The sequence below is a fragment of the Mus musculus genome, chromosome 5, assembly GCF_000001635.26.
Source record: "Mus musculus strain C57BL/6J chromosome 5, GRCm38.p6 C57BL/6J".
Lineage (NCBI taxonomy): Eukaryota > Metazoa > Chordata > Mammalia > Rodentia > Muridae > Mus > Mus musculus.
The window spans coordinates 5,565,404-5,853,761 of record NC_000071.6 but is presented as its reverse complement, the minus strand read 5'-3'; the positions used below and the strand labels follow the sequence as shown (position 1 = coordinate 5,853,761).

The following is a 288,358-nucleotide window of genomic DNA, read 5'->3' as shown; positions in this document are numbered from 1 at the left end:
AGCCCACAATTTTCACAGTCCTCAATGACAAGCTAAACATTGGTCTCCAAGTGATCTTGATCCTCAAGGAAATTGGTCCAGGTTCTCCAAGATGCCATACTGATTCCAACTGTTGGCTTAAATTTTTCAAAACCTACTTTAATATGGGTTCTCAAAGGCTTCAATCCTACTTCTAGTCCATCATCCAAAGGTAGAGAAGACAGGATGGTAAATAGGACAAAAGGATATGAACCTATTTAAAAGTAGTTTTTTGGGATGATTCCAATCTTCATTGTCAGGATACCAGCAGTCCAGTTCAAAAAGTGTTACCAAACATGAATCAGCAGTGACAGCATGATCCCACAGAAACAACCAGACGTCCACCAAACCAGCATGAGTTAGTAGGAGTGATAAGAACCTGCCAGAATGCCAGAAATTCTCTGCCATACATCTCTCAAAGAAGCAGATCAGAGAAGACTCAAGATCAATGAAGCATTGCACAGCTAACAGTGGAGTCTCACCATCACTGTCTGTTGGATCCTACTTAAACTCGGTCCAAACACATGTGTCCTCTGATGGGTCTGATTCAGCTAAACATCTTATGAGTCTGCTTCAGCTAAACATCATATGATACAGCCAGAAATTCCCACTTCATCCAACAATACACACTGTAAAGATTGTAGCTCAGAAAAGTGCCATTTCTTCATAAACCTGTTGTTCAAAGTTATCTCTTAAGACAAACAGAGAAAGGGAAAAGAGAAATTCACTGCAAATACTGGTGGGAGGAACAAAAATATCCCATGGCCATGGCATGTCCACATGGCTATAAAGGCACACTATGTTGTCCTGTGTGTGTAATCCACACATGATATCCCCTAGGTCTCCTGGGAAAACGTGCTTAGCTTCTCCCTGCCCCTCCTGCACTTAGCTGCGTATTCCTTAGGCTGGATGAAAACCAGGATGAGAAGCACACATCTTTTTTTAATTTATTTATTAGGTATTTTCTTCATTTACATTTCCAATGCTACCCCAAAAGTCCCCCATACCCTCCCCCCCACTCCCCTACCCACTTACTCCCACTTCTTGGCCCTGGCGTTCCCCTGTACTGGGGCATATAAAGTTTGCAAGTCCAATGGGCCTCTCTTTCCACTGATGGCCAACTAGGCCATCTTTTGATACATATGCAGCTAGAGACACGAGCTCCAGGGGGTACTGGTTAGTTCATATTGTTGTTCCACCTATAGGGTTGCAGACCCCTTTATCTCCTTGGGTACTTTATCTAGCTCCTCTATTGGGGGCCCTGTGATCAATCCAATAGCTGACTGTGAGCATCCACTTCTGTGTTTGCTAGGCCTCGGCATAGCCTCACAGAGAAGCACACATATCAAGAAACTCACTTTATGGTGTATGAACACTGTTTGAGTAAGATAAGTGAATGCCATTCAGGAGTGTGAATGAAATACAAAATAAGATGAGCCATATTAGCAGCATCCAGTGGGATCTCTAAGACCGATAAAGTTTTGATTTGTCTTCCTTTGCCTGCACTTGCAGTATTGGTTTTTAAATAGGCACAATGGGAAATGTGTGATTTTTTTTTTACCTTGTGAATTCAGAGAAGAGATGCATAGTCAGATCAATATATTGATGATGAGTGGTCCCCAAGTAGCAATACATCATCACCACCATTTAAAGATTTTATATTAGCTCACACTCTCATGATTAACATTGTTTCTCACAGGCTTGAGACTTCCTCTGCCTCACTAGTGGCCTCTCTCCTTTGAACCTTTGAATGTACTTCAGTGCCCTGGCTTTGGGCCACCCTACCCTTCTAGCCTCTAATTATTTCAACCTTAAGCCAAATCACCATTCAGAGAATGTGTGCATTTTATCAACTGAAGCATCAGTGAGGCCCAATACAGACATTAAACCTTTCTCTGCCTGTGCTTGGTTAATGAGGTGAAATCCTTCAACTTCTCTTGATCTCAACTCAATTTCATTTTGGATCAAAATCACTATGAATTTCAACTGAGCCAAATTAAAATCAGTATGGTTCCATATCAGAACCAATGCTTAATTACACAGAAGGTCTTCTGAGGTGCTGAAATGAAAGACCCCATGTAACACTTTTGGACTAGGATGAGATCCTGACCACCATACCTTGGACACCTTGAGTTTTTAGATCAGCAAAAGGATGTTTAGAAGTCTTGCTAAGGGACAAACCCAAGTTGTTGGTCCTTCTGAAGGAATCACACATTTGTATAAGGTTTTCCTTTGTTTGTAATGTTCAGCTTCTTTACAAACCTGACTTTTTTCTTTTCTCCACCCCTGTATTTAATAGTGCCAGCAGAGGAGGAGGAAGGGAGGAAGGAGAGAGAGAGAGAGAGAGAGAGAGAGAGAGAGAGAGAGAGAGAGAGAGAGAGAGAGAGAGACTTAGTTTCCTAGATGCTGCCATCATTGATCTTTTATCAGAAGGGAGGGCTGAGTACGAAGGCAACAAAGTTTTTAACTGGCAGAGTTAAAGGCAGTCGTGGATTTAAACCTGACTGTCTCCAGTTGGAGAGCTTGAGAATAAAAAGCTGTTAGAAAGTCCTTAGAAAAGTATGCTCAGCCTTAAATTGTTATAATTTCCAGCTTACTATTCTGCTCTCATGTTATTTTCTCATTTTGTAGTTTGGAATATTATTAGGTTTCTTCTCTTTCCTGGGTTTTCTTCCTCAGAACTGGCTTTCATCTAGTTAGTGTGCATGAAAATACATGATTAGCCAATGATGTAGCTGATGGTGGGCAATTGTAAACTGTGCTCCTCAGGAGAGACGGCAGCAGTGTGGCACAATGGCAGCTTTGCCTGCTCGGCTCTGCACGGCTCTGCACAGCTCTACACAGCTCTGCACAGCTCTGCACAGCTCTGCACAGCTCTGAGAAGCTCTGGCCATGCATATTCTCCTCCACCCTGACATATCATCAGATTCAGTTGATGAGTACTACTGACACATTCAAACGAACTGTGTGCCGGGCTCTGTGCTTTGTGCCCTGCACACCTGTTCTTATTACCTTCCTGGCAGCCTCATGGAGATATACCATCTCTCACTCGGTCCAAAGGGAAGGTATGTGTTCTCTGATTTCAGTGACATTTATTCATTTATTTACCAGCATTATTACCAATAAATGTAGTAACTATATTTATTTACATCCCCAACTGAAAACAGAAATACTTGGTTATGAAAAATATAAGTACATATTCTACCACTGTCTCTCCCTCTACCTAAGACTCCTGAAACTTAAAGATAGAAGCATGTTGTCCTCTGAGAGGCTCCATCCAGCAGCTGACTCAGACAGATTCAGAAATCCTCACCTAAATGGTGGATGGAGCTTGGGGACTCTTATGGAAGAATAGGAGGAAGGATTGCAGGTCCTGAAGGGGAGAGGAACTCCAGAGGAAGACCAACAGAGTCAACTAACCTGGACCCTTGGGGCTCTCAGAGTCTGAACCATCAACAAAAGAGCATGCACAGGCTGGACCTTAGGCCTCCCTGCTCATATGTAGCAGATGTGCAGCTTTGACCTCCATGTGGGTCCTGAACAACATAGTGGGGGCTATCCCAAAAGCTGTTACCTGTCTTCAGGATATGTTCTTCTAGCTGGGCTGCTCTGGCCTCAGTGAAAGAGGAAGCAACTAGCCTCACAGAGACTTGAAGTGCCAGGGTTGAGGAATACCCAGGGGGCCCCACCCTCTTGAAGGAGAAGTAGAGGGAGCAGGGGGGAAGGATTGGGGGAGCATGACTAGTTGGGGGCAGTGAGTGGAGTAAAGTGAATAAGTGTACATATTAAAAATGAATGGGCCAGTAGTGGTGGCACGCACCGGGAGGATTTGCTGAAGGAGGCAGAGGCAAGAGGATCAAGAGTTTAAGGTCAGCCTGGGCTACACTTTTTTTTTATTAAAAATGAATGGTAGACAAGTTACAAAGGAAATATTTCCAGACCTTTTTGAAACATTGAACATACATTCATCAAACAGCACAAAATTCTCCTTCTCAATGTTTATCCAAGAGAAATCAGAATACAAGAGAGGGACATGAAAACAAATGTTTGTTTTTTCTTCTGAAGATTTATTTTATTTTACGTGGTGAGTGTGCGTGGGGGAGGGTGCAGGGGGGGCAAAAGAAAGTCTCAGAGCCTCTGGAGATGGAGTCATAGGCAGTATGAGAAGCCCCAGTCAAACGCTGGGAACCAAAGTCTTGTCCTCAAAAGAGCGGCAAGTGCTTCTAACTGCTGAGCCATGGCTCAGGCCCTGCCATGGTATTAATAGGCAAAACCACACAGCATTCAGTTGCTTAATAATAAATGGGTAAACCAATGATGAAGACTAGTCTATCAACATTCAAGCAAAAGAGTATTGCTGACTTCTCAGTTAATCTTTCAATATTTGATTTATAGTTCATGTGGCACACATTTTCTGAATGTGAGGTGGATAGAAAATGAGGAGGATGTGGTAACTTTTTGCCCTGTTCTGGGTTTCTTTAGTCACTCTGTGAATCTCCTCAGTCACTGGCTATGACACCAAGGTACGCATTTGTGAATGACTGTAGGCATAAGAACAGTATCTGTGGCCACTTCAAATTATGATGTCGTCACTAAGGCGAGTGGACTTTATTTACTGACTAAATAGCAGCAATGCCACGTAGTACCCTTGCCATTCATGTGATGCAAGCATTTCCATGAATCACAAAGGACAGTGGCTTTGTGGGTGTATGGGTCTGTTGCCACAGTAATTTTAATATCCAAGGATGCCTAATTTTAAACTAATAGCTTAGATTCATTAACTAAAAGGAGAAAGAAAATTGGTAATGTGTGCTGAAAATGTGTGCTGCAATTTTTCAACTTTTTCTATTACATTTAAAAGGCTCTAATAGCAAACCTGGTGCTGACAGGTCCTGCCCTCCTCAATTCCTTCTCCCCTGCTAACTCATTAGATTCCCTTGCATAGATACTTCCACATTCCTAAAGCTAGCTACCAAGGCCCTTTCCTAAAACTAGCTACCAAGGCCCTTTCCTAAAGATAGCTACCAAGGTCCAGTAATCAAAATTCCCAGTTTTGCTACCCTGACAGACCAACCAGAATTTCCTAGCTAACGCTAGCTCATTCTAACACAGACCTCCCTTTCTTTTTTTTTTTTTTTTTTTTTTCCATTTTTTATTAGGTATTTAACTCATTTACATTTCCAATGCTATACCAAAAGTCCCCCATATCCACCCACCCCCACTCCCCTGCCCACCCACTCCCCCTTTTTGGCCCTGGTATTCCCCTGTACTGGGGCATATAAAGTTTGCAAGTCCAATGGGCCTCTCTTTCCAGTGATGGCCGACTAGGCCATCTTTTGATATATATGCATCTAGAGTCAAGAGCTCCGGGGTACTGGTTAGCTCATAATGTTGTTCCACCTATAGGGTTGCAGATCCCTTTAGCTCCTTGGCTACTTTCTCTAGCTCCTCCATTGGGAGCCCTATGATCCATCCATTAGCTGACTGTGAGCATCCACTTCTGTGTTTGCTGGGCCCCGGCATAGTCTCACAAGAGACAGCTACATCTGCGTCCTTTCAATAAAATCTTGCTAGTGTATGCAATGGTGTCAGCGTTTAGATGCTGATTATGGGGTGGATCCCTGGCTATGGCAGTCTCTACATGGTCCATCCTTTCATCTCAGCTCCAAACTCCGTCTCTGTAACTCCTTCCATGGGTGTTTTGTTCCCAAATCTAAGGAGGGGCATAGTCAGACCTCCCTTTCTTGCCTTTGAAAATCCCTCCTGCAAAGCTATTTGCTGCTGTTTCTGCACTATTCAAACTCAACCACCCTGTCTCTTTGCCTCGCTTAAAAAATGATCTCTTTGGGTTGGAAATTGGTGTTTGGGTGTGGTCTGTGCCTAGTTCTGGGTCCAGAGAGGAGCACCGTGGAGTGGGTGGGTCCCTTCAGCATTTGTTTGTTTCTTTCTTTGATTCTTTGTTGCATGTCTGCACCTGGTGAAAACGTGGAAAGCAGATAAGTTTCAGGAAGGGGTTCTCTCTTTCCACTGTATGGATCCCATGTATTAAACTTGGCTCATTAGGCTTGAGAGCAATTACCTTTAAGTGCTAAGCCATCTCTCTGGTTTGTATTATATATTCTTCAACCTAAATTAAAGACAGAAAAACAAATTTCCCCTGTGGATGGTTTTTGTTCAGGAAAAAACATGCCGTTTTTTAATAAAGCGGTAATAGTAAATGCAATAGTAATAATCACCTGACTTAGAAATACAATACCTTATGCTGAGTCGGGTTCAGTACTTATAATCTGAAGATTGGAATGTAAATGCAGCTATGTTGCGATACTTTGTTGCTTCATTAACCACTGCAAAGCAGTCCACTCTGCTTTTTAACTTCTTCACCCTTGTCAGTGGTCCCAACTTCTAGCACCAATCCTTGTTCTGCAATATTTGATAAGTCAGTGTTAAATTTTCTCTCACTTGTTATTAATTCTGTTGGCTAGTAACTATATATGGTATCCTTATGTAACATTGTTTAGTCCTTTGTTTAAATAACAGTGTTTTCCGATAGAGCAACTGACAGAGCATCATAGTATGACAGATTTCATAAACCTGATATCTTAACTATTTATAAACTCCAGAAAAATTACTCCTGCCCTTTTGAACAGCATTTTTAGAGGATCATGCTAAATTTAGACATACACAATTTATATAATGCAGCTCATTAATTCAGCAATGTCTACAACAAACCAAAACACAAACAGTCACTACAGCCTTGCACAAGGGATCTGGCAGGACGGCAGTGGGCGTGCTTGTACAGGTGCCTCACCTTGGCTTCATGGTCCCAGCTTTGAGTCCAAGAGAGAACAGTTTGACATGCAGGCCCATGTCAGGAATGGGAGAATTATCCGTGACTGGAGCCAAAGCAGTTTCCCTTTACCCGTCTGCATGATGCGTTTTGGCTTGTTGCATGGCTTTGAGATGTTATCAAGTTCTAAATGTTTGTGGAGCTTGACTCCCCTCATGAACATTATTTAAAGAACTTGGAAGTTAATGACTCCTTGTTCTCCATCTCCTTGTTCTTTGCCTTTGCAATGAGGGAACCTCCAATCCTTTAGCAGAAAGATAAGAAAGCCCCATTCACACGGGTAACTTTTGGCTTTTGCAATGTGTCAACTTGTGCATGGTTTAGGTGAAGTAAACCTTAGATGGCTTTCTAGGGCTCTGTTGACCAAACTCTCACAAAACAATTGTCTAGCACGTAGTAGACAACACCGTTATCTTCATGACAAAGATAAATATGCTAAAGAGACTATTTTGAAGATTAAAACAAAGTGATAGAGTATGAAAATAGCAAACCAGTAAAACATTTTCAAAACTTTAAATAAACTTATTGTTCATACCAAAAAAAAAAAAAAAGAGGCAGTTTAAACTAAGCACTGTGGTAGGGAAGACCCCTGGAAGCTTCTAGACTTCGCACCTTGGGGATGTTTACTTATAACTTATTATCTTAATTGCTCCTTGACTTGAATCGAAGCAAATACAAATATTCCACCACAATTTTGTTCTCTAATTCAAAAGCAGGCATTTGCTGAGGACCCAGGAATAGCCCAGCTTATCCAGCTTGCAATCTGGAAGGTGCTTATCCGCAGAGGCCATAAGCAAGTAGCTTTGCTGAGGCTCTCCGCATATGCCGCATTAGGAGAGGTTATTTATTCTGACAATCACATCCTCAGAGATCTGGCTGAAGTCAGTTTTTATTTGAAATCCCCTGTTTAATATATGTAGCTCTTACTGCCACCTTGTGGTTAAAGTGTTTTCCTATCGTTTACTCTCTACAAAGTATCCATGTGCAGATGAAATAATAAATTTCCATAGTGACTTCTAATACTGCTAAACTCATCTGCACTGTTTGCATTGATATGAGCTAACGCAGAAGATAATACGATACCTTTGTTTTATTGATGGAGTGAGAATGTTCTGTGCTCTAAGGTAAGTGTTGGAGCTGCCCAATGATGACATCAGTTTACGTTATTGTTTATCAGAAGCCACAGAAGTGATCCCGTTATGGTTTCCAAAAATATAGTTTTCTCAATTTGTGGCTCTAGCATTTGGTGCACTAAAACGTATGTTCTTAGCTATTTTACTTAATAAACATGGTAGGTTATAAAATTCTCCCAACCTCACTTTTTAATCCCACCTTTATAACTAGCTTGAATGCACTGTGACAAGTATTCCCACCCACCCACCCCCTTACTCTCTCACCTAAATGGCTGGTGTGAGCAAGGGAAAGAATAATAGAACTTCTCATCTCCTCTGAGAGAAAATTGACCATTACTTCCTGTGAGTCAGCAGATAACTGCTGAATACTCCACAAAGTTTCACTCTCCTCTATACCTTCCGTAACTGTAAAGTCTTGGTTCTAGGGAAGACAGAGATCAGTTCCTCCCACGTGCTCACTGCTTTCAGAAGCACACTCCGTAATGTGCCGTGGGAGCTTTTACACGGTGTAACTTGCATATCGTTTATGCTGAGCTGTGGTTGAGCCTGCATGTGTCTTTCAGCTGGCCCATCCGCTTTGGCCTTTCCTTTGACAAAGAAAGCATCAGACGTGAGAAAGCACTCATAAACTTCCATTTTTGTTCTTTATCATTAACTATATTTTGTCCAGTCTGATTTCCCTAGAATGTGATTTTAAAAATCTTCAGTAATAAATGCCATAGATGCAACTGTCCATGCTAGCTTAATCAAAAATTAATTTATTAATTTAAAAAAATAGTTTAGACTTACTATTATACCTAAAAAGTTATTGCAGTTTACTTTTTTCAACAAACAGCCAAATAATAAATTTGATCAGTTAACATGAGTGTGGAGGCAATTATAGGAATAATTTAGATCCAAAATCTTTTACTAAAGAATAAAATGATATGGGTCCACCTGAGTTCATTTAACTGCCTATATATATGGATCAAATTCTTAGAATGTGTTGATTTCTGTTCTAACTGGCCTATGCAGACTCAATTAAGGCAGCTTTGCTGTAACTTGCGTTCATCTTTCTCAATCCTTGGATTTCCAATGGGAAAATTAAAGGAGTTTATATTTCTGCTGAATCGCTCTTCCTGTAACTGGAGACATTCTTGGCACCACCTCATTAATCCTAACTATATCATTTCAGTTTGAAATGGGAACTAGCACTAGGTGCATCCATGGAGCTGTGCTAAGCATAAGGAAGTTAATTAACTTGGGGAAGTCATATGACTGGTCAACTGGAACCATATCTGTGCCATGCTCATAGTCCACATTTTCTGCTTGGCCTCACTGCTCCTCCTGGACACCTTTCGAGTATCCCTTCCTGCACTTCAAGAGCCTAGAGAATGCTGTGACGCTCCTTGAATCCCATGTATCCTGTTCCTTTGCATTTTGTGTTGCTAGATGTTTGAATTTGATCCAAGTGTTTTTAACATTGAACAATGTGAAGTTTTTTTTTAACCCTCAGAATTTGTGGTAATAGCAGTCAACTATTGGATGTATCACAGAGTTCCCAATGGAGGAGATAGAGAAAGTACCCAAGGAGATAAAGGGGTCCGCAACCCTATAGGTGGAACAACAATATGAACTAACCAGTACCCCCCGGAGCACGTATCTCTAGCTGCATATGTAGCAGAAGATGGCCATCAGTGGAAAGAGAGGCCCATTGGTCATGCAAACTTTATATGCCTCAGTACAGGGGAATGCCAGGGCCAAGAAGTGGGAGTGGGTGGGTAGGGGAGTCGTCGAGGGGGGAGGGTATGGGGGACTTTTGGGATAGCATTGGAAATGTAAATGAAGAAAATACCTAATAAAATAAATAAATAAATAAATTGTGGTAATAGTACTCTCTCACTACTCCATCAATGAATCAACACGGTATTATATTTTTGTTTAGCATGTAGCAATGCAAAGCAATATGGAATGCAGTCATGAATTTGGAATATGTCTTTTATCTCTGTTATTGCTACTTGTAGCTACTCCTCAAATAGCTTCCTGGAGTCATTGTAAGTACTGACTTTCAAACTATGGTGATAGAATGAATTATTGTAGGCTCCTATGTTAAGGGGAGGAATCAGAAAAGGACATTTAGGGAGTCCTGAGGGAGAGATTTGCATAAATGGGAATCGGGATGTGACATATTTCTCTCTTGATTACAGCTACATGGAGAGAGTTAAGAAAATGATTACCATGATAACCTAATAAGAGTAGAAATTAGCTTTTACTCCTACATAATACTACTTAGAGTAAAAATGACCACTGGACTATGTAAGAGGACCTGCTAGTAAATAAAAACTTACTGATTGTGGTGGTTTGAATATGCTTGGGCCAGAAAGTGGCACTATTTGGAGGCATTGGCCTTGTTGGAGTGTGGCCTTGTTGGAGGAAGTGTGGCATTGTGGGGGTGGGCTTTCAGACCTTCTTCCTAGCTGTGCGGGAGTCAGTCTTCTCCTCAGATGCCTTCAGAACATAAAGTAGAACTCTCAACTCTTCCAGCACCATCCCTGCCTGGATACTGGCTGCCATGCTTCCTGCCATAATGATAATGGACTGAACCTCTGAACTTGTAAGCCAGCTCCAATTAAAAGTTGTCCCTTATAAGAGTTGCCATGGTCATGGTGTCTCTTCACAGCAATGAAACCCAAAATAAGATACTGAGAAAGATGCACATTTTGGAGTTCCTTAAATGTGGTGATACATGTTACTGTTACATCCTTGCAAGACCTTAGAAGCTAAGACTCTGATGATGTTACAAGAGCAATTGGCACCCAGGAGACACATGGCTTCTGTAAGTCCCTCATAAAAGACTGAATGCTACCCTGTGGACTACCTGAAGCACCTTGCAATAAATGATGGAGACAAATCATATTTTTTGTTGGAAGATGAAACAAAATCTATTCAGGATGAATTGGCTATTAGAAAAGAAGGTAGTGATAGGATTCATAATAGTGAGGAGTTGGGGAACAAGTTGATTAAAAATAAGAGCTATTAGAGACATGATCCTAGATTAAAGTGACTGTAACACAAAAAAATAATACAAAAGAATCAACTTTAAAGATGCCATAAAGAAAAATAAAATACATCATAAAATATTTTTGAATGAGTATTATGTTTGTAACCTGATCTTATTAAAAGGGTTACTGAAAGAGAGGATAAATGGAAATAGTTTTTCATGAAGACTCATCCAACTGTAGCTTCTAAAGAGAGTGGAAGAGGATTCAATTTCAGCAATTGTATAAAGAAATGTCTACACAGAACTATATGCTGGCAGATGTGGTCAAGTTTATAAATACTGGTAAAAGAGAATGCAAGTGGATAATAAGTTTTTCAAGACTTTGAACTTACTGAGAGAAGAATTGGGCTTAAGAATTTAATGCTGAGGAGTGGGGGCTCAGCAACTAAGAATGCCTGCTGCTATTTCAGTTCTGTTTACTGCTCTCACTTCTAGAGGCTCACAACCACCTGCAAGTAGGTCCAGGTGATCCTCATAGCTATTCCTTAAATTCCTTCTTCTGGCTTTGCTGAGTGCCTGCAAACTCATGTGCAAGTACACAGACACACATACACATGAATAAAAAACAAAAATAAACCTTTTTTTAAAAGAATATAGAGAAATACCTAGAACTAAGGGTGCATATAGAAGTATGATTAGAGAAGAAAAGATAGAAGAGAAGATGCCACAATGCACAGGAAAAACCAAGAACAAAGTTTGAGGTGATCATGGTCAAAATTCTCAGAGAGATCAAAGAGCATCTGTAGAAGGAACTTAATAGGGGCCACAGAGAGAGCAAAGCCATGTCCAAAGGGAATCAGTACATCGTGGACTTAAGGGGAAAAATGGGATCCATATGGGTAAACTTTCCCATTTTATATGGAAAGAGAAATAGAATGGCAGCCAGGAGAGACAGTGAGATAAATTTGCTCTAAGATATGATATGAGTGCTGAAATCGAAATTAAAAACCTATGAAAGAGGAAATGGGTCATCATCAATCACTGGGCAATCAGGAGGAGAATATTTATTAAGGCCTCCTATGATTCAAGCAGCATATTAGGTGCTTAGACATGACATTATTATCTCTCCCAAGAAGCGTAGTCAAATGAGAAGAGAAGGATTTGTGTGGGGGGGTGTGCGTGGGGGGGTGTGCGTGTGCGTGTGCGCATGTGTGTGTGTATTATACATGATTCATTATGGATTACATTTGACAAAAGCAACCCTAGGTTGAGAGGCCTTTTTGCTTTAGCACTATTTATAAGCAAGGATTTGCACAGCAAAGATAAGTTTGTAAAGGTAGATACTAACTAGAATCACACTTTAGTAAAATTAGGTCAACAAGTCAGGGATTGCAGTGTGGACAGTAGAACAGGGGCTTAGGACAGCTAGCTCAATCTTCGCAGATGAAGCTGTTAGCAGTGAGAGAAAAGACAAAAATCCGTATAGTAAACTGCAGAACTTGATTGCATGCTGAGACCACTGAGGCGCCATTGAAGGATTTACAATGTAAATTTGTAATGTGGCTCTTAAGAACCCTTTTATAAATACCGTGTCCACATCCAATTGCTGCCATGACAAGTTATCTTGAACTTAGTAGCTTAAAGCAATACAGATCTATCATCTTATTGTTCTAGAGGTCAGATGTCTGAAGGCATCACACTGGCTGAGCATGGTGACCGAAGGGCCTTGCCCGGCTCTGACTCCTCAGGAGAGCATCTACTTTTCTTACTTTTTCTAGATCCTTGTGTTACTACACATCCCTTGACTCTTCCACCATTCAAAGCTGTCACTGGTCCTTTCCTAATAGTCTGTCTGGCATTGATGCTCTGCCTCCCTCCTCCCTCTAATGACCCTAAAGCTGCCTAAAGAGAATCAGGACTGATCTTGCATCTCAACTCTTTAGTCCATCTGAGAGCCTGGCTTGACAAAGTAACAGATTCGCACATTCTCAGCTTAGAACATGGTCATCTGAGAGACACTGTTACTCAGCCTATGACAAGCAAGTAGTCAATGCATTTTTCTCTTTCCCATCTGATTTAAGGGACAGTAGGTAGGTCCTTGCATTGGTTCTCTATTAGTTCTGTTGTAATGTCACACAAACAGCACCTGGAATCTCCACTGACCACGTGTTAGGTTATAAGAGCTTAAATGGTAAAAAGTGTTTAGCTCTTATAAGCTTGGCCTTCAAACAGGATTCCAGAGAAGCAGAGACCCCAAACTACACTTTAAAGATTACCATGTAGTAAATGTTACATAATTTACCTGTGTACTTCACAAAGTTGTTGAAGTAAAATGAAAGATTTAGTATTATGTTATATGTTAGATTCCTGTTTTTTCTGCTGTGAATATAAATTTGCCTTATGTTTTTTTTTTTAAATTTCATGTGTATGGGTGCTTTTTCTGCATGTGTGTCTCTATGACTTGTGTGCCTGATACCAATGGAGTCCAGAAAAAGGGATGGGATGCCCAGGGACTGGAGCTACAAATGGTGGTGAGCCTCCATGTGGGTGCTGAGAATCAAACCTAGGTCCTCTAGAAGAGAAGTCAATGCTCTTACCCACTGAGCCATCCTTCCAGCCACATGAATATAAATTTAGCATTATAACTTAGCAGTTGATTGTCTAGGGTATTTAGGATGAAATACACACACAAACAAACAAACAAACAAACACATGTGCTTACAAATTTTATCATTGAAATATTTCATTTACACACATTGAAAACCTCTTGCTTCCTGAATTCTGTTTGTGGTTTTTCAACTCCTCTCGAAGTAATTTGTAAAGAAAGGCTTTTGAGAAATGTTGAATTGAAAAACACAGGTTAGCAACAGTGTATTAAAAGCAACTGAAATAACAGATATTCTTGAGAGGGTTTGGGAATTGCTCAGCCATGAAAATATAAGGCAAAGGTCCAAACCAGAAAATGAATATAAAGGAAAGCAGGCACTCCTCATAGAAAGAGAATTGGCAGTGACAATGGGAAAGGCCACTCTCAGCCTTGTTTAGTCTAATCTAAAGAACTGGACAAAAAAGAAAGAGAGAGAGAAAGAGAGTGAGAGAGCGCATGCACTTAGAATCTGCCACACTATAATGAACATTTTACCCCAAAATATGATGTGATATAAACGTGAGATTTCTGTGAAAATACATAAGTCAAAACATCGAATTTGAAAACTAATTACAGCACAAAATAAAAAATAAAAAAAAAAAAAACTGAGACCTCTACTTAAGAAAGCACCTAGCTTTTATTCTTTGATACCACCTATTTCCTCTGTCAGTTAAAAATATCAACCAATAGACTGGGGAGATAACTGCACAGATAAAAGTACTGGCTGGTCTTCCAGAGGACCTGGGTTTGATCCCCAGCAACCACATGACAGCTCACAACCATCTCAAACTACAGTTCCAAGAGATCCACTTTATTCTGAGCACTGGACTCACACAGTACAGAGAAATTTGCACTGGCCAGATACCCATACACATAAGATGAGATAACATTTGAATTAATGTATCAACAAAAAGATGTAAACCAACAAAAATAAAATATTGTTAGCCTACGCCAGAAAGCAGGAGAGTTTTTTTTTTCCATAACCATATGTTGTGTTACATGGATCACTGACCAGACTTACTGAGAAATGTGACTTGACTCAGGAATATTTTTCTACTAGAAAAAAACGAAAAAAAAAAAAAAAAAAAACAGCCCTTCTAAGAAGATACGAGGTAGGCTGACTGTCAATCACTCACTCAAAACTGTTTTGCTGTACAATGTGTTTTATACAGAGAGGACACGAAGTTCTGAAACAGGAAGTATTGTGTTTCTTATCTCTCTACTCACCTTGTGTTTCTGGAGACAGAGACCAAATCTCAATTGCTGCTGCAGTAAACAACTAAAACACATAGAGGCTATTCTGGTGTTGCTATCCACCTCTGGAGTAATGTGACCCTCCTGTAAAGTACCTCAGGAAGAAACAAAAAGAAACAACCTAGCATTAGGTACCAATGCTCATAATTTTTTATTGGTTATTTTGTTTATTTACATTTCAAATGGTACCGCCTTCCCAGTTTGAGAAGCACTTAAAGCTATGTTCAACATTCTTAATCATCAGGGAAATGCAAAGCAAAACAACCCTGAGATTCCACTTCACACCAGACAGAATGGCTAAAATCAAAAACTCAAGTGGCAGCAGATGCTGGCAAGGATGTGGAGAAAGAGGAACACTCCTCCATTGCTGGTGGGATTTCAAGCTGGTACAACCACTCTGGAAATCAGTCTGGCAGTTCCTCAGAAAATTGGACATAGTACTACCTGAGGACACAGCTATACCACTCCTAGGCATATACCCAAAAGATGTTCCAACATAAAACATGGACACATGCTCCACTATGTTCATAGCAGCCTTATTTATAATAGCCAGAAGCTGGAAACAACCCAGATGTCCTTCAACAGAGGAATGGATACAGAAAATGTGGTACATTTACACAATGGAGTACTACTCAGCTATTAAAAACTATGACTTCATGAAATTCTTAGGCAAATGGATGGAACCAGAATATATCATTCTGAGTTAGGTAACACAGTCGCAAAAGTACACACATGGTATATACTCATTGATAAGAGGATAATAGGAAAAAAGTACAGAATACAAATGCTCATTTTTAAAGCAAATTTATAGAAGAATAAGCTATACATCATTCAGTCCAACAAAGATATATAATTGCTAGATACTGAGGTAATATGCCTTATAACTGCATAATCACCCAGTTTCTAGAAATTTACACAGAACTTGACTTGTCTTTGGTTGGAGAAGAATGGACAAGAAGTTTAGTTATGATGATGACTAGTCTTAGTTGTCAACTTAACTATATCTGGAATGAACTACAAGGAAATGGAGGGTACAACTGTGATATGAATCTTGAGGCAGAAAGACAGCATGCCTTTGGTTCAGAGTTTGAAGTGGTTAGAACACTTTTCATCTGGGCCATACCTTCTGCCGGAAGCCTATACATGGCCAATGGAAGAATTTCCTTCTTCACTTGCTTGCCTTCACTTTGCAAGTACACCCATCTCTTCACTGGCATTGGAGCCTACTTCTTCAGGATTCCAGCTTATACATAAGACCAGCTAAGACAGCCAGCCTTGTGGAACTGAGAAACTGGTAGATTCTTGGACTTTCCATTTACTGCTGGCCATTGTTGGATTAGCTGGACTGCAGCCTGTGAGTCATTCCAATAAATTCCCTTTTTATATACTGAGAATGACAGAAAGAGAGAGATTCATTCCATAAGTTCTGTGACTCTAGAGAACCCTGACTAGCACAGTTATCAAAGTGTGTGCTACTAGAGTTAGTGGAACCTTTAAGAGGTAGGGCCCACTGGGAAGACGTTGGGTCACTATAGGCCATGTGCTCAGGCGTGATGCTGAGACCCTAGGTCCTTCAGCTCTCTTTGCTTTCCCTCTCTACTCTCAACCCATAAAGTGAGCAACTTTGCTCCCAACAACTGTGTTCTGCTTCACCACAAACTCAAAAGCCATGAAACCAATCAACCATGAAACCATAAAACATAACATACATGATTCTTTTGTCGATGTAATTTGTTCTAATTCGCATAAGCTCTCATCATCACAGAGATTATGGAGAAAACCCAGTCTTTCAAGCTACAGAGACTTTAAGCCATGATTATGTAAGACTACTTCCTCCATAGTTAAATGTAGATGATAGCGACTAATTTGTGGAAATACCCAGTTCAGCGCCTAAGTGAATGGTCAATGACAGCTACCATTGTAAGAAAGAATGAAGAAAGAAAATTATAAGGGCTCTAAGCAAAAACATTTTTAAAAGGGGGCATAACATGCCACAAGTGAAAAAGAAAGGCACATGCTCCAAAAATGGTTGGCTACAAAAACTAGGAGAAATTAACTAAAATCCCATTTTCTAAGAGGAAGTAAAAATTTCAAACTATGAAAGAAAACCCAAAGGTGAAACAAAGTGTAGTTAGAGCTTCCAAATGACATTTAAATTTCTGGGTTCTTTTCAAGCAGTATCTTTAAAATAAAATATTACTTTAATATAATAAAAATTGAAGATCTCCTGGTGAGAAAGCTGAAATAAGCGATAAAAATGAAGACTTGAAATCACCAACAGTACACAGAGGAAGACAAGGAATAGAAACAAAAGGGGGGTATCTAAACTGAAGTTCTTGACCTTTCCTTAAGAGAATAAATGATAAGAATGAATGCAGTTTGTCAAAGACTGGGTTAAGAACAACTTTATTGAACTGGCCTAATCATAAAGAAAGAGAAAACAAACTCCCTGGTGTACACAGTTAGAAGAAACCACTCAAGTAGGTGTTCCTGTCACAAGAAAATTAGACTATAATGAGTCTTCCGTGCCCTTTTTATTGAAAATAGTTTTACCTCACTTAATATATCCTGATTACCGTTTCCTTCCCCTCTACTGTTCCCTGTTCTTCTCCACCTCCACTCTCATCCATAGCCACTCCCTTCCCATCTCTCATTAGAAAACAAACAGTTTTCTAAGGGGTAATAATAAGATAAGATTAGAAACTAATACATCAGAATTGGGCAAAACAAATCAACCGAAGGAAAAGCTCGAGAGAATGCATGAGAGTCAAAGACACACTCATTCACACACATTCACTCACATTCAGGAGTTCAATAAAAACAGTAAATTGGAAGCCATTGTATTATATTACAGATAGATAGATAGATAGATAGATAGATAGATAGATAGATAGATAGATAGATAGATAGATAGAAAACCTGTAGGGTAAAATGAGAGATAAAACATATATGCATGTATATGTTTATATGTGTGTAATAATAATAATAGAATAAAATTTAAAAGGAGGAGAAAGAGTGGGAGGAAGAGGTGGAGAAGATAAAGCTGAAGCCAAGGAAGAGTCATCCTGAAACAACATTATGAGACAAGTAACATCCAAAGATACTGCTGGGTTTGTTTTCTGTTGGCCATCTACTGCAGCCTACCCTTAAGAGTAGTTTGTTTACCTATGAGACTCTCTTGATGGAAACTACATTTTTGTTTGCAAGTGGTTATCAGTTGGAGATAGCTTCTGGGATAAGAATGAAGGTTTGTGTCCAATTCTTTCAATTCTAGGATCCCATCTGCTGCAGACCTGTATAGGCCCTTCACATGAGGCCTCAGTCTCTGAGTTCATATGTGCATCGATCTAGTTAACTTAGAGGGCCTTGCTCTCCTGGTGTTCTCCATCCCCTCTGCCTTTTACAGTCCTTCCACCTCTTCAAGGTTCCCTGAACCCTGGGGTGAGCGAGAAATTCCACTCAGAGATGAAGGTGCAAGGCCTCTCACTCTCTACATAACGTCTGGCTGTGGGTTGCTGTATTTGTTCCCATCTGCTACAGTAGTGTTTGGTTTTGTCCTGGGTCACTGGGATATCTAAGCTCAGGATCTCAGTCTCCCAAGCAGTGTCAGCTATGAGTTCAATCTTGTGAAGTAGGCCTTCAGTCAAAGTAGATATTAGTTGGCTGAAGTTAGGCTCTGGTTTTTCCTTCCAGTCCCATGGCCCCCAGAAATCCGACACAGACTCAGAATATATTTACAAATACAATGGCCATATAGCTTGCCTCTTCACTGACTAGATATAACTTCAAATATTTCATTTTTTTCTAGCCTATACTCTGCCATGTGGCTGGTTACCTGTGCTCAGGTCCCATGAGTCCATACATCTTCCTGGAAAGTCTTCCACTTGGCTCTATACTAGAATCCTTTCTGCCTCCCAGATGTCCCATCTCTGTTTCCTAAGCCACAGGCCATAGGCTTTTTAATTGAGAGTTGGTAAATCCATACAAACACAATATTTTCTCTCTACAGGTTGGCTACTCCCACAAACTTTAGGCCCCATTTTAGTGGTATATCCTGCAGAGAGGACACTACTGCAGACCAGAGGGTTTATAGCTGTGTTGGTGTTGTGCTTCTCCTTTAGTAGTGTGCAAATTGCCTTCCTCCACCAAATATTCTAGAACATAGGAGTGAAGGCTCTATATAGGCACCATCTCAACTTCTTCAAATTCAGTGAATTATGTAGGTATTGTCTTCAGCGATGGGATCTCGCTGTCAGTATGTGGAGAGTAACCTATAGTCTTGGCATCAACCTGGGTTATTTAGGGTTCCCATGGGACCTCTTTTGCCAGAAACTCAAGAGAGGAAAAAAATTGTAGGGCTAGATAAAGAGTGCTGATGAGGGCCAGGAACTGGCTCAGTCAATAGAGACACTTCACTTGCAAGCCTTGGAACCTGTAATTGAAAGAGCAAATCAGCTCTCAAGAATTCTCTGATCTCCACAAATACCTTCAGATATATGCATACACACGCCCACATGCACAAACACATACACATCCAAAACAACAGCAACAATAAATCCCTCTGGCTGGAATACAGACACGCCTTTAGTATACACCTTTAATCCCAAACAATGACATCTAATTGAAGGGAAGACAAAGTAACAAATCAGAGAAAGCTTTGACAGAATTAGTCAGAGATAGGATGCACCCTACTCTTATAAGAACACACAGGAAAGAGAGGTGACTGGAGAGAACAGTGCAGGGTATGGGAGAGGGGGAGAGAAAAAGAGAGGAGAGAGAGGGGAAGAGTTTTGCTGGGGCAGAAGAAAACAGAGTCAGCCAGAAGATTCGAACAGATGGCCAGAGTTAACATGGGACCAAGCAGAGCAATTCTGTCAGAAATCAGTTTGAATCAGTCAGCTTGGCGAGTAGTTTTAGCCAGAACAGTTGAGTTGAACCAGCCAGGCAGAGTTCAGAAAGGGTAAGCTTGTTAAGCAGTAAGCCTCCAAGACGACAATTATATCTGAAAAATAAAAGATACTTTTCTACAAAAAAATAAGTTTTTCCAAAAAGTGATAATGAATGAAGGACCTCCTGAAGGAGTAAACTATAAAATTCATACATAACACCAACTATAGAAAAGGCTCCTGGGAGTCCTAAGGTAGCAGAACTCCATGACTCAAGCACTAGAGAAGCAGATGCGGGTGAGTCTAGTGAAGGCCTAAGATGAATAGGAAAGTGCGAGGTCTAAGAAGCTCCTACCTTCAAGCTGCCACCGATGGGCTGAGTGTGGGTGACACATAGACTGGAATCTGCAGGCAAGCATGACAGACTACACATAGAAAGCCTTTCTTGAGGGCTTTAAAATGTATTCATGATCAGAACCCACTGACTACAAATTTACCCAGACACTTAGCATATTACTATCTCACCCTTAAACAATGGCAATCAATATGCTTTTAAAACTTCTCTCAAAGGAATGCAATTGAAAAACATGAGGGGATATTACTGTAAAATAAAATAAGTGGGACTGGAGAGGTGGCTCGGCGGTTTAAGGCACTGACTGTTCTTCCAAATGTCCTGAGTTCAATTCCCAGGAATTGGCTACATGGTGGTTCCATGGTGGCTCACAACCATCTGTAATAGGATCTGATGCCTCTTCTGGTGTGTCTAAAAACAGCTACAATTCACTCATAGAAATATAATAAATAAATCTTTAAAAAAATAAGAGGATTGGCAATTGATTTTTCTTTCTCTCACATGAGAAAAAAAATTAGGAAACCACCTACATAGTTAGCATTCTATAATTTCAATTAAAATTTTTAACAAGAAAGAGCATAGTTATAATTTAATTTACTTTATGGGAAAAATTATTCAGTGACAGTTCATGCTTAGAGATTCTAAATAGTGCCTGAAAAAAAAACTGGAAATTATTGAATTAGCTCTCCATCCTGAGAGCTTTGTTCCAAGATTATATTTATCATATTATTCTACTGTTATAAAGACATTTTAAGATACACTTTCTTACTGCTGAAACAAATAAAGGGAAGTAGTTAGTATATGAGAAGTAATTAGATTTCTTAAAATGGCCTATCAGAAACAAGTCTGTAAAAAGCTAATTGTTTTTTTAAAGGCATTATAGTAAACTTACAATAAACATGTTGTATCAGCAACATTTGAAGAAATAAACCACTTTATAGCACATGCCATGAAAACCCTAAGACTTCGTATGAAACTGTTCTCTTTCCCACTTACAATACATCGTTTCTCTTCATCATCAAATGTAAGCAGCATTTATCACCAGAAACAAGTTTCACTGTGTAAACTGTCTATCTTAAGTAGGAAGTGGTATAATTACCATTTAGGTGCATTTTGCAACAGAGTGAACCCTTTTCATGATCTTACAGAGACAAAAAGAAGACATTCACATTAGAACGTTTTACCTGATATATTCTAATGGACGATTACACATATCAAAAAGCTTATTGAATAAAAATCACTCCTAATTAGAAAATGCTGCTGCTGAAGAAAACCATTTGAATGTTTTAAAGAACGGCATTTTATTGCTTTGTCTTAAAAAATATATTTCAAGTGGTTCGATATTTTTTCCAAAAAGCTTCCACTGTGTGTTCCTACCTACACTGTATTTCTGTCTTCATCAACAGAAATGATCATAGCAGACAGGATGCCTGTGACAAGAAGTAATAATTAAACTCCACATGGCCTGTACTTCTTTATATGCATCAAATCCAAACAATTGCTGTGCCCCAGGAATCATCTTCACCATGTTCTCTGTAAAGCCGCAGAGGAGAATGCTCCAAAAATAATTACAGGACAGATTTCCTATATCTGTTAATGGCATGCAACATTTTCAGTATGCCTGAGGAAATATGACAATTATCAAAATGTTTTGAAAATAAAGAACCTAATCTAAACTCATCCAATATGTAGAAGATCAAAATTTCCAACGCGAGTATATTTGTTTAAAAAAAAAAGAAAAGATTTTGTATTTGTGGCCGTAAGCAGCCAGGTCTAGGAACCACAGTACAAAATCACACCACAAATTCAACTTTCAAAAAACCCATCATGGCATCAACTAATATTTATTACAGATTATTTTGTTATTTCACAGCTACTATTCATTTTAATTTGTGTGAAAACATTCCTATCCCCTTGATAGTCGTAGAAATGCTAAATTCAAGTACTATTGTGAATAAATATGGAGAGAGTGGACAGCCTTGTCACATTCCTGGTTTTAACAGAAAATTGCTTTGAGCTGCTCTTCATTTAATTTGATGTTGGCTATTTGCTTGCTGTATATTGCCTTTATTATGTTTAGGTATGTGTCTTGTATCCCTGATCTCTCCAAGACTCTTAACATGAAAGAGTTTGAGATTTTATCAAAGGCTGTTTCAGCATCTAATAAGATGATCATGTGGTTTGCTTGTTTTTTTCAGTTTTTTTACATGGTGGGTTACATTGACAGATTTTTTAATTTAGATTATCCCTGCATCTGTGTAATGAATCACACTTGGTCATGGTGGATAATCTTCATGATGTCTCCTTAGATTCCGTTTACAAGTACTTTATGAGAATTTTTGCAACAATGTATCTCATAAATCGGGTATACTGTACACTCATTTCCACTGAATTCTGGGAAGTCGTTTCTTTCTTTCTGTCTTGACCAAATGGTCATATAGTGGGGAGTTGTTAATTTTCCATGAGTTTGTAGGCTTTCTGATGTTTCTGGTGTTGATGAAATCCAGCTTCGATCCATAGGTCTGATAGGAGTTAGGGGATTATTTAAACTTTCCTATATGTATCACTACTCACTGTGTGACAGAGTATGTGGTCACTTTTTGAGAAGTTACTCTTGCATTTGCAGATATCTGTTAGGCTCATTTGATTCACAATGTCTGTGAGCTCTGTGTTTGATTCACAATGTCTGTGAGCTCCGTGACTTCTCTGTTCAGTTGTTGTCTGGGTGACTTGTCAGTTGATGAAAGCGGGTACTGAAATCTCCTACTATTAATGTGTGATGTTTGATATGTGATTTGAGCTTAAGTAATGCTTCTTTTTACAAATGTGAGTATTCTTGCATTTGAGGCATAAATGTTCATACTTGAAAGGTCATCTTGATAGATTTTTTTCCTTCAATGGCCATAAAATGCTCTTCTCCATTTTTGGTTTGAAGTCTATTGTGTTTGATATTAGAGTATCTACACTAGCTTGCCAGGAACATCTTTTTCTAACCCTTTACTCTGAGTAATATCTCTTTGATGTTGAAGTGTGCTTCATGTATATAGCAGAAGAGTGAATCCTGTCTTTGTATCCATTCTGTTAGCCTGTGTCCTTTTATTGAGGAATTGAGCCCATTGCTATTGAGAGATATTAATGACCAACAAAGGTTAATTCCTGATATTTTGTTGGGTTTTGTAGTAGTGGTGGTAGCGTGTGTGTGTGTGTGTGTGTGTGTGTGTGTGTGTGTGTGTGTGTGTGTTTCTTCTTTGGGTTTTGGTGGTGTGAGATTATTTTATTGTCTTTGTTTTCATGGATGTAGTTAACTTCTTTGGGTTGCACTTTTCCTTCCAGTAACTTCTGTAAAGCTGGATCTCTGGATAGATGCTGTTTAAATTTGACTTGTTCATGAAATAGCTTGTTTTCTCCATCTACCTTTGCTGAGTTTAGTAGTCTGTGCTGGCACCCATGCTCTCTTAGTGTCTACAAGACATCTGTCCAGTCCCTCCTGCTTGCAGAGTCTCTGTTGAGAAGTCAAGTATAATTATCATAGGCCTGGCTTTATATACTACTTGGCCTATCCCCTGGCAGCTTTAATATTCTTTCTTTGTTCTGTGTGTTTAATGGTTTGATTATTATGTGGCACAGGGGCTTTCTTTTCTAGTGCAATCTATTGGGAGTTGTATAAGCTTCTGGTACCTTTAGAGGCAATTCCATCTTTAGGTTAGAAAAGTCTTCTTCTATGGTTTTGTTAAATATAGTTTCTGTGGTGTTGACTGGTGTGGGCTGTTCCTGAGCATCAGAAGTCCACCAGAGTTGGGGGTGGGCACAGGGAGGGGATGGTGGGGAGGTGGGATAAGGAGGGGGCAGTGGTTTGGGTATTTGAGAACCAAACCTGGGGGGGTGCCAATTTCATCTGGCAGGGGGTCATTCACCTCACTTTGTACCATTTAACTCAATAAATTAAGGTTGTATTAGTCAAAACTCCAAAATAATAAAATTTAAAACTAATTTAAATATGAATATTTATATTTCCTTGTACATTTTGAACTTGAAATTGATTTGAAATAATGTATGTGATCATCCAGTTTGAATCTATTGGCATAGTGTTGGGATTTTTCTCTTCTGTTAGAACCTCTAGGATAGAACAAAGAAAACAAAAGAATTGTAACTTCTTTCTTCAACTATATTTAAAACACTGCTAAAAATAACTCACATAAGCTGGGTGTGGTGGAACAGGCCTTTGTAAGTGGACATCTGAGTTTGAAGCCAGCTTGGTTCATTTCAAGACAACATGACTGCACAGAGAAACCACGTCTTAGAAAAAGCAAACAAAGAGACAAGCAAAACAAATTTTAAAAAAAGAAAAACTCTCATAAACACACCAAAATATAACAGTGAAATGTAGCAATTATTAATATTTACAATATAAAAATTACAAGAATGTGTGTGTCAAGTGGCAGTCCATTTCCCTGGAAAACATAAATCCAAAAGAAACCAGCCTTAATGAATAATTTTGTCAATCTGTAAAAATTCAAATACAATTATACATACTAAGTATAAGCATATCCTTAATAATTACATATATGTGTGTATATACATGTATATATATATACATATATACTTAGTATATGTACAACTAAATATACTAAGAATATCTGTAGAGGTGGAGACAAGATCAAGTCATTCCTATGCAGGGGAAATAAGGATGGGCTCAAACACATCTGTAGTAAAATTCAACATTTAGTAGTTAGGGAAGAAATCATAAAAACTATACTGTAAGAATATAAATAACCAGTATCTGAATGTAAAGGGAACATTCAACCAACTTTTAACTTGGCAAAATCCCATCCTTCACCCCATTCAGTGTGAAGGGGAGTTTTGTCTTGAAACAAATGAGATAGACAGATCCCTGATAGGTAGACAGATAGGGAAGTAAGGCATAGATAGATGGATGAATATAATATACCTCTGGCTTCTTTACCCTTTGATCTGAGGCAAAGGCTTGACAATTTTTCTCTCATCAGTAGTCCCATGCACACTCCTGCTCTTGTCCAAATCTTAAAGTCAGACCTGGAGCAAAGTTATGGACCTATCAGCTTCTTTTTCTTTGGGTAAACTGACCCATCCTAAACTAGGTAAAGGGACTAATCCTCATACATCAATGACACTTAAAAATTAATCTAATCAGGACCCCCAGAACAATAACAGAGAAAAGTAAGCTGATGTAATACCCTCCAGTCTTCTTAGATCTTCTACCACTCATTCAAAGGGCCTTAGTTTAGATACCTCTAGTGCTGTGAATGAACATACTTATCATCTGAAATTCATGACTTCATAATTCTATTGATCATCTATATAGCTCTTTCTGTTCATGACAGCCTTTGCCCTACTGAGCAAGCACACACACACACACACACACACACACACACACACACATATACACCTGTGCACATCTAATTACTTGGCAGTTAGATAACACCCATGCATCTGTGGACTGTTGTCCTCTCTCCTGTCTAAGGCTCTGCCAGTCTGTCATGGTGTCTAAAGTACAAAGGGGTGAGGAAAGAAACCATTTCATGGTTCAATGTCATAGCACCAGGTAACATTTTCAAAGGAAAGAGCCTGTTCTTGTCTCTTTTTTTCTTCTTTATTGGCTATTTTCATTATTTACATTTCAAATGTTATTCCCCTTTCTCAGTCCACCCCCCCCAGAAGCCCCCTAGCCCATCCTCCCTCCCTTTGCTTCTATGAGGCTGTTCCTCTACCCACCCACCCACTCCCACCTTGCCGCCTTTGATTCCCCTACACTGGGGCATCTATCAAGCCTTCATAGGACCAAGGACCTCTCCTTCCTTTGATGCATAGCAAAGCCATCCTCTGCTACAAATGCAGCTGGAGCCATATGTAGTCCTTTGTTGATGGTTTAGTCCCTGTGAGCTCTGGGGTGGTCTGGTTGGTTGATATTGTTGTTCTTCCTGTTGGGTTGCAAACCCCTTCAACTCCTTCAGTCCTTTCTCTAATTCCTCTATTGGGGACCTAGTGCTCAGTCCAATGGTTGGCTACAAGAATCTGCCTCTGTATTTGTAAGGTTCTGGCAGAGCATCTCAGGAGGCAGCCATATCAGGCTCCTTTCAGCATGCACCTCTTCCATCCACAATAGTGTCTAGGTTTGGTAACTGTATATGGGATAACGTACTTGTCTTATAACCTAGCATAATACCACATTGGGTTTACCTGTGGTTTTCCCTAACCACTGTGGATGATAACTCTATTCTTCCTTGTGTTCAGACCAAAAATTTGTAGTCACCTTATTCTACTTTCTTTATCTAGCAAAGAAAATGTAAGTGGTCCTCAAAGCCTGTTGCATTGAGACTTGTGCCAGCTCTCATCATCTTCAGGCTGGCGTTCTGTCTAAGGCACCCCCATCTGCACCTGAATCCCTACCATGTCTTTCCAGCAGCCCCTTTGCTTGTGCTCTTCCCGTCTCTCCCTCGCTTGTTCTTTAAAGTACCCAGAGTCACATTGCTTCACTCTTCAGATTACTTAATACACAGCCCATTTTCTTCTATTTTTAACTTGTGAAAATATTAAGCATGGCTTAAACAGAGTTGGATGAAATGTGGAGCCAATCACAATTCTCTAAAACAGCTACCTACAATTACTTTCATCTGCACACTTCATGTAAACAAAAAAACAATTCTCTGATTATCAAGAGAGACTTGAAAGTTAAGTAGTTCCGTAGTTAAGAGCATTTGCTCTTGCAGAGGACTCCTGTTTGATTACCACCATTCACATGGTAACTCACAACTGGATTAACTCCAGTCCCAAGGGATCTAAACCGCTCTTCTGTGATCCATGTGCACCAGGCATGAACATGGTACACACACATGATGCATGCAAAATATGGATATAACATACCCACAAAATAAAATGAACAAAATTTTAAAACAAACATTTTTTTCATTTACTGAGATTGAAGGTTTGGGGGACTATAGTGAACAATACTGACAGGATTGTTCTAGTCAGAGCTCTCTAAAGAAACAGAAGCAACAGTCTGTATAGGGATTTATTATATTGACTTACATGGTCAGAAGCTGGCAAGCCTGGCAAGCCATGGTCTGGAAAGTTTGGGTGTCCTGTGGCTTCCCAGTCCAAGAAGTAAGAAGCCTGGGAATGGGTAAGATAACGGTGCAGCCCAGGCTGGGACTGAGACCTAGGCGCTCCCAGGAATGCCAGCAGTGTGAGCTACATTTAAAAGCTGGGAAGATAGAGCCTACTCTCCTGAGACCGCACAGCAAAAGCAGAAACCTGCCCCCTCTGGAAGGACAGAGGTGCAGCCACTGTGCCTTCACTGCTCCTACATTCTGTGGACTGCAGCTTCCACATATAGGGAGCCAGGCTCTTCTTCTCACTGCGTGGCGGGGTCTCGGTGCCCACATGCTCACAGACACACAGGAGTGTGCTTTACCCACTCTCTGGGCTTCTCTCAATTCATTTACATTGACAACAGAGATTAACTATTGTACCTTTTAATTGCTTAATTGGAAAATTTCTCCTAAAGTAGACTGTCATTTTGTTCTGAAATATAAAAGACCATGGTAAGCATCAAAAATTTGAAACAACTGGACTGTGTTTGCTTTGGTGCTCAAAGGGTTCTTTTTGTGTTATGAATCTGACTAAAAAGCAGAAACTCTATTTCTTACTGGAATAACTTCCTTCGCTCTATTTTGACTGGCACAACTGAATAATTGCTAACAGCACCAAGAACAGAGTATTCTAAATTGTGAGTGATCTGTTGCCTTGCACTTTCTTTTATATTTATTTTTAAAATGTTCCATTTCATTTTGATTACATAGGAAACTGAGTGCTGTTTCTTGGCTCAGCCACCTCACTTGACAATTCTTCCTTTTACCTTTCCAAGGTAACAGCTTACAATCAGAAAAAATAAAATAAAATAAATTTTTCAGGATCTCTCCTATAACTAAAACTATTTTTAAATTGTTTTTTCATCTAATGAAAGTGGGACTGTCTTGACTGGCATGGCCTTTCTGCTATCCTCAACTCCACTGACCTCAGCAGAGACTTCCTCTGACCCTGGGGCCCTAACTGACCTAATTTCTGATTAGGAAACTTGAGCTTGTAACTTTCTTTTCTGCCCCTTTGAGATGCAGTTGTAAATGTTTTAAAAGTATCTTGAACTAGAGGATAATTGAACACACACACACACACACAGTTCAGAGGGTACTTCCAGGAAAATAAACAGCATGCCAGAAATATCCTTTATAACAAGCTAGCAAATGAAAAAAGTTTTTTTTTGTGTGATTTTCTGAGACAGTATTGTGTTATATTAGCCCTTATGTTAGGTTTCCCTTGACATTACTCCCTCTTCCTTCAGCCTCCTGGTTGTAGGGCTATAGTCATATACCACCATACCCTGCTAAAGTGATCAATATTTTTAAAGACTTCCATCCCTTTTACAACACAAGACTGTCTTTCAAAATTATGAAGGAGCCATCCCGCTAAAATGGGATCATCAGAGAGATGAGCTCCTACTTCCACCAAATCATGAAACAACCTCTGGTCTTGAATACACAGGAAAGTTTAAGGTATAAGAAAATGTACTCTTCATTTGGATAAGGCCAATTAGCAAGCACAGATGTCCTGTATATGTCCTCTCCTCTATCTCCACAATTTCTTCCTATCTAATAACTATTTCTCTCTCTTTTTACTTCAACCCATTTGCATTCCGATTTTAGTTCTGGCCTCTGTACACTATTGCGATAACTTATGGTAAAGACATTCTTCCTGTTTAGCTTTGTTCAGTGTAATATTTGCTTTGCCATTATAAATTCTTTTTCAATGACTGAAACAGGCAGACTCCATGACAGCTTTAAACTGGCATTTCAGGAGACTAGGCCTAGATCCCTGTTTCCCAGAACTGGGTAAGTCAGTTACTGGAAAAAACCCAATCCTCAGGTAGCCAATTAGACACTGCCCCATTATCAGAAGCTGCCATGAAACCTGGCCTGAGGCAAGGGCAATAAACCAAACAACTGTTTCCAGGCTTCTCAAACAACAGTTTCCAGGCCTCCCCAGCAATAGTTTCTAGTCCCCACCCCCACCCACAGCAATGGCTCTGGAATGTCCCTAGAGATAAAGCCAACCAATTAAGAAAAAGATCACCTACCCCTTCCTGGAATTCCCCTAATGTGCTTTAAATACAGCTTGAGAGTTCACCTGGGGATTTCCATATTGGTTAATGGTAGACCCCAGCATGCTGGACTTCTGCAGAATAAAATGCTCTTTGCTTTTGCATACTATTTGAGTCTAGGGTATCATTCTTTGACAAATCATAGGCCCTTATGCTCTGATGTGTATTATGTGTCCTCATGAAAGCCAACATGCAAAAAGCTATATAGAAAGCCTGATCAAATCAAAAGATATGCAGCCTTCTGTATATCTGTTTGTATAGGTAAAATACAATACTGTTACTAGAAAATTGGGGTGTTCCACCAGAGTTGCTATATCATGCCAGAAAATCAGTTCGCCTTCTGGGAGTTCTTCTCATTAATAAAACAAATTAAAAATGGACTCAAGCATAATATTGAGGAAAATTTTATTATAGTTTTGAAGAAAAACCCCGGAGAAAAAGTTGTGAATCACAGCAGCTGCCCATAGGAGAATATGGAATAGAATAAAAAGAGCTACGCTATTTGTGTTAAGCAGGGATGAAGGTCTGCCACACAGCAAACAAAAGCAACAGAAAAAATAACAGGGGTAATGTTTTTATGAGTCCTGACAGCTCAGAAAGCTTAACAGACTCAACAGAACCTCATGGCAGCTTGTAGAACTGTTCTGGGAGCAGATGCTCTGGGAAAGAATTTTTCCTTATCCCATTAAGGATTATTATTCCTCTTCTGTCTTTAACATTGCTTAGGGTGAACCCCTTTCTAATTGTTGTTCCTTGTCCAGGAGATTGACCCAGCCAACTGGATTACCCCTTCACTGTGAGACAATGGTGTCATGTCTCCACCGAGAGACATATTTCCTTTGCATGGGAGGTACAGCTTCCCCCTCATAGCTCTTCAGTGCCAGTCTAGCTCTAATCTACATCTTTCTGCCTGGTTTATAGAAGAACTTGCAGGTTTGTCAGTACCCTCACTGTGCACAGGATGTTCTGATCCACGGGCATTGCTGGTAGTGGAAAAGATCAAAATCTAAATGTTTAAGGAATAGTTCTCCTGACTCTCCTGAATCTCTTTCATACTATCCTAAAGTCAAAAGTCCTAAGTAAAAACACATTAAATTTGCATCTGTCAGTATTAACAAGCCTACCCTTTATGAAGAAAAAACATTCTAACTGCTTAAAACCAAATTAATTGTTAAAATTCAAGACTCAAGCCCAGCACTGGCTGCTTTTCTAATTTGTTTTCCTTAGTAGCACTGCTAGCCAATCTCTAAACAGCTGAAGGTGTTAATCTTCTACCTAATTGAATGACAATCTTGTAAGGTACTGAAAGACTCACAACATGAGGACTCCCCAACATTCTGAATCAGGAGAGGTGACACCCCAAATCACTCATGAGAAACAGTATTGATGCAAACTGCAAGAGGACTTTTATTCCAAGAGCACTCTGGGGCCCACAGTCATACACCACGCAGGGGTAGAGGACCGTGTGCACCGAGTAGCTGGGTAAGCAGGTATTTAAAGGAAGAAACCACAACTCAAGGGGGCGGGGAGGGCGTTGTTGGAAAATACCAAAAATCCCAGTTAAGAGTCACGAGGGAGTGGGAGTCAAGACAGTTTCTATGAGTCTCTAACAATAGCACATTTGCACAGCAGGTTCCTGGAGCGGTCAGGGTGGGTCAGGGTGACTTTCTTTGAATGAACACTCCCCGAACCCAGGAAGCGGGTGGGTGGAGGAATGTCACTATCTGTTTTATTATTAGCATACCTTGGAGCATTAAGTCTCAAAGGTCACATTCTCAAGCCTGGGCCTAAAGGCATAGTTTGTATGTTTCACTTTTTCAGTACTGCATGCCTTTGGTTAGAGCACATTCCCTATAGATACTAGCTAAAATTCACTCAAATAATTTCCTTTTCTGTGTATGTATTCAATTCGTTAATAGGTGCACTTCTAATTTGAGAGGTCAAAGCAAGAATAATACAACAGAACACCCATTGGGGACTTCTGCTAGTTAAGGCTGAAGTCTATCATGGCCTTTCCTGAGCTTGGTGCAAAATGGAGACTTTTCCCTTTCCCAGCAGAGCTTTCTCTTCTCTAGGAAGCCCAACCCCTACACTCTACCTGAGGAATTTCATGTAATCCTTGTCGAAATTATAGGTTCAACTTCTTGGGATGCCTCTTCATGCAAATGCACTATCTCCAGAATCTTAAATCTCACCCAATGAAACTTCACCCTAAGAACTCCTTCCCACTCTCCAAGGTTTATATAGTCCTTGTTCACCCCTGATAAAGAGTACAAGCTGTTTCATGGACTATCTTCTTCTTTTTTTTTTTTATTTTTTTATTAGATATTTTCTTCACTTACATTTCAAATGCTATCCCAAAAAGTTCCCTATACCTTCCCCCAGCCCTGCTCCCCTACCCACTCACTCCCACTTCTTGGCTCTGGCATTCCCCTGTACTGGAGCATATAAAGTTTGCAAGACCAAGGGGCCTCTCTTCCCAATGATGGCCGACTAGACCATCTTCTGCTACATATGCAGCTAGAGACACGAGCTCTGGAGGTATTGATTAGTTCATATTCTTGTTTCCTCTATAGGGTCACAGACTCCTTCAGCTCCTTGGGCACTTTCTCTAGCTACTGCATTGGGGGCCCTGTGTTCCATCCTATAGATGACTGTGAGCATCCACTTCTGTATTTGCCAGGCACTGGAGACACAAGAGACAGCTATATCAGGGTCCTTTCAGCAAAATCTTGCTGGCATATGCAATAGTATCTGCATTTGGTGGCTGGTTATGGGATGGATTCCCGGGTGGGGCAGTCTCTGGATGGTCCATCTTTTCATCTTAGCTCCAAACTTTGTCTCTGTAACTTTTTCCATAGGGATTTTATTCCCTGTACTAGAGAGGAATGAAGTATCCACATATTGGTCTTCCTTCTTCTTGATTTTCTTGTGTTTTGGAAATTGTATCTTGGGTATTCTAGGTTTCTGGGCTAATATCCACTTATCAGTGAATACATATCGTTTGAGTTCTTTTGTTATTAGGTTACCTCACTCAAGATGATGCCCTCTAGGTCCATCCATTTGTCTAGGAATTTCATAAATTCATTCTTTTTAATAGCTGAGTAGTACTCCATTGTGTAAATGCACCACATTTTCTGTATCCATTCCACTGTTGAAGGGCATCTGGGTTCTTTCCAGCTTCCTTTGTTCCATACCCAATGTTGGGATGCCTGGATCTCAAGGAAGACATGTTTTCACATTTTGAGCAATCTTTACACTGTGTATAATTATGGTTGTATTGATATTTGCTCTGCCAGCAGTGTGCAAGAGTTGCCAATTCACATGTATGCAATTTTTTTGTCTTTTTTTTCCCCCAAGGCAGGGTTTCTCTGTGTAGCCCTGGCTATCCTGGAACTCAAGCTATAAACCAGGTTGGCCTTGAACTCAGAAATCCACCTGCCTCTGTCTTCCAAATGCTGAGATTAAAGGCATGTGCCACCACTGCCCGGCTTTTCTTTTCTTTTCCTTTCTTTTCTTTTCTTTTCTTTCTTTCCTTTTTTTTCTTTTAATAATGTCCACTCTGGTTTAAATGGTGACGTTTATGACACCTCATTTACCAATGGTTGGCGATTATTTCATGAAAAAAAAAATGCAATCCAATTCACAAAGTTCTAACCTATGTCTCTACATTGGTTCTGGGACTTGCAACCCCACTCAACATTACCAGGTTTCCTGGCATTGTCCACTGCCCCACAACTCTTCTTTTTATAAAGGAGAGGTGTCATCAGAATAACTGTCTCCTATGTTGGGAACAGTTTGATATTGAACCAAGACCTGATTAGTCATGATCATTGAAATGCTATTCATCTGCTGCTTTAGAAATTGGATGAGGCAGGGTGCCAAAAGAAGCAAGGCTCCCTGGTGTAGCTATCCCCTGAGAGGCTCTGCCAGAGCCTGGCAAGTACAGATATGGATGTGTGCAGCCAAACATCGGAATGAGCATGGGGAACCCAATGGAGAAGTTAGGGCAAGGACTGTAGGAGCCGAAGGGGGTTTGCAAACCCATAGAAGTACAACAGTATCAACCAACCAGACCCCACCCCAGAGCTCCCAGGGACTAAACTACCAATCAAAGCATAGACATGGGGGGAGGGACCCATAGCTCCAGCTGGATATGTAGCAGAAGATTGCCTTATCTGGCATAAATGGGAGGGAAGGCCCTTGGTCCTGTAGAGGCTCAATGACTCAGGGTAGAAGAATGCTATGGTGCTGAGGCAGAAGTGGGTGTGTGGGTGAGGGAGCATCCTCAAAGAGGCAAGGGGAGGCGAGGGGATGGGGGCTTGTGGAGGGAAAACCGGGAAGAGGTATAACACTTGAAATGTAAATAAATAAACTAACCAATAAAAATGAAAGAAGAAAAAAGAAGCAAGGTTCCAATGGCTGCTACAGGGCCAAGGAGGGTAAGAAGCCAAGCTACCAAGGGGTTAGAGTACCAAGGTGTAGAAGTGTTGGGAGCATAGAGTGCTCAGAGGTTCCACTGGGGCTCTTTGGGCATTTGTGGATCTTGTGAATGCCTGGTGCCCAAGTGGATCAAAAGAGGATGTCAGATTCCCTGGAACTAGAGTTACAGATGATTGTGAGCCACGCTGTGGGTTGTGATAATTAAAACTGCATTGTCTGCATGAACAAAAAGATGCTCTTCACCACTGAGCCATTTCTCCATCCTTGGAACTATGAATTTGAAAGTAAATGGGCTGGGGATAACACATGAGGAGTTGGAAGATTGAGAAAAAGAAGTACAGGTTATAAGTACCGTACTCATTTATGAACTTGTCAAATAATACCTATCAGAGAAAGGAATAGTTACTGCATGGTGCCAAGGTGGGTAAAGAATCCCAAGATGGGTGAGCTTAAATTAGTTCCAAAAGCCAATTGTTGGGAAGCTTGTGGGAAGATCATATGGAAACCAAGACCATGGCAAACTCCCGGAAGTTCTGAAAGAGACAGTCCTCTACAGATTGGTACTATGTCTAAAAAACCTCTAGTGAAGGACGACGTTTACTACAGCCACTGTGGTCAAGGCTGGCTTGTTCAATAATTTTGGAAACACGTTTAATGCCCTGAAGATTGATGTACTGTGCCCTAGTGGATAAATGTGCCCTAGTGGAAAGGAAGATGTGAAGAGATGTAGTGAGTTCAATTCTGAATTGAAGGTCAAGCTCAGGAAGAGGAAGAACATGATTTTCTCTGATTGGATGACCATTGAGCACATGTGTGAAGCCTCCTGAGAAACCAAGTTAAACAAGAAGCCTTCCTTTTGGCCTACCTAGCTGCAAACAGTGTAAGAGAAAAACCATAGCCCTTGCAACACAAACTTTGTAAATAAAAATAACATTATTACATACAAAAAAGAATAAAGTTCTTGCATTTTTAAATATTTCTTCTTTATTACTTTACACTGTTCCTTTATCAGCTATCCTAAGAAATCTTTATCTAGAGATTTTATAATTTAGATCTTACTTTTAGAACTAAGATTCATTTGAGTTCACTTTTATATCTGCTGTCCATCATGGATCCAAGTTTATTGTATGGGTGTGGATTTTCACTTGGTGCTGCCACCTGTTGAAAAGTAATCTTTAGCCAAGCACTGGTGGTGCGTGCCTCTAATCTCAGCATTGGACAGGCAGAGACAAGCAGATCAATGTGAATTGGAGGCCAGCTAGTCTACAGAACAAGTTCTATGACAGTAAAGAACACACACACACACACACACACACACACACACACACATGCGCGCACACGCGCACGCAGACACACACATCCCACCACCATCACTCTGGGGGAAAAGGAGCCAACCGAGAAAAGAACTCATAAAGTTGAGTGAACTCAGACCCTATGAATCTTAGAATTCAGAAAGGCAAGAGTGGAACCATTCCCTGCCACCTCTGCCTGCACTGGAACATGGAACCTCATCACCCCACTGAGAGGACCCCATATGACCATAAATCATGTAGGAAAAACACCTGGTGTCCTCTTTAAAAGATTAGTACTTATAGGCATTTGAAGACATTGAACTTAGGAAGACACAAAATGGAGAAATTCTGGAAATGGAATATCTAGGTAAGAAAATAGGAACTACAGATGCAAGCATTCCCTATAAAATACAAGAGATGGAAAAGAGAATCACAGGACTGAAGTTACAATGAAATATATCCATCAGAAATGTTGAATTCCAAACATCCCTGATACAAAACAACAGGAAACTGGGATACCATGAAAAGACCAAACCTATGAATAATAGCAAGAAAAGGAGAAGAACCCTAGTTCAAAGGCCTAGAAAATATTTTCAACAAAATCAGAGAAGATAATTTTCCACTCTAATGAAGGAGATGCCTATAGAGATACAAGCAGCATGCGGAACAGTAAATAAATTTTACCAGAAAGAAGGCCTACAGAGCCAATGGACTGGACTCAAGTGGACTCACTATCTGGGTCTGAGTTAGATACTCTGCATGTATTTTCTGGTTGTGTAGCTTAGTGTTCTCACAGGACAGTCCACTGTGGCAGTGAGGGCATCTCTGATCCTCTTGGATGCGCTTAAGACCCTCTTTCTCCTCCTGGTTTGCCTCGTCCAGCTGTGATACGAGGGTTTGTGCATAGTTTTCTTGTAACTTGTTAGGCCATGTTCAATGGATCCTTGAGAGGATCTTTTATATCTTTTATATCAAGGGCTATGGAGGAGGAGTGAATATGATAGAGACAAGGGGGGGGGACGTGGAGGAATGGAGAGAGGAGAGACTGTACTCAGCATTTAATGTATGAGAGAAAAATGAATAAAATAAATTTAATAATGGAAAATCACAAAAGGACCCCTGAAACAAGGAACTCTATATTTGAAAGGAAAAAAAAAAAAAAACTGATGAGACTTGTTAGGACTCTGTCTTCTCTTTCTCTCTCTCTCTCTCTCTCTCTCTCTCCCTCCCTCCCTCTTTGTGTGTGTGTGTGTGTGTGTGTGTGTGTGTGTGTGTGTGTGTGTGTGTGTGAATGTGTGTGTGTATGTTTGGTGTCCAACCAGATGTAAAGAATACCCATCAAATGACTAAAGTTTAAGGGCAAATACACATTCAGAGACTAGAGGTAGAAGATTTGTGAGGGCTTCAGGATCTCTTTCAGTGTGAATGCAGTAGTAATGATGCTTTGGAGACCTGCAGCAGAGCTGTAGGGCTAAGCTGTCTCTGTCCACTTCGTATTCGCTTATGGACTCCAATGGACACTCATGGCTTATCAGTTCTGTTGCTACCTCTAACTTGATCAAACATATCTATTGGTCATGTGCAACAGGTCAGGTCCTCTGGTCCTTGCTCTGCCTTCAGGACCATTGGCTGCTCAGCTGACAGGTAAACCTGGAGCCAGCCAGCTGAATTGACATTCTCACGGTGCATGAAGGTTCTCTAAAGTCTGCTGATTCTTTTTTTTTCTTTTTTAATATTTTTATTATGTATTTTCCTCATTTACATTTCCAATGCTATCCCAAAAGTCCCCCATACCCACCCACCCCCCACTCCCCTCCCCACCCACTCCCACTTTTTGGCCCTGGTGTTCCCCTGTACTGGGGCATATAAAGTTTGCAAGTCCGATGGGCCTCTCTTTCCAGTGATGGCTGACTAGGCCATCTTTTGATACATATGCAGCTAGAGACAAGAGCTCCGGGGTACTGGTTAGTTCATAATGTTGTTCCACCTATAGGGTTGCAGTTCCCTTTAGCTGCTTGGGTACTTTCTCTAGCTCCTCCATTGGGGGCCCTAAGGTCAAATCTAAGTAGATGAAGGAACTCCACATAAAACCAGAGACACTGAAACTTATAGAGGAGAAAGTGGGGGAAAGCCTTGAAGATATGGGCACAGGGGGGAAATTCCTGAATAGAACAGCAATGGCTTGTGCTGTAAGATCGAGAATTGACAAATGGGACCTCATAAAATTGCAAAGCTTCTGTAAGGCAAAAGACACTGTCAATAAGACAAAAAGACCACCAACAGATTGGGAAAGGATCTTTACCTATCCTAAATCAGATAGGGGACTAATATCCAATATATATAAAGAACTCAAGAAGGTGGACTCCAGAAAATCAAATAACCGCAATAAAAAATGGGGCTCAGAACTAAACAAAGAATTCTCACCTGAGGAATACTGAATGGCTGAGAAGCACCTGAAAAAATGTTCAGCATCCTTAATCATTGGGAAATAGAAGTCTGCTGTTTCTTCTCACTTTCCTTGGTAATCACCAGCACTCCATGGATCTTTGATCCAGGGGCTTCTGAGTCCTGTGAAGAGGAATACACTGGGCCACGGCTATTCTGGGACTGGTGCCCAGCATGGGTATCCCTACATGGCATGGGCAGAATGAACATAGGCAGAACTCCTTGCCAGAATTTGCATTCAGTCCTCAAGGAAAAACGTTTTTCTTCTCTCTCTCTCTCTCTCTCTCTCTCTCTCTCTCTCTCTCTCTCTCTCTCTCTCTCTCTCTCTCTCTCTTTCTGTTTTTCTTCATCTCTTTCTTTCTTTCTTTTTTTTAACTAGTTCATTAATGGATACGCAGCACATACACATGAGAGCTTCAGGGAGTAACCTGAAGGGGAGGTTAGAATTTGCTCTTATTTAACATTGCAACCAAGAACATAAATTTGTCTAAAAATGACAAGACAACGGGAAGGCACTTTGAGCTTCTGAGACAGCAAATTCTGAGACAAAAGGGGTAAAAAACAAAACAAAACAAGGTGAGTTAGTGGGGTAGGTGGGTCCCTCTGGTGCCTCCTGAGGAGGTTAAGACATGTGGAGTCTCAATGATTGACAGCTGGAGAAGAAAGAGAGCCACATCTACCCGTCAACGTCAGCACACAAGGCAAGACCAGAACTCTTTTTACATCTGCATTCTAATGGCCACATACTCAAAATAATTCTACCAAATTGGCCTGCAAGCATGCCTTCTATTGTCCTTCATTATTCTTGCAACTTTCTCTAGCTATCCCGGTGGAGTCACAGCTCTGCCACTCCACTGAAACCACCATGCTTTCTGGGATGTGAGCGAGCCTCCCGTGTCAGCCAGCACTGTGCGCACTTGAGCATTCCTGCCTCATCCAGACCAAGAGCCTCACCTTTGTTCAGCTTCTGCTGTAAGACTCCGGGGAGCCTTAGCTTACCAGAGACCCCTGAGTGAACCACGTGGAGCCTGGATGGATGCAAAAAGCAAGAGGAATTTATTGTTCCAGTGCACAGGGGTCATCCCAGACCCAAACTAGAGGTCCCGACCCCCAGTGCCCATTCAGTGAGTTTTTATATTCCAGGGGCAGAATAAAGCATCAGCAACTTTTCCTCTACTTTCAACCTGTGATTTAAACAGAGCCTCCCAATGGCAAAGTCACCTGGAATTCCTACCTGGCTCTGTGCTCTTCTGCTCTGGTCTGTATCTTCAGCACACTGCTCTCCACTCTCTGGTATCATCGTCCAGGGACCACAGTGCCTATAAGAGCACTGGAAACACACAAAAAAGAAGGGCCCTGTAAGGAGAAATCTACAGGACCCATGCTGGTCTGCTCTGGCACTGTGCTGGCACAAGCCTCCAGGCTGATTCTGCCAGAGTAATCCATTGCTCCATTCACACGCCCTTTTCTAGCACCCTTGCCCAGCCTCAGGACACTGTCTTCTGCTGTCAGCATGTAGTCCAACTTTGAAGGACTCCACTTAGGAGGGAAGACAGGATTGGATTTTTCTCTAAGACAGTAGCTACATCGCCACCAAACCCCTGAGCATGGATGCTAGTAATTTGTTGAGGTAAGGGGACAGTCTTAAAAGTACAAAATAACCATGGGCTTTCCCACCTACACCCCAGTTCCCGAATAATTACTTGGAGGCTTATTATTAATGTAAAAGGCCTAGGCCACAACTTAGGCTTGTTTCCTGTCTAGCTTGTAACATATTTAACCCACTAAAACTATACTATGTCTGCCAAGAGGCAAATTACCTCTCCTTGATTTCCTGTGTCAATCTTCCTTGGAGTTTGTCCAGAGTAAATCTCCCACCTCTGACTATCTCCTGTAGTTCCAATCCCTCTACTGGAACTCCCTGCCCCCCACCTCGATTTCCTGGCCTTTGCTGATAAGTTTAACCCCGGCACACAGGGTGACTCACAGCAGCTCTAATTTCAGCTCCATGTATACATCACCTCTGTCCTCCATGGCTACTTTTACTCACATGCATTTGAGAAAGTTGTATCTCCGACATTTATGATAACACCACTTTTGGCTGTCTATAGAATTCCACAAAGGAATCTGATGGAGAGTACAAGCCATGAGACTCAGAAGACAAAACCCATACCCTAATAGCAATAATTGTAACCAAGTAGATTTCTTTATGGTATGCTCTAGAGATAATCTCTTGTGTACTGTCTGGAGGTAATATATGTCAATTAAAAGATGCTGCTGTGAGTCTCATCAGCCATTGCCTAACTCTGTGATGAGGGTAGACCAAGTTATCCCAATCATAGAAAGATAACAACTGTATCAATTAAATAAATTCTTAATTTTTCCAATGTCAGAAGGTGATAGACAATTATTTTTGGTTATAGGCTGACTTGTTCTTTTTCTTTTTTTATTAGATATTTTCTTCATTTAGATTTCAAATGCTATCCCCAAAGCCCCCTATACCCTCCCCCTGCCCTGCTCCCCAACCCACCCACTCCTGCTTCCTGACCCTGGCATTCCCCTATACTGGGGCATATGATCTTTGCAAGACCAAGGACCTCTCCTCCCATTGATGGCTGACTAGGCCATCCTCTGCTACATATGCAACTAGAGACACAGCTCTGGGGGTACTGGTTAGTTCATATTGTTGTTCCACCTATAGGGTTGCAAACCCCTTTAGCTCTTTGGGTACTTTCTCTAGCTCCTTCATTAGGGGCCCTGTGTTCCATCCAATAGATGACTGTGAGCATCCACTTCTGTATTTGCCAAACACTGGCATAACCTCACAAGAGATAGCCATATCAGGGTCCTTTCAGCAAAATCTTCTGGCATATGCAATAGTGTCTGGGTTTGGTGGTTGTATATGTGATGGATCCCCGGGTGGGGCAGTCTCTGGATGGTCCTTCCTTCCTTTTCAGCTCCAAACTTTGTCTGTGTAACTCCTTCCATGGGTATTTTGTTCCCCATTCTAAGAAGTAGCAAATATCCACACTCTGGTCTTCCTTCTTCCTGAGTTTCATGTGTTTTGCAAATTGTATCTTGGGTATTCTAAGTTTCTGGGCTAATATCCACTTATCAGTGAGTGCATGTATAGGCTGACGTCTAATTTCCCCAGGTCTCTAATAGAAGGCAAATGTTGTACAAAACACTCAAATTATTCCTTAAATGGAGCTCATATTTACCCTCAGTATAGTTTAGAAACAAAGAAGCTGAACAACCTCCTGTTTCAAGATCTTCATAATTATTTGTGATCCCATAGTTAAGAGGTGATTGGAAAAGGGAAAGTTATTTGAATCCTAGTTATTCATCTGCTGCATTTTCTATTTATGTATTTATTTATGTACAGATATAATCTCAGTTCTTAGCCCAGACTGGCATGGAATTTTTCTATGTAAACCTCAAATGGTGGTTAAAGGAAAATTGGGCACTTAATGTACAAGATTGTATCTAGATCTTTGTCTCTGCCTGCATAAAAATCAACTCCAAAGCCGGGCGTGTTGGCGCACGCCTTTAATCCCAGCACTCGGGAGGCAGAGGCAGGCAGATTTCTGAGTTCGAGGCCAGCCTGGTTTACAAAGTGAGTGCCAGGACAGCCAGGGCTACACAGAGAAAGCCTGTCTCAAAAAAAAAAATCAACTCCAAATAGACTGAAGACCTTAAAGAAGATCTAATACTCTAAAACTGATATTAGAAAAGTAGGGGAAACAAACTAAGGTCGAAGCATAAGTTAGCATTTGTGAATTGAACTGCATTTTTTCAGGAAATATGGCAAACCATTGATAATTGTCATAAGTGTCACCATAGGAAACAAGTGTGGACATTATCAAAGGACAAAATTATTTTCCAGCATGTGAAATGGAAACCCTAGCACAGTGCTGACAGAGCAAACATCTACATAACCATCATAAGACCTAGTGTGGAGATTCCTCAAAATGTGAAAGCATGTCTCCTGCGAGGCTGTGCCAGTGCCTGGAAAATACAGAAGTGGATGCTCACAGTCATCCATTGGATGGAGCATAAGGTCCCCAATGAAGGAGCCAGAGAAATACTCAGGGAGCTGAAGGGGACTGAAGTCCCATAGCAGGAACATCAATATGAACTAACCAGTAGCCTCAGAGGTCCTTGGAACTATACCACCAAAGAAAACACATGGTGGAACTTGTGGCTCTCGCTATATTTGTAGCAGAGGATGGCCTAGTTGGTCATCAATGAGAGGAGAGGCCCTTGGTCCTGCAAAGGCTCTATGCCCCAATATAGGGGAATGCCAGGACCAGGAATGGCAGTGGGTGGGTTGGGGAGCAGGGGAAGGGAAGAGGGGATACGGGATTTTTTCGGAGAAGAAACTAGGAAGGGGATAATATTTGAAATGTAAATAAAGGAAATATCTAATAAGAAAGAAAGAAAGAAAGAAAGAAAGAAAGAAAGAAAGAAAGAAAGAAAGAAAGAAGGAAAGAAGGAAAGAAGAGAAAGAGGAGAGGAGAGGAGAGGAGAGGAGAGGAGAGGAGAGGAGAGGAGAGGAGAGGAGAGGAGAGGAGAGGAGAGGAGAGGAGAGGAGAGGAGAGGAGAGGAGAGGAGAAGAGAAGAGAAGAGAAGAGAAGAGAAGAGAAGAGAAGAGAAGAGAAGAGAAGAGAAGAGAAGAGAAGAGAAGAGAAGAGAAGAGAAGAGAAGAGAAAGAAAAGAAAGGTAAGCTCTGGAGTCAACCAGTGTGCAGAGAACTGATACAGAACAGTACGCAATTCCTCACAACACCAAGAGGATCTGCCAGATGGCACATGCTGGCTGCGCCTTCTCAGGAAGAGACACAAGCTTGCTTAGAGTTTCTTCCAACAGTGATTTGGTTACAGGAAGCCAGGGCTCCTGTCATCTTGGAAACCTCTCCATCTCTAGTTCACATGGCAGCACAAAGCATCCCTTCTGCCCTGAAGAAAGCTCTGCCATCTCAACAGGATATGAATGGCTGGGCAGAAATACAAGCTGTGGGTTACCCAGATTTCAGGCTACAAAAGCACTGTTTTGTGAACAGAAGTCAGGGCCCTGGTGAACATCTCCATACCCAATTATAAAGAGATTTTGAAGACACTGAGATAGGACAACTGCAGAGGGAATGAGAACGCATATGAATTGATCCAAACCGAGTCCTTTAACAAGGTGGCTACCCTACCTCCACATGTATATTGAGGAAGAATGTATTTGGGCTTTCAAATCCAGGAGGTGCAACCTGTCACAAAAGTACCAAGGATTCTGAGCAGGAGGGTCAGAAGTTGTTAGCCAGCCTAGGGTACATAGCAAGACTTTGTCTCATAAAAAATAAAGGAGAGAATTGTGCTTAACTTGGGTAGACTTGAAGGACATTAGGCTAATAAAATAATTAACAAAACAGAGACCAATATTGCCTAATTGAAACCTAAAACACAAACCTCCACTACTGATAAACAATAGCATGATGGAGAGATGTTTGCAGGATGCATTCTAGGCAGTATGTAAGAGGAAGAGGGCAAATATGTAATGCACAGGGTGAAGACCACAGTGCATCATGAAGATTAGTGTGCTCTCACCACTGGAAAAATGGTGCTTTTGGAAGACAGACATGTTAGCTTGTTCCAGTATCCAGATGTTTATATAGATATAAAATAGGACACCATAACACACAGTTCAAACACAAAAAGTTTACTGTAGATAAAAAAAAAATAGTCTGTGTATTACCAGTTGTTTAAACCATACAATTTGTGTCCAGGTTCCAGCATATGATACTCTTGGTGACACTTCTGCCTAAGTAGATCTTAAACTGAGATCTCTGGATATCCTCGATGGTTGATATTCACTCGGACACACAATGCCTAAAATCAGAAATCATTCACCCTTCAGTATCCAGGACCTTTTTTTAAAAATTATTATTAGATATTTTCTTCATTTACATTTCAAATGCTATACCCAAAGCTCCCTATACCCACCCCCAGCCCTGCTCCCCAACCCACCCACCCCCACTTCCTGACCCTGGCATTCCCCTGTACTGGAGCATACGATCTTCACAAGACCAAGGGCCTCTTCTCCTATTGATAGCAGACTAAGCCATCCTCTGTTACATATGCAACTAGAGACACAGCTTTTGGGGCTACTGGTTAGTTCATATTATTGTTTCTCCTATAGGGTTGCCAACCCCTTTAGCTCCTTGGGTACTTTTTCTAGCTCCTTCATTAGGGGCCCTGTGTTCCATCCAATAGCTGACTGTGAGCATCCACTTCTGTATTTGCCAGGCATTGGCATAGACTCATAAAAGAGAGCTATATCAGAGTCCTGTAAGCAAACTTTTTCTGACATATGCAATAGTGTCTGGGTTTGGTGGTTGTCTATGGGATGAATCCATAGGTGGGGCAGTCTCTGGATAGTCCTTCCAGGACCTTTTTTAAAGGCCATCTTCATGGTTCATTTCTGTAGGTATTGATTGATGCCACTGCTTTAGAAGGGAGCCAATAAAAGGGATTCCCCCTCTCCACTGTACAATGCCTGTCAGTGTTGTATATATCTGGGGTCTGGGTCATGCAAATGACACTGTCTCTTGAGATGTTTTACTTGGGATGTGGTGTCCATGCCTAGGTGACTGAGAGAGCAGTACACCAACTGACACCTCTTATCCCATATACACAGCAGTGCACTTGGTGGATGGAAGGGATTTGAGCTGCACCTTACCCTGTTCACTTGACCTCTGCTGGAGAGAGAGGAACTTTGCCCCAATGAGGAAGTTCCCCAAGTTGCCTCTTGTAATCTTCTTGCACAACAAAGGGTCATGGTAAGGTTCTGGGTGTTCCTGAGATGAGAACATGTTTTCCTTCTCTTCTTGCTCCCAGTCCACCGGGCTGCTGATGCCACCTCTGTCTCCGGTGCCACTTCCCTACCAATCAGCAGGACACTCTTTCATCAATGAGACCTGAAAACAGGGGTTTGGTAAGATTACCGAGTGTTAGCCAATCATGCCTTCCCCGTGGCATGAGCAAGGAAGCATAACCTGTGTGGCCGTCTTCAGTCCACTGTGTTAGGGCTTGGCGGGTACCTCCTGCATTGTTCACCATGCAGACAAAACTGTTTTCAGACTTTGTCCTTGTTGAGTGTGTTCCTAGGAGTCCTTTGGGGATGCAGCAAAAGACAATTTAGGCAGCAAAGGCACTAGTCTTGTCTGGGGACACACAGCTGCATTAGCAGCAACATCCCTATGGGGCATCAGAAAGAAAACAGCTTTGATCCTGTGAGATACTGTTGAAAACAAGAAAGGCAGCATATACTAGCATGTGGGCATAAGGAGGAGTATGAATTTGATGACTTAATTCCCTAGGTTTTCTTAGGTGGTAGAAGATAGCAGGAGACCATAAACTACCCAAAGGAAAACCCTGCTGTCAGACCAGAGGGTCTTACTTGTTTTCTTACAACAGGTTCTTATCCATGATCATGCTTGGAAACAGGTCCTGCTCTGGGTTCAGCTATTAAACACTTCATATTTCACTTTGGCTCTACTCAAAACATAGTTGGTGGACTTTACCTTTTAAGCTGTCGGATGCCCTGGGGTACCATGACATGATCTGGCTTCACATGGCTCCTATGAAGATGAACTGGTTAATGTTTCAGATAAGGATGTAGACAAGACAAAACAAATTTGGAGAGACAACTAGAGTCACAAAAAATATGACAATACTTTGTTTGGAATACAGATTCTCTCCATTTCAACCAATTTCAATAGCAGCAAGAATGCCAAAAGAATGCTCTCTTCTCTCTCTCTCTCTCTCTCTCTCTCTCTCTCTCTCTCTCTCTCTCTCTCTCTCTCTCTCTCTCTCTCTCTCTCTCTTTCTCTCTCACTGTGTGTGTTTGTGTGTCCGTGTGTGTGTTTGTGTGTCCCTGTCTGTCCAAATAGGGTGAGTTGTGAGGGTATCTGAGTAATGGTGGATTAGAAGCAAGCTGTCTAGCAAGCCAGGATGGTTTTATGAGCTGCACCATGAGCAATGGACTCACCTGTTCATGTCCACTCTACCTTGCTTATGAGTACAAGACGGACATTCCCTGCACTCTCCTTGCTCTGTTTCTGGCTCCAAACTGGTAAGCACCAGTCATCTTGGACACAAACACAAGTAGATCAGATCAGACACTCTGGGGTCCTACTGTGCTTCCAGTGTCCACTTGTTCTTCTAATGTTTCATGGGTACATCTGGAGACAGGCAGCTGATGATCTCTACATGCCTGGAAGTTCCTCTGATGTCTGGTTTCCTGATGATGACCTGCATGCATGTCATGGTACCTTGTTTCCAGAATTACTGAGATCTATGGAGTACTTTGCTTGGCTGGCAAAACTGTGGAATCACCAGCCAACGTGAACCAACCTAGAGGGCAAAGTCAGGACAATCATGAGTTCAGACCTTCCTCCCACAATCCATGCACAGTCCTCAGGTCGCAAAGGACCTGAGAAGGGTATCACACAAGCCAGACACACTCTGTTAATCTGCAGACAGAGGAAGAATTTGCCCTTAGTTTCATATTGTGATGTAGACATGGTTCCACCCTCGCCCCCCACCCCCACCCCACCCCCTGGCATCCAACCATGGGAAATTCCTCCCTGGCCCTCTCCTGTATCTGTGTGCATCCTCAGTAGGCTGCTCTTCACTCTCTGGTATCAGTTTTCAGGGAGCACAGTGCCTCTAAATGCTCTTCAAACAGACATAAGAAAGAGAGATCTTAGTAGAAATCTTCAGGACTTATGCTTCACTGTGCTGACCCTGTGCTAGCATGGGCCGACAGGCTGAATCTTCCCGAGTGCTCCACTGATCCCTTCACCCACCCTCCTCCAACACCCTGGCCAGGCTCAAGACACTGTCCTCTGCCCTCTACATGTGGTGAAGTTACTCACAAAGGATACTGTGGGATTAGATTTATCAGTGATAATACATTACCACCAACCCCTAAAATCTATATTCTTGTAACCTGTTTATTTCAAAGCATATCATTTAGTCCAGGAAAGTGTTCAGTGAGTGCAAGCATTTGCTGCCAAGGGTGGGGGGACGTTAATCCATTCCCCAAGACAGATAGGGTGTAAAGACAGAACTGACTCTGGCTGGTTAACTTCCATGCACATACAGTAAATAAATATTTTTTTTCTTTAAAGAAATTGACATTATTTTAAACAAAAAACCTAGAGGTAGAAGTGTATTGTAGTCTCTCCACTTACATGGTACCATGGCTACCTCCATGGCTCTTTTGAAACACAGCCAGGCAGGCCTCTGTTGTTGGTCAGGGTGCACTGCTTTGGTGCAGGCAGCAACATAAAGTTCGCAGGCCTCTTAGAAATCCATTCCTGGAGGCGGCGCCATCTTCGGCTCCAGACAACCGGCCACCTTCCTGACAACCGGCCACCTTCCAGGTGAGTGCACAGGGATCTGCCAGCCTGAGAGGTTTGTGCGTCAGACCCCAGCTGGAGCCTCCTTGGCTCCAGGACTCCACGGAGGGCAGGCTGCGGAGGGCAGGCTGCACGGGTGACGGTGTGGAATACAGAGGCCAGCTGTTTCTGGGACAAGCAAGAGCCAGAGAGCTTCTGAGGCGGCGCCATCTTCGGCTCCAGACAACCGGCCACCTTCCTGGCCAAAGCAACACAGCTTCTGGGAAAGATCCTGTTTTGGGCCGTCATCTTCAGCCAGGAGGAGGTCCAAACACCAGATAACTGTGCACCTTCCCTGAAAGAGGAAAGCTTGCCTGCAGAGACTGCTCTGACCACTGAAACTCAGAGGAGAGAGCTAGTCTCCCACGTCTGCTAGTAGAGGGTAACAAAATCAACAGAGGAACAATCTCTAAACAAAGACAACTATAACAACTAACTCCAGAGATTGCCAGATGGCGAAAGGTAAACGTAAGAATCCTACTAATGAAGAATAAAAATTACTGAACTCTTCCTCACCCCAGAGCCCGACCCCTCCCATCTAGAGAGTGTTCCCATAACACTCCTGAACTCTTCATCCCAGAATGCATTCCTGAACTCCTCACCCTAGAGTTTGAACCCTCCCAACTAAAGACTGTTCCAAGAACATTTTTGAGATAAGGGCCTCCTGGAACAACCTCAGAATGAACCGGGTACATTGCCAAATAATAGGACATGACCCCTTAGTTACGTAGAATCCCTTGGCAGAACCCCTTGTCCCTTGGCAGAACCCCTTAGTTATGTAAACTTGTACTTTCCCTACCCCGCTCTCCCCCCTTGAGTTTTCCTATATAAGCCTGTGAAAAATTTGGCTGGTCGTCGATTCTCCTCTACACCACTAGGTGTATGAGTTTCGACCCCAGAGCTCTGGTCTATGTGCTGCTTTCATGCTGCTGCTTTATTAAATCTTGCCTTCAACATTTTAAGTTCGGTCTCAGTGTCTTCTTGGGTCCGCGGCTGTCCCGAGGCTTGAGTGAGGGTCTCCCTTCGGGGGTCTTTCACTAACAGGAACCAAGACCACTCACCATCATCAGAACTCAGCACTCCCACTTCGCCCAGTCCAGGGCATCCTAACACACCTGAAGAGGTAGACCTGGATTTAAAAGCATTTCTCATGATGATGGTAGAGGACATAAAAAAGGAATTTAATAACTCACTTAAAGAAATACAGGAGAACACTGCTAAAGAGTTACAAGTCCTTAAAGAAAAACAGGAAAACACAACCAAACAGGTAGAAGTCCTTATAGAAAAACAGGAAAACACATCGAAACAGGTGACAGAAATGAACAAAACCATACTAGACCTAAAAAGGGAAGTAGACACAATAAAAAAAAACCCAAAGTGAGGCAACGCTGGAGATAGAAACCCTAGGAAAGAAATCTGGAACCATAGATGCCAGTATCAGCAACAGAATACAAGAGATGGAAGAGAGAATCTCAGGTGCAGAAGATTCCATAGAGAACATCGGCACAACAATCAAAGAAAATGGAAAATGCAAAAAGATCCTAACTCAAAGCATCCAGGAAATCCAGGACACAATGAGAAGACCAAACCTACAGATAATAGGAGTGGATGAGAATGAAGATTTTCAACTCAAAGGACCAGCAAACATCTTCAACAAAATTATTGAAGAAAACTTCCCAAATCTAAAGAAAGAGATGCCCATGAACATACAAGAAGCCTACAGAACTCCAAATAGACTGGACCAGAAAAGAAATTCCACCCCACACATAATAATCAGAACATCAAATGCACTAAATAAAGATAGAATACTAAAAGCAGTAAGGGAAAAAGGTCAAGTAACATATAAAGGCAAGCCTATCAGAATTACACCAGATTTTTCACCAGAGACTATGAAAGCCAGAAGAGCCTGGACAGATGTTATACAGACACTAAGAGAACACAAATTCCAGCACAGACTACTATACCCAGCCAAACTCTCAATTACCATAGATGGAGAAACCAAAGTATTCCACGACAAAACTAAATTCACCCATTATCTCTCCACGAATCCAGCCCTTCAAAGGATAATAACAGAAAAAAACCAATACAAGGATGGGAACCACGCCCTAGAAAAAACAAGAAGATAATCCCCCAACAAAACTAAAAGAAGACAGCCACAAGAACAAAATGCCAACTTTAACAACAAAAATAACAGGAAGGAACAATTACTTTTCCTTAATATCTCTTAATATCAATGGTCTCAACACCCCAATAAAAAGACATAGACTAACAGACTGGCTACACAAACAAGTCCCAACATTCTGCTGCTTACAGGAAACCCATCTCAGGGAAAAAGACAGACACTACCTCAGAGTGAAAGGCTGGAAAACAATTTTCCAAGCAAATGGTCTGAAGAAACAAGCTGGAGTAGCCATTTTAATATCGGATAAAATCGACTTCCAACCCAAAGTTATCAAAAAAGACAAGGAGGGACACTTCATACTCATCAAAGGTAAATCCTCCAAGAGGAACTCACAATTCTGAATATCTACGCTCCAAATGCAAGGGCAGCCACATTCATTAAAGACACTTTAGTAAAGCACAAAGCACACGTTGCACCTCACACAATAATCGTGGGAGACTTCAACACACCACTTTCATCAATGGACAGATCGTGGAAACAGAAACTAAACAGGGACACAGTGAAACTAACAGAAGTTATGAAACAAATGGACCTGACAGATATCTACAGAACATTTTATCCTAAAACAAAAGGATATACCTTCTTCTCAGCACCTCACAGGACCTTCTCCAAAATTGACCATATAATTGGTCACCAAACAGGCCTCAACAGATACAAAACTATTGAAATTGTCCCATGTATCCTATCAGACCACCATGGCCTAAGACTGATCTTCAATAACAACATAAATAATGGAAAGCCAACATTCACGTGGAAACTGAACAACACTCTTCTCAATGATACCTTGGTCAAGGAAGGAATAAAGAAAGAAATTAAAGACTTTTTAGAGTTTAATGAAAATGAAGCCACAACGTACCCAAACCTATGGGACACAATGAAAGCATTTCTAAGAGGGAAACTCATAGCTCTGAGTGCCTCCAAGAAGAAACGGGAGAGAGCACATACTAGCAGCTTGACAACACATCTAAAAGCTCTAGAAAAAAAGGAAGCAAATTCACCCAAGAGGAGTAGACGGCAGGAAATAATCAAACTCAGGGGTGAAATCAACCAAGTGGAAACAAGAAGAACTATTCAAAGAATTAACCAAAGGAGGAGTTGGTTCTTTAAGAAAATCAACAAGAGGGCTGGTGAATTGGCTCAGTGGGTAAGAGAACCCGACTGCCCTTCCGAAGGTCCGGAGTTCAAATCCCAGCAACCACATGGTGGCTCACAACCATCTGTAACGAGATCTGACTCCCTCTTCTGGAGTGTCTGAAGACGGCTACAGTGTACTTACATATAATAAGTAAATCAATCTTAAAAAAAAAAAATTTAAAAAAAAAAAAAAAAGAAAATCAACAAGAGAGATAAACACTTAGCTAGACTCACTAAAGGGCACAGGGACAAAATCCTAATTAACAAAATCAGAAATGAAAAGGGAGACATAACAACAGATCCTGAAGAAATCCAAAACACCATCAGATCCTTCTACAAAAGGCTATACTCAACAAAACTGGAAAACCTGGACGAAATGGACAAATTTCTGGACAGATACCAGGTACCAAAGTTGAATCAGGATCAAGTTGACCATCTAAACAGTCCCATATCACCTAAAGAAATAGAAGCAGTTATTAATAGTCTCCCAACCAAAAAAAGCCCAGGACCAGACGGGTTTAGTGCAGAATTCTATCAGACCTTCAAAGAAGATCTAATTCCAGTTCTGCACAAACTATTCCACAAAATAGAAGTAGAAGGTACTCTACCCAACTCATTTTATGAAGCCACTATTACTCTGATACCTAAACCACAGAAAGACCCAACAAAGATAGAGAACTTCAGACCAATTTCTCTTATGAATATCGATGCAAAAATCCTCAATAAAATTCTCGCTAACCGAATCCAAGAACATATTAAAGCAATCATCCATCCTGACCAAGTAGGTTTTATTCCAGGAATGCAGGGATGGTTTAATATACGAAAATCCATCAATGTAATCCATTATATAAACAAACTCAAAGACAAAAACCACATGATTATCTCGTTAGATGCAGAAAAAGCATTTGACAAGATCCAACACCCATTCATGATAAAAGTTCTGGAAAGATCAGGAATTCAAGACCCATACCTAAACATGATAAAAGCAATCTACAGCAAACCAGTAGCCAACATCAAAGTAAACGGAGAGAAGCTGGAAGCAATCCCACTAAAATCAGGGACTAGACAAGGCTGCCCACTTTCTCCCTACCTTTTCAACAAAGTATTAGCCAGAGCAATTCGACAACAAAAGGAGATCAAGGGGATACAAATTGGAAAAGAGGAAGTCAAAATATCACTTTTTGCAGATGATATGATAGTATATATAAGTGACCCTAAAAATTCTACCAGAGAACTCCTAAACCTGATAAACAGCTTCGGTGAAGTAGTTGGATATAAAATAAACTCAAACAAGTCAATGGCCTTTCTCTATACAAAGAATAAACAGGCTGAGAAAGAAATTAGGGAAACAACACCCTTCTCAATAGTCACAAATAATATAAAATATCATGGCGTGACTCTAACTAAGGAAGTGAAAGATCTGTATGATTAAAAACTTCAAGTCCCTGAAAAAAGAAATTAAAGAAGATCTCAGAAGATGGAAAGATCTCCCATGCTCATGGATTGGCAGGATCAACATTGTAAAAATGGCCATCTTGCCAAAAGCAATCTACAGATTCAATGCAATCCCCATCAAAATTCCAACTCAATTCTTCAACGAATTAGAAGGAGCAATTTGCAAATTCATCTGGAATAACAAAAAACCTAGGATAGCAAAAAGTCTTCTCAAGGATAAAAGAACCTCTGGTGGAATCACCATGCCTGACCTAAAGCTTTACTACAGAGCAATTGTGATAAAAACTGCATGGTACTGGTATAGAGACAGACAAGTAGACCAATGGAATAGAATTGAAGACCCAGAAATGAACCCACACACATATGGTCACTTGATCTTCGACAAGGGAGCTAAAACCATCCAGTGGAAGAAAGACAGCATTTTCAACAATTGGTGCTGGCACAACTGGTTGTTATCGTGTAGAAGAATGCGAATCGATCCATACTTATCTCCTTGTACTAAGGTCAAATCTAAGTGGATCAAGGAACTTCACATAAAACCAGAGACACTGAAACTTATAGAGGAGAAAGTGGGGAAAAGCCTTGAAGATATGGGCACAGGGGAAAAATTCCTGAACAGAACAGCAATGGCTTGTACTGTAAGATCGAGAATTGACAAATGGGACCTAATGAAACTCCAAAGTTTCTGCAAGGCAAAAGACACCGTCAATAATACAAAAAGACCACCAACAGATTGGGAAAGGATCTTTACCTATCCTAAATCAGATAGGGGACTAATATCCAACATATATAAAGAACTCAAGAAGGTGGACTTCAGAAAATCAAATAACCCCATTAAAAAATGGGGCTCAGAACTGAACAAAGAATTCTCACCTGAGGAATACCGAATGGCAGAGAAGCACCTGAAAAAATGTTCAACATCCTTAATCATCAGGAAAATGCAAATCAAAACAACCTTGAGATTCCACCTCACACCAGTCAGAATGGCTAAGATCAAAAATTCAGGTGACAGCAGATGCTGGCGTGGATGTGGAGAAAGAAGAACACTCCTCCATTGTTGGTGGGATTGCAGGCTTGTACAACCACTCTGGAAATCAGTCTGGCGGTTCCTCAGGAAATTGGACATAGTACTACCGGAGGATCCAGCAATACCTCTCCTGGGCATATATCCAGAAGATGCCCCAATTGGTAAGAAGGACACATGCTCCACTATGTTCATAGCAGCCTTATTTATAATAGCCAGAAGCTGGAAAGAACCCAGATGCCCCTCAACAGAGGAATGGATACAGAAAATGTGGTACATCTACACAATGGACTACTACTCAGCTATTAAAAAGAATGAATTTATGAAATTCCTAGTCAAATGGATGGACCTGGAGGGCATCATCCTGAGTGAGGTAGCACATTCACAAAGGAACTCACACAATATGTACTCACTGATAAGTGGATATTAGCCCCAAACCTAGGATACCCAAGATATAAGATACAATTTGCTAAACACATGAAACTCAAGAAGAATGAAGACTGAAGTGTGGACACTATGCCTCTCCTTAGAAGTGGGAACAAAGCACCCTTGGAAGGAGTTACAGAGACAAAGTTTGGAGCTGAGATGAAAGGATGGTCCATGTAGAGACTTCCATATCCAGGGATCCACCCCATAATCAGCATCCAAACGCTGACACCATTGCATACACTAGCAAGATTTTATCGAAAGGACCCAGATGTAGCTGTCTCTTGTGAGACTATGCCGGGGCCTAGCAAACACAGAAGTGGATGCTCACAGTCAGCTAATGGATGGATCACAGGGCTCCCAATGGAGGAGCTAGAGAAAGTACCCAAGGAGCTAAAGGGATCTGCAACCCTATAGGTGGAACAACATTATGAACTAACCAGTACCCCGGAGCTCTTGACTCTAGCTGCATATGTATAAAAAGATGGCCTAGTCGGCCATCACTGGAAAGAGAGGCCCATTGGACTTGCAAACTTTATATGCCCCAGTACAGGGGAACGCCAGGGCCAAAAAGGGGGAGTGGGTGGGTAGGGGAGTGGGGGTGGGTGGGTATGGGGGACTTTTGGTATAGCATTGGAAATGTAAATGAGCTAAATACCTAATAAAAAATGGAAAAAAAATTATTACATACCAAAAAAAAAAAAAAAAGAAATCCGTTCCTTATGGTCTTCCAGACCTGTCTTTGAAAGGGGGCCTGGGGTGCAGTCTGACACCTGCCATGGAGGTGTCCCTGGAGTGTATTTGTGGAGGATGGTCTGGACTCTCTCTGTTGTATAGCAGGACCCTCACCCTTGGCCTCCTTCCTGGAGAATGGAGGTGATGTAACTTGTGTGTTCATGATGTCCATTGACCCAGCTCTAGTCACAATGTGGAGCTGTCCCATGAGGTTTGGATATTCCAAAGACTCTCCAGTAGACATTTCTTCTGAGGTGTCACTGATCTCTGTCTCCCAGATGCTTCTCATGTAGTGAGCCTGTCCCATGAGGTTTGGATATTCCAAAGACTCTCCAGTAGACATTTCTTCTGACATGTCACTGATCTCTGTCTCCCAGATGCTCTTCATGTAGTGAGCCTTCTGGACAAGCTGGGGGCTGATACTGTTGAGTGGAGTTGTCTGCTTGTTGAAGCAGTTCCAGGTGGGTGGCATAGAGTGTCTCATTGTAGTTCTCTTTCCCTTCTTAAGACTTTTTGATTCATTGGGCAAACGGAAGGTGGAATGGGTAGGCATACTAGTTGCCCTCCTTACAGCTGTTTGGTTTTTTATGGTTGGCTCTGTGTTTTTCAACATTCTATCACACAGCCTTGGATCTGGTTTTTTGTTGTCTTGTTTTCCTGTGGTAACTGTTGTTGTTGTTGTTGTTGTAGCAATAAATAAGTAGCCATCACCGTGTCGAATTTTTTCTCCCGCAAACTTTCTCTTATCTCTCCTGGATTGTATCCCAGGACACCCATGAGTATGATTATACTGGGGTCCGGGTGGCTTTCAGTGTTCTCTCCTAAAGAAGCGGGAGAAGCTTCATTGTCATGGTTTATCCACTTGAATCTGGCGATCTCATGGACTGTTGGCCTCTCTCCAGGGTTGACAGTTAGCAAATTGTCTATCACATCCCAAAGTTCTGGTGACAGACTGAAACTCCTAGGGTACCTTCCTGCAAAGATCTTCTGCTTTGTTGCTTCATAGCTATATCCCTCGAAAGGGAGGCGCCCTGTGGCCATAAAATAAAGCACAACCCCCAAGCTCCAGACATCAGTGGCCCGGCCATCGTACCCTCTACCTTCCAGCAGTTCTGGGGCACAGTAAGGGAGGGTTGCACAGAACTCGACCAGCTTCTGGCCCATGATTATCTTGGTGCCCAATCCAAAATCAGCAAGCTTTACATCTCCTCTGTGGTCCAATAAGATGTTTTCTGGCCTTAAATCCCTGTGGACAATCCCTTTCTGGTGACAGTACCTGAGGGCATACACTATCTGTTTAAACAGCCTGTGGCACTCCTTCTCTGCTATATAACCAAACTTTTCAATTCTGCTCAGCAGCTCTCCTCCCACAGCATGCTCCAGAACGATGAAAATGTTTCTGGTAGTGTCGATTACATGTAAAACTTTGATAATATGGGGATGGTCAAGGGATTTCATGGTTTCGATTTCGGATTGCACAAGGGGGTTTCTCCTGCTTTGGGGGAGGATTTTTGTTGCTACCTTTGTGTTCGTGAGTAGATGGCTCGCCAGTTTTACTTCCCCAAATGACCCTTGGCCAAGGGTTGTTAATATTTTATAGTGCTCCGTTAGAGCTACTTCGCCAAAGGTGTTGGACCTGAGGTCCTGACATGCTTGCCACCTCTTCATCATTGCTGATAGGTCAATTGTTTTGTGATCAGTGTCCACAACACCTAGGGATGCAAGAAAAAAGGGAAGTAAAAGTGGGTCTAAGAGAAACATTTATAGCCTTAAATTCCTGTGCTAATACCAACACAAAAGTTGTCCAAATGAGCTAATGATGCATGTCACAGTCATAGAAATATTAGAACAAGCAAAATCCAAAAGAATTAGAATCAAGTTCAGAATATGAATTGATGAAATGGAGAGAAAAATAATACAAAGACCAATGTAACTGTCTTAGTTTGGAATTCTTAGCTGTGAATAGCCTCCATGACCAAGGCAACTCTTATTAAGGACAATACGCATTTGAAGCTGCCTTACAGGTTTAGGAGTTCAATCCATTATCACCAATGTAAGACTATGGCAGCATACTGGCAGGCATGAAGCAGGAGGAGATGAGAGTCCTACATCTTCATCTGAAGACTGTTAAGAGAAGACTGTCTCTTCTTAGAAGTTAGGAGTAGGAGCTCAAAACCCACCTGGACAGTGGCACACTTCATCCAACAAGGTGACACCTGCTAATAGTGCCACTCCCTGGGCCAAGCATATTCAACACCACTCTGGTAACAAAGACTTGTTTATTCTAAGGATAACAATAACAAGTAATCTTCACCAAGATAACTCATAGAAATAGGAAGATATACATTAACAATATTAGAGAGAAGATAATGCAGTATACAATAAATACAAATGGAATCCAGATATCCAAACAGTCACTAGGGAATCTCTTAAAAATGTTCCGGTGAAATGGAAAAATCTAGAAAAAATTGATGATCCTCTAGATACACATTAAACTACCAACTAAAACTAAAAAGAGGGAAAACATCCAAACTGAAGACTGTATGAGTCAGAGGCAGTTGATGGCAAAAAGTTGCAGTGTTTTCTGGGTAAAGGAGGGAGTTGTACATATGAACTCACAGCATTGTGACCTGCTCAGGCTCAAGTCAGTCAAAATCTCAGCATGAAGAGGGGAGGTGGACAGGAAATCACACCCAGCTGATGAGCCCTTCAAAACTGATAGCTGTCAGGAGAGCTATCAATTTTAAGGATGTGGCCCCTTACGGATAAGGGTGGACAGACTACTCTTCAATGGAAGGCCACACACCTGAGAGTATAAAGACAAGAGAAAGTGTACTGGATGGCCAGACACAAAACAAAAGACCCAAACCAGGAGAGTAGGAAATGACGAGCGGAGGATCTGGGAGGAGTTAGGGGAAAGGATAAATACAACCAAAATATCATGTAAAATTCTCAAAAATCACCAGGTGTGGTGGCACATGCCTTTAATCCCAGCACTCGGGAGGCAGAGGCAGGTGGATTTCTGTGTTCAAGGCCAGCCTGGTCTACAAAGTGAGTTCCAGGACAGCCAGGGCTGTACAGAGAAACCCTGTCTTGAAAACAAACAAACAAACAAACAATGAATCAATCAAACAAATCTCAAAAATCTAATTTCAAACAAAAATGCAACAAGATTTAAATAGTAATTTAAAAGAATTTCTTAACAACAATAAAAACAAGAAAAGACCAGACCAGACAAACTCGTTGGTGATTTTCATCAAATCTTTAAAGAAGAGCCCACACCAGTACTTTTGAAACTATTTATTAAACTAGAAAGAGGAGCAGGAGCAATCAAGATTCATCCTTAGAGAATGTATTACGCAGATACTGAGGCCACATGGGCACAGTAACAAGAGTCATAGTAACATAGTCAACACCAGTGAACACAGACACAATAATCCTTAGTCTGAGAGCTTAATGCCTCACACAGAATTCAACAGCCCTTGAAAGGACCAAACTTCCTGATCAAGATGGATTCATCCAGTCATGCCAGGGCTGCAACAACCACCAAGGATTGACAGCGATGCTTAGAAATGGAAGGGCAAGAATCACATGCTCAGCTGAAGAATGGAATTGTCATTTAAAAAGAAGAACATGGATCTGGAAATCACCTTGTAGTGTTTAACAAGTCAGTCCAGAGAGACTGGCTCTCAAGTGCTGAAGCATAGTTAGGGGAAGGGGCCTGTAGTAAAAGGGATTGATTCATTAGGAATGTAAAGAAGAAAGAAGGGACTGGGGTACAGGTTCTTAGATTAGGTGAATAGTCTTAAAGTACATTATGTGCATATTCAGAAATGTTTTAGGGAACTGTCCTACTTTATGCTTAATGTTTATTAACAAGAACTTTAAAAAGTAAATAAACGGCAATGAAAATGAGTAGGTAGAAAAAGACAAATTGAAGATAATTAATGATGATAATTTAAACTATGTAAAAAAGAAAATCTAAAATCAAAGGTGTCAGCGTTTGGAGGCTGATTATGGGATGGATCCCCGGGTATGGCAGTCTCTAGATAGTCCATTCTTTTCTCTCAGCTCCAAACTTTGTCTCTGTAACTCCTTCTATAGGTGTTTTGTTCCCAATTCTAAGAAGGGGCAAAGTGTCCACACTTTGGTCTTCGTTCTTCTTGAGCTTCATGTGTTTTGCAAATTGTATCTTGTATCTTGGGTACTCTAAGTTTCTGGGCTAATATCCACTTATCAGTGAGTACATATCATGTGAGGTTTTTGGGATTGGGTTACCTCACTCAGGATGATGCCCTCCAGGCCCATCCATTTGCCTAGGAATTTCATAAATTCATTCTTTTTAATAGCTGAGTAGTACTCCATTGTGTAAGTGTACCACATTTTCTGTATGCATTCCTCTGTTGAGGGACATCTGGGTTCTTTCCAGCTTCTGGCTATTATAAATAAGGCTGCTATGAACATAGTGGAGCATGTGTTCTTATTACCAGTTGGAATAAGAACAGGAGAGGTATTGCGGGATCTTCTGGTAGTACTATATCTAGTTTTCTGAAGAATCACCAGACTGACTTCCAGAGTGGTTGTACAAGTTTGCAAGAGAGCTGTTTTCTAAAACAGTTATAATACTGAGGAGCTATAATACTGAAATCAGACACAACTATACACACACACACACAAACACACACACAAACACACACACAAACACCACCCCTCTCCCCTTACTGCTCCAGGCCCCATCTACCTCATCCACTCCCAACCTCCCCCACCCCTCCCCACCCCCCCTATCTGCATACCCCTTACCCATCCTATCCACCCTCCCTAGTCCTCACCGTCCCTTACTCACCCACCCATTCAGGACTCCATTCATCCTTTCCCAACTGGGCTCCACTCCATCATTCCCTGCTTGGTGTGCAGCAACTCCAGGACATCCCAAGGGAGGAAGTGAAAAACAGAACCACAAACACCAATTAAAGTAATTGGAGGAATTTTGCTTTAAAAAATTAATAAATCACCTAGTTAAAACATTATCTAGATAAACCATCGTGAAAAAGATACCCTCAAACAAGGACCAAATGTGAGAGGAGCCACATTAAAGGAAATTAATGAGCCTTTTCACATTACAGGTAATGGATTAAAACCCAAGTGACATATAAATGCAAATTAAGTGTAGAGACTGATTATGGGTTTGACATTAAGGTGATAGAACATGAGGTAAGCAAAAATGAAGTGGAATAATTTAAAATCCAGAGAAGGCAGAGCACAGGGGGCAGTGACAGATGATTCCCAAGCAGATCTAAACTAATAACCAAGAAACCAACGCTAAAAACATAGGAAAAGGCTAATATTAATTACAATACCTTCTTTTTGTAACTAAACCTATGACAAGAAGAACATTACTAGAGAATAGTATATTTTGGGTCACAGCTTAAGAAAACATACAGTCCATCATTGTGGGGAAAGCATGGCAGAAGGAGCAGGAGGCAGCTTGCCTGGTAGCGTCTGCAGTCAGAGACTGATGAATGCTGGCACCCATCTGGCTTCCTCCTTTTCTTTTTTTTATTCAATCTGGGACCCCAGCCCATGGAATGCTACTACATCTGTTCAGAGTGGGTCTTCTCTCCTCATTTAAACCTCTCTGAAAACACCTTTATAAATAATCAAAGTGTGTTTCATAGATATCTCTAAATCCAGTTGACATTGAAGATTGGCTAGGTCTACCTTTGCCTTTGTCATAACATTTCATCCCTTGTCCTTGAAATCTCATTTTATTTCATAATGAAAAATTTATTTAGTCGATCTGTAAAAATGCTCAGTCTTAAGAGTTACAACACGTAAACCCTAAAGTGTGGCTAGAGAAATGGCTCAGTTACAAGCACCCACTGTTGCTCCAAGGACCCACGTTTGAGTCTCATCACCCACATGGCTTGTCACAAGTTTCTCTAACTCCAGTTCTAGACCAGGGGAATCTGATATTTTCCTTTGGCCTCTGAGAACATCAGGCACACATATGGCATTCAGACAGGCCATACACACACACATAAAGTAATTTTTTAAAAAGTTCAAGGGTAGAATCTTTACTGGACCTCATGTAAGCCCTTAGCTGTGAACCTGTTGTGGGTCATTTCAGAATAACCTGGGATGAGAGTCTCAGTGAAGTATTATCTAGATCCAGTTTGTCTGTAAGCATGTCTGAAAAATATTGCCTTGACAGCTTTACTGGTGTGAAACATTCTAGCCCAGTGATGGGTGTCCCCATTCTCTGTTTAGAAGTTTTGAACAGTATAATAGTAGAGAAAGCTGGTCACTACACATGTGTCCATTCATTTCTCTCTGCTCTTGACTGTGGATATGAAGTGACTGGTCTCTAATGCTGTGGCTTTCCCCCAGTGATGGACTTTAACCTGAAATTTTAGAATATAATAAACTCTCTTTCTCTTAAGTTTCTTGTTGCCAAGATAATATCCCTATAAAATAAAATTTTAAAGTGATGTGTCTCCAATATAGAATGGCACAGAGTAAACAGACCTGTTTCAAAGGGGAAGAATGAGAGGATAGTAAAAATATTAGACCAGAGAAAGATCAAATGGTCAGAGGGAGGAAGGGACCTGGGTGGGACAGGGGACAGGGAGGGAAAAGGGGGAACATGATCAGGTATGTGGGGGAACAGGAGTGAAGCTCTGAGGGCCAGCAGAAAGAATGGAAAAAGGCAACCTTGGGAGGTAGGAGGTGGGGAGACCCTGATGGAATGTACCAGAGACCTGAAAGTTGAGAGACTCTCAGGACCCAAAAGGAGGGACCTTAGATAAAATGCCCAACAGTGGGGAGAGGGAACTTGTAGAGTCCACCTCCAGAAGAAAGACAGGGCATCAAATGGAGGGACGGGGTTGCCATCCCACAGTCAAAACCTCTGGCCCAGAATTGATCCTATTTAAAAGAACTTCAGGGACAAAAATAGAAAAGAGACTGAGGGAAAGGAGGTTAAGTGACTGGCCCAAATTGGGATGCACCTCAAATGGAGGCTCCAAGGCCTGACACTATTACTGATGCTATGGCGTGCTTACAGACAGGAGCCTAGCAAGCAGCTGAAAGAGTCAGATGCAGATACTTAAACCCAACTAATGAACAGAAACCAGGGACCCCTGTGATTGAATTAGGAACAGGCTGGAAGAAGCTGAGGAGGGTGACCCCATAGTAAGACCAATAGTCCCAACTAACCTGGACCCCCAAGATCTCTCAGACACTGAGCCACCAACCAGGCAGCATATACTAGCTGATATAAGGCCCCCAACATGAATACAGCAGAGGACTGCCTGGTCTGGCCTCAGTGAGAAAAGACCCACCTAACTCTAGAGAGACTTGGGGGCCCAGAGAGTGGAGAGGTCTAGTGGGGTAGGGGTGGATGGGTGGGGACAACCTCTTGGAGACAGGGGAGGAGGAAAGAGATGAGGAACAGTCAGAGGGCGAACCAGGAGGGCAATAATAACTAGACCATAAAAAATGATTAAGGAATAATAATAATAATAATAATAATAATAATAATAATAATTTTTAAAAAGAAAGATCAAATGCCAGCAAGGCAGACACTAGTCCCTGAACCTCTATGCCCAGCATGTAAAGCACACAGTGATGCCATCTGTGCTCTAACAGGTGGCTCTACCCCCTCTAGCTCTATTGTCTCTACATGTAGCCTTTCTCTCAGACTGGCTCCTTTGATACCTTTGGCTTTCCCCAGTCAAAATTCAACATTGCTGGGATTTCTAACATCCTGGAGTCTGCACTACAGGAGAACTCACCTCACAGCTTCATGAACAGCCCACTTAGGAACCCCATTCAGGGAATCCAACCCTGCTCCATGTTCCCCAGCCACAGTTGCTTTCTGGAATTTTAGTGGAGCTCCATGCCCTCCTTGGTCACACATTTTACGACTTGAAAACTAGCACTACATTTTGGCCTTTGTCAACTTGACATCTAAATTATTACTATAAATCATAATATTCAGTCCCTGTCTCCTAAAGTCTCATGCTTTTCTCATAGCACAAGAAATATTAAATCTTTAAAAGCCCCCCAAAGTCCTGCATTTCCAACATTTTCCTACTACCAGCTTAAACTCTACTCTAGATCTTTGTCCATTCAGCATTATCTCCATTGAAGGACAATGAATCTGCATTAAAGAACACATTTCTTTACAAGGTTCTGCTGAGTGGGATGTTCTAAAGGCTTTCTTTGTCCAAGTGGTCTCTTTCCAAAGAAAAGTTTTCAACCTCGCTAGTGTTGTTACACATTAGACTCTCCATGGGTGGGGACTTGCTCACAGCGAGGCATCTTTTCTACTGCCCCAGTGCAAAGCCCAAGGTTCTTCCTTAATGGTACTAATCTCTATTCTAAATATAACCATTTCATCTTTACTTGCCTTCCTCAACTTTAACCACTTCCAAACTCCTTCTCGTGCCAACCTGTATACTTTTCATATCTCTTGCTCTAGTTTCTGCTTTTCTTTGTAAATCTGGGTGAATACAGTGAATAATGACCATGTCACCATCCAAAAGATGTGCTATCCCGAAACATTCTCTATTGAACAGTTCTCTATTGAACAATTAGTCTTTGGCTTTTGAATTCAGCCTCACTCAGTTTTTCATGACACATTCAGAATGCTACCAGAGTCTTTGACAGAATGAGATTTAAATGACCTCTGGCTTCATTCACTATAGTCTTTGTTCTCCCACTAAAAGTTCATGGCTGTACACATTTCTATCAACATTTGGTCCAACTCCAAACAGAATTACTGAGCTCAGATTGATGAATGCTGGGGCTTCTCTCGACCCAACGCTAAGCTCATCAACATTCTTCCTGCTTAAGAACTGCATGGATAGGCTTGTCACAGTAACGACCTCAGCCCTTGATACCAATTGTCAGTGTCAGTTACCTTTGTCAGTGCTAAAAGCAAATACCGGACAGGAAGCAACTAGTGGGAGAAAAGATTTGTTTGGGCTTATAGCTTAAGAAAGTGTAGTCAATCCTGGCAAGAAAGAAAGGTAGCAGGAAGGTATCATTCACATAATAGTGCATCAAGAAATAGAAAGCACTGAATGAAGGTGTTCAGCTGGATTTCTTTTCTTTTCTTTTCTTTTCTTTCCTTTCCTTTCCTTTCCTTTCCTCTCCTCTTCTTTTCTTTTCTTTTCTTTTCTTTTCTTTTCTCTTTCTCCTCTTTCTATTTAGCCCAGAATCTGAGCCCAAGGGATGGTGCTTCCTGTAGGTTAGAAATGGTGTTCCGCGTCTGAATTAGGATCTACTCTCAGATGACCTTTCCCGAGGTAATGACAAGCTTTCTCTCCACAGCAGCCCCACAGCACAGTGCCTCCTCATGGGCAGGGAAGAGGTTAGCAAAAGTGAGTATAGAGTCAGGATAGAAAATGTTTAATTCTTGGAAAATCTTTACTCGGAGCCTCAGGCTACCTTTGCTACTTCCTGAAACCCATTTTCTTAAATATCTGTAAAACTTGATTTATCGTTAAAGCCACTCCTGCCTAGGGGACACATGAAGTTTTCTACTGGAGTTTTTAAGAAAGGAACCCTTGCCCTTCCCTACTGCATTATACTATGAAAATTGAAGTTAAGCATCCTAACTACGAGCAGGGGGATTCACTTCATATTTAATAGTTAAAGTCATGAAGATTATCAAGCGAAACTCTCCAGTATATTAGATAGTAAAAGTGCAAAAGAATTGTTCTTCAGACTGAAGCACTATCTTTATTTGAAGTCAGCATCTTTATAAAGAGCTTTAACGGTTAAAACACCATCTCTTTTATCTCCTTATGGCTACAAAAATGGGACTTGTCCTTTTGTTGCCAATAATTTCACAGTGAAAGAGCCACAGTAGGGGTGGGGAAAGCAGTGTTCTTAATATCTTAAGAGAAGGCTGGTTCATCTTTTGACATTTGAGTTTCTTGTGTATTTATTAAAATTATAGCATTTTAGTGGAATGAGCTTTAACAAATGTCAACCTCAAGCATTTTCACATTTTTAAAAAACCAGTTCCGTGTGTCAGCCTGTTCCTTATCCACACCTCCAATCCATAGATAGCCTGAGGATTGTGCAGAGGAGTCACACTGCACTGAGCGTGGGTTAAGACTCTATGCCTCACACTGCTTCATTAAAGATGGCTCTTCATCGTTACACTAATTTATATTTCCTGTGTTCTTTTCCTGACACAAATGAGAGCTATTAATTTTCAGTTTTAGTTTTGCTGTTTATATTTAATGAAATTCTGAAAATATTCATTTCTGGGGAAAAAATCTATATTTCATAAAGGTCAAGACCACTAATCTTTAACCACAATTAACATACACTTTACTTTCCTAATTTCTTTTTCTCAAGAAGTGTCAGCCTGAAGAAGACTGGCTTATCTAAAGAGTTTTCAAGGTGTTTCTGTTTCTGTTACTCATATATGAAGTGATGTTGTGGAATAAGACTAGGAACTAAGGACATCAAGCTTAACACATGAAAAGGCCAGCTGGCAAACAAACGCTCTCAGCAAGCCATTCTTCATTATGCTTCGTACAACATTTGTAGCACACTATATTAGGTACTTTTCTGTTGTTGTGACAAAATACGACCAAAAATCAACTTAGGGAAAGGAAAAGACTGTTTTTGCATCAAGAATATTATACTTAGGGATCATAGAGGCTGCTCTGTGATTAGCAGTGCACATTGCTCTTGAAAGGGACCTGAGTTTGGTTCTCAGCACCCATGTCAGATGCTTTTTAACTGCCAGTAGCTCTAGAGCCCACCTCCAGCAGGAAGACATGACATCAAGTGAGGATGGGGTTGTCATCCCACAGTCACTTCTCTGATCCATAATTATTCCTGTCTGAAAGAATTACAGGAATGGAAATGGAGAGGAGCCTGAGGAAAAGAAGGTCCAGAGACAGGCCCAAAGTGGGATCCAGCTCAAGAGGAGGTCCCAAGGCCTGACACTATTACTGAGGCTATGGAATGCTCACAAAAAGGGATCTATCATGGCTGCCCTCTGAAAGACCCAACAAGCAGCTGAAAGAGTCAGATGCAGATATTTGCACCCAGCCAATGGACAGAAGCTGCTGATCCCTGTTGTTCAATTAGGGAAGGCTGAAAGAAGCTGAGGAGAAGGGCAATTCTGTAGGAGGATCAGAAGTCTTAATTAATCTGGACCCTAAAGATCTCTCAAACACTGAACCACCAAACAGACAGCATACACAAGCTGATATGAGGCCCCCAACACACATAACAGTAGAGGACTTCCAGGTCTGTGTTCATTCAGAGATGATGCACCTAACCCTCAAGAAACTGGAGGCCCCAGGGAATTTAGAGGTCAGGTGGGGTGGGGGGTGGGGACATCCAAGTGGAGACAGGGGCATGGGGAGGAGGTATGGGATATGGGGGTAATAAAATATGGAGTGTAAAGAATAAAAGATAAAAAAATTTTAAAGCAAACTAAGCAATATTTTCAAAACTTTTTAATCCCATGGCTTAAAGTTCACATTGAAGGATTACTTTGAAATATTAGCATTGTAAAGGCCTTGAGAAGTGTCTAGCTAAAGAAACATACACAACTGGAAATGTAACATAGTCAGAGAACTCTTGCCTTGTTGTGGGAAGAACTGTGCCCAGTCTTTAGCACCAGAAAAACAAAGTGTCAGGGGCAGCAGGGAGAAATTCCCATATTGTTTTAGCCAACTGTTTCTAGAATTTCTTCAGCTGTGCAATTAGTTATTTTCTTAGAATACTTTTAGACACTGCTGTGCTAGCTTCCAAGCTAAGACAACTGGAAGGGGCCAATCTCAAATTATTTGTTGTCTCTGAAAATGAAGGACTTCTTCAAGCATCTGGATTCCTGCAGACTGTCACACTACCCTGGAATCCAGTTATCTATCTTCATGTGTTGTGTCTCCAATAGTCTTTATGCCATTCACTGACAGACATTACAAACTCTTTAGATATTCCCCAAACCCTAGTCATCCTTAGCTCTAGCTACAATGCCTTACCTGATTCTCTTTGCTAGACTTAATCATATCATTATCTAGGATACCATAATAGTCTATGGCTTTTCCAGTGTTAGAATTTTTATATGAATCCTCTATTGCCGTTAAGAGTTAGATCAGAATTTGTGTACAAAATAAAATAATACATCTCTTACATCTACTGTTGAGTGTCATAATTACATATAATTTGCCTCTAAAACTAAATTTTAGTTCTTCTGGAATCTTATAATCTTCCATTAAGTTCTACAAAATGTTTTACACAGAATAAAGCAAATACATTTCCCATTTGGACTAAATGATAACCCAAAATCTAGATATTACTTGAAGCAACTCTGGGGCACCAGAAAGTGTGGTCCCTTCGTAAGCTCTTTCTTCCTCTACCTAGGCTCATACTTGTCTTAACTGTAAGATAGGAAGATAAAAGTGTGCTTTACTCTCTGGAATTAAAACATCTTAGAGGATGATGCATGTGTGCTTTAATGGTTTCTGAGAACTGGGTCACATGTATCTCATTAGCATATAATTCAGATACTACAGCTTAGCAGAGTCATGTGGGTAGTGCAGCTAACAAATGCATTTGAGTAAGTGTAGAAAGTCAGTATGCATAACTCAAATCCAAAATGCATTAACAGCGGTTTTATTGGCCTGTATCACCAGGAGAGTTTCCTCTCAACTTAGTTCACTAGCACTGGCACAGCTGTGGGGAAATTAATCTACAGATAATGCTTTATTTTAAATTGAGCCATGGAGAGAATCCTATATTTCTTATTTATTACCTTATTGCCTTCAGTCTGATTTCATAAAAAAAAATATTCCCCAATAAACTGCAGTTAAAACTTCACCAAGAGGGGGTCCACACAGAGCACTTATTAAATGCTATAGCTTTCTGCATTTCATAAATATCAGGCATGAGAGAGCCTGCCTAGCTTCCCATGGAGTATGGCTTTCCACTCACTTCTACCACTAGCCACACTCCTAGTTCTCAACAAGTTTCTACTCCATTTAGACTCCTGGATACCCCCTTGCCACTCCTAAAACTGTAACTTCTCCCAGCTTTGATATAAATGCTTACCAACCTATATTTGACTACTTGTTGTTAGCCAGACATAGCCTTCTGTGATCTTGACCTCAAATTTGGCTGAAACAACATCATGATTTTGTTTCAAGCTAGACACTGTCAGGTGTCTATTGTGTGACTTCTGGTTAATAAGGCACTTCAAGACTAGTACTCTCCAAGCCCTGATGACTTCAGTTTGATCTCTGGATCCCACATGGTAGGACGAAAGGGTCAGTTTCCACAAGTTGTCCTCTGACCTCCACGTGTATTCCATGGTGTGTGTGGGGGGGGTGGGGAGCCGCCCTCACATTCGCCATTACAAGATGGCGCTGACATCCTGTGTTCTAAGTGGTAAACAAATAATCTGCGCATGTGCCAAGGGTAGTTCTCCACTCCATGTGCTCTGCCTTCCCCGTGACGACAACTCGGCCGATGGGCTGCAGCCAATCAGGGAGTGACACGTCCTAGGCAGAGGATAATTCTCCTTAAAAGGGACGGGGTTTCGCCATTCTCTCTCTTGCTCTCTTGCTCCTGAAGATGTAAGCAATAAAGCTTTTGCCGCAGAAGATTCCGGTTTGTTGCGTTCTTCCTGGCCGGTCGCGAGAACGCGTGTAAGAGTTGGTGCCGGAACCCGGGACGCGAAAACCCGGGACGGGAATTACCACCACCATTACCACCACCGGCGCAAGGAAGATCCCTCATTCCGGAACCAGAACTGCGGGTCACGGTCATAAAGGTTCCCGTAAAACAGACTGTTGAGAAGGATCCAGCCTGGATTCAGAACTCCTCAGCTGGGGAACGGTGGTAATGAAGTGTTCCCGTAAAAAAGACTGTTGAGAAGGACTCAACTGCATGGATTCAGAACTCTTCAGCTGGGGAACAGGGGCACCCGTAAGTACAGCTTTACAAGGTAAGTCTGGCCTTGAACTTTCTAACGAAATTCAAGACAGTCTATCAGAAGTAAAGTGGGAAATAGCTTTACAAGGTAAGTCTGGCCTTGAACTTTCTAACGAAATTCAAGACAGTCTATCAGAAGTAAAGTGGGAAATAGCTTTACAAGGTATGTTTGGCCTTGAACTTTCTCCAGTGTTAGGAGCCTTTTTGTTCCTTTTCACATGTTATCAAGTGGTTAAGGCAGGGCTGAAAATTCTGGATGAAATTCAGGGCAATCTATCAGAAGTAAAGCGGGGAGAGAGAGTAGGAGCAAAGAGGAAATATGGTGCACAAAATAAGTATACAGGCCTTTCCAAGGGTCTTGAACCCGAGGAAAAGTTAAGGTCAGTTAAGAATACCTGGGAAGAGATGGGAAGCAAGGAGAAGGAAAAAGAAAAGAAAAAAGATCAATCAGCGGAGGTCTCTAGGAGAAGGAGCCTATACTCATCACTAGATGAGCTCAAGGAGTCAGTTCTTAGTAGTTCTGAATCAGATGAAAAGGCTATTAGGGCCTGGAAGGCGCTCTCCCGAGCAGGTGAAGCCACTGGACAACTAACAAAGATCGTCCAGGGACCTCAGGAGTTCTTCTCAGATTTTGTGGCCAGAATGACAGAGGCAGCAGAGCGTATTTTTGCAGATTCAGAGCAAGCCGCACCTCTGGTAGAACAGCTCATTTATGAGCAAGCCACACAGGAGTGCCGAGCGGCCATAGCCCCAAGAAAGAACAAAGGTTTACAAGACTGGCTCAGGGTTTGTTGGGAGCTTGGGGGACCTCTCACCAATGCAGGCTTAGCGGCCGCCATCCTCCAATCCCAAAAATGGTCCATGGGCAGAAATTAATCAACGCATAGATCTTGTCCAAAAACAACTAGATGTATTATGGCAAATAGCTCAGCTGGGATGTGAACAAAAGTTTCCGGGATTGTGCGTTACTTCCATTCAGTATGAGAAATTTACTAGGGCAGCTAATTTGTTAAAAAGTCTTTCTCAGTATATGTTACAGAATTGGACGGCTGAATTTGAACAAACCCTTCGGGAATTGAGACTTGCCATCATTCAGGTCAACTCCACGCGCTTGGACCTGTCCCTGACCAAAGGATTACCCAACTGGATCTCCTCAGCATTTTCCTTCTTTAAAGAATGGGTGGGATTATTTGGAGATACACTTCGCTGTGGATTAGTGTTGCTTCTCTGGTTGGTCTGTAAGCTTAAGGCCCAAACTAGGAGAGACAAGGTGGTTATTGCCCAGGTGCTTGCAGCACTAGAACATGGTGCTTCCCCTGATATATCTATGCTTAAGCAATAGGTCGCTGGCCATTCAGCTCTTGCACCCCACGAGGCTAGTCTCATTGCACGGGATAGAGTGAGTGCGCTTCAGCAGCCCGAGAGAGTTGCATGGCTAAGCACTGCAGTAGAAGGGCTCTGCGGCATATATGAGCCTATTCTAGGGAGACATGTCATCTTTCAAGAAGGTTGAGTGTCCAAGTGTCCTTCTCCCCAGGAAAAACGACACGGGACCAGACCAGGACCCCTCTGGGTGATGAGCCTGGGAGGAGGTTATGTGTACGGCTCCTTTACCTGCACACTGGGGATTTGACCTCTATCTCCACTCTCATTAAAATGGGTGGCCTATTGCTCTTATTAAAAGGAAATGGGGGATATGTGGGGAGCCGCCCTCACATTCGCCGTTACAAGATGGCGCTGACATCCTGTGTTCTAAGTGGTAAACAAATAATCTGCGCATGTGCCAAGGGTAGTTCTCCACTTCATGTGCTCTGCCTTCCCCGTGACGACAACTCGGCCAATGGGCTGCAGCCAATCAAGGAGTAACACGTCCTAGGCGGAGGATAATTCTCCTTAAAAGGGAGGGGGTTTCGCCATTCTCTCTCTTGCTCTCTTGCTCCTGAAGATGTAAGCAATAAAGCTTTTGCCGCAGAAGATTCCGGTTTGTTGCGTTCTTCCTGGCCGGTCGCGAGAACGCGTGTAAGATGTGTGTGTGTGTGTGTGTGTGTGTGTGTGTGTGTGTGTGTACAGAGAGACAGACAGACAGACAGACAGAATAGATAAATAAATGTAATTTTTTAATTAAAGGATTATCTTGGCTCTTTTTGGTTTCTCACCAAGTTACATTAAACTGAGTTGAAAGTAGACCCAAAATGGTTACTGTGCATAAGTTTTGAAGTTTTTCTAACTTGTACCAAGACACAAAAGAAAATGTATTGGTCTCATTGAACGCAGAGGCAGCTGCCGGGCATTCGTGTGGTCTCGTCGTCAGCGCAGCTGGGCCTACACGCAAGCAACCATGTCTAAGGGACCTGCAGTTGGCATTGATCTCGGCACCACCTACTCCTGTGTGGGTGTCTTCCAGCATGGAAAGGTGGAAATTATTGCCAATGACCAGGGTAACCGCACCACACCAAGCTATGTTGCTTTCACGGACACAGAGAGATTAATTGGGGATGCGGCCAAGAATCAGGTTGCAATGAACCCCACCAACACAGTTTTTGATGCCAAACGTCTGATCGGGCGTAGGTTTGATGATGCTGTTGTTCAGTCTGATATGAAGCACTGGCCCTTCATGGTGGTGAATGATGCAGGCAGGCCCAAGGTCCAAGTGGAATACAAAGGGGAGACAAAAAGTTTCTACCCAGAGGAAGTGTCCTCCATGGTTCTGACAAAGATGAAGGAAATTGCAGAAGCGTACCTCGGAAAGACTGTTACCAACGCTGTGGTCACAGTGCCCGCTTACTTCAATGACTCTCAGCGACAGGCAACAAAAGATGCTGGAACTATTGCTGGCCTCAATGTACTTCGAATCATCAATGAACCAACTGCTGCTGCTATTGCTTATGGCTTAGATAAGAAGGTCGGAGCTGAAAGGAATGTGCTCATTTTTGACTTGGGAGGTGGCACTTTTGATGTGTCAATCCTCACTATTGAGGATGGAATTTTTGAGGTCAAATCAACAGCTGGAGACACCCACTTAGGTGGAGAAGATTTTGACAACCGAATGGTCAATCATTTCATTGCTGAGTTCAAGCGAAAGCACAAGAAAGACATCAGTGAGAACAAGAGAGCTGTCCGCCGTCTCCGCACGGCCTGCGAGCGGGCCAAGCGCACCCTCTCCTCCAGCACCCAGGCCAGTATTGAGATTGATTCTCTCTATGAGGGAATTGACTTCTATACCTCCATTACCCGGGCTCGATTTGAGGAGTTGAATGCTGACCTGTTCCGTGGCACACTGGACCCTGTAGAGAAGGCCCTTCGAGATGCCAAGCTGGACAAGTCACAGATCCATGATATTGTCTTGGTGGGTGGTTCTACCAGAATCCCCAAGATTCAGAAACTTCTGCAAGACTTCTTCAATGGAAAAGAGCTGAACAAGAGCATTAACCCCGATGAAGCTGTTGCCTATGGTGCAGCTGTCCAGGCAGCCATTCTATCTGGAGACAAGTCTGAGAACGTTCAGGATTTGCTGCTCTTGGATGTCACTCCTCTTTCCCTTGGTATTGAAACTGCTGGCAGAGTCATGACTGTCCTCATCAAGCGCAATACCACCATCCCCACCAAGCAGACACAGACTTTCACCACCTACTCTGACAACCAGCCTGGTGTACTCATTCAGGTGTATGAAGGTGAAAGGGCCATGACCAAGGACAACAACCTGCTTGGAAAGTTCGAGCTCACAGGCATCCCTCCAGCACCCCGTGGGGTCCCTCAGATTGAGGTTACTTTTGACATTGATGCCAATGGCATCCTCAATGTTTCTGCTGTAGATAAGAGCACAGGAAAGGAGAACAAGATCACCATCACCAATGACAAGGGCCGCTTGAGTAAGGAAGATATTGAGCGCATGGTCCAAGAAGCTGAGAAGTACAAGGCTGAGGATGAGAAGCAGAGAGATAAGGTTTCCTCCAAGAACTCACTGGAGTCCTATGCCTTCAACATGAAAGCAACTGTGGAAGATGAGAAACTTCAAGGCAAGATCAATGATGAGGACAAACAGAAGATTCTTGACAAGTGCAATGAAATCATCAGCTGGCTGGATAAGAACCAGACTGCAGAGAAGGAAGAATTTGAGCATCAGCAGAAAGAACTGGAGAAAGTCTGCAACCCTATCATTACCAAGCTGTACCAGAGTGCAGGTGGCATGCCTGGGGGAATGCCTGGTGGCTTCCCAGGTGGAGGAGCTCCCCCATCTGGTGGTGCTTCTTCAGGCCCCACCATTGAAGAGGTGGATTAAGTCAGTCCAAGAAGAAGGTGTAGCTTTGTTCCACAGGGACCCAAAACAAGTAACATGGAATAATAAAACTATTTAAATTGGCACCAAAAAAAAAAAAAAAAAAAAAAAAAAAAAAGAAAATGTATTGGTTACACGAGAAGCATCACAGGTGCTTAAAACTCATGTACTCCAACTGATCATCCTGTACGAGGACTGCTGTGTGTTCTTATGCTGGTTGTCCTAAAGCTGAATTGCTTCTTTGTATTCTGGATGTTCAGTCACAGTACCACTGCAAGCAAACTTCTTCCTAACTATCTTTACTAGTGGTGATAGCTATTCTTGGTTGTCAACTTAACTAATCTGGAATTAACTAAAATACAAAAATTGGAGGCCATACCTGTGAGGGTTTTTTGGTTGTTTTTTTTTTTTTTTTTTTTTTTTTTTGGTTAATTTCAAGAAGGATGATCCTCTCGTGATCCCAATCTTAAAGTGAGAAGACTCCCCTTTAGTCTGGGTCTTGCCTACTGGAAGCCCAAGGACATGGACTAAGGAAGCTTTTGCTCTTTGCCTGTTTGCCTGTTTCACCTTGCTAGCAAGTCCCTTCCTTCTCTCGCTTTAGAGCATAATTCTTTGGAACTCCAGAATATGCTGAAGACCAGCTCAGACATCCAACCTCTAAGACTGAGTAACTACTTAATTCTTAGATTTTTTCATTCATGGATAGTCATTTTGGATTAGCTGGATCACAGCCTGGAAGTCATTCTAATAAATCCCATTTCTATATATAAAAAGAGATAATTTCTAAAACTTCTGTTACCCTTGAGAACCATGACTAATGTTCATCAAGATTATCAGTGACCTCTGGGGCAGTGTAAGGGTCCTACCATTTCTCTACAAAGAACGTGCATGTATCTAATCCTCAGTGCAGGATGTGTATATCTTCATACTTAATCATTTAACTTACATTTAATAATTGACAAACATTCTTTCCCTTAGCCAAACTTTTGCCAGGCTGATCAAAGCCCTTCTCTCAACTAGGATTTGTCATTGTACCCATCTTGTTAGCCTTTCCTACTAAGTTCTAGTAAGAATCCAACTAACTCAGTTTCTAAAGGATCCCCACCGTTTCTTTCTGTTCTTCTTCCTGCTTCTGTGCCTGGTCATTCTGGCCTCTCTGCAGCAAGCACCCTATGAAGTCAGGTGGCCAGACTGCCCTTTGTACCCTTCTGTCCTTTTAGTAATTCCCAAGCATGGAGCCCTACTTTGGCCTCGATGACAAATCCACACCTGTCTATATTATTATATTATATTATATTATATTATATTATATTATATTATATTACATTACATTATATTTGGAACCTAGGCCAGCTCTGTCCTGAGTTCTCTTTCGCCAATTATGATCATTCCAAAATAAACTTTATTTTTACCACATTAAATGTTGTTCCAATTTGATTTCTCTTTAACATGTTGTATTGGCAATTCCTCTGAATTGCAAAGCAAAGAGCTAACTTTTTTATAAGACCATGTCTATCTTATAGATGTACTAAATTATGTTTGACCATTGCCTCCCAAAGATGGAAAGATATCAATATACGGGTTTCATCCTCCAACTAAGCCACTTAAGGTGAGGAGTATGGGAGTGAAGAGATAAACAAGGAAACCTGAAGAATTCTGCTTAAGGGGGAAACAACCATGTGGATGATTGTTGTGTCTGGCCAGCAGACCACAACCTGGGTTCTAGCCTGGAAAGGCATTTTGGAAACCTGGAAGAGAAGAGGGGCTAGGTGGCGAGAGAAAGAAATGTAGCCAAGACAGTTATTCTGATCAAAGCTCAATTTTACTAGTTCCGACATCTCAGTTATAAAGGAAGGGGGAGGGAACCCGATTCCCGCCGAATAATCTCGGGTCCAGTAGTAGGGTGAGCACATGGTGGCACCAACAGCAAAGCAGCAGGTTCCAGCAGTGGGCGTGGCAGAACGAATGAGCAGGAAGCTCCACCCCTGAGCAAGCAGGTTTCAGGCTGGGGGAGGGGAGACTACATTTCCTCCCTTTTATTAACAAAATTTAAAAAAAGAAAAAGCTGGCTGAGGGGAAAAAAATTTGTCTATGTTCAATAGTTCTGCCGGAATTCTAGGGCTAAGGAAAAAAACCTGCTTCCGTGGGATTCCTTAACTTTTCTTATGGTAAACTGTATCCAGCTAAGACTGTCCTTTCTTATCCTAGTAAACAACTAACTGAAAAGCCTGGGGCTGTAGGCTCTGACTTTATGATGCTAATTAGTACTGAGTAGGTAACTTTCTAGTTGAATTTTAAGTAGGGCGTTGGAACTCTGGCTAAGTTTGACTGAACAAATTTGAAATACACTATATTAAGGATAACACTAAGTTGATATTCCTCCGCATTTTTGGATGATAGGTGGGAAACAGGGAGAAGGGATATGACTGGCTCCGTAGTACAAGGCCAATTGGCTTTTTTTATTTTGGGGTGGGAGGCAGTGAAGACAGTACGGTCTCTGACCTCTCCCCCACCCCCATTAATTAAGTTTAATAAGGCAACGCTTAACTGAGGTAATCAAAAGATTTTCTCATCCGTAGATGAGTGGGCTTTTAACCTTGGCTTGGGTGGACATTGACCCGATTCCTCCTGTGGGTGCTGTCACGACCCACACCTGTGGCTCTCGGTATCTTCTGGGGAGGAGAGGCAGAGCCGTAGATATTTTTGGTTTTTAGCCAAAATTTGATACCAACCTCCTTCAAACCGGGTTTATCTCACAGGAAACTCAGAAATGGTCAAGCTGGACTTTCCCCTGCAGTAGCTCTCTGCACCAAGCGATACCCATACTGAATTTGTACGATCACAAACCAGTATGCACAGTTCTGAGTACTGTGCAGCTCCTAAAGGAGAATTATCAACCTCAGATTTAGCAAGGCCTAAGCAAGAATTATGTCATTAGTAACACCACGATTTGTGGCTAAAATAGGAGCTGGAAGTCGTTCCTCCTCATCCCTGTATTTTCCACAGCCTAAGGAGCTAAGGACACCTTGCAGTAACAGCAAAGGTGAAAAACCAGAGGCCAGCTAAGGGACTAAGCCTGTCTATCAAAATAAAAACCAATCTTTATTAATATAGAAATATCTACTTTTCTGGCCTTCTTGGTAAACCTAATTTTTAACTTAGACTGAAAGCCATGTGCTGGAATGCCCTGGGAATCAAGATAGCAGTTGCCACCTGTGTGCTCTTGGGGGCAGGGGGATGTAAGCCCACTGCAGTCCAGCTGAAGGTGTAGATTGACCTGCTTCAAAGACAAAAATCTTAGAGAGTGAAGAGTAACATCACAAAGCTTCTTTTGGGGAAGTCCAGGTACTTATTCAGTTGCAAATTGTAAAGCTAAGGCTAGTCTTCAGTCGGGGAGCTGGCTCAGAGAGTAGCTTTTTACCCTGCTTACTTACCGCCTGTTACCCTGCTCATTCATTCTACCACTCCCACTGCTGGAACCTGCCGCTTTGCTGTTGGTGCCACCACGTGCTCACCCTACTACTGGACCCGAGATTATTTGGTGGGAATCGGGTTCCCTCCCCCTTCCTTTATAACTGAGATGTCGGAACTAGTAAAATTGAGCTTTGATCAGAATAACTGTCTTGGCTACATTTCTTTCTCTCGCCACCTAGCCCCTCTTCTCTTCCAGGTTTCCAAAATGCCTTTCCAGGCTAGAACCCAGGTTGTGGTCTGCTGGCCGGACACAACAATTGGTGAACCAACTCGGGACTGAGAAACGGCAAAGGATTTTTGGAAGAGACACTGCTGGTTCGGAGCTCCATAAAATAAAGGATAAAGGAAATTCATACCGGAGAAGGTATGGGCTAAGCTGAGACAGCGTTAAACCCGAGCGCTGGTTCACTTAGGTTCAGCAGTGAGGAGCTGGGTAACAGGCGGTAGACCGTGGCTCTCCGAAGCTACATGAGGCGTGAGAAAAGAAAGGGTTTATTAAAAGGAACAGGCAGATTGCCCCACAGTTAATAAAAACTGCATCATGAGGGAAGAAAATGTCCCAAAAAGCAGAGAGAAATTTCTCTCTGGGCCTTATAGCAGGAGTACTCTGTTCCCTTTTGTGTCTTGTCTAATGTCTGGTGCACCAATCTGTTCTCGTGTTCAATTCATGTATGTTCGTGTCCAGTCTGTATGAATGAATGTTCTATGTTTCATGTTGGATAATAAAGATGGTATAAAAAACTTTATCTGCAAAGCCGAGAGCTGCCACGTGTTTCAGCCAGGAATCAGACACATGGCAGGAGGGCCCCTGCTGGAAAAACTGTTCGTTTTAGGAAATAAGGGTGAGTGCACAGCCTCTTAGTTTCGGAGTAAAAAAGCTAATAAATGGTTCATGATTAATGTGTTTGACAATGGTAAAGTGTTTTTTATTCTATGATTGTAGCTACAAAAATTAATATTCTCTGATTGGTCTAAATATAACTGCTTCATTTGGTTCTTTTTTATTGAAAATGTGCTCTGCATGTCTTCACATTCAGCTCATAAGTTGTTGGTTAAGATTAATAATTGTTACATTGCTACAGATGGTTAGTGTTAAATTTAATAACTCAAGTTTAGAGTCCTTGCAACACGTGGCATAAAGCAGGCCAAGAGGCTGGGTCTCTAAAGATATTTCTAGTTTAGATAATAATTAATGTGGTTCCTATCCTAAATAGTAAAATTTAAGATAAGATTTAAAGCAATGCCTCTTTATTAAAGCATTAAAGTTTGCTTTAATAGGTATTCATAGGTATTAATTGACATCCAAACTTCGTAATATGATAGTAATGCTTCTAATATTGATTTTAAAGATAATAAATTGTTTTAAACTTGGGTTTTGCTTTCCCAAGGTTGTAGGTATTATCCTAACCTTGCACAAGAAACTTAAAAATTTTGATTAAAACTGCCATTGTTCCATTGACTGCAGCTTGCAGTTTGATTTCAAATTTAAGATCTTTAATTCACCTGTATACTGTAATTAAGATAATTACAAGAGTAATCATCTTATGAGAGCGCTCATACAGCTCACTTCATACGAAACTGTGACAGAGTTATCTAGTTATGTTTGTCTTTGTGAATAGATTAGACAAATAGTTTGGCTATAGTTGCTGCCTGGCAGGAAACTGCAGTACGGGCAATTTTTTCACAACACTAAAGTTGTGAAGAACGTTTTAACTGTAAGGCATCTTAAGAAAGAGCATCAAAATTTAGAGGCGTAGACAGTTATATTGTTTCTCTAGAATTGGTCCTTATTACAAGAGGGCCAAGATGCTCAGATTAAAAAGTATTTTACGTTTGAGTCAATACATGGCTCTGGGCAACCCCAGAGCGGCTTGTGGCCTTTCTTTTGTTTTGCAAACAGTGCCTGAGAAAGTTTTTTCCCTGTGTTCAAGAGAATTTCTTTTTAACAGTGTTGCAGATCTATTCAGATGTTTAAAATAATGCTTAAATTCAAAGAGTTTTGCTTCTAGTGAACTGGTAATTACTAGAAAATTTTGCCTCTAGGTATGGCTAATGTAACTTTACATTATGTAAGAAAAATTTTTATTGTTTCTGCTTCTATACAAGAAGCCAAGAGTTTTAATCTTTCAGTGTATATTGTTTCCTAAGTAAAAAGTATTTTATTAACTAATGCTTCTTGAAGTTTACCTTAAATCCTTGCTGTCACCCAAGAGATTCAAAGACAATATCCTTTTTTTACTTAGGGTTTTAGTTTACTACAAAAGTTTTTACAAAAAATAAAGAAAGCTTTTATAATTGGTATTAATTGGTAATTAAAAATTGGTTGTGCCCAAAACAATTCTTTGGCCAGAAAAAACATTATTGTAAAGTCATTTTTCTCATCCTCCCAGCCAATCGTTGGCCCACGTGGGCCCAACTAGCTTCTGTGGGGCGGAGTCTTAAGACACACAGTTTCCCCTATTTCAGCACAAATAATCTAGTTGTGTGCTGTAGATGTTGTTTTAAAATGCTGAACAATCAATAATTATAATAAATAAATAAATTATGCACATGTGACTCTTAATAACTTTGCAAGCCTTCTAGTTACAACCGCTCCTTAAGAAAATTGATTGAAAGTGCAATTAGTCACTGCCCCTTTACAGCCAAGTATTTAAAATATTTTGTCAACTAGTTATTAATTCAAAAGTTTAGGTATTGTGAAATTTTAAAACTTTAACTTCTTAAAAGACAAAAAAAGAGAGAAATTGTATCCCCGTGCATACTATTTAGTGCATTCCCATGCATACTATTTAAGTCTTACCTTTATTTTCAAAATTTAATATTTTAATGTCAAAAAGTTTAATAAATGCTTTATAGTATCTTAAAGGGATCTACTTATTGGCTTATAGATTGATCCTAAAACAGCTACCTTATTGGGAAAGGGAAAAACAGGTTTTCTCCACAGAACGCTACAGAAACATTAATTCGTGTGACGAGCTGGCAGGTAAGTTGACTCAGTGTCCTGATTGAATTTACTAAAAAACTAAAATTCATGTTTTAGATCCATCCTTACTTGTCATTTTTCCAGTTTAGACTAGCTTCTAACCTTTTAACTTTATGGCAATAGTACATCAGAGGCTGTATATTCAGACTGAGTAAAATTAGTCATTTAAATGATTAATAGAGTCATAATGATTTTTCTCTTTTCTTCAGTGTGACCAGTCATTCTAACTCAATCTTATACTGGTCTAATATTCAGTCCAATGTTAGAGATTCCTATATTCTAAATTACCTAGCAAAGTTAATTCAGAGCACATCCCCCACTCCCCCTAGATCCCTAACCTCAGAAGGATTGCTGGCCTTACAGCTAGTGGAAAAAGCTATTAAAGAGCAATTGGTCACTTAATACATTGGTAAAATAGAAGGAACCCCTGACTAACAAATGGAAGGGTCCAGATCCAGTTCTAATTTGGGGTAGGGGCTCAGTTTGTGTTTTTTCACAAGATGAAGATAGAGCGCGGTGGCTGCCAGATAGATTAATTCGTCAGATGAACACAGATTCTAAATCTTCTAAAGTATCACCTTGAGGACTAAAGATGATAACCAGAATATAGAATATAACTTACTGAAAGCAAATCATGTGAAAATATCAAAGTGTTGTAGAACTGACAGATGAAAATAAATAAATAAATAAATAAATAAATAAATAAATAAATAAATAAATGAATAAGACCAGTACTTTTGAACTTGGCTTTGACGAGTTCCAATACAACCTTTGGGAAGGAAGGGATGATAAAAGCAATATACATTGCTAAGGAGGATCCATCCTCTACAGTCTACTTCTGTTGTGAACATGAAGGGAAACAAAGAAGAAAGACCTTGGAGAAGGAGAACCCAAGAGTCAGGAGGAACAATTATCAAAAGAATTCCTTTCCATGTGAAGATTCAGGCCCAACAAAGAACTGTCTTCAACTTCTGCTTTAGAAAAGCCCCTTGATGCTGACCTTGCAGTCAATCTGAATCCATGGAGCTTGTGACTGCTACATATCTCCTACTGGTGTCTCTCCCAAACATAAATTTTCTTTGTGTGTTCCTATACCTTCACCAAAGAGCAGAATATTTTTCCTCCTGCTTCATGTCAGTGGTCCACAACACATACTTCTATCCCTTCTAGAGAATACTGCATCGCACATAAATATTTCAAAAATGAAACTAGATACAGCAAAGTTGATGGACTGCCTTAGGGATAAAACAGGGTAATATGTTCTATGGACAGGAAGAATGTGAAATGGATTTTATACAGCCATCAGGGTCAGCAGTGGCAAAGACTACTTATGGTGGTTTAAGTAGGTATGGCCCCAGAGACAATGTGCTTACATGCTAGGCCTACAGGAAATGGCACTATTAGGAGGTGTGATCTTGTTGGAGTAGGTATGGCCTTGACAGAGGAAATGGGGCACCAGAGAGGCAGGCTTTGAGGTCTTCCATACTTAAGCTATGCCCAGTAATAGTCTCCTTCTACTGCCTGCACATCAAGATGCAGAAACCCCTCAGCTCCTCCAAAACTATGTCTGCCTGCACTCCGCCATGTTTCCCATCATGATGATAACAGACTAAAAGTGAAAGCCACTCCTGAAAGTGAAAGCCAGCCCCAATTAAATGTTTTCCTTTGAAAGAGTTGCTTTAATCATGGTGTAAAACCCTAAGACACCGTTTTATGATCATTAGCATCCTCTTTCAGTAAGTACCTGCAGTGCACAAAGTGAAACAACTTTTCTTAACCTGTATTAGGTTTTGGTGAAACAGAATATTGCTGCATTTGGCCATCAGGATTTAAATGAACATGTATAGACTTCCCAGTGTGATTCTTTCCTCTTTCTTATGTCCTGACCAGTTCAGCCATCAAAGAGTTCCAAGGTTTTAAAGATGGTGAAGTCACAAAATAAAATGAACAGCAGAACACCTGACTCTTTGTGTGGCCATGAAAAGAGGGACCAAAATATGATGATGGGAAGATGATTGACAAGGTGAAAACAAAAGTATGCAGTCTGTCAAAGCGAAATTTGTACCAGAGAAGCAAAGGCAAGACAGAAGGTTATCAGCAGATGGGAGTGCGGACTGCAGAAGCAACACAGCTTCTGGGGCAGTCCCCATTTTGGGCTCCAGACATCCAGGTACCTTCCCCGTCAGAGGAGAAGTGGCCACCTTGGAGGGCTCTGACATCCAGAGCAGGTGAAGGAGCCATCTTGTGTCCCAGGTCCCTCAGAGACCAGTCAGCTCAGGTCAGCTCACAAACTGCTGAGGGTGAGCAAGCTGACTGCAGAAGCTACACAGCTTCTGGGACAGACCCCGTTTTGGGTTCCAGACATCTGGGCACTTTCCCTGCCAGAAGAGAGGTGGCCACCTGGGAAGGCTCTGACTGCCTGAGCAGGTGAAGGAGCCATCTTGTATCGTGGGTCCCTCAGAGACCACTTTGTGCAGGTGATCGTGCAGACTGCAGAGGCAACACATCTTCTGGGACAGGCCCTGTTTCAGGCCTTCATCTTCAGCCAGGAGGCAGGTCTGGATGCCAGACCGCTGTGCAACTTCCCTGCACAGAGAGTACTCTGACCACTGAGACTCTGAAGAGAGCTGGACTCCCAGGACTGCTGAGAGAGGCTCACAGAATCACAGGAGGAACAAGCTCCAGCCAAAGACAACTATAACAACTAAAGCCAGAGATTACCAGATGGCAAAAGGCAAACGTAAGAATGTTACTAACAAAAACCAAGACCGCTCACCATCATCAGAACCCAACACTCCCAACTCAGCCAGTCCAGGATACCCCCAACAAACCTGAAAAGCAAGATTCTGATTTAAAATCATATCTCATGATGTTGGTAGAAGACTTTAAGAAGGGCATTAATAACTCACTTAAAGAAATCCAGGAGAACACTGCTAAACAGGTAGAAGTCCTTAAAGAGGAAACACAAAAAATCCCTTAAAGAATTACAGGAAAACACAACTAAACAAGTGAGGGAACTGAACAAAACCATCCAAGACCTAAAAAGGGAAATAGAAACAATAAAGAAAACCCAAAGTGAGACAACTCTAGAGATAGAAACCCTAGGAAAGAAATCAGGAACCATAGATGCAAGCATCAGCAACAGAATACAAGAGATGAAAGAGAGAGTCTCAGGTACAGAAGATTCCATAGAGAACATTGGCACAACAATCAAAGAAAATACAAAAAGGAAAAAGATCCTAACTCAAAACATCCAGGAAATCCAGGACACAATGAGAAGACCAAACCTCTGGATAATAGGAGTAGATGAGAAAGAGGATTTTCGTCTTAAAGGGCCAGCAAATATCTTCAACAAAATTATAGAAAAAAACTTCCCAAACCTAAAGAAAGAGATGCCCATGAACATACAAGAAGCCTACAGAACTCCAAATAGACTGGACCTGAAAAGAAATTCCTCCTGACACATAATAATAATCAGAACAACAAATGCACTAAATAAAGATAGAATGTTAAAAGCAGTAAGAGAAAAAGGTCAAGTAACATATAAAGGCAGACCTATTAGAATTACACCAGCCTTCTCACCAGAGACTAGGAAAGCCAGAAGATCCTGGACAAATGATATACAGACCCTAAGAGAACACAGATGCCAGCCCAGGCTACTATACCCAGGAAAACTCTCAATTACCACAGATGGAGAAACCAAAGTATTGCATGACAAAACCAAATTCACACAAAATCTTTCTACGCATCCAGCCCTTCAAAGAATAATAAAGGGAAAACACCAACACAAGGATGGAAACTACACCCTAGAAAAAGCAAGAAAGTAATCATTCAACACACCTAAAAGAAGACAGCCGCAAGAACAGAATCCCAAATTTAACAACAAAAATAACAGGAAGCAACAATTACTTTTCTTTAATTTCTATTAGCATCAATGGGCTCAATTCCCCCCCCCAAAAAAAAGACATAAACTTATAGACTGGCTACACAAACAGGACCCAACATTTTGCTGCTTACAGGAAACCCACCTCAGGGAAAAAGACAGACACTACCTCAGAGTGAAAGGCTGGAAAACAATTTTCCAAGCAAATGGTCCAAAGAAACAAGCTGGAGTAGCCATTCTAATATCTAATAAAATTGACTTCCAACTCAAAGTTAGCAAAAAAGACAAAGAGGGGCACTTCATACTCATCAAAGGTAAAATCTACCAAGATGAACTCTCAGTTCTGAATATCTATGCTCTAAATGCAAAGGCAGCCACATTCATTAAAGAACCTTTAGTAAAGCTCAAAGCACACATTGCACCTCACACAATAATAGTGGGAGACTTCAACACCCCACTCTCACCAATGGACAGATCCTGGAAACAGAAACTAAACAGAGACACATAGACACTAACTGAAATTATGAAACAAATGGATTTAATAGCTATCAACAGAACATTTTCCTAAAACAAAATGTGCTTCTTCTCAGCACCACAAAAAAATTGATCATATAATAAGGCTGATCGTCAATAACAACATAAATAATAGATAGCCAACATTCATGTGGAAACTGAACAACACTCTACTCAATGATTCCTTGGTCAAGGATGAAATAAAGAAAAAAAATAAAGACTTTTTAGAGTTTAATGAAAATGAAGCCACAACATACCCAAAATTATGGGACACAATGAAGGCAGTCCTAAGAGGAAAACTCATTGCCCTGAGTGCCTCCACAAAGAAACTAGAAAGAGCATACACTAGCAGCCTGACAACACACCTAGAAGCTCTAGAACTAAAGGAAGCAAATTCACACAAGAGGAGTAGACAGCAGGAAATAATCAAACTCAGGGCTGAAATCAACCAAGTGGAAACAAAAAGAACTATTCAAGGAATCAATCAAACTAGGAGCTGGTTCTTTGAGAAAATCAAGATAGTTAAACCCTTAGCCAGACTAACTAGAGGGAACATGAACAGTATCCTAACTAACAAAATCAAAAATGAAAAAGGACACATAACAACAGAACATGAAGAAATCCAAAACATCATCAGATCCTACTACAAAAGGCTATACTCAACAAAACTAGAAAACCTGGATGAAGTGGATAACTTCCTAGACAGATAACAGGTACCAAAGTTAAATCAGGATCAGATTAATGATTTAAACAGTCTCATTTCCCCTAAAGAAATAGAAGCAGTCATCAATAGTCTCCCAACCAAAAAAAGCCCAGGACCAGATGGGTTTAGTGCAGAGTTCTATCAGACCTGCAAAGAAGGCCTAATTCCAACTCTCCTCAAACTATTCCACAAAATAGAAACAGAAGGTACTCTGCCCAATTCATTCTATGAAGCCACAATTACTCTGGTACCTAAACCACACAAAGATACAACAAAGAAAGAGAACTTCAGACCAATTTCCTTTGTGAATATTGATGCAAAAATATTCAATAAAATTCTTGCAAAATTAATCCCAGAACACATCAAAACGATCATCCATCATGACCAAGTGGGCTTCATTCCAGGGATGCAGGGATGGTTTAATATATGGAAATGTTATCCACTCTATATAAACAAACTCAAAGACAAAAAAACACATGATCATCGTGTTAGATGCTAAGAAAGCATTTAACAAAATCCGACATGATAAAAGTCTTGGAAAGATCAGGAATTCAAGGCCAATACCTAAACATAATAAAAGCAATAGAGAGCAAACCAGTAGCCAAGGTCAAACTAAATGGGGAGAAGCTAGAAGCAATCCCACTAAAATCAGGGACTAGACAAGGCTCCCTGCTTTCTCCCTACCTATTCAATACTTGAATTCCTAGCCAGAGCAATTTGAATGCAAAAGGAGATCAAGGGATTACAAATTGGAAAGGAAGAATTCAAAATATCACTATTTGCAGATGATATGATAGTATATCTAAGAGACCCTAAAAATTCCACCAGAGAACCCCTAAACAGCTTCAGTGAAGTAGCTGGATATAAAATTAACTCAAACAAGTCAATGGCCTTTCTCTACACAAAGAATAAACAGGCTGAGAAAGAAATTAGGGAAACAACACCCTTCACAATAGTCACAAATAATACAAAATACCTTGGCGTGACTCTAACTAAGGAAGTGAAAGATCTGTATGATGAGAACTTCAAGTCTCTGAAGAAAGAAATTGAAGAAGATCTTAGAAAATGGAAAGATCTCCCATGCTCATGGATTGGCAGGATCAATATAGTAAAAATGGCTATCTTGCTGAAAGCAATCTACAGATTCAATGCAATCCCCATCAAAATTCTAACTTAATTCTTCACTGAGTTAGAAAGGGCAATTTGCAAATTCATCTGGAATAACCAAAAAAAAACCCTAGGATAGCAAAAACTCTTCTCAACAATAAAAGAACCTCTGGTGGAATCACCATCCCTGACCTCAAGCTGTACTACAGAGCAATTGTGATAAAAACTGCATGGTACTGATACAGCAACAGACAAGGAGATCAATGGAATAGAATTGAAGACCTAGAAATGAACCAATGGTCACTGATCTTTGACAAGGGAGTTAAAACTGTCCAGTGGAAAAAAGACAGCATTTTCACCAAATGGTACTGGCACAACTGGTTCTATATTCTATCATGTAGAAGAATGCAAATTGATCCATTCTTATCTCCTTATACAAAGCTTAAATCTAAGTGGATCAAAGAACTCCACATAAAACCAGAGAAACTGAAATTTATAGAGGAGAGAGTGGGGGAAAGCCTCGAAGATATGGGCACAGGGGGAAAATTCCTAAACAGAACAGCAATGGCTTGTGCTGTAAGATCAAGAATTGACAAATGGGACCTCATAAAATTGCAAAGCTTCTGCAAGGCAAAAGATATTGTCAATAAGACAAAAAGGCCACCAAGAGGTTGGGAAAGGATTTTTACTAATCCTAAATCTGATAGGGAACTAATATTCAATATATACAAAGAGGTCAAGAAGCTGGACTCCAGAAATTCAAATAACCCCGTTAAAAATGGGGTACAGAGCTATACAAGGAATTCTCAACTGAGGAATACCGAAGGGCTGAGAAACACTTGAAAAAATGTTCAACATCCTTAATCATCAGGGAAATGCAAATCAAAACAACCCTGAGATTCCACCTCACACCAGCCAGAATGACTAAGATCAAAAATTCAGGTGACAGCAAATGCTGACGAGGATGTGGAGAAAGAGGAACACTCTTCCATTGTTGGTGGGATTGCAAGCTTGTACAACCGCTCTGAAGAAACCTGTCTCAAGCTTCAGAATATTGACCTCAGTATATGTTTATATGTATGTATGCATGTATATATGTATGTATGTATGTGTGTGTGTATATACACATATGAGCTCAATATTCTGGCATATAAACATACATTTATACATATACATCAACTCCTATGTATGCCAACAACTACTAACAAAACAGACCGCAAGGCCCACCAGCAAGTACACGGGGTTATAATTTCAGAATATTATGATTCCCCAAAGATCAACTAGTTTCTACAGAGGTAGAATAAGTTGCACACTAAACAGAAGGAATGTGGATAACTTTGGACCTTAAAGAACAGCATGCAAACTAGAAAACAATTGATCAATGCCTTCAAAATCCTAAAGGAAAATGATATTTGAAATATATATGTATGTATATATGTATGTATATATCATAGGTATATAATATATATATACACACACACACACACACAATCAAATTGTCAAGCAAGTGTAAAGATGAAGTAAGGATGCCATGCATGATAGTCACCTGTTCCTCAAGCTCTCTTTTCCAGGAACCTAACTTAAATGATTTAAATAAGAAAGGAGAAACTTTGGAATCCAATAAAAAGGGCTTATTTAGTAAAAATATGAAGAAGGAGCTAAAGAGATGGCTCAACAGTTAAGAGTACTTATTATCCTTCAGAGGAACCAGGTTCAGTTGCTAGCACACACAAGGTGGCTCAGTAACTACAGTTCCACTAGCCTGACTTCCTCTTCTGGACTTTGAGGACACCAGATATGCATACCAGATGGTATATGTATATTGGTATAATATGTGGGTGTGTGTGTGTGTGTGTGTGTGTGTGTGTGTTTGTGTGTGTGTTTGTGTGTGTATAAATTTATACATAAAGGTAAATCATTCTAAGTAAAAAATTAAAAAGAATCTCAAAATGATAGTGAAGGGAGAGCAGAGGGAAGTAGCTATGACCTGGGAAACAAGTCCAGGATGAACTGTGTCAGGTAATATTTGTATTCTTCAAGACAGTCAAATATTTTTGGTATCTGGGACAAAAGCTTAGAAATTACCAAGTAAGTTGGGAGTGAATAGATAACTATATTAAAACAGAGAATAAACAAACAAGAACCAAAAATATATTAGTCATTGAAAAAAAATAAAAGTTGGGCTGGTCACTGGGTGACCTTTCTTTCAGTCTCTGCTCCATTTTTTTCCCTGCATTTCCTTTAGACAGGAACAATTCTGGGTTAAAATTTTTGAAGATAAGTGGATGGTCCTCTGCTTCAACTGGAGGTCCTGTCTATCTACTGAAGTTGGTCTCTTGCAGTTCCATCTCCCCACTGGGCATTTTGGCTAATATCATCCCCACTGAGCCTCTCACATCTCAGGTCCTGAGACTCTCTAGAGGTTCTCTCTCTTCCCTAACTCCCACTGCTGCATATTTCCATTTATTCTCCTGGCTCTCTGAGCATCTCTCCTATCTCTCCCCATACCTGAGCCTGACTCTCCTTTTCTCCTCCCTACCATGCTCTCATACCCAGATGCTGGCAAGGATGTGGAGAAAGAGGAACATTCCTCCATTGCTGGTGGGATTGCAAGCATGTACAACCACTCTGAAAATCAGTCTGGTGGTTCCTCAGAAAATTGGACATAGTACTACCAGAAGATCCAGCAATACCTCTCCTGGGCATATACACAGATGATGTTCTTGATTTCAGACTTCCAACCATCTCTTGATTTTCTTAAAACATCTGCTCTACAAAACCTTGAATAGAAATTCTTTCATTGTCCTTTCAAAATGTAGTGTTTTATTTAGCTTTTGTCCTTTGAGAAAGGATCTCACTGTGTTCTCTAGAGGCTACAGGGCTGGCATTACAGGTATGTACCAGCATGGCTGGTTTAAAATGGTAGTCTCTTGAAGAGTGCCTTGGAAGTTTTATAGCACATCATTGTTTTTCTAAAGGACTTGGGTACTGGGGCTTTGAGGTGAAATAACCAAAGAAGACATTGCTATTCTTTTTCATTCTTTATGAGAGGGTGTGGTTTAAATATGTTGGCTGCCTGGTTTCATAGTTTTAAAAACTATCTTCTTTTGCAAAGATACCAGTGAATTTATTTTTCCTTTAGTGGAGATCAATTAGCAAACCAAAGTGGTATATGATCTCCTGATATGAGCTCTTAAGAACTCTTATTTGAGGGTGTTTGTGGGGGTGCACATCTTTAACCCCAGCACTTGGAGGCAGATATAGGGGAATTACTGTGGGTTCATGGCCAACCTGGTCTACATAGTAAGTTCCAGAGCTACCTAGTGAGATCATGTCTCATCTTAAAAACAGCAAAAACAAAATCTCCACAAACCCAAACCCAAAATAGCCCCTCCTCTCCTAACCGATGGGAGGTGTTTTCTTCAGCAGTGTAGTCACTGCTGAGATGCTCACCCACCTAGAAACAACCATGCTCTCCTACCCAGTTTCCTCCCTCTCTCTGCCTCCCATGATTATTTTGTTCCCCTTCTAAGTATATTTCAGGTATTCACTTTGGCCTTCCTTCTTGTTAAGCTTTCTACAGTCTGTGAGTTGTATCATAGGTACTCTGAACTTTTTGGTTAATATCCACTTATCAGTGAGTACATACTATGTGACCAGCCCAACTTGGGATTCATATCATGAGTGCACACAAAATCATGACACTATTACTGAGACCACATTGTGCATGCACACAGGAGTCTGGAATGGCTGTCCTCTGAGAGACTCTACCAGCAGCTGTCTAAGACAAATGCAGATACTTACAGCCAATCATTGGACTGAGGTCGGGAACTAATATGGAAGAGTTAGAGGAAAGACAGAAAGAGCTGAAGGGGATTCCAACCCCATAGGAAGAACAACAAGTCAACTGACTCAGACCCCTCAGAGCACCCAGAGACTAAGCCAAAACCAAGGAGCATAAATGGGCTGGTTCATGGCCCTGGGCACATGTGTAACAGAAGACTGCCTTGTATGGCCTCAGTGGAAGAGGTTGTGCTTAATCCTGTGGAAACTTGATGCCCCACAGAAGAGGGATGCTGATGGGGGTGAGGTGGAGGTGGGTGGCTAGGTGAGGGAGCACCCTCTCAGAGGCAAGGAGGAGAGGGATGGGATGAAGAATTCAGGGAGAGGGGACTGGGAAGGGGAGCACATTTTGGAATGTAAATAAATATAATAATTTAATAAATTAAAAAAACAACAATAAATAAATAAAAGTATATATGAAGGGAAAATAATCTCACTGTGCAAAATACCTCATCTCTGAATAGGGTTCTGGAGTTGCAATAATAAAATGAGCGAATTTGTCAGCCACTTTGAGGGGATAGGGACTAGGTAGAGTACACACTAGTGAGACTATAAACAAAATAAGTAAATAAAGCTCAAGCCACATCTAATGCAGTGAGAGACCAGTATAAAATTCAGTTTAATGTAGGTATGTACCAGTTATTTTTGCCTATGGAGCAGAGATATGAGGCAGTAATGACAAGGAATGTTAGTTTTTGACTGGAGAAAAAGTCTTAAAACTGTATGAACATTAAAATGTGTGCATGAATAGTTTGATTTTTAAAAAACCCACAATTTTAGTTAATTAAAAAGAGAGAATAAAATGGGACTTTCTATGTCATATATTAAAGTATCCTATTACTCCATTGTATTCAATTCAATGTGTCATTACACGTGAACAGTGAAACACAAAATAGCTTAAACCCAAAAGGATTTAAACCAACAAAGAGATTTATAACATTTTTTAAAGTTGGCCTCAAGTTTATAAAAACGAATTAGTAAATGGGAAAATGTCCTAAAAATGAGTAAAAGAAATGAAAAGTTTGAGAAAATATTTGTTACACATACATTGGAAAAATTATTACTTTTTAACATCAGGAATCACCATAATTGACAGCAGGGTCACAAATAGCAAAAGCACACAAGCAAGTGATAGGAAGTGATGAGCAAGTCTGATGGTTGGTGACTCTGTTTAAGTAAGGTTCCCAGAAGGCATTGCTGACAGAAATGTAAGGCGTTCAGAGTGCTTTGTAAAAAGCAGTTTCCTGATCCAGCTCACAACTTCATCAGAAGCCTGCTGTTCTATCAGAGGCCATGGTGTACACAGAGCCCCAGGTAAGACCCTGCTGGAATACATCCAAAGCTTCCTCAGATCCCATCTAGCTTTCTCCAAGCCACCTGACCTACCAAAGGCCACTCTAGTGCCTGAAACCCCAGAAGCCCCTTGCTCTACCAGAGGCCATGCCAAGAGTGGGAACCCCAGAGGCCACACTAGCACCCAAAACTCCAGACGTTATTCGGGATGCCAAAACCCATGGGAGACACTATACTACACCTGAGGACTCATCTGTCACCAGAACCACAGGCTATTCAGGTCAGAAGACCAGAGAGGAAACAGAAACTGATATAAACTCAAACAACCAATATAAGCTCAAAATTAGCACCTAAACCTATTATGACCTCAAACCTAGATATCTAGGAAACCAGCATAAGAGCACAATCAACAACAGTCATGGCAATATGGCACCACCAGGGCCCAGCCATCCTAAAATAGCAACTCCTGGATATTCTAACATGCTGAAACACAAGAAAATGACTTTAAAACCATTTTACGAAAATGATACAGGTCCTTGAAGTGGAGATGAGTAAATCCCTTAAAGAAATCCAAGAAAACACAGGCGAACAATTAAAGAGAACTAGTAAATCCCTTAAAGAAACACAAAATATCACAAACAAACAATGGCAGGAAATGAATAATCCTTTAAAGAAATAAAAAAAAAAGAAACAGGCAAAAGAAATGAATAAAACTGCTCAAGACTTGAAAATGCAGGAAAAAAAAAAGGAGCAATTAAAGAAATGACAAACAAAGAAACCTGGAGATGGAGAAATAAAGATAAGCATCTGGAGCTATAGACACAACTACCACCAGAACACAAGAGATGGAAGACAGAATCTCAAGTGTGAAAGATATAACAGAAGTTCAAACATCAGTTAAAGAAAATATTAAGTCTAGAAAATTCCTGAAAGAAAACATACAGGAGTCCTTCCGGTCTGAGCCTGGGCAGATGTTATACAGACCCTAAGAGAACACAAATGCCAGCTCAGGCTACTATACCCAGCAAAACTCTCAATTTACATAGATGGAGAAACCAAGATATTCCATGACAAAACAAAATTTACTCAATATCTTTCCACAAATCCAGCCCTATAAGGGATAATAGATGGAAAACTCCAACACAGAGAGGGAAACTACACCCTAGAAAAAGCAAGAAAGTAATTTATTTCAGCAAACCCAAAAGAAGATAGCCACACAAACACATCCCACCTTTAACAACAAAAATAACAGGAAGCAACAATTACTTTTCCTTAATATCTCTTAACATCAATGGGCTCAATTCCCCAATAAAAAGGCATAGACTAACAGACTGGATATGTAAATAGGACCCAGCATTTTGCTGCATACAGGAAAAGCACCTCAGTAACAAAGACAAGATACTACCTCAGAGTAAAAGTCTGGAAAATTTTTTTCCAAGCAAATGTTCCTAAGAAACAAGCTGGAGCAGCCATTCTAATATGGAATAAAGCCAAGTTTTAACCAACTAGTGTAGCCATTTGAATATTTAACAAAATAAACTTCAACCAAAAGTAACACAAAGAGATGAGGAGGGATACTTCATGCTATCAAGGGAAAACATCCAAGATGGCATCCCAACCCTGAACATCTATGCCACAAAGACACAGTACTAATGCTCAAAATGCTCTAGAAGCCACACACATTAAAACCCCACTCTCACCAATGGACACATCATGCAGACAAAAACTAAACAAAGAAATAATGGAGCTAATGAACGTTATGACTCAAATGAAGGCAACAGTTACCTGTGGAACATTTCACCCAAATACAAAAGAATATATCTTCCTCTCAGCACCTCACAGAACATTGTTCAAAATGGGCCACATATTCAACCACAAAGCAAGTCTCAACAGATACAAGAAAATTGAAATATGCTTTGGTATCCTATCAGACTATCAAGAGTCTAAACTGGATTTCAACAACAGAAACAACAAAAACTCACAGAGATTGAACTGCTCCCTACCGAATCACTACTGGGTCAAGGCAAAAAGAAAGGAAGAAATTAAAAGCTTCCTAGAATTCAGTAAAAATGATTACACAACATACCCAAACTTATAGACACAATGAAAGCGATGCTAAGATGAAAGTTCATAGCACTAAGTGCCTTCATAAATAAATTAGAGAGATCTCATAGTAACAACTTAACAGCACACTTGGAAGCTCCAAAACAAAAAGAAGCAATTGTATCCAAGAGGAATAGACGGCAGAAAATAATCAACTTGGGGCTGAAATCAATAAAATAAAAACAAAGAGAACAATACAAAGAATCAGGGAAACAGTGAGTTGGTTCCTTGAGAAAAATCAACAAGATAGGCAAACCCTTATCCAAACTGACTGAAAGACTGAAGGTAAATACACAAATGAACGAAAACAGAAAGGAAGGGGAGAAACTTGACAAACACCAAAGAGATCCAAAGAATCATTAGGTCATATTTCAAAGCTTGTACTTCATAAAATCGGAACACCTAGAAGAAGTGGACATGTTTGTTGATTGATACAACTTACAGTTAAATCAAGATCAGATAAACAATTTAAATAGACCTGTAACCCCTCATGTGGACTTGGGGTGGGTGGGGTGGGAACAGGAGGCATCAGGTGTCGGTAGGAGAGAGGGAGAGAATACTGGGAGATACAACCAGAATTGGGGTGCATTCAGGGGATGAGGTAGAAGCCTAGTGTAATGGAAACTCCCAGGAACCTATGAGAGTTCCTAGCTAAGACTCCTAGTAATGGTCATCTCCTGTAACCAGGCAAGACTTCCAGTGGAGGGATAGGGACACCAAATAGCCACAAAAACTTCTATTTGCAATTTGTTCTTCCTGCAAGATGTACAGGGGTAAGGGTGGTGCAGAAATTGTTGGAATGGCTAGCAAATGACTGATTCAACTTGAGACCCATGCCGCTAGAGGGAACCCACCCAGCTCTGACACTGCCTGGATGGCCTGCCACCAGAGGCTGGAGAGCCTAGAGTCCTAGAATATAGTACCAAACATGACTGGGGTGGGGGAGCCAATGAAATAATTCCTAATGGTAGTCTGCTATACTCGTAGACAGGAACAGATCATAATCATCATCAGAGAGACTTCATCCAACAACTGATAGAAACAGATGCAAAGATCCACACCTAATCATCAGGCAGAGCTCAGGGAATCCTGTGGAAGAGGAGAAAGAAAGATACATAGGAGCCAAAGGATTCAAGGGCACCACAAGAAACCCTCAGAACCAACTAACCTGGCCTCACACAGGTGCACAGAGACTGAACCAAGGAGCCTGCATAGATCTGACCTAGGCCCTCTGTATATATGTTATAGTTGTGTAGTTTGGTCTTCTTGGGAGATTCCTAACAATGGGAGGGGGGGTGTCTCCAACTCTTTTGCCTGCTTTGGGACCCATTTCCTCCTGCTGAGTTACCTAGTCCCAGCCTTGGCATGAGGGAAGGTGCCTATTCTCATTGCAACTTGATTTTGCCAAGTTTGGTTGGTGTGGCTGGGAGACCTGCCCTTTCCTGAAGGGAAATGGAGGTGGGGTGATATGGGGAGGAAAGGGGGCTTGGGGGGAGGACTGGTAATAGAGGAAGGAGCAGAAACTATGGTTGGGATGTCATATGTGAATTTAAAAAGTTTTAAAAAGCAATTTGTTAGGAGTTAAAGGTGACATTGCCCCAGACCAGCAATCCCTGGAGAGAGTATGGTATCAGGGATGAGACTTTTTTCTGAAGAGTTATTTGAAGTGAAAAAAAAAAAACAAATACCCACCAAGAGGTTGGGGATTAAAGGCAACTCAGATAAAAATAGCTGTTTCATGGGGATTAGCTACAAACTCAGTGGATCATCACACTCAGTCCCTTCTCAGCCCTGTCCAAGCACTGCCCTTGCCTTGTGTATGTGAGTGTGTGCCATGGGGTACACATGTACATGTGAAGGTCCCAGAGGACAAGCTCAACTATCATCAGCCAGACACAGTCCAAGCTCAACTATCATCCTCCAGACACTGTGCACTACCGGGGGAGTGGGGAGCGACCGCCTCTTCACTGGCCTAGAACCTTCAAAGCAGACCATGCTAGCTGGCCAATGCACCCCATGCATCCACCTGTTTGGATTACAACCACACTTAGCTGGACATGACACTCGACATTCTAGGAATTGAATTTAAATCCTCATGCTTGCTGGACAAGCACCTTACAAACCAATCTATTCCCCAGCCCCAAGGGAACTAATATCTTCTTTCCACTTTCTTCTTTGCAGCCTATCTCTTGACTTCACCTATACCAAACACTTTCATATCTCTAAAACCCTGTCAGCAAAATCCCTGATACACAGTCGTTTAGCAGAGAAAAATGAGTGTTTATATTTCCTGCTCTCATAGCTCCGTGTTTCCCATCAAACCACACCACCTATACTAAGGTACCACCTTGAGATTCCAGGATATCAGGTAGTAATTGCATGGCAAAATGCAAAATGCCTTACGTAATCCCAGTCATGGTAGAACAAAGGCCACCTATCTCTCCTGTGAGACATACACAGAATTCTCAGCAGGTTATGTCCCATTTGGTGGAAGGAAATCTTTGTTTCTGCTCTACGATGTCCATGTTTCACTGACTAAATATTTACTTTGTAAAATAAAAGTACTTTTAAATCCAGTATTATTGCAGTTCCGATTCCTCCTTGACACGTACCCATGAGTGTGTAATGAAGTATAAAGTGGGTTATACTTTTTAAGGTATTTATTTGAAAGATGAGATAAAGAATAGGAAGAGAAAAAGCTTAAAGCAAATCAGAGTGAACCAAAAACATGGCGGTCCATCCTTTTGTCTCAGCTCCAAACTTTGTCTCTGTAACTCCTTCCATGGGTGTTTTGTTCCCAGTTCTAAGAAGGAACAAAGTGTCCACACTTTGGTCTTCGGAGTTTCATGTGTTTTGAAAATTGTATCTTATATCTTGGGTATTCTAAGTTTCTGGGCTAAGATCCACTTATCAGTGAGAACATATCATTTGAGTTCTTTTGTGATTGAGTTACCTCACTCAGGTTGATGCCTTCCAGGTCCAACCATTTGCCTAGGAATTTCAAAATATTAAAAAAGGAAAAACAAAAACAAAACATGGTGGAACAACTCCATCCCTGGAATACAAACTAACTTTTAAATATAACCTGTAAAAAGAGTATTTTTAGATTCCTTTTCTGTTGCTGAGGTAACACACACTAACCAAAAGCAACTTGGGGGAGAAAACAGTTTATTTGACTTGCACTTCCCAGACCACAGTCCTTTCTTGAAGGAAGTCAGAACAGGCATCCCTTCTCAGCCAAGCAAGCACAGGAGAAAGCGTGGAGGGCTCTGCTTGACGGCTTGCTCCCTGGATCACATCTTGATGAGCTTTCTTAAAGAGCCCAGACCCTCCTGCTTCAGGACCGTGCCACTCACAGTAGGTTGGGCCCTTCCACGTCGATCAAGACCATCCCTCACAGACATGGTCATGGGCCATTGTGACCTATGCAAATCCTCGGTTGGGACTCCCTCAGATAATTCTAGACTGTGTCCGATTAACAGCAGAAGCTAAGCAGGACAGAAAAATAGCTGGTTGGCAGCTTCTAAACCTTAAGTCCGGTGGACTGCAGATCTCTTGTGTTTGTCCAGTAGCCATGTATATAAAAGACAGGTGCTGATGTGTGTTCATTAGCAAGCCTAAGATAGGTTCTGAAAGCATTGGAAATATATTAGCACATAAAATCAAGGTATGCTGCTCTTACTTGGGAGCTTACTGGGAAATGAGTCTCTATAAGGTCATCACATCAGTAAAGACAATAGAAAGCAGCTTGAGAAGATCTCAGGAAAAAGGAAGCCATATTTCTCTGCTAACGGGGGAAGTCACATTCCACGAGGCATTTCTAGGAAGAGATATATTGAGGGCACCGTGAACTTGAGGGGACCTGTGTCCAGGCAAAGTGAGTCTCTGTGTACATTGATTTAAAGTTATAGAACCTTTCCCTTCTTTGATTCCATATAGCATTTATTTCAGCAACTCAGAACTCTAAAATGAGCGTATGTCATACAGACAAAAACAAAAAAATCTTATCTCGATCCCAGAACTGCAAATATCCTGATTAACGGGGATCAGTGTGAGTTAATTAACAGCAGCCAGACCCCAAGTCACAGTTCTACACCTGGAGCTGTCACTTGCCTCAGAGACTATGTCTCCGCTATAACAGAGCTAAATTGGATGATCTCTAAGAAGGCTAGAAATTCTACATCTGCATGGATGGTGGCAATCAGAAATAAGAAGCAAACAGCCTCTTGTAGACAGTTTCAATTAAAAGAGACCCCCCCTCTGCCTTACATTCTCTTGGTACACAAAGCTCTTTCCCATCAGTCTTTACTTCACCTTTCTGCCAATTCCTTCATTACACCCTACTATCCACCATGCTTCAACAATCATAATAGAGGCAAGGCGAACTTTTCCTATGTCCAATACCATCCGAAGATTGAGTTTATCGAATCCTGACAGTCATTGTATGATATACATGAAAGTGCTTTCTTATTTTACATCCTGTGAGCACACAGCATGGAAAGATAGTTTTCTCTTCTTCCCGTCCATGACTTCAATACTTTAGTGCATAAACAGAACAATCATTAAACTCTTTTAATGAAGTCCATGGTGATGATGCCAAGGACAAAAAGATAACAGGAGTAAACTTGCCAGAGTGCACTGCTGCTGTTCTTGGTTCTTGAACCAGTCCAATCTCTCAGGTCATGCCTGAGCCTTGCCTCCCTACAACCTATATGAATTTGAAGGTATTAGAGTGGTATCTAAGGTCTTTGTCTAATATGTTTATCTAAAGACAAATTTTCTGCACTCACAAACACTGATCGTTAGCAGGCCACATACCATCACCATGTTTTGATCACAGAGATTTTATTCCCATGTATGTGCAGGTGCTTATGAGGCTAAAAAAGGATGTTAGACCCTTTGGTGTTTGTGTGCCACCCAGTGTTGATGCTAGGAACTGAATCCAGGTTCTCTGTAAGAGAAATAGTGGGTTTTTTTTTAATTTATTTATTTTTATTCGTTTATCCATTTTTACAGTTCAGACTTCATTCCCCACCTGGTCTGCCCCTGACTGCTCCCCATCCCATATGTCCTCCCCCAACCCTGTCTCCAAGAGGGTGTCCCCACCCACACCTCTACTCCATAATCCTTCCCACTCTCTGGGGTCTCAAGTCTCTCCAGGGTTAGGCACATCTTCTCTCACTGAGGCCAGACCAGGCAGTCCTCTGCTGTATATGTGTTGGGGGCCTCATATCATCTGGTGTATGCTGCCTGGTTGCTGCCTGGTGAGACATCTCAAGTGTCTGAGAGATCTCGGGGGTCTGGGTCAGTTGAGACTGCTGGTCTTCCCATGGGGTTGTCCCTCCTCCTCAGCTTCTTCCAGCATCCCCCAACCTCCGATTCAATCACAGGGGTCCCTGGCTTCCATCCATTGGTTGGATGCTAGTATCTGCATCTGACTCTTTCAGCTTCTTGTTGGGCTGAGAGAACAGCCATGCTAGGCTCCTGTCTGCAAGCACACCACAGCATCAGTGTACAATGTCAGACCCTGGGGCCTCCCCTTGAGCTGGATCCCAGTTTGGGCCTGTCACTGGACCTCCTTTCTCATGCTCTTCTCCATTTTTGTCCCTGCAGTTCCTTCAGACAGGAACAATTTTGGGTCTGAGCTTTTGAGTGTGGTATGGCAACCCCATCCCTCCACTTGATGCCCTCCACTCTCCACTCCCCTTATTTGTGTTCAAAAGCAATAAAGGACTAGAAAGATGGCTCAGTAGTTAGGAACACTGGATGCTTTTTCAGGGGACCTGTAATCTTCTGGCTTCTGAGGGTACCAGGCACACACACAGTACACAGACAAACATGCAGAAGACAAAACACCCACACAGCTAAGATAAAATAAGAAATTTTTTTTCAAAAATAAGTAAGTAAAAGAAATATATCTGCTGTGAAAGTTACAAGAACTGTAACAAGTGTGATGTTTGGTAGGATCAGTAGGAATGTTCTGTGTCCTGAAGCAGCTATTTATTCTCTGTAATTCTCAATTTGCTCATTGGTAAAATGATGACAGTAGTTATTTTCAAGGTTCATTTGCCTTTTTCAATGAAGATTAAATAAAACAATCTATTTCAAATGATGAGATTTTAAATAAATATAAGCTACAGTAATGAATATGTAAAAAGCCAAAGATAACTATTATTATTATGTAAATGTACATATATACATTTGTAAATACACAGATGCTAGAAAAAGAAAGATGGATGGGTGGATAAATTAGAAGTGATTCTAAACATACAAAGCTTAATACTTATCTAAACACGGCATATAATTAAATATCATAATACCCACAACACCAACCTAACCACAACAAATGTCAAACTTCGATTTTTACAATAAATTTGAGAACTTTTATTAAAACAGCATAAGCTGAAAACAGCCACACCAGACTTGGTTAATTTTTCATTCCAAAAGTCTCTGGCGCCACCTTGTGGTCACAGAGCGCAACAACCGACGGCAGAATCCGGTTCAACTATTCAAAGAGCGGGAGAAGGGGTTTCCATGATTAGTGATTGGGAAAAGACACTACTACCCTCTCTTCAATGGAAACAGAGCACAGAGTTTCCTATTTCCGACAAACATGTCTCTGTGCCCTTTTTATTGAATTACACCAACTAACCAGTCTTCCTGTACAGATCTACCTGGTTCTTAGGGGGTCCGAGGTCCTACAGCTGCCAACCTGTGACTAGCACAGGGTCAAGAGACCTGCAAGAAAGATTCATGGCTGTAGTAGATAGAAACGGTGGCTTTTGAGGCATTAACCGGAATTTTTTTCAACAGAAATTGAGGCCAGATCTGTCGCAAGGGCTAAGTACAGGAACTCAATCCAATAAAACCTTTTTGATCCCAGCTACTGTAAATCGTGATCTTTCTAAAGGTCTTGAGATATGAAAGCCCTGAAAATGCTTACCCATGTGAAATCTTCCAGAAGTATGAAAGGCCACAACCAGTGCTTGGCCCACAAACAGTAGATCTGAGGGGAGATCCTTACAGTATTTAGAATACTAACACCTCAACACAAATACTGTCTTTCTTCTTCTGGTTTGGTAAGGAGAGAAATGTTCACTTGTGGAAGGCTAAGTTCAAGACATCTTCTCTCCTTTATATTATTTTTTTAATTTCTTTTTTTATTAGGTATTTATTTCATTTACATTTCCAATGCTATCCCAAAAATCCCCCACACTCTCCCACCCACTCTCCCACCCACTCCCCCATCCACTCCCTCACCCACTCCCACTTCTTGGCCCTGGCATTCCCCTGTATTGAGGCACATAAAGTTTGCACAACCAATGGGCCTCTCTTTCCACTGATGGCCGACTAGGACATCTTCTGATTCATATGCAGCTAGAGACACAAGCTCCGGGGTACTGGTTAGTTCATATTGTTGTTCCACCTATAGGGTTGCAGATCCCTTTAGCTCCTTGGGTACTTTCTCTAGCTCCTCTATTGGGGGCCCTGTGATCCATCCAATAGCTGATTGTGAGCATCCACTTCTGTGTTTGCTAGGCCCCAGCATAGTCAACAAGAGACAGCTATATCAGGGTCCTTTCAGCAAAATCTTGCTAGTGTATGCAATGGTGTCAGCGTTTGGAGGCTTATTATGGGATGGATCCCCGGATATGGTAGTCTCTAGATGGTCCATCCTTTCGTCTCAGCTCCAAACTGTGTCTCTGTAACTCCTTCCATGGGTGTTTTGTTCCCAATTCTAAGAAGGGGCAAAGTGTCCACACTTTGGTCTTTGTTCTTCTTGAGTTTCATGTGTTTAGCAAATTGTATCTTATATCTTGGGTATTCTAAGTTTCTGGGCTAATATCCACTTATCAGTGAGTACATATCATTTGAGTTCTTTTGGGATTGGGTTACCTCACTCAGGATGATGCCCTCCAGGTCCGTCCATTTGCCTAGGAATTTCATAAGCTCATTCTTTTTAATAGCTGAGTAGTACTCCACTTTATGTTATTTCTAAACCAAATAAATTTCAAGTTATCAAACTACCTCTTCTATGAATCTTGGCCCCCTCAATCCTTTTCCTATTATCTAATGCTTGTTATAATTTCCAGTGAATTCAATCAATCACAATCCTTACCTCTTTATTTCATTCACATAAATGGTATGTATTCATTAAAGGCAGGAAGCAAATATTTAATTTTGGTAATTTCAAAGTTTACACTTCCTAGCTAAACAGCCTTGAACTGTGACAAGTTCTGAACTCAGTCATTGCTGTCCATCTCAATTTACATTTTCTTCTTTCTTCTAGTCCCTGAAAAACACATGCTCCGGCTTCTGCTCAAAGATCAGCCTTGTGCAGTACAAGGCTTTATCTCACCTTCATTCACCTTAATTGGTCTCTTTTCCTACATCTTAAATGCCTGTCCCATTGTGTTCCTATCCTTATGTCTGTTAGTCCAGAGCTGCCCCAACTATCTCCTTTCCCTTTTCCTACCCTTTCTTATTTACTAGAAGACCATGACTATTCCCTCTGCCCTTCCCCAGTTCTTCCTCGGTGCACAGCATCAGTCGGGATTTCCATCAAAGTAGGGGAAGGGAAGTTGGAGAAGCAGATTCGCCTCCATTTCCTCTTCTCTTTAACAAACGTCTGTTCTGTGTCTGCCCATAGCCCCAGTCATGAGTTCGTTCCCTGTATATTTACAAATACATACGTATACGATCGTTGGCTGCTATCTCTAAATGATGCAGAGGGATTTCCATCACTATGCTAAACATAAACCCACATCTCAAATGACTTTCAAAAAAGAGATAATGAAGCTGATAGGAAGTTCAAACTTGGAGTCAAATTCATCTTGGAGCTTCCTTGTTGTTTTCTGTTTTCTTGCGCTTTGATTACAGATATTTGTCTTCTAAGTACAATGTTTTTGCAGGACTCTAAGTAACTAGATTGAATTTACACAACACTGCATGTAACACAGCATTCTTTTATTGTTTTTTCTCTTGTGTATTATTACATGCTAGCCACAGTTCCCCCTCCTTCCTCTCCTCCCAGTCTCTCCCTCTATCCCTGCCCCCTCCCGCACACACACATCTATTCTTTCATTTCCCTTCAGAAAAAGGCCAGCCTCCCATGGATATCCAGTTGCACCAAGACTAGGCACCTTCCCTCATATCAAAGCTGGAACTATGCAACCCAGTAGGACAAAAAGGGTCCAAAAACGAGGCAAAAGAGTCAGAGAAAGCCCCCTCTCCCACTATTACGAGCCCCATAAGAAGAGCAAACTACACAACCATAATATACGCAGAATTGCCTAGGTCAGACCCATATGGGCTCCCTGGTTGTCAGTTCAGTCTCTATGGGATCCCATGAGCTCACGTTAGTTGACTACGGGTTTTCTTATAATGTGGTGTTCTTAGTAAGTACTTATTAATGGACTGAAGGGATATGTGTAGGGGTTGGTCTGGTATTGCTATGTATTCATATGCTAAATACTGACCCCCCAAGATGTGGCTACTACAACACTGTGTTCCCCAAATTTGTTTAACCCAAATTCTCTGGGTTATTTCTGCTCCATGAGTCTGGCATCCTAGAGTGCTGGTCCATCAGGGCTAATATTAGGAGACCTCCTGTTCTCTATCTCTTCTCTCTCAGACTCGCTCTCCTCTCCTCTCCTCTCCTCTCCTCTCCTCTCCTCTCCTCTTGCCTCTTGCCTCTCACCTCTTCCTTCTCTCTCCCCTCTCCTCTCTCCTCTCCCTTTTCCCCTCTCCCCTCTCCACTCTCCCCCATCCCCTATGTCCTTGTGGTTCCTACCTGTGATCTCCTAGCCCAGTAACTCAAACTCTACCTCCCTGTACCCCCCCACACAGTAATTGGCTATTGACAGTTTTATTTAACCAATAGTTTTAAATTGGGGAGCAGGGTTTACGCAACAAAGGCTGGTATACAGGAGGATCCTCTCATCTTGAAGCAACCAGATCTTGGGGTACAGAACATAGCATTTGAATGCAAGCAGCACCTGACCAACCCCCTACAAATATGCATTATTAGCACTTAGGTATTTTTGTGTTAAAAGAAAAAAAAAGATGAAATGGGAATCCAAGGTGCTAAGAGAACTCAGAAAAGCTGTGAGAAGAGGTCTGTGTTGCTGAGCATAAGCGATCCTCTCTTAGGAACATGATAGCCCTGAGCAAGAAGAAATGCATGGACACAAACAGATGCTACCCAAAGTAGACCGAAAGCCAAGAATGACCATTGCCAGAACTCCATCTGCAATGAGAGAAAGCAGATTCTGATCGGTCCCCTTAATGCCAGCATGAAGCCTTGGGCTCAAAACCCCAGGAGGTGGGGGGGGGGGGGGAACAGAAAGAAAGGAAAGGAGGGAGGAGAGGAAGAAAGGAGGGAGAGAGGTGAAAAAGGCAGGATAGGAAGGAGGAAGAGAGGTGTTAATACACCTAGGTTGGCTTTTTCAGCTATGACAAAGTCTTTAACTACTTCTCTGTGATTAAAAACAAAATCAGATTGTGTAAGGGCCAGGAGACCTGAGGTGGAGCTAAGTAGTACCCTGACTAGCTATTTATATTTTATCTTTAATCTTTTTTACGGTCCAGTCGTTTCACCCCTCCTGTTCTGCCCTCTAACAAGTCCCCATCCCATTCCTCCCCCCACCCCCGTCTCCAAGAGGGTCTCACACACACACACACACACACACACACACAGAGTCACCCAACCAGGCCTCCCCATTCTCTGGGGCCTCAAGTGTCTCAAGGGTTAGGTGCATTCTCTTATTGCAGCCAGATTAGGCAGTCCTCTGCTGTGTATGCCCTACTAGCTATTTTTAATTTTAATTCTTTAGCCACATTCATGTGATACAGAATGTGCCGGTGACGTTCAGCCTCTCTTTACCCGGGTCTCCCATCATAATCAGTCTCACTTGCATCTTCTCTACTTTATCTTTCACACCACATTACTCTCTTTACTTCTAAAATGGCAGTCAGATGCACTATAGGGTCCAGAAATTATCCTTCAAAGGCACATGGAGTCATCAAACCGGGAAGCCCTTGACCCGGAACCACATTACAAAAATATTCAGGTTGGAGACCCAGCTCAGTTGGTAAAGTGTCCTTGTGACTTACAGTTGGAACCTGCAGAGCTCCATTGTGGGAGGAGGGCAATCTCTGGACTTGGAGCTACAATACAGGTTTATTTTGAAATCCTCCCAACCCTTGCTTCTTGGGACTGCCACACCTAGTTATCATCTGACCTCCACGTGCATGCAGTAACATTCATCCACATACCTACAATAAATAAATAAACAAACAAACAAACGTGATGAAGGTATTTGAGTGCAGTTTGGGTGTACAGACTTATTTATAGGACCTAATTTATTTACCCTTCTGGTGTATCAACTTTATTCTTAAGATACACGCCAGAAAATGGGAAACTGAAGAACAACTGCGTGCTGGGAACAGAACCCCTGTGGTTGTGAGTCTTAGCCCACTAACTAGAAGTTTCCCTAACCCTCGGTCTAATGATTTTCTTCCTTGGAAATAAAAGCTGCAAGCGTCTATTTTGCCACAAGGTGTCAGGCCGGGGTAATTTAATCTTCAAAGGCCTTTTACACTATCTGATGGGAGTCAGTGAACCCAAACATTATCCACGGAGCACTAAGACACGCAGGACAGTGGAGTTCAGATCATCCCTTTAATTCCAGCACTCGGGAGGCAGAAGTAGGCTGATCTCAGAAAAAGAGGAGTTTGTGACCCAGGGTCACATTAAAAACAACACTCAGGTTGGAGACGCAGCTCCACCTTGGTCGTTAGTGTCTAGAGTCTGAGTTGAATCTGCAAAACTCTGTGGTGAACGGAGGGTGGTCCCTAGCGTCAGAGCTACGGGTTATTTTTAAATCCTCTCAACCCTGTGCTTCTTGTGACCACCACACCGAGGTATCATCTGACCTCCACGTGTGTATCATAATATTCATTCACATAGCTACAATAAACAAATAAACCCGGTGTAAAAGTCACTCACAAACTCAGATTCATCCTCTGACTGTCCTAACAGCTAGTCGTCTGAGAAACTGCTCTGTTGGAAGAGCGCTCCACCGCGGACGGCGTAATCGCTACAGAGCAGTTGGTCTCCAAGTGTGGGATCCAGGATCACTACAGCGTCGCCCGGCAACAGGCGAAATGCACAACTGCAGATTTCGACCAGGTCCCAGTCGGTTTCCAGTGAGCCCTGCTGGTGACCCTGGGTCCCCCTTGCACAGCCAAGGATTCGCCCCCGGCGACGCCCCTCCCACGGCGGCCGCAGCGAAGCCCCTGGGTGTGAGCAGGAGCTGGTCTCCGGCAGGGGGCGCTGTGCGCGCGGCGGCCGAGGGGCGGGGTCTGCGGAGCGGGCTGTGCTGGGCAGCGAGATTCGGGCTCCGCGTGGGACTGGGAGTCCGTCCGGGCAGCGAGCGCCTCGCCGTCGGGTCCCACGGAGAAGCCGGTGAGTCCCGAGTCTCGTTCGCAGGCCGCTTGCTCCCCGCCTCCGCGGGCCTTGGGAATCTGCTGCGGGCCGGGGAAGGGGTGAGGCGGGTCTCAGGGGCGGGCGGTGGTGCTCCGGGCAGCGGGGCGCCCCTTCGGCCCCTCGCGGATCTCGGCGAGCCCCGCGGGGAGCAGGTCTCCGCGGTCCCGGCTCTGGAGCTTAGGTCAACTTTGCAGTCAGGTTGGGTTCCCCCGGTAAGTTTGCCAACTTGGCAGTTTCCGCAAGTTTGCCTCGCTGGATGAATGACTCGTCCTGCTGTTTGAGCTGGTTTCTTCATGGAATTTTTTTTTTTTTTTTTTCATTTTAAGTCTTTGGAACACCGGTCCTACTCTTTCGGGATCTGAGTAGGATTCGGGTTTAAAATAGTCAGAGCTTTTAAATAAGGCACTCTGGTGAAAGCAACTAACAGACGTTTGTAGTCCAAGAATTTAAGTCCACTTCAAATTTAGTTATGCTGTTCCGTTGAGGTGGGGGATACATCCACATCTCGATATAAAATCAAGGGAATGTATTTAATATTAATGTTAAGCACTTGGGGAAGCAATGCTTTAAGAAACAGCCCGCTGTAGAACACCTTCCCCTCTTCCAATAATTAACTGTGGCAAAGCAAAAAAATACATTTGAAAGACTCGTGGGACATGCACTGCAACCCACAATGTATTCCAGTCACTGGGTTTCTTGGATTCTAAACTCCTTCCCATAAACATGAGTCTGTTGGGCTGTGTCAATATTTAGCAGGAACAACAAGCCAGCCAACCTAATCCAGGAAAACAGAAATCACTATTTAATGGGGAAGAAAGCTGGAGAATGTTGGTTCAAATCCTGGAGTTCTTGACATCTCTGCACTATGCTGTTTCCTGCTGAGTTTGCTGGACAGCCTGATGAAACCTCTCCTGTAGAAGTGTAATTATAGGTGTAGCTAAGGTCTGGTGGAAGAAGGCATGATTTATTTAGCTGATAGTTTGTTTTCCTGGTTTCTGGGCATACAGTCAACAATCACCTTTACGGGCATTGGCTCTTTTCCTTAGCGATGCTCCTCAGAGTGGTACCATGCAAACAAATGGCTAGGCATCTCCTCTGGGCCACTCTGTCCTTCCACCCAGAATCTCTCAGCAGTGGCTGTCTGTCATGTCAGCAAGCACCAACAACTCACTGCAGGTCACAGGACTGGGTAAAGAAAGGGGCTCTCATCCGTTTTCTCCACTTCCTTTCCAGAGCCACCATCTGTCTATACACTATTATCCTTTAAGATGTATGGCATTACCACACAGGTCTTAATGGAGCGTTTCCCTGTCCTAAACTTTCTTTGAGAACAGACTTATCATTTAACTTTGTATTTCCCGTGTCTGCCATCATTGTTCAGTGTGATTAATGAATTAACAGTGAACAGCTATAGATTTATGCTTCACTATCTTAAACATTGTGAATCACAAAACTTAAAATACACTCTAAACGTAGCAAACTGTTTCTTATACTTGTTACTACAGTGCATGCTACCCTATTCCTAGATACCCAACACCAACCTACTCACTTTATAGTACTGGTTAAGGTCAGAAAATGGCATGGGTAATACATTTTGAAGACAGACTGTTAGCCCCTCAAGGGCAGCCTTGAAATCTCCTTCTCTTTTTCCTCTTTGATATTGGCCTTGTAAGAACTTGTTGAATGACCTAGACTTTACCCAGAATTCTTTCAAATGGAAATGGTCAACACACACCTCAAACTCAAAAAAAAACAAACAAACAAACAAACAAAAAGGCATGAACTACTGCCAGCAAGATTTGTCACTGTCCTTCTTCATTTTTTTTAAATTTTTTTATTGGGCATTTTCCTCATTTACATTTCCAATGCTATCCCAAAAGTCCTCCATACCCTCCCCCCCACCCCCCTACCCACCTACTCCCACTTCTTGGCCCTGGTATTCCCCTGTACTGAGGCAGATAAAGTTTGCACAACCAATGGGCCTTTCTTTCCACTGGTGGCTGACTAGGCCATCTTCTGATACATATGCAGCTAGAGACACGAGCTCCAGGGGGTACTGGTTAGTTCATATTGTTGTTCCACCTATAGGGTTGCAGATCCCTTTAGTTCCTTGGTTACTTTCTCTAGCTCCTCCATTGGGGGCCCTGTGATCCATCCAATAGCTGACTGTGAGCATCCACTTCTGTGTTTGCTAGGCCCTGGCATAATCTCACAAGAGACAGCTATATCAGACTCCTTTCAGCAAAATCTTGCTAGTGTATGCAATGGTGTCAGCGTTTGGCAGCTGATTATGGAATGGATCCGCAGATTTGATAGTCTCTAGATGGTCCATCCTTTTGTCTCAGCTCCAAACTTTGTCTCTGTAACTCCTTCCATGGGTGTTTTGTTCCCAGTTCTAAGAAGGGGCAAAGTGTCCACACTTTGGTCTTCGTTCTTCTTGAGTTTCATGTACTTTGTATCTTGTATCTTGGGTATTCTAAGTTTCTGGGCTAATATCCACTGATCAGTGAGTACATATCATGTGAGTTCTCTTGTCATTGGGTTACCTCACTCAGGATGATGCCCTCCAGGTCAATCCATTTGCCTAGGAATTTCATAAATTCATTCTTTTTAATAGCTGAGTAGTACTCCATTGTGTAAATGTACCATATTTTCTGTATCCATTCCTCTATTGAGGGGCATCTGTGTTCTTTCCAGCTTCTGGCTATTATAAATAAGGCTGCTATGAACATAGTGGAGCAAGTGTCTTTCTTACCAATTGGAACATCTTCTGGATATATGCCCAGGAGAGGTATTGCGGGATCCTCCGGTAGTACTATGTCCAATTTTCTGAGGAACCACCAGACTGATTTCCAGAGTGGTTGTACAAGCCTGCAATCCTACCAGCAATGGAGGAGTGTTCCTCTTTCTCCACATCCTCGCCAGCATCTGCTGTCACCTGAATTTTTTATCTTAGCCATTCTGACTGGTGTGAGATGGAATCTCAGGGTTGTTTTGATTTGCATTTCCCTGATGATTAAGGATGTTGAACATTTTTTCGGGTGCTTCTCAGCCATTCGGTATTTCTCAGGTGAGAATTCTTTGTTTAGCTCTGCACCCCATTTTTAATGTGGTTATCTGATTTTCTGGAGTCTACCTTCTTCAGTTCTTTATATATATTAGACATTAGTCTCCTATCTGATTTAAGATAGGTAAAGATCCTTTCCCAGTCTGTTGGTGGCCTTTTTGTCTTATTGACGGTGTCCTTTGCCTTACAGAAGCTTTGTAATTTTATAAGGTCCCATTTGTCAATTCTCGATCTTACAGCAAAAGCCATTGCTGTTCTATTCAGGAATTTTTCCCCTGTGCCCATATCTTCGAGGCTTTTCCTCATTTTCTCCTCTATAAGTTTCACTGTCTCTGGTTTTATGTGGAGTTCCTTGATCCACTTAGATTTGACCTTAGTACAAGGAGATAGGAATGGATCAATTCGCATTCTTCTACATGATAACCGCCAGTTGTGCCAGCACCATTTGTTGAAAATGCTGTCTTTTTTCCACTTGATGGTTTTAGCTCCCTTGTCAAAGATCAAGTGACCATAGGTGTGTGGGTTCATTTCTGGGTCTTCAATTCTATTCCATTGGTCTACTTGTCTGTTGCTATACCAGTACCATGCAGTTTTTATCACAATTGCTCTGTAGTACAGCTTTAGGTCCGACATGGTGATTCCACCAGAGGTTTTTTTTATCCTTGAGAAGAGTTTTTGCTATCCTAGGTTTTTTTGTTATTCCAGATGAATTTGCAGATTTCTCTTTCTAATTCGTTGAAGAATTAAGTTGGAATTTTGATGGGGATTGCATTGAATCTGTAGATTGCTTTTGGCAAGATAGCCATTTTTACTATATTGATCCTGCTGATCCATGAGCATGGGAGAGAACATTTTATCCTAAAACAAAAGGATATACCTTCTTCTTCTTCATTTCTTGTTTGGCTTTTCTGTGTTCACTTTCTTATGTGCATATGAAGACATCTTCTGACTTACCCAAAGGGTGGCATGGTAGTTTTACACCATCCTAACTTAGCAAACATGTCCAGGGTATCTCTTCGTTCTCTTCCATTGGAGACGATATCAGAAGATGACTGTAATTTGCCAACTAGATTTGGCTGCCATCCCTAAGCTACTGAGTGTGATCACAGGAATTATCCCTGGATAGCCAAGCCTGTGTTATCTGCCTGTTATAACAGGGGATGACTGTTACATGGCCCAATCAAAACAGTAAATGCAGCCGGGCAGTGGTAGTGCACGCCTTTAATCCCAGCACTTGGTTGGGAGGCAGAGGCAGGGGGATTTCTGAGTTCGAGGCCAGCCTGGTCTACAAAGTGAGTTCCAGGACAGCCAGGGCTATACAGAGAAACCCTGTCTCCAAAAACAAAAACAAAACAAACAAACAAAAAACCACTTAGAACCAAAAATATTTTGTGTGGTAGGCTTTTTTCTTTTTCTTTCCTTTTTTCTTTTTTTGGTTTGTTTGTTTGTTTGTTTTGTTTTTTTCGAGACAGGGTTTCTCTGTATAGCCCTGGCTGTCCTGGAACTCACTTTGTAGACCAGGCTGGCGTCGAACTCAGAAATCTGCCTGCCTCTGCCTCCCGAGTGCTGGGATTATGCACAGATGTAACATACAGATATAATAATTTATATAAGCACAATAAGGTATCTTGCAGATAAGATGAAAGTTTAAAGAGGAATGTGCTTACTATCAAATGTGGTGGTCCACGCTTTTAATCGCAGCACTCAGGAGGCAGAGACAAGTGGATCTCTGAGTTTGAGGTCTGCTGAACATAGCAAGTTCCAGGTCAGCAAGGTCTACATACTGAAGCCCCATCTGAAGAAATGTACAATTAGAATATACTCACTATGCCTGAAGTTTCCGTGCAAGCCATCGTGTGAGGTCCAGTTTTGCACTGTGGAGCATTTCAACTTTGCGAGTTTTCACATGAGGGATGCTCAACCTATAGTCTCCTCCTGAATGTTCCAAGATAGGTAATTCTAGAATTCCCAGAGCACCTTAATGAGAAAAAAAAAATGCTGTTAGGGAAAGGCTGACCTTGAAAAGTTATAAATAGTCTAAATAATATAATCTACTCCTGAAAATAATTTTCCACTTAATACAGCATCACAGGTGGTCCAAAATCCCAAAGTACTTGGAATATTTTCCAGCAACCTAACTGTTGTTTTTAACTTGTTTTTCTCTTTTGTTGGACAAGGTACAAGTTGGAGGTATAATCTTCTAGAAGTGAATTTAGAGCTCATTAGGAACAATGGAGAATATGACGTCCTGTTTGTCCTGCGTAAGATATGTGAAGCCAAGACTGGATTAGGCTCTATGAAAGCTGTTAAGGAATAATTTTCTTTGTTTGGGGAAATTTTTTAACAAGCTCCTCTCCACGGGGTTGACTAAGAAAGTGGGCTGGTCAGTGACTGAACACAACTCCATACCCCATTGGAAATAGATGAGCAGCCATTTTTACCAACAAAACACGCCCAAGAGATACTCTGGCAATGCAGCCTTTTGGCCCTTGAAGCAACTATTGGGACTCACCTTAATAATTGTACCTCTTCTGATTACTGTCTTGAGGAACGTTTCAACATACAAAGCAGTTAATTATTGTTCCAGATTCCATCAGCATCCCTGGAAGCCTAGGAAACATCTTCCTGAAGTTCTCTATCCGCTGCCTCAAGCCTTGCTGTTAGCATCCTTTCCCAAAACTGAAAAATGCATTCCTAATTCCATTTACCTTTAAGGGCAGCAGGCCTTTGTCCAACTGAGAACTGGAGTAAAATCTTCCTGAAGAGCAGAGTAATGGCTAATTCTTAAGTTTCATGTAAATGGTAGGTCATCCATTGGGCAAGTAGTTGACATTAAGTTTCATGTAAATGATTGGTAGGTCATCCATTGGACAAATAGTACCAGACATTAGTGAACTGATTGGAGGCTTGCTAAATATGTAGTTATTCACTATTTGAATCTTAATTGGATTTTTCTGCTCTGGTTCTCAAGAGAATAAATACTTTATATTGTTCCATCAAACAAAAGTATTGTAGCCAGACAAACGGTGGCACATGCCTTTAATCCCAGCCCTGGAAAGGCAGAGGCAGGCAGATGTCTGAGCTTGAAGACAGCCTGGTCTACAGAGCAAAATCCGGGACAGCCAGGGCTACACAGAGAAGAAAAGCCCTGTCTCAAAAAAAAAAAAACCAAAACAATAGTATCATAAATGGAGCAGACTTTCTTTTTCTTTCTCTAGGTGGCTGAAGCCGTACTATTTTATAGCAGTCATGGAGATCAGTGACGATGTTACAAACCCAGAACAACTTTGGAAAATGAAGCCAAAGGGAAACCTGGAAGATGACAGTTACTCGGTAAAATAATGACTGTAATAGCCAATAATTAAAATGTATACATACTAAGCGTGTATTCTGAATCTACTCGTGTTGCAAACGCCATTGCATTCTAATCTGCTGCTCTGAGCTCAGATGCCTGGAACTGAAGCTGTATGGGATAATTGAGGTGACTTGATTGGGGCTTAACGTTCCACGGGGCCCTGAGTTTCCTGGGTCTTGCATTTCTGTATGAAGTGAGCGACCTGGACCAGACCCTCTCCAAAGCCCCGTTAGTCCTTTCTAACACCGGTGCTTCAAAATTTAAAAAAAGTCATGACGGCCTGTAGAGTAGCTTTGTAAGCATCTTGGTAGGCACTAGGGCAGCTTACCAGAGAGTCCACCAAGGAAACGGTGAGTCGCTGTTTAACCACATACGTTGTCTGTGCAGAAGTCACTTTTGGTCATCGCAGGGTTAAATGTTTCTTGCTACATCATTTTTAAAGTGGCAGGAATTTTTTTGGTTCCAAACACTTACCTTTATAAAATATTTAAAATGCAGTTCTGAGAATCACATGCATATACCCTGTAAAACAAAATGCTTTTCATTTTTCAATTTAGCTCTCTTACTCTCTTACTCATAACTTTTAGCCAGAAAGCTGTTCTCAGCCGGTTCACTAGGGCTGTGTTAACATGCAGGAATTACAGAGCCCTTTCCTTTCTGGGTGGCGTAATTAGAAAGACATTGGATGGAAGACTGACTGATGCCGGACGCTGGCCACTGTGGAGTACTGTGTGGTTTCGCTCTGTGTGAGATGAGGAGAGCCCAGCATCGGAGCTTCTTCTCAGCACACTTGGAGCTCTGAGAACGGAAACGGAAACGGAACACCAGCGGAAACGCTCTGGGGTCTTCATTTGGATTTTTACAAACTTTGTTTCCCCTTATCCCTTGTGCAAACAAAACATTATCCAACATACTTTCTTTTGAATTACTGACCAGCACAAAACATGGTGGACAGAGAAGTATTATCTTGTCAGGAAGCAGATGTGTCTGCAGGAGTTCACTAGGTAGTTAAGTAGCTTTTTGTTCTTTTTAGCTTTCTGATCATTAACTTATCTGTTTTAGATATATATATATAATCAAAGAGCAAAATTACACAATGAAATTCATATTCGCCTTTTCGTAATCACCCTGTTATTCCTGCCATTCTCATTAAAACCGCAACCACATAATGAAATTCACATTTTTCTCTACTAGGATTGATTGACGCTATTATTCCAGCTCCTTTGCACTTAACTTAATAAATTCACTGCTACTGCTCTGCATAATTGCCCAGGAACCAATAGAAATATTACAAAACACTATTATGATATGCATATTAGCTGATTTTTCCAAAGAATACTGGACTTATTTAAAGATATATATATGTGTATGTGTATGTATATATATTGGGGGGGGACTTCTTAAGCTTATCCCTCTGGGTGCTGGTACACACTTTTAATTTCAAGTACTGGGAGGCAGACACAGGAAGATCTCTATGAGTTTAAGCCTGGTCTACAGAGTAAGTTCCAGGATAGCCAGCACTACACTGAGAAAACCTGTCCAAAAAAAAAAAAAATTATTCCATTATTTCAAGTCTTCAAAAGAGAAGGAACTGTGTAAACCTTGGTGTGTGGGCATGTATCTCTTTTATTTTAAAGAGAAATGGAACCCAGTTTGGTAGCATATGCTGCTAACCCAGCACGTGCCCAGCAGTGGGAGAAAAGCCTGCCTGAGCTACAGACCCTGGCTCTAACACAAAGAGGGAAATAAATAGGCAAGTGCGGAACACCAGTGTATCGGGGTGCATCCTGGGTCAGTCTTACACAGACTATACTGGCTTTAGCTGCCTGGTATCCACAAGCGAGCTTCTGAATGCTCTATTCACCAAGAAGCACAACGATGGAGCAGGTAAAAGAAATCCCATGCTTTGTCCAGTGTTAAGATGTTCCCTTTCTTTCGTAGACTAAGGACTCGGGAGAGACGAGCATGCTGAAAAGACCGGGGCTCTCGCACTTGCAGCACGCGGTCCACGTCGATGCCTTTGACTGCCCCTCCGAGCTTCAGCACACGCAGGAATTCTTTCCAAACTGGCGCTTGCCAGTGAAAGTCGCTGCCATCATATCATCCCTGACTTTCCTGTACACACTTCTGAGGGAAATCATCTACCCGTTAGTAACTTCCCGTGAACAATATTTTTATAAAATTCCAATCCTGGTTATTAACAAAGTCTTGCCAATGGTCGCCATTACCCTCTTGGCACTGGTCTATTTGCCAGGAGAGTTAGCGGCAGTTGTACAGCTTCGCAATGGAACCAAGTACAAGAAGTTCCCACCCTGGTTAGATAGATGGATGCTGGCCAGGAAGCAGTTTGGTCTCCTCAGCTTCTTTTTTGCTGTGCTGCACGCTGTTTACAGTCTCTCATACCCAATGAGGAGATCCTACAGATACAAGCTACTCAACTGGGCTTACAAACAGGTAGGAAAGCGACACGCCACAAAACTAACAAACTAAGACGTCTACATTACCTAACAACCCCTTCTTCTTGTACTCATAGCAAGATTGATGCTCTGAGAAATTATTCTGCATTTTTGATAGCCGTTACGATAATTTTATCAGCACCTGTCATCTTATACTGAAGAATGTTTTTAAACTGAAAATAAACAATACCTTTAGCATTAAGAAGTGTTTTTGCATAGGTGGGGTCATAGTTCAATCGTAGCATTCCGGCAGTGTGGCTTTCTGAGGGCCGATCGATTCTATCCTCCACTTACTTAGCAGTGTTTCCATGCGTTTTACACTTCTGAGTAAGCCATCAAGTAAGTCCACATATTCATAAGTGCGATTTGGATTCCTCTTTTTCTAAGGTTCAACAAAACAAAGAGGATGCCTGGGTAGAGCATGATGTCTGGAGAATGGAGATTTATGTGTCCCTGGGGATTGTGGGGCTGGCCATCTTGGCTCTCTTGGCTGTGACATCTATTCCATCTGTGAGCGACTCTTTAACCTGGAGAGAATTTCACTATATTCAGGTAAGTCGTGCATAGAAACAATCCTAGCCTGCCTATAATATTAAATATATTGACTTACCCCATTAAAATAATGTTTCCCAGTAGGAAAGATCTCACACTGTTCCATTCAGTAAGTTTTCTTACTGTTTTTCCATTACGTTTATAAATTCTGGGACACATTTTGTAGATATAAATAAAAGACATTATTAAAACAGAAATACTGTTTCTCACCTTTAAAACTTTGTAGATAATTTGCTGCTCCCATCAATAACTACAAATATATTTAGGAATATCAATGGTTTAGTAGTACCCCCCACACGTCAAAACATTATTGTACCCATCCCTTGACTTTAGTTGTGCCTTTAAAGTTACATAGTTTTGTATTCTCTAAGACAAAAATGAATCTTTCTCTAAAATTCAAATTTTTATTAACTAAATGTATTGTGATACCTAATTTTTGTTGACAGAGCCCCACATTTCTACCCCAAGCTGGCCTGGATTTATTATGTAGCCCAGGCGAGTCTGGTATATAAGCCAGTGTTCCTTCTATGTCCACCTCCCAAATACTGCCAATTACAGACATGAGCCACCATACCTGCCTCTGCTATCTAAGTTTTAAAGATGGTATTTCTAAGTTATGTTTAAATTGTGTTAATCGCCGGGCGTGGTGGTGCACGCCTTTAATCCCAGCACTGGGGAGGCAGAGGCAGGTGGATTTCTGAGTTCGAAGCCAGCCTGGTCTATAAAGTGAGCTCCAGGACAGCCAGGGCTATACAGAGAAACCCTGTCTTGAAAAAGCCAAAAAAAATAAAAAATAAAAATAAAAAATAAATAAATAAATTGTGTTAATCACTTGAAGTTTCACAATATCTCTGGGATACAGAACCCTGTCACAAGCTTACATATCTTCTAGGTAGGAGCACACATTTAAAAAGAACAATGTACCAGAAAGGGCCCATGTAACAACAGCCAGGAGCTCACTTAATCCAGTCATAAGTATCTGCCAAAACATTTTAGACTCATGCTCTTAACTTTTATGAGTGGGGAGGTTTGGAGATTTCCGTACAGTGAGGCACTTCTCTATTGTCGCTTGCACATGTCCATAGGTTTGTCTGAGAGACTGCTGAGCATTCTCATGAGACTGAGAAGGCCCATTTAGTTCAGTTGCCTTAGACTTTCTTTGTGTTCAGACAGTAGCCCCTGCAGTCCTCTCTCCCTCCTGCTATTCTCGTTCACATTGGTTTTTGTTGGGCCCTGACAAGTCCACCCTGCTATTATGTACAACACGTGACTGTAATCACAGAATACCCCTTTAAGAAATTAGTCTCCAAACAATCAAGAGCATTTCTAGACCCTCCATCCACAGATGACGGTTGGTAACAGTTTTTTTAACCTCCACAATTCATAGCCTAAAAATATAAACTTAGCTATTTAGTTGAGGCGTAAGAACACAGCTGAATAACTGAGTTATATTCATTTTGTCAGCCTAATGACCATTTCCAACAAAGTAAATCCAAGTCTGGAGTCATCTAGAAGAATCTTGTCAGAACGCCTTAAATTTATGCTGGTGAACAGAAAGATCCCTGAGCAGCTTTCTCTGTCTGATGTCAAAATGTTTCAAGTTGGAATTGTTCTTCATTTAGATTTACTTTGTTCAGACGTTGAAATGATTCCCAATGTTCTCCCATTGTATCCGAATCTATGATCTTTTAAAAACATAGATTTCTATGAGTTCACAGACAGCTTAATCTACATAGTGAGTTCCAGGCTAGTGGGGGCTGCATGGGGAGGACCCTGGCTCAGAGAAAGAGAAACCCCTCATCCTCTGTTGGTGGGATTACAAACTGGCACTGCCACTTTGGATATCAGTGTGGCGGGTTCTCAAAAAGCTAAAAATAAAGCAAGCGTTTGTCTCAGCTATACCACTCCTTGACTTATGCAAAACGAACTCAACCCTCTGCTCCACAGATCCATGCCCAGTCATTTTCTAGAATGTGTTTTACAGTACTTGTAGACATACCAGTTGTCTCTGACAGCACCCAGACACAGGAGAGAAGATATTTACCAACAATCATTTCCTGACATCACTAAAAAATACTTTCTCTGGCCTCATGTTTTCCTTACTACTTTTTCTTATATCCCCTAAAACTTACAATTGTGATCTCAATAGACCTGCTCTTGTGTTGGTGGATCAGTGATTTTATGTCTTTTTTTTTTCCAGGCTAGGGCATCAGAAAGAGTTTAGAAATAATAACTGAAGAAAGTGGTATATTTAGGGAGACTTATATCAAATATCAAGAAGACTTTATTATGTGTGAAGGGAAAAAGCCATACCAGCTTCTTTCATCTCCCTTACTAAAACGTTATGCTTAGAATTTAAAAAATGATTAATTGGAAAACTCTCTCTCTCTCTCTTTCTGTGTGTGTGTGTTGTGTGTGTGTGTGTGTGTGTGTGTGTGTGTGTGTGTGTGTGTGAATGTATATGTGTGTGTACATATATAGAATCTATTTTCATATTCATTCATAAAATTAGAATAACATCAGTTGATCAACATCACTGAGATCCGATTGATATTTTTTACAGTATTCTTTAGTCAGTTCAGCAATATTCATTGAGCACCAAACATGTTCAAATCATCCTGTTGCTTTTACAAAGACCCTACAATAAGACAATATCTATTTTAGGCACTGCCTGAGAGCAAAGTTAAAATAAAATCAAGACAAAATATCATAATGCAAATGCCATAATGAGACCAGGGATGTCCATCAATGATAAACTGCCTAGCTAGCATGCACAAGGCTCTGGCTTTGATCCACATCACTGCCAATAACACAAAAATGTCTTATGAAAGATGGTGTCTTCAACAAAATAGTAGAGAAAGCACTGATGGGGCTGAAAATCACGTGACTTTTCCACTTAGTATAGAAACAAGAACAATTGCCCAAAGGCAGTGTGATGAGCAGGACCTGTAAAAGGAATAACAAGGTGTGAATGGACATTGTCAAACAACATGTTACAGGAAGATAATTGTAGATGAATGAAAGCATCTCCAAGCAACAGAGCAACCCCAATGGGATAGGGTAGAATTGGCTGCTATTGAATCAACCCTTACTTAGGATCACGTTGTTGTTTTCTTTTGCAGAGCAAACTAGGAATTGTCTCTCTTCTTCTGGGCACAGTACACGCTTTGGTTTTTGCCTGGAATAAATGGGTAGATGTCAGTCAATTTGTATGGTACATGCCTCCGACTTTTATGATAGCTGTTTTCCTTCCAACTCTTGTCCTGATATGTAAAATCGCCCTGTGCCTGCCCTGTCTGAGGAAGAAGATACTGAAGATTAGATGTGGTTGGGAAGATGTCAGCAAAATTAACAGGACTGAGATGGCCTCCAGGTTGTAGAACTACTGTTTGCACATATTTGCTTGTTATTGATGTCCTATCATAAGCATTTCAAATTTGTGTTTGTTAATAAAATGAATACTTTGGGATCGTTTTTTAGTTTGTATCACAACTGTTTATTTATTTGATATGTATGTGTGAGAGCCCACAAGTGTTACAGCATACATGTGGACGTCAGCGAGACAAGCTGTGGAGTCAGTTCTCTTCTAGCATGTGTGAGGCCCAGGGATTGAACCCACTTTGTCAGGCTTAGCAGCAAGCACCTTCACCTGTTGAACCATATCCCTCTCGTTTGGGCCCGACTGCAGAATCTTAATGTATCTGTGTGTGGATATGATGCATTTGAAATTTGAATGCTTTCTGACAGATTTGATTTTAAAAAAAACAAAACAAAACAAAACAGCCTTTAGCATATTCTCTCTGTGCGGAAAAACTAAGCAAAACTAAATGATCAGATTCATCCGCAAACACCGCATTATAAACTTAGAAATCCCTTAAAATACCAGCCTTTAACATCTGTTTTCAGATCTATTTTGTTATGTGTTGAGTGTTTGCCTGTATGTATGGATGTGCACCGTGTACCCACCTGGTGCCCTCAGACGCCAGATGCACAAGTTAGATTCCCTAGACCTGAAATTAAGAGATAATCTACACTATGGATGCTCAGAACCAAATCCAAATCTTCTGCAAGGGCAAGTGTTGTAACTGCCAAGCTAGGCCTAACAGTTTAGTGTCTTAATGATTATACATTTATGGAACACAGAAGGAATCCAGTAAATGTAAATGGCATGTAATGGCCCAATCTGGGCAGCTAGCATGATAATTCCATCTCCTTAAACATAGTTTACAATGTATTACTAAGTATATTGTATGTATTTATGAGGTACATGATTACTGTTAAGTGACTTCATTCTGCTTGTCTTACTAGCACAGTTATGTGTGTACAGAAATAGAACAAAGGAATAATATCACATACACAGCCAAGCCGAGCAAAGCTCTGCCATCCAGGAGAAAAAGTCGACCCCATCGACTTTTTTGTTGTTTTTTGGTTTTTTATTTGATTGCTTGTTTTGGGTTTTTTTCAATTTTTATTAGATATTTTCTTCATTTACATTTCAAATGCTATCCCGAAAGTCCCCTATACCCTCCCCCTGCCCTGCCTTCCTACCCACCCACTCCCACTTCTTGGCCCTGGCGTTCCCCTGTACTGGGGCATATAAAGTTTGCAAGACCAAGGGGCCCATCATTTCTGTGTGAGTTTGGGGCAGGCCAGGTGAACTTCCTTTCATTCTTTGGTGAAAGCCCTCCAGGAGTGAGTTCCTGAAGAACAAAGTGGTCAGCTCTGTGGCGTCCTCCCACCACTCCGCACGCAGCGATTTTCAGGACTAGGAAACATCACCAGCTTTATCTTTTATACCCTTTATTAGAATTAAAGACCACAGAGTTTTGCTGGTGGTGAAAATTAGGAAGAAGGAAAAAAAAAAGCTCTACTAAACTGTTGATTGGATTTTTTCCTTTACAACGGTTAATTTTCTTCTGTGACCAACGCTGAGTAAGAAAACCCCTACATAGAAATCTAAATTCCATGAACTTACGTTCCAAAATACGTAGCCATGTTTGCAGGTATGAACGCTAAAGGAGCACAGACAGTTATGACCTTGCGCAGTTATCTCATCACAGGAGAAAAGGAGCTGAGCCAGATTCAGCAAGGAGACGTAAACACGGGAGCACTTATCCATGTGTTGCGTATGTCCTACCACAGTCAACCAGCCGAGGTTGGGAGTCAGGTACCTGCAGGCCATGGACATAGCAAAGTGTCAAGATCCTTAGCACTGGAAGAAACAACTGAGCCCTACACCAACCATCATGGAGGCTTCGGCTCAGAAACCATTGCAACCTCAGTGGGACCTTGTGGGCCTGCAAGAGCAATAGCTAAGTTCTGGCTGGCCTGGCTTTAAAAATCCTGTCTCTGTCTCTTTTTTCCTATTTATTTATTTATTTATTTATTTATTTATTCATTCATTCATTCACTTTACATCCCAATATCAGAGCCTCCTAGTCCTCCCCTTCCCTACTCCCCTTCTCTAAGAAGGGAGGGGTCCCCCATTACCCCACTTGGCACATCAAGTCACTATAGGTCTAGGCACATCCTCTCCCACTGAGGCCAGACAAGGTGATCCAGTTAGGTGAGTGGGATCCACAGGCAAGCAACAGAGTCAAGGATAGCCCCTACTCCAGTTGTTGGGAGACCCACATCAAGACCAAGCTACACATCTGTTACATATGTACAGCGGGCCTAGGTCCAGCCCACATATGCTCTTTGGTGGTTCAGCCTCTGAGAGACCCCAAAGGTCCAGATTGTTCTTCCTGTGGAGTCGCTGTCCCCTACAGCTCCCTCAATCTTTCCCCCAACTCTTCCACAAGACTCTGAGCTCCTTGGAATGTTTGCCTGTGGCTCTCTGCATCTGTTTCAGTCAGTTGTTGAGTGGAACCTCTCAGAGGACAATTATGCTAGGTTCCTGCCTGCTGCAAGTGTAACAGAGTATCATTAATAATGTCAGGGATTGTTTCTTGATCATGGGATGGGTCTCTGTGTCTCTTTAACAGGCAACAATATGCCTATTCTAAAACACCAAATACCTACCTTCTGGATTTTTTTTTAAGACCAAGACTCACTATGTTGACCAGGTTGGCTTTGAATTCAGAGTTCCCCTGCCTCTGCCTCTCAGGTACAGGGATTAGAGACTAATGCTGCCACACAGGTTCAGGAATTTTTGTGACAGAAAAAAAAAAAAAAAGAGTCAAAAAACAGCCTCAGCTCTGAGGAGGTAGAGAGAAAAGGATCCTCGGACCTTGATAACCACTTAGACGAGCAAAATCCACAACTCCAGGTTCAAAGAGAAAATCTGTCTCAAAAAAAATAAAAAAGGTGATGAGCAGATGGGAAAGATGCCTAAGACAACTCTGACCCATATGCACTCACAGAGTTGTTTTCCAACAATAGACGATACCGTGCTTTGGTGCAGTCTTGAGTGTGCTTTTCCTCAGTCATCCTAGACATAACACTTGGCATATAGCAAGCCAAGGGCAGGAAAGGATGTGCACATACAAAAGACCTGATTCTTACGCAGCCTCAGTTTTAGGAGATCCCTAGATTCTGTCATCACTAAGGAAGGAATGACTAGAAAGGCAAAGACAGGTCAGTGTAGAGATGGTTCAGAAAAGAGGAACTACTGACATACAATAGGAGGACCTCAGTTAGAATAGGAGGGCCAGGTAAAGTACGACAGACTGGAAAGTCTACTTCAGGCCTGTTGAAACAGTGTATCTGAAGAAATAGCACTGTAGACATGGAGGAACACCACATGGGTTATCAGGGCCGTTTTATGACATGCTGCTGCTGTCTGAACTTTGTCCTTCAGGAAAACTACTGAAAAACTATAAGCAAGGGCTTACCACCATCTCAATTGCATGATAGAAAGATCTGGAAAGTACAGGTGACACCAGGAACCCTGGTTACTTCTCCCATTGTTATAACTACACATGGCAAGAAGAAACTTGAGAGAGGAAGAATTTAGGGAAACAATACAAAATAGTACCATCCAATGCTCACGCCAGCTACTCTCTGGCCCCAGTGGTCTCTGCATCATGGAGACTGCCACAGAGCTCCAGAATCTCTTCCCTCTGGCAGGTCGCTACCACGCCAGCCCTGAGCTTCAAAGCTCCCATGGCCTTTTGTATTGCACTTCTGGCAAACCCTAGCTTTGCCGCCGTGCCTTTCTCTCCGGAACCCAGTTGAGCCGCCGTGTGAAGGAAAACACCACACAAACTTAGTTCAGAATCAATGGTAACTCAATCGCTGGACGCATCAATTAGAATCCTAATCTTGTAAGCCATTAAATCTGAATCCTCTGGTGGCAAATCCTAAGGCAGTGGACTTGGGATTCATTTTTCCCCATGGGTTCTTATCTGGGAAACTCAAATAAGAGATCCATGACTCATAGATGCTATCTTTGAAATAGCTCTTATTACAGGGACCTTAAGAGAAGGGAGAAAGGTAGCGCCACTGTAACCAGAGGGAGCCCCAAGAGTGGACCATCACTGATGTTACTGTCTTGGATCTAATGAGGCTCTGCTGAATGGAAAAGTCAGGCCAGGTTCCACTCCAGGTACCTAGCTACCAAGTACCAAGTAGCTTCAATCACATTTTCTGTGTGGTTTCCAGGAAGGGATAAGGATAAGGTTTCTAAGGAGAGGGGCATACTAGACCCCTAACGCCTTCCGTTTTACAGTCTTATAGCTCAGGCTGGCTCCATGACCTTGAACTTCTGCTCCTCCTGACTCTGTGACTGTACTGTGGTTGTGGCCTATGTTACCATACCCAGTTTAATCTATGCTGGGCCTCTAACCCTGGCCTTCAAGTTTGCTAGGCATGAGCTCTACAAATAAACTACACTCGCAACTCCTCTAGTTTCCAGCAGTGTCAATAACTCTTCAAATTTTCTTCCAAAAACCTGCAAAAAGCTCAATTTCTCTAAATCTGTCTTTAACCAGGCAGTGGTGGCACACGCCTTTAATTCCAGCACTTGGGAGGCAGAGGCAGGCAGATCTCTGAGTTTGAGGCCAGCCTGATCTACAGAGTGAGTTCCAGGACAGCCAGGGCTACACAGAGAAACCCTGTCTCAAAAAAAAAACAAACAAACAAACAAAAAACAAACAAACAAACAAAAAAAAAACAAAACAAATCTGTCTTCAAAGAAAAGGTATTAGAAATTTTCAGTAAATTAGAAAATTGAATGTTGTACTCAGTTAAAGGTTTTCTTCTTTTTGGTTTGTTTTTGTTTGTTAGTTGTTTTGTTTTGTTGACTGAGATATTTTAATTATTTTATTTACATTCCAAATGTTGCCCCATCCCAGAGTTCTTCACCCTATCCCCTGTCCCTGTCACCTCTGAGAGGATGCCCTCCCCTGAGGTCTTCTTCTCCGGGGCATCAAGTCTCTATAGGACTAGGTGCATCCTCTCCCGCTGAGGCCTCCACTGCTACACATGTACCAGGGGCCACAGACCAGCCTGTGCATGCTCTTTTGTTAGTGGTTCAGACTCTGGGAGCTCCCAGTGCTCTGGGTTAGTTGATACTTTTGGTCTTCCTGTGGGGTTGCCTTCCCCCTCTGCTCCTTCAACCCTTCCCCTAACTCTTCAATAGAGGTCCCTGACCTCAGTCCAGTGGTTGGCTTTAAGTATCTGCATCTGTCTCAATCAGCTGCTGGTAGAGCCTCTCAGAGGACAGCCATGCTAGGCTCTTGTCTGGAAGCACAAGACAGCATCAGTGGATGCTTTTTCTGGATGGCCTTTTCTTCAAACTCTGTTCCATTTTTGTCCCTGTATTTCTTCTAGACAGAAACAATTCAGTGTCAAAAATTTTTCAAGGTAGGTTGGTGACTCTGTGTGTCCACTGGAGGTGGTCTCTTCAGGTTCTATCTCCCCAGTGTTGGGCATTTGGGCTAAGGTCATCCCCACTGGGTCCTGGAAGCCTCTCATATCTCTAGACAACGAGATTTTCTAGAGGTTCTCCCTGACCCCCATCCATCTTCCTGACCCTCTGGGCTTTTCTCCTGTCTCCCTCCATTATCCTGTCCCACCATTCCCCTCGCCCTGTCCTCTCCCACCCAGGTCCCTCCCTCCCTCTGCCTCTCATGATTATTTAGAATCCCCTTCTAAGTGGGTTTGAAGCATCCTCACTTGGGCCTTCCTTCTTGTTTAACTTCTTATGGTCTGTGGGGTGTATCATGAGTATTCTGTATTTTTTGGCTAATATCCACTTATCAGTGAGTACATATCATGCATGTCCTTTTGGGTCTGAGTTACCTCACTCAGGATGATATTTTCTAGTTCCATCCATTTGCCTGCAATTCATGATGTCCCCATTTTTAATAGCTGAATAGTATTCCATTGTGTAAATAAACCACATTTTCTGTATCCATTCTTCAGTTGAGGGACACCTGGGTTGCTTCCAGTTCTGGCTATTATGAATAAGGCTGCTATGAACATAGAGAATTATATGGCCTTATGGTATGGCGAAGAGGCTCTCTTCTTGATGCCAGCTTTGCAGATATTTGTGAGAAGCGCTTTGAAGCCAATAATTTCTCTTTGACTTCTTGAAAACAATCCATGCTTGAGGAAATCACTGACTTGTAACCATTCCACATGACTGAAAAGTAAAGTCCAGGGCCTTCTACCCCCCAATGATCAGGGGATCTTGTTCCTTGTTCCTAATGATAGTTACCAGAACAGTTCAGGGCTGCCCATTGGAAGCCAGCCAAGAACAAGCTCTCTTCCTGGAGCTATAACATCACTGAAGTGGAAAGGAACCTTGCCTAGAGACATGACTCTTAGTGAAACTAGGCTTCCCTCAGTAAAAAGCGTGCATTTCTGGCCAGCACTGGAAAGAAGACAGGGAAAAAGGAGGGCATCCGATGTGAAACGTAAAGGACATGTTAGCCTGAGTCTCCCTGTAGCTGGTCCTCCCTTCTGCACTTTGCCAGACCTGAGAGTCAGAGAACTAGAGAGCTAATCAGGGAGTAGTTAGGGCAAGAAATGATGCCAGCATCACTGATGTACAAGGCACAGGGCCTGAGAATGCTTTCTGACACACCTTCATTTTGTAAATTGAAATCCTACTGCTACCAAAGATAAATATTAGTAGAACTAAACCTTAAATAACTTTAGGGATAGGTTTGTTTGCGTTTGTTTAATATAAAGAACCTTTCAAAACAAATCCATAACAAAAGGCCAGCATTAGGAAAAGTACAAGTTGAACTGGGCATTCACAACTAGGGGCTCTGCCTTTTTTAAAGTCTTTCATGCCCGCTGAGGCCTCTGTGACAATTCTGGCTCCCTGTTTCCTCAAATATGGCAATATAGAGGAGTAGCTGAGAACCAAAGCTGCTGAGTACTTATCCTAAAGCACAGAGCCGTCAGTTTTGCTGAGTGAAGCTTTTCAGCAAAATACTAGCGAACTACTCACCACCGGTCTACCAGAACATGTGACAGGAGACCCATCATGGAGGGTTGCCTTTGGTCTGGGAAGTATGATTTGATGGACAGAACCCATGTTCTTACTAACCTTCCTTCACCAGGAATCCAGGGAAGATTAAATCCTTTACCTATGCTACACCCAAACAAGAAAACAGGAACTTGACTAGATTTATACACATTGACCCATCTGACTGTTCCCCTTTGTGTGTCTCCAAGTGTCCATCTGTCTTCTTTTCCCAACTACCTCGGAAAACAAACACCAATGACAAAGAAAATAATAATTAATATGACCTTTCAGGAGCCTAAAGCATGCACAGTGTGGGAAAATAATTCCATCTTAAATGTCTATTTCTGTACACTACGGGAGAACATAGTTCTATGTACTTAGAAATGGAAGTTGTCATTTGCTTCTTGGACTTTTATTTTTAATGGGAAAAAAACCATCCTTCTGTTCCTAACCGCCAGATGACCAGATGACAACCCCTACCATACTTGGTTGCAGAAACATCGACAAACTTTGTCACTCTTCTTGTATGTTTTTCAAACATGTCTTCCCTGTCTCCTTCACCGAACCCAGACCCCATCATCTCCATGTTAGCAAAATCAACCCCTCAACTTCCTCCTCATATCTACTTTTATCCACAAAAGATTACGTAGGTAATCTTAGGTCCAACTAAAATAAAAATAAAACATGAAAACCATATTAATGATTTCATTAATGATTTCAAATTTATATTCTCTTCATTCTCGTTCTCTCTCTTTCTCTTTCTCTCTCTCTCTCTCTCTCTCTCTCTCTCTCTCTCTCTCTCTCTCTCTCTCTCTCTCCATTTACTATGTGTTTATTGGGGGAAGGCAGATGGGTCCTCACACCACAGTGCACATGTACAGATAAGAGGACAACCTGAATGAGTCAGGTCAGCAGGCTTTCGTGACTAGCACCTTTACCTCCCAGCTCCACCTTCTTGACATTTCTTGAATATCTGGGGGTGGGGGGGAAACAGTTCAATTCTAAAAAGCTAAAGGCAGAGCTTCATTTCCTTCCCCTTTACGCTTAGTTGCTGAACACAGATGCTTTAACAAGCTGTTCTTTATCTCATACCCCGAAGCAGTTTGTCAGCAAATTCTATTGCCTGTACCATCAAAATAAATCTGCTTCCAACCTACGCCTCAATTATCAAGTAATTAGCTGTCTTACATCACTCACTTCTATGTTGACATGTCTTATACAGTGACCTCTCTGAGTCTCATCACAAAAGGCATCTTAGTCTAAAACCACTGAACTACAGCTGACCTATCAATTCTTACTCTTCCCCCCTTCTGGTCACCTCTATCTACTCTCACAGAATATTTTCCACCCAGCAACCAAAGCAGTTCTTCAAACACCTAAATCCTGTCACATAATTCTGGAACTGGCCTAGCAGAAAGAAAGATAGTCTAAAGAGACATTTGTCATTTGTGTCTCCCAGTCTGACTATCAGATTATTGAAACAACAGATCACACAGATATGGGAGTTTTCCAAGAAATTTCAGGCTGGGGGGTGAGGGGGCAAGGGCACTGGACAAAGGAGAACTTGTCTCCCAGGAAAGAGATGTTACACAGTTCTAACAACCTTGCAAGGTGAGACTGGAACCCTAATAATGCATGGCTAGGACCATATCTTGTTTTAGAATACTGAAATGCACATATCTATCGCCTATATTCAAAGTTCAGTCTCATTTCGGGATCCTAAGGATGGGTCTGAGGGGCATCATTTGACCTCCTTGATACCTAGTGACAATTTGTCTTGGGCTATCACCTCTAACATCCTTATGACTATCAGGTGAAACCCTTCAGAATGTTTCACTTTAGCACACGATTTGCTTTCTACCAACCCAAACCTAAGGCTGCCATCAGATAGCACCTGAACCCTGCAGTAGTGATTTCCTTGCCTGGCTTTGCTATCACCTACCTACCTGATGATTCAACTGGTTGATTTGAAAAATGTCTTCATTTATGGCCTTCTTTAGTCTGCTTCTATATGTCAGAAAAGAAAGAAAATCTTCAGGAATTTGCCACCTTGTTGGAATGTGGTATTTAAGAAACCCTTAATGGATGCTCCCTGGGCCGTGGACTCCAGAATCAACCATGTCTTTTGCTCTGTTCAGATGAGAACTATTTGTTTCATTGACTGTACTTTGGTAGTTTGATCCTGCATACCTGGGAGATGTTCCTCTGAATCTCCCCAGGAAAAGTTAGTACACATCATCCCAGATGTACAGATGGGGAAACTGAGGGGAAGAGAGCAAACTATGCCTCTCAAGTTCTGTCACAGACCCTGGGGTATAATTTTGAGAGCCTCTGGTCTCTAAGATCAGCCACACCTGACCCACTGTCTGAGTCTGTAAGTCAAAACTGTTGGAAACCAGCCACTTTCTTTGATCTATAACTGCTCTACTCTACAAAAGCAAATTATGTAGCTGCTGTTCAAACATAATGTTACAAGTCCACAAGCTTATAATATTTACTACCTGGTCCTGTGCAACACAATGGTTTGATAACTGTGGCTGTTTCCTGGCAGTACCAGAGGCCAAACTCCACAAAAATAATGAAGGAAATGATTAGGACCTGTTATAAGAAAAAAAAAATCCAAACCATCTTTAACATTGCTCAACTTCTTCATGGCCCATAAATTCTACCACTTCAGAGAACTGTGTGAAGAATATCTATTCCATTGCTCATTCAGATTTTATGGGGTTTCAGAATATGTTGTAGTTGTCTGTGGAAGATATTAATGAGACTTGATTAACTTCATCAGTTGAAAAGCAGTGATTGCACACATCTTTTTCTCTTTTTCATAATGCACTTATTTATTTTGTGTGAGTATGTATGAGTATAGGTATCAATGTTCATGCATGAGTGTGGGTACATTTGTGTTCAGGTATGTCTGCACATGTGTGCATGTGTATGTAGAGACCAGCAGTCAACTTTGGATGTTATTCCTCAGAAACCATTTGCCTTGGTTTCTTCTTCCTTCCTTCCTTCCTTCCTTCCTTCCTTCCTTCTGTCCCTTCTGTCCTTTTTCTCTCTCTCTCTCTCTCTCTCTCTCTCTCTCTCTCTCTCTCTCTCCCTCTCTCTCTCTCTTTCTTTCTTTTGAAAGAGCTCACACTGACCCTGGAATCTGACAATTGGGCTAAGCTGGCCAGGGAGCCCCATGGAGCTGCATGCTCCCTACTTCCTAATGCTCAGATCATAGGCATACACTACAGCTTCCAGCTTTCTGTGTGTGCTAAGAACTGGACTCAGGACCTCATGCTGTGCAGTAAAAATTTTACTGACTGAGCTTTTATCCTAGCCTCCAAATTAATTTTATTTTAATTGATATGTAGAAGACAAAACTGCAGATATTAACTGGGTATCATGTGACACTGATATACACACATACACATATATATTGTGTAATAACCAGATTCAGTTTACCTATTCATTTGCATTATCTCGTCTAGTTCTGTGAGATACATCACACAAAGCTGTCATCTGGTTACCCTACTATGCAGCCTCACCGGATCGTCTTGCTTCTCTCTAACTTCAGCTTAGAACTCATGGGTTAGCTTTTCCCCACCTTCTCTCATGTCCCCTCTCAATTAGAAGACAGTAATGTGGGTTTATTGAGAATAAAAATTAAAAACAGTTCATTCAAAAATCTATACAAGTAAGTCTAGTGTACTGGAGGCCCTATGTTCAGTTCGTAGCACTATGCAAAGGAGAGCAAAACCAAGGAAACCGTCCTACAGTCACAGCCTAAATAAGCACTGGCCACTTAAGATGCAGGATGAGCTGCGACGGGGTTCACTCTAAGGACACTCACGTAGTAGCCAGCTGGAGTACTTGGCACATGCATCAGCTTTATTTTAAAGAAGTTCTTCTTAATTATAAAATGGAAATGCAACTTTGTTGTTGTTGCTAATAAAACACTAGGCCACTTCAGCTACTGAAAGGAAGCTGCCGCCATTTTTTCCTTTTAGATCTCAAACAAATGCCATTTCCATGGGGGAGGGAAAAGGAAAAAATAGACAAGTGAGTATGAATTTTCAGTTGGCCAAAGAAATAGGATCTTGTCAATGACAGAACAAATTATTACTAAATACTTGCAGAAATGTAATAATTTTAACCAGGATGATCTGATCTGAGTAACAGAATGAGTAAAAGTTACAGCAATTGGTCAATAAAGAACACAGAATTAAATGTTAAGCAAAACATTTATTTGGAGAGATTTAGAAAATGTAACTGCGTTAACTCAAATTTTACTTTAAATTACCTGAACTTTTTAGAATCAAAAAACATTATTGGCAAACATTTTTATTTGCCATGTATATGCTAAATAACAATACTATTTTATTTATCTAATGTTTAAAATAAAGTATCACTTGACATATAAGAATATATACACATTTATGTGCCAGAAAGATGGCTTAATGGGTGAGGCTCTTGCTTCTAAGCTTGATGACTGGAGTTCAATCCCTGGGACCCACAAGGTAGAGAGAGAGACTCAATTCCTGTAAGTTGTCCTCTGACTGCCTCCAGTAAATAAATAACTGTATTTTTTTAAGTGCTAAAGAGCTAGCTCAGAGATTAAGAACCCTTGCTCTTCTTCCAGAAGACCCCAGTTTCCTGTCCAGCAATCCCTCAGGTGGCTCACATCCACCTGTAGCACAAGCTCCAGGGAACCCAGTGCTGTCTTCTAGCCTCCACGGGCGCCCATAGATGTGTGTGCATGTGGCATGCACATGGAGAGATAAATACATACATACATACATACATACATACATACATACATACGTACATACAGCTTAAAAACTTTAAAACAGTAACACATATATGACAACATATTTAAAAATGTCTTAAATAGAAGCAGTGTTTAGAATACAAATTAGGCATGAATATTCTAAAAACAATGAATGAAACAAGACCCATATGGCCAACTTGCTGTGAATTAGGGTATCATAATTGGCTATTTACACCAAAGATTCATTCACAGAAGTGAAAAACATTAAATATTAACAAATGTACTTAATTCTAGGGTATACATCTCTCTTGATGAACTTATGGATCTTAAAGATTCAACTGCAGAGTTTTACCATAATGCAGTGCAAAGAAAAAATTCACAAAATAGAAAATGTTAAAGAGACACAGATAAGAGTTCCACATAAGCCGGGCCATGGTGGCGCACGCCTTTAATCCCAGCATTTGGGAGGCAGAGGCAGGCGGATTTCTGAGTTTGAGGCCAGTCTGGTCTACAAAGTGAGTTCCAGGACAGCCAGGGCTACACAGAGAAACCCTGTCTCAAAAACCAAAAAAAAAAAAAAAAAAAAAAAAGTTCTACATGATGATACAGAATACAAAAGAAGCAATAAATGAGATAATTAATTAATTAATATGAATGTCCTGATGCTGTATAAAGATAGGAGACTTTAGATAGGAGAGGGCATGAAATGAAGAGGGAGACAGGCAGGAAGCAGGAATATGAACCAATATCGCTTTAGTTCAGGGACCAAACAAGATCGGGCACGTTCAGAGTGGTATGGCCGTAGACACCAACTCAAAAATATTAATCCAGAATTCCTCCTGCCAAAAAGAAAGGCAGGGACAGAATGGACCAGAAACTCAAGGAAAGGTCATCCAGAGACTGCCCCACCTGGGGATCCATCCCACATGCAGACTCCAAACCCAGACACTATTGCTGATGCCAAGAAGTGCTTGCTGATGAGAGCTTGATATAGCTGTCTCCTGAGAGCCTGACAAATACAGATGCGGATGTACACAGCCATCCATTGAACTGAGCACAGGGTCCCCAATGGAGGAGTTAGGACAAGGACTGTAGGAGTTGAAGGGGTTTGCAGCCCCACAGGAAGAACAATATCAACTAACCAGACCCCACAGAACTCCCAGGGAACAAACCACCAACCAAAGAGTCCACATGGAGCTCCATCTGCGAGGGTAACAGAGAATTACCTTATCTGGCATCACCAGGAGAAGAGACCCCTGTCCTGTGGAGGCTCGATGAACCAGGGTAGAGGAATGCTAGGGTGCTAGGCAGAAGTGGGTGAGCAGGTGATGGAGCACCCTCATAGAAGCAGAGAAGGGGGTGGGGGGCTTGTGGAGGGGAAACTGGGAAAGGGGATAACATTTGAAGTATAAATAAATAAAATAACCAATTTTTTAAAAATGAAGAAAGAAAAGTTCAGGGACCAAAGATAAAAAGAAAATCTCAAAACCCTTCATCGTTGGGAAGACACAGATGGGCCTGAATGGGAGGCAGAGTGGAGAGGTGGGCTCCACGTCCCTGAGGACAGAAAGTAAATGCAATGTAAGTTACTAAAACGAGTTTGCCAACACAAGGTCACTGGTAGAGAAAATCGCTGGAAGGGATGTCATTAACACTGAGCTAAGGATACAAAGTTCTCACTTTCCTCATAAACCTTCATGTTTGAAAGGAATGAAGTAATTATAATCTGGCCCCAGCTATGAATGGACTGAAGCCAAAGCAGCATCACCCAGCTATTGAAACCTGTCTGGCACCCATGTCGCATAAGAAGCAGAGTCAAGATGACATTCTAACGTCCATGCATCTGTGGTCCAACCTAATTTCTGTAAACTCCGAACAGTATCACTTCAATTTATTAAGTTCTCATAAAGGCTTGTTTTATTGACAACACTAAGACCAAGAAGAGAAGACTTTCCCCGAGTCATAAACACACATGTTGGAGAGGAATCCTGGCTCTGTAACCAGCATTGGTCCCATGCTGAGAGCTCTTTCTACAGACTTATCATGTGACACTGCAGAAGGATGGGCAACTGTGCCCCTGGAAGGGTGAGAAGTGGACCCCAAAGACTCAAAACAGGACAATCGCTCCACCTTCTGCAGAAGCCCTTAATCCTAGCTTTATGATCTCACCGGGCAGGAGCAATAAATCCCAAGATTGCTTCAGGTCACCAGAGGGATTGGGTGTGTACAGGGCTGGGAAACGTGCCATGTGAAAACCCATGCCCAGGCGTTGTTCAATAACTGCTAATGAGAACTCCGTGGCAACCATCTTCCTTCTAGTGGTGCGGAAAGGGAGGCCTGATGGTCTGGCATCTTTTAGTCATCACCCGCACTTCCTTACCCTTCTCAGACACCATTCCCATTTTTAGAACCTCAGGCCTTGTGGATAAAATCTAAGCAACAAATCTGGCAATAGTTTCTTTTCAAAAACGACCCCTGAATAATTACTAAAATTGTATGATCTAGCCCAAATAGTGAGACACACTTTCAAGCTAAAAGTACCACTTATTACTTGGTAAATTTTTTGCAGTTTAATATATGGATAAATAAATCTGGAATTTATTTGATGTTTTAAAAATTGATGTTCGGTCTGGAGCAATGGCTCAGCGGTTAAGAGCACTGACTGTTCTTCCAAAGGTCCTGAGTTCAGTTCCCAGCATGGTGGCTCACAACCATCTGTAATGGGATCCAATGCCCTCTTCTGGTGTGTCTGAAGACAGCAACAGTGTACTCACATACATTAAATAAATAAATATTTTTAAAAATTAATATTCATTTTAAAACTAGCCTGTTAATATCTATATTTTTCTCATGTGTGGGTTTTCTAAATCTGCATTATATAGTCTAAAGAATTAACGCATTGTCTTTACATATATAACCCAAATACAGTATCTTTGAATTTCCATAGCTGATTATTTGATATGAGACAGTAACCACACTTCCTTTGTCATAATAGTCATGACAAAATCAATTTTATTTGTCCTTTTCAGAAAATAAGACTAATACACAAGATGAAATGACTTCAGGTTTTCATGACATTTGGTATTTGCACACCACTAGCCTTCTAACAGCACTCAACAATGAAAATGTAAGCTAGAAGAAAACCAACAAGCCTATGTTCTCAAACAATCCTCTCAACACTGTGGCAACCAAATATGTGATTTTTCATAACTCAACATATAAACTAGGGCCACCAGACTTGTAACGTGAAAACTGGAATTTCTTTATTAAGTCACACTCTTACTGAACAAGCCAAGTAATACCAAAGGCAAAGCAAAGCATTAGGAAAACAAACACACAAACAAGCCACACTTGCACAAAGGAGTGTTTGGGAATCCTTTGACATGGCAAAAGAAGTATGCTTAACCCAAGGCTTTGCTAAACCTCTCGTTACAGTGAGGTCCATTTCCCCCTTCTAGTGGGATAAAGGACAAATATGCATTGTCTTCAAGAAAATCCAGATTACTGCTGAAATTTTGCCTCCCACTTTGCCACTTCCCTTTAACCTGAAAGAGAATATCCTCTCTCTCCAGTATAATAGAATATCTTTAAAAGAACCCTCAACAAAGGGAGAGGCCAAGGGAGGAACAGTGGGGAAAGAAGCGTCTTGGTGAAGCCAGTCGCCTCCTGACATCGTTGGCTTGCATTTACCCATGCAGACAGAACTAATGAGTCCAGTAGCCCCCCAGCTAGGTGTAGTCTAGCTAAAAACGGCCAAGCAGGAATTCCCTGGCTTCCACCAAAGAACTGGTGCTTAGTTATTATATCAATTTGCTCTTTTTGACATTTCTAGGTGGCAGAAAAAAGACTTTTTATTTTAATTTTTTTTTTCAAGTAATGGGGAAACGCTACAGTGAGGTTCCAGAAAAATCACTGAAGTGGTCAATCTTTTCCCTAAATTTTTTTTCACCATTACCAAAACAAATGTTTTTGAAGAAGTCTCTGTTTTTATGAAAAGGTTAACTTTATTAAAAGGAAATAAAGGGCAGTCATCTAAGGCAGGCAACTAGCAAATACTGCAACTCAAGTTTCCATGTTCAAAGGGAAAAAGGTATAACGTGAATCCAAGATGGTAAGGATGTGGGGAGGCTGAGAGGAGGCGTGGGTCTGGTGGGTGGATTTTCTTTGCTTTATCCCACTTCCGTGTTTGCTGTGTTGCAAAACCCTATTGAATATCAAGATTTGGCCTCATATGAATAAGACACTTCAGAGAGAAGGATATTAGCTTGTTCCAGTCCACAAACCCCTTTTACATACACACTGAATTTTAATTAAATTTTAATGAAAACATCAAAAAAGCATGACTTGGGTAATGATATTAAAAGTACTTTATTATTAAGTTTATTGAAACAAGATGCAAAAATACTTAAGGATTAGTATTTCAGTTTATGAGCTAAAAGGAATCCATGCAATTGTTTATTATGGTCTGTTTTTACAGTTTCTGTTTCTCCAAGTAAAATTGTGTTATGCTTCATGATAGTACTAAATAAAATGAAGGCTTTTGTTGTTGCTAATGCTACTTAATATTGTTTTTTATACACAAGGAATAAGTGATAATTAAAAACAAAAATAAAGAGAAAAATATGTTGAGCAATATAAGGAGAGATGTTCTAGGGGCTTACAGCATTTGCATGTGGATTTGTCAATTTACTGATGAAATGTCTGTGAGCACTTTGCGACTCAGCCAGCATTACACAGCCTAGAGTCATTTGAGCATGGAACTGAAGTAATTTGCAAGGATGAGAGATGATATGACCACAAATCCCCTGACCTTATTTCCAGGAAAGCTGGGACTGCACAAAGAGAGATTAGGATCCATCTAGAACAGCAAGGGAAAAACAGAAAGGAATACATCAGCACGCTTACAATAGCAGACTTTGGGCCACTGTCTCCATTACTTTGAGCACCCCAACCCCTGTGTGTGTATTTATGTGTGTGTGTGTGTGTGTGTGTGTGAGAGAGAGAGAGAGAGAGAGAGAGAGAGAGAGAGAGAGAGAGAGAGAGAGAGAGCCGTTGTATATTGACGAGCTGAGGGAAGTGGAAATTGGACATTTCTGGTTATGTCACGTGATGCAGATTCACATGATATTTTGCTGAGGCAAGACCTATGACAGGACATGTTATGTTTAGAGAGAGTATAAATAGGACTCAACACACAGAGACAGGGTGCTGTGTTCATTGGTCTCGAGTCTTTGCTGATTTTCACTTCATTGAGAGAGGAACAGCAGAGAACTCCTGGCATACTGGCTGGTCCTGGTCACTCCGTAGGCCTGGTGGTTTCTGCTGGATAATGCTGATTCAATGCATGCTGATTTAAACTGCACTGTTGGTATCCTGACACTAGTGAACTGGATTGCTGGTATCCTGACAAATGGAGATGAGATTTGCCCCAAAGAACTACTTCTAAACAGATCCACATCCCCTTGTCTTATTTGCCATCTTTTCTCCCCTACCTTTAGAAGGTTGGCTAGCAAGGGGGTTGAAGCATTTGAGAGCCCTTATTAAAGTAGGTTTTTAAAAATCTAAGCCTAGAGCTGAGATTGAATAATCAAACCTTTTGCTGCATATTATGCCTTTGATGCTACCCTAGTTTCCCACTTCAAGAACATTAAATGTAACTCACTATTCCTAATTATTTCTAATATTGCTTTTTAGAGTCTCAATGTAAACCTGTATTATTTATCTCTCCTAAGCATTTCTCACAACAACAGCATGAACAACTTCCTTCCAGACATGGTTACATCTATTATGCATGTAATTGTTCTGTTAAACTCAAAGTCTTTGTGTTCTCTTATACCTAAAACTAACCAATAATCAAGTGTTGTTGATTGTCTTTTGGAATCTGCAGGTCTTTCCCTGCCTATCAGCTTTATAGCATACCATCATTCCTGCTATACACTCAACTCATGCATCCCACCAACCAGCACTAGCACAAAATTAAGAAGCATATGCAAAGGCATGGCTATCAAGAGATCATGGGGGGGCATGTGGGAGGGTGGGTACCAAATAATGTTATAGGAATATGACCACTGACAAGGTTAGCATCCCTAAAGAAGACAGTATTTTTCTCAATAGGAAAGACAGGAAAAGCTCTACAGATAATCCTGACTGTCTCCATTTGGAGCATGTTTCTATGCCATAAACCAAATTATGACCACAAGAACTGTCTCTCTGGTGCACAAACCTGCCCTGGGTGCACTGACTGGGGCTGCTCGAGAAGGAAGCTGCCTTTGCCATCTGAGCCACTAACTCATAACAAAAGAGTAACAGAAGAGCAGTTGACGCTCTGAAGCCTACCTTGAACTTCAACAGCTGTATTACCCTTCTAGACATCTTTGAATTGCCCCATGTGTAGCCCTCCCTTTCCAAGTAGTGCATATCTGACAAATATTAAGTTTTCAAAAACTCAACTTGGACCAATCCTTTTGTCCATACCCAGATCTTCAATAATGGACCGTCACCACTCACAAGGTAATTCCTTAGCCCTAAACCTGGTATTCACACTCTTCCACAATCTGAACCCAAATTCCTGTTCTAATTTAATCTATCGTTTTTCATCTCCTTAAAAAATAATTTGCCAATGCTTTGCCAAAAAAATGACTTTGACTCCATAGCCATATTCAAATTAAGATTCTTTCTCTTTTCCCCTTACCCATAACCCACCTATCCTTCAATTATAACCCAGTGTTTACTCCTTTGAGCATCCAGAAGGCATCCTGACCAAAAGAAGCACGTTCCTATTTTCATAGTAATATACTTTTTGTATCATTCACCAACAAATAATGACCATACTATTTTATTCTATCATTAATTAGTATTTGAATGAGTAATTCATATTTTTCCACCTATGTATTGCAAACTTCATTTTTAAATAATATTTGTATGGGCTGGATAGATGCGGTTAAGAGCACTGACTGCTTGCTCTTCTAGAGGTCCTGAGTTCAATTCCCAGCAACCACATGGTGGCTCACAACCATCTGTAATGGGATCCAATGCACTCTTCTAGTGTCTGTCTGAAGACAGCTGCAGTGAACTCATATAAATAAAATAAATAAATAAATCTTTTAAAAAATAAAAATCATTAATATTTGTATTAGCTCATTGGGAATCTTATATCATGTATTTCGGTCATATTTGCCCCTTTCCACGGCTCCTCCTAGATCCGCCACCCCCTTAGCCCTCATGTCCTTATTCACTCAACTTTGACTTTTCTCCCTTTTTAAAGCCTATTGAATCCAGGTTGTGTTATCCAACTACTTGTGGGACTGGAACCTATCCTGGCATATAGACTTCCTGCCAGAGGTCACACCACCAAAAGATAACTGTCCCAGCAGCTCTCAAAGGCCAATAGCACCTCAGTTACTAGAAAAATTTCATCTCACCCTTGCCCCCTCCATGCTGGGATTTTGTCTAGCCTGAGCTAATTTTGCAAGCTTCTTAGAGGTAATGTTATGAGCTATATTTATTTTTATCTTCTGACCACTTGGGCTACAATTAGTGAACAACTTTACATGTTTTTTGATGGTGCACTGATAGACAGGTATAGGGGCAAATAACCTTAGCCCTACTTATAGACCAGGATTTCTGGCCAATGCACACATTTTAATAAAATGCTGTTCCTATAGGCTTCTTACTTTAATCACTATACTATGACATTTATACTTTTAAAAATTCCTTCAACACAGTAGCTTCAGCCAAAATCCATACCAGAAGAAATGTTCAATAATTAGAAATATCTTCTGATTCTAAATCAATATAAGCATTCTACAAAATATTTATAGAAAATGAATTACAGTTTTCTAAAAGAGCTAGAGGCTGAAACAATGATCCAGGTGAGTTTAGCCTAAGCTTGCTTACTTGTATTTTAAGCTGACAGAGTGGAGGTCTTACCTCATACATTCAATGAAGCCTATTTGACCAAAACACAATCAGTGCAAATTGCTTCTAGGAATCCACTTCTGTATAGATTTGGCTGTTTATGACTTTGGCCAGAATTCCTTGAGTTTTGGCTTCCAGTCTCTCTTTTGCTTTCCTGGTAGAGATGTTGTCCTCATAGAAGCCTAACTGTAAGGGCCTTGCCAAGAGGAAATTCACAGTGACTGTCACAGTGAAAGAACTGCAGGTAGAGTAAGGACATGTACTCTAAATGAAATTAACCCATCCACCACTTCCTTACCAACAGCCCACTAAGACAGTACTTGAATACATAAACATTGTACCGGGTATAGTGAATTCATAAATTATCCAGGGATCGCTCTAATCAGGGTGGTACCCAAAATAGTATGCACAACCTGAGAGAATGATAAGGATGCTTCAGGCCATTAGACGACATGACGTCTAGTGTGGGTTAAGAAAATCCATGATAGGATTCAATGGGAAGGTGACTTAGCCAGTGTATAATTAAGTAAACAGAGTCCTACCAGAGGTGGAATCAACGAGGACACACTCTTGGACAACCAGATGCAAAGGGGAGTTTCAACAGGACCATGATGAGGAAATTAGGAAATACACTAGAACAAGGTTTTAATGTTCTGTATTTTACATTACAGACAATGGGCATTTCTAAGTTTTCAAATAGTCCTTTATTATCAAAAAATTTAACCATTACAAATAATTCAATAGAAAAAGAGCTAAATAATTGAAGATGCTTTTGTCTGATGGGCCTTTGCTTTGAAGACAAAGAAAGAGAAGAAGTGGTTGTGCCAGGAATTACAAAGTCTCTTGGAACTCTTCCTAGTCACTGCAGGGACTGTGGCCAGTGGAAGCCGATCTAAACACTACTAATAGTCTAGGACCGAGCACACAGTAGAACCCACAACCTTCAGGAACATTTTTAGCTTTTGTTTTTCCACTGCTGGGGGTTGACTCAAGGGCCTTCCATATGCTAAGCAAACATGCTACCCATTGAGCCACGCCTCAGTCATATGAGAAACCAATTTTCTTTCTTCCTTCTTCCCTTTCTTTCTTCCCTCCTCCTCTTTTTTCTTTTTTCTCTCTTTCTTTCATTTTTTGAATATGCAAAGTCACAGACGTCCTTACAGCATTTCATGTATACTGAATTTGTCCTTACTCTGGCCTCTCCTCTCTTCCTCTTCCTCCTTCCTACTATCATCTCCATTTAATATTTAAATACTCCTTGCCCACCCTCATTCCTCCTTTCACTTTTATATCACTTGTGGCTTTCTGCTTTCCCTAGCCATTTCCATTAAAGCTTCTTTTCCCCCTCACATAATCCTTTTCTAATTTCTTGGCATCTACATACACTCACTCCTACAGCTTCAGTGACATCTCTGAAGAAAGTGTCTTCAATGCCCATTCTGTTCCCAAAGTCTGTGCAGTTACACTATTGAACATTCACAGGAAGATGTTCAGAGCCCAACTCTGAAAGGACAGAATATCCCACCTGATGTTAGAATCAATCACGGGCAGCAGTCTCACAGTTGCTAAGTCCTCAAGGACTAAAGAAAAAGCATCCCATGTGGGGAAAGGCAAGGTGGCAACCGTAGTTCGTGAACAATCCTCTTCAAGGGTATCACACATAACCTAGAAAGGGGCTAATAAAACTCAAGGTCAGGATCGAAGCAGGGCACAGAATCTAACCCTCGTGGTGACTGAGTCACAGAGCAGTACTACGGTACGCTGATATCATTTCAGGTACTTTTTATCACAGCTAGCTTTCCTTCCAAACCGTACCAGGATCCAGTCTTTGCTTAAATTAATATTTATTTTTTACAAACTTTAAGAAAATTTAACTGGCAACTCAGGAAAAACAATATAATTAAAAATTTTAAAGCTCTATGACATGACAGGAACATCAAAATGTTTGCACTAAAACCCAAGTGGTTTGAGTAAGGACTTCACTCAGAACCCATCTTATAGATACCTTACCAGGGTAGATGTTAACTAGTCTTTTCAGCATAGCGCATCGAAGAAGAATTTTGCTCCTACATAGTGGTATTTTAATAACAATAAAAAGTTAAAGCTGATGTGGAAAATAGAGGCAAAAAAATAAAAACTTTACATTCACTGGCTAAAGCAGTCTCAAGGAGAGAAACAAACATCTTACATTAAAATTTATTGTAATTATAATGAAGTAATGAACAGCCCTAATTACCCTCCATCATGATGAGAACACAAAGTTTCATAGCACTTAATCTGCATAAGGCCTTGAGAAGATTATTATCAAGAATAACTTTATAAAACAACCTCCAGACTTAAAAGGGAAATTTTTAATTATCCAAATGATTTCATAGTTATTCTAAGTAAATTATAAATGGTAACTATCAGAATTAGGTTAGAAAAGCTCTGTATTATAATGTGGCTTTTAAAAAAAAAAACATTGTTTAGTATTGTTTTAAAATTAGAACAAACATGAAAAATAGCCAATAGCAAAAATGACACACAAAAACTTGCAAGAATTTTAAAAATCAGTATGTTCTGAAACTGTGACCCATTGAAGGAGCACCCGAGATAGAAAACACGGCCCTGCACATTTCTATTTTAATGCTTTTAATATGGCTCCAGTTAGAATGACATCATACTTACAAGGAAAGATGACTTTGAGTCAAAGCATCTTCTAGCAAAAAAACCGAGTTCAAGCTGTGTACAAAGTAATGAGCAGTGTAAACCGTTAAACCTCGGAAGATGCGTAAGACTTAGCAGTCCACGTGAGCGAAGGCCAAACAGGAAAAGGAAGGTTTCTCAAAGTTGGCTATCCGTGAGAGAGTCAAACTAAAATCTGTGGATGGATGTCTGGGGCGTTCGCTCGAGTGCCTGCCTAAGATGCAGTGCGCCTTGAGCTCGATCCCTAGCTCCACAGAAACCATAAACTGGATATTGCAGTGCATGTCTGTAATCTCCTCACACAGGAAGTGGAGGCAGGAGGCATCAGAAATTGAAGATCGTTCTCTGCTTGGGTTCATGGTGAGTGAGGCCATCTCGGTATCTATAAGATACAAATAACAAAACCAAAACATTGCTGGAAGCAAGAAATACTGTATGGGGCCAGCTTGAGTTACCTAGTGAGGTCCTGTTTCAGAGGGAGGGAGGGAGAGAGGGAGGGAGGCGGGAAAGAGACAGAGAGGAAGCTTACAAAACAAAAAAGTCACTCTTCTCTCTTCATTATGGAAAACAGTGATTACGATAAAATTATGACAGGTAACATTAGGATATGATTGAACTATCACTGTTTTAATCGAAATATCACGGCCGGGCGTGGTGGCACACGCCTTTAATCCCAGCACACGGGAGGCAGAGGCAGGCAGGCAGAGACAGGTGGATTTCTGAGTTCGAGGCCAGCCTGGTCTAAAAAGTAAGTTCCAGGACAGCCAGGGCTATACAAAGAAACCTTGTCTCAAAAAACGAAAAAAAAAAATTACTTAAATTTCACAAAGGTAATTTGTAAGTAGATCTTGATAGATGACAATAAACAGAAATAAATCTCTTTGACGTTCATCAGTAATTCTCAAGAGTGTACAGAAGTTCTGAGGCATAGAACAGGGACGGGGCTGGGAGACTGGACGGCACTGGCAAGCGGCTCTCCCTGCTTCTGTTTGTACTGCTGCTACTTGTAATTAATCTGTAAAGGTTTTTATTTTTGAAAACACTTTACTTACACATGAGTCTTTATGTATAGATACACACACACATATGTATACATACATGTGTATATTTCATGGCGTAAATTATTTTTATTTTCTATAGTTTTAGGTTATGAGGTTTTACTCTTTATATCAAATGTATACATTATCTCTTTTTTCTAGTTTATATTCCTATATATCTTAATACATGTATCATTACTTTAAAATTGTAGATATTCTCTTATATTTTATTCATTAAAGATATTTGTCTGTTTTTCTTTTATTTTTTCTTGCATTTTGGGGGGGGACAGTTAAGATAAAATTTTATTTTTCATAAATCAACATAGGGCCAGACGTGGTGGCTCATGCCTTTAATCCCAGCACTTGAGAGGCAGAGTCAGGTGGATTTCTGAGTTCAAGGCCAGCCTGGTCTACAAAGTGAGTTCCAGGACAGCCAGGGCTATACAGAGAAACCCCGTCTCGAAAAAAACAAAAACCAAAAACCAAAAACATAAATCAACATAATTCTTTCTCCCACTGATATACAAGACCTGCTGAGACCATAACAAATACACACACACACACACACACACTGAGAGAGAGAGAGAGAGAGAGAGAGAGAGAGAGAGAGAGAGAGAGAGAGAGAGAGCAATTGTAATGCTGTGTATCCTGTTCCTTTCCTGTCTAATCCTGTGCTGTACAATTCTTGTAGCTGCGTCATTATCCCTGATATCTGGAAGGGCAAATCATTCACTATAGTTCCTCTTTCCAGAGATGCCAATTCTAGTCTTGATGTCATGATTTTTCATACCTATTATAGAACAAATGAATCCAGTCCCAATATAAAAGTTCCCATAAGACTTTGATTGAAACTGGACTGCAATAATACAGTTATTGGATAATTGCATGATCATAATACCCACAAATCCTCTAATGTTTTCTAGCAGAGCTTATACTATCTTCATATAGAGCTAACATATCTTTCATTAGACTTACTGTTGGGTGCCTGTGCGGCGGTGACAAGTAATATCTTTCCTATTAGTAAGCTGCTCTTTGCTGCTATACAGATACACAACTGATTTCTCCTTATTAAATGTCCCAGCTCTTCTGCAGGCCCTTGAGTTTTCTTCATAAAACCATTTCCTCTAAGAATAACACCAATTTTATTTTCTTTCATTCAATTATTATATTTTTAAATGTTTTCTTTACTACAAGTACAATCTTTAACATTTAAGGTGTTCAAGAATATTCTTGTCCCAGAACTTACTTTGGGCTATATTTTCAACTTTGGGAATGTGAGGTGTGCTGTAAGGTTTTTCTCAAACTGACAGTGCACTTTAAAAAGCCCCCTTTAGGGCAGACCCTGCATATCCCAAGCTGAGGGATCTCAGGGACACAGAGTGGGGATCCGGTATTGATACCGTGGCAGAACCAGAAGCCTCGAACCAGACCAATGACTCACTGTAATGAAGATTTGCTAGTAAAGATGTGGAGACAAAGGGTGTACTGTGGGACACACTACAGCTTCCACAGTGAGATTTTTGTCTGTCTGATTTGTTTTTATTGTTTACTTGTTTGTTTGTTTGTTTGTTTGTTTTTCTTTCGGCAAGAAAGGTGGCAAGAGTGGAGTATGATTTGAAGGAACGGGGAGATGAGTAGGATTGAGTTGCATGATGTGAATTCACAAAGACTCAGTGAAGAAATAGATAAGCCTACTCCCTTTATTTTTAGCTTGTTCTTTCCTTCATAAGTGAAAACACGCCGACAGCCTTTTCTACATCTACTGAGAGGATCATATGGTCTCCTCTGTAAACTGCTAACTGAGAAGAGTTACATTAACATAGTCTCTGGTGTTAAAGTCATTTAGCATTCTGAGTAATAAACTTGACAATAATGTTTCATTGCTGCTTTCAGCTTGTTGGGTTTTTAAATTAAATTAAATTAAATTAAATTAGTTGATGTTCCAAAACATGATTGTACTGTTGCTGTCTTAGCTCACAGTGAGTTCAAAAGGACTCACACTTACTTCCTGAAAATCTGTATTCTGTCAGACAGACTGGTCAGTGTTTGACTATTTCAATAGTTGGACTACTAGCTAAACAGTCAGTTTATTTGCTGATTGTAAAATTGTTCAGTTTATTGTTTACCTCTTCAGACAGATATATTTAGTATGTTAGTTTTCGATGTTACCCATGCATTAAAGCTTTCAAAATCAGTCCCAGAATTATTTAGGTTGGAGAGATAGCTCAAGAGATAGTGTTTGCCCTGTGAGTGTGAAGGCCAGAATTCAGATCCCTGCACCCACAAGAAGCCAGACACGGTGGTGTGTGCCTGTAACGCTGATTGAATGCTGTGGAAGGGAGGTCAGAGGATCCTTGGGAGGATCAATAACCAGCCAGACAAACAGCAATCTCCAGGCTTAGAGAGAGACCCCATTGCAAAAACTAAGGAGGAGCAGAAGGCGTGCTAATGCCTTTAATACAAGATCACCCCTCACACCGCCCACACTGAAAGACTTTTCCAAGACTTTTTAAAATCTACATTTATAGACTTCTTTAATGGCTTTGAAAAAGTAACAAAAGTAAAATTAATTGTTTATTATTTTAAGATACAATATGAATCTATTTAACTAACTGACACCCTATAATATGTGGCTATTAATGATTTCCATAAAATGGTACACTTGGTGATGTGACATGTTTCAGGTGTTAAGATAACAGGGCCCATTGTATGCAGAGAATATTAAAATGTCTTGGCAATATGATTAGTTGGTAATAAAAATAAGAACAAGAGAAATGTCCTTCGGAGCATCTTCCAGTCAATGTCAGACATTTCTAACACAGGCTCAGATGCAGATTTTAAAGAGGTCCTTTAAATACTAAAACTCTTTTAGTATTTAAAGATGATGGTTTATCTTGAGGAAGAAATACTATGGGCTGGAGAGATGGTTCAGTGATTAAGAGCACTGACTGCTTTTCCAGAGGTCCTGAGTTCAATTCCCAGCAACCACATGGGGCTCACAACCGTCTGTAATGTGATCCAGTGCTGTCTTCTGGTGTGTTTGCAGAGAGAGAGACAGTGTATCCACATAAAATAAATAAATAAATCTTTTTTTAAAAAAAAAGAAAGAAAGAAATACTAGATTGCTCAGAATGAATAGATAGAGCTGGGTGTGGTGGCGCACGCCTTTAATCCCAGCACTCAGGAGGCAGAGGCAGGCAGATTTCTGAGTTCGAGGCCAGCCTGGTCTACAAAGTGAGTTCCAGGACAGCTAGGGCTATACAGAGAAACCCTGTCTGGAAAAACAAAAACAAACAAACAAACAAACAAAAAACCAGAATGAATAGATAGAAGAAAGATGTAGAAAGTCTATAAGCAGCATTTGTCTCGATATCTCTACTACAGTTATAAAATTTTTTTCCATTTCCATTTCCAAACTTGTTAAAAATGTATTCTTGGTCAGGTGTGGTGGTGCATGCCTTTAATGTCACACTCAGGAGACAGAAACAAGTGGATATCTTTAAGTTCAAGGCCAGCCTGGTCTACATAGTGAGTTCCAGGACAGCCAGAGCTACATAGTAGAAGACCCTGTCCAATTAAAAAACAAAAGTCAAACAAACAAAAAAAATTTACCCCTTTGCCCAGTTTCAAAGACCACAGTTCTGTTCCCCATCTGTATTTTATGTTAGCTATTTAGAATAGTTAAAGACAGGACCTTTTTTTTTTTAAGCTACAGACATTTTCCCAACAGTTTATATACTGTTAAATATATGAAAACTTTATAAATATATGCTTAAGATTCTGTTTGTTCAAGCTTGAATATTCTTTTTCCCTACCATATGAAAAAAAATGTCTTTTTGATTTTTTCTTTGTCCTGTGGCTTCTAAATTTTAACACATCAAACTACATAAATTTTGTTTTCTTATGTTGTATGACACTAGCTATGGAGAAATTGTTACCTTAGACATTGTAATGAATTCTATAATTATTTTTTTAGAAATAAACGATGCTCTGCTTTCATAAAATTTGAACATTTTACTTAACTATATTTTAAAAATAAGTGAGCTAGGCCAAATATAAAAATATTTAGAAATGAGTAGAATTTTAAAAATTAATAAGACGTAGGGAAGATCTGGGACGAGCTGGGGTAGAAGAAAAACATGATCGAAACACTGTTATGAAAAAAATCTAGTTAAAAATAAATTAATCAAATTTTAAAAAGGTTAATAAAACAGAGCTTCAAACAGACTTCGGTTTTCACATCTTTGTCCTTGCTAATCCCTCTGATCCCTCACAGTCACGAAGGTCAAACACTGTGTTTATAGAACCTGCAGTTGGATTTGCTTCTTAGAGCTGGTTTCTCTGGTTCTGACAAACAGGGTTTATAACTCTGGGGACAACTTAATTATTTTCAGAACCTGGTATCTTAACCTGAGCATCAAGTGGATGATGAAATAGTAAGAAACTGTGAAATGAAGTCTTTGTGACTTTTTGAAGTAACAGCACTAGGAAGAAAATGGTTTGCAGAGGATCGGTTTATACATGCATTTTAAAAGCTGTCCAGCCGTTTATATGAGAAAGATGTAGACGATATTATATATAATTAATCAAAACAGAAAGTGGAGGTGCGTGTCCTTATTTTGTTATCCACTACTATGTAACTAAATCCCTCCAAAATGGCAGTTTAAAACAATATAATATTCTCTTTCACTTTCAATCTCCTCAGCATGGCGAGTCTCCGTTGGAATTTTTTAATCTTCAGACGGTAGCAGGCAGCTGAAGTCGTCTGAGTTCTCTGAAGTATAAAGATACAAGGAAACTTTTTCACTTGGGGTGTCCCCTCGGACCCCCCTTGGTTCCTTAGAATCTCTAGGACTGATTGGGTATCTATGTATCTTTATGTGGCCTCTCTATAAAGCTATGGACTTCCTCACCGCAGGGAGATCTTGGTAAAAAATTTAAAGTGCTACTCCCTACATCTGTAGAAAACATTCCAAAAGGTTACGGTAAAAACTACCAGTCTTCTGGTGATCTGACCTTGGAAGTCACACAGCATCCAGCACGGTATGCTGTTAGTCCCACAGTGCCAGCCTGTATTCACTGTAGGAGACTACGGACCACAGACAGAATAATCCACAGAAAGACAAACTGCCTTGGCACTCCTCTCCCATTTCATGCATTTGAGGCTCTTAGTCTCCACAATAAAGGAATTTAAGGACAGACTCAAACAGAAGTTCAAGGACAGATTTATTAGAATGTAAAAGAGAAGCCCCCCAGGGCAGGCAAGCTGTAAATTTCTACAGCTGCCCAGAGAAGGACAGAGAGAAGGGAAAAGCTGGCATGGAAATCAAAAGTGCACAGTGGACAAGCAGCAACTTGGGGATAGGGTGGGGTGGGGCGGGGCGGGGCGGGGAGGGCTTCAGAGAAAGGGCAAGGAAACTCCAAAATACCAGAAAAGGTCAGCAGCCGGAAGAGAGAAAGGGAGAGTTGCACCTTTCCCAGTTTCAGCAGACTTTGTAAGGGACTAAGCTAAGGCAAAGGAATTCTAGGGGGGAAAGTGAATGATCTCATTAAAGAGCTCTTCCACCATCTCTTAAGCATACTTAAGGTGAACCTGCCTTCCTATGGATGGCCCCCTCTTCCTGAGCAGTATTACCAGTGTGATTCCAACGGAAACACCAAGTCTATCCAGCCCAGAGAGTCTATACTTTCCACCAGAATAGTTTTATTTTTAAAAATATTTTTTGTTATTTTATTTTATGTGTGTTAGTGTTTTGTCTGCATGTGAATATGTTTACCATATGCATGCTTGGTCCCCATGAAGTCTGAAGAAGGCATTGGATCCCTTAAAACTGGAACAACAAAGGGTTGTGAGTCACCACTGTGTTGTGTTGGGAATCTTAACCTGTGTCCTCTGTAAGAGCAACAAGTACTATAAACCACTGAGCCAAGTCCCCAGTCCCCAAAATTTCCCTTTAATCAGTCTTTAGTTCCCCTCTTACAATATGGTGTGACATTGGTGTGTGTGTGTGTGTGTGTGTGTGTGTGTGTGTGTGTGTGTGTGTGTGTGTGTGTGTGTTAGGGATGCTGCTGCTAAGAATTAGTTCTTTAATGACATGGAGGTATTAATTTTCTAGTTAAGTTTTTAATCTGCAAATAATCCCAATATCTTTTGCTTCTTTACACCATATTCCCTTCTTTTATTTTGGATAGCCTGACTGTACCTTCAGAGTGATGCCAGAGATTGAGAAAACCACAGAACATACACCAGCAATTTCTAAGGGTCAGTATGTCCTGAAAGGCCCCTTGGAAACGCTCCATCAAGCTTACCAGTGCACTCTAAGTTACGATAGCTCTACAATCGAGGATATATTAAATACAACGAGGTCTTAAATCATGGAGGAGCTTGTCTTTATCTCAGAAGACAAGACTCAAAGCCCACGCTGTGCTAAATATTCAGACAAGTCACTGAAGATATTCTTATTGTAGGTTCCCAATAATTTGCAATGCAATACGCTATCAATTTCATTTACCTACGAGAATTCCAGCTTATGATTATTAATAAACCAGCTGGAATTAGCTGTGGCTGATCCTTCTTTATATTTAGACTTTAAGAATAACAGCTGGGGAGCAATGACTGGTATACAGCATGAAGGAAAAAATAATTCCCAGTTGGCTCCAGAAAACTGTTTCCCAGTTTTCTGCAAGATGCGAACTCCTTTTAAAGCAAAGGAGAAGACACACAGTGGTCACTCTGCTGGTCTAATTATTATTATTTTTTAACTGCTATGAGTACATGGCAAAAATCCCCCATGATTAGAGCTTTTAAATATGTATAATATTTGCTTCTAGAGAGATAGCTCAGAGAGTAGGAGCCACGCCTCTTCGTCCAGAGGACCAGAATTCAATTCCCAGTGCTAGCAAGGCAGCTTACAACCTTCTCTAACTCTAGTCCCAAGGAATCCAATGCCCTCTTCTGGCCTCCTCAGGCACCCGGCACACACATGATGCACAGACATACATGCAGAATGCCCACACAGGTAAAATAAATAAAAATTCAAAATAAATGACTAAATGTAATTGTAAAACCTTAAAAATACTTTGATAATGTATGCATGCACACAATGTATTTTGAGTATATTCACCCCATTTCTTCCACTACCTTGTTTCAGAGCCACCCTGATCAGACAATATATAGAACTATTAAAGTGCTTGCACTGAGTATGGTCCAAGTCACCTCCCTATAGAAACTATGCCTGTTTACTGGACTTAATACACATGCTAAAACACACTTCATAGTGACGCACCTCTCTTATTTTTTTTTTCCTGTGATGTCATGGGCTTTCATCACGGCACTTTGGAGGCAGAGGCAGGTGGACTTTTATGAAAGATATGGTCTGAACGGATTGTTTTTCTCTCTCAAGTGCTAAATAGATAATGATTTATTATTGTTAGAGTTCAGGAATCACTGAAGGAAGACCCCAGACTCAAACAGTATGCAAGAACAAAGGGAATTTATTCTGCAGAACCAACCACCATGCTGGGGTCACCACCACATCAAAAATGGTGATAGCCCCAGACAAAAGCATGCAGGCCTTCTTATAGGGAACTGGAGGGGGACTCTCTAGAAGGATTAGGTAATCTCTAATGTGACTGGTAGGGGGCCAAAGCCCTGACAGTAGTACAATTTTAATTGGTTACTATGTTAGGGTTAGGCAATCTATAACTTCATTGGTAGGTGCAGGGATGTTCCAGATGGGCTGCAGTCCTGCATCACGAATGATTAACCCCCAGATGGGCTGCCCAGCACAGATGGCCTGTCCTGAGATCAGATAGCTCCCATTCATGTGGCTGTCTTCAGGCTGTTCCTCGGGTGGGGGATTTTATTGCCTTGTTCCTGGACTTTTGCAGTCTGCAGCTGGTTTCTGAGTGTAGACAAAATAGAATGAATGGACCCCTTCATCATATAGATTATGATTTTTTATAATAAATGGAACACCGTGTTGTAAAGCAAGAAACTATGCCTGTTTACAGGGCTTTTCTTAAGACAAACTTGATGACTCTTTCTGTCTTATAACAATAGTAAAATTTACTATAAAATTCACCCACTTGAAGTGTACAAACCAATGGGTTTTGGCATATTGGCAAAGTTGTGCATCTATCACTACCTAGTGCACAACATTTTCCTCATGAAAAAGAAACCGCAAACCCCTTGAACAGTCAATTTCTGGCCCCCTTCCCATGAGCTAGTAGACTTGCAACTTTTATATTTTGTCTTCATGGGTTTGCATATTCAAGGCATTTTCTAAATGGAATCATGACAGTTTTGGACCTTGGGATCTTCTCACTTAGCAGATTTTTTTTAAGTTGTACATATTTTTGTTTAGTGTGTGTGTGTGTGTGTGTGTGTGTGTGTGTGTGTGTGTGTGTGTGCTGCGCTTGAATCAAAGGACAACTGTGGGAGTTGGTCCTCTCCTTCCTTCCTGTGGATCTCAGGGGTAGAACTAGGTCATTAAGCCTGTCATCAAGCACTTTAACCCGAGGCCATCTCACTGGCCCACATAGAAGAGTTTTTCATGGTACATCTAAATTGTAATCTCTATTAGTGAAACAGGCCTAGCAAAAATGAAGATATTCTAAAGAGACATTTGTTTCTCTCAAGCTATCATACTTCCAAATCAATGGACCCCAAGAATGGAACTTTTTCCAGAAATTTCATGCCAGGAAAAGGAAGAGGCTGGACCAGCCAGAGGGAGAAGCTACACCCCCAAAAGAAGTCTCACACACAGTCCTAGCAATTAGTCAGACTATAAGAAGATGGAAGCTGAAGCCTGGATCATGCTGGGTCATTGGTGGGCTGGACCACACCTTGATGTGGATGGCTTAGATAATTCACATAGCTTTGACCCTGGCTTTAAACAGTTAGTCTCACTTCAGGAACCCAGGCTGGATTAGGGGAGGTCACTCCTTGTCTCTTCCCACTGTGGCCACTTTGAATAAATCTCCTCTTCCTGCTTCTCCTGCGAATTTGGCTGTTTTCATTGGCTTCTCCAGTACAGGTAGCTGAACTTCCCTTCTTTGAAGACAGACTTGACCCCCAAGTTCAGTAATATTGCCAGAAAAAAGACGATTATTTTAAATAATCTTTGTAAAAATCTAAAATAACTTGCAAGCTAAATATTGGATATAATTCTGTCAGCATTTCACGGTATAGGCTCAGGAGGTACAACTCTCTATTAACATCGTCATAGCCTGAGGGTCCTTTGAGAGTTTTAGAGACCTTAGCTTAGGTCAAACCAGGATCTGTGGCTTCAATGCCTAAAGGAATTTCAGAATTAGCTAATATAGTAAAATGGAACAGAACAGGCTTAAGACAGTAGTCACAGATGCAATTCTGGTGCAGTTTGAGGTTATCATCTTATCACTGGGTGACTGTGGAGGAAACCTGACATGATTATTATAGAAGGTAACGTCAAGCACACAGGGCACAGGAGAGTGAGGTCTTTACTGTAGCAGCTTTGTTTGAAATTCTCAGAATGGGGAAGAAGAAGGAGATCCTACACAAAGCACAATACATTCAGTCCTTATGCCTAGGTCATTGGTATTTCTTTTTTAATTTATTTAACTCTATGTTGGTAACCTATACAGCAGGTGTTAATTGTCCTGGATTTCTTGCCTCTCCAGAGTGGGCTCCTTTCCATCTCTTGTCTTTAAAAGTCTCCTGTCTCGCTTTTATAGTATTTGTCTCTTGTGGGCATGGGAGAATATAAGGCAGTTTGTATCCTAATATGACTGCCTTTTGGCCTCTGACATTTTGAAATTTAAATATTAATAATCGATACCATCTGGGGGAGGGCTGTTTTGCTTGAAATGGGGTCTCAATGTATAGCTCTGGCTGTCCTGGAACTCACTGTGTAGACCACTCTGGCCTCACAGTGACAAGGGATCTGCCTACCTTCTCAGGGCTGGGGTTGCAGGCATGAACCACAAGGCCCCACTACTGTTGGGCTTTTTTGAATAGGCTTCTTTGAAGAGTTGGCTTTTGTTTAGATAAAAGTTAAGAATACAAGAGAAAAAAATCTAAAGAAATGAGATTCGTTATAGACTTTTAAAATGTTCTTTTATAAAGACACCAGTGTAAAACAAGTACCTAACTCCTGTCTAAAACAGCAAACCTTCCTTGAAGATAAAGAATGTCCTTAAAGTTCTGATCTTAGTAACATTGTACAAGTAACTTTTAAAAAAATGAGATTTGGGCTGGTGAGATGGCTCAGTGGGTAAGAGCACCCGACTGCTCTTCCGAAGGTCCAAAGTTCAAATCCCAGCAACCACATGGTGGCTCACAACCATCCGCAACAAGATCTGACTCCCTCTTCTGGAGTGTCTGAAGACAGCTACAGTGTACTTACATATATTAATAAAATAAATCTTTAAAAAAAAATGAGATTTAGGCCGGGCGTGGTGGCGCACACCTTTAATCCCAGCACTCGGGAGGCAGAGGCAGGCGGATTTCTGAGTTCGAGGCCAGCCTGGTCTACAGAGTGAGTTCCAGGACAGCCAGGGCTACACAGAGAAACCCTGTCTCGAAAAACCAAAAAAAAAAAAAAAAAAAGAGAGAGAGATTTAATGTTTTGTTTAAAACAGTTTATGTTAAATTTCAATCTTTTGGCTTAGGAAATTGTCTTAAGGGCAAGATCCATTTTAAGTATCAGTTTGTGTTAAAGTCTTTCAAAGGGCAATTTTGTATGCAACAGTTTGAGAGTGATCTTAATGTTTTCAAATAGTCTATGATGTGTATAGCGGTATTTCTAAACTATGGGTTCTACAAATTGTACAGCGTTAACAGTACGCGAGTTTAATACATCCAAAACTGTCACTAAGTCCTGTAGCTGAGCAGGAAGTTGTCTCAGCGGTCAGGCTTGACCAAAGGAGAGGCAGTAACGCCAGAGGTGGCCATAGCCAACAGTGCTGGGCACAGCAAGCTGGAGCACAGTCCTGCTTCCCCACAGCCCTAGGCCAGGTTAACACAGGTGAGCACAGAACAACCCTGCTGAGCATGGAATAATGCAAAGCAGCCCTGCGGCAGCATCTGGAAAGAGAAGGAAGGACAACTCATAGAAACTGTGGGTTATATGGGTGTACTGAGAAGGGTTTTCTCAGTCACATAGCCGTATCTAATTTTGCTCTTTTAAAAGAATGGCTGGGGCTGGTGAGATGGCTCAGTGGGTAAGAGCACCCGACTGCTCTTCCGAAGGTCCAGAGTTCAAATCCCAGCAACCACATGGTGGCTCACAACCATCTGTAACAAGATCTGATGCCCTCTTCTGGAGAGTCTGAAGACAACTACAGTGTACTTACATTTAATAAATAAATAAATCTTTAAAAAAAAAAAAATTAGAAATAAAAGAATGGCTGATGGAAATGATGCAATCATTCCACGCTGCATTCAACCTTGTTAACATTGCTCTTTAATTTCCTCAGCTACTGACTCCGAAAAGCTGCTTAGAAGTGGACAATTTCCTACCCCTGTAAAAGGTGCACACAATTCCCATCGGTGTCTTACACTGCTATCTAGACAATCTGGCTGATGAGAACAGAGGTTAGAAATTAGTTGGGGAAGGCAGGGACCCCAAAGTAACAGTCCAAGAATGATCTTGCTGCAAGGCAGGAGAATGCCAGGGAGAGTTCTAGTCGCTGTTTCTTTGTTATCCTTTAAATCAGTTCTTCTCCTCAGGACTACACTTGACTTTGGACTGAAACTGTGGAGAGGCCTCTGTCATCTAATGGCTTCCCCAATGGATTGACCAGCTCCTCTCCCCTGACATCTAAGCCCAGTCTCTGCCACCGCCCTTCTAAATCCAGCCTAGTGACTCCACGGCACCTTATTTCCTGGGAGTCCTCATGCTACAAGGTAGTTCTGAGTAAGACCCCCACCCTGACCCTGCCTTCTTCTTAAGCTTCCATCTAGGAATCTATGATAAACTTCTTTCTAAAACTCACCCTCTATGGGCCATGAACTTTATTCTGCCAGTTCAGGAGACAAGAACGAAAATGTCACTTCTCAAAGGCTGCTATGGTGGCCATTGGGTTTCTAGAGCCCTAACTAGCCAAGCCAAGTACCCCAAGAGACAAAGATCATTGCTACTCAAGTGTGGGTGTGTGTGATTGCTCTAACAAAATAAGAAATTTTTTGTTGTATATGTGAGATACACTTTGTAATAATGATGCTCTTCTTGTTGTCCTTTAGTTCTGAATTCTCTTTAAGGGCTGACAGAGTGATAGTGAACCAATGTAATGAAATGCAAAGTGTGAGCTCTGCTATGTATATCTGCATAAGATTGGGCTTTTCTACACCCTGTCCAGGAGAAGGGCAGGACTCTCAAAACCCAACCCTTTTTGAGCAGTTATAGTAAGAGGGAGGAGTGGCTTCTGAGGCCCCTCCCCTCCCCAGAAGCTCTAAGCAATTAGAGGTTGCTGGGTTAGGGGAAAGCGGTTTCTTTTGTGGTATAGCCTGTGTTCCTATAAATGGCTTTGTCACTCATGTACCTATAAGCAACCACACACACACCACGTACATGCACACACACACACAACCAGAGAGAGAGAGAGAGAGAGAGAGAGAGAGAGAGAGAGAGAGAGAGAGAGAGAGAGAGAGAGAGAGAGAGAGAAATAGGATCAGAGAAGATAATAGGGATGAATATAGTCAAAATACATTATTCATGAAGATATAATGAAACTATTACTATCTGCAAAAACATGCTATTAAAATATACATATGCATGCTTTTTTGTATGCTCTGAAATTGCAAGGTTTTACTCAGTTTGAAGATGGTAGGTAATTCATGAAACCCAAAATTAAATTCACTAGTAAGAAAGTTTTAAGATTTATTTTAGTTTATTTTCTTTGAGAGAGAGCAGTTCCATAGGTCAAGCTACTCTCAAACTTTCAGTCCTGTGTCAGCCTCCCAAGTACTGGAATTATAGGTAAGTGCTGCCTCACTCAGCTCATTAAACAAACAAACAAACAAACAAACAACAACAAAAAAAAATCCTACAACTTAAGTGGGACAATAGTAACATACTCAAAAATATCTACATTTTAAATTCCGGTCTATTTGTGGACTAAATTCCTAATAAAATTAGATGAGTTGTTCCTTTGTTTTGTTGGAGATGGGGGTCTCCTGTAGCCCTGTCAGAGATCCACCTGCCTCTGCCTCCCAAGTGCTGGACCACCATGCCCCATTAGATAATTGTTTTTTAACCTAGTGGGTAGCATTAACTAGTATTTAAATTTAATCATCATTATGTCAAGAAATGAGGATGTGTTTGCGTTTTTATTTTTATGTAGAGTCTGTCTGATTATTATCAGAAAAACTCTGTAAGTGGATGCTGGTGTCTATGAATTCTACCCAGCTCATCGGGTGCTGGAAGCCCATGGAGTCAAGGTATTATGAGAGCCAAAGTCGTTTTAATTACTGTGCCCACAAGATCCATAAAACAAAACTGCCTCTAATCTGTAAACCTCTTGTGTAGTACAAACAATTTAAACTTATTCCCAACTAACTTACATATAAATGAGACTCAAACTATGGTTATTTTATTTGTCTTTGACAGTTACTGAGGGTCACCCTTAATCTACTCTTCTAACTACAGGCTTGGTTACCACCTCAGCAGTGTACCCCAGACATTCACTGTTTCTCCTGGCCATGTGCTCATGGCTCCTCTCCCCTCGTGGTGGCTTCCTCCCTCTCTTTTCCTCATCTCCCTCCTCCAACCAGGTCACACCAAACCCACCTACCTTTAATCCCTCCATTAATTGGCTGTAGCCAATTTTATTTAACCAATAGATTTAAATCAAGGAGCAAGGCTTGCACAACAAAAGCTTGTAAAAGTGAGAAGTCACTCCTAGGTCTAGACTTTCCGACTTATAGGATTTAGCATTACAATACATAGCAATAGACCAACCTCAAAACCCTTCCTTGCCCAAGGCCAGATACTTCCTGAGATCCTGGAGTCTATTGTTACAGAAGATAACAGGGCAGACGTTATCACTTTCTTAAACACTTATGTTTGACCCAACAGCACCAGAAGTGCCTGGTTACAAGTAAACAGGAGGCACCCCGGCAGGAAATACATCAAGATGTATGCTTCTCCTGATTGGATGTAGGTGGCAGCTACACAGGCAGGAACTATGTCAGAATACATGCTTGACTCTAATTGGACCTGTTGGGAAATTTAGAGCCTTATAGGTTTGTCTTTATAAGCATCTGCAAAGTGTGACTGTCGCCATTTCTGGGAAGCCCAGAATGGTCCTGGCCAGGGTTAATCATAAAATTGAGGTAGTGATTTTATTCTCAACTGGTGGGTTTGACAGTAGCTAGTTGCTATGGTCTTCTGCTCACTTCAAAACTCTGAAGAAACACAGTCTGACCTATTCCTTTTTGAACATTCAGAAAGACTTCTTCTACTGGAACATTCCAAAGATCTCTACACTAGGGCTCTGTTCAGTTTTTGGCTTCCTTATGTGACATGGGGCCTAGGTCAACATTTGGGGGTCTAAATATTTACTTTTCTAAGCATTGTTATAATTTAAATTCCTTTAAGTTATTCTATTTTCTGTGTATAAGTGTTTGCCTGCATATACGTCTGTGCATTGATTGGTGCCCAGATGCTCTGGAACTGGAGGTAGACAGATGTGAGCCACCCGTGGGTGTCGGGAACCTAATCTGGGTCCTTCTCAGGGGGATCAATTGCTCTTCCAGCAGAGACATCGCTATAGCTCATTGTTTATTTTTCTATTACCACAAAAGTAATTGAAAAGAATCCACAGAGGAGATGCATATTAGGAGAGAAATGTTAGATTAATGACAAAACCACTCAACCAAATTCTTCTGAGTAGCTGTGCTCTTTCCCATGCATGCTTTTTAATTGCATACATTCTAACATGTGTGCTCCTAATCTACTTAAACCAATATAAATAATAAAATCTGTTGCAGATTAGATGCTGAATTTGAGAGACAAACGTATATTCATATTTTCCATAAAAAATTAAATTTTCATACAGATAAATAGGATACTATCAGAAAAATAATTGTAAAGAATCTTGCTATTTTTAATGTGTATGTATCGGTGTTTTGCTTGCATGCATGTATATGTACCTCATACATACCTAGGAGGCCCAAAGAGGGTGCCAAATACCCTGGAACTGAAGCGGCTCACAGTTGTAAGGTATCACATGGGTTTTGGGATGTTGAACCTGTGTCCTCTGGGTGAGCAGTCATTGCTTTAAACTGCTGAGTCACCTCTCTAGCCCCATAAAAGTCATTTTTAATAAATTCACACTTTGGAATATATCTTAAAGAAATGTTCTTTTAACTTAATATCCCAAAAGTAAGGTATGTAAAGCTGTTAAAGCAGTATTACTCATAACAGAAAAGGAATTGGATTTTTTTTTTTTTTGAGACAAGTGTCACATTATGTACCATTGACTGTTCTAAAACTCTCTATGTAGACCAGGCTGGCCTTGCACTCACAAAGGTGTGCCTGCCTCTGCCTCCCAAGTTCTGAAAATAAAGGCATGTGCCTCCATGATGCCTGGCTGGAAAACTCATTTTCTTAAAGCTTTGTGTTAGACTACTATATATCATATTATGGAATACATAACCATTAATAATTTTCTCTCTCTCTGTGGTGGCACTTGCCTTTGATCCCAGCACTCTGGAAGAGTTCAAAGCCAGCCTGGTCTACATAGCACATCCCAGAACAGCAAAGGCTACACTGTGGGACAGGCTTAAAGTGGGCAGGGACTGAATTATGTTGATGAAAAGATGTTCATGAAATAATGTTAACTATGAACTATGTTTTGTACAGATGCACATTTGCTTTGTTTAATTGCTTTATAAGTGTTTTATATTCGGTCTTTGTTTTATTCAATTGTTCTATTAGTATGAAAAGACACCTTGACCACAGCACCTGTTATATAGGGAATCATTTAACTGAGCCTTGCTGACAGTTCAGAGGTTTAGTCTGAACATGGTGGGAAAAATGGTGTCATGAAGGCCAACATGAGTTGGAAGAGCTGAGAGTTCTACATCTGAATCAGCAGGCAGCACAGAGAAACACAGGGCCTAGTTTAATCATTTAAACCCCAAAGCCCACCTCCAGTGACACACTTCCTCCAACAAGGCCACACCCACTCCAAGACCACACCCCCTAATCCCTCCCAAGTAGTACCACTTCCTAATGACCAAGCATTCAGATATATGAGCCTAGGAGGGACTATTCTCATTCAAATCACCGATCTATTTCAGTTATCTTGAAATATATAAATATGCTTTCAAAAGTAAAAAGTAGGTAGGTTACTCAGTTTTATGTTTACTGAATTGTTTAATTTCACAAAAACAGAATTTCATACAAAAGTCATTCTATCAATATACACTGTTCACAAAGACTCTTTACTCTCAAAAAATCATCTTTGATCATCAGCAGTGTGGGCTAAGTGAATGTCTTTAGTGTAGATAGTCATAGAGCCTTGAGACATTAATGTACACAATGGCTCTCTAGAGTGAGGATACTGCCTATGATTTACCCAAAGTCTACTACATGTAACAGGCCTTGTGCACATTTTATTTGCACCTATTTAATAAAATGTCTTCACCCACAGTGATGGTTTGTAAATGCTTGGCCTAGGGAGTGGCTCTATCAGGGAGGTGTGGCCTTGTTGGAGTAGGTGTGTCACTGTGGGCATGGGCTTAAGACCCTCATCCTAGCTGCCTAGAAGTTCGTGTTCTGTCAGAAGCCTTCAGATGAAGATGTAGAACTCTCAGCTCCTCCTGCACCATGCCTGCCTAGATGCTCCCCTGCTCCCACCTTGATGATAATGGACTGAACCGCTGAACCTGAGAGCCAGCCCCAATTAAATGCTGTCCTTTATAAGTCTTGCCTTAGTCATGGTGTCTGTTCACAGCAGTAAAACCCTAACTAAGACACCCATCAAACAATAAATTTTGAAAGACTTGTAGTCACTCTGTGTCCTGCTTTGTTCAAGAGTGCCTGACACCCAGGACACAAAGCTCTTGGTGAATGAGAGCCAGAGAGCTCCAGGTGCTTAAAGTTCCTTTAGGCGCTATCATCTCAAAGTTATCCACTTGTATAATAACTTCAAAGGAGAAATTATGTTAACACCTCTAGGCCACTAGAGATTTATTTAATGAATTATTGCTGTGCTTCAGTGGAATAAATTACTTCAGGGAACTGAGGACACTTCTCAGAGAGTGCTTCATGACCTGGAAAAAAGGCTTGCGAAATCAACTTTATATACTTTGAAACTGTAACTGGAAATCACTGGTAAAGATGGCCACCGGTTCATGAACTGGACCGGGAGCCATCTTTGGAGCACTTTGGGCCAGCCTGGCATTTTCCACCCATGGAGGATGTTTGCTTATTTTAACAGTTCAAGTATGAAAAGCAGATACTCCTTCTGGAAATTGTTGACTCATTCATTCTTTTGGGAGGCAAATGGTTTCGCATACTATTTTTTTTTTTAAATAAACAGAGTCCATGTCTCAACAGCTTTTAAAGATATTTTAAATGTACAACTTACCTGTTTTCTGTAATAACTTATGGCTTTGTACAACTGAGAATAAAAACGTGATAACCTTTGCTAGACCTTATGTAATGCTTTTGTTTATGTGATTGGAAAGCTACATCTTCTCACCAAATGCTAAGGACACAGCAGTTTCCTCCACTGGTCCTCCAAAAGTGTTAGAAATACCCTGCTGTTTTCACTATTTGACAGTAGTTGAAGTGAAACAATAAACACTGATATAAAATGTAAGGATTTTTTTTCTCCCCGTTACCAAAATGGAAAGTATTTCCCAGTTGTCAGTCTTTCCCCCTAATACATCACTAACAGCGGAGTTTGTGCCTAAACTTTAAACCTCAGCTGTATGTATTTGGGGGTGGGGAAGAGATGCTTTTCACAAGGATCAAACAAAGAATGTTTCCCAGGTTGAACTTGCAGAGGTTAATCTGTGTATGCCTTTCAAAGGGGAAAGTGCAGTGCCCTGAGGATCGATCTAAGACCCTCTTCTGCTTTTGTTCTGATTTGTCTAGTTAATAAACCACCAAGAAAGATAATTTTTAAACCTAATTTGCTGAAATGAGAATTTACTAACGTCTGAGGGTGGGGGAAGTAAATTTGACAATTTTCGACAAATTGGTTTTATATTAAAAAAAAATCTCCACTGACACTTTTGACTAAAAAGGTAAATAAAAGATCCCCATCTACTTGTTAATCCAAAATCGGGGGGGGGGGGGATTAGAGAAAGCAAGGTGCCCTTACACAGCTCAGCGAACCCTGGATGCTCCAAGGCCACTGCAGCTCTCCGCAGGCACGCTGGTCTCCTGACTCGGCTTCACCTTCCAGTCCGCACAGAGCTCGGGGGCACCGGCGACAGGGAAGGTCAGAGTCCACAGACTAACCCCTACAGCCCACGGCTGAGAAGGGCCTCCAGTCCCAGGGAGTTTTAAAATGCGGTTCGTGGAAGGGCATTTCTGATCATTCCCTTTCAAGGACATGATGCAGCCGAAAGGGAGAAAAAAAGCGCACTTTCTTCGAGGTTTGTGTGGAACAGAGTAGGGAGAAGGGGGGTGGACAGGGAGGAGGGCACTAATCAAAGCCAAGTCCGGGGCGGCGTGGCGAGCGTCTCGGAGGTAGTGGAGTGTAAACGCGGGCGGGATCCACGTAGGGCTGCTCCCACGGGGGGTCTCCGCAAGATCGCGCGCAGGCGTGGGGACCGCGGCCGGGTGGGTCCCCACGCACTCTGCCCCGACCGACCCGCGCCCCCCTGCGCGTCACCGCCAGCCCTGCCTCCGCGCGCCTCCTCCTGCTCCACCTCCCCGGCGCGGCGCGGTCCGGCTCGGGGGCAGGAGGAGCTTGGGCGGGAGGAGCACTCCGTAGGCCCGGGAGCTCGGCGGGCCCTCGGCGCGGGGGAGCCACGGCGCTGCGCTGCGAGCGTGGCTCGGAGAAGAGGGCGTGGAGGTGAGCCGGGTGGCCAGAGCGCCGAGGTGGCCGATCCGGGGTCGCCGAGCAGCGGGTGCTGTGCGGGAGCCGCATCTTTCCTCCCGGATTCCGGGGGGGGCTTGGAGCTGGCCAGGGGGCGAGTGGGAGGGGTGCTGGAGGGCGTCCGTCGCACGCATTCCGCCCCCTTATCCCCGTCGGTCTTCCCAGAGCTCTGGGAAGTCCTCGGGTCCGGGCCCAACAGAAAGGAGGCCAGGAGAGACCTTGTCCCAGGTCGGATGTGCCCGAAAGGGAAAGGACCCGCAGGTTACTTTTGCCAGCCACTTTGGATTGATGCGGCACTTTTCACTGTCGTACAGCACTGCTTGCCAAACAGGTAAATAATGCCTGCAGTGGCTTTGCTTATAAACCCGGTCATGTAATCCGGGTGTGCTCAGGCCATTTTGCGTTTAGAAGTAATTGGTCTGGTCTTTCAGTGTCCTTAATTACCTCTGCGTCCCGTGTTCAGCCTCAGCTGAAACTTGTTGAAAATTATGCCCTAAAAATCTTGTTCTGAAAATAACATAGGGAGATAAAGAGATTTTATTTTTCCTGTGGTCGGGGAGAATTCCATTTATTATCTTCACTATCCTGTGAAGCAGGATTGGTGTCAGTGTTTACTCTTCAGGCAGATTGTTTGTTTGTTTGTTTGTTTTTAAGTAGAAAAACTTATTCTGACCCACATTTAATTATCGCCCATCACTGTAGGTGAAATAAAATTCAGACTCCTGCCCCCACTTCAACCCTCAGTACTTGATTACCTAAAGCCCCAGTTAACCACCCCACTGCTTGCAACCTTCTTCTCTCTAGTCTACCCTACCACCACCCTTTTAATAGTTTTTTTAATTACTTATTTACTGAGTTGATGTTTTCTTTGACACTGTACTCACCCCCCCCCCTCCATCCCCCGCATCCTCAAGATAACCTATTTGGAAACGTAAGATAGGAAAACCAGAGTGTTTAGCTGCACCGGGGCAGCTATCAGGCTGCCTGGAGATGCTCCTGAGATGGTGGCATTCACTGCGGTTTCTGCCTCTCAGCTAGTCTGGGCGGGGTGGGCTGGCTGGGGCTGGGGCTGGGGGGCAGTTTCAGCAGTGATAAGTTAGCTAATTGTGAAAGATGGGAATGAGGAGCTTCATGAAATCACTCTTATTGTACTGGTACTATGGAAAATGCTCTTCTATTGAATGAGCATAATTGTACTTTAGCACTGGAACAGAGCACAGATAAAGGCAGAATTTTAAAATGATTACACATGATACAGAAAAAAGAGAAGGGTAAAGATGCAACGAAAGCTCAAAAGGCTAGGCCTGTGAGAAAAGAGGCAGGCAGAATATCTGGAGGTGCAGTTACTCTTTGCTCAGCCTGTAACTATGACTCTGAGGTAACCAAGACATTGACATAGACATAACATTGACACACCACTTAAATCCTCTGAGGCCTTTTGGGCCCACGGATCTTAACCATGGGAAAGAGAGATCTGGCCTAGAGCCTCATTACATTTTCTTTGGCCTTGGTGTTTATAAAAATGCATTTAGTGACAAAGAACATTCATTGCATACATAGTTGGTATGTGCCAGGCAGAGTGGATAGGAGTGTGTGTGTGTGTGTGTGTGTGTGTGTGTGTGTGTGTGTTTTGAGGATTTAAGTAAACAGTCCAAGAGCAAATAAGCACTTCTTTAAAACAACTCCCCGGGAACTTAACAGGGGCTGGAAGATGCTTGGTGAGTAGGCTGGAATCAATCACATCTGTAGGAGGCAGAGTCGGGTGGAAAAGAGATCTGTTTTTTCCACTTCTTGAAAAGAATTCTGGGGCTGGGCAGTAGGAAATATGGGGCCATCAGGATAAGGCTGGAGAGGTGAGCAGAAGCTGTCATATTTGGGACCTTTTGGGTCACAGTCAGGTATGAGAAGAAGCCGTTGACTTTTAAGGAAGAGAAATATTTTATGCCATTTGTGTTTTAAGGGGACCACAGCTCTTAGGTAGAGAGTGGGTATAGGTAAAAAGTGAAGAGAGACTGAAAGGTAAAGATAAGATACTGGCAAGCGAGGCATGACGATATTGCCCTTCAGGTGCCAGGTCCTGAGGCTGGGGCACTTGAGCCCAGGAGTTTGAGACCAGCCTCAACAGCACAGGGGACCTCATCTCAGAGTTGGGGAGGGGGAGGACTGGGGGTGAAGGTTTGATGTGAGAACAGATAAGAGCACCTGGGCTAGTTGGGTGTGCTGGTGTCCTCAGAGAAGGCATAAGAGGTACTTTAAAGGGCTGAGTTTGATGGCACCCACCTTTGATCTCAGCAGAGGCAGGCAGATCTCTATGAGGCAAGGCCAGCCTGGTCTACATAGCAAGTCCCAGACCAGCGAGAGCTACAAGACACTATGAAACCAAAGAACAGGGGTTTCCTGGTGAGGGCAAACAAAGCATAGAGATTGAATCCCCACTGCAGAGTCATCGCTTGAGCACCCGATAGGGAGTGGTGAAGCTGGGATACTGCAGGTAGAGTTGAGTTTTGAACCTGTTAGGTTTGAGATGTCATGAGAAAGGCTATGATCCGATGCCTTTAGAAGGCAGAAAGGGTGGTCTCCAGGGGAGACTGGGAAGATGGGTGGCTTTTGATGGGTGAAGGCGGCTATCGTGGATGTATGAGATTAGTAAACATGTTTGTCTGGTTTTTCATTAGCATTCTGCAGAGAGCTGAGTGGAGATACAGAGAAAATGGGTAGCTGGGTTCTTCTAGAGTTTTACTAAGTGTATGTGGTGGCAAGTAAGAATCTTTTCAATGAAATTACTCTCAGTGTCCACAGGCTGGGTTTAAAGAGAATCCAGGAATGGAATGAGAGATCCATAAACAAAAGTTGTTTTGCCTCTTAGACATCACTGTGAAGGTTTAAGCTGAGGTTATCAGGAAGGTACTGGATGTGCCCAGAAAGTGAATGCCTGGAGGCAGAGATTCGTTGCTTTTGATGAACAAATCATGAAAACAAGAGACCCCGAGGTTAAGATGCTTAACGCTACCAGGCAGAAGTGGTACCTGTAATCCCAGCACTTGGGAGGCAGAGGTAGTCAGCTCTCTGAGTTTGAGGCTGCCCAGGTCTACAGAGCAAGTTCCAGGACAGCCAAGGCTACACAGGGAAACCCTGGCTCCAAAAAAAAGGTTTATCTCCTGGAATGGTGAAGTCTTGAGATTGTTGACACGTGCTGAGGGACAGAGAACAACATCTCCAGTGAAAAGGGATAATCTAGAAGTCAGTAGAGAGCAGAGAGGCTATAGGGAGAGGTTGTTAGAGTTTCAGAGTACGTTAAGGAGGTTTGGATATGAGCTTGTGAAGAATACAGTAACCTGCCTCATGGCTCTGCAGGATTTGATTTGCTCGATAGCAGTCATCAGATTGTGAAAGTCATGAGAATCTCTGAGGATAGCTCTTTTCTGAATTGCGGTCATCCAACAACTGATGTCCTAGATGTTTCCATGCAATATAAATTAGGCTCTGTTTTTTTTTTTTCTTCTTTTTTCTTTTTCCAAAATCAATTTAGCCCAACTGCTGCCAATGTGCTAGAGGAATGTCAAGGAATCCTAAACTGAAAAAAAATAATCTTAGGGGCTATCTTAGTCACTGCTGTATTGCTGTGAGGAGTCATCGTGGCCAAGGCAACTCTTAAAAAAAGAAAGCATGTAATTGGGGGCTTGCTTACAGTTTCAGAGCTTTGTCCATTATTATCATGGCAGGAAGCACTGTGACACACAGGCAGATATGGTGCTGGAGAAGGAGCTGAGAGTTCTACATCCTGATATTTAGGCACAGAGAGACTGGGCCTGGCATGGGCTTTTGAAACCTCAAAGCCCATGCCTAGTGACACACTTCCTCAGCAAGGCTACACCTATAGGAGCCTTTGGGGGTTATCCTTAGTCAAACTAACACAAGGGCTGTGCAGCTTACAGTAATTGCATTGTTGTATAGTGGCAATATTCTCCGTCAAATATTAGCTGCCATAGGTCAAGTTAAATAGCCATAGGGACTTTGAATCTCAAGGAGCCTGTATGCTACTTAAAATATACTTTTAACGGGAACTCCTGTGCTTGGTGTTAAATCTGAGGTGATAATGCAATATCTTATGCTGCTTCAAGACTTCAAAAGAACATTTTAGCATTTGGAGACGATCATAGGAATCAAGCAGAGGCAGGCTGACAATCAAGATGGTTTCGGAAGCTTACACTAGTCCATTTACCTCCGCAGCACAAAAATAATAAAACTCACCATAAATGGAATAATTTTATCAATTATTTAATCTATATTGCATATATTAATTAATATTTTATATTAAATACAAACTTAGAGAAGATCAAGAATGTTTTACTAAAGTGGCCCTTGGACTAGCACTTTGGCCATCATCTGGAGCTTGTTAGTAAGACAGAAGTCAGAGTCACCCCAGCTCTCAATAATCTCAGGTTATATTCCAGGAGAATCCCAGCCCTGGTGCTCACATTTGCAATTAAAGCTTGCCAGGATCTCCACTTACAGACTGGGTTTGCTCAGACAAGAGAACTTTGGAGCCAGTAGAACGGAGGAAAACGGCACCCCCTCCTGGGAGAGCGAAGGGTTAATATCCCCAGAACACTTGGAATTTTGAGTGTTATGAAACAGGAACTCAGTGTCCTCCTGTGTGGTGTGATGACACATTTTAAGGAATGGCATCGCTTTTCCCAGAAAAGTGAAGGAAGGATGTTGCAGATCAGTAAGTGGGCTTTCTGATACTGCTTCTGAGTCAGGGAGAGGAATGGACTAAATGCATGCACACGTGCTTCACCTTCAGTCACTAAGGGCAACAGTTGTCCTCTGGGTAGTTATTTTTCACTGCTGGGAAGAACAATGTGAAAATAGACATAAATATGAATCAGCTAAATCTGCAGTCTCTGAACAGCAAAATAAATATTAAATTGAATCCTGACCTTCGAGAAGTGTTTTTGGACTTGTCTACCTATTCTTCGAACCTCGTGATCTCCTATAAAATTTCTGATACCCACACTGAACCCTTGGCTGATAAAATCAGAATGGAGGAACAGGTGGCCAGGGATCATTACTTTTAAATCTCTCTAGGTCGTTCAGTGGAGCTACAGTTGAAAATGACTACCTTGAGGCAGTTTTGAGACTTTCTAGCCACCAGTGGGGACCTCCCCACTGCAGATCTATTATGCAACCAAGCTCAGACAGACATGCAGAAAGAAATGTTATATTAACTCGTTGGTGGTTTTTTTCAGGCATTGAGGGATGCAGGACCTTTTTAAAAAGGGAGAGTTTGCAATTAGACAGTTTTCTTACATTGAGTGGCATTAGCTTTGTAACGTGGTGCCTTTACAGAAAGCTACTCATTTGTATATTAAAAATGGAGAAAGTGTTTGTGTAAATCACACCTCAGTCAAGTTGAATTTTTAAAAGTTCTGTGTATGTTGCGTCATTCATAATTTCATTGACTGGATAACCAGGAAGTCGGCGCCTGTTTTGTGTCACTGGAGAGTCAGCGCCTGGTTGAATGCTTGTTTGGAAAGTCATGGGGATTTATGAGTCCTTGTGTTCAGTGTTGGACGGATGCCTAAACTGATAATCACCCACCCAGAACACCTGAGGTTCTTAGTTGAGGAAACACTAGGGAGATGTTTTTGCCTTATTGAAAAGTATCTAAGGACAGAGTAGATGGCTGAGGTGATAAAGAGCTTGATGAGGTCCTCTGTTTTGTCCCCAGAACCCTTGTAGAGAGCCTATAATCCCAGCACTTCATAGGCTGAGACAGGGGGATGGGGCTATGAGACCCCCAGCTCAAAAAATGAAGTGGAAACTGATTGAAATAGGCACTCCGTGTTGACCTTTGACCTCCACATGCACAGGCACATACCCACAGGTGCTCCCTCACACATATGCACACACCTAAAATTATTATCTGAAATCTTTGAGAAAAATATTTTAACTAACTTTCTGGGATTATTAGATCCAATCAAAAAAATTTTTTTTTACATCTTTTTAGTTGAAAATGTTCCTAAAAGTAACTGAACTATTTCTTTGCCCCCACCTCTCTCCCCCACCCCCACCCCTACCCCCACCCCGCCCCCCATTTGAACAGGGTCTCATGAACCCAGGCCAGCCTTGAATTCTTGAATTCACAGAGATGAGCCTGTTTCTCCTTCTGGAGTTTAATGTTGTCCTTCATCCCTGGTCCTTGATCTTCCTGACTCCACCTGCCAAGTGGTGGGATTACTGTTGTTTGCCTCTGTGCCCAGCTTCTGTATTAGTATTTGCAATACAGTGAGCATAAAATGTTGTTTGAGTGACTCAGGATCGAAGAATGTATGTTGATCATATCTCCATCGCAGTTAGTTATTGAATACATATTGAACCTAAGAAATACATTGGAAATCTCAAACAGCCACGGAGTAACTCCACTGTGTTAGGAAATCACACATGCCTTGCCTTTGGGGTTTTCTGAAGGGTTTAAAAGTTTTCAAAATCTCTAAACAAAACAAAACACATATACCCATAGAAATCTGTTCTTGCCCTACATGAGCAGTTGGCTTTTGCTTGTTTATTTAAATGTCAAGAAGATTTAGGGACTGTCTTAGCACAAGCCAAAAGTTGTAATGTTTAAAGTCATCCTCTAGTTAGAGAGGTTAAGATATCTGGCATTCCGTTTCTGGAATGTGCCTCCTGGCTTTGGAGTATGACTAAGCAGTTAACTGTGGATTAGGGGTGGGGGCTGGGAGGGGGGGCTGACTCCAGGGTCTAGGGAAAGGCCTTTCCTCCTAACAGCTACTGGGGCTCTTCCACTTGGAGCCTCCTACTGGCTATGGAAATTATAGCCCTAAAGCTTGGCAGTTTTACAAACCAATCAAAGAGACAAGGGCTGCTTAAGATTGCCAACAGAGACAACTGTTATCACTACCCTTTCCTGAACAAAGGACATTGGTTATATAAAAGTAGGGACGAGACACAGGAGTTAGCATACCTGAGACCATGGGAAGCCATATTCACGCTGAGACATCCCTGGTTTAAACTAGATTGCACTTGTGGCACACTCATCAACATGGTGCAGAAGCCACACGTGAATTGGGAGTCGTTGGTAAATACAAATTTATTATCTTTTGCACATATGACACACAGGGCCTGGAGAGATGGCTCAGGCGTCAAGAGCACTGGCTGTTCTTCCACAGGTCCTGGGTTCAATTCCAACATACACATCGTGGCTTACAACCAGATAAAACTCTAGTCCCATGGGAGCCAATGCCTTCTGGTGTATAAGACTTACATGCAGACAAAACACCCATATACATAAAATAAATAAACCTTTTTTAAAAACTGAAAAACATATACAAAAACAGCACATGCACAGAGAGTGAGAGAGAGAGAGACAGAGAGAGAGAGACAGAGAAACAGAGGCTATCCAATTCAAGTAAGGGAGCATGCATCATGCAATGTTCCCTCCTGGCTTTCTAAGGTATATTCTGACCATATACTTTAGTTTTTTATTATAAGTACATCCAGTCACTCCCCAATGAGTGATTTTCTCCTGTGTAAGCGTGGTGCCTTCCTTTGCTTTTTATCTCTGTGCACAGAGCACACAGTGGCCGGATACACTCAGAGTGAGCCACTGTAGAGCAGAGCTACCTTGAGACTATAATTGCATCATCCCTTGTCAACTGAGATGTGTAAATCCTGTATTTTTTTGTGTCTTTTTTGGCCTAATTGAATAAATGTCATCAAGAGCTCTTGTATCCACTTGTAAGACAGTCAGGGAAAGACTCAGAGTATAGGATAAACAACTTATGAATGATGTTGATGCTGCCTCAGCATCAGATATTATCCATTATGGGAGATGGGTTGCTCTTGGGTCCAAATGTGGCTGAGCCCAGTGGGATATGAGCACACTCTTTGGCCCTTTTTCTTTTCTTCTCTCTAAAAACCAAATGTGCCTTCAAGGTGGCCACAGAATCTCAGAAGAGGAATAATATATATTGCTCACCCACCTGAGGATTTAAGATAATACTGTGAGTAAAAATACTGTATGAGCTATGAGATTACACACAAAAGTATGGTGTATGGTTTCAGCAATAAATGTTTTATATCTTAGATCCATGAAAGGTCTCTGGGGCTGGCAAGGCAGCGAATTGGCTAAGTGCTTGCTGTGTAACTCTAGTGACCTGAGTTTGATCCCCTAAGCAAACAGTATAAACAAAAAACTTCAATCTCCACAAAGTCATCCCTAGACCAACACACACACACACACTAGGTAATAAAATTAAAATCTCTCTCTGATACTTCAATCAATCTTAGAAGGGGGGAACAAAACACCAATGGAAAGAGTTACAGAGACAAAGTATGGAGTAGAGACTGAAGAAATGACCATCCAGAGACTGACTCACCTGGGGATCCATCCCATAAACAACCACCAAACCCAGACACTGTTGTGGATGCCAACAAGAGCTTGCTAACAGGAGTCTGATATAGCTGTCTCCTGAGAAGCTCTGCCAGTGCCTGACAAATAAAGAACTGGATGCACACAGTCATCCATGGGACTGAGCACCGGGTCCTCAATGAAGGAGCTAGAGAAAGTACCCAAGGAGCTGAAGGGGTTTGCAGCCCAATAGGAGGAACAACAATATGAACTAACCAGTACCCCAGAGCTCCCTGGGACTAAACCACCAACCAAAGAGTACACATGGTGGGACTCATGGCTCCAGCTGCATATGCAGCAGAAGATGGCCTAGTCAGACATCAATGGGGGGAGAGGCCCTTTGTCCTATGAAGGCTCTATGACTCAGTGTAGGGGAATGCCAAGGCCAGGAAGCGGGAGTGGATGGGTTGGTGAGCAGGGAGAGGGGATAGGGGGAGGGTGTTTTTCAGAGGGGAAACCAGGAAAGGGGTTAACAATTAAAAATGAAAATAAAGAAAATATCCAATTAAAAGAAAAAAGAAAAATTATCTCTCTGAGCGTGCACATCTCTGTCTCTCTCTGTGTGACTGTCTGCCTGTCTATCTGTCTTTCTCTCTCTTACACACACACACACACACACACACACACAGAGAGAGAGAGAGAGAGAGAGAGAGAGAGAGAGAGAGAGAGAGACTATATGAAACAGTCTCATTTATTAGGCTAATTTTTATTCCTAGCCACACTACACTGTTAGGGTCCAGTTAGAACTTGCCATTAGGAATACTATGTGATTAAGGTCCAAGCATGTTTATACAAGTGTTACCCATTAATAGATATAAAAGTTGTGGCTTTCTGAGAGGTGCCATTGTTAGGTTCTAAGGTATTTATATACTTCTCCACACTCTGGTTTAGAACCGTCTAAACTTTTTTTTTTTTTTAAGAGGCAGATAATTTATTAACTTTTCATGTTTTTAGTTGGAAAAGGCCTTATTATCATGATTATTAGATTAAATGTTTTGTAGTTCTTCCATGAGAGATGCTGTAGTGTATACTGAATAGCTCAGTACTGGTGGGAATGCCTGGCTTTTCTGAGTGAATCCAGTAGCACTTTTCCTCCTTAGGTGATGTGAATAAGAGAAGGAGATGGTAAGTTGTTCACCCTTCATTTGGAGATGGAATGAGTGTTGGTTTCATTCGGTGCCTTTAACTGCAGATTCACAGGGTAGTCAGCACTACACTGATGTGATGTGTACTGTGAGGTTGGCTTTGTAGGAACAGGTTGCCAAGGACTACCTGAGAGCCCAGAACTGCACCGAGGGAGAGTGGATAATTACACTTCCTGACTTGAAAGGCGTGAAACAGACGTGTAATAGGTGTAAAGGTGGTGCATTTTCTCCCTTCACGGAATCAAAATTAGACATTAAGATCACTAAGTAATGCTGAAAATCAGTGAAATAGCCAAAGATTGCCACCATTTTAAATAGAGGACCTATGTTATGGGATACAGGGAGAATGATAAACTGTCTGTGGTGGTCAGCTGACTCTTTACTAGGTTGTTGTTTTTCTCTTTTTATTTTATTTTATATTATTTTATGACACAGGGTCTGTGTAACCCTGAATGGCTTTGGAACTCACTACATAGACCTGACTGGCCTCATACTCTTGTAGATCTACCTGCCTCTGCCTCCTGAGTGCTGGCATTAAAAGTTTGTGCCACCATGGCTGGCTCTTACTAGATTTTGATACCTGCTTTTCTTTAATATTGTTTAAATAGTGGCATTAATTTTATTGTTGGCTGTTTTATCTTAGCCTCCTTTAAAATCTGTAGTTAATCAGGTATATATGAGATAGCTCACAGATTCTACCCCCAGATGATTGTCTAGTTTGGGTTGTATTGCATGGAAATTTGTTTTTATGGGTTTTCTTTTCTCTCTCTCTCTCTCCCCTCTCCCTCTCTCCCTCTCCCCACCCCCCTCTCTCGGGATCAAGGTCCTTTTCTCTGCTTCTGATGTCATTTCTGATTTGCCACCTGATGTGTTGATCGCATGCTTGCTAGAGCTGATTTTGACAAACATTCTGAGTGAAATTCCTTCTTTGCCCTAGGCCTTCCTCGCTACACATAGGCAATTCCACTGTCCAGCAGCATCTGCCGTGCTCTTATAGAAATGCAGCCTCCAGAGCCTCCCTGCAGGCCCTCTGAGTGAGAAGCTACAACTTAAGATCCCCCAGGTATTTGTATGTGCCCCATTTAGCTGACCGATCACCTTTCTGTTTATTGTTCTATTTCTGAGATCTGCTCTAGCATACAAATTGTGCTTGCTATGTTCGGGCTACATAGCATGTCGAAATATTTTGTCTTTAGAGATGTAGAACATAATTACAGTGTCTAGAAGTGGGGTTTTGTTTTGTTTTTTGTTTTTGTTTTTTTATTTTTTGATGAACATTTTTCTCTCTCTCTCTTCTAGGTCATTCCTGGTGCTCTTAGACGAGTCTCTACCATGGAATCCATCTCTATGATGGGAAGCCCTAAGAGCCTGGAGACGTTTTTGCCTAATGGCATAAATGGTATCAAAGACGCAAGGCAGGTCACCGTGGGGGTGATAGGAAGTGGGGATTTTGCCAAGTCTCTGACCATTCGGCTTATTAGATGTGGCTACCACGTGGTCATAGGAAGCAGAAATCCCAAGTTTGCATCAGAATTTTTTCCTCACGTGGTAGACGTCACCCACCATGAAGATGCTTTAACAAAAACAAATATAATATTCGTGGCTATCCATAGAGAACATTACACCTCCTTGTGGGACCTGAGACATCTGCTTGTGGGCAAAATCCTCATTGATGTGAGCAACAACATGAGAGTAAACCAGTACCCAGAATCCAATGCAGAGTACCTGGCTTCATTATTCCCGGACTCCTTGATTGTCAAAGGATTTAATGTGATCTCAGCTTGGGCACTTCAGCTAGGTCCCAAGGATGCCAGCCGCCAGGTATGCAGCCTTTGATTTTATTCTTTGGTATTTTATAGTCAAGTAAATCAAGTTCTAAGGCATTTTAGTGATGGTTTGAAAACTATGAGAGATCACATGAGGACTACATTCTAACCTTGTAAATGTGTACCTCTCTTCGCAAAAATGATGCAGAAAACTTGATAAAATGACATCGATTTTTCTGTAATAGCCAGTTAGTTAAAGAAAGGGTGATTTAGCTGATGTGTCCTCTGATGCATTACATTAATCCTCCAGAATTTCTAAAGAGTATAGCAAGTGTTCTTATTACGCACCACCCCCTTCCTTTCTTCCTCTCCCTCCCTGCCTTTTTGTGGATACTTGGTAAAACAGCATTCTATCTCTGAAGGGAAAAGGACTTCATATAACCCTTAGGAACCTTCGAGAATGGCCTTTGTATTTTTCATGGATTAAGATTTTATAACATATCAAGTGTAAAGTCTGTTAAGCCAGACTTTAAGCTTCGGGGAAGGAGGGCAGAGGTAGAGTGGATTTCTCCGCTTCGCTCTCAGCATGCAAGTCTAGCTCAGTTTGTGATGACGCAGACAGCAGGCTCTGTTAATGCTTCTGGAATAAAAGCATCTATAAGAAGACACATGGGTAAGGCACTTTAGAAGTCCTCTGGACATGTACTTAGGCATTCCATCTCAGGGTTGCGGTAAAAGGACCTTCTCATTTTTGTTCATAGAGACAGTTAATTGTGGGGCTGGAGAAATGGCTCAGCACTTAAGAGTGCATACTGTTCTTACAGAAGACAGGAGTTTGGTTCTCAGCACCCATACTGGGTAGCTTACAACCACCTGTAACTCCAACTCCAGGCCTCTGAGGGCACCTGACTCGTGTACACAAACCACATACAATAAACCTTTTAAACAGACAGTTAATTGCATTCATTACACAGTAAATGTATTACCATTTTATGCTATGTATTGTGGTCATGAAGTCTATATTGAGTACTTTCTATCACTGAGACTCAAGTGCCTCAAGGGAGATGGATATACTTTGCCCACCGCTTCAGGGGGTTCAGTCCATCATGGTGTGGGAGAATAGTGGAGTGTTGCCATTCATGTCAAAGAGGGAAGAAAACAGAAAGGGCAAAGCCACCCTTCTGCTGCCTTTTTCCGTTCTCTTCATTTATTCAGTCCAGGACCTCAGCCCCCGGGGATGGTGTGCCTGGCTTCAGGGGGAGTCTTTCCTCTCCGTTTAATCTTTGCTGGAATCTGTGCCTCTCAGACACACACTGCAGCGTGCCTCTTCTTCCCTTAGGTGACTTCAGATTCAGTCACATTGACAAGATCAGCCATCACACTGACTATCCACTATCAAGCCTCTCTGTTTCTCCTTGTCTCCTTGCTTCCAGTGTTGAGAATTGTCCACGATGGCCTTAAACTGTTGCAGTCTCATCCCTCAGCCACCAAAACACTGGGGTTATAGGCATAAGCTATCATCCCTGGCTCAAGTATTTGAAACAGTCCGTGATTCCTCCAAGGTTTCGCTGATCAGACCCAACAAGCTAGGGCTAAGCAAGTGCTCGAATACAAGCCAGACTCTAGCTTCTAGAGACTGTCATTTCTTTTCTTTTCTTTTCTTTTTTTTTAACATATCCTGTAATGTTTGGCAAATTCAAACCAGAGCCTATCAGACAAAGTTAACATAATCACTTGCTCATATTCATGGTCATTTTAATTTTTAACTGAATGAAAAAAAAAAAACCCTTGTGGAACAGTGATTAAATTCAAATTCAGAATGAGCTACACCACAAGAACCATGTAATTGGTACTTCACAATGCCTGTGCCCTTAGCTGTGCATGTTTCACTTGTAGATCTAGATTATTAAAATATGTCCTCATTTATAGAATTTTCTCCAAATGAGAAACCAGGGTTTGCTCCACCATTCCACACCTGCAGTAAATCAAGGTGAATGCTTCCTTTATCTCTTTGCTATAAAAGAATCCCCATTTTAGAAATACGTATTTGTTCATCTCTCATCAGGCTACTATCAGCTGAGATTTAAAACCTGAAAGCTGAGTTCTGTATTGTCACCCTTGTGTGAATCAGCAGAGCATGCAAATACTTCAGTGTGGTCTCTTTCAGAGTCTGGGTACACATGTCTTCAGGGATATATTTGGAAATTTGTTTTTCTCATACATTACTAGAGACTTTATACCAATATGTTTTTTACATGAATGAGATCGTCAACCTGTCTACAGCAGTAGCTCACTCCAGCCTTGAACTTGGGGCTCAACAGATCTTCACTGAATTTTCAACTATGTTACAGTATCAGCGAGGTTTTGAGCTTCCTCGCCCTACCTATCACATCATTAGAGTTCCTGTAGAGATGATATGCTTAGTCTTAGAAATGGCAGTTCCCATTGTGTTTAAATTAAGCCTATAAAAATCATTGTTTTACTTGTGAGAAATATAATTATCAAAAATAATGAGAAAATGTTCTGTGTTCACTAATGAAATAGTGTGCCTGGAATTGTAGAAGTGTTTTACAGATACTTAATGACTTGGCCTCTGACTCTAAGATTTACAGGGAGCTTGGCATCGTGACACAATTTGCACATTTTACTTGCAAAGGTCACTGCCTAGAGGCTGTTCATCTACACTCTTGCTGGATAAGGAGCAAAGGGTTTTCCACCATTCTGCTAGGCAGAATCTCCACATTCCTAGACTTAAAAGCTGTCCAGGGAAGGAAGCAAGGGGATCCAGCCTCACCCTAAGAAAGCTGGGTTGGGGGATGGCAACCCCATAGGAAGAACAACAGTATCAACTAACCAGGTCCCCTGGGAACTCCCATAGACTAAGCCATCAACCAAAGAGCATATAGATGGGCTGGTCCATGGCCCCTGGCCCATATGTAGTAGAGGGCTGCCTTGTCTGGACTCAGTGGGAGAGGATGTGCCTAATCCTGTAGAGACTTGATGCCCCAGGAAAGGGGGATTTGGGGGGGGGGTAAGGTGGTGGGAGGGTGGAAGGGGAGTACCTTCTCAGAGGCAAAGGAGTGGGGAGAGGGGGTGAAGAACTCTGGGAGGGGGACCAGAATGGGGGCAACATTGGAATGCAAATAATTTAACTAAAAAGAGAAAGAAGGAAAGAAAATGTAGGTTGAGCAGAGATGGCCAGGTAGACCTCTGGGGAGGGATGTGCCTTCCCTTGCTGCTGCTGCTGACCCTGGTGCCCTAGAAGAGCAAGCGTACCTCCTCTTCCAGCAGCCTCCCTGCCATAAGGACCTCTTGGAGTCTTCCAGGTTACAGCTAGATTCTCTGTACTTTATTTTCATCATAGGTGGCAAAGACTTTCTAAATTTTTATTGTAGAATTTTAAGTCTTTTAAGATACTAATAAATTTAACCATAATGTGACACTTAATCTGGTACAGCCACTCTGGAAATCAGTTTGGCAGTCCCTCAGAAAATTGGACATAGTACTACTTGAGGACACAACTATACCACTCCTGGGAATATACCCATAAGATGATCTAACATGTAATAAGGACACATGCTCCACTATGTTCATAGCAGCCTTATTTATAATAACCAGAAGCTGGAACCAACCCAGATGTCCTTCAACAGAGGAATGGATACCGAAAATGGGGTACATTTACACAATGGAGTACTACTCAGCTATTAAAAACAGTGAATTTATGAAATTCTTAAGCAGATGGTTGGAACTACAAAATATCATTCTGAGTGAGGTAATCCAATCACAAAAGAACACACATGGTCTGTACTCACTGATAAGTGGATATTAGCCCAAAAGCTCGGAATACCCAAGATACAATTCACAGACCACATGAAGCTCAAGATGAAGGAAGACCCAAGTGTGGATACTTCAGTCCTACTTAGAAGGGGGAACACAATACCCATGGGAGGAGATACATAGACAAAGTGTGGAGCAGAGACTGAAGGAAAAGCCATCCAGAGACTGCCTCACCTGGGGATCCATCCTATATACAGTTAACAAACCCAGACACTATTGTGGATGCCAACAAGTGCTTCCTGACAGGAGCCTGATATAGCTGTCTCCTGAGAGGCTCTGCCAGTGCTTAACAAATACAGACGTGGATGCTCACAGCCAACCATTGGACTGAGTACAGGGTCCCCAATGGAGGAGTTAGAGAAAGGACCCAAGGAGCTGAAGGGGTTTGCAGCCCCACAGGAGGAACAACAATAAACCAACCAGTACCCCCAGAGCTCCCAGGGACTAAACCACCAATCAAAGAGCACACATGGAGGGACCCATGGCTCCATGCATATGTAGCAGAGGCTGGGAGGAGAGGCCTTTGGTCCTGTGAAGGCTCAATTCCCCAATGTAGGAGAATGCCAAGACAGGGAAGCGGGAATGGGTAGGCTGGTGAGCAGGGGGAGAGGGAATGGGATAGGAGGTTTTTGGAGGAGAAACTAAGAAAGGGAATAACATTTGGAATGTAAATAAAGAAAACATCTAATAAAAATAAAAGGATATTGTTTTAAAACTGATAATAATACATATGGTATTATTTACTTTGTCTGTTTAGTAATTTACAGTTAATAATTATTTATTTCTCCATTCACTTACATCATACAAAGTCAATAGGCAATGCCCCGCAGATTCAGTCGACTTTGTGACTGAGGATAGGACTTTTATGTACAGCAGTGGTAACCATCCTTTTTGGCTTTTCTTCCAGGTTTATATATGCAGCAACAATATCCAAGCTCGACAGCAGGTTATCGAGCTCGCCCGCCAGCTGAATTTTATTCCTGTTGACTTGGGATCTTTGTCGTCAGCCAAGGAGATTGAAAACTTACCTCTGCGACTGTTTACTCTCTGGAGGGGGCCAGTGGTAGTAGCCATAAGCTTGGCCACATTTTTCTTTCTTTATTCCTTTGTCAGAGATGTGATACATCCATATGCCAGAAACCAGCAGAGTGACTTTTACAAGATTCCCATTGAGATTGTGAACAAAACCTTGCCGATCGTCGCCATCACCCTGCTGTCTCTGGTGTACCTGGCTGGCCTCCTGGCAGCTGCGTATCAGCTTTATTATGGCACTAAGTACCGCCGATTTCCCCCGTGGCTGGATACTTGGCTGCAGTGCAGGAAACAGCTGGGATTGCTGAGCTTCTTCTTTGCAGTTGTTCACGTAGCCTACAGCCTCTGCTTACCAATGAGGAGGTCGGAAAGATACCTGTTCCTCAACATGGCTTATCAGCAGGTACTGAGCATGCGCGGGATTTACCTGCCCTAGTGGGATACCGTCATAGGAACTGTAAAATCTGAGTTAGGATAGTGTGGCATTTTCCCTTTGGTATATTTGGGGGCGGGGAAGTGTTTCTGTTTTTTTTGAGACAGGGTCTCTTTATCGGTGGATATTGCTCTTCAGTATAGCTGTGTAGATCCTGGAGAGGAGTATATTTGTGAGGGTGTTTTGTTTGGTTTGAGACAAGGTCTCACTATGTAGCCCTCACTGGCCTAGAACTTTCTATATAAACCCACTTCCCTCAAACTCACTGAGCTCTGCCTACCTCTGCCTTGAGAGTGCTGCGATTAAAGACAGAAACCACCTCCCCCAGTGGACAGGTATTTGGTTAGAGGTTTTTTAACATAGGAGCCCCAAAGGCTCTTTCAGGATGTTGGTAGGGGTGGCTTTTTTAAAAACAAGAATGTTTTCTTATCTAAAACTGGATAAAGTTAAGATGGTATTTAGAATGTATTTTCTTACATCTATAGATACATACTTAAATCAAAATCTCCTTCAACTGAAGGAGACCAACTCTTGATTTATGCTCTAATTATATTGTTCTAATTATGTAATTCTAGAAGTATTCACTATGCAGATTGCCATAAACTCAGTTAAGTCATACTTGACTGATGTGTATTAGCAACATAAGGAAAAGATTTTAGAAAAAAATACTACCAATCAATGGAACTGTTTGGGGTTTGGAAGGTTTAGTAGTGGAGTAATTCACGGGGACAGATAATTCAACTCCATATCCTTGCCTGAGGATTTTTTTGTTTCCAGGAAAGAAGGGTAAGAAAGAGACATTGACATTGGGTGATGAAGAAGGTAACTTTGAAGTCCCTGCCTGGCTTCTAAGTTAAACTTAGAGCATACCCCAGACATTCAGCCACATGTATACCAACCTGTAAAAGCACCTCAGAACTGAGCCTGACTACAAATTCTTTTTCTGTAACTCGGGAACCAGTCAGCTGGCATCCCCTGGTCTTGGACTGTAGTAGTGATTTACTGTGAACCAGCTGTTGTAGGCTTAACCTCACCCCCGCCCCCTTACATGCTTGAAAAGGAGGGCATCTTAGTCCTGTTTTGATTTAACACTCTCTCCCCTTTTCTCTATGTCTGGAATAAGAACAGATTCTCTACAATGGTTCTTTATGCTGAACTAACACTACTAACATTAAAGACGATCATAAATGGCCTGGTTCTTCTTCAGCTGAGAGTACGTGATGTGCAGAGTCAGCGAACATTCTACCGAGTAGAGGGAATTCGTGTTTGTTTCCTTGTTAGGTTCATGCCAATATTGAGAACGCGTGGAACGAGGAGGAGGTCTGGAGGATTGAGATGTACATTTCCTTTGGCATCATGAGCCTGGGCTTGTTGTCCCTGCTGGCGGTCACTTCCATCCCATCAGTGAGCAACGCTTTGAACTGGAGAGAGTTCAGTTTCATCCAGGTATACTGGGGCTTGTCTGGTAATGCACTGGGGGGCACAGAATTTCATTAAGTTCAATGGTGAATATGCGCCCTCTAAGAAGAGTGCTTTGGAGGCCATAATTTGTACATCCAGTTCAGATAACACATGTACCTAAAGGCCAGTTTAGTAAGTGAAAGGCCAGTACATCATTACATAACATTGTCTATCATGTTAAGAATAAAGAGAGAAGTGGGCTTAGGTCAAATTTAATGTTGAAAGTCAATTCATTATTAAGCAAACGAACACACATGCACACACACAGTTATAAGCACTAAGAAGTGCTAATGGGTCGTGACAAGCAACTGGATTTGTGAATCTTGTTAATGGACTTTAATGTGTCAATCACAAACTAATGCACAAGAGTGTAAAGAAAGTCAAAGAACTCTTGAGTTCTTTAAAAAGCTAAACATTCATCTCCATTAATATCTGTATAACACAATTTACATATTTAAATATACACACACACATATCCAGACAATTTGGATTCTAGTTACATGGCCACAATCTGTACTTTCTGATCCAAACAGTGTACAGTACAATATATACGATGTATACAGTACAGTCATTTGGAAGTATACTAACTTTTTTGTCCCTTGCCTATTGAGTTTTTTGTTTTTGTTGTTGTTTGTTTTATTTGGTTTTTTTTGGATTGTTGTTGTTGTTGTGTGATGAGAAGGTGTTACAACAATTTATCTATGTGGTATTGGCTGTCCTGGAATTTCCTGGAATTTGCTCTGTAGACCAGGCTGGATTGAAACTCAGAAAGGTCTTCTTGCCTTTGCCTCCCCAGTGCTAGGGTTAAAATAAAGGTGTGTACCACATGTCTGGCTACTTTAGGGAGGTTCTAAAAGATATTTTTATTCTTTGAAAATGATATACATGTATACAAGTGTCTTCACTGTTGACACTCCCTGCCCACCACTTCCCCCCAACCCACCCCTTTAAAGCCATGCAGAAATCTTATTCTAACCAAGGACAACCTTTGTCTAAATTCGCTTTCTCCCTTTGATCACACCTGAAAGGAAATGAAGGCCTTCTGATAGAAGGTGCTAGACAGACATCTATCATCACAAAGTTAGACAAGTAATTGCAAACATCTTGCCTGCTAGAGAGCTGACATTTTCCTGGTGAACTTAGACATTACGTCACTATGCTGATAAAAACTAGTTGTCAAAGTAAGCAACCTTAATGTAATAATTTAGGGAACTAAAAAATGGTAACCTTTTAACCTACAAAATGGTTATAGGTTAAAGCATTTTTAGTCATATCATTTATCATGGTCATGTTTGAATGGTTACCCACATTACATAGTAATACTCTTTAAGTTTTATCATGTTTTCTTATTAACTAGTATCTGTTTGGTGTGTGTGTGTGTATGTGTGTGTGTGTGTGTATTCAAGCGATTGCTCTTTAGTATTTAATGTTGTATATATGTTTATACATATACCTGTATGAACCTGTTTTTAAACTGTTATAGTTTTATACATAACATGTAGCAATTTGGATAATCTCCACTACTAGTTTGCTTGTTTGTTGAGACAGAGTTTCACTATATTGTCTCAGGCTGGCTTTGAACTTGTAGTCCTCTTTCTGCATCCTCCCTAGTACTGGGATCACAGCTGTGTGCCACAGTGACTTCTGTACAAACCTTGATAAAACATGGACACCAGGCATATCTTTACCATTAGAGAAAAGCTAGATGCGCTGATCACTAATCCTAGTAGTAGAATCAGTCCAAGGATAGAAGTCAGAATATACGAGGGCTACAGTGGTATTATTTATAGTTGAAGAAAGTTAAGATCAGAATGATCAACACAAAGGAAGGGTTAAACTGTAACCATTCAAATAAAACCACACAAAATTCATGATGTGTTTTGATAGGGCACAGAAAACCTTGTGATATAATGAATTAGTTAATGAGATTATTCAGTTTATTCAACATGATCTGATTTGTGCAAGATTGCTGTACTGCAAATAAGTGTATAGGAATTTATGCAACTGCCTTAAATTGCCCAATTCAGAAGACAGTAGTTCACTGAAGATTGAAAAATCAACAGGGTATCTGCAGAGGTTGTTATGTGGGTGAGTAATGGACCTCTTCTCTCTTCCTCTCCCATCTCAAGTCTACGCTTGGCTACGTCGCCCTGCTCATCACGACCTTCCACGTGTTAATTTACGGATGGAAGCGTGCGTTTGCAGAAGAGTACTACCGCTTTTACACACCACCAAACTTCGTTCTTGCCCTCGTTTTGCCCTCCATTGTAATTCTGGGTAAGATGATATTACTCCTCCCATGCATAAGCCGAAAGCTAAAACGAATTAAAAAGGGCTGGGAAAAGAGCCAGTTTCTAGACGAAGGCATGGGAGGAGCGGTTCCTCATCTGTCCCCAGAGAGGGTCACAGTGATGTGATGACAAGAGGTGCTCGCAGAAGCCACACACACTTCCATCCATGCCATTACTTTAGGCCCTCGCCTTGGTCCCTGTCAGCGGGCTGTTGATTGGCAGTCCTGCAGTCTGAAACCTGCAGTAAGTTTTCAGCAGAAGGAGAGATTGGATTCTCTTCAAGTTAATTTTTATAAATGTCATATTTTTCCAACATGCAATTTTGTAGTCCACATCTATTGTTACAATCTAGAAATTTCCTTTGTGCAACTGTAACACTGTTGTTCTTTTAACCATATTGCATAGTTGGGCACAAATATTTGTACTTAATAATACAGATGAGATATAATGTTTAGAACACTTGGCAAAACAGCAGAATTAGAAGCTTTTAACATTACTCAGTGGACATGCTCTTTCCCCAAGGCTAAAGATTTTAATTACTATTCAATTTAAGGAGCAGAAATGCATAATCATATATTATTGAGAAGGGGCACATCACATTAGCATCTAGGGTATGCAGGAGCAATCTTATGCTCTCATAAAAATGGGACAGGAAGGATGTCATCCATTATACACAGCACTGTGAGTATGTGAGCACAAATTAAAGACAAATGAAAAATTGTATTGAATGTGCACTGGAGATACAACATACCAATGCATAACTCACGAGAGCTTTAGTCTCTATCACATTACAGAACCCTTCCATCTTCCTGTTTATGTCAATCGGGAAGGATCTAGCAACACTTGACCTCCCAAGCAGGTACTCTGAATACGGTATTGTGGGCCTGTCCTTAGTTACAATGAAAGTAATTGTCACACGTCAGTCTATATGTTACTTTGGCCAGTCACCACCCTTCCTGTGTGGATTTTATCGACATCCACTGAGGGAGTATGGAATGGTTGTAAACACTTGCCCAATTAATACTTACAACAAACCCATGAAATAGTTATCTTCATTTCCCATATGGAAAACTGAAGGACAGAAGAATTAAATTTTCCTGAGGTCACACAGTGAGCAGCCATCCTAGGGAGTCATTCGTCAGGACCCACGGCTTTATAAACATCAGTATACACAACCCCCGATCCATCTCCATGTACTACATTCTCGACGCCAGCCTTGATGGTTCCTTTCTGGTAGAGTCATTGGCAGTCTTTGGAGTATGTCGTGTGCATCAAAGGATATCTAAAAGTATCTCAGTCATAATTTTATTATTACTTGTGGGTAGTCCATAGTTGCCTGGAAACCCATAGTAGCACAAAGCCTCCCCATGCAGTGCAGACCGAGCAGGGAGAAGGCTCCTAACAGTGTGGATGAACTATTAAGATCCTGTAGCTCTTTAAAATTTTCCATAAGGTGGCCATGTCCTTTCTCCTCCTGAGAAGCCCCTCCCTTTACTGCTGTTCATTAGGAAACTGTTTTTAAGCACAAAGGATATTAGGACAAGTGGTTAATTATAAATCTATATGATTATGTGTCCCTGGACACATAATTAACAAAATTTGTCAGTGCTGGTCTTCCTTGTGTAAACTGCATTTTGTTCAAACATTAGGGTATATTACATTTTCTCCATTTGTTCCTTTTTTATTACAGTAAAAGTTCTAGACAAGATGTAATTGTGTGTATTCTTCCTAAAATTGTATCACCTCTAAAGTTACCTACTGACTTGAATCCAACCATCAGAAATAAAAGGACTCTTATTTTTGTGGAACCTATCTTTCCCACCATTGTCTGTTTTCCTATCCTTGTACTGCTGGCCTGGAAAATAGCCCACTACTCTTTGATGTTGTCTTCTTGGCCAAATGTAATATTGAACACCTCATCTTCATTATATTAATCATAATCAATTTTTGTAGGAATTCAGTACATTCATGACTTTTAACAGTAAATACCAACAAGCTGGGTGTGGTGGCTCATGCCTTTAGTCTCAGCACTCAGGAGGCAGATGCAGGCTGTTCTCTGTGAGTTAGAGATGAGCCTGGTCCACACTGTGAGTTCCAGGCCATCACCGCGAGACACTTTCTAAGTACATACATACATGCTTACATACATACATACACACATACATACATAAGTACAAAGCGAGACACTAAGTACATACATGCATACATACATACATATGCAGTGAGACACTGTATAGCACATACATACATACATACATACATACATACATACATACTTACATACCGGTACTGTCATGAACTAGTGAAAAATAGCAATGTGTTTTTAATACTTGCTTACTTCTTGAACTTTACTGTAAGGCAATTAAATGTGGAAATACAATGAAATATTTCTAAAAGTTAGATGATTAAAGTACATTGTTATGCATATGATAGGAAGCCTGTAATATAAAATTATTGCTAATATACATACATGGGACCTTTGAAAATATGAAATTATGTAAAAGCTATGAATTTAATTTCAAATGACACTTTTTCTTTGGAATGCTACCAAAACGGAATAGCTTTCGTTTTTAGAATAAATGTAATATAGTCCTTGCAATTCTAAGTGCTGAAAGGCCTGACCTCTGGGATGGAGAAGTCTGACCCCTGGGATGGATGTGGGGTCAGAGCACGGACTCGTTGTCCTCTGACAAGCACACTCATGGTCTCCTTCCTCCTTTTCTCTGTCTCTGTCTCTCTGTGTATCTCTCTCTGTCATACACACACACACACACACACACACACACACACACACACACACACACACGTCAATGAAATAGAATTTAAAGCTTTTAGGGGTGGAGAGAAGGTAGGGAGACTTTAAGGGAGTGAACATGTGTTTCCTGATGTTTGTCTTGAGTAGGACAAGAGACGAAATGATGGGAGTGTAGAAAACAGAACCCGTCTCAGTCCTCTGTAACGACAGCCAAATAATTTTTCCTGAGGGAAAAACCCATATAACATGTATCATGCTACTTAACTTTTGTGCAGATTTCTTCTCTCCTTTATTAAGAATATTTAAAACCACATTTAAATAATAAATGTATCCATCCATTTTAAGAAGATACACTGAAATTTAGCTCAGAGAATCTCCATGAGCTTTCTATTTAAAATTTTAAAACATTATAAAGTGTGAGTAAATTTTGATTATTTATCAGAGCTAATTATTTTGTACATTATAGAAGGTGCTGATGTGTCCATGTGTAACTGCTGGATTCTTATAAATAAGCATAACTTCAAGTTTGACTGAAGAATTTTACTTTCAAAATTAATTATTAATTTGATAAAAATATATTCCTACTTACAGTTAAGTTATGAAAATTATTTTTTAAAGGGGCTCCAAGCATATATTCAACCTGGTATACATAGTGAGTTCCAGGATAGCCAGGACTATATATAGATAGAAACCCTGCCTCAAAAAAGAAAGAAAAAGAGAGATAGAGAAAGAGAGAGAGAGAGAGAGAGAGAGAGAGAGAGAGAGAGAGAGAGAGAAGAGAAGAGAAGAGAAAAAGAAAGAAAAGAAAGAGAGAAAGAAAGAAAAGGAAAATGAATATATTCAATTTTGCTATTATTTCTCTCTTATGTAAATAACAAAAGTCTTACTTTAAATTTTATATGTCATTAAGCTATTTAGTAATATATTCTATGATGTTCCCTCCCCAAATGAGGCTTACTTATTACAAAATTTAGCTTTTTCATATGGCATTTAAAATATAAGTATCATAAATATAATTTATAATATACTACAAACAGCTAAATATACCTGTATAAATCTATAAAATCCTGCTTTTGAGATGTGCAAGCAGACTGAAAGACAGCAGAATTGTTCTGTACATTCGCGACAAAGCAATAGCACCCACAGTGTAAGGCACCCAGTCCAGTGTTATGGTTCTGTGTGATGTCAGGAACATGAGGTGCCCAACCTTCCACTGCTCTGAATTCAGCAGGACAAGTTCCAGCATCTATTCTGTCTTTGTAATTAACTCTAAATGAAAGTGTAGCCAGTTTAGTGGAAACTCTGTTCTTGTGAACCCCAGGAGTGAACAGGTTCTTCCCTACTTATGAGTGTTATAAAGTGCTCAGTTTTTCAGGGGTCCTAGCCATATGATAAAACAGGGCTTCTGGTTAACCTGAGATCCATACTAGGAATTGTTGGATTGTTTTTAACTTTACAAATCACTAAATTTCCACAATGCAGGCAGGCTAGGAATCTTCCTGGTAGCTTAGGGACTCTCCTGTTGACTAAACACACAAAGCAAGGCAGGTGCTCTGTCCGACAGTTCACAGATGTTCGTCCTTCACGGTCTTTTCCTCACCCTTGAGCTGCTGAGGACTGGCTTCACAGTTACTCCTGGAGCTAGGTGCCCTTGGGACTAATCTCTGTGACTCACTGAGAGGTGACCCTGGGATGAGTGCTGGTCTCTGAGGACTCTGCTCGAAGGGAAGGAACTTGGTATGTGTTCTTCGTGGGCCCTCAGTCTGGCTGACGAGGCTGTGGGTAAACAACTGTCCCCAGAGGGTCAGGGCATCATGCTGAAAAGGCTGAGGAGAGAATAGCGAACAGACAAGCCTCTGCTTCTCCCTGCGTTTCAACCATTATAAATTTAAGTTTCTAGGTTCCGTGAAATGTAAATTTTAGCCCTGCCAGTTCTTTCTCGCAATACAAATTTAACATTCCTGAATAGGTTAGACTGTAATAATCCTGAGTTTTAAAAGATTTTGAAGGATAATATACAATTTATATTAAAATCAATATTCTGTTGTTAATTAATTATACTTTAGTTTTATCCCCATCTTTCATTAGCTATTTTGTATTGATGTGTATAATTTTCTTTGTGTGTATTCATTTTTGCTAAAGGCCTGTATCCTGCAACAAGTTGCTGTTAAATTATACACCATGATTTTATGTCATTCTCATAGATCTGCTTTATAAACATTTCAATTAAAAGTATTATTTAATGTTTTATTCATTCTGCTTTTCTATCTTACTGAATAACTTGAATGTTTCATTTAATATTTTGGTCTTTGCTTTTAAAAGGACATCCAGAAAGCAATCCAACTGATAGCTTTGCTAGGGTAGGGGACTCTTTGTTTTCACAGAAGTCATTTAGGAAAATTCTATTTAAAGACTATCATTTCATTTTATTGAGCATGTTTTAGATGAGGGTACCTACAATATTTAAGCTATTCTGTAAGACAGGAATATAGTGTTATGTGTTGCTAAGTGTCTCATGTCTAATACAGTTTGTTCTACAGCAGATATTTAAAGGGACACGGCTCATTTCTATTGAAAATTATACCATTCCTCTCTTCTGTGCCTATTTCTTCCTGCCTGAGCCTCACATTGCTCACCATCACTGTCTTCCCTTTTTGGCTTGCCTCCTGTCCAGTGGCCCAGAGCTGCCCTGTCCTCCTAGGGAGGAGTTGCTAGGGTGCTGCCATCACCGGTGTCACACTGCTTCATGTGGAAGGGTCCCATACACACAGCAGAGCAGGAGAAATGGACTCTGCGTGGATCTGCATGAAGATGCTTCAGTGTGTATCCTGACAAGGTTACCAGAAGAGGATTCTCAGTGAAAACTGAGTTACAGGCAAACAATAAATAGCCTTTTACCATATGTATTTTAAGAATGGGACACATATTACGTGGCCTTTTTATTTTCCTAATATGGCATCCCGAAAGAAAGGTAAACCCTGACTGAGGAGACACGACATAAAATTGCACTAGGAGATCTACCATCCATTTGTTTCCTCTAGATGGAATGTTCCAAAATGCAATTCAGCAGACCTTCATGGCAATATCCTATAAATCTTACCAATTAGCTTTACCTGTTCCAAAGCCAGGTTTAGCAACATCTACGCTTTTTCCTTTCCCCTCCTCAGAAACAACAGTCCCAAATAAAGTGATGCCCACTGTGTGTTTATGAAGGGCTCAGAAAACAGGCAGGCTCAAGTGGAGCTGTTGACTGGCAAATGGAGTATGAAATAAAGTTATCTTTGTGGTTGTAGGCATCTGACCTCGCAAGCTCTAAATCCAGATTGCGTTGAGAGGCTTGGTGACAGATTCATACTGAACAAGTGCAAAGTAGTAGGCATTAAATTAACATCGCAATTTACACACTGGAAATTATCAGTATTCTACAGGTGATAATACCAATCTTACTTTAACTAAACATAGTGTATTATTCAGGCTGTTCATAAAGTTCTTATTTTAACTTAAAAGATGGTGAAATTTATTATGGGCTGAATTGTGTCTTCCAAAACTTGTATGGTAAGTCCTATCCCCCAACCGCTTAAAAAAAAAAAAAAAAAAAGACTGTATTTGGAGACTGGCCTAAAGAGATCATAGGGGTGAGATCAAATGGGTGAATCTTAATCCAATATGACTGACATCCTTTTAAGTAGAAAACGGACATGGACAGCCACATGACGTAAAGGGAAGAAAATAGCAAGCCAAGAAAAAAGGTCTACACAAAGCCTTGGTCTTGATTTTCCAGCCTTCAGGACTGTTAGAAAATCTTTGTTTTTAAGCATTTGTTACTGCAGACTTCAATAACAAATGCAAGGACTATGCAATCCACAGAAGTGAGGTAATTTATACAACTTGATGTCATTAGAATAAGCGTATCTAGTGAATCCTACTTTACAATAAAAACCTGTATCTAGGGGCCTTCATTTTGCCCTCTACCATGTAAGCACAGTACATAGTTGATAGTTCTAAATGTGCAGGAACGTTTTCACTTCATAGGGATACTGCTGTGTCAAAAGCTAAAGAGTTGATCTGGTGGAAGCAGGTCTTTTGTTTGTTTTTGCTTTTTTGTCTGGTGTTATAAATTTATTTCCTCCGTGACTGCATACTGCATTTGTCCTCTACATAGGAACAGTTCCCTGGCTTCACCTGCAATCTGAATTACTATGGATACATTTTTGATTTGAGTATCTGACTTCAGGGGTAGCTGTTCTACTTGTCTTTTCTGTTCCATTTGTCATGTATAAATTTCAGAGGTGATTAGTTTGTAGGCTGGCAACTCTAAGTCAATATGAAAAAGACTGTTTAAAGTGCATGAGTAAATTAAATTCCAGCACTCTTCTGCTAGAAATTTCCCCAAAAGCTAACCCACTATATTAATAATATTTAATATAATGCTATAAAAGTTCTCTAAACAAACTACTTTGTCTCAGCAGGTAATAATCTTTGTTTGAACATTTAGGACAAGCAGCATTGGTTTAGAGAGAATTAAATTCACATGTAACTTAAATACTTACAAAATGTTTGTAATTCATGATAATGAATAAGTGCAGTTTTGCTAACTTGCTAATGAGGCACGGTGAAAAACAAAATGGTAAGAATTATATTAGTATTGAATTTGTTTAAGTCTATGTTTAACTTCGTTCATTACTTCTAAATGTACAAATTGTATTTAGGTTGATATATGAAAACTTTGTTTTACATGTACAAGTGCTTCTAAGAAGCACTAAGTCATATCTTCATGATGCTACGTTCTGCGAGCGGCCAATGTATTGACGCACTGAAACATTCCGATTCCCTGGGTAGACCTGATTTCTCGCGTTTCTCTATTATTAATTGATCTTTTGTTGAAGTAATTGGACATCTCGGTAGACATTAATCTTTTTATCCATCTATGTTCACCTGCATCATCATAAACAGGGATCAATGAATAGTAATTAAAATTAAATCCACACATTTAAACAGTCGAAGCTCTTGAAAACATAAACCTTGGTGCACTTCTAAGGAGAAATGCTGTGAAACAAATAATTGTCACCAAGTCCATTTGCAAATAGAGGAAGCCCCAGCCAGTTCCTTTTTCTTTTGAGATGGCTAACTTTGGTAAAACTGTTCCAAAACAATAATAACAAAAAACTACACATCATGAGCTTCTTAGTTTTTATATGTACACTTGTTAAAATGGGCATTATTCACACCAGGAGGTGCAAAGTTCTGCATTCCTGACGAGCCCCTAATGGCCACACAGTTAGGAAACCCATGAAAACCACTTTGAGTAGCAAGGATCTAAAATGCTTAATCTAGATAATTTACAAAATTCTTTCATTTTACCTTAAATCAAAATCTAGCCCTTGACATTTTCATGAACACTTATTGAACACCTTCTATGATATTGACTAGAAGGACCAAGAGTATGGCCTTCAGACCAACTACATCAGCATCACATGGGAACTCACTATAAAGGCAAACTGGAACCAGACAAGGTATTCACAAACATGCCTACCTACATCTCCAGCATGTCACAGGCTGGGGACACACAGCCACACCTTCACTCAGCAAGTAAGCAAATTAGTGGCTATGTACAAATTTTTAATTGCCTTAGTCTCAGTAGCATAACATGGTTGGGCTATTTCGTCAATAAATTCCACTAACTATACAGTGAGCACCAAAAAACAAAACAAAATAAAAGACAAAAAAAAAAGAGCATGCCACTAAGCGTGACATCTAAAACAACAGAAAAAATACAGGCTTCCTGGGAAAGATCAGGCCAGACTGTTTCATAGAGTGTAAGCCTTCTGAAGATGGTAGCATGAAGTTTGTACTCTATGAAGAGATCACAAGGCGACTGAGTATGAAGTGCGTGAGACTTCTGTCCCTCTTGCTTCTCAACCTACTAATGAATAAAATAAATGCTATCGTAGAAAAACAATTACAAAACTGGACTGTTGATTTGCCAGGTTGGAGAACACATCCTGTGAAGAATGTCAGTGTCTTTCTCTGGTTGCAAAAACGAGAACTTTCCATCCCAGGCCATACTAGACACCCAACCACTCTACTGCTCGAAAGATTTTCAAAAGTCTGTACTATGCCTTATTTGTTTGTCTAACTGTTCAATTAGGCCAGTACAAAAGTACAACATATATATATATTTGTGTGTGTGTATATATACATATATATATATATATATATATATATGTATATATACACACACACACCTGGGAAATTAAGCTACACTGACTGGTCCTATCTCTGCAGAAAGGGTAAAGTGCTCAGATTTCAAGATTATGCCAATCACATCCCTCAGAATGCATCTTACCTCCAGCTCATACTCCTCCGCCCCACACAGGCACTTATTAAGCAAGGGCCATTGCTACAAGACTGAAACACTAAGTGCATACCGCGATCTCAGTCACTGGTCTCCTTTGTCTCCCGCGCCGCACACCAGCAGACCCTCTTTTGGTGAAGTTTGGCTCTCCCAGCTTCCGTAAGCCCCGCCCCTAGCAACGCCCGGGCTTGTGTTAGCAACTGGAGCGCGCTGGGTGCCTTGGTCCTCCTGTGGGCACTAACAGCAGTTGGATGTCCGCTATGTTGCTGCGGCGGGGGTTACGACAGAACTTTCGGGGTCTTTCTCCTCCCTAGCTCAGCAGCGTGTTTTCTGCCAGGGCTCGTGGGTCCGTGGCTGCGGACGCACCTAAGACCTCAGGCTCCCACCCCGAACCATGTCCACCGCGGAGGCCTCGGCCACCACGGCCGACGCCGCCGAGGCGGGCGGCAGGACGAAGACCGGCAGTCCCCGCACAATCCCGGTGTTTGGGGTGGCGATCCCGGATGGGGAGATGCAGGTACGGCCGGGCTGTGCAGCAGGAGCGGAGAAGGGCATAAGGCTCCAGGGCAACCCAGTGGAATGAAGACCAGAATGAGATTTGGGAACCTGTGGGATGGAGATAATGATAGCCCAGCTGATCCCTGGAGGCTAGTGAAGAGGGGACTGGATGTCGTCAACCAATCTGTCTGGGGACTCTAGCTGCGTGGTTCTCATAAAGGGCGCGGGGGGGGGGGGCGAGGGGGGGAGCGCTCTTTCAAGTGTGGCCACGACAGGAACTGACATTGATTTGATAACTAGATCACTGTGGTGGGTTTTTGGTCTATTGATCCGTTATAAAGTGGCGTTCCCTGGGTTTCTTTCCTGCTAAATTGCCTGCTTCTGAAGCTTGCACTCACAGGTAGGGCAGATGCTGTTTGGAGAGCTGGGCACAATTTTCTTTGTTGTGTTTATACTTGTTTTCGGGTTTGCTATTGTTATAAATGTAAAGATTATTAAAATTGGGTTGAGGAACCTCTCTGCATTGCCCCCACACTAATGGTGTGGGGGGCCACTATGGGAATTCCTGTTGAGACGTCACAACTCCCAGACTGCGTCAGGAACTCTGTCTCCTGTGGCCACATCCTGGAGCCTTGGAGAGTTACTTGGGAGCAGTCAGTTGGCTGGGACTACTTCTGTGGGAACTGGGTGGAGCTCTCTGAGGGCTCTCACACATGTACGCCAACAGCCCTCAGAGTAACTACTTTTACATAAAGAGGGGATGCCAGGGGAATTTCCCTAATCAGTTTTGTGGAGGTATTCCTGTACAAGATCGGAGACGTGTGAGTGATCACCGCTTTCCACTCTCTGGGCTACAAGGAAGCTAGGCATTGCCACTATATAGGTGAGTTTGACTCTCATTTTTCTTTGGGCAAAGATTACATGACACAGACAAACGAGTTTAAAGACGTTCAATGGGTCATTGCAAAAGAAAAAAGAAGTTCGTGACATAGGAAGTAACATAGCTAGAAGTGTCTTGTGTTCATTCCTGCCTCTCCTTCTATGAGTATTCATATTGTTAGAAAGTACTGAGAGAATCAAAAGGCAATTTCTTCCTAAAGAAATGGAATAGAAAACAATTCAGAATTAGGAGAAATCTTGGTGCTCTCTCATTCCTCTTGGGTGTATTGCTTGCAGTTGCCTTTACAAATAAAGTGTCTTTAAGTCCACCAGGAACTAACTGTAGCCACCCAGTTCCTTTACTCACTGTGGGGCCTAGTGTTCCTAGTAATACTTAAGACGATAACCTTTAGTCCTCTGTTCAAGTCAGCAGAGAGACCTTTGGACGCTTCAAAATTCAAAGCATTCCACTTTTGCCTGTATGCAAGAAACAGCTAAACCATTCCACCAGCTATGAAATCAAAGACATGTGGAGATAATAATGAAGATTAAGATGGAGATTCTGATAGTACTGATGTTCATTGTGTTCAGCTTAGTGAAGGCCTGGAGACTGCTCAGTGGGTATGGGTGCTAGATAGCCTGACTTCCATACCCCAGAATCCACCCACGTGTTCAAAGGGGATAACTGACTCCTCAGTATGTTCTCTCGCCTCCACACCCACCTCCCTATACAAAGTAAATATAAGCCTAAACACCTTTTAAAAATGTCAGTTGTAAAGACTGTGTACAGCTTAAACCAAATGCACATAGAAGGAGTATATAGTGCCACATATACCAAGATACTCAGTTTTGCCATCATTCTTTATTCATGGAGGCATCTAAAGCTTGGGATATTTATTTGTCATTAAAACTCATGGAGTGCTGGGTGGTGGTAGCAGCGCATGCCTTTAATCCCAGCACTTGGGAGGCAGAGGCAGGCAAATTTCTGAGTTTGAGACCAGCCTGGTCTACAGAGTGAGTACCAGGACAGCCAGGATTAGACAGAGAAACCCTGTCTTGAAAAACAAAACAAACAAACAAGCAAGCAAAAACCCCTCATGGAGAATTTGAAATTTTAAAAGTAGCAGCTAAAGATGTCCTGCTATACAGATGCTATTTTTTCTACCTATGCTTCTAAGGGCTTATTTTATTATAGACTTAAATTTGAAGCATTTGAGTCACCCTAACATGAATATTTTGAATGCTGTTATGTCCTTGTTGTGATTTTTCATAACTTGAGCATTCTAACCTTGTAAGAATTTTGACTCTGCCTACATTAATGATTATTAAAGCTTTAAGAAAACTATCTTTTTTTAGATTTCCAAACAGTAGAATCCTGCTAAAATTTAGTGATTATGTTTCCTCATTTATTTGTTTGTTTGTTTGTTTAATTAATTAATTCATTTTACGTCCTTATTGCAGCCCCCCTCAGTTCTCCCCACAGCCCCTTCTCCCGTTCTTCTCTGACAAGGAGAAGCCTGCTCACCCCCAAACACCCACCCCCAGGTGTAAACTTACCCTAGCACATCAAAGCTCTACAGAACTAGGCACATCGCTCTCCCACTGATTCCAGACAAGGCAGTTCAGTTAGGGGAACAGGCTCTGCAGACAGGCAACAGTCAGGGGCAATCCCACCCCTGCCCCCCAGCACCTGCCCCCTCCAGTTGTTGAGAGGTCTGCATGAAAACCAAGCTGCACATCTGCTACATATGTGCAGGGGCCCTAGGTCCAGCCCATGGTCAATTTTTATTTTATTTGGTGAAGTTGCTTCCCTTTTCTACTTGTGTTTTCACCTTTGAAAGGGATTTGTAACTGTCTCTCTCCTAAATTATTTTAAGAAAGATTCGTGAGTCATTTAGCACCATGCTCATCACACATACTGTAAGGATCAGTGTGGTTTTTATTGATGGCTCTAATCACAAGTTCTTCTATTTTTGTTCTTAATAAACTCTGATGATGTTTACGGGGTAGTTAAACCTTTATTAGATCTGGTGCTATGAGGTTGCTTCTCTAGAAATAGTCCCAGGGCTCTTAGCCCTGTTCAAGAAGATAGGGACATTAGGCACTAGAGGTGAAGTCCTTATTTTCTAAGAAAGTGGATCCATGTAGCAATGCAGTTTTATTGAACCAGTGGAAATCATGAGCATTTAATTGATTACGCTCGGTCTGTTTCAGATCTGGTTCTAGCAACCTCCATTATTCTAAAGAACTCCAAGCCTCTTTAGAGCAGAGCTTCCCAAACCCACTGTGTGTGTAAAGAGCCCAGGGATCGTACAAAAGTGTGGATCTGCAGCTCAGGGGTGGAGTTTCATGTTCTCATTTCCTCAAATGTTCAGGGAATGCTGCTGCTACTAGTGGGGAGACCCGTTTCCCAAGCTGAGTAGCAACTCTTAGTGGATGATAGCAGGAGGATGACATAAACAAATTAGTTTCAAAACTAATTCCTGGAAAGGTTGACAGCAATAGTTTCCTGTGTTTCAGATTATAGAACAATAGCAAGGAAACAAAATCCCAGCCCTCCCCCAGCTAGATCAGGTAGTGTTATGTTGTTTAAAAAAAAAAAAAAAAGTAAGAGGCTCCAAGTGGGACTCCCAAAGACCTGCTTGCTCTCCTTTCATCTTTGCTGACCACAGATGCCATCAGACCCAGGCTCTCAGCCCTTTTGGCCTGTGTATTGGGTTATATCTGTTCTCTGCCAAATCTATTGTCTTTAGACACCATTTCACTCTTTGTTATGCTTCCCCCTTCCCTAGAATATGTTCAGTTTCATTCAGGATACTGTTGCTCCCCATATCTAATAAGATTGCCTTTTTTTTTTTTATTCGAGACAGGGTTTCTCTGTGTAGCCCTGGCTGTCCTGGAGCTCACTTTGTAGACCAGGCTGGCCTCGAACTCAGAAATCCACCTGCCTCTGCCTCCCGAGTGCTGGGATTAAAGTCGTGTGCCAAGATTGCCTTTAAACTGACTTAACATCTCTAGCTTTTTTCCTATCCTATGAAAGCAGCCTATAATTGGTAAGTGTTCCCCATCCCTACATGACCATTACAGTCTTCTAGGAAAACTTTGGGACCACTGGGCATATCTGGGCCCTACTGCACATCTAATCTGCTATAATCACCAACAGGAGACCTTAAAGTGCTCCCTCAAGTCGCACTAAAGCACCAGCAGCCCTGAGCTGGTGCCGTCTAAGCTCAATGCTCGTCCTGGATGCTTCCGTTCTGTTTTCCCATCTGGATCTGATGCCCTGCTTAACTTCATCTCCATGAGGACAGAATCGTATTAGTCTTTTTTCTGCTGCATTTTTAGTGTAATACCCAGCACAATACCAAACAAATAGGAGGTGATATTACATAGTTAGAATGCATGGCCACTTCTCTTCTTGTACACTTCTCTAGTCTCAGCCTATCTTCAGGGACTGAGTCTCCTCAGACCGGATGCACTTCCTGTTTATTTTCATCCTTATTTATCTATCCCTGCAGGAATAGTTTTAGCTTTGAATCATGCCACTTCATACCTAATTATAGGTTATTTTATGTTACTCATTGCATCATTTTAGATGCTTTCCATTCGATTATGTCTTCCTTATGGACGGAAATACAGTTACGTGCCTTTCCCGAGCCCCTTGACTCTGGGTTCAGAGTGGAAACTTAAGTCCTAGGTTATGAAGATCTTTATAAGCTAGGCCCAGTCACTTTGACCTTCTGGCTTCTCAAGTTTGCCAATTGCTCCAGCCCCTAGGCCTTTGCACGCTCTGTGCCCACTGCAGAGACATTCATTGTCCTTGCTTTATTCCCTGGTTGTTCTCTCATCCCCTCTAACATTTTGTTGAAATGGTGCCCTCTCTGTGAGTCAGCCCTTCACTGACTACTGGTGCCAAATTAGTCTTCTCAAACAAGCCAGTACTTTATAACCATTTAATTTTCTTTAACATTGTCATCTTACTCTGTACTATAGAACTTGCTGATTTAATGTCCCCTGGGTGTCTGTTTCTTTTCCATCTCGTTATTTATTCACTTTACATCCTGACTGCAATACCCCTCCAAGTCCCACCCTTACCAATCCCTCCCCTATTACTACTTCCTGTTCTCCTCAAAGAAGGGGAAGTCCCCTTGGATACCACCCCACCCGAGGACACCCAGTTCCAGCAGGACTAAGCACTTCCTCTCCCACTGAGGCCCAACCAGGCAGTCCAGGTGGGGGAAGGAGATCCAATGGCAGGCAACAGAATCAGAGACAACCCCCACTCCAGTTGTTGGAGGACCCACATGAAGACCAAGCTGCATATTTGCTACAAATGTGTAGGGGGCCTAGGTCCACCCCCTGCATGCTCTTTGGTTGGTAGTTCAGCCTCTGTGATCCCCCCCCCTGCCCCCGTGGTTCCAGGTGAGTTGACTCTAAATCTTGTGGTGTCCTTGACCCCTCTGACTTGCTCAGTTCTATCCCCCACTCTTCCACAAGACTTCCCAAGCTCCACCTGATGTTTGGCTGTGGGTTGTTGCATGCTTCCATCTATGATGCCTCTTGGAGACAGTTATTTCAGAAATTATAACACAAAAGGCTACCCTGTTTGTCTGTAGCTATCCCTTCATGCATAAAATCTGAAAGAAAGAAAAAAAAAAACAGGAAAAGAGAAAGCTGAAGTAACCACAGCAGGCAGACACAGTTAAAACTCTGTATCTCCAAAGGCAAAACTCTGTTTACCAAACTATTTGTTAATGGTTAAAATATCAATTTAATAGTTATATTGAACAATTGGGATGGTTTCCAAGGCCCCAGTCATGCCTGAGGAGCTTTTGAAAATCAATAGCTGCTATGGGACTGAGAGTCACAGAGAGTGGACAGTGGCAGGTTGCCAGTGACGGATTTGATAACCTCATAGTTGTGTACATATGGGTGGCTTTCATTTGACTCAGTATGTTATAGAAAAATAGAAGACCTGGAAGCAGGAAGGAAGATACAGTGGGGAGAAGGGGGGTGGAATAAAGGTAGAGAGAGGGAGTGGGTGCAGATACGATTAAGATGCATTGTATACATCTATGAAATTTCCAAAGAACATGTGTGTGAGGTTGTGGGAGGGTCAGGAAGGTGGGTGTGGTCCTGTGTGCTTGATTTAATCTCTTCATTCTCATGCTGTGGAATAATAAGAGCTCTGTGTTTTCAGGGTATTTTCAAGCCTATGGACCTTAATCGTATCATCAAAGTCCTTGAAGAGGAGGATAAGGTGAGTAACCTTTGAGACATTCTTGCTGCATCACGTAGAAAACTGTCTTTCCCTGAGCAGTAATAGGCACGCCCTCTGGTGCATTTGTTGTTTATTCCTCTTTGAAAGTTGAAAACTTTTCCTACACTGTACGTTCTATATTCAAAGAATTTGAATTATGAGGACCAATTTGTTTTCATAAGACAGTCCAACCCATCCATGTTGGCTCTAATCAAAGATCTGCAAGAGTAGAGGAAGGACTCTCTATCCTAGGTTAATATTTGAAGACTAGAGAAAGAGGGATCTATCTTGTAAATAATTCTTGTCAAATAGGACTGGCGAAGAGACATGATAGCAAGAGGACTAATATAAAATTTATAATCTGAGTCAGGACATGTAAACAGATTTCTACACATACATAGATGATTTGTCCTAATAAAAATGATGAGAATACAAACAAAGTAACACTTCTTATTTAGGAAGACTCAGAACTCTAGTGGGAAAAGATAACTGTGTATACACACATGGTCATACACTGCACCTTCCTGATGTTACCCAAGTATTGATAACAGCCTCAGAGATAGCTAATGTGAAACCACACATAGTCATTTTCAAAGATGATGTACATTTTTAATAAATAGAAAGGCAGTCAACTCAAAGAAAGCCTCAAAAGCAAAGCAAAATCCTATGCTTAGTAAATACACACATTCAGCTATTGTTTTAACAGTCTTAGGCGCTACTTCTTTATAGAGAAGAGAGATAAAAATCGCCAAGAATAATTTATCTTTTGATAACTGGTTTTTGTGAATTTTAAATGTTTAAATTGTAAATGTATCTGCATTAAAAATTAAAAATAAAATGGGTCCCAAATTGGGCTGGTCACTGAACCTCCTTTCCCTCAGTCTCTTCTCCATTTTGGTCCCTGCTGTTCTTTCAGACAGTAACAATTGTGGGTCAGAGTTTTTGACTGTGTGATGGCAACACCATCTCTCCACTTGATGACTGCCTTTCTACTGGAGATGGACTCTACAAGTTCTCTCTCCCCACTGTTGGGCATTTCATCATCTAAGGTCCCTCCCTTTGAGTCCTGAAGGACTCTCACCTCCCAGCTCTCTAGTACTTGGTAGAGGGATCCCCACCCTCCAGGTTGCATATTTCCATTCATTCTGCTGGCCCTCAGGGCTTTTCTTCTGTGTCCCCTAAGATTCCTGATCATATTCCCCTTTTCCCCTCCCCCTCTTCTCTCCCACTTAGGTCCCTCCCTCCCTCTGTCTCCTCACTTGGCCCCTTCTGCTTGCTAACCTTCTTGAGTTCTGTGGATTGTATTCTGTACTTTTTTTTGGCTATTATCCACTTATTAGTGAATATATACCATACATGTCCTCTTGAGTCTGAGTTACCTCACTCAGGATGATATTTTCTAGTTCCATCCATTTGTCTGCAAAACGTATGATGTCTACATTCTTAATAGCTGAATAGTATTCCATTGTATAGAAACCACATTTTCTGTATCTATTTTTCCACTCTGAGACATTTATTCTAGCTATCATAGATAAGGCCACTATGAATATAGTGGAGCATGTGCCCCTGTGGTATAGTGGGGCACAATTTGGGTATATGCCCAAGAGTGGTATAGCTGGGCCTTCAGGTAGATCTATTTCCAGTTTTCTGAGGAACTGCCAGACTAATTTCCAGAGTGGTTGTACCAGCTTGCAATCTCACCATTAATGGAGGAGTGTTCCTCTTTCTCCAGCATTTACTGTCACCTGAGTTTTTGATCATAGCCATTCTGACTGGTGTGAGGTGGAATCTCAGGGTCATTTTGATTTGCATTTCCTTGATCACTAAGGACTGTAAACATTTCTTTAAGTACTTCTCAGCCATTCGAGATTCCTTTGTTTAGGTCTATACCCCATTTTTTGATTGGGTATATTTCGGATATTAACCCTCTGTCGGATGTGGGTTTAGTAAGGTTTTTTTTTTTTTCTCCCTAATCTTTACGTTGCCATTTTGTCTCATTGACTATATCTTTTGCCTTACAGAAGCTTTCCAGTTTCATAGGGTCCTGTTTATCAATTTTTGATCTTAGAGCCTGAGCCACTGGAGTTCTATTTAAGAAATATCCACTCACCCTTCATCCCAGTGAGCTGGAGGCCCTTTCCTACTTTCTCTTCTATTATTTTCAAGTGTATCTGGTTTATGTACAAGGGGACAAATATGAATGTTTTTTCATTTTTCCATATACTGACTGTCAGTTAGGCCAACATCATTTATTGAAGATGCTTTCTTTATTCCATTGTATATTTTTGGGTCCTTTGTAAAAAAATCAAGTGTTCATAAATATATGGTTTTATTTTTGGGTCTTTAATTTTATTCTGTTGATCAACCTGTCTGTCTCTATACCAATATCAGGCAGTTTGTTTATTTTTTAATCACTATTGCTCTGTAGTATAGCTTGAGGTCAGAGATGGTGATTTCTCCCAGAAATTCTTTTATTGTTAAGAAATGTTTTCACTATTCTTGTTTTTTTGTTTTTCCAGATGAAATTGAGAATTCCTCTTTCCATGTCTTTGAAGAATTGTGTTGGAATTTTGATGGGGGATTGTCTTGAACCTGTAGATTGCTTTTGACAGGATGGCTATTTTTACTATGTTACTCTTACCAATCCATGAGCATGGAAGATGTCTCCATTTTCTGAGGTCTTCTTTGATTTCTTTCTTGAGAAACTTGAAGTTCTTATTTTACAGATCTTTCATTTGTTTGGTAGAGTTACCTCAAGATATTTTACATTATTTGAGACTATTATGAAGGGTGATGTTTCCCAGTTTTCTTTCCCAGCCCATTTATCACTTTATAAAGGAAGGCTACTGACTTGTTTGAGTTAGTTTTATGTCCAGCCACTTTGCTCAAGTTGTTTATCAGAAGTTCTCTGGTAGAAGTTTTGAGGTCCCTTATATATAATATCATATCTGAAAACAGTGATATCTTGACTTCTTCTTTGACACTTTGTATCCCCCTGATCTCCTTTTGTTGTCTTATTGCTCTACCTAGAACTTTGAGTACTATATTGAATAGATACTGGGAGAGTGGCCAGCCTTGTCTTAGCCTTGAATTTGGTGGGAATGTTTCATGCATCTCTCAATTTAATTTGATATTGGCTGTTGGTTTGCTGTATATAGCTTTCATTATGTTTAGGTATGGGCCTTGAATTCCTAGGTTCTCCAATACTTTTAATGTGAAGGGGTGTTGCATTTTGTCAAATACTTTTTCAGCAGCTAATGATATGGTCATGGAATTTTTCACCTTTGAGTTTGTGTATATAATGGATTACATTAATAGATTACATTAATGGATCTTCATATATTGAACCAACCTTGCATCCCTGGGATGAAACCTACTTGATCATGGTAAATGATGGTTCTGATATGTTTTTGGATTCGATTTGCTAGAATTTTGTTGAGTATTTAAAAAATTTTTTTATTAGATATTTTCTTCATTTACATTTCAAATGCTATTCCCAAAGCCCCCTATACCCTCCCCCGCCCTGCTTCCCAACCCACCCACTCCTGCTTCCTGGCCCTGGCATTCCCCTGTACTGGGGCATATGATCTTCCCGAGACCAAGGACCTCTCCTCCCATTGATGGCCAACTAGGCCATCCTCTGCTACATATGCAACTAGAGACACAGCTTTGGGGGGTACTGGTTAGTTCATATTGTTCTTCCTCCTCTAGGGTTGCAGACCCCTTTAGCTCCTTGGGTACTTTCTCTAGCTCTTTCATTAGTAGCCTAATAGATGACGTGAGCATCCACTTCTGTATTTGCCAGGCACTGGCATAGCCTCACAAGAGACAGCTATATCAGGGTCCTGTCAGCAAAATCTTTCTGGCATATGCAATAGTGTCTGGGTTTGGTGGTTGTATATGGAATGGATCCCCAGGTGGGGCAGTCTCTGGATGGTTATTCCTTCCGTCTTAGCTCCAAACTTTGTCTCTAACTCCTTCCATGGGTATTTTGTTCTCCATTCTAAGAAGGAGCAAAGTATCCACACTTTGGTCTTCCTTCTTCTTGAGTTTCATGTGTTTTGCAAATTGTATCTTGGATATTTTTGCATTGATAGTCATAAGTGAAATTGGTCTGAAGTTCTCTTTCTTTGTTGGGTCTTTGTGTGGTTAGGTATCGGAGTAACTGTGGCTTCCTATAATGAATTAGGTAGTCTTCCTTCGGTTTCTATTTTATGGAACAGTTTGAGGAATGTTGGTATTAGCACTTCTTTGGAGGTCTGGTAAAATTCCACTCTAAAGCTTTTTTTGGTGGGGTGTGGGGGAGGTTTTTGATGACTTCTATTTCCTTAGGGGATATGCTCCTGTTTAGATAGTTTACCTGCTCTTTATTTTACTCTGGTACATAGTATCTCTCTAGAAAATCACCCATTTTATCAAGATTTTCCAGTTTTGTTGAGTATAGGCTTTTGTAGTAGGATCTGATGATTTTTAAATTTTAAAATTTAAATTTTTAATTTTTAAGTCCACAGTTTCTGTTGTTATGTCTTCCTTTTCATTTCTGATTTTTATAATTTGGATACTTTCTCTGTGCCCTTTAGTTAGTTTAGCTAGGGGTTTATCTATCTTGTTGGTTTTCTCAAAGAACCAGCTTTTGGTTTTGTTGATTCTTTGTATTGTTCTCTTTGTTTCTGTTTGGTTGATTTTGGTCCTGAGTTTGACAATTTCCTGCCTTCTACTCCTCTTGAGTGTGTTTGCCCCTTTCTGTTCTAGAGCTTTCAGGTATACTGTTAAAAGTTGCGAGTGTAAAATTTCTCTTGTTTTTTTATCAAAGCACTTAGTGCTATGAATTTTCCTCTTAGCACTGCTTTCGTGGTGTCCCATAAGTTTGGGTATGCTGTGTCATTATTTTCACTTAATTCCAGGAAGTCTTTAATTTTTGTCTTTATTTCTTTCCTGACAAAGTTATCATTGAGTAGAGCACTGTTCAGTGTTTCTGTGGGTATGTGGGTTTTCTGTTTTCTGGGGTTTTGTTTGTTTGTTTGTTTTGGCTTTTTTGTTGTTTTGTTTTGTTTTTTGTTTTTTTTTTGTTTGTTTGTTTGTTTTTTGGTTAAGCCAGTCCTTTGTGGTGATCTGATAGGATGCATGGGATTATTTTAATTTTCTTGTATGGGTTGAGTCTTGTTTTGTGACCAATTATATAGTCAATTTTGGAGAAGGTACCAAAAGGTGCTGATAAGGTATATTCTTCAGTTTTAGGGTGAAATGGCCTGTATATATCTGTTAAATCCATTTGGTTCACAATCTGTATTAGTTTCATTGTGTCTCTATTTAGTTTCTGTTTCAATGACCTGTCCATTGATGAGAGTTGGCTATTGAAGTCTCCCACTATTATTTTGTGTGGTTTGGTATGTGTTTTGAGTTTTAGTAAAGTTTTTTTAAAAAAAAAAAGATTTATTTATTTACTTATTTTATGTATGTGAGTACACTGTAGCTGCAAAGATGGTTGTAGGCCTTCATGTGGTTGTTGGGAATTGAATTTTTAGGGCCTCTGCTTACTCCCGCTGGCCTTGCTCGCTCTGGTCAACTCCACTCATTCAGTTCCTGCTCATTCCGGCCCAAAGATTTATTTATTTATTATACATAAGTACACTGAAGCTGACTTCAGACATACCACAAGAGGGTGTCAGATCTCATTATGGGTGGTTGTGAGCCACCATGTGGTTTCTGGGATTTGAATTCAGGGCTTTCAGAAGAGCAGTCAGTGCCCTTACCTGCTGAGACATCTCACCAGTGCGAGTAAAGTTTCTTTTATGAATGTGAATGCCCTTGCATTTTGGGCATAGATGTTCAGAATTGAGACTTTCTCTTGATGGATATTTCCTTTTATGAATATGAAGTGTCCTTCCCCATCTCTCTTGATAACTTTTGTTGAAAGTCTATTTTATTGGATATTGGAATGGCTTGTTTCTTGGGATCATGTGCTTTGAAGACGTTTTCCTGCCTTTTACTCTAGGTAATATCTGTTTTTTCATTGAAGTGTGTTTTTTGTATGCAGAAAAATGTTGGATCCTGCTTGCTTATCAAGTCTGTTAGCTTATATCTTTTTATTGTAAGAATTGAGTTCATTGATATTGAGAAATATTAAAGACATATGATTGTTAGTTCCTGTTCTGATTGTTGTTGTGGGTGACATTATGTGTAAGTGATTCTCTCCTTTTGGTTTTGCTGTGAGATGATTAATTTCTTGTTTTTTCTTTTGTGTAGGTACCCTCCTTGTGTTGGAGTTTTTCTTCTAGAATCCTCTGTAGGACTGGATTGGTGGATAGATACTATTTAAATTTGGTTTTGTTGTGGGGTATTTTGGTTTCCCCACCTATGATGATTGAGAGTTTTTCAAGTTATAGTTGCCTAGGCTGGCATTTGTGTTCTCGAAGGTCTGCATGAGCTCTTTCCAGGTTCTTCTGTCTTTCAGGGCCTCTGATGAGAAGTCTGGTGTAATTCTGATAGGTCTGCTTTTATATGTTGCTTGGCCTTTTTCCCTTACAGCTTTTAATAGTCTTTCTTTGTTCTGTACAATTAGTGTTTTGATTATTATGTGACCAGAGGATTTTTCTATTTTGGTTCAATCTATTTGGTGTTCTATAGGCTTTTTGTACATTTATGACCATCTTTCTTTAGGTTGAGAAAGTTTTCTTCTACAATTTTGTTGAAGATATTTCTGGTCCTTCAGCTGGGAATCTTTACTCTCTTCAATTCCTATTATTCTTAGATTTGGTCTTTTCGTTGTGTCCTGAATTTCCTGGACACTTTGTGTTAGTGTTTTATGTTTTAAATTGTCTTTGACCATTGTGCCAATATCCTCTAAGTTATCTTCTGCGCCCGAGATTCTCTCTTCTATCTCTTGTATTCTGTGGTTGATGCTTGCATCTTTAGTTCCTGACCCCTTTCCTTAAGTTTCCCATTTTCTGGGTTGCCTCCATTTGTGTTTTCTTTATTGTTTCTACTTCCTATTTTAGGTCTTAGATTGTTTTGTCCAATTCCTTCACCTGTTTGATTTCCTGTATTTTTTTAAGGAATTTATTTGTTTCCTCTTTAAGGGGTTCTATCTCTTTACCTGTGTTTTCTTGTATTTCTTTCATTGAGGTATTTATATCCTCCATAAAGGACTCTATTATCTTCATGAGTCAGCATCCTGGTTTGCAAGTGTGTTCAGAGATTTTTGTGGTGGGAGAACTGGGTTCTGATGGTGCCAAAGTATATTGGCTTCTCTTGCTTAGGGTCTTGTGTTTGCCTCTTGGCATCTGGTTATCTCTGGTAGTAAATCAACTGGCCTAGGTGTGTCTGTCTGGAGCCTGCCTCTTGTGTCCCTTGGTTGCTGCAAGTCTCCTGGGAGCTCTGTGGCCCTGATTGTAGCAGATTTCCCGGGAGGCCTTTAGAATGTGGGGTCTTCAGAGGGGCAGACAAGCTGATGTTCTATTGCCCTGGGTACAGCAGATCTCCTGGGAGGCCTTCAGACTATGGGATCTGTTGCCCTGGGTAGAGCTGATCTCCTGGGAGGTCTTCAGACTGTGAGGTCTGTTGCCCTGGGTACAGCAGATCTCCTGGGAAGCCTTCAGACTGTGGGGTCTTCAGAGGGGCAGACAAGCTGATGATCTGTCCTGCTGGGAAGGGAGGTGGAGTTCAAGTGGAGGGGATGGGTCTCAAGCCCATTTGGCTCCTCAGGGGTGTTCCAGCTGCTGTGGCTATTTGGGTGGGTCCCTTACCTGTTGCCCTGGGTGCAGCAGATCTCCTGGAGGCCTTCAGACTATGGGGTCTTCAGAGGAGCAGACAAGCTGATGATTTGCCCTCACAGAAGGCACAGGGAGCTTGGTTTTTTATACACTAAATAAATTTTTCAAAAATCTTAGCTAACTTAATAGCACAAAAGAACTAACAGAACATTTGTTTTAGGATGTCTCAGAAGAAAAACAACTTAATTATATCAAGAAACTGATACACTGCTATCAGAATGGATTTGTATCCTTTATATATGTGGGTGTGTTCATTTCATTACTCTGGAAACACTAAAAAATTACACTAGATCCCTTCCTATGGTGGTAGTAACAAGGACTCACAAGCCATGTAAGTTTATTACCTGTTTGTTTGTAAGGATCAGAGAAGGGATCCCCATCTGGAACTGACAGGAAAGTGGGAAGCCCATGTCTAAAGAGGTCATAGATCTCAGAGGGTATGTAATTACTACTGTCCTGTTGAACAGGTGAAATCTTCTTGTTAAACTGCCTTTTAAACATTTATACCTATAGATGGCTACTGTTGTCAGTCTCAATCAGGACGGAATACTTTCTCTTTGCAGTGGGTGTTGTTCTTGAGACTCATAAAAATATTAAACTTTTGAGATGACTTGACTATTGCTCAGGCATAGTTGCTCAATACTCTGCCACAGAGGAAGGAGACTAATGAAGCATCTATATCACCCCTTCCAAGGCTTGTGGGGAAATGCAGAGGAGAGCAGAAGAAATGTGGGAGCTGGAGCTGGGGGAGGGGCCGCAGGGTTGCATAGGCTTTCCTTCTCATTGACGTATTCTTTCCTGGAGAAAGGACAGAGGTGCCTAAGGCTCAGGAAGTAAGCAAAACTCAGAACGTTTAGAAAGCAGAAACTCACAAGATTCATGTACTCACTCTCCAAGATTATATTAGATACACAACTGCCGAGAAGAGGAAACTCTCCAACTGGAAAGCTGCCTACACACTGTGTGAGAAACTCCAGGGATACAGATTCTATGAGTCATGACTCAAGATAAAGTATGCATTTCAGTGCTGCAGCTGCCTTTGAGTCATCTATACTCCTGTTAAGAAACTGCTCATATGTAATTGTGCAAGTAGTCACAACAAACTCACTGGTTAAGCTAGACTACGTAGAACTGTACCTGTAATCTGTTAGCAGTTCCCTATCTGAAGTAAACAAATCTGTGTACATCTCCTAGGAAAAGTCTCATAACAGCTTCCTGGGAAGTGATACTTCATCACTTTGTAAAGTTATACAACTTCTAAAGCCAGCCTATTAAAAAGGCATTCAGAAGTAGAGCTGCTTGCTACCAACTCTCTAAACCTAAGGAAAACCAATGTGTTGTGGATTTTCCCTTCATCTCTATTATAGGTCGGACCTGAGGGGAATCATGGATCACTTCTGATTGGTTCTTGTCCTCCTCGGTGCTGGATTCTTCCAAGCTCTAGGCTTCTGGACCCCATGAAGGGCTTTCCAGCACAGCTCTCTTTCCCTTCCATCTCCTTATCATGACTTATACATCCTGGTTGAATCCTGTCATTTGCAGCTGCTTAGAATGAGTGCGGTGGGAATTACTCACCATATCAAAAGCTAACACGGAAGGTGACAGTTTTCTGTCCTGTCCCATTGTAATTCCTCCTTAAAACAAGACTTTCCTCTAATCAGCCATGTATGCCTCTTTTACATATCTTATTATATATAGCAGTGGGCATACAGAGGTCACCACAGCTTGCCAACTGTCTCCTGGGGGACTGCCATACAGTCTCTAGTCTTTGAACTGTTATTAGAGTGTCTACATAGTCACACTTTGAATTCCAGTCACCAAGAGAATCCCCATTCCCATATCACATAAAAGAAGATGACCAAACTGGGATTCCCCAGAGATATTCCATTTTGAGACATCTCAACCTTGTCTGCATGCCCTGTCACCCATATTGGAGTATGGAGCCACCACTGAAGCAAGGAGGCACGCCACCTCTTACCACAGGGAGAAAAGAACCCCTGTTGGGATTGTCCCCTGAGCTCTGCCTTCAAACTGATCAGTCATAGATGCATGTCTCATCACACACTGCAACTCTTCTTTGCTTCTGTCTGTCCCTCTTCAGACACCAAGTATGTTATGTAATTTTTCCTGGGGAGACATGAACAGAACCTATTTAACTCTGATAAGGCACAGATGAAAAAAACAAGTTAACAGTTCTACCCAAGTCTAAGTTAGCAAAATATTGACTTTATTGGCAAAACTTACAGGAACATGGATGACTCAGAGAAAGATGCATCACTAAACAGCACTCTCCATTGTTAATAGCAAGGAGAGCTCACAAAGCTACATCCTTGAAACTTGTATCCAGCTCCCTAGTCGTAAATGTCAGCTTTCCAAGACTTGTAAGGTTTACTTCCTGAGTCACATGAGCCTCCTCTCCTTATAGGAATGGATGCTTCCGTTTAGAGGGAGTTGAAGGAGGTCCCCTCCCTGACCAAGAAGCTCCTGATGCACAGCTAGAGACAATAGGATTCAGTCTGGGGCCTGCAGTCATAAGAAGAATGATGTCTTAGCCATCAAACAAAACTCAACGATATCTAGATTTGTATTAATCATGTCTTTTAAACAGGCAAAATAAAACATGTTATTATTTGAAGCTCTAGAAGTACATTTTGCTTTTATGTCAGCTTTAAGTGAAATAAAAATCTCAAACAATTTTAATGCTAATTAGAAGAAAATGCTTCTGAAAAAATAAAGTACTTCATTAAAATAGGATTTAAGCTGTATATGTTTGTGTTCTGGTTGATATAAAGGGATGAAAAATATAATGTTGCTAAAAGTACAGTCCTCTTTAGACTTCAAACGAATTAAACTAAAACTTACCACACTTAACAAGATAGATAGGATTTTTTAAACTTTCTGGGGTAAATTCTTATAAAAAATATGTTTATAGATTAATGATAACTTTATTTCCTAACAAAAATATTAAAGCCTCTAAGAGATTTGGCACAGATATTTAAAATTCTGAGTCTGTGTGCAGAAAAAATTGAAAAGCAGCCCTGTTTTGTAGAACCTGCATCTGACATCATAAAATTATGTGGGTAAGTTGTTTTTCTTTAACTTTACTTTGTACTATATACTTTATTTTGTATTATAAAGATGTTAGAGATACAGTGTATCAAAATAATAAAAAGCAAACTTATATAAGTTGGTGACAGGATTTGAACAATTACTATTTCAAATTTTACAGATTGCTATAGAAATTGTAAGTATATATAAAATACTTTCTGATCTGTAGTCACGCTCATATGATTGGTAAGCAGCAAATGAAACCAAAGGACTGCCCTACTTTGAGAGAATCTTTACATAAACTTAGAGGTATTTAGTTTTAGTTTGGCGTTCCTTTTACTCTTTAAAAATATTTGACACTCAAAAGTCTATTCTTAGGTCATGTTTCATTTGATTTTGCCATTTTAATGAGGAAGAAAAATTATGTTTGATATGTATGGGAACATAAATTACAGGTAAGAGTTATAAAATTATTATGCCTTATGCTCCTCTATTGTAGTTTCTGTACCAATTCTGGAAACTACATATATGTGTGTATACATATATTATGTACAAGTAGATCAAATATCCCCACATATGTCTATGTAGACAGTCACACATATAAATGCTTCTTTGCTGCCACATAGTGGCTAATCTAGATATATGTTTAAATAGCGACTTTCAAGTCAATACACTGAAGAAGAGACTTCTTAAAGTTGGAAAGAAATCATTTTGACAATTTCATCTTCTAAACCTATCAATTTAATATGTTAAATAGCAAAGTGACACTATTAGTGTGTGTGTGAGTGTGTGTGTGTACACATTCCAACTCTTATATTTAGCAGAAGTAAAATAAAAATTCTTTAGCCATTTACATCAATTCTTTGACATCGTAGTAAAATAATGAAAAATAATTTACCAGATGCCTATGTCTGGCCTTACTTTTCAATGGGGATTTATATACAAAGAAATAAATTATTGCTCTAGTGCTTTCAAACAGACTAGAAGTTTTTTGTGTTGCTATGTGACTGTATTACGAACTGTCCTTTTGTGTGTGGAGCTGTGCAGGTTCTAAAGGACTGGGCTCACAGCCTTCCCTCCAGTGTCTGCTCCATCCAGCTGGTTCAGTCTGCAGAATGCCTCGCTGTGTAACATCACAGAGCTTTTCAGCTGTGCTCTTCCCTTTCCCTCCTTTGTAAATTAGTTACATTATTATTTTTTTAACATTTCAAATTTCCACCTATATTCAGCCTTTCACTAGGTGCAATCCTCACTTGATTGTCTTCTCAAGATTTTTTGGAGATTAAATCATTGAAAATACATCACATTTTCTGCTTTGATCTCTAGTTGCTTTTTCCATTATGCCAGGAGCACATTCCTAATTCCTGCATAACTTTTTGGGTTGAACCCCCAACCCCAATACTTCATCCTATAGGAGTCTCCTTTGGTAGAAAAAAAATGTAAAAATAGGGCAAGATATTTAGAGTCTTAGTTTTGAAATCTTTAGCTGTCCATCAGTTAACTAGATGATAATATTATTTGCTTTGAATTTAATTCTAAAAGAACAGGAATGAGTCCCCACACAAATTTAAAAATGGTCTCTTTGTAGCTTGCCTTGATATACTTTTAAATTCAAATTAACTTGTGTATTCTGTGCCCACATATGGTCGTTTTCAGTTGCTATTTGCAGCTACTTTCCAATACGAGGAAAAAAGTGTGCCTATATCCTCATATGATCATTTTCAATGTCACTTTCCAATGATTTCATAAATGTGTTGAAAGACCTGACTTGGAAGTTGTATATACAAATAGGTTATACTTCAAACAGCACAGGAGATTCAAATGGTTTACATTTTGTTTTAAGAAGTAATTTAGTCTAATGACCTAGGATTCATAAGCTTGATCTTTTATGATTAACACATAAGTATTTCAGATACTGTTGGTTATAGTAACTGTGAATTACAATTCTAATATAATATTTTCAAAATTGAATTAGTTATTGTTTCCAAAAGTATTCTGTTCTTTTGTGAATAGTTGCTAATTCGATTAATAAGGAGGAGGCATTGGCCTTTGGAAAGAGATTGATGATTAATTTGGTAACTCCTGCTTTATGAACTTCAGGAAAACCCATCAGGCATTTCTAAGTTTTAGCTGAGCTCTCCTAGTTCTGATTCCAGTTGCAGCGCACAGTGACTTTGCCACCAGCAGCATGATTTGTAAGGATTTTATTAAGAGTGATGTGTGGTTACTTTCTTAGATCATCTGTATCTTGTTACTTTTACCAATGTATTTTGTTTAATCTCTGCTTGATTAGTTAGAAATAAAAGTTTCATTTTTATTGGTTTTGGTTCTCTATACTAAAGAATATGATAGGCTAGGACAGAATATCCCTTATTCTTTAGAATATAAATATTTCCTCTTTTGTAAGGGATGTATCAACCATGGAATCCATTTAAAATTACTCTGTTGTTCTTCATTCTTACTGAAGCTTGCCATTTTTGAAAAAGAAAGTATCGGATGAAATAACTTACACTGAAGATACTGCTAATTCATTTGCACTTCTGGGTGAGTTAAGACTGTCTTAGGTGGGGACCAATCTGAGGGAAAGAGCTCCTGAGGTGTTTCATATCAGCAAAGCCCCCTCTGTCCTTTATGCCGGATTTCTAAAAACTTGATGTATAGTTTAGTTGTGTTTGTTAACCTTTCTTTAGTTCTTTGAGAGGTTTATATGCCATCTTTTGGTCATATTCACCCCTCATCCAACTTTCCTTGGATCTACATCCAACTTTGACTGTCCTTTTGTTCCCATCAAGATCAGTTTGTGCTGTCAAATATTCTCGAGCAGGTGGGCTTTCACTGGAGCCTTCACTGTTGGAGAAACCAGTCTCCTCTGCCAGCAGCTATCAGTTGCCAACAGCTACATAACTAGGGATGGAATCTCATGTCCAACTCCCACCAAGTATCTGCAGTCTTCTTTTAGTAAGCACAAAAATGTTTTCACATTTGAGCTTATGCTTAGTTGCTGAAACCATTGAGTTCACATACATTGTTCACTGTGTGCTCCTGTAAGACCCCCTTTTGGGGACCCCCACTCTAGTCTTGGGAGTGAGAGAGCACCCAAAGAAACATGAGGACCCATCTTGCTGTAATTACATGAGGTCGTTTAATGACGGAGCTCCGGACCGACATGCATCCCACACAGGAGATAACGGATGCTGGCCACGAGGCTTGAAAGCTAGGGGTTTTTATGGGGTAAGGGGCTTAGGGGTATGGGATTCAGCATAGTGACACATTATTGGCTTATTTAAACATTAACAGAAAAGATTAGCAAAAGGGCATCAGGGCTGGGGGCTTATCTTGTTCACATAGCAACCAGTTGATGTATGACTTTACCCAGTGTCAAGGGGCAGTAGACAGAGGGGAGATTCCGGCCAGGTGGTGTTGACCCAGACAAGATGCCCTGCTTGTACAATCAAGCTGTTCTTAGGAATGTCTTAACAACAGCCCTGTCTGTTCTGCTTTGTTCTCGGCCCCAGGCTGCAGGCTCATAGACAACTCTTTTACATGAATCACAAGTTACAAAATCTCATTTTTCTTCACTCCAAACTTCTAAATAAAATCAAATATGAAAAATGTCATAAAAGGGTATGCATTTGTATCTAGATTTTTTCATTTTTTAGAAATAAGAAAATAATTTCCTAAGAAATGCAATCATAGAAAACATTTTCTCAAGGCCCCAGGGAGTGGGGAGGCCTTGTGGAGTGGGGTGGGGGTAGAGGTATGGGATGAGGAGCAGTTGGGGGGCAGACAAGGAGGGGGATTAAGTCTGGACTATAAAAGAGGGATTAAAGAATAAAAATAAATAACCTTTTTAAAAATAAGAGACTGTTTGGAGCCATATATACTTTTTTATTTAAAGATTTATTTACTTATTATATGTAAGTACACTGTAGCTGTCTTCAGACACTCCAGAAGAGGGCGTCAGATCTCATTATGGGTGGTTGTGAGCCACCATGTGGTTACTGGGATTTGAACTCAGGACCTCTGGAAGAGCAGTCAGTGCTCTTAACCACTGAGCCATCTCTCCAGCCCCATAAATAAATTTTTAAAAAAAGAAAGAAAGAAAATGAAACAGAAAAAAAAAAACAACAACATATTCTGATAATCAGCCTCTGGGACATGATGATATGTTTTCCAAAAAAATTATGTTAAATTCATAGTTACTAGTTTATGTCTTTATTTACAAAAGTGAAATAATAGATAAATGATCAGTAAACTTTTAAAACTATTCTCTTAAGTTGTTTTCCAAGTGTTCCCCATACTAAAAAATGTTAAATAGGAAGAAGACATTTTAAAACATGACATGCTAATATTTTTTTAAAAAATAGATTTTGTTGGTAATATTATTTTTAAGTGTCCCTGTTGGCCCTGCTATTCTAGAATGTTGCCTCCTAGAAAACTAGCAGACATTCTAGAATAATCCATGTCCTGTCATCCCATTATTCTTTACTTACTGACACCTGTTAGTAATAGTACATTGCTTTGCCACTGGGCAAAGTGTGAACTCCTAACTTCTTACAACACCAATGATGTAGTGCAAATACTTCTCTGTCTAGTGCCTTTTTAATTTCTGGAAACATGAAGTAAATGAAAATACACAATGTGAAGTATAAAATATGTTCATGACAACTATTAAGAACCTTCAGGTTCTACCATGTAAGTATTAGGGTTTCTTCTAAATGATGTGTAGATATTTCTGACTCGGGAGAAGGGTTCTGGAAATAAATAAGAGCAAAAGTTGGTACTCTGCTTTAAAATGCTAAATCAGGAAGCTGTAAGAAATATTCTGAATTTGTGGGAGCTGAAAAGATGGAGAAGCAGATGAGAGTTTCCATACTTCCTGCTTGGCTAGTTTAATTGCTCTCTTGCCTGTTATTGTTATTATTTTTTTATTTTTAAAAAACTGACATTCTCACTCCAAATGAAGCTTCCAACATGATGTATAAGGAGATATTCTTGACATTATTAGTAAGGGTCAGCTTTCTGGAGGAGATGGTGCTAAAGCAAGAAGGAGGCCTGCCTTGTATGTTACCCCTGTACCCGTGCTCCCTCACACATGTCCACTCTGATGGAAGTTAATATTACATGAGGCCCAAATAAAAGCCCAGACTTAAAAGGACTCTATTGTTTTATGCTCAGAGAATCCAATCTTAAACAGTTTAATCCTAAAACTGATTCTGCTGACTCTGGTTGTCCTTAGGTATCCAGACAGCATGGGTCACTGCAGAGCCCTGCAGATTTTCTTCAGATTCTCCTGAGGGGACATTCTTGTTGAACTTCAAACGAGTGAATGCAGTCTAGTTTAAATTATTGAGTTAGCCAAATTGAACTCAGTAGTAGTAGTATAGGTATGGAGGAAAAGAAATCCTGTGTCCTTCATGCTCACCCAGAAAACTTGAACATAAAATTATTGCCTTTGAGCCAAAGACTGCCCAGATACCTTCCTGCCAGTCTGCCAGCAAATTGAGAGCAAAGCTAATGTGGACCATTAAGAAACAAATACACCGTGGAGCACAAATCTCTGAGTCTAGAGAGACCACTAAGCTATGTTTGATCTAACAGTAACCATCACATGTAGCACTTAATGATATGCTAAGCATTCTCAGCCCTTGTCTCATATGAAATAAATCTTGATAGCATTCTTTTTTTTGTTTGTTTGTTTTTTGTTGTTTTTTTTTTTTTTTTTTTGAGACAGAGTTTTTCTGTGTAGCCCTGGCTGTCCTGGAACTCACTTAGTAGACCAAGCTGGCCTCGAACTCAGAAATCCGCCTGCCTCTGCCTCCCAAGTGCTGGGACTAAAGGCGTGCGCCACCACGCCTGCCGATAGCATTCTTAAATGTAGCAACTGTTATTCCTCTTTTATGGATGGAAAAACCAAGGTACCAAAGGGAGTGTGTAGCAAAACCAGAATTTAATCTTGGATAACTTGGCTTCAGTATCTATGTTATTAGTATCATTCTGTTCTTTCTGGAAATGACAGGCTGAAATGATTGAGATACCAAATACATAATAATAGACTCAAAGTATTATGTAGTCACATGTGCATGTATGTTCCCATATACTGTCATGCACTGTATCACCTCATTCCACCCAACAATAGAATATATGTAAGATGATGGTTCTATAAATCTATCATTGATCAAAAAAATTCTATTCCCCTATTGAAGGCATAGTTTGTTGTAGTGCAAATCATTATCTACCTATTTGTGGTGAAAATGGCATAAACAAAGCCCTCATTGCTAATTATCTGAAAAAAAATAGTAACCTAGCTATCTGAAGTTCATACTACTTGGGCATTGGCAGCTCGCTGTGCTCCGGGATTCTGTATTTACTATATTTTATCATCTGGACTGTACTTTCTACTTACTATTTTTGGATTAACTGTCAAACAGCATACTGTTTGCCAGCAACAACTTCCCACATCTTACACTCACTGCATATCTCATTTTCTCTTTTCTCTCTTGGACTTAATCATGGTTGTGTAAAAATTCATATTAAAAGCAACACCTAACAAGAACTCTTTCAACATATACTCTCAAATGAAGTAATGCATAACATACATAAGATCACACATGCAATTATATGATGCAATGTGAATATCTGATGAGATCTTAATTATTATATAATCAGTATTATATGCTTACATTTTAAAATAAACTTATAACATGTTAATACATTGCTCTCCTTTATCCTTCTCGCAGGTGAGTTAATGAAAATACCAAGTTCTGCATTAAGGATACAAATTTGTAAATGTATTGTTGACTTCTATCATGCAGAACCATTAAAGAAACATATTCCAGGTAAGTTTTCATTGATCTTTTGTCTTTGGGAAACACACAAACAAAAAAAAGTGACATCATCTCATATTTCACTAAACTTTCAACAAATGGGCTCATGGATTCAGTACCTAAAAAGAACAAATGTGCATAGTTTTGACCTCATCTCTAAAAATTGCGTAAGTTTTCTTTTTCTTTTAGTTTGGAAGTTTATATCAAATTTTATCTTGAAGGTAAATATTTATGGCCCAGTTGATAAAGGAATATCAAGTTTGGTTTGACACCAATAGTATTATTTAGAATTATAAATGAAATTATTTTCATCACTATCAATCCCCCCACGTAAATGTTAAGTTAGTAATGCTGGTGTCGTTCTCTTATGTTAGTGGAGAATTCTGTATGTTAGAGCTAAGGAAATTTTTTTTAAGATTTATTTATTTATTTATTTATTATATTTAAGTACACTGTAGCTGTCTTCAGACACACCAAAAGAGGGCATCAGATCTCATTACAGATGGTTGTGAGCCACCGTGTGGTTGCTGGGATTTGAACTCAGGACCTCTGGAAGAGCAGTCAGTGCTCTTAACCGCTGAGCCATCTCTCCAGCCCAGAGAGCTAGGGAAATCTTAATGTGTACTTATGAGAAGATTATATCAAGCATTGGTCTTAAGAGTATATAGTAATATTTAAGGCATACTTATCTTCATTGATTATATAATTTGCAATTAATATAGTAAGAGAGAATAAATAAATTATATTTTATATGTTTTTACATAGTTAAAAGTAAATCTATGGTAGTCTAGAAATTTGTGACTAAGGAGAACAAGAGAAGACATTTGAACTAGTGAAATACTTAAGGAGATTATTAAATGTAGCAGAGAATAGTTAATCTGTTTAGACCTCCCATCAGGTGATCAAGCTTCTTGCCACCCTCCAGAGCTCTTTGATTCCCTAGACCAAAAGTGGCCCTTGGGGTCGCTTCCCCAGATTCTTATATGTTGGCGGCGGGCCTTTACTTCTGATCTCTCTGCATCTCTGTCATGGCGAATCTCTCCTTCCTCTTCCTTTTATCCCTTGTCCCGGAAATATAAAAGTCCTGCCTCTTTTACTCTGACCAGCCATTGGCTGTTGGCAACTGTATTTCCCAATCAGAGCCAACTGTGGGCAGGCTTCCTTAGCCCATGTGCAGGACATTGGAAACAGGTGTTTTGGGTAACAATTAGCATGAGAACACAGCTTCTACAATTAAATATGCAGCGTGAGATCTCAGATACACAGACTTGAGAACACAGTGTGTGTGGGGGTGGGGGGGCACGAACATGAAAATCATCAGGGAAGAAAAACAGGCTTGAAATTTGCAGAGTAGAAATGAAAATTAAGCCTGTCAGTGGTTGAATTAGTCAGAAAAAATAAGTCTTGTAAACAGCAAGGGACCAAGAAGAGCATTATGGGAAGTGTTCATACTGAGAGTTGGAAAATGTGACTCAGAAATAAGAGAGGTTCAAAGGATCCAAAGACTAGAAAGGTTCAAAAAGAGGAAGAGCCTTGTCTGGCACCTCCATCATTAAGATCCCATGTATGCTGCAGGCTGCAGGAGAGAACAGCCAAGGAGTGAACCTGGGACACTAAGAAGGTAGAAAATGTCAAAAAGGAGAAAGCCAGAACATTGTAGCAAACACAAAAACCTCAGAAGAAACCTAAAAAGTCAAATGGTAGAGAAATTATGAACATGAAAGAATGTAATCAGTGTAGAGAAATGCTGAGCCGGACTCTAGGTTTTATTCTGAACAAGAGAATTCCACATGGCATAAACGATGAGAAACCTGCATTGTGGAGTAGATATTGGCTTTTTCATCTCCAAATGTACCCTCCAAAACTCAGCCAGCTCACACTGGAATAGATGAGTGTCAAGAGAGAGGAGGAACCACAAAAAATGAATGTAAAGAACACAAACAACCACTGCCCATAACCCATAGTTTCCAAACCATGAAAGGGCACATCATGATGAGAAGCCATATATAAATAAGCAAAATGGGAATGCCTATATGAGACTGCCAGGCATTCAGACATATCTGGTAGCACATGGTAGAGAGATATGTAAGCAATGTGAGGTGTATTTGTAAAACCTTTGACTGTTCCCCTTTACTTTTTTTTATTAAGGCATTTTTATTAGATATTTTCTTTATTTACATTTCAAATGCTATCCCCAAAGAACCCTATAAACTCCCCCCACCCTGCTCCCCAACCCACCCACTCCTGCTTCTTGGCCCTGGCATTCCCCTGTACTGGGGCATATGATCTTCGCAAGACCAAGGGCCTCTCCTCCCATTGATGGCCAACTAGGCCATCCTCTGCTACATGTGCAACTAGAGACACAGCTCTGGGGGGTACTGGTTAGTTCATATTGTTGTTCCTCCTATAGAGTTGCAGACCCCTTTAGCTCCTTGGGTACATATGGGGCTGTCCATCGACTTTGTCCTTGTGAACTGGTCCCCAGGGAGAAGAGAGGTCCACACATAGACACACAACACACACACACACACACACACACACACACACACACACACATCCATTTCTGTATTTGCTAGGTACTGGTATAGCCTCACAAGAAATAGCTATTGCACGTAAACAATGTGAAAAAGCTTCCATGTACATGTTCCCTTCAAGTGTGTGAAAGAACACACTGCAGAGAAGCCTCAAACACTGTGAGACTGTCACAACAGTTAGTTTCAAATACATGTGTTGAAATTAGGCCCTGATTCTTTTTCCCAGTCCCATGCTCCCAGAAATAAGACTCAGACTCAAAATATATTTTTAAATACCTTGGCCATATAGCTAGGCTCTTCTCTGACTAGATATAACTTAAAATAGCCCATGTTTTTTCTAGCCTACATTCTGCCATGTCTGGTTACCTGTGTCCATCTTGTCACATCTTTTCAGCAAATCTCCTGCCTCTGGCTCTCTCCCAGAATTCTTTCTCCTCCCAGGTGTTCCACCTCTGCTTTCTGCCTAAGCCATAGGTCATAGGCTTTTTAATTGACAAGTGATGCATCCATACAATACACAAGATATTCTCTGTATAATTCCCATTTTTAGTTTAATAAAAGGCTTTTTCTAGCTAATATAAATTGAATTCAATTATAACAGTTATGAAAGCATTTAGCTATTTAAGATATCCAATCCTTATATATTTGGCAAATTAGAGTATTGTGTTATCTATCCTATCTTAGTGGGTTCAGAGTTCTGTATCTAAATCATTTTCTTTTTTTTCTTTTTTTTTTATTTTTTTCCATTTTTTATTAGGTATTTAACTCATTTACATTTCCAATGCTATACCAAAAGTCCCCCATATCCACCCACCCCCAATCCCCTGCCCACCCACTCCCACTTTTTGGCCCTGGTGTTCCCCTGTACTGGGGCATATAAAGTTTGCAAGTCCAATGGGCCTCTCTTTCCAGTGATGGCCGACTAGGCCATCTTTTGATACATATGCAGCTAGAGTCAAGAGCTCCGGGGAACTTGTTAGTTCATAATGTTGTTCCGCCTATAGGGTTGCAGATCCCTTTAGCTCCTTGGCTACGTTCTCTAGCTCCTCCATTGGGAGCCCTATGATCCATCCATTAGCTGACTGTGAGCATCCACTTCTATGTTTGCTAGGCCCCGGCATAGTCTCACAAGAGACAGCTACATCTGGGTCCTTTCAATAAAATCTTGCTAGTGTATGCAATGGTGTCAGCGTTTGGATGCAGATTATGGGGTGGATCCCTGGATATGGCAGTCTCTACATGGTCCATCCTTTCATCTCAGCTCTAAACTTTGTCTCTGTGACTCCTTCCATGGGTGTTTTGTTCCCAAATCTAAGGAGGGGCATAGTGTCCACACTCAGTCTTCATTCTTCTTGAGTTTCATGTGTTTAGCAAATTATATCTTATATCTTGGGTATCCTAGGTTTGGGGCTAATATCCACTTATCAGTGAGTACATATTGTGTGAGTTTCTTTGTGAATGTGTTACCTCACTCAGGATGATGCCCTCCAGGTCCATCCATTTGGCTAGGAATTTCATAAATTCATTCTTTTTAATAGCTGAGTAGTACTCCATTGTGTAGATGTACCACATTTTCTGTATCAATTCCTCTGTTGAGGGGCATCTAGGTTCTTTCCAGCTTCTGGCTATTATAAATAAGGCTGCTATGAACATAGTGGAGCATGTGTCCTTCTTACCAGTTGGGGCATCTTCTGGATATATGCCCAGAAGAGGTATTGCTGGATCCTCTGGTAGTACTATGTCCAGTTTTATGAGGAACCGCCAGACTGATTTCCAGAGTGGTTGTACAAGCCTGCACTCCCACCAACAATGGAGGAGTGTTCCTCTTTCTCCACATCCACGCCAGCATCTGCTGTCACCTGAATTTTTCATCTTAGCCATTCTGACTGGTGTGAGGTGGAATCTCAGGGTTGTTTTGATTTGCATTTCCCTGATGATTAAGGATGTTGAACATTTTTTCAAGTGCTTCTCTGCTATTCGGTATTCCTCAGGTGAGAATTCTTTGTTCAGTTCTGAGCCCCATTTTTAATGGGGTTATTTGATTTTCTGAAGTCCACTTTCTTGAGTTCTTTATATATGTTGGATATTAGTCCCCTATCTGATTTAGGATAGGTAAAGATCCTTTCCCAATCTGTTGGTGGTCTTTTTGTCTTATTGACGGGGTCTTTTGCCTTGCAGAAACTTTGGAGTTTCATTAGGTCCCATTTGTCAATTCTCGATCTTACAGCACAAGCCATTGCTGTTCTGTTCAGGAATTTTTCCCCTGTGCCCATATCTTCAAGGCTTTTCCCCACTTTCTCCTCTATAAGTTTCAGTGTCTCTGGTTTTATGTGAAGTTCCTTGATCCACTTAGATTTGACCTTAGTACAAGGAGATAAGTATGGATCGATTCGCATTCTTCTACACGATAACAACCAGTTGTGCCAGCACCAATTGTTGAAAATGCTGTCTTTCTTCCACTGGATGGTTTTAGCTCCCTTGTCGAAGATCAAGTGACCATAGGTGTGTGGGTTCATTTCTGGGTCTTCAATTCTATTCCATTGGTCTACTTGTCTGTCAGTATACCAGTACCATGCAGTTTTTATCACAATTGCTCTGTAGTAAAGCTTTAGGTCTGGCATGGTGATTCCGCCAGAAGTTCTTTTATCCTTGAGAAGACTTTTTGCTATCCTAGGTTTTTTGTTATTCCAGACAAATTTGCAAATTGCTCCTTCCAATTCGTTGAAGAATTGAGTTGGAATTTTGATGGGGATTGCATTGAATCTGTAGATTGCTTTTGGCAAGATAGCCATTTTTACAATGTTGATCCTGCCAATCCATGAGCATGGGAGATCTTTCCATCTTCTGAGATCTTCCTTAATTTCTTTCTTCAAAGATTTGAAGTTTTTATCATACAGATCTTTCACCTCCTTAGTTAGAGTCACGCCAAGATATTTTATATTATTTGTGACTATTGAGAAGGGTGTTGTTTCTCTAATTTCTTTCTCAGCCTGTTTATTCTTTGTATAGAGAAAGGCCATTGACTTGTTTGAGTTTATTTTATATCCAGCTACTTCACCGAAGCTGTTTATCAGGTTTAGGAGTTCTCTGGTAGAATTTTTAGGGTCACTTATATATACTATCATATCATCTGCAAAAAGTGATATTTTGACTTCCTCTTTTCCAATTTGTATCCCCTTGATCTCCTTTTGTTGTCGAATTGCTCTGGCTAATACTTCAAGTACTATGTTGAAAAGGTAGGGAGAAAGTGGGCAGCCTTGTCTAGTCCCTGATTTTAGTGGGATTGCTTCCAGCTTCTCTCCATTTACTTTGATGTTGGCTACTGGTTTGCTGTAGATTGCTTTTATCATGTTGAGGTATGGGCCTTGAATTCCTGATCTTTCCAAAACTTTTATCATGAATGGGTGTTGGATCTTGTCAAATGCTTTTTCTGCATCTAACGAGATGATCATGTGGTTTTTTTCTTTGAGTTTGTTTATATAATGGATTACATTGATGGATTTTCGTATATTAAACCATCTTTGCATCCCTGGAATAAAACCTACTTGGTCAGGATGGATGATTGCTTTAATGTGTTCTTGGATTCGGTTAGCGAGAATTTTATTGAGGATTTTTGCATCGATATTCATAAGAGAAATTGGTCTGAAGTTCTCTATCTTTGTTGGATCTTTCTGTGGTTTAGGTATCAGAGTAATAGTGGCTTCATAAAATGAGTTGGGTAGAGTACCTTCTACTTCTATTTTGTGAAATAGTTTGTGCAGAATTGGAATTAGATCTTCTTTGAAGGTCTGATAGAACTCTGCACTAAACCCATCTGGTCCTGGGCTTTTTTTGGTTGGGAGACTATTAATAACTGCTTCTATTTCTTTAGGTGATATGGGACTGTTTAGATGGTCAACTTGATCCTGATTCAACTTTGGTACCTGGTATCTGTCCAGAAATTTGTCCATTTCGTCCAGGTTTTCCAGTTTTGTTGAGTATAGCCTTTTGTAGAAGGATCTGATGGTGTTTTGGATTTCTTCAGGATCTGTTGTTATGTCTCCCTTTTCATTTCTGATTTTGTTAATTAGGATTTTGTCCCTGTGCCCTTTAGTGAGTCTAGCTAAGGGTTTATCTATCTTGTTGATTTTCTCAAAGAACCAACTCCTCGTTTGGTTAATTCTTTGAATAGTTCTTCTTGTTTCCACTTGGTTGATTTCACCCCTGAGTTTGATTATTTCCTGCCGTCTACTCCTCTTGGGTGAATTTGCTTCCTTTTTTTCTAGGGCTTTTAGATGTGTTGTCAAGCTGCTAGTATGTGCTGTCTCCCGTTTCTTCTTGGAGGCACTCAGAGCTATGAGTTTCCCTCTTAGAAATGCTTTCATTGTGTCCCATAGGTTTGGGTACGTTGTGGCTTCATTTTCATTAAACTCTAAAAAGTCTTTAATTTCTTTCTTTATTCTTTCCTTGACCAAGGTATCATTGAGAAGAGTGTTATTCAGTTTCCACGTGAATGTTGGCTTTCCATTATTTATGTTGTTATTGAAGATCAGTCTTAGGCCATGGTGGTCTGATAGGATACATGGGACAATTTCAATATTTTTGTATCTATTGAGGCCTGTTTTGTGACCAATTATATGGTCAATTTTGGAGAAGGTCCCGTGAGGTGCTGAGAAGAAGGTATATCCTTTTGTTTTAGGATAAAATGTTCTGTAGATATCTGTCAGGTCCATTTGTTTCATAACTTCTGTTAGTTTCACTGTGTCCCTGTTTAGTTTCTGTTTCCACAATCTGTCCTTTGAAGAAAGTGGTGTGTTGAAGTCTCCCACTATTATTGTGTGAGGTGCAATGTATGCTTTGAGCTTTACTAAAGTGTCTCTAATGAATGTGGCTGCCCTTGCATTTGGTGCGTAGATATTCAGAATTGAGAGTTCCTCTTGGAGGATTTTACCTTTGATGAGTATGAAGTGTCCCTCCTTGTCTTTTTTGATAACTTTGGGTTGGAAGTCGATTTTATCCGATATTAAAATGGCTACTCCAGCTTGTTTCTTCAGTCCATTTGCTTGGAAAATTGTTTTCCAGCCTTTCACTCTGAGGTAGTGTCTGTCTTTTTCCCTGAGATGGGTTTCCTGTAAGCAGCAGAATGTTGGGTCCTGTTTGTGTAGCCAGTCTGTTAGTCTATGTCTTTTTATTGGGGAATTGAGTCCATTGATATTAAGAGATATTAAGGAAAAGTAATTGTTGCTCCCTTTTATTTTTGTTGTTAGAGTTGGCATTCTGTTCTTGTGGCTGTCTTCTTTTTGGTTTGTTGAATGATTACTTTCTTGGTTGTTCTAGGGCGTGATTTCCGTCCTTGTATTGCTTCTTTTCTGTTATTATCCTTTGAAGGGCTGGATTCGTGGAAAGATATTGTGTGAATTTGGTTTTGTCGTGGAATACTTTGGTTTCTCCATCTATGGTAATTGAGAGTTTGGCCGGGTATAGTAGCCTGGGCTGGCATTTGTGTTCTCTTAGTGTCTGTATAACATCTGTCCAGGCTCTTCTGGCTTTCATAGTCTCTGGTGAAAAGTCTGGTGTAATTCTGATAGGCCTTCCTTTATATGTTACTTGACCTTTCTCCCTTACTGCTTTTAATATTCTATCTTTATTTAGTGCATTTGTTGTTCTGATTATTATGTGTCGGGAGGAATTTCTTTTCTGGTCCAGTCTATTTGGAGTTCTGTAGGCTTCTTGTATGATCATGGGCATCTCTTTTTTTATGTTTGGGAAGTTTTCTTCTATTATTTTGTTGAAGATATTAGCTGGCCCTTTAAGTTGAAAATCTTCATTCTCATCAATTCCTATTATCCGTAGGTTTGGTCTTCTCATTGTGTCCTGGATTACCTGGATGTTTTGAGTTAGGATCCTTTTGCATTTTGTATTTTCTTTGACTGTTGTGTCGATGTTCTCTATGGAATCTTCTGCACCTGAGATTCTTTCTTCCATTTCTTGTATTCTGTTGCTGATGCTCGCATCTATGGTTCCAGATCTCTTTCCTAGGGTTTCTATCTCCAGCGTTGCCTCGCTTTGGGTTTTCTTTATTATGTCTACTTCCCCTTTTAGTTCTAGTATGGTTTTGTTCATTTCCATCACCTGTTTGGATGTGTTTTCCTGTTTTTCTTTAATGATTTCTACCTGTTTGGCTGTGTTTTCCTGCTTTTCTTTAAGGGCCTGTAACTCTTTAGCAGTGCTCTCCTGTAATTCTTTAAGTGACTTATGAAAGTCCTTCTTGATGTCCTCTATCATCATCATGAGAAATGTTTTTAAATCTGGGTCTAGATTTTCGGTTGTGTTGGGGTGCCCAGGACTAGGTGGGGTGGGAGTGCTGCGTTCTGATGATGGTGAGTGTTCTTGATTTCTGTTAGTAGGATTCTTACGTTTGCCTTTCGCCATCTGGTAATCTCTGAAGCTAGCTGTTTTAGTTGTCACTGTTAAGAGCTTGTTCTTCAGGTGACTCTGTTAGCCTCTATAAGCAGACCTGGAGGGTAGCACTCTCCTTAGTTTCAGTGGGCAGAGTATTCTCTGCAGGCAAGCTCTCTTCTTGCAAGGCAGGTACCCAGATATCTGGTGTTCGAACCAGACTCCTGGCAGAAGTTGTGTTCCACTCATAGAGGTCTTAGGATCTCGTGTGGAATCCTGTGTGGGCCCTTGTGGGTGTCAGGCGACTCAGCTGGCAAGGTAGCCCGGGGCTCGAGTGGAGTGGAAGGGGTTTGTGCCCCAGATCAAGCCCGGGTAGCCTGCTTCCTTATGTACCACAGTCTCAGGTTCCGCGCGATTGGATTGGGGCCGGCGCTGTGTTCCACTCACCAGAGGTCTTAGGATCCCGTGGGGAGTCCCGTGTGGGCCCTTGCGGGTGTTGGGCAAGACTCTGCTGGCAAGGTAGCCCGGGGCTCGAGTCGAGCGGAAGGGACTTGTGCCCCAGATCAGGCCCGGGTAGCCTGCTTCCCTATGTACCGCAGTCTCAGGTTCCGCGCGATTGGATTGGGGCAGGCGCTGTGTTCCACTCACCAGAGGTCTTAGGATCCCGTGGGGAGTCCCGTGTGGGCCCTTGCGGGTGTTGGGCAAGACTCTGCTGGCAAGGTAGCCTGGGGCTCGAGTCGAGTGGAAGGGACTTGTGCCTCTAAATCATTTTCTATTCTAACTTGTTTTACCAACTTAAAACCATCTTCTTAGACGTATAAAATCTTGCATCCTAAACAATTTAAATTTATAGTAAGACGATGAATATCTAGTCTTCAATCCCATCAGAGAACTGAGAAGGAGGAAGTACAGGAATGCAGCTTCCAAAAATTATAGAAATGACAGAGACATCTGATCACCTCAAAATTCTCTATAACATTAGAGCATCTATTGTCAGCCTTCTGGCTCAGAATATCTGATAGACTTTTTATGAAGCAGGAATTATGAAGGATTTGCTTGCCCTATCTTAGCTGAGCTTAATAGTCGACTACCCTGCATTCATTTGTCCTTATTGAAATTAGGGCATTTTCTTTGCCTACTATCTGGCTTGCTACGGTTGAAGCAAGTCCCAATGCAGCTCCTTCAATATTCATCATCTTCTTTAAAATGGAATGGGGGTATGTCGCATCCGCTCTCGACCAGCAAGAACGACACGACCACCAGTCCTTCTAACAGCAGTTTATTCAGCAAACTTCAGTCTTCGTCTCTCTCACGTCATCTTTTTCCTCATCTATCTCCCCCCACCCCCAACCCCAGGCCTCTCACTCATATACTCTCAGCCCTCATCCACTCATGGCAGGCCACATCACCTCACCAGGCACGCAGCTTCAGCTAATCAGGGCAGCAGGGGCATGTCTCCACCAAAATGGACTCACCAGTATCCTGGTGCACCTGTGCAGCTCTCACGATGGTTGTGGCTCATTTTCAGGTGTATGAGGAAGTCAGGTGCAAGTCATAAGACTTAGCTGCAGTCCCTGGCGCCTTCTTGGGACTGCTGCCACACCTGCTCCTCACAGGGGTACTGTCTGGTTCAGGCCTGTCTCATAGTCAAAAGATCTTATGATAATGAAACAATTTTAAATACCATATTCTGTGGATCTCTGAGGCTTTGAAGACCATCTACCTATTTATACCATATCTGAGTTGTCAAATATTGTTACTTCTTAGCTATTTTCTATTTGAATAACATCAAAAAATTTTATTGTAATTAGCTAAACTAGTATTTAATATGACCATGAGTTTGACTATTAATTTGCATTACTTAATTATTTTAAACAGTTTGCAATAGCAGCCATTAAATAGACTGCAGCTAAACCTTGTTTCTAAAAATGAGTTACATAGGCATAATATCTGTATAAGAGTTGAACTATACATATGTCATGCTGTAACAATATTAATCTTAAATTTTGTAGCAACACACAATGATTTATACCAATGAAAGTCTTAAATCTGTATCACTACACAAAATTCTATAACAGCATGACAAATACAACCTTAATTCTGCATCTATATATAAAGATCTCAACCAATGTAAGACTATAGCTCTAAATTTTATTTGGTTTAAGAGTAGATTCAGTAATCTATCCCCATTTGTATAATTTTTTATATTTCTATATTCCCCTTTTCCTCTCAACCACCTTCCCTTTATCTTAGAGAGAAAGACAGATAGAGAAAAGGAAAAAAAGATAGAAATGCCTGAGTCTGAGTTCTCTATTTAATTTCCTCCCTGTCATTACACCATAATTATTTGTAATCATCCTCTAAAATGATGACATCTCTATATATCATGAAATGACAAAACCTTCCATCCTAATGTAATGACGGATGAAAAAGTCACGCTAATGTCATACCTGGAAAGTTGTAGTTAATGTCTGAGATCTATTGATGAAGGTGATTTGATAGCATTATGAAAGGATCATGAGAACAGAAGCAGTCACTTCAAACTCATATTTAGAGTTGAAATGATAAAGAAAACAAGATGTTGGACAGCTTAGCTGGAAGCAAACTCAAAGGACAATTACATGGAATCTGTTATTAGCTTTTTGATGTAGAAATGAAATTTGTAGGTAAACAAGCTAGAAGCTCCTAAATGGGAAATGGAAAAGCAAAATCCTTAAAGCACACATGAGAAGTTGTGATTGAGAACACAAGCTTAGAATTAACTCGGCAATATAGTGATGTCTTTTAAAGGAAAGAAGACAGAACTGGCAAGATGGCTCAGTGGGTTAAGGTGTCTGCTGCCAAGGCTGGTGGCTTGAGTTCAGTCAACAGGACTCATGGAGTCAAAGGAAAGAACCAATTCTAAGAATGTCCTCTGACCTCTACACACATGGGTCATGGCACACATTGCCACAGACATACACCAAAAGAAATAGATAGAATTAAAATTAAGAATATCTTCTGTTCGAATACCTGGCCCAAGAGGGACCCACCCAGAACCCTCAGGACACAGGAACTGAAGAGGAAGCTGGGACAGGATCCTTCCAGTTTCCATCTGCACCCTGGTGCTGACCCTTTGCCACAGATCTCCATACCCAGATTCCTCCTGGAGAGAACTGGTCTCTCAGGAGTGCTGACACACAGGCTTACGAAAGAGATAAACCACAGTCAGAGATAGCAAGACCAGCTAACACCAGAGATAACCAGATATCGAGAGACAAGGGCAAGAACATAAGCAACAGAAAACAAGGCTACTTGGCATCATCAGAACCCAGTTCTCCCACCACAGCAAGCCCTGGATACCCCAACACACTGGAAAGCAAGACTCTGATTTAAAATCACATCTATGATGATGGACTTTAAGAAGGACATAAATATTTTTGGTTGAGAGCCTAGCCTTTAACGGCTGAGCTTTCTCTCCAGCCCAAAATAACATCTCGCCCAATGTGGGGCTCGAACCCACAACCCTGAGATTGAGTCTCATGCTCTACCCACTGAGCTAGCTGGGTATCCAGGGATCCATCCCATAATCAGCCTCCAAACGCTGACACCATTGCATACACTAGCAAGATTTTGCTGGAAGGACCCAGATATAGCTGTCTCTAGTGAGACTATGCCGGGGCCTAGCAAACACAGAAGTGGATGCTCACAGTCAACTATTGGATGGATCACAGGGCCCCCAATGGAGGAGCTAGAGAAAGTATCCAAGGAGCTAAAGGGATCTGCAACCCTATAGGTGGAACAACAATATGAACTAACCAGTACCCCCCGGAGTTCGTGTCTCTAGCTGCATATGTATCAGAAGATGGCCTAGTCGGACATCAGTGGAAAGAGAGGCCCATTGGTCGTGCAAACCTTATATGCCTCAGTATAGGGGAATGCCAGGGCCAAGAAGGGGGAGTGTGGGTGGGTAGGGGAGTGGGGTAGGAGGGTATGGGGGACTTTTGGGATAGCACAGAAAATGTAAACGAAGAAAACACCTAATAATATATATATATTTATATATGTAAAAAGAAGGACATAAATAACTACCTTAAAGAAATACAGGAGAACGCAGGTAAACAGGTAGCAGCCCTTAAAGAGGAAACACAAAAATCTCTTAAAGAATTACATAACCCATCCCAGGAATAGATAGGGACATGTCTATAGCTCAGAAACCAAGTTCTCACAGTTAAGGCAAACTGACAGACAACTCAGAACTATGCCAAGGTTAAAGAGTCTAGTTGTTTTTAAAGGTCACGATATCAAGAAGTCATAAGGGAGATCATTGAAAAAATATAGCTTCACCTCACTGTGAATTCTTTAATCCTTGTGACTAAACATAGTTAGGCAGGCACTTGTGCAACCAGCAAAAGTGATAGGGTCTCGTAGGACCTATGGCAAAATGAAGTTTTTGTGAGGTCACGCTGTTCAGCTGCCCTAAAATAGCTGTGTATTCACAATCATTTACATCTCCCCTCTCATTTCCTACTGATGTGATGTAATCCTTATCCTTTGAAACACATGAAGCGGTACTTTGTCCCATAGAGTGAAAATGTAAAGTATTTGTCCACCATGCTTGGCCTTACAGAAAGTTACTACTTACTGGCAGATAGCTGCATTTGTTTGTTTGTTTCGTTGTTGGTTTTGTTTTGGTTCTTGTTTTTTGTTTGTTTGTTTTTTAGAATTTAAGATTGTTTCCAAAATCTGTGCATTTATTTCAAGGCCAAAAACTATGAGGTCCACAGGACAAAACCAGAGTTACTGCAAATTAAACTTTATGCACACAACCATGTCCATTTATTTTCATATTACTTATGATTTTCTTTTTGCGATGATACTGTGCTACAACATCTAGAGCTAAATACTTGAAAGACAAATCTTACTAACCTGTAAAGAATAAGCAAATACCATCTTGCCCTTTATAGAAAACGTTGTCCATTCCTGTATTGTACAAGGTATAAATGTCACATGTCCTTTAAAAAGTTTTCCAAGTTGTTTCTCTTACTAAATGATCACTTTGTGAAATAACTGCCCGTGTTGCTGTGTTAGGCTACCAGCAGGTGAGTTCATCCTACAAGATTAAAATGGTAGAGGTCGGTGGCTTGGCGAAGGCAATGGTCCAGTCGGCACTCCTGCTTGAGAATCAGCTTGTCGAGAAACTCTGGGTTCTGAAAGTCCTGCAGCATCTCTCTACTTCTGGTGTGTATAGCACTACTGAGTTTAAATGTTTCATTCTAACAGTCTATGCAGTATAAATAGTTTGTTAAACTTAATTTTCAGGAGTTAATTGCACTTTAATGGTGAAAGCCCAAGCAGCCAGCGGAATCTGTGCTCACCTCAATGACCCAGATCCCTCAGGACAGCTTTTATTTCGTTCATCAGAAGTACTTTGGAATTTACTGGAAAAATCTTCAAAGGAGGAAATTATACAACAGCTTAGTAACTTGGAATGCCTGCTGTAAGTGCACGTAGATAGATAGGAATGTCTTCTGCCCTGAAGCATAGCCAATGATAGATAACCACAACTTTGAATCTGTGTTCAGTTAAATTCTGATTCATCTGAAGGCTGCATTTCATGAAATCTCCATACTAAGATGTAGGGGGTTGGTCTGGTGCTGCTATGTATTCAGCTACTAAATACTGGCTCCCAAAGTCTGGTTGCCCCTGAGGGGGAGATCCTAGCACATACCAAATGATGCTATGTAAACCTTGCCCCTCAAGTTATCCCTGATTGGATAATAAGGATTCCTACAGCCTGGGTTGGGTTGGAGGAGCAGATTCCTGGGCTTGGGATCAGAGGTAGGGACCATGAGAAGGAGAGAGGAGGGAGGAAGGAAATCACCATGGAATAGGTGGGTTGTGAGAACATGGCTCTGGGGGTTGGCCTTCTGGAATAGGAATTCCTAGGAGGAACATGGCGAGTGATATCTCGAGGATCACCTCAGGGAAGTAGACAAAATTGCAGAAAGAGTTGATATCTGCCCAGTTCTAGTACTCTTAAGCTTATTATAAATCTAAAGGGTTCTGTGTCTTTTAACTGGGAATTAAATGATCTAAAGTGGTGTAGAAATCCCTAATAGATATTTAAAGGCAACAAGGGGATGTAGCAAAACCCCCTAATAATAATTACCAAAACAAATTGATGCCCAACATGGAGCACAATTTATAAAAGAAATTATTTTTAATACAATGTAATCAGTAAATTAATCTGGTGGCTGTATTTCTTAGCTAGCTAATTCCCCAATAACCACATAGAAAGACTAAGATTTATTAAATTGCCTTGAGCCATTATTACTCCATTATAAACTTCCAAGCTAGTCAGACTTACTCCAGACAACATTCCCATCTTACCTGATTTTTTTATCCTTTCTTGATCCAACTCTCCTCTTCTGATAGTTGCTCCACCTCCCTCACAGCTCCCTCCTTCACTTCCTGACTCTTTCTCTGCCCCGCCTAGAACTGGAGTCTCACTTATTCTCTCTAAAGCTGTATTGGCTGTGGGCTTTTATTGGCAAGGCAGAGAATGAATGAAGAGCAGTGTTTACACAATCTTGAGACCAGAGCTTTTAAGAATAAGCATAACAAAGCCATGTCCAGATTGAAACAAGATATGAGGGCAAAAGCAATCAGCATTTGGATAACACAATGGTAAACTTCACACAGTGAATGAAATCATGCCTGCAATAAGAAGCTAGATTTTTGTTGTATTGTGAGTTTTGAGATAGGTTTTATGTAGTAAGACTGACCTGAAACATGCAATATAGCTGAGGGAGGATGGTCTCCTTTTTCCTTCCCAGTACTGAAATTAAGTACAACTATGCCTCCATGCCCAGGAGAAATCACACTTGTCTCTAGGATGCTCTAAAAGTGTCTTATTACATAGATAAATTGTGCCTCTACAGATGGATAAAGTAAAAATTAGACTTTTAGAACTATTTATTCATTAGGTTTCTGATTAGTATTTACTACCTTTCCAGTTATATATTTAAAATTGTCAATAATATGTGCACAAGTATTCAAAAAAGTTTCAAGTAATTTACTTATTTAACGCATGGTTATTGTCTGTTGTGCTTGGGTCGGTCTGAGATTATAATAATATAACTAAAGCCTAGGTGTAGTAAGCAACATACCTTTAATCCCCGAATTTAGGAGGCAGATTTAGGAATCTCTGTGAGTTCAAGAGTGAGCTCCAGGCCAAACAGAGCTACATAGTGAGACTCTCATTTTAAAACATAAAATAAAATAAAATAAAATAAAATAAAATAAAATAAAATAAAAGCCAAAGAGATGGCTCAGCAGTTAAGTTTTTGCAGAGGACCTAGGTTTGATTCCCAGCACCCACATGACAACTCACAACTACTCATAACTCCAGTTTCATGGGATCCAATGCCCTCTTGTGACCTCCCTTGGAACACACATGTACATGTAGTGAAGACACACCTGAAAGCAAAACACAAACATATATGTATATATATATTCTAAAGTAAATTTTTAATTAAAAACTAGAATGGACCGACCTTCTCTTACATTTATAGACAAAAATAAGTACATACGTGATAAAAAAAAGTATAAGCATAATGAAAGATTTTTGCAAGTTATCACATCATTTTTTAGAATAATATGAATGAATGTATTTTTGTTGTCATGTGACCCAAAAAACCAACCGTACTGTTCTATTTAGCTTTAAATGTTAATGTGGCACAGTCTCTAACTGCTGGAAAGAGAGTCGACAGAGAGGGATTGGTCAGATCAGATTGGCCTGTATGTCTGTGAGTGACTGTCTTTATTGTAACTAGTATAAGATGGCCTAGCTCACTGTGAGCAGCACCAATGCGTAGTCAGTGGTTCTAGAGTGTACAAGAAAACTAGCTAAGCATGAGCCTGTAAGTGAGCCAGCCAGTAGACTTCCTCCATGGTTTCTGTCATCGAGTTTCTGCTTGGCTTCTTTTATTGACTTCAGTGATGGACTGTGACGTGGAAGTGTAAGCCAGATAAATCCTTCCCTCCTCGAAGTTGCTTTGGTCAGTGTTTTATCACAGAAAAGAAACTAGAACACCGACTGCTGAGGATGCAGCTTTTTAAAAGTGAGCCACTTTATTCAGATCTCAGCAAAACTGAGGACTTAGCTCTTCTCTAGCTATTGGTGCTGTCTTCCACTCTCTTGACGTCATTCCCACAGAACCACAAGCTAGGAAGAGTGAATGTCTAAATAAGAAATATAACGTTATTACAAAGAAAACTGCAAATGGGTCCCAAGACGTAAAATCTATGACTGTCTTCTAAGAAGTCTGACCTGGAACTAAGCTTGTTTATGCTTCCTTGTGCTCATTAACCTTAGCAGGATCTCAGAGATTAGGAGTGAGTCACAGGAAAAGAGTTTTGCAGAGGGCATCACCGTAGGAAAGAAGTAAAAATCATTGGGGGGTGGGAGGGACTGAGAGAAGTTGAGTATGATGGGAGTGGAAGAGTACAACAGACTGCTTAGAGCTGAGGTTCCAGCGAGAGCAAGAACATATCAGCAGAGCCCCGGGAAGCCTGCTAGAAGAGAGAACCTAGCCTGAGAGTAAAGAGACGCTTTGGGTGGCTGTAACAGGATGGGATTAAAGCATGTAGAGCAATCGCGTTGGCCGCTGTATGCAGTTAGATTAGTGGGTTCTCTTCTGGCACATTGCTGTGAATTAGAAGCAGATTGGGAAGGATAAAAGAAGAGAAAGACTTTGGGCAAAGTCTAAAATTAAAAGTGGGATTTTACTGATAAAGGCATATTTCCATAGAAATATGTCTTAGTTCAGCCTTCAGAGATTCAGAGATTTGTAGTTTAAAAACAACAGAAATTGTTTTCTCACTGTCTTAGAGGGTAGAAATCAGTTCTGGGTGCCAGCATGGCTGAGTTGCCATAAACATGCTCTTCTGGACAGCAGGCTGACTCCTCCTTTCACAGGGAAGGAACCGGGCAAGAGCCAGCGCGCTCGGGCAAGCGCACTCGGGCTTCCTGTTGTAAAGACCTTGATTCCTTTATAATGGCTCCACCCTTGTGGTCTAAATGCTTCCCCTAAACCCACTTTCTCGATACACTTCACACAAGGGAGGGTTTCGACAAACGAATTTTGAAGAAACACATTTTTGTGTTTAACGGTATCCTTTTCTAACATTTTATTTTCTAGGGCTTTGAAAGAAGTATTTAAAAACCTCTTTGTGAGGGGGCATAGTCACTATGAGCGTCAGCTTAGAAATGATATATTAGTTATCACCACAATTATAGCTCAGAACCCTGGAGCACCGATGATTGTGAGTACGCATGGACCATATTAACTGTAACGGTGAAAGTGGTGGGGGTACTCTAAATTATGTCTTAGTGTTTATCTGTGTTACTGCACTGCTAAACTGTATTTTAATGTCTCAGTAGTCACCTCTATCCTGCCACTCTGTTGCATTCTGCTGGGAGCCCAGCATCTGCTCTGTATTTCAGCACTTCCATATTCATTATTTCTGGTGTTTTTCTTTTGTTCCTGCCTATGTAGCTTCATTTTTTTTTTCACTGAAAGAACTTTATCATTTCCTGTGGTACAAACTTGGTACCTGCTCTCAACAAAGTCTCTTGGGTTTCTTTTACCTAAAATTATCAGTAATTTACCTTAATCCTTGAAATTTATGTTCACTGCATATAGAATTCTAGGTTGAAAAAATCTCTATTAGCACTTGAATGATAATGTTCTACTGTCTTCTGCTCCCTGCTGTTCCTGGTAAGTACTGGTTATTTGGAATTCTTGCTCCTGATATGAAAGTGGCCTTTAAATGCTGTTTTCAAGATCCCCGCCACCACCATTGGTGATCAGCAGTTTATTAAGTGTACCAGGACGTTATCACTTTTATGCTTATACTTTATAGAGTGTCCTACATATGTAATTTTTTTGAGCAAGTTTGAACAAATTTGGGTCATTATTTTCATCAGTAGTTTTTAGTTTATTCTCTCTCCCAACTTGGTCTAGCATTCCAAATGTTAATATACTCAATTCGTTTTTGAAATGGTCCCATATGGTTGTAGACTTCTAGTCACTGTTTACAAGAATTTTTCTCTCAAGACCAAAGGTTAGGTGGTTGTATTTGTCTGTATATTTAAATTAACTAATTTTCCTGGTCTCATACATTGTACAAACATCCCTTTCTAGTGTGTTTGTATTTCAGGTCTTAGACTTTCTCTTTTTCTTCAGTGCTGGAGATCAAGCTCAGGGTTTTCTGTGTGGTAGGCAAGGACTCTACCACTAAGCTACACCCCTGGTCCCCTTTGATTCGCTCTCACCATTTCTGCTTTATGTAGCTTCTGTATCCACATTCATTATTAGTATCTTTGCTATGGATTCTGACATAGAGCTCTGTTTTATTATGAGTAGACGTTGGACTTGTCTGCATTCATACCTATGGTGGATTATGGTGCAAATTTCAGCTTGGTTCTTCTAGCCTTAGTTGCCATAGGTAGAACTATCTGTATTTGGACAGGTCAGGCAGCAGTCAGAGTCAAAGCATTCGTGTGCGTATTTTGATTCTGCATCTGGACTTTTTCTCTGTGAGACTGTACCTTTCATTCTAGTGGCTGTGGTTGCCTCAGTCTTCTGATTCCTGGGTCCATTTAAACTGTAGTTTAGCATCCATACACAAGGTATAGAATAGGATTGCTGTTGGGCTAAAAGCCTGTCTTAAAAGGAGTTGGTATGAGAATCTACACAGTGGATTCTTTAGTCTTTATCAAAGTTTGAACTTTCTTCCAATGTCTACTTTCTTCCAATGTCTACTTTGTGAGAAGCACAAGATTGATGCTTTTTATATTTTTGTTCAAAGTTTGTTTTATCATAACTACCCAGCCATATCAGAAGCTAATTCTCCCTATATTTAAAATTATTTATTTCTATACTTTAGTGTTGTGTATGTGTGAATGAGTGTAGGCTTGTCTATGAGTGTAGGTGCCCACAGAGGCAGAAGGCAGTGTTGGAACCCCTGGAATTGGAGTTACTGGAGGTTGTGAGCCCCCTGAGTGGTTCTAGGAAAGGAACCCAGGTCCATACTCCTTAACTCATCAGCCATCTCTCCAGCCCTGCCCTGAACTGTATAGTGGACAAATAATTGAATGATTAAAATCACAATATTCACACATCCGTCATATTACTATACTACCTACAAAAGTCCCAATACCTGTCGGTGTACATGAAGTGTTCCAACATAAGAAAAGTCATGGAATTCATACTGTGAAAACACATAAGCAGTCCAACATAACACCTAGCTAAGTCTTCCATATGTAGATAGACCCTGTGTTTGTCTGACAGGCTATGGCCAGTCAGTGAGTTCTGTCACTGTCAACATTCTAGTAATTGCATGAATATAAGCCAAAGCAACAACATTCTTACATTTTTAAAGGAGCCATGTCAGTCCTGAAGAGGGAGAGAAATCATGCTGTCAGTGCAAAAGCCCAGCACTGCCTGCATCTGTAAACTTTGCTTAATATGCAAAGTCCAGTCAGCATGTCTGTCCAAAATGAGTTCCCTGTGCTGAGGTACTTGCAGCTCTGGTCATTCCTTGGGGCTTTTGTGTTAAATAGTGCTGTTTTGTGCTCCCCGTGTGTCCTTTGATGTACAGAGTGACTGGGATAAAGGTAACATTGAAAAGAATAGGTATTGAAAAAAATCGGCCTTTCCACAGCTGTGGTATAACTTAAAGATAAGAACTATGTGGGGGTGTGCTGACAACTCACTCGCTCACATAGCATGTCAGGTATTCATGGATTAATATTAAATACTTCTTAGAAACTTTGGCAAGTTTAAATTAAGTGAACTCCAGCTGCCTGGCCATGGTGGTGCTTTTCCTCTTTGTTCCTTATTAGTAGGATTGTAAGTGCAAATGAACTGCAGTATGGAAATTGAATAGTAGGCAGCTTTGGGCACCCGTAGCTTAATTGCCATTCCAATTTCACCTTTCTGCTTGTTTTGTGTGTTTGTAATAGGAATGTGGCTTTACCAGGGATTTGATACTATTTGCAACTTTTAATGAAGGTAAAAATTGTACCATCTTGAGCATTTTGTGAGTGTCCTGGTGAGTCTGGTGTGTAACTTTAGCTTTCATTTCACTCCCTGTGTTTTTTTCTCACAGTTAAAAGTCAAAACCCCTTGGTAAAAAGTCTTAAGCTTTTTAATTGCTATGAAGATTTTGAGCTGAAGAAATTGTTATTCAATATAATTGTGATCTTATGTAAAGATTTAGCTACTGTACAGGTAAAGACAACTCAAAATATAAAAGTTAATAAAAAGCATATTATATTATATTATATCATAGTATTTTTAAAATCATGATTGCAAATCTTTCATTAACCAATTCATTTCTGTATCATAGAAAATGACAACCTTATCAGCTCAAATGGTAGTCCTTTAAAATGTCCTTTGCAAACAGTAAACTCCAAAGATAACTTTGAACCACACACACCAAAAAAATAGAAGTTAAGAGACTGAGCAATATATTCAGCTCTCCTAACTAAAGAACATAAAACAAAAATAGTTCACACAGCCTAAACCATTCTCTCCCCCTCTCCCTCTCTGCCTCTGCTGCTCAGGATTGAACACTGTCCTTGCTGCCACTGAGGCAAGCACTCCACCACTAAGTCACAGGCACAGTCCGCACACATGGCCTGTCAGTCTCCTCTGACTCTCTGGAAAGGATGATGTAATGGACAGTAACAGCTGACCTCGGCTCTGCTGGTCTCCAGACGCTTATGAGCCCGTGTTTTCTCCACACAAGCCTAACTAATCTTTCATTTTCATTCACCCATCTCTCTATGTTCTGTGTCACATAGTATTTCAAATATTGCCCACTGAGTTTTCACAGTGATGCTAGAACTAATATTCTTGTTCTTACTCAACTCCAAGTCTCATTCTCTTTCAGTGTACATCATGAAGTGATATGGTAGTGAATTCAGTACAGAGTTTAAAAAACCCCTCATAATTGTTCATAGACTAGTGTTAAGTAAGTAGGAAAATAGTATCATATAGGACAGGGTTTTACATTCTCATAAACTGAAATATGCATCAGCCAGGATTAATGATTGTATTGACCATTTTTGCCATTGGTCATTTTATATTTTTTCATGTTTTAATTTTTACTGAAATGCTAGGTTCAATGGAATTATAAAATCTTAAACTGTCTAATTAAAAATGGCTTGTGACCTGAGTGACAGTCATTGATACAGTGTATCAATTCTTTTTTTGTTTGTTTATTAGATATTTTCTTCATTTACATTTCAAATGCTATCATTTTTCTATCCCATACGTCGCAGTGTATCAATTCTTAAATTTGTACATAAGAAACAATTAGCTTGCAGTGCCCTCTTACATGCATGCACCTCTGAGGGCTAGCGGTGCAGGCGAGTGGGAGGCTTAGGACTGGCATGCACAAGGGCCCAGCTCGAACCCCTAGCACTGTAAACAGAAGAAAACAAAAGGGAGGAAAGAAACACCACCCGTTTATTTGCCTCCAATCTCCTCCCTCTATGATTTTGTTATATATAGAAGTATATTCATGCATTGCATCAAAATTACTAATGTTGCTCTTAGTGTTGCAAAGCTGTCCATGATGGTGGCTAGTGTGTTGTCTCTCTCTATCTCTCTCTCTCTCTTTTTTTTTTTTTTTTTGGTTTGGGCTATCTGCACTGTCACAGATAGAAGGGAAATATTTTGAAATTATAACAAATATCAAATTTGAGATCTTGTATTTTATTTTGCTAAATTAAATAAAGCTATTTTAATTATGCTCCTAACTCAGTACATTCTGCCCCTCCTTATAGCTATTAATCGATGGCAAAGTTATTTTGGCTTTGTTTACCTATGTGAAAAAGCCTGAGAGACTCAAGATCATGGAGTGGTCTGCAGCACAGTATGAAGAACTACAACTGCATGCGATTGCCACCTTGTCCTCTGTGGCTCCTTTGTTAATAGAAGAGTATATGTCATGCCACGGCAATTCTCGGATCCTTGCATTTCTGGAGTGGTGTGGGCATGAGGGTGAGTGCCCTTCATATCTGTCAGAACTCTGCTCTGCATTTCAACTGAACTCTCACAGTACTCGCACAGAGAAGCAATAGTTACATTGAAGAAAACCAAAATACGGAATTTATTCTTTCAGTGGATTATATGAATTAATAAACATTGAGATTTTAGGGCTAGAGAGATGGCTCAGAAGTTAACATCACCTATTGTTCTTGCAGAGTCCCTGAGTTGGGCTCCAAGCCCCTGTGTCAGGGAGCACACAGTTGCCTGGAACTCCAGCCCCAGGGCATTCAGTGACCGGTGCAGGCACCTGTGTTCATGTAGGGCCCCACATAGACACCCACACTTACACATAATTAAAGATAAAACAGACGCTTACAAACATTGAGATTTCAAAGTTTAATATTAACCAGCATCCTAAGTATAATTAGTAAATGTGTAAAAGAAATTATATATACATATATATAATTTCTTCATGTTTTTGTATTATGAGGCCTATACAAAGATTATAATTGGGAAGGAAATTTATCTGAACAATATTTTAGTATATTCATCCAACAAACATTGTCTACTGAGGACCAGGCAGGTACTGAAAATACATTTAGGCTAAAGTGGACACAAATCCCTAAATAATTTCATAATGTTTAAAATCTAGTTACCTAGCCACAAGCACTAGCTCTAAGATAGTGTCTGTCAAAAAGAAAAGCCTCAATTTGCAACTGTTATTTTATTCAATTCTTAGAAAGAAAGTAAATATATTCATGTGCTTAACAAATTTGATCAGGAAGAGCCGATTTCTTTCTGTCAGTAATTTTTCTCTAGAACGTGTTGCAGGTGTGAGAAAGAGAAAGGAATGACTGAGTAGAACTCACTAGGCTATCCACAGACTCCTAATCCTCACCCCCCCCCCCCGCCCCCCGGCCTCCTGGGTGTTAGGATTACAGACATTCACCACCACACTGGGATGCAAAGAATCTTGTAGGATGCATTTTCATTACATCAGCAGTAGCCAGACCCAGACTATAAGTCCCAGCTATTAAAGGTGCTGAGACAAGAGACTCCCTTGATCCCATGACTTTAAGACAAGCCTGAGCAACCTTTCTCACAAATAGAGAAGAAAAACATGTATTCATTCACAGAAGAGATAACATTTTTATCCTTTATATGTTATAGCTTCTGATACATTAAGTTGCTAAACTTAACCTTATTAAATTAGTAAATAAAACAATTCTGAACATCGTTCACATTGTTTTATATTTACAGAATACTCCAAGGCAAAAAGGAAAATGCTATCTCATAAGAAGCTAATAGTTACATGTGCCTCCTGTGTGCTGGGCCTCACTCACTTTGCAGAGCCCCTCACGCAGTTCTACCTCTGGTTTGTCAGATGGGCAGAACCCAGTCTGAGAAGTTACATAATGTGTTTCTGACCACATAATAAAAACAAAGCAAAGATTTAACCTGGACTCCATCATAACACACAATGGTGCTTGAATTCTTTTAAAAATCCTTAGCCTAAGGCTACTTATAGAAGAATCTTTGAAATTATTACAACAAAAAGGAGAGAGCATATTAGGGGTGTGACCCAGTTAGTGGAGTATGCTGAGAGCGTGGTATGATGGCATGGACCTATGATCCCAGCACTTAGGAGGTAGAAGCAGGAGGACACCCTTAGCTACTAACAGGTTTGAGACCAGCTTAGGACCCACATGCTCTGTCTCAAAAAGGAGAGAAAATTTTACTTTGCTTTTTATCAAAACCTGCCATAAAACTAAAGTAATTAAATGATGGGGCACTGTTCCAGGGATAGACCAATTAGGCGGCAGTGAGAGGCGGCATTTCTAGAGATGCTGATGGTCCATGAGAGAAGGATTGGGGGGGGGGGGAGACGTGGGGGAAGCAATGGCTCCTCCATAGGAAAATGAAAAACTTAGATTCTCTCACTGTAAAAAAAAAAATTGCAAAATGAAGGCTTAAATCTAAATACCTAAACTGTAAGACTCTTAAAGAATACATGATCAATATTATTCTGATAGACATCAAGAGAGAAAATTTTTGTTTTAAAAACTCAGGAGCTTAAGCTGCAGAAGGGAAAGGTTGATGGACAAAACAATTATAAAAATTACAAACAACTATGTAACCAAATCTGTAACAGACAAAGCCTTAATCTCAAGCAGCTACTACTCTTTGATGCGGAATCCAAGTTGAACTTCCTAAAAACATGCATTTTAGCAAGAAGGTAACTCAGCTAACTAGCACAGAGAAAGCGGGGATTGCCGTGTTACTGGGAAAGTTTCAGATGTTCTGAAAACGGAGCTCAAACAGAGAAGTAATGAGAGAAATGCAGGTTAAGCTAACAAGAGAGCTACTATGTAACGTTTAACAGACTTAACAAAAGAATTCAGTTGGTTTTGTGCATTGTGTCCATATGGTAACTTTCCTAAGATTCTCCATTCAAGACAAGAACAAAATGTTCACCATAGTGAGTGGGTAAATTGATTTGTTTTTAAATGAATGCGGAAGGCAACTAAAGTAATGACCCAAGTCATGACCAAGATACTGTAAATCTAAAAGATTTGCTCTTATTTATTATTAGTTGTGTGTTTGTGTGCACACATGAGTGCAGTTGTGTTTAAAAGCCAAAGGTATCAGACCCCTGGAGCTGGAGTTGCAGGTAGTTGTGAGTCACCCACTGTGGGTGCTGGGAAATGAATTTGGATTCTCTGGAAGTACAGTATTGTTTATTGGTCTAGCCCCCAGTGGGAGTAATTTTTAAAACATGGCATTTACTAACAGATCATTGCAAGAGGCACAAGCAGTGATACCTTGGGTAAAATTTAGGAAGCATATTTCCATTCTGAGACTAGGAAGAAAGGAGGAAGGGTCAATATTTCTGTTAAAAAAAAAAAGCAAAGATGATTGGACTTTAATATCTCCATATATATATATATATATATATATATATATATATTTACTTGAATTGTTTCATTTACTTGAAATGTTTCAGGCTTTGGGTTTTTTTTTTTCAAAAACAGGTTTTTTTTTTAATTAGATAGTTTATTCATTTACATTTCAAATGCTATTCCCAAAGCCCCCTCTACCCTCCCTGCCCCCCCCCTGCTCCCCAACCCACCCACTCCCACTTCTTAGCCCTGGCATTCCCCTGTACTGGGGCATATAATCTTCGCAAGACTAAGGGCCTCTCCTCCCAGTGATGGCCGACTAGGCCATCTTCTGGTACATATGCAGCTAGAGACAGGAGCTCTGGGAGTACTGATTAGTTCATATTGTTGGGTTTCTTCCTATAAATTAAATTATTAATTTTTCCCACAGATTCCTACTTCATTCATGGTAACAGTTTCCATGGTACAGGCGGCCGTGGAAACAAGTTCGCCCAGATGCGTTACACTCTACGGCTCCTCAGAGCCATGGTTTATCTGGAAGATGAGACTGTGAACAAGGACCTTTGTGAGAGAGGGGTTATTCATCAACTGATAGGTAAGAGTGCATGGCAGCCCACTGGGGACAGTTTGGTGTTTATAATTCTGAAAGCGTTGTATGATATATTTTTCTACAAATTGATTTTATGAGTGAGCATATCCTTACCATTTTTGTTTTTTAATCTTGTTGATATCAAGCAATTCTCTTTTATAATCACTAATCCTTTAAACATTTATTTCCTCAGTTAGAGGCTACTTTATTAAGCAGTTCTTTCTTTCTCTCTTTCTTTCTTTCTTTCTCTCTCTTTCTTTCTTTCTTCCTTTCTTTCTTTCTCTCTCTCTCTCTTTCTTTCTTTCTTTCTTTCTTTCTTTCTTTCTTTCTTTCTTTCTTTCTTTCTTTTTTTTTAGTTTTTCAGACAGGGTTTCTCTGTGTAGCCCTGGCTGTCCTGGAACTCACCCTGTAGACCAGGCTGGCCTCGAACTCAGAAATCTGCCTGCCTCTGTCTCTCAAGTGCTGGGATTATAGGTGTGCGCCACCACTGTAAGCAGTGCCTTTTTAAGTGAACTATTGTTGGGTCTCATTTTTCTGGTAATAAGCTTGCCACCTCTTGCCAAGCAGTGTAGACCTATTTTCAAAGCAGATAAAGTTCCCAATCCGTTCACAATAACCAGCACATCTGTGTGGAGAGAAATGTATCCAAGAGTTTCCTTTCTAAAATGAATACTAGAAAATTCATGAATTTCAACTTCCAGTTCAAGCTGCTTTGCCCTTGATTATTTGAAAATACACAGTCCTCCAGCCCTCCCCTTCCTGGTTCTGAAAAGTGCTGTCTCGGGCATTGCTTCATATAAATGACATGTCGTTGGCCCTCTACAGCCTAGCTTTCTACTTCCACATATTCAACCAACCACAGAAGTGTCTGTTTGAGCAGTAAAAGACTCTTGTCATTAGTAAGTAATAATTTATAACAATCGTTAGCATAGCATTTCCTCTGTACTAGGAATTACAGGTAATCCAGAAGTGAGGCAAAGTACCCAATACTACACAGTCTGCTTCATATGCAAATACCACACCAGTTTGTGTTAGACAGCTAGCGGTCCCTGGGCATTGGCTTCTCCAGAGCATCTGTACTCTGCCCTTGCTAGCTCTCTGTTGCTATGGTAAATACCTGGGAGAAACTGGCTCACAGTTTTACAGATCTCCACCCATGGTAATTTGGCTTAATGTTTTGGAGCTTGTGGTAAGGCATTACATCATGATGGCTTGGAAGTAAAAGAGAAAGAGGAAAAGACCAGGTTCCCATCACCCTCTTCCAGTAGGCCACACCACTTAAACTTTACACCACTTCCCAACACTTCCCAACCCTTCCCAAACACACAGACCTCTGGGGGGCAGTCACGATTTACATGGAAACATTGCTAGACGCCAACTAATTGCAGTATGCTTTAAAAACGATTCCTCTACTTATTAAAATATTTTTCATCCAAAATCAGAAGAGAAATAGTGCTCTCTGATTATAATATTTGTGAGAAAAAACATACACGTTGAGACAGGGCCCAGCTGTGTAGAAAAGGCTGGCCTCACACAACAATCTACCTGCTTCTGCCTCCTAAATTGTGCGATCAGAGGCCTGCTCTACCATGCCCAGCTTTAAAGAAATAAATTGAAAGTGAAGTTATGTAAAAACATTTATCTTTGTTCAAAATGGGATTAAAATAACTCAACACGAAGTACATTTTAATCACAACTATGTACATTCCATTGCACAAAGTCCAGTCCGTAGGCTCCACTTTTAGCTCGAAATGCAACGTTTGTGTATCCAGGGGAAAATGGTGATCCCACCTGAGCTGAGAGAATGTGTTAGGGGGAAGAGGAACAAACAGTAGGTGTTCTCTCAGGACAGCCTTCCTTTCGCTCAGAGTTGATCTTTGTTACACAATTCTTAAATGCAAGAGCCTTGTTTTTAACCTAGCAGGGCTTTGTAGCAGTTCCATCCTCCATCCTCAAGAATATAGACAGTGCATTGCAAATCCAGTATCCGTGAATATGCTTTCTCCTCAGACAGAGAAATTAAAAGCTTTATCAATCAGAATGCTGGAAAAACTTGCCCTGATAAGAACAAAAGGAAATCATGGCATGTCTTACTTTGTACTCTCAGCTAGGCATCTAACGAGTGGTGTGGAGAGTAAATGTTACCAAAGGGAAAGAGGCTTAATTGTTTTCAACTTTGAGCAGTCTTAATTGGAGATTCAGTGGATGGTAGTTTCAAGAAGTGGGAAGAAAGATTGTTCTTTCAAGCAAAGAGGTATTGTGAGCAGAGATACAGTACAAATATGCAAGATAACAGATTCACAGAAGGCATAAATGGAGCCCATGTTTCATGAGACAAGCATGAGGAGATAGAGTTAATTGTGCAATTAGTGACTAAACTTGAAATTTTTTGAGTAGAAACTAAGAATTTGAATTCCGTACTTCAAAGGGAGAGATTAGAGATTCTGTTTAGCTAGCCTGTGTGTACAACGCTGTAGGCTTTTTTATTTTAATATAATTTATGTGTATGTATGTATGTATGTATACAAGGTGTGTGTGTGTGTGTTCAGATGTGCCACAATGCACATGTGAAGGTCATAGGACATCACTTCTCTCCTTCCATCACCTTGCATAGGTTTCCAGTATCAAGCACACGTTACCAGGCTTTTCCAATCCATCATCTTTACACACAGAACCATCTCCCTGGCCCTAATGCTATGTTTTAGAAAGAATGGAACAGAGAAAATAAAGGCAGAGTGTTCAGGGTACCTTTAAAAAAATGAAGAAAATTATTCTTTATTTACATACTGCATGCTCCAGGTCAAAGGCCCATAATTTCTATCCCAGATTGAGAAGTAAGATGAGGTAATCTTGAAAAGGGAATTGTAGCCAGCTGTCACAGGATTTCTGTAGATACCTCTAATAAGGGAGCACAGATGCCCTGAGCATGGGGAGCCTGTGCTAACTCTAGCAAGCTCTGCCGCATTCCCTGGGCTCTCATTCCCCACCTCCCTCCTAAAAGGACAGCTCCATAGGTAGCTGTGCCAATAGACTGTGGGATTCTTTGGAAACAACTCCGTAGCTTGCTGACAGTGTGCTCTTTACGAGTTTAAAGGAGACTTCCTAAATTCTGAAAGCTTAAAGGGAGTTCCATTTTTGAGAGAGTTTCATTGTGAGTGCCATCTAATCAGGGGTGATAACTGCTGAGTCAGTTTCAGGCTTGTTTACAAGGAGAGGATTTTTTTTTTTGGTTTTTTTTTTTTTTTTTGGTTTTTTGAGACAGGGTTTCTCTGTGTAGCTCTGGCTGTCTTGGAACTCACTCTGTAGACCAGACTGGCCTTGAACTCAGAGATCTGCCTGCCTCTGCCTCCCAAGTGCTGAAGTGCTGGGATTAAAGGCGTGCGCCACCACGCCCGGCTAAGGAGAGGATTTTTAAAGCTCATGGAATCTGGCTGCCTAACGCTGCAGAAGTTGTTCTCTTTCTGTAGACTTGAAGAGAAGATATAGAGGAAGAAAGAAAAAAACAATGAAAGTAGAGTACACACTTAGAAAGGTCTCCCACATTTGTTACCAGCTAACCAGAAAGAAAGGGAAGATATAACAACTTACAGTCAGACATTTTGATGACAAATTTGCAGGAGCATCATTCCTGCTGCATGAAACTACATGTTTTTAAACAAAATCTATTGGTCAAAATAAGTTGTTAGATTGTGATTTAATGACATTCAACTTACTCTGTACTAATATTTCTATATATATAACATTGATAATTATATTTTATATCCCTGAGGCTGTATATGTATATATGTAGAAATTCTTTGTGAGACAATTGACTTAAATGCTTAAGAAATCCACTTACCATCCTCTGTCCAGCTTCTAGGTTACTATTCAATGAAACCAGCCCCTTCTAGAATAAAATACTTTCTCTAACTGAAAAAATCTTTTGATTTTCAATAAATTTATTCTTATATCTTATATATATAAGAATAAATTTAACATATAACATATTATATTTCATATTATATATCAATCATGTCATATATCAGATAGACAGTTTGTTAGATAATAAATCATCTCAACCACAGTTTGCCTTCCTCTTCCCCTCCTAGTTCCTTCCCCCTGCCTTTCCGCCCCCATGCATTTCTTTTCTGTTTCCCTTCAGAAAAGATTAGGCCTCCTAGGATTATCAGCCAAACATGGCATATCAAGTTGCAATCAGACTGGGGACCTGCTTTCTTATTAAGGCTGGAAGAGACAACCCCAGTAGGGTCCCAAAAGAGCTCCAAAGCAGGCAATAGAGTGAGAGACTATCCCTGCTCCTAATGTTAGGAGTCCCACAAAAAGACCAAGCTATACAACTATAACAAATATGTAGAGAACCTAGATCAGACCCATGCAGGCTCCCTGCTGTCATTTGTCAGTTCAGTCTCTGTGAGCCCCTATGAGCACAGATTTGTTGGTTCCATGGATTTTCTTATGGTGTCCTTGACCCATGTGGTTCCTACAATCCTCCCACGCCCCCTTCTGTGGGATTCTCCATGCTCTACGTTATGTTTGGCTGTGGGTCCACACATCTGTTTGTGTCACTTACCAGATGAAGCTTCTCTGACGACGATTATACTAGGCTCCTGATAATGAGTATTGCAGAATATCATTAAGAGTCATTTCATTGATTTTTTTTCTAGTGGTGTTTGATTCTATCTTGAGACTCTGAGCTGTCTGGGCTCAGGTTCCTGGCCCTCCAGGCAGTGTCAGGCTGGGCTCCCTCTAGTAGCATGGATCTCACATTGGTTGGCCACTCCCACAATTTCTGCACCACCCATACACCAGCACATCTTGCAGGCTGGACAAATTGTAGGTCAGAAGTTTTGTGGCTAGGTTGGTGTCCGAATCCCACCACTGGAAGTCTTGCCAGGTTACAGGAGATGTCCCGTTTGGGCTCTTATAACCATTACTAGAAGTTAGCTAGGGTCACCCTCATAGATTCCTGGGAGTTTCCACTGCACTAAGTATCTAGCGCATCTCCAGGATGCCCTCATTTCCAGTTGTCTTTCCCAGTTTGTTTCTCTCTCTCTCTCTCTCTCTCTCTCTCTCTCTCTCTCTCTCTCTCTCTCTCTCTCCCTCCCTCCCTCCCTCCCTCCCTCCCTCCCTCCCTCCCTCTTCCTCCCAGGTCTCTCTCCCCCCTCTCTCCCCCTTCTCCCCTTCTCTTCCCCTCTCTGTCTCTCTCACGCTCTCATTCTCTCCCTATCTAGCTCTCTCTGTGCTCCCTGACCTGATCCCTCTTGTTTCCATCCCCACACACATGCAGTGCATCCACAATATCTATTCTATTTCCCCTTCCCAGGGAGATTCATGCATCCCCCTTTTAGCCTTCCTTATTACAGAAACAGTTTCATGGGGTCCCATTTACTAATTGTAGATCTTAGTGCATGTGCTATTGGTATTCTGTACAAGGAATTGCCTCCTGTGTCAGTGTATTCAAGGCTATTCCCCACTTTCTCTTCATTCAGTCTCAGTGTGCCTAGTTTTATGTTGAGGTCTTTGATCTACTTGGACTTGAATTTTGTGCAGAGTGATATATATGGATCTATTTGCATTCTTCTACATGCTAAAATCCTGTTAGACCAGCACCATTTGTTGAATATGCTTTCACTTTTCCATTGTATAATTATGGCTTCTTTATTGAAAATCAGGTGTCCTTGGTCTGTGGACTTACACCTTGGCCTTACAGTTGATTCCATTGGCCCACCTGTCTGTTTTTATGCCAGTATTATGTGGTTTTCATTATTACAGCTCTTTAGTAGAACTTGAATTCAGGATGATGATAGCTCCAGAAGTTCTTTTTATTGTATAGGATTGTTTTAGCTATCCTGAGCTTTTGTTTTACCATATGAAGTTAAGTGTTTATTATTTCAAGGTCTGTAAAGAACTGTGTTGGAGTTTTGGTGGGAGTTGCTTTGAATAGGTAGATTTCTTTTGGCAAGGTGGCATTGTGTTAATCCTACCAGTTCATGAGCATGGGAGATCTTTCCATCTTCTGATATCTTCTTCAATTTCTTTTTTCAAAGACTTAAAGTTTTTGTCATACAGGCCTTTCACTTGCTTACTAAGAGTCACACCGGGATATTTTATATTATTCGTGGCTGTTGTGAAGGGTGCTGCTTCCCTGACTTTTTTCTCAGTCCACTTGTTGTTTATACGTATGAAGGCTATTGAGGGTTTTCCTTTGAGGTAATCTTGTATCCAGCCATTTCACTGAAGGTGTTTATCAGCTGTGGGAGTTTCATGGGAGAATTTTTGAGGTCACTTATATATACTATCATGTCATCTGCAAATAGCCATACTTTGACCTCTTTCTTTTCATTTGTATCCCCCTTGTCTTCGTACTCTAGCTAGAACTTCAAGTATGAAGAGAGTAGACAGCCTTGTCCCTGATTTTAGTGGAATTGATTTGAGTTTCTTTCTTTTTAATTTGATGTTGGCAACTGGCTTTCTATACATTTCCTTTACTGTGTTTATTATGTTTATCATATAGGGATATTGGATTTTGTCAAAGGGGTTTTCAGCATCTAATGAGATGACTAAGTTTTTTTTCTTTGTTTATATGGTGGATTACATGGATAAATTTTTAAATGTTGAACCATTCCTGCATCTGTAATCAAGTAGGATGAAGCCTACTTGATTAGGGATCTTTTTGATCATGAATGTTTTGTGCATATTTTATTGAATATTTCTGTACCTATGTTCAAGATGGAAATTGGTTTGTAATTCTATTTCTTTATTGAGTCTAATGGGGTCTGGGTATCATGGCCTTTGATAGAGCAATGTCTTCTGATGGAGTCACAGGCCAAGATATGGAGATGTGCTATTGAAGAAAGCTCAGAGGGCTCTAAGAGTGTAGATGGGCTGTGGACTTGGTCTTACTTGGGGTTCTGGGTACCAGTGCAGCCTCCAGAAGAGAAGGAGACTTCTGCTAGAGGTGTGGTTAGGATAAGGAGACAAGGGGAAAGGGGAGGGAGTGCTGTTGGGAGACTTTTAATGACTGCTTCTACTTTCATAGGGGCTATGTGTGTTTAAATTGTTTATCTGCTCTTGATTTAACTATGGCAACTTTCATCTATCAAGAAAATCATCCAATATTTTAGATTTTTTTCAATTTTGTAGAATGTAGGGTTTTGAAGTATGACCCAATAATTCTTTGGATTTCTTTAATATCTGTCATGTCTCCATTTTCTTTACTGACTTTGTTAATTTGTATATTTTCTCTGTGTCTTTTAGTTAGTTTGGATAAGAGTTTGTATATCTTGTTTATTTTTTTTTCAAAGAACCAACCTTTTCATTAAATCTTTGTATTGCTTGCTTTGTTTCTAATTTATTGATTTCAGTCCTGAATTTGGCTGTTTCCTGCCCTCCACTACTCTTGGGAGTGTTTGCTTCTTTTTGTTCTAGAGCTGTCAGATGTCCTGTTAAGTTACTAGTATGAGATCTCACTAATTTCTTCATGAAGGTAGGTAGGGCTGTGAACTTTCCTCTTAGCACTGCTTTCATTGTGTACCATAAGTTTGGGTATATTGTGCTTCATTTTTATTGAATTCTAGGAAGTCTTTCATTTCTTTCTTATTTCTGCCTGGACAACTTATTCAGTAAGAGTTCTTTAGTTTCCATGCGTTTGTAGGCTTTCTATTGTTTCTGTTGTTGTTGAAATCCATCTTTAAGAAACAGAGGTCTAGTAGGATACAGGGGATTATTTCAGTCTCCTTTTATCTATTGAGACTTACTGCATGCGGTCAATTTTGGAGAAGGTTCCTTGAGGTGCTGATGTATTCTTTTGTGTATTCTTTTGTGTTTGGATGAAATGTTGTGTAGGAATCTTTTAGTTTCATTGTTCATACTGTCTATTTAAGGTTTTTGTCTGGATGTTTTGTCCATTGGTGAGAGTTGGGTATTGTAGTCTCCTCTCCCTCTATTAATATGCTCAGTTTGGTGTGTGATTTAAGCTGTAGTGATGTTTCTTTTACAAATGTGGGTGCCCTTACCTTTGGGGCACACATGTTCAGAATTGAGACATCCTCTTCACAGAGTTTTTCTTTGATGAGTATGAAGTTATTTCTCTATCTCTTTTGATTAATTTTGGTGGAAAATCTGTTTTGTTAGATATTAGAATTGCTATACCATCTTGCTTTTTGGGTCCTTTAGCTTGGAAATTTTTCTTCTTTGATTTTGCTAAAAATATTTACTGGATCTTGGAGATGGGATTCTTTTCCTTCTCTTCCTACTCTACCTAGGCTTGGTCTTTTCATAATGTCTCAGATTTCCGGAATGTTTTATGTTAGGAAGTTTTTAAATTTAACATTTTCTTTGACCAATGTATCATTTTTAAACCTCATGTACACCTGAGGTTCTCTCTTCCATCTCTTGTGTTCTGTTGGTGATTTTTGTGTCCATAGTTCTGATAATTTACCTAGATTTCCTGTTTCCAAGATTCCCTCAGTTTGTGTTTTCTTTATTGCTCCTATTTCCATTTTCAGGTCTTTAACAATTTTATTCATTTCCTTCACCTGCTCTTTCTTGGTTTGATTGGGTGTCTTTAAACGATTTATTCATTTCCTTCCCATTTTTTGCCTATGTTTTCTGGGATTTCTTTAAGGAATTTATTCATTTCTTCCTTAAGGGCCCTTACCATCTTCATAAAATTGGTTTTAAGGTCATTTTCTTGTGCTTCGGGTGCATTGGAATATCCAGAGCTGTAGTAGAATGGCTCAGCTCCGGTAGTACCATATTGCCCTTGCTGTTGTTGTGTTCTGAAACTGGCCTCTCTCACCTGGGTGTGGGCTAATTATAGCCTTATAGGCCAACTTCAGAGTTTCTCTTTGCTGAATGGATTTTTCCCCTTGGTTTCCATTTCCTTTCTGGTCTTCTGTCTTGGGCAGCCCGTGGCTCTCGTGACAGGTGATTCTTCTTCTCTAGGGGTATAGGCAGACTCTGTGACATCTGGGTTAGAATTTTGAAATTCTGGGAGATAGGATGGCCTCTAGAGTTCAGGGTACTTGTGTGTCCTCTGGTAGAGCAGAGGGCTTCTGCTGAAGTTGTGGGCTGGGATATGATGATAACAGGGTGGGGTGCTGTTGACATGCTGGGCAGGCTCTGAGGAAATGTTGGATGTCTGTGGTTCTGGATATAGTCATGGCACCTGGTAGAGCAGGGGGATTTTGCTGGAGTTGTGGGCTAGAATGTGAAAACTCTTCCTAAAAGGGAGTTTCCTAATAGTAAATGATAAAAATGTATTTAATAATTACAATCTTCAATTTTTCTCTTACCAGAAATTTTTAAAACTATGATGAGCAGACCTGCTGAGAAGGAAGAGGCCATTGCCTTAGAAATCCAGTCTGACACATTACTTATTCTGTCAGGTCTTTGTGAAAATTATATCCAAAGGAAGGTATGTAATGTAGACCCTAATACTCAGATCTCCCAGTCTCCAGTGTCGATACAGGTTTTCCCTTCTTTCTAATCTTGTCTAATGTGGGCCGATGGGATGACTCCGCATTTAAACACACTTGGACTAAGCCTAGCAACCTGCATTCCTAGGAATCCACATAACGGAAGGAGAAACTTGTCTTCAACCTCCAAACATGCATCATAACACACACCTCCCATACAGGTGCACAATGAATAAATAAACTAAATTTAAAATCTAACTAAAGTTCAATACTTTTAGAGTATGGTTACATACATACTGTGTAATGTACAAGGCTTGCATGTCTATTTCAATAGGTTTTTGAATGTACATAACATATTTTACCAATATTCCAATTGGAATATGTAATATACATCTCTAAGTACAATCTTGTACAGGTATCACATTTACTTGTCTGTCCTGCAGTCACACACCTATAGATTAGTTTTGCCAATTCTGATATGAGTGAAATCACACAGTATTTGGTCTTCCGTATGTGGTTTTGTTATCCAGAAAGAAGTTGCATGTGTTTCTGGAATATATTCATAGTGCTGCATGTATCATTCATTTTTATCACTAAATAGTAATCTATGATCTGTCAAAACCTGTTTACCTTGTACCTTATTGATATGCATTTAGGCGTTTTGTATTTGGACTGTTAAAACCAAAGTTTAAGTGAACACTCTTGATCCAGTCTTTTGAGGAAATGTAATTCTTTCACTTCTTCTGAGTAAAAACCTAGGACAGAATGACAAGACTGAAAGCAGCTATCCATAGTAGAGTGAATTGTCAGAAATATTGCTTGGCGTTTCAGGTGTCTTTATTAAAAAAAAAAAAAAACTAGAACATTAAAACAGTAGTTTAATTCTCTTTTATAGTCATTAGCACCAGAGTAAAATATTGACTGACATAAAATGATAATTTTTTATTACATATTTTCCTCAATTACATTTCCAATGCTATCCCAAAAGTCCCCCACACCCTCCCCCTCCCCACTCCCCTACCCACCCATTCCCATTTTTTGGCCCTGGCGTTCCCCTGTACTGGGGCATATAAAGTTTGCCTAACCAATGGGCCTCTCTTTCCAGTGATGGCCGACTAGACCATCGTTTGATACATATGAGGCTAGAGACATGAGCTCCGGGGGGTACTGGTTAGTTCATATTGTTGTTCCACCTATAGGGTTGCAGATCTCTTTAGCTCCTTGGATACTTTCTCTAGCTCCTCCATTAGGGGCCCTGTGATCCATCCAATAGTTGACTGTGAGCATCCTCTTCTGTGTTTGCTAGGCCCCAGCCTAGTCTCACAAGGGACAGCTATATCACGGTCCTTGCAACAAAGGCTTGCTAGTGTATGCAATGGTGTCATCGTTTGGAGGCTAATTATGGGATGGATCCCTGGATATGGCAGTCTCTAGATGGTCCATCCTTTTGTCTCAGCTCCAGACTTTGTCTCTGTAACTCCTTCCATGGGTGATTGTTTCCAATTCTAAGAAGGAGCAAAGTGTCCACACTTTGGTCTTCGTTCTTCTTCAGTTTCATGTGTTTTGCATCTTTTACCTTATATCTCACTATACTAAGTTTCTGGGCTAATATCCACTTATCAGTGAGTACATTTCATTTGAGTTCTTTTGTGATTGGGTTACCTCACTCAGGATGATGCCCTTCAGGTCCAACCATTTGCCTAGGAATTTCGTAAATTCATTCTTTTTAATAGCTGAGTAGTACTCCATTATATAAATGTACCACATTTTTTGTATCCATTCCTCTGTTGAGGGGCATCTGGGTTCTTTCCAGCTTCTGGCTATTATAAATAAGGCTGCTATGAACATAGTGGAGCATGTGTCCTTCTTACCGGTTGGGACATCTTCTGGATATATGCCCAGGAGAGGTATTGTGGAATCCTCTGGTAGTACTATGTCCGATTTTCTGAGGAACCGCCAGACTGATTTCCAGAGTGGTTGTACAAGCTTGCAATCCCACCAAAAATGGAGGAGTGTTCCTCTTTCTCCACATCCTCGCCAGCATCAGCTGTCACCTGAATTTTTGATCTTAGCCATTCTGACTGGTGTGAGATGGAATCTCAGGGTTGTTTTGATTTGCATTTCTCTGATGATTAAGGATGTTGAACCATTTTTCAGGTGCTTCTCTGCCACTCGGTATTCCTCAGGTGAGAATTCTTTGTTCAGTTCTGAGCCCCATTTTTTAATGGGGTTATTTGATTTTCTGAAGTCCACCTTCTTGAGTTCTTTATATATGTTGGATATTAGTCCCCTATCTGATTTAGGATAGGTAAAGATCCTTTCCCAATCTGTTGGTGGTCTTTTTGTCTTATTGACGGTGTCTTTTGCCTTGCAGAAGCTTTGCAGTTTCATGAGGTCCCATTTGTCAATCCTCGATCTTACAGCACAAGCCATTGCTGTTCTATTCAGGAATTTTTCCCCTGTGTCCATATCTTCAAGGCTTTGCCCCACTTTCTCCTCTATACGTTTCAGTGTCTCTGGTTTTACATGAAGTTCCTTGATCCACTTAGATTTGACCTTAGTAGAAGGAGAGAGGAATGGGTTGATTCGCATTCTTCTACATGATAACAACCAGTTGTGCCAGCACCATTTGTTGAAAATGCTGTCTTTCTTCCACTGGATGGTTTTAGCTCCCTTGTCGAAGATCAAGTGACCATAGGTGTGTGGGTTCATTTCTGGGTCTTCAATTCTATTCCATTGGTCTACTTGTCAGTCACTATACCAGTACCATGCAGTTTTTATCACAATTGCTCTGTAGTAAAGCTTTAGGTCAGGCATGGTGATTCCACCAGAGGTACTTTTATCCTTGAGAAGAGCTTTTGCTATCCTAGGTTTTTTGTTATTCCAGATGAATTTGCAGATTGCTCTTTCTAATTCTTTGAAGAATTGAGTTGGAATTTTGATGGGGATTGCATTGAATCTGTAGATTGCTTTTGGCAAGATAGCCATTTTTACAATGTTGATCCTGCCAATCCATGAGCATGGGAGATCTTTCCATCTTCTGAGATCTTCTTTAATTTCTTTCTTCAGGGACTTGAAGTATTTATCATGAAGATCTTTCACTTCCTTAGTTAGAGTCACGCCAAGATATTTTATATTATTTGTGACTATGGAGAAGGGTGTTGTTTCCCTGATTTCTTTCTCAGCATGTTTATTCTTTGTGTAGAGAAAGGCCATTGACTTGTTTGAGTTAATTTTATATCCAGCTACTTCACTGAAGCTGTTTACCAGGTTTAGGAGTTCTCTGGTGGAATTTTTAGGGTCTCTTATATATACTATCATATCATCTGCAAAAAGTGATATTTTGACTTCATCTTTTCCAATTTGTATCCCCTTGATCTCCTTTTGTTGTCGAATTGCTCTGGCTAGGACTTCAAGTACTATGTTGAAGAGGTAGGGAGAAAGTGGGCAGCCTTGTCTAGTCCCTGATTTTAGTGGGATTGCTTCAAGCTTCTCACCATTTACTTTGATGTTGGCTACTGGTTTGCTGTAGATTTCTTTTATCATGTTTAGGTATGGGCCTTGAATTCCTGATCTTTCCAAGACTTTTATCATGAATGGGTGTTGGATCTTGTCGAATGCTTTTTCCACATCTAACGAGATGATCATGTGGTTTTTGTCTTTGAGTTTGTTTATATAATGGATTACATTGATGGATTTTCGTATATTAAACCATCCCTGCATCCCTGGAATAAAACCTACTTGGTCAGGATGGATGATTGCTTTAATGTGTAATTGGATTCGGTTCGCGAGAATTTTATTGAGGATTTTTGCATCTATATTCATAAGGGAAATTGGTCTGCAGTTCTCTATCTTTGTTGGATCTTTCTGTGGTTTAGGTATCAGAGTAATTGTGGCTTCATAGAATGAGTTGGGTAGAGTTCCCTCTACTTCTATTTTGTGGAATAGTTTGTGAAGAACTGGAATTAGATCTTCTTTGAAGGTCTGGTAGAACTCTGCACTAAACCCATCTGGTCCTGGGCTTTTTTTGGTTGGGAGACTATTAATGACTGCTTCTATTTCTTTAGGGGATATGGGACTGTTTAGATCGTTAACTTGATTCTGATTTAACTTTGGTACCTGGTATCTGTCTAGAAACTTGTCCATTTCATCCAGGTTTTCCAGTTTTGTTGAGTATAGCCTTTTGTAGAAGGATCTGATGGTGTTTTGGATATCTTCAGGATCTGCTATGTCTCCCTTTTCATTTCTGATTTTGTTAATTAGGATTTTGTCCCTGTGCCCTCTAGTGAGTCTAGCTAACGGTTTATCTGTCTTGTTGATTTTCTCAAAGAACCAACTCCTCATTTGGTTAATTCTTAGAATAGTTCTACTTGTTTCCACTTGGTTGATTTCACCCCTGAGTTTGATTATTTCCTGCTGTCTACTCCTCTTGGGTGAATTTGCTTCCTTTTTTTCTAGAGCTTTTAGATGTGTTGTCAAGCTGCTAGTATGTGCTCTCTCCCATTTCTTCTTGGAGGCACTCAGAGTTTCCCTCTTAGAAATGCTTTCATTGTGTCCCATAGGTTTGGGTATGTTGTGGCTTCATTTTCATTAAACTCTAAAAAGTCTTTAATTTCTTTCTTTATTCCTTCCTTGACCAAGGTATCATTGAGAAGGGTGTTGTTCAGTTTCCACGTGAATGTTGGCTTTCCATTATTTATGTTGTTATTGAAGATCAGCCTTAGGCCATGGTGGTCTGATAGGATAAATGGGACAATTTCAATATTTTTGTATCTGTTGAGGCCTGTTTTGTGACCAATTATATGGTCAATTTTGGAGACGGTCCTGTGAGGTGCTGAGAAGAAGCTATATCCTTTTGTTTTAGGATAAAATGTTCTGTAGATATCTGTCAGATCCATTTGTTTCATAACTTCTGTTAGTTTCACTGTGTCCCTGTTTAGTTTCTGTTTCCACGATCTGTCCATTGATGAAAGTGGTGTGTTGAAGTCTCCCACTATTATTGTGTGAAGTGCAATGTGTGCTTTGAGCTTTACTAAAGTGTCTTTAATGAATGTGGCTGCCCTTGCATTTGGAGCGTAGATATTCAGAATTGAGAGTTCCTCTTGGAGGATTTTACCTTTGATGAGTATGAAGTATCCCTCCTTGTCTTTTTTGATAACTTTGGGTTGGAAGTTGATTTTATCCGATAATAGAATGGCTACTCCAGCTTGTTTCTTCAGAATATTTGCTTGGAAAATTGTTTTCCAGTCTTTCACTCTGAGGTAGTGTCTGTCTTTTTCCCTGAGATGGGTTTCCTGTAAGCAGCAGAATGTTGGGTCCTGTTTGTGTAGCCAGTCTGTTAGTCTATGTCTTTTTATTGGGGAATTGAGTCCATTGATATTAAGAGATATTAAGGAAAAGTAATTGTTGCTTCCTTTTATTTTTGTTGTTATAGTTGGCATTCTGTTCTTGTGGCTGTCTTCTTTTTGGTTTGTTGAGGGATTACTTTCTTGCTTGTTCTAGGGCGTGATTTCTGTCCTTGTATTGCTTCTTTTCTGTTATTACCCTTTGAAGGGCTGGATTCGTGGGAAGATAATGTGTGAATTTGGATTTGTCGTGGTATACTTTGGTTTCTTCATCTATGGTAATTGAAAGTTTGGCCGGGTATAGTAGCCTGGGCTGGCATTTGTGTTCTCTTTGTGTCTGTATAACATCTGTCCAGGCTCTTCTGGCTTTCATAGTCTCTGGTGAAAAGTCTGGTGTAATTCTGATAGGCCTTCCTTTATATGTTACTTGACCTTTCTCCCTTACTGCTTTTAATATTCTATCTTTATTTAGTGTATTTGTTGTTCTGATTTTTATGTGTCGGGAGGAATTTCTTTTCTGGTCCAGTCTATTTCGAGTTCTGTAGGCTTCTTGTATGTTCATGGGCATGTCATTCTTTAGGTTTGGGAAGTTTTCTTCTATAATTTTGTTGAAGATATTTGCCGGCCCTTTAAGTTGAAAATCTTCATTCTCATCAACTCCTATTATCAGTAGGTTAGGTCTTCTCATTGTGTCCTGGATTTCCTGGATGTTTTGAGTTAGGATCTTTTTGCGTTTTGTATTATCTTTGATTGTTGTGCTGATGTTCTCTATGGAATCTTCTGCACCTGAGATTCTCTATTCCATCTCTTGTATTCTGTTGCTGATGCTCGTGTCTATGGTTCCAGATTTCTTTCCTAGGGTTTCTATCTCCAGCGTTGCCTCGCTTTGGGTTTTCTTTATTGTGTCTACTTCCCTTTTTAGGTCTAGTATGGTCTTGTTCATTTCCATCAGCTGTTTGGATGTGTTTTCCTGTTTTTCTATAAGTACTTCTACCTTTTTGGTTGTGTTTTCCTGTTTTTCTTTAAGGACTTGTAACTCTTTAGCGGTGTTCTCCTGTATTTCTTTAAGTGAGTTATTAAAGTCCTCTACCATCATCATGAGATATGCTTTTAAATCTGGGTCTAGCTTTTCGGTTGTGTTGGGGTGCCCAGGACTAGGTGGCATGGGAGTGCTGCGTTCTGATGATGGTGAGCTGTCTTGATTTCTGTTAGTAGGATTCTTACATTTGCCTTTTGCCATCTTGTATTCTCTGGAGCTAGTTGTTATAGTTGTCTCTGGTTAGAGCTTGTTCCTCAGGTGATTATGTTAGCCTCTATCAGCAGACCTGGGAGACTAGCTCTATCCTTAGTTTCAGTGGTCAGAGTACTTTCTGCATGCAAGCTCTCCTCTTGCAGGGATGGTGCCCAGATATCTGGTGTTTGAACCTGCCTCCTGGCAGAAGTTGTGTTCCACTCACGAGAGGACTTAGGATCCCATGGCGGATCCTGTGTGGGTCCTTGTGGGTGTCCGGAGACTCCCCTGGGCCACGGTGCTGTAGTGGGCTGGCCGGAAGGGACTTGAGCCACGTATCAGGCCGGGTTACCTGCTTCCTTAATTAATGCCGTCTCAGGTCCTGCGAGATTGGATTGGAGCAGGCGCTGTGTTCCACTCACCAGAGGTCTTAGGATCCCGTGGCGGATCCAGAGTCGCAGCCGCTGTTGCTGCCTCGTTCCTGCTCGGCTGCCCGCTCCGACGCTGTGGATTGATAATTTCAATAAGAGATAGAATTGGAAAGATAAAAAAGTTTAAAATTTAGATAGATTTTTTTTAAATGTTAGATACGTATATTTTATATGTATGAGTTTTTTGTTCGCAGGTGTGTGTGCAGCATATGCATGTCTGGTACTAGTGTCAGAAGAGGGTATTGGATCTCCTGGAGTTATGGATGTGTGTGGCTGCACATAGGTGCTAGTAATCGAATGCTGTTCCTCTGAAAGAAAACAAGCTGTCTCTCTAATGTCATAAATAGAGAGACTTTTAAGGAAAGGCAATAGGAAGAAAAAGATAGGCTTGGCTCCAAACCTTGACATATAACATACTATTCTTTTCTGTCCTGAGCCTGCTCATCTAGAATAATAATCATGATCGAAACTAGGACAGAGCAGCATGGCAGTAAGAAAAAGAATTGGTAAGGGGGGAAGACTGAGTACTGATAAGTTTATATACGTCATTAAAGGGTGTCTTGTCACTTATCTACTTATTCCTCTCCTGAGAACATAGCATCTGCCATGATATATATTGATGCCTGCTATTCATTTACAAGTCTCCAGGCTGTAAGACACCCTAATGTGGAAGAAGTCATGGACGAGTTTTATATGGTTTACATATTCAGACACAGAGAAAAAATTACTAAGAACACTAAGCCAGCACACTGATTTTAAAGTGATTGCCTTTATAACTTACCATAAAGAACTAAGAATGAATGAGTACATTCTTTAAAAACAAACTGCTTTTTAGATTTCTTTCTTTGTTGTACAATGTATGAGTCTTTTGCCTGCATGTGTACATTCACCACATGTGTGCTTGGTGGCCTTGGGTGTCAGGAGAAGGTATTGGACTCCCTGAAACTGGATGATTGTGAGCCTGATGGATGTGGGTCCTGGAGAACCATATATGATAGAAAGCAACAAGCACTCTAAGCTAGGCTACCTCTCTAGCTCCGGAGAAGTACAATTTTTAATGTTTTAAATTCCTAGCTTGGAAACTAGCAAACCTAATTTGAAAACAACCAAACAATGCTAGTATTGTTTTTCTGGTAGAAAAATATTTTTAAGGCATAGGATGACATAGAGAACAGAACAATTATATATTTATTGTAAGAAATGATTTAAACAACTCTCTTTGACAGGAAATGTTTGGTACTGAAGGAGTTGACATAGTTCTTCATGTAATGAAAACAGACCCCAAGAATTTACAGAGGGGTTTAGGCTACAATGTCCTTCTTTTCAGTACGTTAGACAGCATTTGGTGAGTATTACGATGACTAAGTGAATGCCTGAGTATAAAAAAAATTTTTTTTAATTTACAGCTACTGTTTGCTTCCCTCAGAAGTACACCAGAGGGATAAGTCTTGTCTGTTGGTGAGAAGCCAGTGCCTTGTGTGTTAGATAACCTGAATGTGAGAAGTAACCAAGCCCATCTCCCACTCAAGTAGAAAAGCCATGTTTCAAAATTCAATTGTTTGTTGTGATTAACTCCATTCCACTCTGGTATCATCTGGGAAAACAGAAGCATCCCCATTACCTACGCAGGATGCTGCTTCTGCTTTGGCTCTTTTAGGTACTCAGCTCTGTGCCAGTTTCAGTCATCTAACTTTTCTATAATTTTATGTTGATTTAGTAATTTTGACTTTTAAATATATGAGGATATTTGGTAACATAATTATTTTTCCTTGTTCCTTTTTCTTCTTAGCTTTTATTGATAACTTAGATGCATTAAATGTCAGAATTCTCCAGAGAAACAAAATTAATATGTGCTATATAGAGAGAAATATTTATTGTAGGAATTGACACTGTTTAAAGGTTAAAAAGTTGTAAGCTGGAAAACAAACAAAACAAGCTAACCCTCTATCTTGGCTTCTTTTCTAATTTTAATGACACAATGGCCTGACAAAAGTCACTTGGAGGAGACAGGGTTTATTGTCACTCATAATTCCTGGCTCCAGTCCACCAGTGGAGAGGTTGAGCTGTCAGGAGTCTGAAGCAGCTAGTCACCTTACATCCACAGTTCTGAGCAGAGATTGAGCAAATGCTTGTGCTCAGCTTGTTTTCTCCATTCCTGGATAAGGATCGGGTGACATAAATAGCCCAGGGAATGATGCCACCCGCAGTGGATGGATCTTCTTGTCACAGATAGTGTAACCAATATAATCACCCACAGAATTGCCCAAGCCAACTGCTCTCTTGTTTTAAAAAGGAAACCATTTTTAACCAAAGAACAGAGGGAGCTGACCCTAGCAGATTTTAAGGTTTGGAAAAAGCAGATAATTTTTACTAGTGACCATCATCTTCATCCTTACTGTTGTCAATAGCTTTATCAGCTTACTAAGGAAACTCCTGAGAAAAACAGTAAAAGTAGCCCTGGAAGCAGTCCCAGTCCCTCACTCCATGCAGTCTACATGGACTTGAAGAGTAGGCACTGGAGCAAACGTCAAGTGCAAGCATGAATGTAATCAAGAATCATCAAATAATTCGACTGCACCAAACCATGAACGAGTTAGTAAACAGATAACTACAGCAACTAGAACCAAACCATGAACGAGATAGTAAACAGATAAATACAGCAACTAGAGAGCTTCAAGAATCATCAGTGAGAAGTTCCTGTAACTCCACTCTTGCACGCGCCTGACGAAGCTGCAATAGGATCCTTCCGCACATGTTTATTGGGAGAGCTTGATTGCAGAGGCGAAGTGACCCCAAGCCCAGAACTGGTGCTGCTTATATAGGCCTAGGAGAGATGTGTCTCACACCCGGATTGGTTATGCATGGGTTATGCTTACCACCTCATTTGCATGTCTCACATCTGAATCATTAACATGTCTCTCATCTGATTGGTTAACTTGTCTCTCATCTGATTGGTTAATTCTCAAAACCTCATCTTGGCAGAAAACTTTACTGTCTATGCGTGGTGGCCAGCGGTAGCCAGTGCCACCCTGCAATGGTACATGTGGCTTCCCACTCTCCACTTGCAAGGCACCTGCCACCAACCTCTAGTATTCTCAGGGGTTTGTGTTTGTGTGTGTGTGTGTGAGCGCGTGCGCGAGTGCACGCGCACACACGCGTGCACATACCCATGCATGCACATGTGTGTGCATACACACACACACACACACATAAACTCTTGAAAAGATTACAATTGAATCACATTTATAGAGCTTCTTCAGGGTTTCTATTTTTAAAGTAAAACAAATTACCTACTTGGTTTAGAGGAATAAAGTAAAAGAATTGCCTAACGATGCTGTGGTAGGAAGGAGGATCTACAAGTTAATTCCAATAACAGATGTTTGTTGACTGAATGGCTTTCTTTTAATTGAAGGTGCTGCATTTTGGGATGTTATGATTCTGAAGATTATTTTCTTGAAAAGGAAGGGATTTTTCTCCTTTTGGATATACTAGCAGTAAGTAATATCCACTTACTGTAACCCGAGTTAGTACTCTAACACAAAACATAAATGCATCCATACTAACCTTTCCCAAACCAAGTACCAAAGAACAGGGTTTTTGAATAAACGTGCCTCAAACTATGTTCAGATTTAGTGATGGATTTTTGTTTGTTTATTTGTTTGGGGTTTGGGTTGTTTTGCTTTGTTTTGAGTCATGGTCTCTCTATGTGGTTCAGGCTATCCTGAAACTCACTATATAAATCAGCTGGCTTGGAACTCACAGAGATCTTCCTACCTCTCACTTCTGAGTGTTGGAATTCAAGGTGTGCGCCATGCCCAGCCAGATATATTATTTTGAATAAAACTCCTTCCAGAGGTTTCCAGAACACTAGCATGTTAAGGGTCCTGATCACTCCTCCAGTTATGAGTCAGTTTGCATGGGTCAGTGCTCCTACACACAGGTCAGCTGATGTGTTCCCTTTTACTCTGTCTACCTGTGAAGAACTAGTTTATGACAAGCTACACTGTGTCCTCCATCAAATATCTATCATTCAATCAAAATTTTTCAGCTTTCCCCCAACATTAAATTTATGGATAACATTAGAAAAAGATGACACTTTAAAGAAGTGTCTGCAGTCCAGAAGTAATATGGGGACATACAGGATGTCAGGCGTGAGCTAGGAGCCACCCACCTGGCAGCTGTGGAGATCTGATGTCAGTTTCACTGATCTGAACTAGGACTGTAATCAGTATTATAACAGAGAGAAGTCATAATTTGTTTTCAATGAAATCTGGAAGTCTCATGCAGAGTCATAGCCATGTCAATATAACTTCCACACTTATTTTATTAACAGAGTAATTAACCCATTTTGATTTGATAAATGTAGCAAAATTATCAGTCTTATCATGTCCTTGCAAGAAAATTTGTACATTACTATATTCGTAATGTTTTCATCTATAAAACCAGATAACAATAGCATCTGTCTCATCCCGGTGTGAGGAGGCTAAATGAGTGATAATGCTGCGTCTGAGCACCCAGTGAATATGTACATGAATGTGCTGTGCATGTGTTAATGTAAATTCATGGACCTGTTATTCCTACATACATGGTTGTAATGTGCTTGCTATGATTAGGTCACTAAGTTGTACACAGTGTGGATTTAGTCAATAAATGTTAAGAATGTTGTTGCATCAATTTCAACCATGAACATTTGTTTCTTTCTCCTGAAAGTAAAGTAAAAAAACAACAACAAAAACCACTCATTTGATTTAAGGTTCTGTTTCAAAACAGCTCTGCTAAAAGGTTAAATATTATGGAGTATTTACTGTCTCTCTCTCTCTCTCTCTCTCTCTCTCTCTCTCTCTCTCTCTCTCAGACAGGGTTTCTCTGTGTAGCCCTAGCTGTTCTGGAACTCGCTTTGTAGAAGATCAGGCTGGCCTTAAACTCACAGAGATCCACCTGCCTCTGCATCCTGAGCACAAGGATTAAAAGCATGCACCACCTCACCTGGTTCTGTTCCTTATAAAGGACATTTGTATTAGTCATGTTTTGCTAGAGCAGTGATTCTCAACTTTCCTAATGCTGTGACTCTTTAATGTTCCTCATGTTATGATGACCACCAAACATAAAATTATTTTCATATAACTGTAATTTTGCTATTGTTATGAAGCATAATGTAAATATCTGTGTTTTCTGGTGAACTTAGGCAGCCCATGTGAGTCATTCAACACCCTCACAAGGGATCATGACCCACAAGTTGAGAACCACTGCTCTATAGAAACAACTTTTAGAATGAATCTATATATTTGTATCCATATCCATATATAGAGAGACATATATAGACATAAATATGTAAATACAGATATAAAGGATTTGTTAGAATGGCCTACAGGCTGGTCCACTAGTCTATTAATGTCTACCTACATGTGGAAGGTCCAAGAATCCAACAGTTGTTGAGTCCATGAGCCTTGATGTATCAGCTGGTCTTCAGTATCCACCAGAATCCTGAAGATAGAGGCTTTAGTGCTAGTGAATGGACTTGTTAGCAGGAGCAAGCAGGCAAAGAGAGAAAGCTTCCTTCTTCCATGTCGATTATATAGGCTTCCAGGAGAAGATGTGGTCTTGTTGGAGTAGATATGGCCTTGTAGAGAAAGTGTATTCCTGTGGAGTGGGCTTTGAGGTCAGATATGCTCAAGTCTGGCCAGTGTGAAACAGCTGCCTGTGGACCAAGATGTACAACTCTTAGCTCTTCTATCACTATGTCTGCCATCACACTGCCATGCTTTCCACAATGATGATAATGGACTGAATCTCTAAAACTGTAAGCCAGCCCCATTTAAATGTTGTCCTTGTAAGAGTTGTTGCCTTGGTCATGGTGTCTTTCACAGCAATAAAACCCTAAGACACCTTCCCAGAATTCCTAAGTAACCAATAGTTTATCATGGAAGTGTAGGGCCCCACAGGTATGTCTCTGGTCTATGATTGGTTGTTGACAAGCTCAGTTTTGTACAGATCCGGTGCAGGCAAACATAGCTACTGTGAGGTCAAGCAGTTTCCAATGGCTGTATCATGTTCTGAAGATAGTATTTTGAAGCCCTTCTTTCCTTTGTTCTACATCTTATAACTTCTTTGCTTTCTTTTCCTTAATGTTCCTGAGCCATAGCGGGGAATGATATAAATATCTAGCTTAGAGACAAGCGTATAACCATAGTTATTCTTAGCAGTTTGAGCATCTATGACTATCTGCATTTAGCACTGTTGATTACAAACAGAAGCTTCTTGATTCAAGAGTGCATAGCATTCGCCTACAGATGTAAAGATCAATGCTGAGGATTTACTTTGACAGTGAGGTACTTTAACTAAACCATAACGATAACTAACTTCTAAGGCCTATGATTCCCTCAGCCAGGGATCGTTAATCAGGTTCACAGTATCAGGCACCTTCTGTGGAGAGTGCCTCAAATTCAGTCTGACCGTGGTTGGTTAACCGTAAAAGTTGTACCTCTGCTGCGCTGGTATTTAGATCTTGCCCGGCAGGTTAGCACTGTAGTCTGTAGGGTCTAGAGCTGGGTAAGACCGCTGATGTTTTTCTCCCCAGCGTCATGCGTAGCAGCTTCTGGTGCTATAAAAGCAAGTCAGCAGTGTGGAAGGTTCCAACTCAGTTCTAGCATGATTTCTCTACATCTTGCAGCCAAGGTATATTGTAGAATTTTGTCATCTGGTTCTGGTGAGCAACCAAAAAGAATTTCAGGAGTCCATGTTTTGAGGATCGCTGGGGCCTCACTAGCCAACAACTCATGAGGAGTTCGAAACCTGGCACTTGAACTTTTAATAAACAGTGGCTTTTAGGGTCAGTGTTATCCAGCCATTCAGATATCTTCATCCTAACTTTTTAAAAAAACATAGTTTTAATGTTTTGGTAGATTTATTTTATGTGTATGTGTTTTGCCCAGATGTATGTGTGTGCCGTGTGCAATCCTAGTACCCACAAAGCTCTGATGCAGCCACTGCAACCCTTAGAACTGGAGCTTTGGATGGCTGTGAGTTACCACTCGGATACTGGAACTCAAGCCTGGACCATATGCAAGAACAATTGTTCTTAACCACTGCTTGTTCTAGCCAGCCTCTTAACATGGTTTTGCTTGGCTTACAAAGTCACAGGATTTCAAATGCCTGTTTCATACATACTTCGTTTTGGTTAGCCATCCTCTCTGCCCCTTCATCATGCCTCTTCACTACCCACATCCTCTCTATATCCTTTGTACCTCCCGCATCCCCTGTCTCTTTCATATCGCCTGTATTGTATAAGCCTTTCTCTCTTATATAAGGCACCCTATTCCCGACTGGAGCTTTTTGAGTTTACTGACTTCTACAGGTCCTAGTTAAATGTACAAATCTAAAGCTTCAAAGTTAGGATCAGATGGGATTTTCTACATCTAAATTTTCTATTTTGGTTTTAAAATGTGTATGCTTGGTGATAAGAGAGATTTTCTTGAATTCTTAAAAGGTCCTGATAGCACAGTTACTGATAAAGTCTAAATTTACACATAATTTTTTCATATTTGACTGTCAACAGTTATATCAGTCATTCTCTTGATAACAAAGAATGTACCTAATAATGATCTTTTCAAGCCTTAACAAAGGATGTAGATGAAGAAGATCCTGTACTCACAGGATCCTGATGACCATGCTCCGTTTTACATAAATGTGGATATTCTCTCATTTTTGAAAACTTCTCCTTCCATTTCTACCAAATGAATACATATTTATTTTGAAGTATGTTTATCACTACCTAAGAATGATATCCAGTCTCTTTATTGTTTTAGTATTGATTCATGCTCATGAATGCTTGCGAATGACTTGCTGGACATTGTTACAGTCAGACTGCTCAGAAGGCACTGGCTGATAATCCAAGGGTCTCTTTCATTTTCAGTATTCATTAACATTTTTGTCATTTTCTATTTCCTTGCAAAGTTGAACCAAAAAAAATTCTGTAATCTGATTCTTGGAATAATGGTTGAATTTTGTGATAATCCCAAAACTTCTGCTCATGTCAATGCTTGGCGTGGGAAGAAAGACCTGACTGCTGCCAGCCTTTTAATTAAACTGTGGAGAAAAGAGGAAAAGGAGCTAGGAGTAAAACGTGACAGGAACGGCAAGATTGTTGGTGAGTGTGCTCACAAGTGTGCGTGCAAAGAACTCAGATTTATCAAGAGCTTTAAAGCAGGCAGGACTGTGGGGATGAGGACCCGTTTTATGAGGTTCTGCCAACAAGATGCTAAAGACTTTTATCATAAATTGTGAGTGCTTGGGGTACAAGGAGATAGTTCAGTCAGTAAAGTGCTTGCAGGACTGTAATTCTTCCACAGAACAAGAAGACAAAACACAATAAAGCAAAAGTAAACAAACTGAGTCTCCTCCCTAGAGCTAGGACTGTGCTTGGCCTTGCCTCCCCCTCCCCCACTCCCCACCCAGCCCCAGGGTAGAACCAAGTATCCCGGTGACAATCACAAGCCCTGTCTCAAAAAACAAAAGAAGCGAACAAGACAAAAAAGTGGATAGTACCTGGGGAACAACGATATAGGTTGTCCTCTGGCCACTGTCCTCCTTCTCTAATAAAATAAGTTGTGAATAATTAGAAGAAAATGTAAGAAATTAGTGGTGGATTCCGGTTTAATAGATTATTTTAAAATGTGCCATTTACCTTTATTCTTTAGCTCAGAAATTGATACTTCCTAAATAAGTTTATTTGGCCATCTTGCTTTTATAACTAGTTTCACTTATGATGCTTCACTTAGCAAGAGAATTTGATAGATACATAGTATTTCTCAACAAACCTTACAGTACTTTGTGCACTGGTGGTTCTATAATTTTCTTTTTACACAAAGGGTTTCTTTTTAGGAAAACTAAGTCAAATGTTCACCAGTCTTAGCTGCCCTTCCGACAGAGGTTGATGGCGTCACAGTGAGTAATGGGATTGTAGGGCCGCTGATACTGTGTTATGTCTTCTTTCACATTCAAATTGTGCTTTTAGCAAAACTGTTAGCAATATCTATATTGAATAAAAATACTACACTTAGGATTATTTCTGTCTCTAATTTCATTTTTGCTATCTTGAGTTTTAAATTAAAACATCATGAGATAGTTTTTCTCTTTATGGCATAATTTATAGAAACCAATCAAGATTATCATTACTGATCTGACATTATCCCATCTCTAGAACTTTATACTTAACAAGGTTTCTGCATTAAATTTCACCTTTAGCCAAGGCTGAAAAGAAAACTCCGCAGTTAAGAACGCTTGCTACTTATTCAGAGGAGCTGAGTTTGAATCTCAGCACCCAGGTCAGATAGATCACACCTGCCTATACCTCAAGCTTCTGGAAGCCAGCGCCCTCTTCTGGCCTCTGCTGGCACCCCCCAGACATGATGCATACACACAGAGAGAAATACACACATAAATAAAATAAGCCTTTAAAAAGAATTAAAATTATAGCTGTGTGGGGTTTTTTGTTGTTGTTGTTGTTGTTTTTGTTTTGTTTTTTTTATAGATAGGATTCCTTATGTAGTCCCTGTTCTCCTGGAACTCTCTGTGTAGACCAGGCTGGCCTCAAACTCCCAGAATTTCTCTTATTTCTACATCCTGAGTGCTGGGATTAAAGGCATGTGCCGTTAAGCCCTACATAGCTGTATTTTTTTAAATCTACTATAAATAAGAAAAATGAAAGCCATAGTTTTGCCACAGAACGGGAAACACTTTCAAAATAGTAGCCATGAGCTAGCTGGCAGTGTCGCAGGGAGCTCAGTGACAGAATGTCTGCTTACCAGGCCTAAGATGGGTTCCCAGAACGCTATAAAAGAAAAAATAGCAGTGCACTATATGTTTGTTTTAATTTTTAAGCATATATTTGTATTTGATCCATTTTATATAGAGAATAAAATCTTAAATATTTACTGTGGTCTTTATCTTTTCTTTTCTCCCTTCTGTTTCATAATACCCAATGATCAGATACAAAGAGACCTCTATTTACTAGTTTTCAAGAAGAACAAAAGACCATGCCCCTTCCTGCTAACTGCCCATCTATTGCAGTTATGGATGTTGCTGAAAATATCAGAGCAAAAATTTATGCTGTGTTGGATAAACTAGGTAAGAAAGCCCTGATATTCACAAGAGTTTGTATGTGACAAGCATTGCTGCACTTGCTTTTGCTACAGAGTCCCCTCAATACACATGAATAAAGTCCTTTTGTATGATAAATGCGTGTCCCCTCATGACCCTAGTGCACAGGTCATAATAGCAATCAAAGGTTAGAACTTTGGAATGTAGAGCCCCAAGAGAAGTTCTTTTAGCTTTTCAGGCAATTTCAGTGTCTAGCAGGATGGCATGCAGTTAATTAAGATGTTTAGGCTTAAATGTTAGTGTTCTGGATTATCTCGATTTTTTGTTTATTTATTTACATCCCAAGTGCTGCCCCATTCCCTCCTCACTGAGCTCCTCCCTTCATCCCCTGTCCCCTTCTCCTCTGAGAGGATAGAGACCCTCTGGGTGTCCCATCATCCGGGCACATCAAGTCTCTGCCAAATTAGGCACATCCTTTCCCATGGAGGCCAAAATATCTCCATTTTTAAACTCTTTGCTTCCTCTTAAGGGAGAGGTTCTCATCTGCTCTTTAGTTTCTGATAGTAAAATCTCTTGACCACAGTCCAAAGCAAATGAGTTGTCTACTGATGACCCTGTAAGGACAACCTGGCAGGAGGTTTTCTTGTAGGAGTCTGTGTTCGAATTTCTTTTTATGGTGATTCTTGAAATGATTTTCTTCTGTTAAACTAATTCTCTCTGTACAAACTTTGATAGATTTTGAAAACTTACCGGGCTTATCTGCCGAAGATTTTGTCACCCTCTGTATAATACATAGATACTTTGATTTTAAAGTAAGTACCATTTTAATAAATCAAAATCTATTATTTTAAAAATAAATTGGGAAATAAAAGATGTGCCCATAACCAGAACATACTCATACTCTAGTATTCTCTTTCAGTTTCATATTGATTAAGTAGACATATGACTCCTTGGGTTTCTTTCATGAGAAAAGATTTTATGCAACTGCGATAGAGCCACAAGTCATACAGCAGCATGGTTGTACATATAAACTGACATTGGCTCTGACTGCGGAGGTGGGGGCGGGGGGACCACCAGGGACCAGGAAGGTGGGCAGGAAATCCCATCCTAGCTAAGGAGCTACTGGCAATTGACAGCTGCTAGGAGAGGGCTAGACTGTTTTCTGTAGAGTTGTCCCCCTGATAGGTTATTTATACTCAGGTAGATGGTCCTACACCCATATGCATACTGACTGTACTAAGCGAGCTCTGTGAGTGGCTGCTTGTTCTAAAAGAGAGCACATGAAATTGAGATGGAATTGGGGGTGGCAGTAGAGGAACTGGAGAAGAGGGACTGGGAGTGGACTGGATAAATTGAGTATATGCATTATGAACTGCTCAGTTGGTCTAATGGCTAGCTTATAGGAGAAGATGAATATTACAGACAGAGTCATTCTAAAGCCTAACGGGTGTAGAAACAGAATCTTTACCGTTTGGGAAGCACTAGAGCCAGAGTGAAGCAGGGTGTCGCTGATTGTAGAGTTAATGCTTTCCAAAGTCTGCTTTCTCACTTCCTTGTGTCGTCAGCCACACTTCACCTAACAGTGACTAAGTTGCTCAGTGCTGCTGAGTGCACTTAGTAAAGAAAGTCTTTGAAGTCTCAGGAAAATCCTCTGAAGTAAACATTTTATCTCCATTAATATTTGGATATTGTGAATAAATAAGTCCTTTTTTTTTTCAAAGAAAAAAAATCAATCCTATCTTAAATCCCTATCTTAAACTGTTTCTCTAGTTCTTAGTGTACTCTAGTACCGTCCTTTCAGAATGTGAGATGGAGATTTCAGCATGATGAAACTGTGGAGTTAAAAACTTGAGATTCAAGGAGGGGGAACCGAGAGGAGGGCATGACTGGAGTGTAAATAAATAAAATAATTACTATAAAAAAAAAACCTTGAGATTCAGTTATATGCCTTTGCTAATAGGTGAAGACCAGGATCCCTTTTCTAGGGGGTCACATGTCCCAGACTCTCAGGATGGCCCTCTCTTTGTTCAGCATGACCTAGTCTTCATTAGGGGGCTGTAGGTATGAAAAGCATGACTATTTCAGAAACCCAAACTTGAATAGTAGTGTCTACAGCTATGAAAGGGAAAGAACTATTAAGCAGAGTCCTCAGCTGTAGCTGGTGCCCATATCCTTCCCAGAATGTCTAACTTAGTTCCAGGAAGTCAGGGAATGCTTCAGCGTTGGCAGGTGACCGCCATACAGGGAGTTATGTAAGAAGCTTCCTTTCGCTTACTGCGGTTTAGTCTAACTTTCTCAACTTAAACTTTGCCGTTGCAGATTGGAGAAATATGGAATGAAGTATCTGAAGAAATAAAGCTGGAAAAGCTAAGACTAGTCACAACAGATGAAAAATCTTTGAACTCCATTATAGCAGCAACAGAAAATATTGGAAAGATGGTTGCGTCCTTGCAAAGTGAGATGATTGAAAACCAAGCCCTTCAGGATGTGCAGAATGAACAAAGAGTGTATGCAAAAGTAAGCATATGCTGTTTAATATCAGTGTTTAAACTAGACTAGATAACATTATCCATAAAGCAGATTTGTCCTATTTGTAAATAGATCAACATTGAATGGGTTTTTTTCCTCTGTCATTTTTAATGCCTTTGTGCAATTTAAAAGAAACTATGAAGCTTGGGGTTTAAAATTCAATTATTATTACCAGTGTTGCTTTGAGCATTATAATTTAATTTTTGTGTTTTTTTCTCTTTGTGTACATGTGGTATATGCATGTTTATACATTTATGTGCATGGAGGTGTGAACATAATTTGGGACCGAGAGGTGTGTGTTGGGTAGGTCTGTCTTAATCACTCTCCACAGGGTTTTTCTCTAGGCTCAGACATCACAATTCAGCTCAGAGATCCTCCTGACTCTTTCTCCCCACCACTGGGCCACCATGCCAGGCTTTTTTATGTAGGTTCTGGGGATGTGAGCTCAGGTTTTCGTGCTTGCACAACAAGCAATGTACTGGTTGTGTTATTTGATTTTGGTACTCTTATATTTTACAAGGTAAAGAGATACTTAGTATGCTCTGTTCCTTGAGTGTCCAACAGGGTTCCAGAAGTTGTAACCTGCATAAATATATACTTTAAATATGCCTGGCAGTTTATCTGTAAGGAGTACACAACTTCATAGGGAGATAGAGTTGCCTTTGTTTCACACCTCATTCTGAAGGTCACAGACCTTCCGTGTTGTGCCAGAGACAGTGATGTCCATCTGTAAGCTTCATCCTCATCTCAGTGCTTAGGACCCTTAGGAGCACTGAGTTTCTACATGCCCAGGAAAAGTGGCCTGACATTAGCCAGACAGACAAAGGCAGCCCGGAAAGTAGCCTCTTCCCTAGAAATCTGCACAGGTGAGAAACTAGGGCATAATTTGTCTATGTTTTACTGGTCAAGAGGAATTTAAACAGTGTTATCCATAGACAGAGATGTCACCACTTTGCCCCAGTTCTCTGTAACTACAGCTTCTTGACGTGATTTCCAGTGTTGTCTATTGTCCAATCTTTCCACATAGAATATTGAATGTTTGACTACACAGCTTAGGATCTGTGTCCACTCTCCTGGGAATGCCACCCCCAGCTAATTGATTTCAAATGCTTTCATGGATAAGTTTTTATGACATGGGTACTGCTGTAAGCCAACTGATGCTCAGAACCAGGAAGAAATCATGGAGCTTTTGCTGCCTTATGGCCATTAGCTCTTTTGAACCCAAGAATGATTGTCATTTAATTATATATTTATTGTCATACCTCTGTCCCCACTTTTAAAACAGTTAATTACATATTTTATGTGTCCCTAAGAATATTACATTTATAATAATATTATATGTTTGTATTTATATGATACACACAAGCACACACACACACACAAACAATGGTGTGTATCCTCTGATTCTACATTTGGTGAGAAGCCTGTTAAGAAATAGAGCTGTTGTATACTTACCCTTCTAGACCACAGTATCATGCCAAATTTAGTGGTCTCACAAAATTGCTACCTTCCTGCAGTCATAGATTAAAAGTTGTTTTACCAGTATAATTGTGCCTAAACTTATGATCAGTGGCCAGAAGAGTCTCTCTATTTTCACCTGTGATTTTTGTCTTTAAATCCTGCATTTAGTTTTCTCCAGACTATAAAGTCTTCACAAGCAGGAACTATATAAAGCATTCCTTTTTGGCGAGAATCATTGGTATTAAACCGTTTTGACCTTACCGTTTGCCTTACATTATATGGAAAGTAGTCCAAACTTTAACTACAAAATGTATAACTCTTTAAACTTTATGATTTTTTTTGAAACAAGGTTTCTATGTGGCACTGGTTATTCTGAAACTCACTTTGTAGAGCAGGCTAGCCTAGAAGTGAAATATTTCTGCCTTCCTGGGCTTCCAGGGTGCTCAGATTAAAGGCTTCTAGCAGCATGACCAATGACATTTGATTTGTTTTGTTTGTTTTTAATTCTGTTATACATTCTAATTTCTTTTCAGCCTGACTCAAATTATCCTTTAGCAAAAGGAAGGCACTTCCTTTAAAATACAGACTTCTGTGCCCTTTGGTGTGTTTCATGGGAACTAAAACTCTTAATTTTCCATATTTCTTTCAGATACAAGCTACACATAAGCAGAGAGAGCAGGCTAACAAGTCATGGGAAAACTTCTTGGCTAGGACATCAAATGCTAAAACATTAAAGGTAAGATTTTCAAAGCGCTACCAATATACAACCAGCGAGTCCTAAGGACAGAAGCTTTTTGAAGAACGTATATTTATTTCTACTTTTCTGCTAATGTTCTGTAAGATATCACTACTGTCAGAGCCTTCTGCCTCTTAGACTGTCAACTGAAAGCACATTTTCCAAATGAAAAAGTGCTGCTTTGCATTTCATTTTACTTAACCCTAGGAAGCCAGGATCATGTTCCTGAACAATTTGAAGATGAAGGCTAGGAGTAAGCCAGAGAGAACTGTGCCCTTCCCTCCATTCTGACCCATCTTATGGAAGGATTTCATTTCTCTAAGTGGCGGAGTGAGGAACGGGAGAACAGATGTACCTACCTTCTCTGCAAGGACCATCAACCGTGCTTTACTGGCAACTAATATTATTTTCTTGCTAATTTAAAATTTTTCAGAAAGCAAAGAAGCTTCAAGAAAAGGCTATAGAATCCTCCAGATATACTGAACGACCACAGAATGCAACATTCCACCAAACAGTTATTAAAGGTCTTAACACAACGGTAAGGTCATTTTTCTACATCTCTTTCTTAATAGATACAAAGTGCGGGTGGCCAAAATGTTATCTCTCTGGGAATTTTTGCCTCATATATTTTGCTTTGTGTTGTTCAAATTTCTCATCATTAAGGCATGTATCTCTCCAAGATATGGTTTCCCCTCCCTTATCCCCACCTCCGGTGCTAGGTTAGAACAGAGTCACCCCACAGGCTTCTTGAGTTGCCACCAGCTATGGTCAGTACTTCATCTCTTGCATCTTCCTTATAGGATGAGTGCAGCTCTCCTTTGCCTAGAAGTAGACCAGGGCCACATACCAGTTTTCTCAGTGACCTCCACTGAACAGAGTTTGTCCCTGGCTACAAAACTAATGAACAATAGAAGAATTCAAGCCCACAATCCTGGTGCTGGAGTTCTTCTTTCTCTTTGTCACACTGTCTCTTTTGCTTTGTGTCTTTTACAAAGCAAACCATAGGATATATGGGTTTTTGTTATCAAAAGGTTTTGTGTGAAGACCTGTAGATATTTGTCTTTTCCTTTTCCAGGTGCCTTCGGGTCGGGTGGTGACAGTGCAAAGCACACCTACCCGGCTACTGGGAGGACCTCTGGCTGACACAGACATCGCTCTGAAAAAACTGCCTATTCGAGGAGGGGCCTTGCAGCGGGTGAAAGTGAAGCCACCACTGAATGATCCTAAAAAGAGCATCCCTACATGATGTGTTCCACAGCTCCTGAAATAAATTTTACCTGCAACGTCTTTGCTAAATGTATATTTATATACAAATGTAAGGCAAAAATTTAGAATAAATATTTTAGTTAAATACTATAAAAATTAAAGTTAGGATAATACACTTTATTTTTATTGAAAACACCACTGTCTTTGAAAAAATTATTGATCCTTATCTGAAACAGTAAATTTCTTTAACAATTAGGACTTTTGGCTGTACATCAGTTACTCCAAATAGTCTACCCTAAGGGACATTTCTGTGGGCTTTGTATCTCCCAGCATGAATAATTTAGACTGTGAGAACTGTTGAGTCAAAGGGCTGAAGCTAAGTTAGGAGGCATCTCCTTCCAGCAACCCTACCTTACATTTATCCATTGGAAAAGTATAGATGTATTTTTCTCAATAATTGTGTAGTTCCCTCTATGTGTTGGAACCCTTGATTGGCCATGGCCACATGTCCACTCTGGAGCACCTTACCTCAGAGTCATCCAGATCTGAGCACTCCTTGCTCTTGGGAGCCATAAACAGCCCAGCGTCATCTAAAATACCTAAATGGAGCCAAGAATCAAGGTGCTATCATCAGAAGGATATATGAATACCAGAAGCAATAAATAAGTTGGTGAATAGATACTATTATTAAGGGCAAGTGCCAGTCACAAGCTAAAAGTAAAAATCAGATTCACATAGTTTTACTCTAAATATATAAATTTTCAAAGTGCAGCTGGAGAGATGGCTTAGTGTTTAACAGCACTGGCTGCTCTTCCAGAGGTACCCAGGCTTAATTCCCAGCACCAACATGACAGTTCACAACCATCTATAACTCCAGTCCCAGAGGATGTCATCTCTCTTCTGGTCCCCGCAGGCACCAGGCACTCACATGGTGCACAGACCTATGTGCAGGCAAAACTCCCGTAGACATAGAACAGATAAATAAAATTTTAAATTAAGTAAATAAAATTTTGAAGCTAATTCTAATGCTATTTCTTCAATGGCAAAGGAACAAGTAGTGTGTGGGGGAGCAGATAGAAGAATGCAACATGTTCATACAAACAGCACCAAATAATGTCACATTGAAATCTCATAACACCCAAAATCCTTTGCTGTGCCCATAGCTAAGAGCAATGAGTCTTTATAGCACTTAGAAACTAGGAGCTTTGTCAGACTCTCGGTTCCCTGAAGGCAAGGGAGAAAACATGTCTAATTCATGATTATGACCAGCACCTCAGCGATGAAGTTAGTGATGAAGGATTTGTCTCTGGCAGCCTTTCCTTTGACATCTTCAAATACAGCAATGCACTGACCTCAAAGGGAAGAATCAGCCCACAAGTGATGCTAAGCAAGGACAGCATGTTAAAGTGGTTCAAATAAATGTACTTCAAAGTAGTTATGGGCTTTTCTCAGGTTATATATATATGGTATAAATATAAACATTACAGAAAATTGATGATTCAGTTGAGTATCAGTTTTACACATAGGCCCAGTGTCCTGTCTCCAGATTGATTTAGACTGACCCCATCAGTGTCATCTGATGTCTACATATTATTCTATCCAGTAGGAAGAGAGAACACAAAATAAGGCAGGTAATTTTCTCACAGATATTTACTACGCTGCTTAATGCAGAAACTATACACAGGGTAGACAGATCTCTAACACATTTCTCAAGCACAGTTCCAGCCATCACACAGTGAGCCAGGAAGTTCACAACCGATAGCCTCACAAACTGCCCTGCTTTTCTTTCTATTTCCTATAACTGCTTCTCTTGAATCCAAGTGGATATGGTGTCTAGGTTGCCCTGCCTGAGCAATGACAGTCTACTCTTCTGTGAGTTACCAGAGACAAATTTTTAAAGCTTTAAGACTGAAATATGTACTAATCACATAAATAAAACTTGTATTTTGAAATCAGAATTAGCTGGTTTTATTACTCCATGTCCTTAAGATTTCTAGAAACTCACCAGTTATGCATTAAGTTAAGTGAACTCAACACAAACTGACGTCCATGAGCTGGATTTTGAGTCTGCTGTAGTACAGTTACAGAAATGATGGCAGTTATTGACAGTGTGTGCAGAAAGCATTAGGTGAAACTTTCTACGTTTTTTCATTCATTTTTTCACTTTATATCCCCAACACAGCCCCCTCCTCTTCTCCCCCAGTCCCACCGTCCTTCCCCATTGACCCTTCCCTTCTCCTCAGGAAGGGGAGCCCCTTCCAACTTTCCCCTGGATGATTCCAGCCTGAGATTGCTCCAGTGCAGACTCCCACTGAGAGGTCCCAGCTGACCCCTCTTCCTTGTGCTGTGTAATAATAATAAATGATAATTAATAAATGAGTTTCCATCCATCCTAGGGAACACATCCCACACAACCCTAGCTTGTCTGTCTGAATGTCGTTCCCTCATTCCCACATCTCACGTTTCCAGCCAAGCAATATATGGCATGGCAATTTACTGAGAGAAATTTTAACATATCTAAATCATTAAAAAGATGCTTACAATGAACTATCCTAAAGCAATGCTCATTTTAGAAAATGTCCTATTGCTTCTCGGCCTTTTGGCTAAGATCAAATGTAGAAAATGTCCTTAATTTTTAATAAAAAATGTAATTGTGTGTGTGTGTGTGTGTGTGTGTGTGCACGCGCGCGTGTGCATGTGTGTGTGTGTGTGTGTGTGAGTGTGTGTGTGTGTAAACGAGCAAGAGGATAATTTATAGGATTCTCTTCTTCAACCACACAGGCCCAGGAGCTAGAACCATGGCTGCCAGGCTTGTTGGCAAGCACTTTTACCCACTGAATTACTTCTCCTGCCCAAATGCTCTTAACAGTGTAGCAGAATATAATTTAGGAGAATGAAGAGCCCATTTGTAATCAGTTTAGGTCGAAGACTAACCACTAATTTTATTAATTAAAGCTGAAATGTTTATCATTGACAAAACACAATTTTTACAGTTACTGTGGGTGATTAGTGACAACCGTTCAGACATAGTTTAGGCCAAAATTATATAGTCTTGCTTTATGGCACTGAACTATTGAACTGTAATCACTTGTGACAGGTTATGAAAATCATTAAACTGTTTCCGAAGGAAAACCATGATACCTCTTGAGCCTCTTGAATGTTGGTCATCTCACTAATGCCAGCTGCCTTCCAGAGCTTAGGAGGCTCCTCCCTTAAAAGGCAAAATATTTTCAACCTAAAAGTCTATTAGACCTACAGTCTCATTCTGTTTGCCACTTATGCAAACTGTAGTTACACAAAATAACACTTGTCAATTAATATCTGTAAAAGTAAGAGGTTCATTTAACACTGAAGGTTCTTAGCCCACAGTTCATGTACCGCCATTAAATTTATGTATATAAAACCTTTACTAAAGCCCTAGTATTACTTCATGAGGATTTCAGAGTGGTCCAAACTCAGAGAATACACACCTTAATTCAAGGTTTATTCTTAGGTCAAGTCAAGCCATCAGACACATTTATTCAGTATTATTTTTTGCTGGGTTTCCGGGGGTTGGGAGGTGAGACAGGCTTTCTTTGTGTATCCTGGCTGTTCTGGAATTATTTCTATAAACCAGGCTGGTCTCAAACTCACAGAGATACCGGGGCCTCTGCCTCTCAAGGGCTGGAATGAAAGGTGTGTGCCACCACCACATGGTCATTTTTGCTGTTTATAAGCTTGCTTGTATTTGTGTACAGAAAAGAATATGTCATCATCATCAAAATACTTGAAAAAATTATGTGTCTCATGATAGCCATAGGGAAATCTATTGGGCAGATTTCTATTGGTTCTTTGTCCTGGAAACGTATGGGGATTCAAAAATATAAAACCTGGTTTGGTTTTTCTTGTGAAAACAAGAATCTTCAAACTGCTCTTGAGTCCCTCTTCACCTTGAAACTTAGAGATCTCATCAATTTCCAGGTCTCCATCAGAGGTGTAGGCTGGGGTGGGAAGAGGTTGAGTGAGGTTGCGCATCTTCCTCTACCACTCTCCATTTTATTTTGTGAGACAAGGTGTCTTACTTACCTTGAACTCACCAGTTCTGTCCGACTGGCTGTCCAGGAAGCCCCAGAGATCCTCCTGTCCTCCCCTGTCCCAGGACAGGGCTTACAGACACGTGCTCCTCTGCCTCAGTATCTGGCCTGAGGCTCTTGTGCTTGTACCCCAAGCACTTTACAAACCTGAGCCATCTCCCAAGCCCTAGAAGACTTGCTGACTGCATACAATCAAAATTACTAATATAAACCATAACTGTGTGTTAGTAGTTTCCTGTAATCACTTCCCACCATTCCATTTCCTCATGTGTCGTTCTTTTACTTGGTACAATTCTTTAAAGCTCCATACTGTTTGTGGAATATGGTGTGAGTGGTAACTCATATAAAAATGACTAAGTCTAAAATGGAACTGACAATACCTAGGCAAAAATTATATCATGCTGTACTTTGCTAAATTGTAGATTCTTTGTGTGTGTTGATCATTTTTTTAATGTTGAGAAAAATAAAAATTATAACATAGGGGTTAGAGAGATGGCTCAGAGGTTAAGAGCACTGGCTGCTCTCCAAGAGAACTTAGGTTCAATCCTTGGCACCCACACAATGACTCTAAACCATCTGCAATCCCTGTGCTAAGGTGTTCAAACTGCCCCTTTAGCCACATACCCACATTAAACACACACACATGAATGCGCACACAAACACATAAACAGATACACAAGGACACACACACATACATGAACATTACATCAAGATAAACATCACTTGTAGATAGTGGCATTACTTGGGGCACAGTTTTAAATATTATGGTACCAGATACTTAATAAAATTAATTACTTGACTGACTAGTAAAAAATATTTGAAGTACTATTTTAAAAACAAAGATAACTTGGCAAAATGCTTTCTGAATAATAAACTAATAACATTATCTAAATACTTTCAAATAATTCAACCACTACCAATAAGGCAGTTATATATCAAAGAAAGAAAACCACCAGATTAAGAAACTGGAAATCATCATTTTATTTATAGCAGGAAATATTTGACTTGGCAAATACTAACAGGATTCTGCTCACAGTTGCCATCTTGCTTGAGGTATTTGTGTTTTTCTTCTTAAATGTTTTATAATCAATTTCTATAGTATCGGGAAAAATCAGTATAAGATTCCATTCTTCTATGCAACCCATTGAAAATGCTTTGTTTAAAAAGCTACCACAAGCTTGATATTTAAGTCTTACAATATTAATAGATACAAAGGTGTATGGCTTTCCTATGAACTACACATGCGGTAACAGTAAGATGATTTTAATGATCTAACAATGTATATTCTAAGGTTACCGATAATGAAGCACTCATGATTTCTACATGATGTAAAAATAAAAAAGTACATTTTAAAAAACTAAATATGATAATTTGCTAGCTTATTTGACAAACCTGAAATAATCGAACTAAGTGGAGAATTTTTAATAAAGCAACATCACTACTTGCGTAGGTACACCTTCAGATCACGTCCTGCCATTTTCTGTGGGAATTATACTTGGAAGATAGCACCTGTCTTCTGCCCATCCCATGAGACCTTGAAAGCAAGCAGTCTATATACATGTCCCAGAAGTCCTGGGCTATGTTTAAGAAGATACTGTAATGCCCAGGACGCTGAGATTTTTGCAAAAATAACATGAAATTCCAGAACGCATCCACATTGTGCTCTATCTTGATTTCCTTGAGGTCTATCAGCGTCAGAGAGCAAGTGTTCCAACACTGGGGATCTATGCCCTCTGTGATGCCAGGGCTGATGCTGGCAAGCACTCCCTTTTGAAATTCCAAGTCAGCATCAGTGAGACTGAACAGCAGAACGCAGCCCAGGGGAAGGTAGAACCACCTCCTTACAGCAGAGCCCATCCTGTACAGAGAAAGGGAGATTTTTTTTTTAAAAAGAGAAGTATTCGATTTAAACTCAGAAAATTAAAGCCATGTTTTATGGTATAGTCGAATATGTGTTTGTTGGTTTGCCTTTGAGCTGCTGGCTCTCGGACTATCCTTTAAATGGATGTTATGTTTCCAATTTGCCAACCAGCTGTCTCTGGGATTCACTGGAATCTACTGTATGTAAAGATGTGACTTTCATTTCATCAGGCTTTTACAGCTGCAAGAAACCTCAAAAACGTGTACCTACTTTCTTTCTAAACAGGTTAGAACGCTTCTCAGTGGCGTGACTCCTGTCTCTCTGTTCAAAAGGATTAAAATGCACCCCATTCTACATGGAGCTGATAGGTTCTGTCAATTTTTAATTTAATTATTAGAAATCTATTTACCTGATGGCACTGGCTGTCACAGGTATTTGTATTTTTTTTTCCACTGAAAAAAATTATTCGGTAAGCACTCATGTTTGGTGGATCTTGGCTTTTCTAAGGTTGTTTGGGATTAGTTTAGCAATGAAGATGTATCCATAAAAATGTAAGAAAGCAGGGTGGGTACAAACTAGTGTGAGACGATTCAGGCTCAATTATGGTTAGCACATACTATCATGTTCTAATGCCTTCTCTGCAAAGTTTCTCTGACAGTTGGTTCCTTGGCGAATCGACCTAGAACATGGCTAAAAACCAAGGCTAAACCAAGCCAATAGATTGGCATAGCTGTTCATCCAGACTGGTACCCTAAATGTTCTTGTACCACCACCCGCTTGCTAGCCAGCTCAAACAAAACGGGATGGAGAATCCGGTACCCAGAAAGCAAGATTCAGCTCCTGTTTACTACTGCCTTTCTCCTCCTCATAAAAAATAATTTCTTTTTAAGGAAAAAAAGAAATTTAATATTCACATCGTTTTGTATGGTCGGGCTTTGTGCAGATTGCACGCAGAGTGAGCTGACCGTGGCAGGAGACGAGTTCTAAAAGGGTGTGAGGGGTTGGCGCCAAGACTTTCTTTCCCCTCAATTGGTTAGTTTCAGGACCAACGCCCTTTCCATCCACTGCTGCTGAGAAGCAGAAGAGTAACCCCTCCCGGAACCCGGAACCTGGCTTGCGCCTCCTAGTACATACCCAAATGCGCCTCTGGCTGGAAGACAGGAGGTGTCCGTGCAGGTTCGTGGTGTCCCACTTCGGGAAGCAGAAGGAAAGTGAAGAAGAAGACCCGGGATGAAGGAGTTGGAAGCAGGGACCCTTTGTGCTACGCTGGTGATTCTGTTCCGGGCGCGGCTCTGGAGATAGCTGAGCAGGACCTCGCTCCTTTTCTAGGAACAGAGCAAGCCGTAGAGTGGGTGGCCACGCCCCCTCGGGGGTTCCCGGGACCCGCCGCTCCTCCTGCCCCTGCCTTCCCAGGCTTGACTTCATCATGATCACGACTGTCTTTCTTCCTGGCTCCCTCTTTCTGTTCTCTGAGATCCTCCGTGTTGGCAGTAGGCAGTCATCAGCCCCAAGCTATCTTCTCCCTCTGACTGGCGCCTGTGTCCACAGGAAAATTCTCTTAAGCCCGGAGACCTATTTAAAGTCCATTTATCCCAGCACAGAGGCAGAGACAGGCGGATTTCTGAGTTCGAGGCCAGCCTGGTCTACAAAGTGAGTTCCAGGACAGCCAGATCTATACAGAGAAACCCTGTCTCGGAAAAAAAAAAAAATATATTAACACTAACCATTGACAAACTCAAGTCTGACCTCGCCTCTACCTCAATGCACAATTTAATTTTGGGAGCCATTTTCTGTAACCTTCAGTAGAAGGAAGATTTCAGAAAGTCTCTTTTATGTTATGACCGTGATATTACTGCCTATGGTTCCAGCCTTGGTGCATCATTACAATAATCATGGGACTTATACCTGTTTCCTGTCCTTGAACTCCAGGGCAATGGTCAGATGGAATGGACGGGAAGTTAACCCAAAGCCCCGATTTAGCCCTTCCTCGTTTTAGGAAGGTCTTCTTTCCTTACAGCTGCTTGATCTAACATGGAGATTCATTCATCGTCGTTTCCACTAAACTAAAACCAGACTTCTCCAGCATGCAAATGCTACAAATAGTTCCTTCCTGTCCTTCATCATACGAGTGGAGTTTTATGGCTAGCTACAATATCTCATATCTTAACCTTAAATGCTTAAACGCTTCCAGCATCCCATCTGCCTCCAGTACTAAGCTCCTACATAAACAGCTGAGAAAACAGGAAGACTTGTTACTCAGCACATGCAAACCCATCTCACACCCATTTACTTCTCCAGTGCTTCAGGTGTCCCAGTCCACAGCTCATGGACTCTCATAGTAGACGTGTTCAATGTTACCTACTAGGATACCTCATCTTAAATCTGAACTTTGTAGTCGTCTACAGAATTCTATTTACCAAAGCACGTGCCAATTTTCCTTGACTACACACAAGCAAGCACACACACATGCACACACACAAGCACACACACATGCATACCCTCTACCTTATGGAAGTATTTATTTGTACTTTTCAATTATTATTAGCCACTCAACAGTGTCATCTAAACAAAATATCTGTTAAATAGCTATATAAATCATGTCTTTGTAAAAAATATTTTCCATAAAATAATTTACTGTACCTATACAAATACTCAAACTCTATTTTGAAAAGCTGTAAAATGTACAGAGGTGCAGTCAATAGTTGATACATTTCTTTCCAGGTCTTTTTTCCAAATGTTTCACTCCCCTTTATCACTATAAAATACTTTAAATATAAAATATTACAAAATATACATGAAAACAATGGCCTTCTCAATAAATGAGACTGGGACTATTATCATAGAGAACAGAATTAAATTTAGATTACTTCCTCATAATATCACAAAACTCAATCCCAGGGATATTAAAAATTTTGAATGTAAAAAGTAAAACATCACAACTTTAAGACTTAAAAATATCTTTATAATTTGAAGTTAGGGAAGATTTTTTAAACACAATAATTGTGAAAAAATAAAAGAAAAATATTTAATAGTTTAGCAATTGGTATGCTACTCAAAGTTATAATAAATATAAAAATTAGGGCTTGGTATATACTTCAGAATGCTTGCATGCCTGAGGCCCTGGGTTCACTTCTCAGTATGAAAAAAGGAAAGCAAAAATTAAAAAAATAATAATAAAGAGTAAGGTGTTATCAGTGCTAATAACCAATTACAAAAGGATGCTGATTAGGGGCTAAAGCTTAAGAATGTTCTGTGGAATCAAGAAAAAGATTAATATCCCAATATAAATCTGAGGCTTTGAAGAGCCATTTCTCAGATAAGGACACATAATAATTAATACATATGCATATTCATGATGTCATGGAAAGCAAGTAAACACAAATAAAAAGTACAATGAGATATGAATTCATACATATTAAATAAAATCAGTAATAAGTCTTAGAATATCAAGTACACAGCAAGTACATAAGTACATTATAGTTCTTCAAAGAACCACAAGAGAGTAATGGTATTTCATAGAAAGGTGGTCTCTCTCTCTCTCTCTCTCTCTCTCTCTCTCTCTCTCTCTCTCTCTCATACATACACACACACACACACACACACACATACAGATAAAATGTAAATAATTAACTCACGCAATATGGAGCTGTAGGTTCAGGACAGCTGGTGCTATAGTTCCAGCCTGAGTCCAAAGACCTGAAGGCTGCAAAGAACTAAAGCCTGGCCAGCAGTGTCAGGAAGCGAGCAAGCTCTCCCTGTCTCTGGCTCGTTGTTCTCTCGGACCCTCAGTGGATTGGATGACACCCACCCAACCACTGGGAGAACAGTAAGGCGATCTGCTTTATTCTGCTTGCCATTTCAAAGACAAATCTCATTCAAAATCAAACTCTCAGACTCGCACAAAAATGTTTACCAAATACCTGGACAACCCATGGTCAAGCTCACACATGTAACCAGCCTCTGAAGCAGCGGCAGGCACTTCTACACAATTACTAGGAATGCTGTAAGTCAGTACAACTAGATCATGATTGGTACCTAGTCCTTCCTTTGAGATTTTGATCAAATTTATCCCCATTTCTCGCCTACAATTTCACCTTTAACTCGCCAATCCTATTCCTCCCCCAACTCCCTGTCACTCTTTCTTAAAAGCCACTGAACTCCATTTGGTGTGCATGGGTGCCAGGCAATCTAGTAGAGCATGGGTAACCTCTCAGAGGCTGTATCCCTGGAGAAAACTGACTGCTCATCCCCTGCAAGCCAACCATTGTCAGCAGCTTCTCACTGGAGGAACTTCAAGAACTGTTCCCCCAACCAGGCTGGGATTTGGGCTGGCTTGATCTTGCACAGGTCTTGAGAATGCAGCTACATCTGTTGTGAGTTCATATGTGCAATGAGAATCACTGTCATGTCGTGCAAACACTGCTCCTCCAAAGATGTCCACTGCCTCTGACTCTTCCTTACTATCGCTCCTCCAACCTCTCCCATGATGGTCCCAAGCTCTGTGGGTAGCTATCCCATTTAGAGCTGAGCACGCTACATTTTCCTATTCTCCACAGATGGAGTAGTTGTGTTTTTTCTGTATTAATCACCCTCTACTGTAAAAAGAAGCTTCTCATCCAGGTGGTGGTGGCGCACACCTTTAATCCCAGCACTTGGGAGGCAGAGGCAGGCAGATTTCTGAGTTCAAGGCCCGCTTGATCTACAGAGTAAGTTCCAGGACAACCAGGGCTACACAGAGAAACCCTGTCTAAAAAACAAAAACAAAAACAAAACAAAACAAAAATAAATTCCTACACAAGTTTGGACTTCACAGTTGACTACTTCTATAGCCAAATGTGCTGCCTAACATCTCATTGATCATTTTATCAAGAATTAACCCTCTAGGGTCTGGAGTTCTCTCCAATTGAAAGGCTCAGCAATTAAGAGCATTTGCTGCTCTTCTAAAGGGCCAGAGTTCTGCTTCCAGCTCACATATTAGGCAATGTGATCACAATGGCATGTGATCTCAACTCTAGGGAATCCATTGCTGCCGCCTTCTGAATGCCATGAGTGTACACACACACACACACACACACACACACACACACACAAATATAAAAAGTAAAACCTTTTTAAAGTACTTAAAAGTTTTATCAGCAAGTGTTTTCCAAGCCATTCGTCATTTTTATCAAAACGATTTTCACCAGAAGTAAAGTATTGCTCATGGTCCTACTATAGTCATTCTGTGCCCAACTCATTTTCAGTGTCCCCACACTTCATCCCCAAGTTAGATCGAGGATATCTCTGCCTTCCTCTTTGTCACCTTAGGTCCTCACTCGAAGGTCCTTTTCATGCAGCTCAGTTTTATGGCTATAATTAAGTGTCCATTTTCATTAGATCATTTGGCATTTGTTTGTACAGTCCTATATGTCATTTCCCCTGGAGATCACTTATAATAAAATACACTCATTACAGACTTTCTAGTGATTGTCATAAGGTACAAAGAACACTCAAGTATTTTTATCTGATTACTATTTCTGTGCTAGAAATTTACAGCTTCTTGGGAACTTTTCAGCTTCTCAGCAGCCATAGTCCTTGAGTACTTCAGAACCCTTGTGTTGTCTGTAAAGATTTCCTGATTTAATCAAGACAATAGCCAATTCACATGTCCCTCTGCTTCCTCTCTTCCAATCACTCAGTGGCAGCTTTGTCATGCTTCTGTTCATCTTGATTCTGCTTTACCTAGCACACGTCCCCAGGAAATACTGCCATCATCACCCCACACAGCATCTAGAAGAGCCCTTCACGCACAGCGGGCACACGCTGACTGCGTAATCATGCTGAATACCTACAAAAAGAGTAATTTTTGAGTCATTGACTTTCTGACTCATTAAAATTAAAGACATTAATTTTAAATATCCACACCCCAATCCCCTCTGGTAATCCTTAATTACGATGTATTTATCAAAGTGTAATTCAATGACCTTGCTGGTAAAGAGAGCAGGAAATGAGGCTGAAACAAGTAAGAACCCTGCAGAGACAAAAAAAAAATGTTCTCTGTCTTATAATTGAGGGAAGAAGCAGTGCAATTTTTGCAGGAACATGGGGAAGGATGGTGAGTGAAATGGTGACTCTGAGATAGGAGAAAAGGCTCAGCAACCTTCTCTTCTTTTCTCTTCTGTATTTCTCCTTTTATTAGTTTTTAGAAATGTTTTAATTTTTTAAAAATCTTATGTACATGGGTACATGCATTTGTAGATGTACATACATGTGCTAGTGGTGCCCATGGACACGAGGGGAAAGAGTTGGGTCCACTGGAACTGAAGTTGCAAATGATTGTGAGTCACCATGTTGGTGCTGGGAATCAAACTCAGGCCCTACGGAGAGCAGCAGTGCTCTTAAACACTGGGCTATCTCTTCAGACTCGCCCTTTTTTAAATGAAAGTGAACATAAAAATAAGATTTGGGTTTTTATTAAATAACAACATATACATTGTAATTAATTGATATGTACTCTGCCAACCAATTATTCCATTAGAATAATTCATTTTTCTATGTTTTCAGTATCCCCAGCATCCCTGGCCTCCCTAACTTCTAGTGACTTCAGTTCTTTACTATATTTCTATGCAATAAGATTTTAAGTTGCACATTCCAGTGAGGAACGTGGTGCTTGTCTTTCTGTGCCTTGCTTGGTCTAGTTACTATGATGTCTTCTGTTTCCATTCATGTCTCAGCTATCATTTTAATAAAGTGAATCAATAAAGCTGGATGGATCATAGCTTTGATTCAGTAGTAATTCCTTGTAACTGTAAAAAAATAAATAAGTCAAGATTACTCAATTTAATGTCCTCTCTAATTCTCCTTCTGCCAGAGCCTTTTATATCTAGACTGACTACGCTTTCTGTGTAATCTCTGCTTTCTTACTGTAACATTTCAGGATCTTAGAAGAGAGCAATGTGAAACAGATGTGGATATTGGTTTGTTTCCTCTGTGAACTTTCAGTAGTCATCATGTATTATGTAGCTCATCTTCTTTTAAGAAGATAGGCTACTTCCTCTAATAACCGAGCACTGCTTCTTTGATAAATAAACAACCATCTTTCATCTGTGAAAGGATTTTCCGTCTGTAGTTTGGCATAGCAGGATTGACATTAGCGACATTTTAAGATGATATTTCTGTGAGACTTGATTTCATCAAGGAGCCGGGATGGCCGTTCTTGACATTGAGGCAATTTATACAGCTGGAAAGGAGAGGTCCAGAGTTAATAACAGCAAGGAAGGGGTTAGCTGTAACAGTGAGAAAGCAACCCTTGGTGGTTAATTTGTAGGGTTATGGTTTAATTTCCATTTTAGAAGAAAAAAAGAGCTAGAAATACAATTTACAAACACATATTATAATAAAAATTGAAAAGAAAGAAAAAAATCTAATACCTTTCTATCCTTTCTCCACATTTATTAAGAAAAGATAAAAAAATACATGTTTGATATCTCAGAGAAGAAAAATGTATTTTACAAAAAATTAAGAAAATGACTTTGCAGTCCGGGTCCTTTATTTCTTTTAGTACATTAGGCCATGAATTCCTATGGAATGGGCTCCAGCAGGTCAGGTTCTCTCCGTTAGTCCTCACAAAGTGTGCTTCTCCGGATGGCGCAGGACGGCGCTTCAGCTGAACCCGGGGGCCCTTCTCTTTGGCTTCCTTGTTCTTCTGATCAAGGATCTTCGGGTGCTTGATGTGCTCAGTCAGCACATTGATCCTCTTGGCCAGAATTTTGCCCTTAACTTGCCTGTTTACATTGATGCCCACGGCATGCTGGGTGACATTGTAGACTCTTCCGGTTTTGCCGTGGTAGCACCTATGGGGCATTCCTTTGATGTCTACAATATCACCCTTCTTGTAGATTCTAATTATGTGGCCAAAGGAACAACTCCATGTTTCCTAAAAGGCCTAGAGAACATAAAGCGAGCGCCCCTTCTCTTTCCCTTTGTGTTGGTCATTTTAGTGAGTTACTGGAAGATGGCTGCCTGCCTCAGCTTAAAGAAAAATATAATAATAATAATAATAATAATAATAATAATAATAATAATAATACTCAATTCTAGCTAAGGAATGTGTATGTTACTGAGTGACAAATTCCAGATGACACATCAAGTGGAGCACCTGGGTACATGCTTCAGAATGATGTGTGGAACAGAAGGAACTCAGATTTTACAAATGATCACAAATTCATAGACCTGTGAGGTTCTCCACTCCTAGAGCTGTGGAGGTTGAGTGTACTTGGTCCCTCATGCTCTTTTGGATGGATAATCATCCACAACAAACCTATTGAGAGACTTTAGTTTCTTTCCCCTGCCGTGATAAGTCCAGAGAAAACAAGAAATGATGGTATTGGCTCCCCAGTTAGATTGCTTACAATTTAGTTGTTACAGGAAAGGGTTTTAATACCCTGAGATTGCCCTGGTCTTCTACATCTGTGTGGTAACATGCAATGAATGATTCATGGCCTAGAGGTTGGGGATGAGGTAGAGTGTGCTTTGGATTGAATCTATCCAGGCCACCAAAAGAAAAGCAGTGACTGGGGGCAGGTTTCAGATATCTCTTCAGTTGGAAAAGCAGAGGCAGTCTAAATCCATTCAAGTGCCTAGGCTAGCCTAGTTAGCTCCAGTATCTGTAAATCCCAAATATTCAAACCCAATCTGCTAGTGACATACTCAAATATAAGTTTTCTTATGTTTCTTGTCTGTCTTCTCTTGGTTCAAATCTGCATTATTCTGAACTTAATATTAATATGCTTGTACCTTAAATCAGGGCTCACAAAGGTCATAATGTAACTTTAAATAATAATAATAATATAAGAACCAACACTTTTAATGATTTATGGTAAATAAGAGTGAAATTTAAATCCATCAGGGAAAAATCATAGTTACATTCTATAGAAGGAAGTACAGCCTTAAGTATTAAAAGCTTATCATAAGACAATTGCATAAAAGTTCAACATTTAGAGCACTTGGAAATAGTAATAGTAATAGAAATAGAAAAAAATGAGAAGGGGTGAGGCAAGACAATGAAACATGAGCGGGAGCTCTCAGAGGCATTTTTATAAAGAGAACTCATAGGAAGAAACAAATCTGAACAGGAGTAAGATCCTGGATGAAACAGAAAGCAACTCAGAATGGGGATGACGATGATGATGGTGATAATGATGATGGTGGAGATGATAGCAACACTAACAAACAAAATTACACCCCAGACTCCAGGTGTTAAATGGCTTTCTCCAGATGCTACTCCCCATCCCCAACCCCAGATTAAGAACGAAATTTGAGTCACACAGCTATGAGGTGTGGCCTTTCAGACTGTCCACCCTGGAAAGCCAATGTCAGAAAAATATTATTTTGTTCATATAATACACCTGTTGACATGAAAAAGTGATGTGTCAAGGGAGGATTTATGCAAGGTGCACATTCAGATGAACAGCAGACGCTCCAACTTTCTTAGTGAAAGGATCTTGAACTTATTAACTTCACAGTCGCGTGGACTGAACTGAGTCAGTTCTACCTAGTGGCTTTCAGGCTGCCATGCCCTGTTCCTGTCAACAAAACTAATGGAAGAACCAACGCTTTTGAAAGGACATGGTGTTCTAAATATGTACAGTGTCTGAGGGCTTTAATAGTCTTAGGAGGACCCATCATCTAAAAGTGAGCAGAAAATCTTGGAGCTCGAATTCAGTCGTTAAGAAAACCCTAAAAAGACATAAAGAAATAGTAGGAGTAAGAGAGGGAATTTTCAATTAGATCTTCTGGGTTGTGGCTTAGTTAATGAAAAAGATTGGCTAGTTAATCACAAAGATTGGCTACAAATCACCCTTCTCTGTTCACGGCATTCTACATCCCACTTATTCCTTACTAAACAGAGACACATACT

At 40.7% G+C, this 288,358-nt stretch overlaps 5 protein-coding genes, 2 long non-coding RNA genes and 2 pseudogenes across 17 annotated transcripts; 4 read left to right on the top strand and 5 right to left on the bottom strand.

Annotated features, from left to right (window-relative positions):
* Positions 1-43,188: 43,188 nt before the first annotated feature.
* Gm5984 lies at positions 43,189-46,009 on the bottom strand. The gene is made up of 3 exons (XR_868232.1): positions 45,528-46,009; positions 44,217-45,117; positions 43,189-43,366 (listed from the first exon to the last, which is right to left on the bottom strand). It is a non-coding gene; the product is annotated as a predicted gene 5984 (long non-coding RNA).
* A 173-nt stretch (positions 46,010-46,182) lies between these two features.
* On the bottom strand, positions 46,183-55,572 carry Gm38697 (annotated as a pseudogene).
* On the top strand, positions 70,129-72,233 carry Gm15459 (predicted gene 15459; annotated as a pseudogene).
* Positions 103,572-110,688, bottom strand: Gm46900 (predicted gene, 46900). Its single transcript, XM_017321192.2, has 2 exons — positions 109,430-110,688; positions 103,572-105,311 (listed from the first exon to the last, which is right to left on the bottom strand). Exon 2 carries the CDS (start codon positions 104,829-104,831, stop codon positions 104,148-104,150), a length of 684 nt encoding a protein of 227 aa, XP_017176681.1. The 5' UTR covers positions 104,832-105,311; positions 109,430-110,688; the 3' UTR covers positions 103,572-104,147.
* Positions 104,445-117,440, top strand: Steap1 (six transmembrane epithelial antigen of the prostate 1). The gene is made up of 5 exons (NM_027399.3): positions 104,445-104,515; positions 110,822-110,936; positions 112,900-113,412; positions 113,802-113,966; positions 117,089-117,440. Exons 2-5 carry the CDS (start codon positions 110,853-110,855, stop codon positions 117,344-117,346), a joined length of 1,020 nt encoding a protein of 339 aa, NP_081675.2. The 5' UTR covers positions 104,445-104,515; positions 110,822-110,852; the 3' UTR covers positions 117,347-117,440.
* A 15,677-nt stretch (positions 117,441-133,117) lies between these two features.
* On the bottom strand, positions 133,118-189,524 carry Gm40262. Of its 2 annotated transcripts, XR_868231.3 has the most exons (3): positions 189,329-189,385; positions 139,730-140,129; positions 133,118-138,738 (listed from the first exon to the last, which is right to left on the bottom strand). It is a non-coding gene; the product is annotated as a predicted gene, 40262 (long non-coding RNA). The 2 variants fall into 2 exon arrangements; XR_001784766.2 differs by lacking the exons at positions 133,118-138,738; positions 139,730-140,129 and adding an exon at positions 175,699-177,948 and having other exon boundaries at positions 189,329-189,524.
* Positions 159,113-188,933, top strand: Steap2 (six transmembrane epithelial antigen of prostate 2). Of its 8 annotated transcripts, XM_011240675.3 has the most exons (7): positions 159,713-159,804; positions 159,994-160,159; positions 170,345-170,470; positions 170,707-171,228; positions 175,918-176,445; positions 177,757-177,921; positions 180,066-185,524. In XM_011240675.3, the coding sequence occupies exons 4-7, from the start codon at positions 170,740-170,742 to the stop codon at positions 180,351-180,353; spliced, it is 1,470 nt and encodes a 489-aa protein (XP_011238977.1). In that variant the 5' UTR covers positions 159,713-159,804; positions 159,994-160,159; positions 170,345-170,470; positions 170,707-170,739; the 3' UTR covers positions 180,354-185,524. The 8 variants fall into 8 exon arrangements, with proteins under 8 accessions (XP_030110704.1, NP_083010.2, NP_001272398.1 ...); XM_030254844.1 differs by lacking the exons at positions 159,713-159,804; positions 159,994-160,159 and adding an exon at positions 159,113-159,225; NM_028734.5 differs by lacking the exons at positions 159,713-159,804; positions 159,994-160,159 and adding an exon at positions 159,194-159,382 and having other exon boundaries at positions 180,066-188,933.
* A 5-nt stretch (positions 189,525-189,529) lies between the features above and the next one.
* On the top strand, positions 189,530-274,484 carry Cfap69 (cilia and flagella associated protein 69). 3 transcript variants are annotated; one of them, NM_172447.2, is made up of 23 exons: positions 189,530-189,854; positions 195,915-195,974; positions 203,907-203,972; positions 206,717-206,826; positions 209,262-209,338; positions 213,535-213,633; positions 227,604-227,753; positions 227,835-228,012; positions 231,719-231,842; positions 234,547-234,595; positions 234,693-234,814; positions 236,377-236,593; positions 239,912-240,076; positions 249,370-249,488; positions 257,723-257,841; positions 259,909-259,990; positions 264,450-264,642; positions 266,484-266,621; positions 267,330-267,406; positions 268,914-269,111; positions 271,234-271,320; positions 271,754-271,858; positions 272,396-272,780. In NM_172447.2, exons 1-23 carry the CDS (start codon positions 189,732-189,734, stop codon positions 272,564-272,566), a joined length of 2,829 nt encoding a protein of 942 aa, NP_766035.1. In that variant the 5' UTR covers positions 189,530-189,731; the 3' UTR covers positions 272,567-272,780. The 3 variants fall into 3 exon arrangements, with proteins under 3 accessions (NP_766035.1, XP_006503623.1, XP_011238968.1); XM_006503560.4 differs by lacking the exon at positions 189,530-189,854 and adding an exon at positions 190,102-190,718 and having other exon boundaries at positions 272,396-274,484; XM_011240666.1 differs by lacking the exons at positions 189,530-189,854; positions 195,915-195,974; positions 203,907-203,972 and having other exon boundaries at positions 206,739-206,826; positions 209,202-209,338; positions 272,396-274,484.
* A 3,072-nt stretch (positions 274,485-277,556) lies between these two features.
* Gm8773 (predicted gene 8773) lies at positions 277,557-279,758 on the bottom strand. Its single transcript, NM_001384231.1, has 2 exons — positions 279,595-279,758; positions 277,557-278,457 (listed from the first exon to the last, which is right to left on the bottom strand). The coding sequence occupies exon 2, from the start codon at positions 278,454-278,456 to the stop codon at positions 278,058-278,060; it is 399 nt and encodes a 132-aa protein (NP_001371160.1). The 5' UTR covers position 278,457; positions 279,595-279,758; the 3' UTR covers positions 277,557-278,057.
* Positions 279,759-288,358: the final 8,600 nt, after the last annotated feature.

What these genes read in the sequence shown, in the direction of transcription:
- Cfap69 (NM_172447.2), top strand. Translation starts at nt 189,732, where the DNA reads ATGTCCACCGCGGAGGCCTCGGCCACCACGGCCGACGCCGCCGAGGCG. An exon ending in AAGATTTAGCTACTGTACAG is followed by an intron (nt 234,815 to 236,376) that starts GTAAAGACAACT and finishes CCCTCCTTATAG; the next exon opens with CTATTAATCGATGGCAAAGT. An exon ending in CAAATGCTAAAACATTAAAG is followed by an intron (nt 271,321 to 271,753) that starts GTAAGATTTTCA and finishes AAAATTTTTCAG; the next exon opens with AAAGCAAAGAAGCTTCAAGA.
- Gm46900 (XM_017321192.2), bottom strand. Translation starts at nt 104,831, where the DNA reads ATGAAGAAACCAGCTCAAACAGCAGGACGAGTCATTCATCCAGCGAGG.
- Gm8773 (NM_001384231.1), bottom strand. Translation starts at nt 278,456, where the DNA reads ATGGGCTCTGCTGTAAGGAGGTGGTTCTACCTTCCCCTGGGCTGCGTT.
- Steap2 (NM_028734.5), top strand. Translation starts at nt 170,740, where the DNA reads ATGGAATCCATCTCTATGATGGGAAGCCCTAAGAGCCTGGAGACGTTT. An exon ending in CCAAGGATGCCAGCCGCCAG is followed by an intron (nt 171,229 to 175,917) that starts GTATGCAGCCTT and finishes CTTTTCTTCCAG; the next exon opens with GTTTATATATGCAGCAACAA. An exon ending in TCAACATGGCTTATCAGCAG is followed by an intron (nt 176,446 to 177,756) that starts GTACTGAGCATG and finishes TTTCCTTGTTAG; the next exon opens with GTTCATGCCAATATTGAGAA.
- Steap1 (NM_027399.3), top strand. Translation starts at nt 110,853, where the DNA reads ATGGAGATCAGTGACGATGTTACAAACCCAGAACAACTTTGGAAAATG. An exon ending in TCAACTGGGCTTACAAACAG is followed by an intron (nt 113,413 to 113,801) that starts GTAGGAAAGCGA and finishes TCTTTTTCTAAG; the next exon opens with GTTCAACAAAACAAAGAGGA. An exon ending in GAGAATTTCACTATATTCAG is followed by an intron (nt 113,967 to 117,088) that starts GTAAGTCGTGCA and finishes TTTCTTTTGCAG; the next exon opens with AGCAAACTAGGAATTGTCTC.